At 44.5% G+C, this 256,571-nt stretch overlaps 6 protein-coding genes, 1 non-coding gene and 1 pseudogene across 40 annotated transcripts; 5 read left to right on the top strand and 3 right to left on the bottom strand.

Annotated features, from left to right (window-relative positions):
- On the top strand, window positions 13,099-13,579 carry Gm6825 (predicted gene 6825; annotated as a pseudogene).
- On the bottom strand, window positions 40,598-56,251 carry Car7 (carbonic anhydrase 7). Of its 8 annotated transcripts, XM_030243263.1 has the most exons (9): window positions 50,020-50,199; window positions 47,338-47,535; window positions 44,662-44,721; window positions 44,337-44,403; window positions 43,140-43,258; window positions 42,664-42,759; window positions 42,498-42,560; window positions 41,853-42,008; window positions 40,598-41,388 (listed from the first exon to the last, which is right to left on the bottom strand). In XM_030243263.1, exons 2-9 carry the CDS (start codon window positions 47,416-47,418, stop codon window positions 41,266-41,268), a joined length of 765 nt encoding a protein of 254 aa, XP_030099123.1. In that variant the 5' UTR covers window positions 47,419-47,535; window positions 50,020-50,199; the 3' UTR covers window positions 40,598-41,265. The 8 variants fall into 8 exon arrangements, with proteins under 8 accessions (XP_030099123.1, XP_017168031.1, XP_006530680.1 ...); XM_017312542.1 differs by lacking the exons at window positions 44,337-44,403; window positions 50,020-50,199 and adding an exon at window positions 55,722-56,251; XM_006530617.3 differs by lacking the exons at window positions 44,337-44,403; window positions 44,662-44,721; window positions 50,020-50,199 and adding an exon at window positions 49,712-49,805.
- A 37-nt stretch (window positions 56,252-56,288) lies between these two features.
- Window positions 56,289-79,917, top strand: Nae1 (NEDD8 activating enzyme E1 subunit 1). 2 transcript variants are annotated; one of them, NM_144931.3, is made up of 20 exons: window positions 56,308-56,433; window positions 60,449-60,552; window positions 60,829-60,889; window positions 62,728-62,758; window positions 63,496-63,567; window positions 63,783-63,862; window positions 64,556-64,665; window positions 66,501-66,610; window positions 67,307-67,369; window positions 67,720-67,783; window positions 68,207-68,298; window positions 71,122-71,181; window positions 71,267-71,400; window positions 72,682-72,757; window positions 72,999-73,038; window positions 74,211-74,297; window positions 74,724-74,816; window positions 77,490-77,604; window positions 77,696-77,745; window positions 79,678-79,917. In NM_144931.3, the coding sequence occupies exons 1-20, from the start codon at window positions 56,381-56,383 to the stop codon at window positions 79,785-79,787; spliced, it is 1,605 nt and encodes a 534-aa protein (NP_659180.1). In that variant the 5' UTR covers window positions 56,308-56,380; the 3' UTR covers window positions 79,788-79,917. The 2 variants fall into 2 exon arrangements, with proteins under 2 accessions (XP_006530947.1, NP_659180.1); XM_006530884.3 differs by lacking the exon at window positions 63,496-63,567 and having other exon boundaries at window positions 56,289-56,433.
- A 1,140-nt stretch (window positions 79,918-81,057) lies between these two features.
- On the top strand, window positions 81,058-144,227 carry Terb1 (telomere repeat binding bouquet formation protein 1). 11 transcript variants are annotated; one of them, NM_180958.3, is made up of 20 exons: window positions 81,058-81,143; window positions 81,572-81,678; window positions 83,099-83,155; window positions 92,342-92,452; window positions 92,850-92,978; window positions 94,042-94,173; window positions 95,583-95,643; window positions 95,743-95,858; window positions 95,953-96,075; window positions 102,306-102,458; window positions 105,454-105,588; window positions 106,543-106,668; window positions 108,618-108,772; window positions 117,907-118,259; window positions 121,773-121,834; window positions 122,125-122,217; window positions 138,171-138,320; window positions 139,085-139,150; window positions 142,901-143,023; window positions 143,615-144,226. In NM_180958.3, the coding sequence occupies exons 3-20, from the start codon at window positions 83,125-83,127 to the stop codon at window positions 143,800-143,802; spliced, it is 2,307 nt and encodes a 768-aa protein (NP_851289.2). In that variant the 5' UTR covers window positions 81,058-81,143; window positions 81,572-81,678; window positions 83,099-83,124; the 3' UTR covers window positions 143,803-144,226. The 11 variants fall into 11 exon arrangements, 10 of the variants coding, with proteins under 10 accessions (NP_851289.2, XP_011246705.1, XP_006531157.1 ...); XM_011248403.2 differs by lacking the exon at window positions 81,058-81,143 and having other exon boundaries at window positions 81,394-81,579; window positions 105,457-105,588; window positions 143,615-144,227; XM_006531094.3 differs by lacking the exon at window positions 81,058-81,143 and having other exon boundaries at window positions 81,394-81,579; window positions 143,615-144,227.
- On the bottom strand, window positions 82,937-83,043 carry Gm22148. Its single transcript, XR_003947659.1, has one exon. It is a non-coding gene; the product is annotated as a U6 spliceosomal RNA (small nuclear RNA).
- A 3,667-nt stretch (window positions 144,228-147,894) lies between the features above and the next one.
- Window positions 147,895-173,271, top strand: Dync1li2 (dynein, cytoplasmic 1 light intermediate chain 2). Of its 5 annotated transcripts, NM_001013380.2 has the most exons (13): window positions 147,898-148,250; window positions 148,398-148,471; window positions 150,355-150,471; window positions 153,352-153,582; window positions 160,375-160,544; window positions 161,437-161,530; window positions 162,764-162,899; window positions 164,875-164,986; window positions 165,447-165,506; window positions 167,318-167,359; window positions 167,715-167,832; window positions 168,542-168,658; window positions 170,263-173,271. In NM_001013380.2, the coding sequence occupies exons 1-13, from the start codon at window positions 148,144-148,146 to the stop codon at window positions 170,361-170,363; spliced, it is 1,479 nt and encodes a 492-aa protein (NP_001013398.2). In that variant the 5' UTR covers window positions 147,898-148,143; the 3' UTR covers window positions 170,364-173,271. The 5 variants fall into 5 exon arrangements, with proteins under 5 accessions (XP_006530945.1, XP_006530943.1, XP_006530944.1 ...); XM_006530882.4 differs by lacking the exon at window positions 167,318-167,359 and having other exon boundaries at window positions 147,895-148,250; window positions 170,263-173,265; XM_006530880.4 differs by having other exon boundaries at window positions 147,895-148,250; window positions 168,542-173,265.
- A 21,866-nt stretch (window positions 173,272-195,137) lies between these two features.
- Window positions 195,138-242,754, top strand: Cmtm4 (CKLF-like MARVEL transmembrane domain containing 4). Its single transcript, NM_153582.5, has 4 exons — window positions 195,138-195,494; window positions 233,071-233,247; window positions 234,585-234,683; window positions 235,654-242,754. The coding sequence occupies exons 1-4, from the start codon at window positions 195,309-195,311 to the stop codon at window positions 235,816-235,818; spliced, it is 627 nt and encodes a 208-aa protein (NP_705810.2). The 5' UTR covers window positions 195,138-195,308; the 3' UTR covers window positions 235,819-242,754.
- A 518-nt stretch (window positions 242,755-243,272) lies between these two features.
- Cmtm3 (CKLF-like MARVEL transmembrane domain containing 3) lies at window positions 243,273-251,562 on the bottom strand. 12 transcript variants are annotated; one of them, XM_030243745.1, is made up of 7 exons: window positions 250,434-250,568; window positions 250,050-250,265; window positions 247,932-248,008; window positions 247,032-247,187; window positions 246,073-246,168; window positions 245,553-245,673; window positions 243,273-244,213 (listed from the first exon to the last, which is right to left on the bottom strand). In XM_030243745.1, exons 3-7 carry the CDS (start codon window positions 247,932-247,934, stop codon window positions 244,179-244,181), a joined length of 411 nt encoding a protein of 136 aa, XP_030099605.1. In that variant the 5' UTR covers window positions 247,935-248,008; window positions 250,050-250,265; window positions 250,434-250,568; the 3' UTR covers window positions 243,273-244,178. The 12 variants fall into 12 exon arrangements, 11 of the variants coding, with proteins under 11 accessions (XP_030099605.1, XP_006531392.1, XP_030099603.1 ...); XM_006531329.2 differs by lacking the exons at window positions 247,932-248,008; window positions 250,434-250,568 and adding an exon at window positions 251,458-251,562; XM_030243743.1 differs by lacking the exons at window positions 247,932-248,008; window positions 250,434-250,568 and adding an exon at window positions 251,243-251,259.
- Between the last annotated feature and the right edge of the window lie 5,009 nt (window positions 251,563-256,571).

Here is a 256,571-nt window from a genome sequence, read left to right as displayed (position 1 = left end):
CCTTACTGTCACACACTTTAATCCTGTCATTCCCACCTCCTAAGTCCCTTCCCACCCATCCATTTGCCAATGCCAGACTCCAAAGCCTTTAAGGCCCCCTACTTCCAAATTACACTTAGTCCCAACCGATTTTCCTTCCTTTACAAACAGCTAGAAGGAACCTTCTAATACTCACATTTCTGATCTAAAGAGTTCATTGGCTCCTTACTAACCACCATTTTGAATTCTCAATTACATTGGCCTCTTAGCGACAAGTGATGTTAGCCGCACCTTTACTTGTTGGTAGCTTGGGAGAGCCAGAACCAGAGAGGTCCAGAGCTTTCCCTCCTTGCCTTCTGGTCCTAACAATAGCTGAGTCTGGTCTTCACCTTATAATGTGTGAGTCAGTAGAGTCCTTTCTTGAAGTCAAAGAGAGATAAGAGATAGCAGAAAGGTCTGAGAGTGCTGTCTCTGGAAAGAAAGGCAAGCTGGTTTACCCAAAGTCACGTCTGAGGTAAAAGTGTTCCTGCTGTATTTCTGTGATGTGTCCCCTTACTGGGCCTCAGGCCTCTCAAGGAGGTGGTTGCTTGGGAGTGTTTTGTTTTATTTGTGTTTTTGAGGTAGCATCTCACTAGGTAGCCCTAGCTGGTCTAGAACTAGCTATGTAGAACCGGCTGGTCTCCAATGTACAAAGATCCACCTACTTCTGCCTCCCAAATTCTGGGATTAAAGGCGTTTGCTAAATCCCTGTTTTTGTTCTGGGTTTTGCTTTGGTTTTGTGATACTGAGGATTGAACCTAGAGCCTCCTGAATACTATCAAACACTATCATAGATAGATCTTCGTTACTCTACCCTGTCCCCCTCTCCCCTCCCATCCTACCCTACCCCTTCCCCTTTTTATGCCTTGAGACAGATTCTCACTAAGTTGTCAAAGTCAATCTTGAACTTATGTCCTCCTGCCTCAGCCTCAGAAGTAGCCCTGAGGGTGTTATATAGGTCTGCACCCTGTCTGGAAGTTGTAAATCAGAATTTGTACTAAGTTTCTTCTGGACACTGTGGGGTCTCTTTCAGGCCCATACTAAAAACCAAGTAAGTAAATGGGCAGGAGAGAACAAAGAGGCATGCTTTACTGTGCTGTACTTTTAGTTTGTTTTACAAATACTTTATCTGATTGCATAGAAGGTTATCCTTCAGAACAGGGACAGGAAGTCGCTGCTGCAGTTTGAAATGAATATAATCAACATTTCTCCCTTCCTTTTCCTCCCTCCAAACTCTCATACGCCTCCTTCTTCAAATTCATGGCCTCTTTTTTTCACTAAATGTTACTGCATGCCTCTGTGTGTGTGTGTGTGTGTGTGTGTGTGTGTGTGCGTGCGTGCGTGCGTGCATGCGCGTGCACATTCCTGAATATAATCTGCTCAGTTTGTATGTTACTTGTATGTATGTTTTCAGGACTGACCATTTGACACTAGACAACCAGTTAGTGTCAGGGGAAAACCACCTCTCCCGCTCCCAACTTCCCTCAGTTAACTGAGGCAAGAAGTTTTAGTTGTTCAGCCCACAAATATGATTGGTCCTGAGCTGACTCTTAGATACACACAGATGGCCCCCACCCCGAACATTCTTGAGAAAAGTTATGTCATCCTGCTAAGTCTGAAAACATAGAGTCTTCCTTTCTCTCTTTCTTTTTCTCCCTTTCTTTCTTTCTTCCTTTCTTTTTTCTTTCTTTCTTTTTTTTCTCTTTCTTTCTTTCTTCCTTTCTTTTTTCTCTTTCTTTCTTTCTTCCTTTCTTCTTTCTTTCTTTCTTTCTTTCTTTCTTTCTTTCTTTCCTTTTCTTTTGATAAAACATTTATTTGAGGACCAGGTGTGTTAGTGCACACCTTTAATAACAGCATTCGGGAGGCAGAGGCAGGTAGATCTCTGAGTTGGACACAAAAGGCAGCCAGGGTGGTGCCTTTAATCCCAGAACTCCAAGGTGCTCTGAGTTCAAATCTAGCCTAGTCTACAGAGTGAATTCTAGGACAGTCAGGACTGTAGAGTGAGACCCCCATTTCAAAAACAGACAGACAAACAAACAAACAACAAGAAACTAATGATATATAACCCATTAGGTCCTCACTGGCAGTTTTTACAACGTCCTGTTCCGGACCTCCAAAAAGTGGCGGCAAGCTTTTCAGTCATGGTCTTAGATCTGCAATCATCTTCACTCTTAGGATTAGCACAGCTTCACAGATAGACCAACCTCAACCAGAAGCAGTGACCTCACAGGAATCAGATTGTCACCTTAAAGGACAAGGACTTCCAGCCACCTTACAGAACCAGAACAGAGACAATCAAGCCAACTACAGCCGGACCAGGATTGCTAATGTATGCATACCTCCTGCCTCAGCTCTTCCTCTAGTTCAAGCCTAAGCCAGTGCTCAGCAGATGGACTAAATTTCCAATTTCCATCTTTGCAACATGGCTACATCGATTAAACCCCTATATACCCTTTTACCACCACCCGATTGCTTTGCTTTCTTTTGAATGAGTAGCCAGACCTGAGAAATTGGAACCTCGAGAGTAAGGCCTCTGTACAGTAGGACTTTGCTATGCTTTCGATTTCTAGTAAAGAGACAGAAGTGAACATTGCAATGTTTCTTTTCCCTTTTTTGCTAACGATTTATTATGGTTTAAAATCCAGCCCCTACATTTCTAAGGAAACTCCCAACCTTTTCATATTTCATACAAGATAAAATCAACAGGAATTTATTTAACTTGTTTAAGAGGAAATCACGGCCATTGAATGGTGCCACCTAAGGACAAAGACGGCAGAGCATAGGACTAAAGAACGCTTTAGCATTATGGCTAATGAGGTTTGTGAGCCTCACCTAAGCAGGAAAGCATACACACACCACCTGTAGTGTGCATCTAACTTTCGTTTATAGTTGTGACTGAGGGCTGACCGCTTGGTATTGGCTAGCTAACTGTGGACTTCTTTCCAGGGGAAGCCTATTTCTCCCAGTCTTCGAATTCCTTAGTTCTCTTAATTCCTTCAAATTCCCTACAGTTCTCTTCCAAGAGTTAAGGCTCCCTTCCTTGGTAGCATGTCCGCTCCTTGATCACATCTTTCTTTAGGCAGTCATGTTGATGAGATGTCATGAGTGTAGCTTCTGACCTTTCTAGATGAACTTGCACAGCGCATTCCTGTTCCTCCGGCTCTTATGAGCTTCCCCCTGCCCCACTTTCTGTAATGATTCTGGAGCCTTAGGTGCAATTGCGTTCTATTTCTCTTTCCTAGGAAGACCTATCTGTCCCCCACCCCGACCCCTCATCCTCTTACTCTAGACCTAACTGTAGTATAACCCCTTTAAGCTTATCCCTGACTGGCTTACAAATAAATGAGACTCAGACTATGGTTATTTTATTATTATTAGGGTAACCCCTAACCTACCTTTCTAACTATTGACCTGACTACCAATACCAGTAGTGTACCCCAAATACATGCTGTTTCCCCTGGCTTTGTGCTCATCGTCCATCTCTCCTCATAGCAGCTTCCTCCTCTTGTCTCCTCCTTCTCCACCTGGTCTTTCATCTTCTCTACCCCCAACCAAGTAACTCAGGACACACCTACTTCTAGTCCCTCCAGTAATTGGCCTTAGCCAATTTTATTTAGCAGTAGTTTTGCATCAAGGAACAAGGTTTACTCAACAAAAGCTTATAAATGTGAGAATTCATTCATGACCTAGACATTCTCTTCAGGTACAGAATTTCGCATTGCAATACAAAGCTATGGACCAAGCTTCAATGCCTAACCCTTGTGGCTCTATGTATTATACCTTGGTTATCATTGACTTAACAGCTAATATCCACTTACAAGAGAATAAGAGATAAGTCGCTTATCTGTCATTCTGGGTATGGGCTACCCAACTCAGGATAGTATTTTTCCAGTTCCATTTACCTGCAAATCTCATGATTTTTGGTTTTTGTTTGAGATGGGGTCTCACTATGTAGCTCTGACTATCCTGGAACTCACTCCATAGACTAGGTGACCCTTGAACTCAGAGATCTGCCTGCCTCTGCCTACCAAGTACTGGGATTAAAGGTGTGAACCCCCAACCCCAGCTTATGATTTCATTTTTTTAAATGACAGAATAATATTCCATTGTGTAAATGTACCACACTTTTATCCATCCATTGTTTCCAAATCTGTTATAAACAGAGCAGCATTGAAGATAGCTGAGCAAGTGTCTCTGTGGAAGGATGAAGCCTCCGATAGGTATGTGCTCCAAAGTAGTCTAGATGGATCTTGAGGTAGATTGTGTTCCATCTTCTTAAGGAGCTGCCACACTGGTTTCCATGGTGACTGTACAAGTTTTGACTGTACAAGGAGTGTTATCTTACTCCTCATCCTCAACAGCATGAGCTGTCATTTGCTTTATTGATCTTAGCCATTCTGACAGATGTAAAGTGAAATAAAGTTGTTTTTAGTTGCACTTCCCTGATGACTAAGAGTGTTGAACATTGTCTTTAAGCCATTTGAGGTTCTTTTGTTTTTACGTAACTTTTACTTTTTTTGTTTTGTTTTTCGAGACAGGGTTTCTCTGCGTAACCCTGGCTATTTTGGAACTCACTCTGTAGACCAGGCTGGCCTCAAACTCAGAAATCCGCCTGCCTCTGCCTCCCAAGGACTGGGATTAAAGGCGTGTACCACCACTGCCCAACGAGGTTCTTCTTTTTGAGAGTTCTCTATAGGTTTATATTCTTTTTGTTTGTTTGTTTGTTTTTGAGGCAGGATTTCTCTGTGTAGCCTTGTCTGTCCTGGAACTCACTCTGTAGACCAGGCTATCCTTGAACTCAGAAATCCACCTGCCTCTGCCTCCCAAGTGCTGGGATTAAAGGCGTGCGCCACCAACACCCGGCAGTTTATATTCTTCAAAACCCCTTACCTAGGGGTTCTTAAACACTTCAACCTTCCTTATAACCCATTGACCAAATGGGGCATGGGAATGGCCAATATAACAAGGGGGACTTGAACCTGTTTAGAAGTAGTTTCCAATCTTTGTTTTCTGCAGTCCAGTCTACTAGAAAAAAAAAAAAAAAAAACAACAACAACAACAAAAGCATAAAGCAGCAGCAGCAAGTCAATCCAGAAGAAACTGTGAGGCTCTGTTAATTGCCCAAGTCCACCAAAGTGGCAAGAAGCAGCTGGAAGACCACCAAAAGTTCTTTGGTGTGCTTCTTTCTACAAAGTCACAACAAGTGAAGTTCAGCAAAGAAAGCAAGGTGAACCCATGCAGTAGTATAAGACCCTGATCCTCGGTCAGTGGTATTTACTTCGAGACCACCACCACCACCACCACCACCCACCCACCCACCCCTGAGTGAGACACCGAGACGCAGATCAATGCAAATCGATGCAAAAGCAAGAGGTTTATTTTCGGTGCTTCGAGGTCAACCTTCTTCAATTAGTCCCTAAAGGTGGGTTACTAGAAGGAGACCCCAAATGGCTATTGCAAGCAGTTTTTATACTTTTTAGGGGCACAGGTTATGTTACAGTTCACTTATTGGCTAAGAATATTGGCCTTTAAATCTATTGGCTAGCAAGCATGACACACATTTGAACTCTACCTGGGACTTTCCAGAGGATCAGTGACTGTGAGAATTTTTTTACTTAAGAGTGTTCCTGTGGGTAGAGAATGGAACTTGGCCTAGCCTTGACCCCAGGAGGGAGAGGGAAGCTGTAAGGAGGGTGTGGGACTGGAAAACCCCTTAGGGTCCCTCAATAGCATCTTCAGAGAAGACCAGCATCAGTAAAGACCAGCAAGGTGAACCAGTGCAATAGCGTAGTCAGCAAAGCCCAGTGAAAACTAGCAAGGCGAACCAATATCAGCGCATCATCCACTATCTGTTGGGTTATAGTTATACTCTTTCCAAACATCACGTGTTCTCTGAAGTGTCCACCTCAGCGAAACATCACGTGCTCTTTCACCAGACAGCTTCCAGAAAAACATCACATGACACAATTGCGTTTCCAAGGAAACCAGAGCTTTCCACTTCAGTTCTCTGCTTAGATCTGCACTCCAATTTTAAATTGGGATATTTGTTCTCTTAATGTCGGTTTTTGTTTGGGTTTTGTTGTTGTTGTTGTTTTAGTTCTTTTATATACTTTGGATATTAGCCCTCTGTTGGTCCCATTCCATAGGCTGCCTCTTTATCTGATGGTTGGTGTCCTTTGCCTTGCAGAAGCTTTTCAGTGTCATGAGGTCCCATTTATTAATTGTTGACCTTTGTGCCTGAGCTATTGGAGTTCTGTTCAGGAAGTTGTCTCCTGTGCCAATGAGTTCAAGATTACTCCCTACTTTCTATTCTATCAGGTTCAGTGTGTCTGGTTTTGTGTTAAGGGATAAGATCCACTTGGAGTTGAATTTTGTGCAGGGTGATAGATGTGGATCTATTTGTGTTCTTCTGCATGCACATGCAGTTTGACCAGCTCCATTTGTTGATGATGTTGTCTTTTTTCCAATGTGTATTTCTGGCTTATCAAACTCTGGTGTCCATGTATGCGTGGATTTATGTCTGAGCCTTCAGTTCAATTCCATTGATCAACATGTCTTTGTGGATGTATGGGTAATGCCATGCTGTTTTGATTACTATAGCTCTGTAGTACAGTTTGATGGCAGAGAAGATGAGACCTCCAGATGTTCTTTTATTATTCAAGATTATTTTAGCTGGGCTTTTTATGTTTCCATACAAAGCTGAAAACTGTCCTTTCAAGTTACGTAAAGGACACAATTCTGTTGGAATGTTAATGGAAGTTGCATTGGATCTATAGATTGCTTTTTTGGTAGGATGGCCATTTTCACTGTTAATTTAATACTACTGATCCAAGGGCATGGGAGATCTTTTCATTTTCTGATATCTTCTTCAATCTCTTTCTTCAGTGTCTTAAAATTTTTATTATACCAGTCTTTCTCTTGCTTGGTTGGTGTTACCTCAAGATATTTTATATTATCTGAGGCTACTGTGAAAAGTGGTATTTCCCTGATTTCTTTCTCAGTCTATTTGTATATAGGAGGGCTACTGACTTTTGTGAGTTAATTTTCTATTCAGCTACCGTGCTGAAACTTTTTATCAGCTGTAGAAGTTTCCCAGTAACATTTTTACTATCACTTATGCATACTACTGTATAACCTGCAAATAGCAATACTTTCCCTTCTTCCTTTCCAGTTTGCATCCCCTTGATCTCCTTTAGTCATTTTATTGCACTGGCTAGAACTTCAAGTACTATAATGAATAGGAATGAAAACAGTGAGCAGGCATGTCTTGTTGTTGATTTTAGTGGAGTTGCTTTGAGTTTCTTTCCATTTGAGTTGACATTGGCTGTGGGCATGTGGCAAACTGCTTTTATTATGTTTAGATATGTGCTTTGTATCTCTAACCTCTCCAGGACTTTTCACGATGGGGTGTTGGATTTTGTCAAAGGCTGAACCATCCTGTATCTCTGAATCTCTGGAATGAAATCTACTTGATCTACTTGATCATGGTGGATGATCTTTTTGGAATGGTCTTGGATTCAGTTTGCAAGTGTTTTTTATACAAAATTTTTACATCTGTGCTCCTGAGGAAAATTTGTCTGTAATTCTCTTTCTTTGTTGGGTCTTTATATGGTCTTGGTATTAGGGTAACTGTGGCCTCATAAAATAAAGTGATCAGAGTCCTGTTTCTATTTTGTGGAACAATTTGAGGAGTGTTGGTATTAACTTTTCTTTGAAACTCTGGTTGAAGTCTACACTAAAATTATGTGGTCCTGGACTTCTTTTGGTTGGGCGATTTTTTTTTTATTACTCCAGGAATTGCCTCACAAACCATACACTCTCAGTCTAACAGGGATAGTTTATTGCACATACACCCCAGGACAAGTTGACCAGGGTCATGGTTCAGTTCCCAAGGGCCTCTCCTCCCATTGGTGACCGAATAGGCCATCCTCTGCTACATATGCAGCTAGAGCCATGAGTCCCACCATGTGTTTTCTTTGATTGGTGATTTAGTCCCAGGGAGCTCTGGGGGTACTGCTTAGTTCATATTGTTGTTCCTCCTATGGGGCTGCAAACCCCTTCCGCTCCTTGGGTACATTCTCTAGCTCCTTCATCGGGGATCCTATGCTCAGTTCAGTTCCCAGGAACTGAACCATGAGTTTTTAAGTCCAAAATCCATTTGTGCCAAGTTACTCCACCAATCAGGATTTAGGGATAGGAGATTTCTTTTCGGGCTGGAGAGATGGCTCAGTGGTTAAGAATACTGACTGCTCTTCTGGAGGTCCTGAGTTCAAATCCCAGCAACCACATGGTTGCTCACAACTATCCTTAACGAGATCTGACTCCCTCTTCTGGTGTGTCTCAAGACAGTGGCAATGTACTTACATATAATAAATAAATAAATCTTAAAAAAAAAAGGAGATTTCTTTCTTTTCTTTTCTTTTTTTAAGATTTATTGCTGTCAACTTTGGAAAAACGTATCCCAGTTTACTGTGTTGAGTTGGCATTGTACAGAAATTAACAGCCATATTGGTCTAGAAATGTTGAACTTAATTTTTTTTCCATTTGTACAGGGGTAATGCACTGTATTAAATATGTAAGGTCTTATCTACATGGGTTTGATTACAAGAACTAATAAAGTATTCTCTAAATAAAAAAAGATTTATTTATTTTATTTACATGAGTTCACTGTAACTGTAGAGAGCTGTAGAACTTTTGTAGAGACCAAAGTTCAGAGCAGAGACTGAAGAAATGACCATCCAGAGACTGCCCCACCTGGGGATCCATTCCATAAACAACCACCAAACCCAGACACTATTGTGGATGCCAACAAGATCTTGCTGACAAGAGTCTGATAAAGCTGTCTCCTGAGAGGCCCTGCCAGTGCCTGACAAATACAGAAGTTGATGCTCACAGCTACCCATTGGACAGAGCATAGGATCCCCAATAAAGGAGCTAGAGAAAATACCCAAGGAGCAGAAGAGGTTTGCAGCCCCATAGGAGGAACAACAATATGAACTAAGCAGTACCCCCAGAGCTCCCTGGGACTAAATCACCAATCAAAGAAAACACATGGTGGGACTCATGGCTCTAGCTGCATATGTAGCAGAGGAGGGCCTAGTGGGTCATCAATTGGTCCTATAAAGGCTCTATGCCCCAGTATAGGGGAATGCCAGGGCCAGGAAGTGGGAGTGGGTGGGTTGGGGGATGGGGGAGATAGGGGATTTTCAGAGGGGAAACTAGGAAAGTGAATAACATTTGAAATGTAAATAAAGAAAATATCTAATAAAAATAAAAGTAAAAAAATGAAACAAACAAAAAAGATTTATTTTATTTACATGAGCTGTGTCTTCAGAAGAGGGCATCAAATCCCATTATAGATGGTCATGAGCCACCATGTGGTTGTTGGGAATTGAACTCAGGATCTCTGGAAGAGCAGTCAGTACTCTTAACCACTGAGCCTTCTCTCCAGCCCCAGAAGATTTCCTTAGAAACATGTCTTTGTTTTTCATTTATCCAGCTTCCATTGGTTGGGGTAGTCAACTGTGGCAGGGGGCTTGCCTTGTCTGATATTCATGTCCTAACTTGTCTATCAGGATGGGACTTGTCTAACATTCATAGTCTTAACTAGCCAACCATGATGCCAGTTACCCATGTACATGTCTGTTTTGGACAAGTAGTGCTACATCCACTCCAGTAGTGACAAGCGACGGCCCCCGAAAACCTGGGCGCTGTCCTGAGGCGAAAAGTTCACGGAAACTTAGTCTCCTGGAATCGTGGCATCCTGTATAAAGAATGCTCCAATGTCCTTGCTTTAGTTGGTAAGTGGATCTGTGTACTTTCCCTTAATATTGCTTTATTACAAGTGCTCCTAAGGATTGATTTTTTGACATATAGCTAAGTTAGATTCTAGGCAGTCCTTGATCCGACCTTGGGCATGGATAGCTAAGTCACTGCCCTACACAGAGGAATTTACCATTATCTAGGAAGAAGGAAGTTTGTGATCTAAGAAGGAACTAGAGTAGATACTTAGAACTATAGATAGCTGAGTTACACCCATACACTAGTATTTACAATGGCCTAGGGGGAAAGTAGACTATAAAATAGACTGGAGTAGGAACTATGGCAAGGGCACGAAGCCCTTGACCCTGGTTTCTAAGATTAAGTGGACCTTAGGTGGATCTGGGTTTTTTGTTTGTTTGTTTGTTTGTTTTTGTTTTTGTTTTTGTTTTTGTTTTTTTGAGACAGGGTTTCTCTGTATAGCCCTGGCTGTCCTGGAACTCACTCTGTAGACCAGGCTGGCCTTGAACTCAGAAATCCACCTGCCTCTGCCTTGGGAGTGTTGGGATTAAAGGCGTGCGCCACCACACCCGGCTTAGGTGGAGCTGTTTTTGATCCCAGTTGTTAACATTGAATTTTATCCCAGTTGGTTCCTGCCAGTCCTTCCGTGTTTGCATTCCTCTGTTTTGTGTAAGAATCCAGTAACCTCTTTGTACCTTGCTGGTGTGTCACCCAACTTCCTTATTCTGTATAAAAAGTTTGATGCTCAGTTTGACAAATTACATTCAGATCCACACTCCCTCAGGTCGAGTCTATCAATTCCCGCCAACTCCTTGTCTTCCTGCAACCAGAGACACGTTTCACACCAACAGGGACCAGAGAGGGTCTGCTGCAAAGTAGGATGTTAATTTCCCGGGAGATCTTGGAAGCTTAAACTTTACTAGACCACTTCTCAAAATGAAAGTCTTATTCCAAATAGTTTCTTATATTGGTTCAAATGTCTCTCTGATGCTGTGGTCTATCTCAGGGACAACTTATACCATAAGAGCTTATACCCAGATGCAGGAAGTACTGTTGGGTGGTTGGTGATTGCAGGTAACTACACAAAACAGTTCTGTTGACTTCTATCATGATTGGTTTCCAAGGGCACAGAACATAACAGAATATGTAGTCAACCTTAACATTAGAAAGGTTCCTAGAGCAATGGAGAGATGGCTCAGCTGTTAAAGTGTTAAAGGCTAGGCTTTCAACCAAAAAAGAGAACTGGGGGTGAGGGGGTAAGATTTTGTATGTAAATACATAAATTAATTAACAAATAAAATATGCCAAAAAGAAAGTTCCTTGGTTACAGCAAAAAATATGAGAAAGTTTCCTTATGACAGACTAGCCAAGTAATTGTTTACCTAGGCCTTAACTCACTCTCTCTCCCCTCCCTCCCTCTTTCTCTCATATATATGTGTGTGTGTGTGTGTGTGTGTGTGTGTGTGTGTGTGTTTGTGTTTAAAGTGCTTATCTGATCTTGATTTAACGAGTAAGTGGTATGCATTGAGAAAATTATCCACCTCTTTTAGATGTTTCCAATTTGGTGGAGTATAGATTGCTATAGTATGTCTTTAATGATTCTCTGGATTTTCCCAGCATCTGTTGTTAAGTTTCCTCTTTCATTTCTAATTTTGTTAATTTGGGTATCCTCTCTCAACCTTTATCTAATTTGGATAATAAGGGTTTGTTGATCTTTACTTCACTTGTAAAGTAACTTATTTGCCAGCTGTGACTGCCATCTCAGAGGCTTACTGCTGAATAAACTTACCTTTTCTAGTTCTTTCTGAGCTCTGGCTGGCTGGTTCAATTCAGCTGTTCTGGCTCAAAACTCCTGCCCAAGCTGATTGGTTAAAACTTGCTTCTCTTGGCTTCTCACTGGATTGCTCTGCTTGGAAAAACTGCCTGTGAATTCCACAAACTGAATGGAACTGTATGAATTCAACTGAACTCTATTGCATTGCCTGAACTCCATCCCTCCACTCACTCTGTGCTGCTACTAAGTAGCCTCTCCTTCCCTGTCTATTCTCCTGAGAGTTGGGCATGTCCTCTCTGACTCATTCTGTCAAACCTCTCTCTTGGGACTGGAGAGATGGCTCAATGGTTAAGCACTGACTGCTCTTCCAAAGGTCCTGAGTTCAAATCCCAGCAACCACATGGTGGCTCACAACCATCTGTAATGAGATCTGATGTTCTCTTCTGGTGTGTCTGAAGACAGCTACAGTGTACTCATACACATAAAATATATAAATAAATAAATCTTTTAAAAAATCTTTCTCGGGGGCTGGTGAGATGGCTCGGTGGTTAAGAATGCTGACTGTCTTCCAAAGGTCCTGAGTTCAAATCCCAGCAACTGCATGGTGGCTCACAACCATCTGTAACTAAATCTGACACCCTCTTCTGGAGTGTCTGAAAACAGCTAAAGTGTACTTACATATAAATAAATAAATAAATAAATCTTTTTTGTTTGTTTGTTTGTTTTGGTTTTTGTTTTTCGAGACAGGGTTTCTCTGTGTAGCCCTGGCTGTCCTGGAACTCACTTTGTAGACCAGGCTGGCCTCGAACTCAGAAATCTGCCTGCCTCTGCCTCCCGAGTGCTGGGATTAAAGGCATGTGCCACCATGCCTGGCATAAATAAATCTTTAAAAAAAAAATCTTTCTCTGATTTGTCATTTTGACTGCCACTCACTTTCAAACAAAAAAGGCTACATCCTTTTACAAACTAACTTGACCTTCACTGTTTGGGATTAAAGGTGTGTACTACAGACAAGTCACTATTCCAGCCAGAGGGAGTAATAGTGTGTCATGCCAGCTGAATCCCAGAGACCTTTGGGTGCTGGCTTAAAATACCTCTAGGTACACTGATTCATGTTTTGTTTGTTTCTATTTTATTGATTCCATCCCTGAGTGTGATTATATCTTGCCATCTACTCCTTGTGCGTGTGATTTCTTCTTTTTGTTCTAGAGTTTTCAGGTGTACGGCTAAATTAAGCTCGCCCTTCCTACTTTTTTTTTTTTTTGTTTTTTTGTTTTTTTGTTTTTCGAGACAGGGTTTCTTTGTGTAGCCCTGGCTGTCCTGGAACTCACTCTGTAGACCAGGCTGTCCTCGAACTCAGAAATCCGCCTGCCTCTGCCTCCCGAGTGCTGGGATTAAAGGCGTGGGCCACCACGCCCGGTTTACCCTTCCTACTTCTTTCTGAAGTTTGGCTGGCTGGTTCAATTCAGCTGTTCTGGCTCAAAACTCCTGTCCAATCAGATTGGTTAAATCTGGCTTCTCGGGAGCCCTGCCCCCGCCGTCCCACGACCTGCCGCCCCCTGCTGGCCTGAGCACCATGTCGGGTTCTTCTAACGTCGCCGCCATGAAGAAGGTGATCCAACAGCTCCGGCTGGAGGCCGAGCTCAACGCGTGAAGGTTTCCCAGGCAGCTGCAGACTTGAAACAGTTCTGTCTGCAGAATGCTCAACATGACCCTCTGCTGACTGGAGTGTCTTCAAGTACAAATCCCTTCAGACCCCAGAAAGTCTGCTCCTTTTTGTAGGTCATCTATCTTGAGGTTTCTCAAACCACTTTTCATGAACCAGTGAATATTCAAGAGAACTAAGTTTGAAGTCTGTACAAAAGCTGCTCTTTAGCACATGCCATAATACGCTATCGTCTGCTCATCAGTCCTTAACATCTAACTCTCTGAATTCCATGGATTTCTGTTTCACAATGTTTAACTATTTTATATACACTGGCTGTAGCATACAATAAAGCAGCATACCAAAAAAAAAAAAAAAAAAAAAAAACTGGCTTCTCTCAGCTTCTCATTGAATTGCTTGGAATATGCCTCTTAGATCTGACTTCAGTGTGCTCCATAAGTTCTGTTCGGCTGTGTATTCATTTTCATTCAATTCTAGAAAGTCTTTCATTTCTGTCTTGATCCATTTTTCATTCGGTAGTGAGTTGCTCGGTTCCCATGCATTTGTAAGCCTTCTGTTGTTAAGACCCAGCTTTACCAGGACAGCCAGGGCTATACAGAGAAACCCTGTCTCAAAAAACCAAAAAAAAAAAAAAAAAAAAAAAAAAAAAAAAAAAAAAAAAGACCCAGCTTTACTCCATGGTGGTCTGAGAGGGATGTGGGGTGTTTCCATTTTCTTATATCTGTTGAGGCTTGCTTTGTGTCTAACTATGTGGTCAGTTTTGGAGAAAATTCTGTGAGGCGCTGAGAAGATAAGTTATTTTGTGTTTCTGTGAAATGTTCTGTATCTGTTTGGTTCACTTGGATTATTAGATCTGTTAGCTCCAGCATTTCTCTGTCTAGTTTTTGTCTGGATGACCTGTCTATTGTTGAGAATTGAATATTGAAGTCTCCCATTCCTAGTATGTGAAGGTCAATATGCAATTTCAGCTGTAGTAGTGGGGTTTTTTAAATTTGTTTTTGTTGTTGTTGTTGTTTAATGAAACTGTGTGCCTTTGTGTTTGGGGCAATGTCCTTTTGGTGGATTTTTCTTTTGATGAACATATAGTGTTCTTCTCTATCTCTTGATTTGTTTTGCTTTGAAGTCTATTTTGTCAGATATTAAAATGGCTACACCAGCTTGCTTCTTAGGTCCATTTGTTTGGAATATCCTTTTCCATCCTTTTACCCTGAAGTGAGTCTATCCTTGATGTTGAGGTATATCTCTTGGATGCAGAAGAAGAATAGATCCTGTTTTTTTTACATCAATTCGGTTAGTCTATGCCTTTTTGTTGGGGAATTGAGACCTTTGTTGTTGAGAGATATCAACATAATGAGTCGAAGGCCAGTTCAAGATGCTGCTTCAAAAACAAATCAACAAGACGTAGCACAGTCAACTCAGTAGGGACATGCGTCTCTTGGATAATTCCAGCAAAGTACTCTGTTTCCTTATCTATGCAGTCACAATTTACTTGTCAGGAAAACAATATTTGAAGTCACTCTTGTACTAGGAGGGCCTGAGATAGTAGCAGTTTGTTTCTGCTAAAATAGCAGCATCGGGGAGAGACATGAGACTTGGCAAAAGCCCTGGGTGTCTTTATTCTTTGACAATTAGCGGAGGAATTTAGCTTTGCAGTGGCATCCTTGCTACCCAGCCCCCTTAGGCTTTCTGTTTTGCTAGCTCATCCGAACACTGTAAAGCTGTTTCTGCACTAGAGGGTTGCAGTGTACTTCGGTTGCTTTATTCCTGAGAACTTTTAGCACGTACCTAATTCTGTAGTTTTATAATTATGTTTTTAACCATTCCTAGAATTTATTTTTTTTTAATTTAGGGGCTGTAGTTTTTTTAGGGTTCTGCAGTTAAGAGCACTGGCTAGTCTTCCAGAGGACCCCAATTCCTAGCACCTACAGGGCAGCTGATCACTGTCTGCAATGCTGGTGTCAGGAGATCTGACTCCTTCTGCAAGCTCTAGGCATGCACATGATACATGCACATACATGCAAGCAAAATACTCATACACATAAACTACTAATAAGATATCATTTTTATTTATTTTGTTTTCTGAGTATGGATATTTTGATTGCACACATATACCTGTGCACCACATGCAGACCTGGTGTCATGGGTCACCTGGAACTGGAGTTACAGACAGATATGAGCTGCCATGTGGGTGCTGGGAATTAAACCTGGGTCCTTTAGAGAAGCAGCCAGTGCTCTTAACTGCTGAGCCATTTCTCCAGCCCAATAATGCATATTTTTTAAATAAAATAAAAATTATAGGGCTAGCCAGGCAGTGGTGGTGCGCGCCTTTAATCCCAGCACTTGGGAGGCAGAGGCAGGTGGATTTCTGAGTTTGAGGCCAGCCTGGTCTACAGAATGAGTTCCAGGACAGCCGGGGCTATACAGAGAAACCCTGTCTCAAAAAACAAAACAAAACCAAAACCAAACAAAAAAAATTATAGGGCTGAAGAGATGACTCAGTGGTTAAGAGCACTGACTGCTCTACCAGAGGTCCTGAGTTCAATTCCCAGCAACCACGTGGTGACCCACAACCATCTGTAATGGGATCTGATGCCCTCTTCTGGTGTGTCTGAAGACAGCTACAGTGTACTCACATACATAAAATAAACAAATAAATCTTTAAAACTATCTATTTATTTCTTTGGTGTTTATGTGTGCCTGCATGCGTCATGGGGTGAGTATAAATGTCAGAGAACAGCTTTTCAGGAGTCTGTCCTTGCCTTCCACCATCCTGAGGCAGATGTGCTGTGCTGTGTGGTTCGGGATGGTTCTCTGACTCTGCCTTCCATCATTCTTTTTGTTGTTGTTGTTTTGGTTTTGTTTTTGTTTTTTCGAGACAGGGTTTTGCTATATAGCCCTGGCTGTCCTGGAACTCACTCTGTAGACCAGGCTGGTCTCGAACTCAGAAATCTGCCTGCCTCTGCCTCCCAAGTGCTGGAATTAAAGGCGTGTACCACCACTGCCTGGCCCATCATTCTTTAGGAGGTCCCTGTACCACAACTGGCTTTTTGGTTTTGCTTGTTTGTTTGTTTGTTTGTTTGTTTGTTTGTTTGTTTGTTTGTTTTTGTGAGCCCTGGGGATCAGCTGTGCATATTCTGGTTTTGAAACACTTTTACCCTGAGTCACCTGCCTGTCCCCTCTCACTTAGAACGCTGAGCAGAAAGAGCAAGGTGTGTCATGAAGATCTCTACCTGATGTTAAACCTGCAGCCTGGAGGGAGAGTCTGAGGGGACCTGAGAAGGAGCAAGAAGTGGTGTCTGTAAACTGCAAGGAGGATTTTGAGGAGAGGTGGAGCTGGAACAAAGACAGAGGCCAGCATGGCGGGGGTGGGGGGGTGGGGGTGGGGATCACTGAAAACTTTTTTTCATCAGACCTAGCAGAAGGCTGGATGGAGCAATGGAGATCCCCCTGCAGTTGACTCTTTGGTGTGATTTCAATAGAGGATGGGGGATGGGTAACTGTAGGTTTTTATTCATACTATGGGACCACTTTTGTATTCCATCATATAGAAAGGAGCCTACATGTACACATGGAAAATAAGCTGAATGCATAGACACTGCCAGTGGCTTGCTTGTTCTGCGTTAACTCTGTAGCCCAGATGGCCCCAGAGAAATACGGGTTGTTCACTAGAGACTAGCTAAAGAGCTCACTTGTCTCAAGACTGAAGGAAGAGTACAGGAATAACAACGAGAGACATGGACGTCACAGGTCTCAGAAATGTGACTGACCACCTAACCAGAGGGGCAAGGCTGTGGCCTGACTGCCTTTGTGTCCCCTGCCTAGAAAGCACATGCTGGCTGAAGGTAAGAGGAGTGGTGGGTCTTTAGGGTGCTAACCCACTGCTTTCTCTGACCACTGACTCTGAAGAAAGCGCAATTTAAAGATTCCGTTCTCATCGCGGCTTGTTGGCATTTGTGTTGCCAGGCAGCGGGAGCTCCAGGATTCTGGTTAACATGCATCCTCCCTCATCTTTAAACAAAATGTATTTTCATATATTTTATGCCTATGGGTTTTGCCTGCATGTATATCTGTGCACCACTTACATGCCCGATGCCCTCAGAGGCCAGAAGAGGACATTGGATCTCTGGAACTGGAGATACTGATCATTGTGAGCCACCACGTGGGTGCTAGGAATTGAACCCCAGTCCTCTGCAAGAGCAACCAGATGTCTTGACTGCTGGGTCTCCTCTCTATAGCGCTCCTCCTCATCTTTATCTCTCTCCAACAGCTGATTGGCTATTCCTGTTCTACCAGTTAAAGATGGTGGCTGGAAAAACTCAGTTGCCACAGACTTAGATTCACGCCTAGAGGATGCATCTAACCTAGAGGATAAATTTAGAGGAGTAGGTTAGTGGCTTGTGGTAAATAACATAACTTTTGTTCAATGCCCCGTCCTGTTTATATAGAGGCTTGGGATGAGTAAGTTAAATGCAGTCTCAGAGAGTCACTTGGGAGTCTGCAGTCTCTCTTTCCTGGTATTGTCTGCTCAATTGAGACAGACCATTTTCCTGGAGAGGATGTTTCAGCCCAACACTTCCTTTCTGGGGCTCACTGAGAATAGTTTGAGCACAGCCACCTGTACCCTCCCAAGAATTCTGTTTTTACAACCAAGGCACTCATACTGTCAACCTCACTAAGTAGCTCAGGTTGTCCTTGAACTTGCTGGATTGCCCAAGCTAACTCTGAGCTCATGATTCTCCCTGCCTCAGCTTTCTTTCTGTGTGCCCAGACTACCCAGAGGCAACGCCATAACCAGTGGGAAGCGTTTTCTGCCTAGGAAACCAACTGTAGTAGTTTGAATGAGAATGGCAGTTATGGGCTGAATATTTGATCCCCAGTTAATGGAATTGTTTGGCAAAGATTAGATGTAGCCTCACTGGAGTAGATGTAACCTTGGAGGAAGTTTGTCAGTAGGGATGAGTGTTGAAGCTTCGAAATCCCATTTCAGATCTAATCTCTCCCTCCCCACTCCCCTCCCCACTCCCCTCCCCCTCCCCCTCCCCTCCTCCTCCTCCTCCTCCTCCTCCTCCTCCTCCTCCTCCTCTTCTTCTTCTTCTTCTTCTTCTTCTTCTTCTTCTTCTTTCTTCTTCTTCTTCTTCTTCTTCTTCTTCTTCTTCTTCTTCTTCTTCCTTCTTCTTCTTCTTCTTCTTCTTCTTCTTCTTCTTCTTCTTCTTCTTCTTCCTTCTTCTTCTTCTTCTTCTTCTTCTTCTTCTTCTTCTTCTTCTTCCTTCTTCTTCTTCTTCTTCTTCTTCTTCTTCTTCTTCTTCTTCTTCTTCCTTCTTCTTCTTCTTCTTCTTCTTCTTCTTCTTCTTCTTCTCCTTCTTCTTCTCTCTCTCTCTCTCTCTCTCTCTCTCTCTCTCTCTCTCTCTCTCTCTCTCTCCTCTGCCTGCTGCCTGTGGATCAGGAGGTAAAGCCCTCAGCTACTGCTCCAGTACCCTGCCTGTCTTTGTGCCATCCATGGTGATCATGGGGATTAAGTCTCTGAAAAATGTAAGCAAGTCCCCAATTAAATAATTTCATTTATGAGAGTTGCTTTGGCCGTGGTGTCTCTTCACAGCAACTAAAACACCAACCAAGTTGCTATTTGGTCTTCTGGGGGGAAGCCAGGGTATAGGTTAGGGTGAGGGGATAAGAGAAACAAGGGCTTACCCCTTTTCGTATGCCTCCAGAAGACCAATGCCCTCTTCTGTAACTCTGCAGTACATGTGCATGACTGCCCCCCCCGACACATACATGCACATGGGTTTTTTTAATATTTATTTATTTATTATATGTAAGTACACTGTAACTGTCTTCAGACACTCCAGAAGATGGCATCAGATCTCACTACGGATGGCTGTTAGCCACCATGTGGTTGCTGGGATTTGAACTCAGGACCTTTGGAAGAGCAGTCGGTGTTCTTAACCGCTGAGCCATCTCACCAGCCCCCACATGTTTTTTTAAAATGTAAAAACTTTTACCTACTTTTATGTATATGAGTGTTTGCCCACATGTATGTATTTGTACCACATGTGTGCCTGGTGCCCTCAGAGGTCAGAAGAGAGCATCAGATTCCCCCCAGAACTAGAGTTACAAATGGTTGTAAGCAACCACAAAGGTGCTGAGGATTGTCTCCAAGTCCCCTCCAAGAGCAGTAAGTGCTCTTATCTGCCAAGACATCTCTCCAGTCCTATTAAAAAAAGAAAAGAAAAGAAAAAAACTAATACTCTAAAACTAAAAAAAACTAATTGGCAGTGACATAGTTGGATGGATTTTGCACTCCGAGTTGCAAATGACTCGTATCCTTTCTTGAAAATGAGTTTGGAGACGAGTGAAAGAACGGCCTTGGGAATTTGGCGTGGGTAGAGGAAGCAGGAGAGGCCCTTCTGAGTAGTTGAAGTATGGGTTCTGGCGGCACTTTCACTTGCAATATCTATAAGCAGAGGCTGCCAGAAGGGGGCGCCTCAAGCTCGCTCATCGAAAGGAAAACCTTCAGTGGCTCCTAGGTCATCAAGCAACGACCCCAATCCGTTTGTGCTATTTAACGAAACAGTAACTCTCCAGGAAATTGCGAGTGCCAGAGTTCCCTCTCTGCTTCTCCTAGGGAAGCCCTGGCTAGAGCAAGCCCGTAGGCAGCTCCAGGCATTGCGAGGGACCAGCTGGCAGCCTGGGATGTGCATGAGGATGGGGACGTGCAGGGTATCAACGTCCCAGCCTCCTCTGGCTGGAGTAACCCGGCCTTGGCCTGAGCAGTTGCACCCTGCATCTTGATGTAGGTAGAGCGTGGGGCTGGAATTGGCCAAGACAGAACGTGAAATAGAAAAGGCTGATTGTGACCAAGAAGAAAGGACGCGTTGATAATGGTCTGTGCTTTCCCCCTCCCTCCCTCATTGTGCTAGCCTGTTTATCTGTTAAGAAACGTTTAATGGGGCAGGAAGTTAACAATGCTTAGTTCTGGAGAATGAAACTGTAGGAACTTACACACTCTTTACGGTTTCATTTCGTTGACTACCTTGCCGTGGGGAGATACGGTGGAACACTGACTACTTCCCTAAGCTTGCACCGAGGAAATGGCTCAGGAGGGGGCTGAGAGCGCCCCCTGGCCCTGGGGATGGGGACTCTGTCTCTGTCTGATTCTGTCTCTGAGTTCCTCTTTGTGTGTGTGTGTCCGTCTGTCTATCTTTGTCTGTCTCTCTGTCTTTCTGTCTATCTCTGTCTGTCTCTCTGTCTCTCATACATATCCTTCCCTTCCCCTTCCTCCCTCCATTCATCCATCCCTCCTTCCTTCCCTCCCTCCCCTTCTTCTTCTTCTTCTTCTTCTTCTTCTTCTTCTTCTTCTTCTTCTTCTTCTTCTTCTTCTTCTTCTTCTCCTTCTCCTCCTCCTCCTCCTCCTCCTCGTCCTCGTCCTCGTCCTCCTCCTCCTCCTCCTCGTCCTCCTCCTTCTCCTCCTCCTCCTTCTCCTCCTACCCCTTCTTCTTCTTGTTTGGTTTTTTGAGACAGGGTTTCTCTATATAGCCCTGGCTGTCCTGGAACTCATTCTGTAGACCAGGCTGGCCTCGAACTCAGAAATCCACCTGCCTCTGCCTCCCAAGTGCTGGGATTAAAGGCATGGGCCACCATGCCCTCCTCCTCCTCCTCCTCCTCCTTCTTCTTCTTCTTCTTCTTCTCTCTCTCTCTCTCTCTCTCTCTCTCTCTCCCCCCCATCTCTCTCCCCCCGTCTCTCTCTCTCTCTCTCTCTCTCTCTCTCTAGAGGTCAGAAGATTTGCAGTTTTCTCCTTTCACCACCTAAGTGGAACTCAATTCCTCAGGCTTATAGGTAAAAGCCTTTACTATCTGAGCCCTCTAGTGGCTGGGTGCAGCTGTTGTCCTCTGGGAAATCAGGGAAGACTCTTTCCTGTAAGACTTTGGAAGAGATCTAAATTTAGAAAGGAAGAACATTTCCTACAGAGCAAACAGCAGGGGCAGAGGTCCTGACCTGGGACACCTTGGATTCTATGGTCATTCCTGCCTGCTCTGTCTCCAAGCGGGGGGGCCAGGACTGGATAAGATTTAAGAGCACAACTCCTCTGTGCTTCCTCTGAGTTCTGCTCTTGTTGGACTTGATACCACAAAATGCTCTAAGATAAAGAGCCATGGCCCACTCCTTGGAAGGAGCGGCAGTTGGATGGATTTCTGCTTACTATTCCCAGTTACACAATGGCCTGGTTCAGGCTCTGGGGAATCCTGCAGCAAACGAATTCCATCCCACCTCACAGAAGTCTGAATGTTTCATAGAGGAATACCTTCTTAGTGGTGAAGCCTCTGACATCTATGAGCTCATGCACTTTATGTTTGGTAAGGTGCCTGTTGTGATTTTAGTTACTGTTATTAATGTGTCTCACTGTCCAGGCTGACCTTGGCCTGGCTATGTAGTCCAGGCTGGCCCCCAGCTCATGATCCTCCTGCCTCCATCCCCTAAGTATATAGGTTATAGGCCAGTGTCATTGGGTCTGGAGTGATGATTGCTTATGATAGCCAGTTTGATTGGATTAACAAAAGCCTAGGAGATGGGTGGAATGCACCTATGAGTGTGCTCATAATGTTTTTTTCCAGCAACAATTAGAGTGTGGTGACCAAATGAATGAATCAAGCCCTTAATGGCTTTGTTCTGGGGACAGCATACAATGAGGAACTGCCTGCAGCAGACTGGGATGGAGACATCTCAGTAACCCGCAGCAGCTCTTTGTAAAAAAAAAAAAAAAACAGTTGTTGTGGGAAGCCACATGTGCCGTTGCAGGGTGGCGCTGGCTACTGCTGGCCACCACGCATACATAGGCAGTAAAGTTTTTTTACCAAGATGAGGTTTTGAGAATTAACCAATCAGATGAGAGACAAGTTAACCAATCAGATGAAAGACAAGTTAACCAATCAGATGAGAGAGAAGTTAACCAATCAGATGTAGGCATGCAAATGAGGTGGCAAGCATAACCCAAGCACAACCAATCCGGGTGTGAGACACGCCTCTCCTAGGCCTATATAAGCAGCACCAGTTCTGGGCTTGGGGTCTCTTCGCCTCTGCAATCAAGCTCTCCCAATAAACGTGTGCAGAAGGATCCTGTTGCAGCGTCGTTCTTGCTGGCCAGTCGGGCGCATGCAAGAAGTTGTTCCCATTTCTCCTAACCTTAGCCCTGGACAACAGCTGTATAGATTTCATTTGTGCGTGACTACTTTTTGGTTGGCCTTGGTGTGCATATTATTCTATTAATTCTGACTTTCTTATTACTTTCTCCTTCTGCTCTGGTGAATTCTGTGAAACTAGATGTTCCCTGATGTAACGATTTTCAAACAATTAAGAATTGAGACATGGGGCACAGCACAGCACAGTCCTAATGGCCCAGGTGCATGCTGCGTGTTCTCATCTTGGAAACAGTGTAATAACTGTACAGTGGTCGTTCCAGATTAATGCTTGACTTGCAAAGAAAGTTTGAAGAAATTATTAGAAAATGAAATAGAGCCAACATTGGAACCCCAAGAAAGGAAAAACTATTGAAGTTATGAAATAAGTTTTACTGGTGGCGCACACCTTTAATCCCAGCACTTGGGAGGCAGAGGCAGGCAGATTTCTGAGTTCGAGGCCAGCCTGGTCTACAGAGTGAGTTCCAGGACAGCCAGGGCTACACAGAGAAACCCTGTCTCAAAAAATCAAAAAAAGAAAAAAGAAATAAGTTTTACACAAATTTGAGAATGGTTCCTGGATAACCAAGTATAGAATATGTAAAATCTTATAGTAGTAAAACTAAGTCAAAACACTGGGACTCTTAGGAGAATCACTGTGTGCAATATGCAGAAGCAGAAAGCTACTGGAGTTAAGGGTTATCTTGATTCCTTCTGGCCACTGCCTAGCAGCTTTGCCCATGTCATTTATCATTAGAGCTTCACAGGAAAATGCAAGTAGCTGGCCTTGGGGCTCTGGGCTCTGAAATACAATAAGTTAAAAGTTAAAGTTTAAATAATGGTAAGTTTGCAGTTATTATTTCTTTGGCTTTAAGCCTGGGAATAGGGAAGCTTGAACTTTTGGGGAACAATTGTAATTCTTAGTTCTTTGTGGAACATGGTTATTCTTTTGAATTTGATTTGGCAATGATTGTACAATGTCTTTTTTTTTAACCTGCTTTTGGAGTAGCAATAAAAGACTGGGGCAAGTAAAAGGCAAGAGAGAGAATGAGAGAGCCAATGCAGAGAGCGTAAGAAGAGAGAATGTGGAGAGAGTGAAGAGGGAATGAGAGGCGTGTATGGAGAGTGTGTGTGAGAGATGTGTGAATTGAAGAGTGTGTGTGAGAGTAAAAGGGGAATGCACAGAGATGTGTGTGAACCTGGGAGTTCAAGAAAAGTCGAGTGCACAGGAGAATGCAGAGCATGCGCAGCCTCAAGCTGCAAGCAAATGAGCGAGCGAGAGAGAAAGAGAGCAGAGGATGAGAGAGAAGAGAGAGAAACTTTAAGCCTTGAAAACTTGCCTCTTAGCTTGTACCCAAAATGCAGTCTGTGTATATTTATTATGTGCCTTCCAGATAGCCCTGCTTCCAGTTGAGAACTCTGATCCTGTGTCCAGATTGGACCCTGACAGCTTTTGCATTATTGAAAGGTAGAAGGTGCGGCCTCGTTAGAAGAAGTCGGTTCCTGGGGACTCCTCTTAGGGCTTTCCCTTGCTCCTTCCTAGGTGCCATTTTCTCTGCCTCCTGGGTGCCCTTCCCGAGAGAACTCCTCTCCTCTGCCATACTCTCTCTGCCATGATGACTGGACCCTCTAAAACCATAAGACAAAACAAATCTTCCCTCCTTGAAGTTGCTTTTCTTGTCTATTGGGTCGCAGCAATACAAAATATTACACCTGTGTCTTAGTTAGGGTTTCCATTGCTGTGAAGAGACACCCTGACCAAGGCAACTCTCCTAAGGACAACGTTTAATTGGGGCTGGCTTACAGGTTCAGAGGTCCAGTTCGCTATTATCAAGGCCGGAAGCGCAGCAGCATCCAGGCAGAGAAGGTACTGGAGAAGGAGCTGAGAGTTCTACATCTTGATCCAACTGCAAACAGAAGACTTACAGCCACTTGGACTCTAATGTCAATTTGGGTCCCCCAAAATTAGTTTACACGAGTGGGTCTATATGTAGCTTCTGGGAACCTGCCCCCAGTTAATTCTGTCTGGTAAACAAAGATGCCAGCAGCCAATAGCTGGGGAGGAGAGGTAGGATGTAGGGTTTCTAGGCTTGGGACCAGAAGGAAGTAGGAGAGAAGGAGAGACACATGCCATGTCTTAGGACTAACAGAAATCTTGTCAAAAAAAAAAAAAAAAGGATTAGGTGATTCAAACTGACTTTACCAGATTGTCCGTAGTAAAATGAATGAATTTGAGCCTTGCTCTTGGGACTTTCAAATCTCCTGGAAGTTTATCTATGTATCAGGAGTTGTCTGAGGGGCAAGTTTGAGTATTTCAGAATGCTCCAAACATCCCATGGTGGGAAAGAAGAGAACTCCCCCACCCTACCCCCAAGCTGGGGTTTCTCTGCCTGTCTTAGGTAAAGGCTTTTACTCAAATAGGACAGTCACGTCCTATTTGACACTAATAACTTGGTGGGTGCTGCTTTTGTGAGCCTGGTCCCCTGTGGGAGATGCATGGGTGGTGTGTTGTAAGCATACTGTTACACGGAAAACCAAACATTCTCTCATCAACCAAAGGCCAAATCCAAAGCCTGCAGCTTCTATTTGATCAAGCTTCAGTAGAAGACTGAGCACCCACACTGGGCATTTTTTCTCCCCTGTGGAGGAGGGTGGCTCCACTAACCCTGAGGCTCGTGAATGGACAAGAAGAGCCTTAACCACAATTGACACTTGATTCTCCAAGAGTTCGTAAGCTTTGGCATAGTCTACCCTGTGTGGTGTGAGAGCTTGGCAGGTGGGGGCCTGCATTGCCATTGGCCGGAGGCGTGAAGTGGGCAAGGGACCTCCGCTGAATTTAGGGTCCCCGTTTCTTGATTCTAGTGAGTGCTGTTGGGCAGATACCTCACCTCCAGCTGTGGGGTGATTGCAGAATGAGGATGGGGCATATATGTGGGGTGTGGGGGTGGAGCTGGCCTCCTTTCTTCCGCTCCAGAGTTATTTCTGTCTGAAGAATTAGGACCTGTGACTGTAATCAGGGCACCCCCATCTCCAGGCTATGCTGAAGACTGGGTCAAATGTAATTTTTTTTCTCTCACATTAACCTCCAGTCTCACAGAGCTACCTCCAGAACCTTCTCCTTCCTGTTCCTCTCCCTGGAATGTCCTCTATGTCCCATGCCTTTTGGGGGATACAGCCATTGACTCAGTCCTCCACGCAAGCCCTTTCAGTCAGTGGCACTGGCCAGCTGGCCACTGTATCCACGGTGGCTACCTTGGCCAGCAGAGGAAGCAAGAGCTGAGAACTCCAGGAAGAGAATAACCAACAGCGAGAACATAACCAACAGCAAAAATATGTCAATAGTCTGTTAGCCAGTAACTTGCTGGTTCCCCACCCCCACCCCGCCCCCTCATAGCCAGGCTCTCCAGCGACCCCTAGCGGGTGCGTTACTAACTAAGATGAACCAGAGACCAAACAGCAGCCTCATATGTGGCCACTAGGGGCGTAAATATGGCAAGGAGCCCCAGAACTGCTCACTTCACAGAGTAGGGACGTGTGTGTGTGTGTGTGTGTGTGTGTGTGTGTGTGTGCGCGCGCGCGCGCGCGCGCGCTTTACCTGCTGCCCAAACGTAGCTAAGCACTAGGAAATGACATTATGTATCCTGGTACAACATAACAAGTGTTGCGAGGTTACTTAACTTCTTCTAAGGACACTAAGGAGTGACATCAACTGAGACTTAGCTTTGAAATCGGCCAACCCTGTCTCCATCTAAACCAATCTAACCTCAGGGTGTCATCTGCAAAATGAGAATAGTCTCTGTCTCTCTGTCTCTCTCTCTCTCTCTCTCTCTCTCTCTCTCTCTCTCTCTCTTCAGGTGTGCTAGTATATGCCATTAATCTTGGGAGCAAGGCAGGAAAGTCATGAGTTCTAGGCTGACCTGGGCTACCCAGTGAAATATTGTTTCAAAAAAAACAACTGTTTTTAAAAAATCATGGCACACACCTGTTATCCCAGCCCTGAGGAAGTGGAAGCAGGAGAATAAGGAATTCAAGGTTAGTCTTGTCTATATAGCAAATGTGAGACCCTCTTCAGCCACACAAGGCCCTGTCTTAAAAAGGGGGGGGGGGAGGGCTGGAGAGATGGCTCAGCAGTTAAGAGCACTGACTGCTCTTCTAGAGGTCCTGAGTTCAATTCCCAGCAACCACATGGTGGCTCACAACCATCTCTAATAGGATCCAATGCCCTCTTCTGGTCTGTCTGAAGACAGCGACAGTGTACCCACATACATGAAATAAATAAATAAATCTTTAAAAAAAAACCAAAGAAACAAAAAACCTGTGCGCTGGAGAGATGGCTCAGTGGTTAAGAGCATTGACTGCTCTTCCAGAGGTCCTGAGTTCAATTCCCAGCAACCACATAGTGACTCACAACCATCTGTAATGGGATCTGGCGCCCTCTTTTGGTGTGTCTGAAGACAGGGACAATGTACTCACATACATTAAATAAATAAATAGATAAATCATTAAATAAATAAACTGATTTGAATCTGACTAAATGGATCATTGGTGTATCACTGGTGTGCCACAAAGAACAGGCCCTCAGAGGCACCAGAGAAAGGTACTGCAAAATAATTTGTGTCTCACATTTTAAAGTAAGTGTAGCACGAGGGATATGAGCGGTATCTTCCACATTGTCACCTGTCATTGGGTATTTATTTTATATTTAATTACACTTGTTAGGGCTCCTGAGTCCTCTTGGTGTGTTATTTAGGTAAAGGTCTTACACGAAATGTCCCACAGAGGCCACCAAGAGTGGGACTCCACTGTCCATTGGGGGTACATTTCCTGTATGGCCTGGAAGAGTCAAGTCAGAACTGGGTGTACAGGGCCCCAAAGATAGTGGGTCCTGGAAGGTGTTCTGTGGAGCATCCTGTGTGATGGGAAGCAATGCCCACATAGAATTTCGGAGCTACCCGCCTCCAAAACCAACCTGTTCCCTCAGGACCTTGCTAGGGAGACTGAATCCTCAGTGCCTTCACCTCCCCCTCAGCTTCAGGCCAGGCCCAGGCCTCCCCTCAGTCCCTAGAGTCTATCCTAGAGTGTCTAAGAGAATATAGGGAGATAGGAACAATGGGGTTGGAGACACTTCTGGAATTTGGCGAGGGCAGGGGTGCCGGCCCTTGAGACTGTGTGATTGCTATCTGATGTTCAAAGGACCCATGGAATGTTCTTAAGGCTGATGGCTCTGCCCTCAACGACTAAAGTCTGCGTTCTCATTCCACTTAATTTGGAAACACAAAATAAGTTCCCACACTTCCCACAGACAGCAAATTATGCAAGAATACTCTCACCTACTGTGAGAGGAGACTGCACCATCTTACTAGGCTTTCAGTCTGGTTTGCCTTATCAAAACCTATGTTGCCACATGATGTCACCTTTCTTTACTTTTCTCTCTTTTGAAGCACAGCTTCACTGTGTTGTCCCGGCTGGAACTCACGATTTAGATCGGACAGGTCTCAGATGCCCAGACACCTGTTTCTACCTCCGGAGTGCTGAGCATAAAAGAATGAGCCACCACACCTGGTAAAAGGTGATAACATTTTAAGATGTAATTAAAGGGCTATGAGTATATCTCCATTGGTAGAGCTCTAAGATGGTGGTGCGCATAAAGTCCCAGATTTGATTCCAGAACAGGGTGGCATACAGCTGTGATTCTAAGCACCTTGGAGGTGGAAGCAAGAGGCTACAAAATGTAAGGTCATTCTTGGCTACGTAATGAATCCAAGGCCAGCCTGGGTTGTATGAGACACTGTCTCGTAAAAGAAAATTATGGTATGGATATGCACCTTTAATGAATGGTTGTCATAGTACCAGAGACCTAGCTATACCTCAGAACAAGCTGTTAAAAAAGCAACCCTTTGTCTTTGACCCTTTGGGAGAGGGAAGTGGGAGGAGGTTGAGAGAGTCTTACAGTATAGCTCTGGATGTCTTAGTACTCACTATGTAGACCAGGCTGGACTCAACCTCACAGAAACTTATCTGCCACTACCTGAGTGGTTAAAAAGTGTCGTAACAGGCAGCCGTGAGCATGGTGGGTGCTGGGAATTAAGCTTAGGGTTCTCTGTACTAGAAATATGTTTTCTTAACTACTGAACCATCTTTCTAGCCCCAATTTTTTCTTCTTTAACACCTTTCTGTCTTTCCAACTTTTGCTATTAGTAGAGTCAACACAAGGCCCACACCAGAAGTTGAACAGATACCAGGTTCAGTTTTTTTTTCTTCCCAGCTGTCATAACCATCAGCTAAAAAGAAAAAGTTTTGTTTATAAACTACTCACCCTTGGGGAATTTATAACAGTAATGAAAAACTGTTTAGAATTGTAGTGACTTATTCACCACCTAAGATAAACATTCAAGAGGACACTTCTAATAGAACATTCTTCTAATAGTCAGCTGCTATGTAATGGAAATCTTCAATATGAATACAAACATTGAGTGACTTCATTGTGTCACCTTTACATAACCATGCACATCACATACAAATGACATCATTTGTGTATGTAAATTCAGTTTTGATTGTGGCTGCATAATTGAAAGTGTATGTTGTGGAACACTGTTCTCTGGGTATGACATGACCTTTGACCCCTCGAAATCAGAGCAGCCATTACTACCACATGAGACCCTTAGAAAAATGAGACTAATAACCTTTGCTTGTGGAAAAAAAGAGGTGAGATTCAGAGCCTGCATGAGGCTTCCATTAACTGGGGAGAGAGAGGCTTTCTTGGGTGGTGTGGCCACAAGTAATTGGCGCATACAATTGAACTCATTGGTTCACCAAGTTCAGTTGAGTGGCATCTTTTCTCTGGCCTGTTGTGCCGTATGTAGACACTTGTTTATCTCTCTCCAGAAAAAGTACTGCAACAATATCTTACTATATATCATAAATTACTATTTTTGCTATTACTACTACTATCCTAAATAAGACATTAGATTTTTTTTAAAGATTTATTTATTTATTATATGTAAGTACACTGTAGCTGTCTTCAGACACTCCAGAAGAGGGCGTCAGATCTTGTTACGGATGGTTGTGAGCCACCATGTGGTTGCTGGGATTTGAACTCCAGACCTTCGGAAGAGCAGTCGGGTGTTCTTACCCACTGAGCCATCTCACCAGCCCAGATTTTTTTTTTTTTTTTTTTTGAGGGCTGGAGTGATGGCTCAGTGGTTAAGAGCACTGACTGCTCTTCCAGTGGTTCTGAGTTCAAATCCCAGCAACCACATGGTGGCTCACAACCATCTGTAATGGGATCTGATGCCCTCTTCTGGTGTGTGTCTGAAGACAGCTCCAGTATACTCATATAAATAAAAAATAAAATTGAAAAATCATTTTTTTGAAATTATATGTATAGGTAAATTACATATTTTGAAAATTTCATTTGAGGCTCCTACTGGAAGGTAATGAATTTACTAATATAAAGAAGTGTTAGAGGGGTCATTTTTCTTCAGTGGAGTAGCCACTGGTAAATTGTACATACTGCAGTAAGTAATTCCACACTATGCTCATGCAAGGAGCTGTTGCAGGATATTTGATCACACTGTGAAACCTGAGATTGTCTTATTTAGTGAAAAAAAGCTGTTTCTAGTTGTGGTATGACTCAGCCCTAAGACACAACTTTAATCCCTCCAGCTGGATTGGAATACAGACATGCCCTTAGTAGACACCTTTAATCCCAAACAATGAAGATAAATTTAGGTTGTAGAAGAAAGAAGCCATGTTTGTGATGTCTAATTGAGTAGCAGACAAAGTAATGAATCAGAGAAAGATTTGACAAAAGACAGAGGATTTCACGAGACAAGAGAGAAAAGAGAAGTTACTTAAGAGAGCTGTTCAGAGAGAAGGAAGGAGAAAAAAAAGTAGGAGGCAGTTTTACCAGGAGAATTGTACAGAGACAGTCTAGAGAGAGAGAGAGAGAGAGAGAGAGAGAGAGAGAGAAAGGAGCCAGAGGATGAGAAGGAGCCAGAAGATCAGAACACATTGCTACAGTTAATTTAAGGTTAAGCAGAGCAATTCAAGAGAAACTAAGAGAAGTCAGGTTGAATCAGCTTGGGAAGGAGTCTGAGCCAGAACAGCTGAATTGAACCAGCCAGCCAGAGCTCAGAGAGAACTAGAAAGGGTGAGCTTACTCAGCAGTAAGTCTCAGAGGCTGAAAACATTTTAGGTCTAGATAAGATTGGAAGACTAGAAGCTTCCAGGACTAGGGCTAGGACAGCAGAAGGAGGGAGTAAGCTCCGGAGACAACAATTACTTCAGGAGAATAAAAGTTACTCTTATAAGAACCCTAATTAAATGCAGTAAGTCAGAAAGAGAGAGAGAAAGCGAGAAAGCAAGAAAGGAAGGAAGGAAGGAAGGAAGGAAGGAAGGAAGGAAGGAAGGAAGGAAGAAAGAAGAAGGAAGGGAACTTGTGGGTAAGGAGGGGCTCAGGAGTGGGAAAAGGTCAGGGAGGGTCACGAGGTGAACAGAATCAAAATGCATCATATACATGTACAAAATTGTCAAGGAAAAAGAAGAAATAAGCAGGCACCTGAAAACTCTAGAATAGGCTCTGAGCACCCCACATGCGTAGTATAAGTGAAAGAGCTAGAACCTCAGAAGGGCTAACCTAAGAATGCTTTCCCTTACTACAGGTTCAAAACCAGGCAAATGGGATTTACGCTGCTGGTGTTGGGTCAGGAAACGTTTATGAACCCCAAAAGGCCACCAAGGAGCCGTTTCAGATGTAGTAGCTTTAGGGACCCTTTATACAGGCTCAGGCTTGGGCTCTCCTCCAACCCAACCCTGACACAGCAGGACAGGAAGGGAAGTTCAAGGACACAGCCTTGAACCCTCAGCAGTACAAGGATTTATAGGGGATGGGAGTGAGTAAGAAGGTGTTCGGCCTGGTAAGGATCTAATAGAATAACTATTGTAGGTCAACAGGTCGGGGCTCTGAAGCAAGACCAGAACAACTACAAACGGTCTGGAAGTCTACAAACATCTGAAACAACCAGACTAATCTTTGAGTAACTGTTGCTAGGAAGTAGCTAGGGAGTAACTTGGGGTATGGGCTAAGGATAAGCCATGGGGGCCTTCCTGGTTCTTGGGTGCAGCATGGGTTCAGCTGCGGGTCATGTTCTCAGGCTTTTTTTTTTTTTCTTTAAGATAGAGGCCAGTTCCAAAATAGGTTTGGTCTCTCAATGGAAGTCAGAATGGGCACTTCTTTAGGAAGATAGCTATTTAGTGGGACTATCACAGAGTTGAATTACAGGAAAAATACTCTGTTGATCTGGGTGTTGGGTATACAGGTCTGTTCAGTTTGTAAATGTTTATCAAGGGCTGTGCTTTATGTAACTTAATATACACAATTTTAAAAACTTAGGAGGATCTGGGAAGATATACTTGCCAAGGATGTAGGGACTTTGGATTCAAACTCCAACACCACAAATGAACAAATGATGAATGATAATCAATATGAACTTAATAATGCTACAAAGAAACAAGTCAATATTACATACCCACTGATATATCACATTTAAGATAACATGGAACCATTTTTTTTCTGATAGTCTTGCTCTCTTTGTTCTTTTCTTGCTGCTGTTATAAAAGCCTGACTAAAGGCACTAGAGGGAAAACTAAGTTTGTTCTGGTTCATGGCTCAAGGGTGCCGTCCGTCATGGTGAGAGATGGCAAAAGGTCAGGAGCTTGATGTAGCTGCTTAAATCATAACCACAGTCAAGAAGCAGAAAGCAGTGAATGCATGATGGTTCTTATTTTCTCCACTCACACAGTCCAGTATCCCAGCCAGGAAACGGTTCCTCCCACAGTGGGCAGATCTTCCTACCTCAGTTACATAATCAAGATCTCCCACAGTTGGAGCAAGAGGTTCACGTCCTTGAAGTTAACACTCATCACACCTGGGACAGAGTATCACTATATAGCCCTGGCTGCCTGTAACTTACTATCTAGATCAGGCTGGCCTGGAACTCACAGAGATCTGCTTGCCTCTGCCTACATGCACATACCCAAAAGATTACCTTTTAGATCTAAGATGTTCCTCCAAACGTTTATGTGATAAAAAGCTTGGTTTCCAGCAATGCGCTATTGGGTAGTGTACATGTAGGCATCTTATAAAGGAGAGAAGGAGCCGGGCGTGGTGGCACACACCTTTAATCCCAGCACTTGGGAGGCAGAGGCAGGTGGATTTCTGAGTTCGAGGCCAGCCTGGTCTACAGAGTGAGCTCCAGGACAGCCAGGGATATACAAAGAAACCCTGTCTCAAAAATAAATAAAATAAAAAAATAAAAAATAAAAATCAAATAAAAGAGAGAAGGGGTGGCGGGATGGCTCAGCAGTTAAGAGTGCTTGCTGCTAAAGTGGAGGGGGGGCAGAAGAGGAAGAAGGAACAGGAGGTAGAAGAGGAGGAGGAGGAGGAAGGGAAAGAGAAGGCTTGTTGATTTTCAGCACTCATAAATGGCTTACAACTGCTTGTAACTCCAGCTCTAGATGATCCAATGCCTTCTTCTGGACTCAGTATGCACCAGCACGCTTTACACACACACACACACACACACACACACACACACGCACACACACATAGAAGAGAGAAAGAAAAAGAGAAGGCAGAGAAGGAAAACGTTTATAAATATTTGTTGTATTATTTCAACTTTACTATAAGTCCAAACTTAAAGGTTTTAAATAATGTTTTCAAAGGTTTGTCAAGGAATGCTGGGCCTGATTGTAGAGCTGCCAGTGCTAGCCATTCCTTTCTCTGCTTCCATGATCAGCTGCAGAGGTTGAGGGCCCATCTTTAGGTCGCTTCCCTCACACAAGGACTCCACAAGCTGAGAGCTTGGTAGGGCTCTTGCTAGTGAACTGACACCTGACTTTTTTTTTTTTTTTTTAACCTTTGGTCCAGGCTCCCTATGGTTAAGCTTATTTTTTAGCACTTCACTATATCTCCCAGCATGACCTCTGACCTCAGGGGTGCCAGGCTCCAGATAGGCTCCAGATAGGCTCCCGATAGGCGCCGCGGTGAAGGCTGAACTATCGATGCCCTGATCTGTATCTCCATGAGTTACTGGAACTGTCAGTTAATGCTAACCTAAAGTGGTCAGGTTGGAGCTGAGGTCTCCAGCCCACCCCCATCTCTGAGACAAAGGTCACAAGTGAGCAACTCAGCTCCCCGGAACCAGAGCAAACCAGGGTGAGAAGTTCCCCTCTAGGTCCTCTAACCATCCCCCAGAAACCACAGGCTTCTGGATTTAGCGCTGGGGCCAGACCTCCAAAGACTTGGCCACGCCAAAAAAAAAAAAAAAAAAAAAAATTTTAAATTTTATTTTAACGCTTACCTGTCCCTGCCCAAAATAACACCATTAGAGCTCCACTCTCCGGGGGAGCAATCATTAAGGGGCATTAGCCTCTTCAAAAAGTACAGACCTCACTGTTATAAGGGTCAGGGTTCACAAACTTGGCTATGTGAAAAAACGGAACGAAGTCTTTGTTTTCCGTAAATGAATTCGATTTACCTTGGAGACAGTGATGGGAGAAGCTGGTGGGAAACTCAGCCCCAGCAGTCTCTTCAGGAATACGCAAAGGTCTGGAGGTCTTGGCAGCGGCTCTTCCAGTTACCCAGAGCCTGCTGGCTTATCCAGCGTTATACATCCTTTCAATTTGGGGATGCCCTTGGGTTTGACAAGCTCAGCTGAGATCCATAGCTGTTTGCCCCCTAGTTCAGCCCTGCATCTACCTCTCTCTATCTCCGGGAAATCTGGTTTTGCTCCTCCTGTAAATCCTACTTTTCCAGGCTCTACCCCTACTCCCCTTTTTACAAGTGGGAAAACTGGGCCAGGCTCCAGTCTTTAATCTCAGCACCCTGGAGACAGAGGTAAGCTGAGGCCAGCCTAGTCTCACAGCAAGTTTCGAACCAGCCTACGGCTAACACAGCGAGATTCTGCCTAAGATAAAAATTCAAAGTGGGGAAACTGAGGCTGAAGGGGCAAGTCACACAGCAGCGCACAGCGGACTGAACTGGTGAGGATAATAAAATCGCCCCCGTGGGACTGTTACTGTGTGTTCCTCGGGGGAGCCCATGGAAATGTTACTTTGTGTTCCTCGGGGGAGCCCGTGGAAATGACACTGTGTGCTCCTCGGGGACTGTTAAGTTCATTCAGAGCCCACGTCTTCACTGTGAAAGAGGAAACTCAAATAGAATGACTTGGGGTCCTAAGGCCGGCAAACAGAAAGTTGTTTGGGGACATGGGTCTTTCTGATACAGATGATTCTTCTGATGGAATGAAGAGAGACTAGGAATCCAAAATCCTAGCTCTCCCAGTTCACTTCAGCAGATTTTGCCCCCTTCGCGGCCTCTGCCGTTACGTTCATTTAATAGTGTCGGCTCGGATGCTCAGGGCTTCATCTGGCTGAAGGCGTTATAACCCCCAAACTCTGCCCGTGACCGTTCAGGAACAGCAGTAGCAAAGTCACCCTCTCCCACGTCACCAGGAGCCTTGGTAAGTAGGAACAGGGTAGGGTGCCCTGAACTTACAGTTTGGAGTCGAAGCAGACAGAAGAGGGGAAGAATTCCAAGTCTTCCTTCAGGAAAACCTGAGAGACTCCCCGGGGCTCACTGTCCCTAGGTGGCCCCTCCGGCTCACTGTCCCCTAGCCCTCAAGACAAAATCACCTGAGGTACAGCTGGAGCGATTTAGACTGCCAGGCCAGGCTTGAGTCCCTCCTACAGGTCGAGAAGGGGCACAGTGGAGTCGGTGACCATACCTGATCAGATTGCCCTGAAATTCCCTGTTTATATAATAAATATGTGCCAAGTGGTGCCCAGTACTTCCTGAACCTCCTGAAGGGCTCCCCTCCCTCAAGCCAATAGTCCTGCTATTCTTAGACTTCCGGGGCTCCCATGGCCCTCAGCCAGAATCGAAAACCTCCACTTGGCGTTGGGAGTCCCCAAAGCTTGGGAGTCTCTGAGTCCACCCCTCTCCCACCTCCTCTTAGTGAACCCATGCTGTGGGCAAGAGCTCTTGCCCTGTCTCCTCCATGTTCCCACCTCTGAGGCCTCCACCCCTCTGTAAGGATGCCAGCTACTCTCCTCTTGGCCACTCTAACAGGAAATCCTCCCCGGCTGACCAAGTTTTCTCAACACAGGCAGGATCTTTCTTGGGGACAATGCTACCACACCGAATCCCCAACCGCCTTCTGTAGTCAGCACCTTGCCTAGTTGGTCCTTCTACAGGGGAACTGCCAGGTGCTGAGGCAGGGCTAACAGGGCAGGAGTGATGCAGGAGGATGGACATGTTTCCCAGCTGAGGCAGGCCTGGCACGGGAGCCAGCTTGATACCAAATGACAGTGGCTATTCCCGTGAAGGGAACAGAGCCCAAGAGCAAGCCCTATTCCTTTCTACAACCATTTTGCCTGGTTGTAGGCCCAGAGAGTCTTCCCAGAAGCTGTGCCAGCAGAGAACCCAGTAATGAGTGATGGGTTTAAGATCACACTATCTAATACAATCGTCCCTGGCCACATGTGGCCGTTGAGCACTTGAAATAGAGCTTCCTCGAGTAGAGAGAGGCCAGAAGTATAAAACACACCGGATTCCAAAGATTAGTACAGAAGATAGTGTAAAACACCTCAATAATAGTTTATGTTGATAATACGTAAAAATCGGTGTGCTTAGGATACATTTTAAGTTAAAATAAAACAATTTTTTATTCTTCTTACGGTAGTAAGGATTGAACCCAGAGCCTTAGGTAACTGGGCAATTGCTCTACTGGCTGAGCTACGCCTCCATCTCTAAAAATTTATTAGTAAAATGACTGGTTGACACAGGCTTAGCATGCTTGGGTTACTAGGTTCTATCTCCTGTACTAAAACAAAAGACGATTTTCGTTTACATTTTTTTTTTTTTATATCGCTATAGGAAAATCTGAAGCTACAGATGTGGCTCAGGTTACGCCATTTCCATTTTACGGAGGAGGAAACCAGCTTAGGAGATCTTGAATGGCATGGTCTACAATGGCTGCCCTGAGGTTTGTGCCTCGAAGGGACGAATACCGCCTAAATGTTTCATGCTCACAGTCACCTTCCTCTTCTCACTGACTTGTGACAGACAGTATTACATTCTGTCTTTGAGGGCAGCCACAGCATTGGTGCTGAGATCCAAGGATGTTAGAAGTCCCCCAAGATGTCCCCACAAGAGCAGCCATTGTCATTTAGGATTGAATTTAGGCTGACACTGTTGTTTGCCCTTCTTCGCTGTCCCCAGCTAACTCCAGCTACAGCCCAAGGGCCTCTGCTACTTCAGCCCCTATCAGTCAGGATACCAGCTCCCTTCCAGAAAGTAACTCCTGTCAGTTCCCTTGCCCCCTCATCCAACAGGAGCGCCCTAGAGGGTGCATGTCCCCAGACAGCTCAGTCCATAGGGGATATCCCCAGGTTTCTGCAGGAGCAGCTATAGTAGCGACCATGACATTGGGAGCAAGTTCTTTGTGATAAGAGCTCCAAGGTCTGTTAGCTTCATGGCTACCTCCCTTCCCCGTCTCTCAGAGAAAAGACCTCCTCTGGGGTCCTAGACTTGGTTCATCTCTGAGGTATTTGGGAGGGCAGCCTGTGGTTCTAGTCAGGACAGGGATCCAATTATGCCTACATACCTGACTGGCCAGGGAGGGCTTCTCTGGGTCTTGTGAGCAAGCAAAACCTATCTCATCTTGTATCCTTGAAATGTACCGAGGAGCCTGAACTGGATGAAGATTCAGGACCTAGACCTAGGTCCCTGGAGGCTAGGTTTGCTGGAGGCATTTGGCATCTGGCTGGGTCATCCCATTTGGATGTAAAAGGGTCAGATTTTAGGCTGTGATTGTAAAGTAAGGAGGCCACATTGGGTTTTTAAATAGTTTTAAATTTAAGAAAATGAATTAAGAGAAAGGACTTATGGAGTGAGGATTCTTGGCGGCCTCGGGATAATTATAAAACCAGCTCCAATTTTCCAAGTCCTTTGCAGTTCCAAGCCTGAGGGGCCACAGTCCCCAGGGGAGCTGGCTGGACAAGGTCTTTGGCACACCCAACAGAATGGGGCTATCCCTCTGCCTCCAGGAGGGCACCATCATTCCCCACCCCTTCCTTAGATCCAGATGCAAGAGAGTGGTCAGACAAATCTATTTCGATGCCTGCTCTGTTGCTTGTCCATAAAACGGAGTAACGGCAGTTCTCAGTACAGAGTTGAACCTCTGCCCCCAGACCCTCCATTGCTCTTACAGCTCACACTGCTGGCTTTTCTTCCCCTCCACCAAAGCCACCTGGGGGGAAAGGTGCTTCCAGATACATCACCCCTACCATTTTTTGTACCTGAAACCTGGAGAAAGAAACCAGCCTGAAACCAGGGCACAGCTATACCTGGCCCTGTGTCAGGGCAGCCACTGCTGAGGCACCTCCCCTTTCCCATTCTCTCAGCCTCACCCACTCTGGAGGCAGATGTGCCTTGCACTTGGGAACAGGAGGTGCAATGGATGGAGTAAGCTTCACCTTTTTCTTTTTTCTCTCCCTCCCTCTCCCTTCTTGCCTTTCTATCTCCTCTTCCTCCTCCTCCTCCTCCTCCTCCTCCTCCTCCTCCTTCTCCTCCTCCTCCTCCTCCTCCTCCTAAGATTTATTTATTTTATTTATATGAGTACACTGTCACTATCTTCAGACACACCAGAAGAGGGCATCAGACCCCATTACAGATGGTTGTGAGCCACCATGTGGTTTCTGGGAATTGAACTTAGGACCTCTGGAGGAGCAGTTGGTGTTCTTAACTGCAGAGCCATCTCTCCAGCCCCCCCTCCTCCTCCTCTTCTTCTTCCTCCTTCCTCATCTTCCTCTCCCCTCCTCCTCTTCTTCCTCTCCCCTCTCTTTCTTTTTATAGTATTGGGGATTGGGCCTAGAACTTCATGCATGCTAGGCAAGTGCTAAGCCACACACCTAGCCTTTTAATTTTAAATTTATCTATCTATCTATCTATCTATCTATCTATCTATCTATCTATCTATCTATCTATCTATTACTTATTCTCTGGAAACTTCATACACGTGTACAATTGTGGGGCCAGGGAGCTGTGGGACCAGGAGGAGCAAGAATGGTTGAAGTGTGTCCTAACCCAGGAAATCTCCCCTGAGATCAGCAGGAGTGGGATCACTGCCCGCACCGCTCTAGGCTGGCACGCCCCTGAGCATGTAGCCCTGTGCCCCCAACCCTTGCCTCACCAGAGGAAGTCACAGAGCCAGAATCCAGGCTAAACTTCCTTTCTTACGAGGTCGTGTCCAGCAGCATGTGGGATTCCTCCTTACACTAATGAGGAGGAACCCTCATAATTAATGAGGAGGTGCTTATCCTCAGCACCCTGGCGTTGGCCAATGACGTAAACTTACCCCAGTAGCCCCTCCTCACCCCCCAAGGTTTAAATAGCCTTTATTCCCCACCCCCAATAAACTGAACCAGTTCTCCAAAGCTGCTCCCCAGTGTGTGTTCTTTGCCTGCGCACTCTCCTCTCATTCATTGCTGACCAAGATCCTGCCTGCAACCCACCAGCCTGGCTAAGCCTCTTTTCCTCCAGTCCAGCAGGTGTGCAATGGCCCTGACTACCCCAAGTGGGAAGCAGACAGGGGGGGGGGGCATATAATGTATATTGATCTTGTTCACTTCCTATGACTTCTGGGACCCACCAATCTATCTCACTTCATGCCATTATTCTTATTCTTTTTCTTTCTTTCTTTTCTTTCTTTTTTTTTTTTTTTTTGGTTTTTCGAGACAGGGTTTCTCTGTATAGCCCTGGCTGTCCTGAAGCTCACTTTGTAGACCAGGCTGGCCTCAAACTCAGTAATCCGCCTGCCTCTGCCTTCCAAGTGCTGGGATCAAAGGCATGTGCCACCACCACCCTGCTTCATGCCATTATTCTTTCTAAGCCTACTAAGTCCCAGTAATGTTGACCATGTGAGAGGGGATTAGAGTCATCCACTGGATCATGAGCCGCCTGTCAGTAATCACACCCCCAAAGAAAAATGACTTCCTTTTATTAGCCATCAACTACCATAGCTCCTCAGAGAGGGATGGTACTCTGGGGACCCTCCCTCCTTTTTGCTTGCTATGTTGAGACAGCCTCACCGACTTACTAGGCTGCCTTTGTGCCTGCCATCCAGGCAGATCTTGAACTTACTATTCTCCTGCTTCAGCTTCCAAAGTTGTTGGGGTTATAGGCCTATGCCACCAAGCCTTGTGAGCTCTCTTCTAACCTTCTAGAACGCAAAGTTAGAGGCCCAAGGCCCAGCGGTACTCTGTGACCTGGAAGTACCTTTCTCATATAATGAAAGTGATAAGAGCTAGGGATATGGCCAATAGGTGACCTGCTGTCAGACTGCCAGCCCTGCTCCTAGCCAGCCTCCTTCTCCCCAAGGTGCCTGTCAGCTGTCCCTCCCACCTACACCAAATGTGTACTTTCACACTATCCCAGGTCCCCACCTCCCCAGCCCTTTAGGCCTGGGCCCTTTCACTGTCTGGTGCCTGCTTGGCTGCCTCACTGGGTCTGCAATGCTCCCTGAGACTCTAAACCCAATGATGAGTGGCCATAGGAGCTCCCTGGACTGGAACTGAGACTGGTAGGAAGAGAAGAAAGTACTTCTGGTGTCAATTTAAGGGGACACTCATTTTCAGGTTTTTTGTTCCTTCCGGCACTGATAAACATGGGCATCTAACACAATCCATTCCCCTCCTACCCTCTCTCTGGGGACATTCTCTGCTTCTCTTCCCTGTCCCCCACCCCCACCCCAGTCTGTTTTTCTGTTTTTCTCTGTCTCCTAGCCACAGGCCACCGCTTCCTCCCCTCACTCTTTAGGAATCTGCCCCATTTGCAGGCCTGGCCCTGCCAATGGCTCCTCGGTAGCCCCACCCCCACCCCATTCCCTTGCCCTGTGGATCAGCCCTCTAGTCATGTTAAACCTGGGAGCCTTGCACTTGCTCTATCTCAAACTCCTCTTGGCCTCAGAGCACTGGCTAGAATTACAGTCTTCCCACAAAGACGGGGCTTCTCACTCTGCTCCCACAGCTTCTGGGTAGTCAGTGCTAGCCCCTCCTTGACTCTCTACCACCCGTTCCCCAGAGCCTAGAACAGGACTGGACAGAGCGTAGGCACACAGGGAGAACTGGTTCCATGAATAAATGAATTTATTTGCTAGTACATGAGTGGATTGTTATGTAGGTGGCTTTGGTGGCTGGGTAGGAACAAAGGGAGATCATATAGAAGCTAAAGCCAGGGCCTGCCCGTGGCAGCAGATGACTGGAGGGGGCCACATCGCCTCCAGCGTCTGGGTGCTATTGTAATGGCCTGGCAGTGAGGTGCATGTATGGCAGAGGCCTGCAGAAGAGGTAATGCAGAGTGGGCAGCTCTGCCCACCTCTAATTATTGCTTGAGTCTTTATGGCAGAGACAGCTGCCAATCCCGCCCCGCGGGGCAGGGGCTGTGTCTTGGCCATCACAGTGTGAACTCCAGTTGGGGCTGCTGATGCAGCCAGCAGGGAAGACAGGAGGAGATTCTCAGGGGCCTTTGGATCTGGAGGAACGGAGGCAGCCCAGGTTTGGACTCTGCTCAGTTCCTGTTCTTCCAGCCCCTCCCCACCAGGGCAGCTGGAGGGTACCCCCAACTCAAGGGTTCCATCAAGAACCCTTCAATGTGGTCAAGGAGCAAGCCAGCTGAAGGAGGGCCGTAGCACCCTCCCCTAACTGGGAGCGAGCCTCAGATGGTTTGGTGTCTGCTGACATGGAAGCCCTTGGGAGGATGGTACCCCAGTGGCTGGCTGGGGAGGTGGGAAGTTCAGGCCTGGAAGGATGCTTTGACCACTCGGCCCTTCAGCGGCTGTGGTGGCCGGAAGTTGTCCACCATATGGATCCTCTCATCATCCTCTGAGGTGAAAAGCAGGCTCCGGAATTTCTCCATCTTAAGACAAAGAGGATGGTTAAGGTGGGAATGGGTGGGATGCTCTTTCCTCTCTGATCCCAGATGCTGCTCAGGGATCAGACCTTCGGCTTCCCCAGCTTCACTCCACTCTCCCTGCCCTTTCTTTTCTTTGAGAGTCAACCTTAGTCATTTGTTTCTTAATGGGTGCAAACCCCTGAACATGAAACCAGAAGGCTGGTTCTGATCCTGTCTAGCTGAGGCATTTGGGCAACTGCAGCTTTCTCACTGCAACCCAGTGATCCCAGGCTCGGGCCCCTTCGTTTCCCGCCATGGTTGGATCTTCAGGGCTAGCAACCAAGCTGACATCAATCAAAGATCCTACGGTTTAGTAGTCAAAATGGTAGCCAAAGGGAAGGGCCCAGACCACATCCTGCTCGTTGGGTGTCATCCTGCCAGGGCTGACATCTGAATGTTCCCATCCGTGGAACGTTGGGAGGACTCACCTGCCTCTCGGAGATCCTGATGGGCTCCCGAAGCACAATCCAAGTGACACTCTCACTGAGTGGGGGTGTGGTCAGGGAGCCAGGATAGGTCCAGTAGTGTCGGCTGGTGGGCAGCAGGCACTTGGGGTTGAAGCAGCTGAACTGGGCCTTGGTGTCCTGGGAAGGATGGGAACCCAGGAATTAGCACAGAGCTCCTACCAAGATCAGTCCGGGGGGTTTCCTTGCTCATTGCTGTCAGTAAGATGTGGGCCTCTTCTTGACATGATGGTACAAACTGTAGGCAAATATCTGTGACCCTAGGTGCTACCTCCCAGCCAGGGCCAGGCCCTCTCATTTGCTTACATGTAAAAACTGTGGCTTCCGGGACTCTCTGGTCATCCTGCTCATACCCTTGCCTTTGGATGCCCTCACTGGGGAGATGGAACAGACCACCATCCATATGATTAGATATGTATGCTAGGCACCCCTGGGGTCCTGATGAAGAAGGCCAGGTCCATGGCCTGAGGAACCAGCCCTCACACTGAGGCTTAGCTAGGGGTGAGGCCAGAATGCAAAAGCGAATGGGCCAATCCAAGGGCCAGTCTCGACCATCCTCTCTCTCCAGCTGGCCGCTGGAGCTAGGAACAGCAACCCCACCGGTCTCACCTTAAATCGAACCATGTAGAGGGCGTCTGTCAGGCGGTTCATGCTTGGGTGCTCATCTCCTGTCTGCCCGGAAGAAGACAGTGTGAGCTCCCAATTCCTTCATTCCAAAACTAAGGGAACTCGAGTCTCCCATACTCTTCCCAGCCCCCGGGGATCCACCACCCACCTCCAGGAAGACACCAACCACAGCCAGGCCATCAGGGGCTGCAGCCGCCTCCCCAAAAGTGCTGTACTTCTTGGCGTTCCAGTGAACCAGATGTAGCTGGAGAGGCAAGAACAAGCCAGACCAGACCAGGGCTGAGTGCCTCCAGAAACAGCAGGGGAATGAAATCAGTCTCCCCTTGCTGCCTCTGTAAGAGGTGGGGCTGCAAGCCCCCTAACCCCAGGATCCTAGGGAGCCCCTAGAGAACCACAAGTGGTGTCCGTCCTATTCTGGGTTCTTCATAAAACTCCAGGATGCAGACATAGTTCAGAAACATGGACAGCATTCAGGTGAGGACAGGGGGTCTCCCCCAAAGGCCCATGTTCTTCAGAGCCATTCTCCAGGCATCCTTGAGCCCCCTTTCCCCCTCCCACCCCGCCCACAGTCCCATATACCCTCCTTCCCCAGGCAACAGAGGGAAACAGTGAAAAAGACCTCACCTCGCTGGGGAAGGACTTGCCGTCCACTGTGTGCTCTGAGCCCATGTCGCGCTTCTTGCCCCAGTGGAAGTGGAGCTGCTTGAGACGATAGGGCCCTTCCAGGGGGCCCCCAGACACCACTGTGGGTAGAAGTAGCCGTTCATATGGGAGAGCACTCAGCTTGGTGAGTGGCAGTGCCTGGACCCAGGCAGCCCAGGTAGGGGTGTGTGTGTGTGTGTGTGATGTTAGGGATCAAACCCAGGGCTTTATGCATATTAGACAAGCACCCTATTGATGAACTATATTCTGACCGACCAAGGGCTCACTCCATAATTTATCTATTTTGGCCATCATTGAACTTAGGGCCTTAAATATTCTAGGCAAGCACTCTATCACTAAGCTAATCTCTGACCCTTTTTGGACTTTTTTTTTTTTAAATTTTGAGGTGGAGTCTTGCTAAGTTGCTCTGCTCACTTCAAATGCACTATTCTCCCACATCAGCATCCAGAGTAGCTAAGATCACAGGCCTATACTATCAAGCCTGGCTAGGGACTATATTTTCCATGTGGAAAACTTGCTGGATAGGACATGGGTCTTTCCCTCCAGTCTCTATGGTCTGACCCCCAGTCTGGGTCAAGGCAGAAGGTGTGACAGCCTACTGAATAGTTAGGGAGTCTGTTCTGATGGAGCAGGACTTTATACCGGTCCCTCCCTCCTAAATCCAGCCAGATTTCCTGTAGAAGCTTTCTCAGGCCCCTTGTTCCCACAAACAATAGACATCTCATTTCTGAGGGCCTGACCTATGACTGAATGGGAACAATTATTTTTTTAGTTAGTAGCTCAGAAGGGAAAGAATTTATTTTGGGACCAATTTTTTTTTAAGATTTATTTGTTTTATGTAAGTACACTGTAGCTGTTCTCAGACACACAAGAGGACATCTGATCTCATTACAGATGATTGTGAGCCACCATGTGGTTGCTGGGATTTGAACTCAGGACCTCCGGAAGAGCAGTCAGTGCTCTTAACCACTGAGCCATCTCTCCAGCCCTTTTTGGGACCAAATTTATCTTGCTTTATTATTATTATTATTATTATTATTATTATTATTTTATTATTTGTGTGTGTGTGTGTGCGTGTGTGCTTTGAGACAGGGTCTCAGTAGGTATCTCAGGCTGGCTTGTAACTCACTATGTAGACTCGTCTAGCCTTGAACTCACAGAGATCTGTCTGCTTCTGTCTTCCAATGCTGGGATTAAAGGAGTGTGTCACCTTGCCTGGATGGACCTATTTTATAAGGGAGGAAACTGAAGTAAGACCACATAATGAGGTACTGAGCATACCCCAAACTCCTAACCACCAACCAGGCCACATTGCTTCCCTCCAACATGGAGCCTCAACAGAACATGGCATTGCCTTGGAACAGGAGGCCACTTCCTGAGAGTCCCTATAATCCCAGTCAGTTCCAGGGTCTCCCAGGGTCATCCCCTGTACAGATAGCTCCTTTGGAGGGTCCCAACCATGGTGATTTTGTAACTTTCTCACCTTGATAGCTGGTGATCTAGGGCTACACAGAAGGCCTCTTGGGACTGATAGGATTTCCAGCTGAAAGAGATATGTGGGTGGAAAGGCCCTAGCTAGGCCTGAATGTGAGCTCCTGGATCAAATGACATCTCTAAGCTCAATTCCACCAGGCCACTTCATGACCGGTGACCAGGACAAAGTCCAGGGGTCCATTTCTGCTGCTTTATGTCAGAAGCAGGCTATCCAAGACCATAGTATAGGTTGACAAAAGGAGTCAGGACCTGGGGTTGGTGGCTCTGCACAGGACACTAGGCTGTTTTATGGTTGGGAGACTTCCAGACCCATCTGCAGGGTTCTACCTATCTGAGCTTACTTCTCCTAACCCTACAGGATGGTGCCTTTGTATCAGTGGTTCTTAACCTCCCTAACATTTGACCCTTTAATACAGTTCCTCTTGTTGTGGTAAGCCCCTCCCCAAACATAACATTATTTTTATTGCTACTTCATAGCTGTAATTTTGCTACTTTTATAAATAGTAATGTAAATATCTGTGTTTTCTGATGGTCTTAGGTGACCCTTGTGAAAGGGTCATTTGATGCATAACTCCAAAGGATCAGTACCCACAGATTGAGGACAGCTGCTTTATATGATAACAGACGCTCTGCTGTCTACTGTGAACTCTGTATTTGATGCTCTGTGGGTATCAGCCTGCTTAACCTCCAGTGGGTAATGGCAGAGCCCCCCACCTACCTTCCTCTTTCCACTGGGCCCCTGCGTAAGTAGAACTTCAGTCAGGCCTCTGGTGTGAATCCTCAGACCAGTTATCCAAATATTCACTAAAGACTCGTCCCTAAGGCCTCTGCCTTTGCCTTGGAAACCGGGATTCTGGTCCTAAGACAAAGAGGCTTGTTGGAGTTGAGCCTTTGAAGGCTGTTCTAAGAGACACAGCCATGACAGCTGTTCCTCTATAACTCCCAGGGTCCCATGTTGCTTTCCCAAGATTCTTCTTAGAATACAAAACTAGGTAATACATTGTCTCTCTTTTCCAAGGCTCTGCTAGGCTTGCTTCTTCTGGAAAAACTATCACAGAGTCTGAGTCTCTCTCTCTCTCTCTCTCTCTCTCTCTCTCTCTCTCTCTCTCTCTCTCTCTCTCTCTCTCCTCCCACCCGCCCCCAACCAGGGAACTCAGAGCTAAGTAACTACACTCACTCTCCTTGTAAAAGGTGGGGCTTTCTTCTCTCTTGATTTTCTGTTAGACAGCTAAGTTCTCCTGAATACTTTCATTGAGTAGGGGGCAGGGAAGAGAAAAGAAAAATCATATTCCCTTACATAAAAAAAAAACATAACAGTTTCTCTTCTTACCCCACTCACTCTCTCACAGAGCCTGTGATAAGAATGTTCTTTCACTAAAGATTTTTTCCTAAGTCCTTTGCCTAGGAATTTGTCTTGGAAACCTGGACGCTGGTCTTAAAGTAAAGAGGTCTCAGAAGGCACGACCTCAATATTCTGCAGGCTTCACTCTGGCCCGTGATGGTGAGGACCTTGGAGGTCATGGATAAGTTGGAGAGACTTGTGAAGCTGGAGCAGGTATGTTCTGGCCTACAAACTGCTTCTCCATACACTGCCATCTAGACCCCTGGTCTGTGTCTGGGGCTCTGTGTGAAGACTTTTTCAAGAGTCAGTCTGAAAGGAGTGTTTTGTCCTCTGCTCCTTAGGGCTCTGCTAGTCTTTCTCCCCCTGCAGCAAGGACAGGGGCTTACTGAGGATTTGCTAACCCCTCTGATGGGGTGGCAGGGAGGCACTGTCTTAGATGGGATCACTAACCCAGGCTGGCCTCAAACTCACTATGTAGTCAAGGCTGACCTTGAACGTCTATCCTCCTACCTCTGTCTCTGGAGTTCTGGGATTACAGGTATGTACTATTGACCTTAGGTTTTATGAGGTGCTGGGGCTCAAACCCGGGAACTTGCGCATCCTAAGAAAGCACTGTGCTAACTGAGCCTGTATCCCCAGTCCCAGATGGGTTGATGCAGGGCCTTGTACATGCTGGGTAAGTGCTCTGCCATTGAGCTTCAGGGACCGGAATGAGTTCTTGGGAAGACTAAAGGAGAGGCTAGCAGAATTCTTTTTGTCTCTTTTTGTTTGAGATAGAGTTTCTCTGTGTAGCCCTTGCTGGAGCTTGCTCTGTGTTAGACCAGGGTGGCCTCCAACTCAGAGATATGCCTGCCTCTGCCACCTGAGGGCCAAGTTTAAAGGCATGCACCACCACCACTCAGCTGAGGCTGCCTGAATTCTAGCATGTACTTGGGCACACAGGACACCTCAGTTCCCCACCCCCACCCCCTTCCTTTGGGGACCTGTCCTGATCACAGTAAAGAGGGCTTGGCCCAAGGCCACAGGCAGGTCAGTGAGTGGCTAGGATCGAAAATAAAACTGATCTGAAGCTCTGAGAGGAACGGAAGGAAGGGAGTTAGCAGGTCTTAAGCATCTGTTTTATGCAGGACTACAAACATCATTTCCATCTTTTTTTCTCTGCTTCCTCTATGCCCCCAGGGAATATCTTATTGCTCCATTTTATGCAATGAGAGGCTGAGCCCAGCCCCAGGCTTTACCACAGTCATTGAGAGAGGGGGAGCTTTCCACCCGTGGTGCGGGCCCAAAGGGGATCGGTGCTAGGTTTTGGCAGGGGCCACTTACCGGTTCTGTCATCACTGTCATTGAAGTCCACCTGGACAGAGTGGCCATTGTTGGTGATGCTGAGGGACATGCAGGCCTCATAGAAAAGTTCCAGTGGCTGCAGGCTGGGCGAGTACACAGCCTGGCTGGATATGATATTGATGGGTGACTGGCGGTCTCCCTGGGCAATGGGATACAGCTTGTGCCAATTTGAAGGGCCTATAGATAGAGAGTGGTCAAGGACTCAGGCGAGTCAAGCTCTGGGAGACAAGCCAAGCTCTGGGGGGACACAAACCCGAATCCTAATCCCACCTTTCATGTCTTCATTTACCCGCCATTACCTTGTCTGGGAAACAGCTTCCAAACCCCTCCCATTCCCTTCCCCAGCATTGACAGGAGCCCAGAGAAGCACTGTAGGCCATCAACTCAGAGGTAGTTCCAGATAGTAACTCTATCCAACCCCCAGCAAACACTCAGGGAGGCCCTTGGGCATCTGAAGCCACGCTATTTTATCTAACCCTATGAGCAATTTAGCCTCTTCCTGTACCCCAAGGAACTTAGTAAACTTGGCACTTGGAATAATAAAAAACTCTCATCAGCCTGGCTTTTAGTAGGGGACATGCTTTCTCCTTGCAACCAGAATTTTATGGGGTAGAAAGCAGCATGGGGTTCATGTCATAAATGAGAAACTGGGGGTCAGCCATGCATGCTCACATGTGCATATATGCACCAGTATAAGCACACAGCATGTCACATGCGTGGGTATAAACATATAGCATGTGCATGGACTGCCTCTACCTGTCTTCTCCAAACATGTGCTGACACGTCTGTATAGATCTTCTTGTGTCCATACATATATGTATGCATGTGCAGTGACCTGGACTCAGCAGATCTTGAAGGGCCAAGCTCCCCCTGCACAGCACCCCCAGGCCTGCTGATTACATCTGACACATATGCACCCTCATACATATAACCTTCTATTGGAATCCCAATGAAGGGACCACAGCAGACCACATACCCATGCACACATATTCCCAGGAATGCATGTATGTATACACACACACACACACCTGCATACACACCCACAGGCACCCACCACCTGCCTCCCAGAGATTCCATCTGCAGTGGGGAGGCTCAGCATCTCCCTGGGGAACATCCTGAGAGGCAGCCTATTTTTAGAGCTACTGCCGGCTGGTGCTTCTCCCCCTTTTTGGCTTCTTAAGTTTTCCCGAGAAAACAGCAGCAGGTGCCGCCGACAGAGCCGTGTCCCCAATGGATGACTCAGAATGGTGGCCCAGCCTTACTGGGTTATTTTTGAAGCCCTGTGAGCGATGCCGCATTTGGGCACCTCTGTCCTCTGTCCTTCCCTTTCGTGAGCTGGACCGCCCAGGTCTGACTGCGTGAGGGGTAGGTGCCTGAGGAGAACAAGCTGTTCAGGATGCTCGAAGCACAGAGCTAGAGGACAGGGCTAGTAGAAAGGTTAGGGACGGGCACTGGGACTATGGGGGCGGCGGGGCGGCACTTAAAAGCGGATCCAGTGCATTGCAGACAGAAGATGGTCTTTTATTAACCCAGCTTTTCTATGCCTCTCTCACCATCTCTGCCGGTCTCTGTCATCTCCTTTGACCCTGAATGTCTCTGTTCAGTCTAGTATGCCCAAATCTAAGGTTGTCCTTCCAAAAACATGGTCATTAGTCTTTGAGAGTCCCAGAGAGGGCAGAATCTGCAGCAAGTATGGGATTCCCTCTGGTCAGTTGCAACTTCCTACCACAGACAATAAATAGCCCAGGACATTCGCGCTCTCTCTCTCTCACAGTGACAATCCGTGGAAAAAGCGTGACTCGGGGGATAGTATCCCTCCAGCCCTTACTCCCCACTCCACTTGTCCTGCCTAGGTTCCCCTTCTATCAGAATCATGGGTGATCATCCTTCTCTGAGAAATGGAGAAGCCCTTCCTTGCCCTCACACCCTATCTCTTCTTGGCAAGAAACACACCCAAAAGGAGCTGACCTGCCCCAGACTCACACTCAAGCTGTCTGGCTCACCGGCTTCTTCCATACTCTCTCTGTATGCCGAGGAAACTGAGGCAGAATGGAGGAGCGGTCCTCCAGGCCAGACCCAGCACCCATGGCCCCACTCACTTAGGACGAGCTGAAACACTCTCCCGGGTGTGGACACCCAGACGTTCCCATTGTGTCCCGAAGTGCCCTCCCTCTTTCCTCGCGTACCAGTCTGCACCGCAGCTCGGACACTCCAATGGGGAAACTCTCTTGGGGACACGGAGCCCAGCTCCAGGGAGGTCCCTGCATATCCGTTGTGCGCGCTCCCCGCAAAGACACCCGCGCACGGCGCTGCGACTCGGCCACCCCCTCCCGCCCCCGTCGCCCTAAGCCACCTGCAAGCGCTGCGCACGCCGGGGGAGAGAGAGTGCGGGGCCGGGTGGGAGCCAGCGCTGCAGTCCCGCGCTGCGCGGAGGCGGCGGCAGGACGCGCTCAGCTACCCAGTGGTTCGCGGGAGGGCCCGGGGCGCAGCACGGACTTTGCGCCCAGAGCAGAGGAAGCAGGGCAGGGGTTGGGTTCTGGGGACTACAAGAGAGAGGTCCGGGTGGGTTCTGGAGCGTAGGGCTTGCGGGTTCCGAAAAGCTGGTCCGACGCGCGGGTCGCAGTGAGTCCAGCTGGGTGAGAACCAGGGGTCTGCGCCTACCGTCGTCCTGGCCGTAGCCCCAACAGTGGTGGCCGGTCATGCCGCTGCTGTCCCCGCGGCTCTGCACCTGCCGGCTCCGTTCTGTCCGCTCGCTCTGTCTGCGGCTCCGGCTACGGCCCGGCTTGCCGCGGTGGAGCAGCCTCTTAAAGTGGCGGCGGGCGGGAGGAGCGGTTCCCCAGGGACCCGCCCCCACCCCCCAACAGAGCCGAAAAGGCTGGTCCTGCCCTGCCCCCACCCGCCCACTGGCCGGTGAAGTCTCAGGTCGAGATAGGAGGTCATGAAGAGATAAGCCTATTCCTCATCTCGTATCGGTTCTGGGTCCCCACCACCCTCCTCCCTTTTTTGCCAACACATATATGAACTCTGGGGCAGGAGATACCCACCCACGCTGAGAACTAGAGGATTTCACACTGTATCCTCCACCCGAGGCTTGTCCATCACTGAAGACCTGGATGTTGGGTCCCCAGGTTCCCTGCTCCACTGACCAGCAAGTGGCCAGAACTGAAGCTTAGCCTGTTTCCAGATGCCTTGATGGGGTTGGGTCAAGCTTTGGGTCCTTCCACAGTGCCTATCTATACTGCTGCTGTATAACAAAATAGGGGACAGAGGCAGGGAAGGTAGGATGACTTGCTCAACATCAGCTAGCTGGAGCGCCCGTCGTTTGCTCCCAGTCTGTCTCATTTCAGAAGCTATAAGGACAAGGGGATCCTGTGGATATGAGGGTCTGGGCATCTTGGAGTAGATGTGGGAAGTAGGCATAGGATTGGCAATCTTAAACCCTTGGCCCGAGGGTAAATAGAGCCTTGAAGTAGAAGCAGAAAATAACGACATCAACCAGTGAACTGGAAGGAGGCTAGACTCACTAAAGACATTCTAGTGGAATCGCACATGAAGTCTTGCCTCCCAGCCTCTCTCTTATTCTCTGGAGCCTCCCTCCTTCAGGGACTTTCTGCTTGCCTTGCTAAAGCCTGCTATTTGTGCCTTCTCTCTGCATAACCATCAATGCACCTGCTGGGCACTTAGGCCCTCCCCTTTGTAGTCAAGGTATCTTAACATCTGCCTTGACCCAACCTTTCCCCATCCACCAGGCCTGGTCCTTGCTGTACCCTCTTCTTGGTATGTCTTCTGTCTTCCACCCACTGGCTCCACTAGGCCCAATCTGATTCATCTTAACATGTGGCCTTGCGCCAAGGATAAGGCTGTTTCTGGCTAGGCCTCGGCAGACAGTTTGGGGAAGATTAACAGATGGGTAGATGGAAGGACAGACAAATAATTGCACCCAGGGCCCTATGCCCAAGAAGAGCTGATGAACCATTTGTAAAATCTCTCTGCTGGTCAGACATTGACTAGGGGCTGCTGTTTTCGTTTCTGCTCTTGGCTGACCTTTCATCTCATCTACCTGGCTCCCCTACATGTCTGACTCTCTCAATTTCCTCTTCCAGGTCCCTAGATAAAGATATTTCATTAATGGATAGCTCGTCAGCTGAGCTGACCTCAGTGATTTGCTAGTCCTGGAAAGTTGCCCTCTTTGACCCAAGAGCAGAAAGGGGCTCTCCATACAGATCTGACTTCAGGGTAGGAGTAGAAGACTCAAGCTCCAGGTATAGGGGGTGATCAGCAACCATAGAGATTCCTACAATATTTGTTTGCTGTTTGTTTGAGACACAGTGTCTCTCTGTAACCCTGGCTGTCCTGGAACTGGCTCTGTGGACCAGGTTAGACTTCAACTCAAAGATCTGTCTGCCTCTGTCTCCCAAGTGCTGGGATTAAAGGCGTGTGTCCTCACATCTGGCAATTCCAACATTACTGAAGCTCCAGATCTCCAAGCCAGAAACACCACCCACAGTTTGGCAAGGCAGTTGCCTTCAGGGCACATGTAGAGTTCTGTTGCCTGCGGTGAATCGGATACTCTTCCCCTGAAAGAGCTACAGTGCCCTTCAGGATCTTTGGATGGTACAGATTGGCATCTGTCGTCCCTTCCTCTTCACAGTAATTGAGACCTTTTCTATATGTATTTATAATAATTAAAGAATAAAGTGGGTGGCTGGATGGCTCAGTAGTTAAGAACACTCATGCTTGCCCAGGACCTGGGTTTGGTCCCCAGCTCTGACGTGGTAGCTCACAACTGTCTCTAACTCAGTTTGGAGATCCAACATCCTCTTCTGACTCTTTCAGGCACCAGACAAGCAAGTGTATATATACACATACTTGGAGGCAAAATACTCACACACAAAATATGAAACGAAGTAAAATGAAATCGTCTTTAAAAAGAATAAAGTTGGAGGCAGGGGGCTAGAGAAATGAATCAGCAGTTAAGAACACGTGTGGCTCTCGAAAAGAGCCCAGGTCAGATCCATTACTCTCACATGGTGGCTCGAAACTCTCTGTCACTCCAATTCCAAGTAACCTGACACCCTCTTCTGGCTTCCTCTGGCACCAGACATGCAAATGGTGCGCAGACATACATGCAGGCAAAACACTCATACTAAAAGAAAAGTTAAAAAAAAAAAAAAAGGAAGAAAACTGGAATTCTTCACATCAACATGCATTCGGTATCATCTGCATAGTACCCCTGGGAGAGAGATTTACAGCCCATTTTGCAGATGAGGATAGCAAGGCTCAGAGTTGAGTGATGTGGGACAAAGATACACAGTGAATGACAGCAGAGATGAAGATCCCAGCTGCTGGGTTCCTCACTCCCGCCCTTTGAAATCACAGCAAGGGGGAAAGTGGATTTCACATTTGTTTCTCATTTGTATGGGCATATGCAAGGGAGAACATTGTGTAGATTCTAGGGAGGAGACTGGAGATGAGAAGGGTGGAGGGGGATACAAAATTACAGTGGAAAGAACATTTATGAATTCCTTCTCTGTGCCTGAAAGGATTAGCGTATATACAATGTATTACACCAAGCGAAAGATCCAATTCTTTCTCTTCTGCTGCCATTCCCAGTAATTTTCTGCTAGTGCTGGGACTTTAGGCAAGTATGAGAATGACATCTGTCCTTTCAAGTGAAACCCCAGTGGCCCCAGCAGCCCACTCAGATCAACTAGGGGGAGACTGTCCCCCATCGGGACACCTCCAGGTTCAGTTACGTGCTCTCTTTAAAGCTGAATTGATTTCTTTGCTTAAGAGTTTACTTTTTGGTCTCAAAGACATCAGTGGTACAGGGGATAAGGGATGTGGGAGGATGAGAGAGGGCTGAAGGGAGAGAGTGTGGGCAGCTTGTAAAGCCATGTCTCACTTGTCACATAACCTTGACCAGGTCTCACTTTCCTTCTCCAAAGTACAGTGGTTTGGCTCTAAAAGAGAGTGAGGGGTTGCCCCAAATTTGCCCATCTTTCAGGGATCTCTGTGGACACATATTGAAACAGCAGATGTCCAGTTCCACACCGACAGGCAGAACAATGCCTCCACCTCACTCCTTGCTATATATAGAGGACTTGTGGGCTAGGCTGGAATCCTTACTTTTAGTACTAAAAAGAAGTTCTTAGATTTGATCCCTAGCAACACACACACACACACACACACACACACACACACACACCACATACAGTTCCACTTCAAGTTTGAGTGTATGTGTATACATATGGTGTGAAATAATGAGCCTGGATTTGCAGACAGAGATAGGCCAGATAGATGCTGTTCACACTCCCAGGATCACTGGCTGTGTGACCTGGAGCAAACAGCTTCCCCTCTTCACATCTGAATTTGCACTTCCTTTAGTTATTAATCTATAAGATAGGATTAGAGAGCCTGGGAGGCTGAAGGGGTGGTCAGATGAGATGGTAAACTAGGACTTCTGGTACCCAGGTGACAGCACACACATAAATAAAAGTAAGTAAATGCAGAGGGAGTCTTTTCCTTTATCCTTTCGTTCAACACACATTTATCAAATACTTTGTAAATGTTAAGCGGGGAGCCAGTTGTGAGGGATGTGACTTCAAACATTATGGACTGCTGTTGCCTCAGGCTGCTTGTGAGGTTAGGGAGAGGCACGAATCAGCCAACGAGTACCTTTGAGAAAGGCAAAGGTGACAAGGGCAGCCAGGGAAGGCTGGAGGTCACACAGCACAATATATATATATATATATATATATATATATATATATATATATATTTTTTTTTTTTTTTCTCTCTAGGCTGGTCTCTCGTAGGTTACAGGCTGTCCTCAGCTTCTCCCCAAACTATAGATCCAATGTCTCCGGATAGAGATCAGTAAGGATGGATGAAATAACAGACTTGAACTGGGTCTGACTAGAAATGTCAGAGTATTTTTTTTTCTAATTCTTACATTGGGCTATTTACCTCCCCCAATCCAAGCCTATTTCTTCTCTCTGTGTGAAGCAGGTTGAGCATGTCAAACCCTTTAAATACTCGTCTTTTCTGTAAAACACTATAAAAGTTTTGCTTACAAAAGGGAATTAAAAATCATTTTGCCACCCCACGTTGTGACCCCATCCCCTCACACATGGGGTAAAGCTTGCTCCTACAAAGGCCCTGCTTCATTCTTTTCTCTTTTCTTTTTTTTTTTTAAAGATTTCTTTTTAAAATTTATTTATATGAATACACTGCAGTTGTCTTCAGACACACCAGAAGAGGGCATCAGATCCCATGACAGATGGTTGTAAACCATCACGTGGTTGCTGGGAATTGAACTCAGGACCTCTAGAAGAACAGTCAGTGCTCCTAACTGCTGAGCCATCTCTCCATCTCCCCTGCTTCATTCTTTTAACCGAAGTGACTACAGCGATAACCTCTTTAATTTTTCTTCCCCTTTTCTTTCATTTCCTTTGCACCCATTCTTTTAAAGGGCTGGGGAGAAGGCTCAGCAATTAAGAGCACTTGTTCTGCGGAGGATCCAAGTTCAGTTCCCACAGTGAATATTTCACAACCTCACACATACATTTAAGAATAAGTTTTCCTCAAAGGAGAGGTGGCAAGATGGCTCAGCAAGCTGGAAGATTTGGGCTTATCCCTCGAACCTGTGTTGAAGAGGACGAGAAGTGACTTCTGCAAATGGTCCTCTGTCCTCCACGAGTGCATGATGGCATTCTTGCACACACACCAATCAATAAACATTAAAAAGTTGTAAGAAGTGCATGCTCTGAGGTATCCTTGTCCACTTACTAACAACTGAATGCTTCTCAAAATCACACAGTCGCAGGCAGTACAGCACCCTCGGCCCCTGATGTTGTTGTTTCCAATTACATTTGTCCATCTTTCCTTTCCTGGGGCCAAGGTGTATGCAAGGCTATGTAGTGAACTTTCACTTTCACTTTTGACCTTCTCACATTCCCTGGGTGTATTTTATATCGCTCACGTTTCACCTGTCTAACTGGAGAGGGAATGTGACAACTGACAGACATGCACAAGCACATAATGAGCTGGGAACGCCTAACGCCCCTTTTCTCCCATCAGTTGGGTTCCATAGGGGTTGGGGGAGGGAGGTCACAGCAGGGTGTCCCCTCACCTTGTGTCCTAACACTGTGCCCAGGGGAAGTGCATTTGTTAGCACTGCAATATTACTGTCAAATGGAGCCGTCTCTTTGGTCCCTCACCCCACAAGGCTGGAAGGATTTTATGTGTGGATGTACACTCATCATGTGCTGGGATAATAATCTCAGGACGTGCAAGTGCATCTGGCAATCATGAATCTGGAGACTCCTCTAGGATTTGGGATAGAGGAAAGCAATTCTTACTTGTCAGCAAGCCTCTTCTTCCCTCTTGTCCTCAACTTGCTCATAAGCTCCTTCCTTAGCATCGGCCACCAAGGGACAGTCATCCTGTGTCACATGAATCGATGATAGCTTTAATTTCCTCCTTGTTCATGGGCTTCACAGGCAACTCTGGCTGCTTCTCAGACACCCTCCCGTCCCCCAAGTCCACTTCTCATTTGTCTCCTGATGCCGTTTCATCTCGTTCAAAACCCCCTTTCCCTTGCGTCACCACGGGGAACAATTCTTGGAGGGAAGCCGTGGGGTGGGGCCCCTCTGTCTACCCATCAGGGTAGCTTCTCTATATAGAATACTATATACAAGTATGCTGGTGTATTGTTCCTCTTGGAGGAGTCTCAGGAACGGTGAACTCACCCAGAAGAGGACTAAGGTTTATCAGTGATAAGGATTATCACTCGATTTAAAAGTCGGAGTTCTCCACAATTACTGCAGGTAGAGAGAGAGAAACATTCTGTGGAACTCAACCTCAGGTTTCCCCCGGCTTCCCAGTGACGCGTGCGCAGTGCAGCGTCGGCGCCCCCTACTGGCTGCGCGCTGGAGGAGGGCGCTTAGTGCGCCTGCGTGAGGCCGAGTGGGTGGCGGCCTCCTTAGGCGGCTTTGCTGTTCGCGGGCCAGGCGCGGCCATGGCGCAGCCAGGGAAGATACTCAAGGAGCAAAAGTACGACCGGCAGCTGAGGTGAGCCGGGGTTTACGAGTGAGCAAGCCGGCCAGGCTGGCGGGCTCTCCTGACACCCGCGGGGCCTAAGTGCCTAGGCCGGGTAGGCCGGCCTCCCACGGGCCTGCGGCTGCGGCCGGCCGTGCAGGGCGTGGGGAGCCGGCGCTCTGGGATCCGGCCACTGGCCCGAGTGTTCGGCGAAGGCCGGCTCGCCCCTTCCCGCACGGCTGGCTGTCCGCGGTTTGCGGTGCGCGGTGTCTCCGCCAACCCACTGGGCTGCACAGTCTCGGCAGGCCCTCCCTACTCGTTCGCTAAACGAGGGGGGTGGGAGCACCCCATCCTGCCCGACCGCCGAGCGCTGCGCCCCGGCAGGTATTGGTCTACGCCCGCGCTGGCCAATAGAAATGCGTCATGCTAGCTTTATCGGAGCAAACCGTGTTCGTAATTACACATTTTCCAGTAGGCACCTTTCAAATAAAGTTAAAAGAAGCTAGACATGGTAATCCCAAGGACTTGAGAAGCAGAGGCAGGTGGATCGGAAACTGAAAGCCAGCCTGGCCTCCATTGGAAGACCTTGGGAACCGGGAGAATAAAGAGACAGGAAAATAAGTTTTGCTACTAGTTCTCCCCACCCCTCTCGTTTATATAGAGACATGGTCTTAAGTAGGCCAGTCTTGAACTCAAGCGCCTACGTCCCAGGTCTCAAGTGCTGAGATTGAAGATGCTCACTGCCCAGCCAGACTCAAAAATAAGTTTTTGCTCCCCCACCCCACCCCTTTTTTTTTTTTTTTTTGTCTTTTACCTTTGAGTGGCCGCCTGGACTTGCAATGTAGAGCAGACTGCGCTCAGACTTGATGCAATCCTTCTGCCTCTTTTTCCCCAACAGCTGAGATTATAAGTGTGGACTATTACACCCGGTTTATGAAGTATTGAGGCTGGAACTCTGGACATCATGCCTGCTTGCCAAATTGAGCTACATTCCCCAATCCCAGAATCAAATTTGACAGTGTTTATCTAACCTAGTATTCCAAAACATTACAATTTCAACGTAATTATTGTTAAAATTACCAAGCTATTTTTGTTGTTGTTGTTCACAGAGTCTTATAAATCAGGTATCATACACATTTTAAAAATGTCTTAATTCATGCCAGCTGCATTTCTAGTACTCAGAAACCATTTGGACAGGGCACATCTAAACCATCCGGTGGATTCTTTAGCTATTTCTCCTTCCTTGTCTCTTCCCACCTTCTTCCTTTCTTATTGAGTATACTCTGTGTCAGCTAAGTGTATCAAAGTGTTGCCATCCCCTCGCCTCTCTTAATCTCAAGAGAACTTACCCTGTGTCCCTAAGGATGGAGGTTTCTCTTTGTATTGACTACCTAGCTCTTACTCTCCCAGAGACGTAGGTACTTAGTTCTGAGAATCCTTGAAGGCAGACGGTCTTTGATACTGGATAGGGAAACTAAGTCTTGTAAAAGTTAGGTTAATTTGCCCAGAGTTAGACATGTTTCCAGCTTGGGGCCACCTGGCTTTTTCAGACTCATCCTTTGTCCCAAGCTTCTAGAGAGAGAAACAAGGTAGCAGAGCCCTTGTAACTACTCTGAGTTCTTGTGGACTCGTAGTTCTGTGTTTGGGTGGAGGTAGAAGGGAAGGCAACAAAGCTGAGAAGATACTTAATGTTCCTAGGGACTGGAAGAGGATTCTTACTGAGTTATTCCTTAAAGGGCTGCATTTTATCTGTCAAAACAAGAACTGCTTTTTGCTGTAGGCAGGTCAGAAGGAAGCAGAAACAAAGTTGGGTCGGCAGGTAATAGCCAGGGACCAAGGCCCGCCTCTCAGGCCAGCAAGAACATTTTCTTGCTGAATCTTGAAGATGTACTCTTAGGCTTATTCTTCAACTGTCCAACCACTTAGTACTCAGATAAGACTGTGTCCCATTTCCTGGGAAGAGAAAAAGTCTTTCTGGTCTCTCTGATTTTTTTCCCAAGCTTGTTTCTCCATTTGCCAGCCCTTGAGTGATCAGTTCCTCTAGGCAAAGCCCTGTGCCAGCAGTGTGGTCTGGGACCCTTTAAAGTGAAGACTGGATGCTCAGTAAATGGAAAATCAAGTGGTGCAGTTTGTTGTGATAAGCTTTGTTTATATTGGTGACATGGAAGGAGTGTCAAAGTCTTTTTTTTTTAAGTCCCCGGGCATCTGATAGTACCCGTATGGCAATGGCATTTTCAAATAATTTGGGCTTCCCCATTATTTCCCATTCTGAAAAGAAAATAGTAGATTGTTGGTTGGTTGGGATTTGGGGAGATAACATATGTGTGTCAAGGAATGGGGGAATAAAGATGGCAAACCTGGCCCAAAAAACATGATACATGTGTGGTCATGAACTTTGTCTTGTTAGTGATATGCCAGTCTCAATCAGGTTATAATATGTGTTTCTAATTCTTATTACACCCCTGTGTTATTGATGTGTGCATCTCTTAGTCATCCTATTAGAAATTAGAATGTTCACTGGCTATTATATATATGTATGTATATATGTATGTATGTGTATATATATATATATGTATATGTATGTATGTATGTATTTATTCAGTTAAACATTATATCATTTTTCCCTTTCCAGTCCCTCCCATGGACCCCCTTGTTCCTTTTTGAAATCTCGGCCTCTTTTTCTCTGTTGCTGTTAAACACACACACACACACACACACACACACACACGTGGGCAGTGGTGGCACATGCCTTTAATCCCGGCACTTGGGAGGCAGAGGCAGAGAGGCAGAGAGAGAGAGAGAGAGGCAGAGGCAGGCGGATTTCTGAGTTGGAGGCCAGCCTGGTCTACAGAGTGAGTTCCAGAACTGCCAGAGCTACACAGAGAAACCCTGTCTCAAAAAAAAAAAAAAAAAAAAAAAAAAAAGAATAAATTTTTAGAATGCAGTTAGGAATTAGCTGATTTAGTAAAGTGGTGGCAACAGGTTCTTCTCTGACATCCATGACACCTCTAGCCTTGGGTCGTTGGCTAGGTTTCCAGTAACAGGTATGATTTCTCTCCTGCTGAGCAAGCCTTAAGTGCAACTGGAGAGCTAGCTGTTGGTTACCACCAATATAAGAGTGCCACTATTGCCCCTCACGTTGTCACTCCATGCTGGTTTCATAGCCTTTGTGTTTCATAGCCATTACAGCTGGAAGAACTACCCACGGTTTCTCTCCCTTGAAAGTTTGTATACAGCAAAAGCTGGTCTTCCTGCAGAAGGCTTCCGGGTCAAACCCAGCTGAGGTCCTCTAGATCTTGTGTCTGAAGTGCATGGTGTCTTCAGCAATAGGGACTTAACCTTTAGTGTCTTGAAGGCAACCAAGGGCAATAGTAATACCTGTTATTATATTTTAAAGTACTTCAATGTGAGCTTTTTCAGATGATAATAAGCAAGTTTCCTTGATAAAATTTTTGCTTATTTTTGTGATGTTACAGGGAAATAAATATCTTATGTCAAGACCTTAAATGTATAGGATCTGCATCACTTGAAGAAATGAGATTGAGAACAGACTATGTTTTAAGTGCAAGAAGCTTCCTTTATTCACGTATCTGTTTATGTATTTATTTATTTATGTATGTATGTATTTTAAAGAGATAGGGCCTCTCTTTGTTGCTCAGGTTGACCCTGAACGTGCTTCTAAAGACTCTTCTGCGTCGGCCTCCTGAATAGCTGAGACGATAAGTGCTTTCTTGGCTAACACATTTCTTGAATGTTGACGACTCTACCTAGACTTTCTGTTTTATAAATTACCTGGTTTGAAAGAAGTAACAGAAAAGATCAGAAAGGCAAAACTTAGTAATAATATTGATTATATCATGCAAAGTATGGTTTATCAAAGTTTTCAGTTATGTTGTCATGTAACCCACACATTATCAGCTCCTTTCCCACGTGTTTGCTGTGGTTGGTATATGTTATTTTATGAAAGAATATTGTAAATATCACCATTCAAATAAGAAAGTCATACTTTGTGAACTTTTTAATGTTCAATCTTTGTTTTGTTTTATAGGCTGTGGGGTGATCATGGACAAGAAGCTTTGGAATCTGCTCATGTTTGCTTAATAAATGCAACGGCTACAGGAACTGAAATTCTTAAAAACTTGGTGCTGCCAGGTAAGGTGACACCTGTGATTGCATTCTCGGTGACTTCTTTAGTCTCTGATACAGAGGTAGATCTTCTTAGGCTGACAGGGTGGCTTAGTGGCTGGTTACTTGCTGTTAGGCCTGACAAGTTGAATTTGGTCTGTGCAGCCTGTATTGGTTGGTCTCTGACCTCCTCATGTGTGCATGGCACATGTGCGCTCACATTCAAACAGTAAATATAAGAGCAAGCAAACAAAGAAAAAAAAAAACCTAAAACATGTCTGTGACTATACTTTGTCTCCCTAGGTATTGGATCATTTACAATTATTGATGGAAATCTGGTCAGCGGAGAAGATGCTGGAAACAAGTATGTCTGTCTTTGAAAATATAAGCCTGGTAGAGAAGGCAGAGCACTCAGGATGAGGCCTGAGCAGTTTTAACCTTGTGACTGGGTGTTAGATAATGGTGAAGAAGTGACTAAAGTCGAAGTGCTAAGACAGGGTCTGGCAAGCCGGCCGATAGCAGATGGGCTCATGTTACTCAGGGTCTGGCAAGCCGGCCGATAGCAGATGGGGCTCACTGTCACCCAGGGTCTGTCACTGTCTTTACTGCTGTCAGACAAAACAATAGTCATTTTTCTCTTACCTGTGAGTTCTGAGTGCTTTCTAAGTCCTGGCGTTAATTCCTTAGTGTTAGTGAAGAGTATGATTGGATTGGGGGATTATAGGAATAAGAAAATGAATTCAGTTCCAACGCTTGGAAGGCAGAGGCCGCTTGGAAGGCAGAGGCCGGTGGATCTCATTAAATTCAAGACCAGCCGTCAGCTAGAGCTAAAAAAATGAGACCTTGTCTTTAAAAAAAGGAATAAGGGCTGGAGAGATGTCTCAGGGGTTAAGAGCACTGACTGCTCTTCTGAAGGTACTGAGTTCAAATCCCAGCAACCACATAGCTGCTCACAACCACCCGTAATGAGATCTGATGCCCTCTTCTGGTGTGTCTGAAGACAGCTACAGTGTACTTACATAATAATAAAGCTTTGGGCCGGAGTGAGCAGAGGTCCTGAGTTCAATTCCTAGCAACCACAAGATGTCTCAAACCATCATCTATACAGCTACAGTGTACTCATATACATAAAATAAATAAATATATCTTTTAAAGAAATTTTAAAAAAGGAATAAGAACAATATCTTTCATTTATATCTTCTTAGTCTGATATATTTCTTATTGTGCTATAATGCTAAATAAAAATGCCCCATATGACCTATGTTTTGTTTTTTACATATAGTCATACTTTGATTTTTCAGAACATTTCCAAATTTGATTTCGTACTTACTGTTTTAAAGTGGTTAGAGTCTAGGAATCTCTCATTACATTTGTCCATAAACAAGAAGTAAATATTAATTCAAGGAAAATCAGGATTTAGTTCATATTTCCTTTGATATGTTTTCTTTGGAGCATAGTATATTTATGCTATCTACAGCATAACTCTTTTATTGGTATCTATAAAATAATAAAAGTTCTATTATTGTTGCTTACCTTGCTGACTCTGCAGGATGGTTTAAGAATAATACAATCATTACTTTGTACTAACACTAAGGAGTTTTTTTTTCTTACGGAACCATGTGCTTTTGCCACAAAATTGTGCCCTGGCTCTCATCAGCAGCCACAGTATGGGCCTTTGGGACGTGACCAGAGTATGTGTGGGAGGAAGTCTGAATGAATCTTTTATAATTTCTTGCAAAAGCAAATCGTTCACTACAGCATTTCCCAGGTGTCTGCAGAACATTGGTTATAGGAAATGTTAATAGCCATTAAATGGAACAGTGGATTTCATGGTCAAACGAGTTTGGGGAATGGGTCAAAGAGGTTTCTGTAAACCTCTTTACTATAAAGCGTTCTTTTGAGGTACATTAGGACTTTCCAGGGAGGAGATAGGCCATGTGGTGTTTTCTCGTTCTTGGGACTCTTTTCTCTCAGCGCATGCTGTGAAGTGGTGCCATAGAGGACGCTGATTTACCCACCCCTTCCTTCAAGGAGACTTAACATCAGCTGTGGACATAGTGTTTGTGGGGATAGCTCAGTGGTAGAGTGCAGTAAAACACACATTTGTTTTCCCTTTTGAATGCAAGGTGCACACTATTATAAATGTTAAACAACTTTTGCTTTATAGCCATATAAATCTTGGCTTTTTTCTATCCCCTTCAGCTTTTTCCTTCAAAAAAGCAGTATTGGCAAGGTAAGCAGTCCGTGACTGAGTATGGTGGTGTGTGAGCATCTAATAGTGCCACTATACCTTGGCCGCTAAAAAAGTTTTGACTTTCAAAGATCTTATTCTCTGAGGGAAAAGTGGGTTTAGCTCACTTTCTAATCTGGTAACTCTCTTGGTAGTTTAAGAACTTAGAGTACTGCGACTTTACACTGTCCTTTATTAGAGACTCGAGTGACATTGATGTTCAGTGGATAGAGTACTGTGGTAGAAATTAGTAAGTGGAGTTAACCAGAAAGTTTTTTTTTTTTTAATACATCAAATGAAAACCTTAGTTTTTAAACTACACACGCACATGCACACACGCACACGCACACACACACAGACACTTTTGTATTTCAAATGAAAGCTGTGTTACATTCTGAATGGAGTTGAGCTTGCTTTAGTGATTGGCCACTCTTGTGTAGGTAGACAGGGTCTGAACGGGATTCAGCACAGCCCTGCTTGCTGCCTGGTTTTCTCTTTCGTCTGATCAGAAAAGTCAAGGGCAAATAACGTGGTCATTTAACAACTCTATAAGTGATAGCTTAGTTCAACCTGAGTAACGTTCTACTTGGACCTCAGTTAAATCATGAGAAGGAGAATTGTCACATCCATGCATGGAATTTGGAAAGTTTCACATTGAGTTTTTCTTAATCTGTAAGTGTGGGGATCACATTGTAGCCAAGCACTTTCTAAATCAAATCAAATGCTTTGTCTTTGAAAAGAACCGAGCTCAAGCTGCCATGGAATTCTTACAAGAACTAAATAGCGATGTCTCTGGAAGTTTTGTGGAAGAGGTATAATACATATATATATACATTATTATTTTTTTGCTACAGTGTGTTTTAAAAAATTATTCAAAACCCTAAAACTTAGAATTCTGAATTTTTGTGTCATTTATATTTAGTTGGAATTTAATTTGTCAACTAATTTATATTAAAATAGCTTATGTGTTTCTGCCATGTTTAATATGTGAAACTGTTGAATTTTTTCCTCCCCTTGTCTTATTTAGAGTCCAGAAAACCTTCTAGACAATGATCCTTCATTTTTCTGTAGGTTTACTATTGTGGTTGCAACTCAGCTTCTTGAAAGGTAAATTTTCGATGTTAATATTTTTCATGGTCTTGCTTGGTTTACATAGTTTTCTATGTACATCTTTCTGTATACATATTTTGTCTTGTTTCTAAAATTCTTAAAGAAGCTTTTCATTTGAAACTCTTGTATGGGGAATAAAAAGTTAGATATTTGGATATGTTTAGAGTAACTTAAGTGAACATTAGCTATTGCTAAGTGATGAAAGATTAATTAGAAGCCAGGTATGGTAGTATTCACTGCAGTCTAATCCATCACCCAGGAGCCAGAGAGAGAGGATCAGGAGTTGGAGGCTAGCCTGGCCTACACAATAAGTTTCAGGATATCGAGGCTAGCCTGGCCTACACAATGAGTTTCAGGACAGCTTGAGCTGCGTAGTGAGCTCCAGTGTTTCTGAAACACCAAAACCAAGAAAAGTAAAATAAAGCAGTTCCGTGGTTACAGGAGGATTTGTAGGTGTCTATGGGTTTTGGAAATGTTCCACTATGATGAAAATGTTTAGATAGTGTGTTCATCAGCATTCTTCCTAGTACTACAGACTGGGGTTTCTCATCCCTCGAGTGCAGCACTTGTGAGGTTGTTGCCCCATGAAATCACTTGCTTTCCACTGTGTTCTTGCCTGTTTATGTTAGACAGTTCCCGTGTCTGGCATATACTTGCTGGCTTATGTTCTTACTTTGCCTTCTTTTTCAGTACATTGCTGCGTTTAGCAGATGTTCTCTGGAATTCCCAGATCCCTCTTTTGATCTGTAGGACATATGGACTAGTTGGTTATATGAGGATTATTATAAAAGAACACCCAGGTAAAATTGTTAAGCATATGGGACTTGCTAATGGTTACTTGAGCAGTAATTTTAGAAACTTGCTAATTTAGGAAGTCACAATTTTTAAATTGTTTTGAATTATGAAATAAATTTCTAGCAGTACAGGTTCAAAAAGGCAATAAGATTCAATAGTTTTTTTATGTGCTTACTTATTTATATGTGTATTGATGTTTTGCCTGCATGTATGACTGTGTACCAAGTGTATATGAGTGCCTACAGAGTCCAAAAGAGGACCTCTTATCACCCAGAACTGGGCTTACAGATGGTTGTGAACCACCATGTCAGTGCTGGGACTTGAACCTGGATTCTCTGGAAGAGTAACCACTGCTCTTAACCATTAAGCCATCTCTAGCCTGATTCAAAGGGTTTTGACTATTTCCTTACATAGCTTTATAAATGGATGCAGGCCAGAGACATAACATACACCTTGTTTGTCTTGCTAAGAGACCCAGGAGCTATGTAAATACCTGGTTTCTTTTGCTCCCCAACCCAAAATAGGACATCTATGGTTGCCACAGGAGTGTGTGGGCCACTTTGACACAAACACTACATCAGTGGTTCTCAGCCTTCCCTTTAATACAATTCCTCATGTTGTGATGACCCCTAGCCATAAAATTATTTTGTTGCTACTTCATAGTTGCATAGCTGTAATTATAGCACAGCATACATAGTAACATACAGAATAAAAGTAATAATTTTGCCTCTCCATTACACCACCATTTCCCACCTGTCTTTATTTTCAGTCTTATATTGGCCTTAGATTTCTCCATTCCACGTCCAGTTACATATGATAAGCCTTTTTCCGAGCTACTATTCCTAAGGAAACAGTGTTAAAGGAAACCAGTGATTCATAGGCAGGCCTACAGCAGCCCAGAGCTGATATCAGCTTGTACTATAGAATCTTAATCTTAGAATTTTATAAAATTTTCCTTTAGTATTCAGTAAAAATGCTTCTACTAAATAAAGTGTTTTCATTCTAAGCCAGCTATTATATGAACCAGGCACTCTGTTGGTGTAACAGTGGCTATTAACACTGAAGCCTCACAAGGCTTAGTGTCATGTGGGCAGTTAGGATACACTTTTGGTAGATGACGTCAGGCCATTTAAGAGTTAAAAGTGGGAAGCAATGGGATAACATTTGTGTTTTAAGTTGATCGCTCTAATGTTAGAGTATGAGTAGAGAATGAGTGGACTTAAAGGAGCCAAGTTTGCAGGGGTGCGATGGGAGTGAGGTAAAGAAGGGAGGAGGGAGAGGGTGAGAGCCTCCAACTTAGGGGAGATGCTCAGGAGTGGGTGATGATGAAGGTCAGCACTGTTAGCTGTGTGTCTGCTCTGATGTAAATGACTTATTTACTCTTTACAGAACCTTATTAAGCAGATACTATTATCTCTGCACAGAAATATAATTGTTACTTGTCTAAAGTGACATAGCAAGTGGCAGACTTATAACCTCATTACAAATACTAATTGAAGTTGTGCATTGTTTTGTATCCCTCATGTGGAAAGCAGTGTCCAAAGTCAGATCAGGAAGTGGGAGTAACTGACATTGAGTAAAAGAAGCAGTCGAGGCTAGAGTGAGACCCTGTCTCAAGAAAAAAAAGTATAGGTTTCCAGCCTGGTGCGTTGGGTCATGCCTGTAACGACAACAACCAGGATGATGAGACAGAAGGATTGCCATGAGTTCAAGGCTAGCCTGGGCTATAGAGTAAGACTCCATTTCCAACCATCCAATTACACAAAATTGTGTGTGTGTGTGTGTGTGTCTTACGTTCCTATAATGAAGTAAAGAATTATCTTTTGGGATTGCTTGACAGTAATAGAATCTCATCCAGATAATGCATTGGAGGATCTACGACTAGATAAGCCATTTCCTGAACTGAGAGAACATCTTCAGTCTTATGACTTGGACCATATGGAAAAAAAGGTTAGTGTGTGTGTGTGTGTGTGTGTGTGTGTGTGTGTGTGTGTGTGTGTGTGTGTGTGTGTGTGTGTCTATGTGTGTGTGTGTGTGTGTGTGTCTGTGTGTGTGTGTCTGTGTGTGTGTGTGTGTGTGTGTCTATGTGTGTGTGTGTATGTCTATGTCTCTCTGTGTGTGTGTGTGTGTGTGTATGTGTGTGTATGTCTATGTCTGTGTGTCTGTGTGTGTGTGTGTGTATGTCTATGTCTGTGTGTGTATGTCTATGTCTGTGTGTGTGTGTGTGTGTGTGTGTGTGTGTGTGTGTGTATTTTTACAGAAACCTATGCATGCACCTGTGGAGGCCAGAGGTCAACCTCAGGTTCTCTTAGTTGCTTTCTACTTTGTATTTTGAGACAGTGTCTCATCAGTCTAGAGCTAGCCATTCATCTATGATTGGCCAATGAGATCCAGGATCTGCCTGCCTTGACCTTATGCACTGAGGTTCCAGCTTATAGCCATGTCTGGCACACATTTTACTCACAGAGCTACTCCACAGCCACTCAGAAACCATTTCTAAAACCAGTTTTATTAAACCAGTTCATTTGCCTGTTTATTACTTCATGTGGATTAGAAGATAATTATAAATATTGAAAATAAGATGGTATGTGAAGAGTTAATATTAACTAATACTGCTATTTTCTTCAATTTGTGTTTCTATTTTAGGACCATAGCCATACTCCATGGATTGTGATCATAGCTAAATATTTAGCACAGTGGTATAATGAAGTATGTACTTTTTGTTTTTTAATTAAATTACTATTATTTCCAAGATGTGATAAGGGATTTCTTTAGAGGGTTATGGGAGGTTAATGTTTTCCCTTGTGAGGATGTAATGCAAGTGGGAGCTTTTCAGTTGAAGTCTAGCTATCACTCTTTCAGTACTGATATTTTAATTAACAAATAGGAATTTTAGTAAATTTCACCCAGAATGAATGTAAAGAAATGGTCTACAATTACACTTTCCAAATTAAGCAAGCCTCTGTTTCAGTGATTTTATAATGGGGAAACCATGGGACACCCAATTTCCATATTTTGAGTTTTGATAACTAGATCTTTAAATATTTTAATCAATTTAGACAAATGGACGGATTCCTAAAAGTTATAAAGAAAAAGAGGACTTCAGAGATTTGATAAGACAAGGTAATTTTCTGCATTGTAATTAAGTATTATATAAAGCATATAAGGTATTAAATATTGAAAAAGAATTGCTTGAAACCAATATTTATTGTCAGATGATGCTGTCATGAGTTCCTATTTTACTTTCCCTGGGGGTAAAGGTATCATTTCTTAAAGAGTTTAAGAAGCACTTGAGAGGCATACCCAGGTGAGTTCGAGGCCAGCCTGGTCTGCAGAGTGAGTTCTAGGACAGCCAGGGTTACACAGAGAAACCCTGTCTCAAAAATAAAAAAAATTAAAAAAAAAAAGAGTTTAGGAAGAACAAATGGCTGTGTTTCCTGTAAGGGTTAGCACTGTGGTCCTCTGTTCAGCTCCTGATAAGATTTTTCTATAATGTTGGAAGCCAAAGTGAAAGGAGACATTGTTAGCTATTTCTTGTTTTAATAGGGATTTTAAAGAATGAAAATGGAGCTCCAGAAGACGAAGAGAATTTTGAAGAAGCCATCAAAAATGTGAACACAGCACTAAATACAACTCAGGTATCAAAGAAACTGCTGAAACCACTGTGTTTTCTGATGTTTTCATATGTGAAAGTTGATATAACAATTTAACCTAATATTGCCTAAATGCCTAAACAAAGAATGTTTGGGTTCTTTTGTTTTGTTTTTTATTAAGACAAGGTCTTTTTATGTAGCCCAGGCTACTTTCAAATTTGCTGTATAGACCAGGCTGGTTTTGAACTTGTGACACTTTTCCTGCCTCCACCTCTCAAGTGTTACAAGTATGTGCCATGCCCAGCGGAAAACAGCAGTTTAGTTTTAATAAAGTTTTGTTTTTTTTTGTTTTTTTTTGTTTTTGGTTTTTCGAGACAGGGTTTCTCTGTCTAGCTCTGGCTGTCCTGGAACTCACTTTGTAGACCAGGATGGCCTTGAACTCAGAAATCCTCCTGCCTCTGCCTCCCGAGTGCTGGGATTAAAGGCGTGCGCCACCACGCCCGGCTTTAATAAAGTTTTGTGCCCTGCATGGTGGTGAATGCCTGTACCTCCACCCCTGGGGGAGGGGAGCAAGGTGATGAGTAGCCATCCTTGGCCACATAGCAAGTGCAGAAACAGCTGGGGCTCAAAACAAAAAAAAAATCTATATTATCCTCATTAAAATTATGTCTGTGCTTCAGCATATAATAGCAATAAAATAAAGTAATTTCTTTCACTTAGAGAAATATGATTTATGAATAGTTGAGAATTTGGAGGTAAGACTTACAAATGATAGTTTGCTAGTCAAAAGAAGTACTAAACTCAAAAGTTAAATTTTGTTATCTTGCATTTTTTTGCAGCAGTTATTTAGACATAATTGGAGATGTTCTCAATGACTTGTACATTGCAAAAATTATAAGCTGATATGGTAACTTACACCTGTAATCCTGGCACTTTGGAGGCTGAGGCAGGTGGATTCTGAATCTGAGGCCTGAAGCCAGCCTGGGCTACAGAGTGAGGTTAAGCCCAACTTAGAATACATAAAAAGTATCGGAAAATAAGTCAGACTACTACTACTACTGTTGCTGCTGTTGCTGCTGCTGCTGCTTCTTTTTCTTCCTCCTCCTCCTCCTTCTCTTCCTCCTCCTCCTCCTGCTCCTCCTCCTGCTCCTCCTCCTCCTCCTCCTCCTCCTGCTCCTCCTGCTCCTCCTGCTCCTCCTCCTCCTGCTCCTCCTCCTCCTCCTTCTCCTCCTGCTCCTCCTGCTCCTCCTCCTCCTCCTCCTCCTCCTCCTCCTCCTCCTCTTCTTCTTCTTCTTCTTCTTCTTCTTCTTCTAAGTTTGTTCGTTCATTTTTGAGGAACTGTGGAATAAGACACCTGGAAGATTTTTTATAGTTTTTTTTTTTCTTTTTTTTACAATTTATAGCTTGAGTACTGCCTTTCACATTAGGAAAGCACTCAAGTCACTGTAGACATTTTGAAGACCCTGAAATGGTTCCTGAGTGTATGCCTTGTAAATCATTCTAGCTAAGGAACATCTTTTATCTTAATTGGAAAGAATGTTGAAAATGTATATGTATAGCTATCAAATGATACATGTTAGATCTGCATTTTTACTGAAAATAAAATGTAATGATCAGTTTTTAAAACTAAAGGATGATTATAAAGCCAGGCATGGCGGCATGTACTTGTAATGCCAGAACCAAGGAGATGGAGGAAGAGGCTTGAGACCACATTGGCTGCATAGTGAGTTCTAGTCCAGTCTGGGCACAAGAAAAATAAAACAGAAAAATGGTTCTAGGAGTTGGGGGCAGTAAATTGAACAATTGGATATTAATGTATGAACAAAGTTAGAATGTGAGGAGGCAAGAAGGGGTCTGGGTATTGGATAGGGTGTACCTAGGGGGCAGTGTTAGAGAGGGAGCTGGGAAGGAGGAAAAGGCCTGAGTGAAGTGCCACCCAGAGGTCTGTTGCATGAGCTGCTCAAGCAGAGGGCACGGGCGCAGGGCACAGAGTTAAAGGATCAGTAGGAAAGTCAGTACGATTGAAGGGGAAAGAAAGTGATAGGCAAGATTTGAGTTTGGAGAGCTAGAAAGGGCCATACCATAGCAGAATCTCGCAGACCTAGAAGGGTTTTGAGCAGGGAAGTAGGAAGGTCTGTTTGATGTTGAGACAGGATCTCACTGTATATAGTGCTAGCTGGCCTGGAACTCATTAGTAGACCAGGTGGCCTGGAGCTCACACAGATTCACCTGCCTCTGCCTTCTAGTGCTGAGATTAAAGATGTGTGCCACTACAGTGGGCCATTCAAAAGACTGTTGACTCTTATGAATACAGTAGAGGTGTGGGGTTGGAAGCCAAGACACCAGTCACGAGGTTGTCACTGAGAACTCTATTTTGTCTGCATAGAATCAAAGCCTATAGTTTGTAAAGTTATTAGTGTGGTGACCTTGTGAGTTTCAAATTGCATAATTACTTATTTTTTGTTAGAGTGGTCATCTCTGAACAGCCCTGGAATTAGGGTGAATGAATTTCAGGACTTTCATAAGCTGGGAAACCATGAACAGCTTTAAATCTGGCTTTGTAGCAATGTCAGTAGTCATTGTTGTCTTCAGATACAAAGTATATAGAATGACATGTTTGGCTTTTCCTTTACTCCATGTGGATATGGGAGACTTGTCTGAAATGCTAACAGGCCAGGAGAGGATTTTCTTCCATTCTCTTTCCCATCAGATCTCCATCAGAATCTGATTGTAAATAAAACTAAATACATCAGAAGTTGATATTTTACTGCACTTTGAAAATATAAAGGACTTATTTGAAGAAATAGCATTGAAAATAAAGGTGGACAGCATTCTTAATGTAAGTAATGTCTTGTGTTCCTTTGTTAGATCCCAAGCAGTATTGAAGATATATTTAATGATGATCGATGCATAAATATCACCAAACAGGTAACAACAAGAAGGGAAAATAAAGCTGTCTTCAACTCCAGCTCAGAATACACACCTTTATAGTAGTTTTTTCTTATTTTTTTAGACACCAACTTTTTGGATTCTAGCTCGTGCCTTAAAGGAATTTGTGGCCAAGGAGGGTCAAGGAAATTTACCTGTCCGAGGCACAATTCCTGATATGATTGCAGATTCAAACAAATACATAAAACTGCAGAATGTGTAAGTGTCTTTTAGTTGTGGTTATTTTGTTTGTTTTTCAAAACAGGGTTTTTGTGTGTAGCCTTGGCTGTCCTAAAATTAGCTTTGTAGACAAGGCTAGCCTTGAATTCAGTGGGGTTAAAGGAATGTGCCACCATGCCTTATCACTGTTTTTAAACTATGTGTAACAGGCTACTTAAATCTGCCCTCCTAAAGGGACTCAGACCCTGGTTTCTGACAGAGGACCTAAAAAAAATGTTACATGAACAACTCACCTTCTTGAAGTTAAGTCCAAGGAAAACCACACACTTCAAACCTACCCAATAGTATAAGTCATGAAAAACTTTGTTTAATATCTAGTTATATTTGACTGTAAAAATGACTAGTATTAATGCTGAGTCTCTCCCAGGTAAGGGCACACCTTTTAGGGTGAAGGTTGTACTATTGGGATTGAACCTGGGTCCTCATATATATGTGAAGCAAGAGTTCTACCTCTGAGCAATGTCCCTAAAGTCACCATTAGTTTCTGTCTTCAGTTGTCCTTTGCCAAATTTTCAGTATTATAACTCATAGATTAGGACAACAAACCAAGATTTGTTAAACACTGACCAAGATCTTCTCTGTATGGCAACCTTTGGCCCTGGAGGAAACCAGGTCAGGTTCCTTGCATTCATCAGCTCTGTACATTAGTTACAAAGAAGGTAACATCCAGGGAGACCTGACCTTACGGGTCCATGTGTGTCAGAGGAGGTATACTGGATAACAGGTGTTTATCTACAGTCATTGATTCCTTAAGTTACGAGAGATTAATGACCAAAAGAAAATGACTCAAAAGAAAGACTCCCACGAGTGTCACCTGGGTACATTGAAGTTGGATGCTGTAGGGATGACAGGTGTCACCTGGGTACATTGAAGTTGGATGCTGTAGGGATGGCAGGTGTCACCTGGGTACATTGAAGTTGGATGCTGTAGGGATGACAGGTGTCACCTGGGTACATTGAAGTTGGATGCTGTAGGGATGACAGGTGTCACCTGGGTACATTGAAGTTGGATGCTGTAGGGATGGATAATGGGAGCTTTGGCTTTAGAGGACTCCAGAAGAGGACTCTACTGCCAGCTCTTCCATGACACCTAACTGGTGAGAGGTGCTACTGGTGATAATTCTCTACCATTTTCACATTTCATATGTTTCCAAACATTTTTAAATTAAAAATAAACTTTTGTTCACTTAAAGATGACTTTAGCTTTGCTAATTTTAGGAGTCATTAATTGTAGGGTTTTGTTGTTGTCAATCTTTTCCAGTTACCGAGAGAAAGCAAAGAAAGATGCTGCTGCTGTAGGCAATCACGTTGCCAAATTGCTTCAGTCTGTTGGCCAGGTAAGTGGTGAACAGTACTTCTCCCCGCAGCAAGGAGCTCAGCCAGGGAGGGGTTAGAGAGGGAAGGCGGGGCCCTGGCTTGCTTCTTTGGCAGAAGTGCCTACTTGTCTCTAATGAGCACCCCTGTTACAGGAGAACAGTTGTGTTTGGAGTGTTTTCCCAGCTCTTGGCTTTGTGCTGTGCCATTGCTGTCTCTGTGTGTGTGCGTGCTAGAGAAAAACCTGCATTTATTTCTTTATAGGCACCAGAGTCCATTTCAGAGAAAGAATTAAAATTGCTTTGTAAGTCCTTTTAATTTTCTTATTTTGCTTAATAAAAGTATGCTACAGAGGGTGTTCTTGGGAGTTTTAAATGGTTGAAATTCTTGAAGTAGGGTGTGTGTATCCTTAGGTAAATTTTATTTTGTTTTTTTGTACTCTAAAGGACATTTTAAGACTGGGCCATTGGTACTCATTTGATCTGTGTTAAGTGACTAATGGAATTAAGAATTTGTCATGATAGTTCATGGCTGGGCTTCTGGGGTTTTCTCCCTAATTTCTGAGGCGGTAAAAGCGTGTTCTTGGAGTCAGTTGCAGGTTGAAGATAGCTCAGCGGGTTAAGTGCTTGCCATGCAAACAGATCCTGTCTCAAAAAGATAGGTGGAAAACAAATAAAAACAAAAAGAAAAAGAATACAGTGGCGATTCATAGAAGACACTCAGAATCAATCTCTGGTCACCACATATTCACCACATATTCACGGGTGGCTAAGCATATCCATGCATATATCACACACAGAAGTAAAAGTTTCATAAAGTTAGTTGCCGGGTTAGAAAGATGGCCTATCAGTTAATCGGAGGAACCCCAAAGAACAGGTACATGGACACACACATTTGTTTTAAGCCTTCCTCACACACCAAACTGAGACTATAACCAAGGCAGCAATTTCTTCATACCATTAATATTCGGTGTCTAACAAAACCCCCACAGTACTGTGGTCACTCAATAAAATTTTTAATGAATAAATGCTTCAAAATGTTTATTGTTTTTAAATTGTTTGTTTGTTTTGGGTTTTTCAAGACAGGGTTTCTCTGTATAGCCCTGACTGTCCTGGAACTCACTCTGTAGACCAGGCTGGCCTCGAACTCAGAAATCTGCCTGCCTCTGCCTCCCAAGTGCTGGGATTAAAGGCGTGCGCCACCACACCCAGCTATGTGTATGTGCCTATCTGTGTGTGGATATGTGCACCTGCAGAGGTCAAAGATGTCAGATCCCCTTGGAGCTAGAGTTATAAGTAGTCATGAGGCCTGCTGTGGGCAGGTGGGTACTGGGAACTGAACTCAGTTCCTCTCCATTAACAGCAAGCTCTCCTAGCTGCTGATCCATCTTGTAGCCCTAATTTCTTGTTCATAAAGTGACCCATAATTTGGTGTATTCAGTTGTCACAACCTTCCTGAAGTCTTTACTGTTTCCAGGCAGCAATTCTGCATTTCTTCGAGTGGTAAGATGTCGATCTTTAGCTGAAGAGTATGGCTTGGATACAGTCAACAAAGATGAAATTAGTAAGTATAACAACCAGATGCTAAGTTAAAAGATACTAATAAAATGTGTATAATAGTGCTGAATAAATGGTGCTATAAAAATAATGTGAATATTTCATAGATTACCTGAATGATTTTAATTTACATATATTATTCAGAAATAAATACATAAAAATGTGTTTAGATTACTGACTGCATTGTGTGCTATATAGAACTAACATTATCATGTTTCTACCTTGGTAGAGACTCCAGCTAGGAGTCTATAAGACCCCTTGTGTTACACCTTAATGTATTTATTTCTTATTTATAATTTTATACTTTATTTTAATAAAATATTTAATATTTTTTGCTAATATTATTTTGTATCCTGAAACTTGAGTATGAATTCAGCCTTTTGTTGCTTGTGTATGTTATCTAGTTTTACTGATTTTTTTTTTTTCCTTTCAGTTTCTAGCATGGACAATCCGGATAATGAGATAGTCCTGTACCTGATGTTGCGGGCTGTTGATCGATTTCATAAACAGCATGGCAGATACCCAGGTAAGAACAGCAGTTGATTTACCAGATACAAAGAAGATCTTTTGGCTTTTTTGTTGTTTTAAGACAGGATCTTACTTATTAGCTTGGGCTGGCCTTGAATTTGTGATCTTCCTCAATCAGTCTCCAAAGTATTGAATTTACAGGCATGAGCCATCAGATTCACTCATTAAAGTCTTAAATAAATGCTTGACTTGATGCCAGGTGTAGTGGCACTTGCTTTTAATCCCAGCACTAGAGGCAGAGCTGGGCCAAGTCTACAGAGTGAGTTCCAGGACAGCCAGGGCTATGTAGAGAGAATATGTCTCAAAAAAGACCAACCAACCACACAGGAAAACCCACTTGACCTGAATTTTAGTATTCTGTGGATATTAGAGGAACTATTATTTGATTTTTTTTTAAAAAAGATTGTTTGTGTATTTTATATACATATTTTTATATACATACATACATACATACATACATACATACATACATACACACACACACACACACACACACATGCCAGAGGAGGGACTCTGATCCTATTACATGGTCGTGAGCCACCATGTGGTTGCTAGGAATTAAACTCAGGACCTCTGGAAGAGTAGCCAGTGCTCTTAACCTCTGAGCCATCTCTCCAGCCCAGTGCTCTATTGTTTTTTAAGGCTCACTACTTTTAAACCATTTGATTCTAAACTGTTAGAGAAGAATGTTGGTTGAATGTGTATCACTAACATGTCCTTGTATGTTTTTTCTTTTTTCAATTTTGAAGATTTATTTATTTTATGTATGTGAGTACACTGTAGCTGTCTTCAGACACACCAGAAGAGGACATCAGATCCCATTACAGATGGTTGTGAGCCACCACGTGGTTGCTGGGAATTGAACTCAGGACCTTTGGAAGAGCAGTCAGTGCTCTTAATTGCTGAACTGACTCTCCAGTCCTATCTCTTGTGTCTTATTTTTATATTTGTCTTTTTAAAATTCATTGTGTGTGTGTGTGTGTGTGTGTAGGTCTCAAAAACTTAGTGGTTTAAAACAGGTTAAAGTGTGTGTGCATGAGTGTATACATGTGTGCATGTATGTGTGGGGACCAGAGGTTAATATTAAATGTCTTCTTCAGTTGCTGTTCACATTATCTTTTGAGGAAAGGTTTTTCAATGAACTGAGGGCTCACAGATTTGGCTAGCCTGGCTGGCCAAGCAGGGTCCTCCTGTCTTTGGGTTTCCCCTGATAAGATAGATGTATACCATTATGCTCAGGTTTGAATGCGGGTTCTCGGGGATTGAAGTGGGCTCCTCAGGCTTGTACAGCACAGTTTACCCACTGACCCATCTGTTGGCCTTTAATCCTCTCTGCTGGTTTCTTGTTGGAGCTGAAGCAGTTCCTTTTTTAAGAGGGAGGTTCTTAGTCGTATGGTGCCTAGGCTTGAGATTCTGAAGGTTTGACTGAGTTAAATATCGAAGAGACATCTTCACTCTCCTTACTGAGATGCTTGACACCTGGGTATGGTGGCTCACAGCTATGGGGCGGACGGACATTCAGGAGGCTGAGGTAGAAAGATTGCTGTGAATCTGAGGTCAGCTGGGCTGCAGAATGAGACTTTGTCCCAAACAACAAAGAAGAGAGAAAGAAATGACGTAGGACTGGCTTAGTGGCCCTAGCACTCCTAAGGCCCTGGATTAGATTTCCTGCATGAGAAAACAACAACAAAATGCTTGTCTTGTATTCTAGTTTTGCTGTTCATGAACTAAGTAATTTGTCTGTGTCCCAGCTTTTCTATCTGTATAGTTGTGGCTCCTTCATAAAGTTCTTTTGAGAATTAAATCAGTGCAAAGGCACAAAGTACATAAAATAGTATCCAGCATCTATTAATGTTTAGTAAATGTTGTATATTACGATTGCTTTATGTCCTCAGTGCCATTTAATCACTCAAAATGGAAATAAAGGGCTGGAAATGGAAATAAGTAGCTTAGTTTGTTGTTGAGTGAACAAAGCCCTAGGTTTAGAGATCTTCAGCACTGAAAAAAGCATACGCCTGTTATCTCACCCAGGAGGTAGAGTCAGGAGAATTAGAAGTTCAGGGTCACCCCTGACTACATACAAGTTTGAGACTAGCAGGGATTAATAATAAGACTTTGTTTCCAAAAAAATAGAAATTTAACTTAAAGGATATAAGTAAGGTATTTTCTCTTTAATTTTTTGATCAAATAATTATTGAGTATTTTTTGTGTTAATCTTCTACAACATAATTAGCTAAGACTTAAAAGACCAGAAACCCACCAGAATGTTGGGATAATATGCTGTCACTAAGTTAAAATCCCTAGACCTGAGTAAGACTTACTGAACTTCAATTTGTGATAGATTTTAGTTTAGCAGATTCTGATATTTTCAAATGTTGGTTTATGTTTGTTCTGTAGTTTTATACCTTACTGTTTTAAACTGGATTAAGTAAGAGATAACGATCAGTTTGAATTACTTTTTCCCCTGAGACCTGGCGCCTATGCAGCCCTGGCAGTCTTAGCACTCACTACGTAATACAGAGCATTCACAAACACAGAGATCTGCCTGCCTTTGCCTCCTGAGTTAAAGGTGTGCACTATTGTGCCCAGCCCACATATTTATTTTAATGGAAATGTATATATTATATATATATATATATATATATATACACACACACACACTTTTTTTTAGGAGTATCTAACTATCAAGTTGAAGAAGATATAGGGAAGTTGAAGTCCTGTCTTACTGGCTTCCTTCAGGAATATGGGCTGTCTGTAATGGTGAAAGACGATTATGTCCATGAATTGTGAGTATTCTTTAGAGCATATAAAGATAATACTCACTGGGAGAGACTGTGATGAGACTAATAAAACTGTAAACCCCCATCCTTTCTGTAGTTGCCGGTACGGAGCTGCTGAGCCACACACCATTGCTGCGTTCCTGGGAGGTGAGTTTTGTAGATGAAATGACTTATTTGTTATCATACAGTTACTATTTGTTGTAATTAGTGTAATTAGTGCTTTGCCCTCCACACTGCTCTCCTTGCCCGCCAGCTCCCGTGCCATCAGAGCGAGCGACTCTGGAGTCTTTAGTCCTTCTGAAGACCTTCTTCCGATCATGAGCCTCACTTAGCTCTCTGGGTACAAGGACACATAGGCCTTCCTCCTCTTCCTCCCCTTCCTCCTCCCCCTCGAATCCTCCTGCCCCATCAGTTCTAGGAAACAAAGGCTAACTTGACTAAAAGGCCCTACGTCCCTTCTTTTCCTGAGACATGCCCTAGGTCTTTGCACCTCAGGGCCCAGTGAAAACCTGCCATTTCTTTCATAAAACTCCCTTTATCACTTTGCTCTAGTTTAGTTAGACACTGTAACTGTACCATAGATTGGACCTTATAAACATCAGAAATGTATTTCTTACGGGTTTCAAAGATTCAGATGCCAGCATAGTGAGAGGCTGTAGAGATCTCACTGCCTGTCTCATTCATGGTGGTTTTCTCACTTTGCTCTCACATATAAAAAGAAACCTGCAGGATCTCCTTTATAAGGGCATGAATCTATTTGTGCAGGTTCTAATCACTTCCCAGAAGCCCCACCTAATACCATTGCACGGAGTGTCCACATGTTAATGACAGGGAGAAGGAGTACAAACATGAAGCAAATAATACCTTTTTAAAAATGACTCTCCTGCCTATTGCCTCCCATAGCCTGAGCTGTGTGCTTATGATCGATTCCTTTCTAGACGTTGAAGGCAGATCCAGTTTGAGGAGTAGTCTGTTCAGAATGCTGCTAGTGATGGAGTCCTAAGAAAACTGTACTTTAAGCAAACACAAATTAAAGCCTGATTCTGGATAATTTATGTAAATAAAATCATTCTTTCATGTCTAAATAGTAAATTCATAGGAAAGGGCAAATTATTACTTATTTACATAGGCCAGATTCTAAGAGACACAATCAGAGAGGCCTAACGAGTGTAGGTAGGTCTTTAGTTTTATGTGTTTTGTTATGATTATGAACGTAATTCTCTGAGGCTTCCCCTATATAAACATGAGCCATTCCTCTGTACTAGTCCTTCTTTTCTTCTTTATCATAGCACAAAGTCTTCTACATACTATATGCTGTATTTATTTGTAAGCTATCCTTTCTCTTGCTGTTAAACAGAAAGACCCAAGGTAGCAAGCAGCAGATCTTTTTGTTTCTTGCACCTCTGCTACATCTATGGTGCCTGAGAGATTTGGTGATAGTACAGGTTTAAGTCCACAGCCTCAGTATGTAGAAAGAAGCTGCCTCAGTTTAGAAAAGATTCTTTTTTTCTTGGTGGAATTTCACTGTCTCTTTGTGTTTCAAGTACCTTACAGGAGCTCTGTAGTATTCAGTGTGGGTTTGACCCTGAATAATAATAATTATTATCTTTTATTTTGTTATGACTCAAAATATGTTTGTTTGGGATTTTAAACAGCTTGGCTTTATGTTTTTTGTTTGTTTTGTCTTTTGTACTCATCTGTATCTGTGGTGTATTCTATATAGCATAGATCTCATATACACCAGGCTGACCTCCAATTCCATTTGTAACTCAGACTGGCCATGAGCTCATAATCATCTTGCCTCTACATCCCCAGTCTGATGAATAGAGTCATCCGTTACCACCACACCCAACTCTTTTTTTTTTTTTTTTTGAGACAAGTGTCTTCACTGTATATCCTTGGCCAGCCTAGAACACACTATGTTGAGCAGGCTGGCTTTGAACTCACAGAGATCCACCAGTCTTTGTCTCCTTAGTACTGGGATTAAAAGCATGCACCGTCAGGCCCAGTCTGGTATATATTACTTAACTCTTAAAATTTATTCTTTTCAAACATTTACTTCTCTCCTTTTTCCAACAGGAGCTGCTGCTCAAGAAGTTATCAAAATAATCACCAAACAATTCGTAATTTTTAATAATACTTATATTTATAGTGGTATGTCACAAACTTCTGCAACTTTCCAGTTGTAGAATAAGCACCATGTGTAATATGTTAATGGTTGGAACTGTAATTGTCTTCATATTGTGCTTTGGTTTGTAAAAATCTGTTAAAGGACGGAAGTTAAATTGTTTCCTTAATAAAAGTTTTTCTCATTTGTAATATAGTCTTGTTGTCTGGAATGGTGGGGAGAATGGGGAGAAAACAGAACAAAAGCCAGCTCTTTGTATAGTTAGTTAATGCTGGATTGCTATTTTACAGTTACATATCGTAGATATGTCTGTTTCACTAACAAGAGTAAAAAATTAATTATCTTAATGAACTTAAGATGTGGATTTTAGCTGTGGACATTTTAAGATCATTACTTATTTAAAGTAGAACTTTTAAAGAAGCATTTCGGAGCTTTATCAGGACAAAACCATTCCCTTGTGCTGTCGTCATTCATTATATATACCTAAAGGTTTGTCACTATACCTGTGTATTGAATTTTATGGGCTTGCCCCATCCCTAAATTTCTTTTTATTGAATAATATATTGGAATAATAGCATTTAGCAGCTTGTTAGATGGGAAGGAAAGTTCCTGAAGGTGAGGAAAAGTAACAAACTAGAAATCCAAACTGGGAGGCCGAATGTGTGTGTGTGATTCGTTATCCTAAGGCCCTAAATTGCCTGCTATAGAACAGTTCTCAAAGGCAGTCTCCTATGTGAGAACCTGGGTTATAGCTGACAAGAGGCGAGGGAGGGGGCTCATAGGGATTTTATTTCTTGAAAACCTGTATCATTCTTGCTTGGCTGTGTCATCAAGTGACTTTGTCAGAGCAGGAACTGCCCTCTGACAGTACTTCCATCTCCCAACACTCCCATGGGAAGAGTTCTGTTGGGACGTATGACAGGACTAAATTATAGGGCACACCTTGAACACATTTAAGACTCAGAGCTCTGGGCTCTTGGGTCTACTCAATGAGAAGCTGGCTTGGCCAGAACCAAAAACTAAGGATTTTGGAGTTCACCCAGGGAGGGTGTCCAGTCAACGGAATGCCCAGTGCAACCAAAGAAAGCCTGGCGTCAGGCAAGGTCAAGGAGGGAGCAAAGACCCTTCCGAGACGCAAGTCCTAAATACTAAGTTATATTACCCTCATCATGTCACTTTCTCCCATCTAAAACCTGGCATCCCGCACTGATCACCTTCTGCCCACTGATGGCTCTACAGCTGCGAAGGGCTAAGCCCAGTGGGACAGGTGTGCGGCCGGAAGTCCCGCCCAGCGGATGTGAGCCTGGCTGGCGCGCGGGCGTGGGAAACCCAGTCAGGCGTCGTGGTCTAGGCTGCCACAGGGACGAGCTGGTGTGGGCCTGACAGGGGCTCTGGGTTCCAGGGTGGAGAGGCCAAGGTCTCGGCTTCCCGCCTTCCGGTGGTCGGCTCCTGGGGCGGAGCTGTGGTGGCGGGCGTGGCCCGCTTCCCTGGCTCACCTGAGGAGGTGGATTGAGCTGAGGGCAGGGGCTTCCCTGAGCTGGCGCCAGGCCCACGACCTGTGAGGGGGAAAAGGTCGTCCCCATCTGCCCAGTCGGGCGGCTGTGTGCGTCCGGGCTGCTCCCCGGGATCCCGGGGCGGGGAAAGCGGCGGCCCCCACGGGGGATTCGGTTTGGGAGGAAGAGGACGGGAGCGCGTGCCCAGCAGCAGCTGACGCTGGGAACTGGGCGATTGCTCCTGGGAGGTCCGCCGGAGCCGGGCTCGGGAGGCGTGCATGGTGCCCCGCGGAGAGCAGTAGAGGAAAGTCGTGGGCCTGCCTGCCCTCCTCACAGGCGTTCCTTCTTCCAGCTCTTTAGGTGAGCCAGGCCTCCGGAGCCTGGAGCGAGAGCGAGGGAGCCATAACCCACGGAAAGACGGTGGACCCGGAGGCTGGGAATCCCGGGCGAGCCGTGAGGGTGTGCGCCCCATATCCTATCCATCCAGTACAGCAACTGGTTCCTGGGACCCTCTATTCCCTGGGACCTGAATGGCTTATGTCACACTCGGAGCAGAAAAGTTGATAGTGCACGTTACGTGCTTGCCTTTCTGCTCCCGTTAGAGGGTGCCTTCCACAGTGTAGGATTCCAAGGCGGACGGACAACTTACAAGTGGAAGTGAATGCTAGGATTTTCATCTCTGCCAGCCCCACCCAGGAAGATATTTTTGTCTCTCTTGGGGGAAGGGAGATATGTAGAATTTTTCCCCCCACAAAGCTTTTGATGTGACCAATTTTAGAGTAGCGAATTTCAGGGGCTGACCTAGTGTTTAATGATAGACTCTACCTTGAGTCCCATACCCAGGATGAAAGAGGTGTGCAGAACACTAATCAACTAGTTTTCTTATTTATGTTCTCTAATAGTCTTCCTAGTAACGTTTGCACCTGACCTTGTTGGTTTGGAGAGTAAATTAAGTAAACCCTTTAAGGATGGTGTGTCCTGTTATGTAAAAACTTACCCCCGCCCCGTGAGATCAGGGTAAAAAAAATTTACAATCTCATTGTTAGTGATGATTTGTACCCACAAAACTACTGAAAACATTTCGTAATTGCTTGAGTGGGAACATACTTTTGACTTGGGAAGTGAGCTATTTTTATAATATTATATAAAATATTTTTATATTTTTAAGTATCATTTTGTAATTTTTTTTTTTTTTCTGAGACAGGGTTTTTCTGTGTAGCCCAGGCTGTCCTGGAACTCATTCTGTAGACCAGGCTGGCCTTGAACTCAGAAATCCTGCCTGCCTCTGCCTCCCAAGTGCTGGGACATTTTATAATTATTTAACCTTTTGAAAATGACATTTATTTATTTATTTTAATGACATCTATTTGTGTGTGTATGTGAATGTACATGTATGTGCATGCATGTACGGGTTAGCACATGTGTGGTTAGAAGTTAACCAATGAGAGTCTGTTTTTGCTTACAATGTAGATCCCAGGGATTGTCCCTCTTGAGTTTGTGAGGGGTTTTGTTTGTTTGCTTGTTGGTTTTGAGAGAGTTTTTTTTTAGCTCCTGCTCCCCCCCCCCCCCCCCCGGCCCCTTGCCCTTTCTTTTCTGGAACTTTAAATGTAGCTCAGAATGGCTTCAAACTCAGGACTCTTCTTCCACTCCCTTTCCTGCCTGAATATTACAGACATGCACCGTCATGCCCAGAATATTTCATTCCTTAAATTTTTTTAAACAAGTGGACTGCTTCATGAATTTGTGTCTCATTCCTATGAAGGAGCTGTGCTAATCTTCTCTGTAGCATTCCTATTTTAGTATATGTGCTGTTGAAACAAGCATATGGGCCAGAATATTTCTTAGAAGCTGATCTAACTAAAAATGCCCTATCTTATAGATGAAATATAAGGGAAAAAGACAAGCATGGAAAGTGAGAAGCCAAAGAAAACACAAGGTGAGAATCCATGAAACATGTAGTTACATTAGTTTTATGTATTTTATAGTTGTATAATTGTGGGTATATTCATGCATGTATGTTTGTGAGATATATATATATATATATATATATATATATACACACACACACACATACATATATCACAAACATCTAGAAAACAAAAGAATCATTCATCAACTTACATATGTTCTGACATTATTCTGAGAGGACACGAACAAACATCTACTTACCCCAGATAGGGATTTTTCAACAGACCAAAGTAAGGATACCACCAAATCCAACTTGGTAAGCCAGTAAGCTTACTGGAGCTACATACAAAGCATGTGAATGAAGAGTTATTTACAGAAACAGAAATGACTCAGGCAGCTGTATCATCAGAAGCCTACCCCAGCTCATGAAAGCGGGGAACCTGGAACACATAGCACAACCTGCAAGCAGCTGTTAAGGTTGGAAAGTATCTCTTCCAGGCAGCTCAGTTGTTCTCTGTCTTTTCCAGGCAGTTTAGTTGGTCTGAGCCTTTTCGAAGCAATTCTTTTGGTCTGAGAGTACTCCTCAGCAGTCCTTACCTCTTATATATGAGGAGGGAGGGGCCCAGCATGTCAGATTAGCGTCAGGGACTTCCTTAAGCTTCTAAGTGGTCTACTTCCTAACTGTTAAGGAGCCTTGTCTTGGTTTGGTTTTGTTTTGTTTTGTTTTGTTTTGTTTTGTTTTGTTTTGTTTTGTTGGAGATAGGGTCTCTTAATGTAGTTTTGCCTGACCTTAAACTCACTATGTAGACCAGGCTGGCTTTGAATTCCCAGAGGTCCTTCTGCCTTTGCCTCCCTAATGCAGGGATTAAAGGTATGCACCACCATCCTGGGTCTTAATGAGCTTCCTTGCCGGGCGTGATGGCGCACGCCTTTAATCCCAGCACTCGGGGTGCAGAGGCAGGTGGATTTCTGAGTTCGAGGCTAGCCTGGTCTACAGAGTGAGTTCCAGGACAGCCAGGGCTACACAGAGAAACCCTGTCTCGGAAAAAAAAAAAAGAGCTTCCTTGCAAGATGATATATATTAACTTAAAGGAAAATAATATACCACAGCATACATTGTGAACACCTGCTTTGTGCCTGCCTTAGTGTTTTACTTCTGTGAACAGATACCATGACCAAGGCAACTTTTATAAGGATAGCATTTAATTGGGACTGGCTTACAGGTTCAGAGGTTCAGTCCATTATCATCAAAGTGAGAACATGGCAGCATCCAGGCAGGCATGGTGCAAGAGGAGCTGAGGGTTCTACATCTTGTTCTGAAGGCAAACAGGAGAAAACTCTTCCAGGCAGCTAGGATAAGGATATTAAAACCTACACCCACAGTGACACATCTACTCCAACAAGGCCACACCTCCTAATAGTGCCACTCCCTGGGCCAAGCATTTACAAGCCATCACAGTGCCTATAATATACTTTCTGACATCAGAAATTATGGGAAAGTCATGCTGATACTTAGAGTGCCACATGAGCTGGGTATGATAGCTCATGCTTTTAATCCCAGCACTTAACAGTGCAGAGACAGGCAGATCTCTGAATACAAGGCCTGCCTAGTTTACATATTTCTAGGCCAGCCAGGACTACATAGTGAGACTCTATTTGAAATAATAATAAATCCATATGATAGTAGATTTATTGGCAGAATATAAAAGATTTCCCTAGACATGGCGGCTCACTATTGCAAGGGTACTGTCAGAAATGCAGATGAATATGTTTGTGTCTGTCTACACTGTCAAAATTGGTTTTTTATTTTGTGTCAGGCTTTCACATAGAGTGTGAAAGTTTAAGGCACAGGATGGCCTTAAACTTCTGATCCTCCTGTCCCAAGTCCCCAGTGCCGGGATTATAGGCATTTGCAGTAATACCTGGTTTATATGATGCTAGAGATTGAAATTGGAGCTGTGTTGGTGCTAGGCAAGCTCTTTACCAATTGAACTACATACTACATCAACAACAGTAAGTTTACAAGGTACAGTGGCTGTCTTAGTCAGGGTTTCTATTCCTGCACAAACATCATGACCAAGAAGCAAGTTGGGGAGGAAAGGGTGTATTCAGCTTACAATTCCATATTGCTGTTCATCACCAAAGGAAGTCAGGACTGGAACTCAAGCAGGTCCGGAAGAAGGAGCTGATGCAGAGGCCATGGAGGGATGTTACTTACTGGCTTGCTTCCCCTGGCTTGCTAAGCTTTCTTTCTTATAGAACCCAAACTACCATCCCAGGGATGGTACCACCCATAAGGGGCCCTACCCCTTTGATCACTAATTGAGAAAATGCCTTATAGCTGGATCTCATGGAGGCATTTCCTCAAGGGAGGCTCCTTTCTCTGTGATAACTCCAGCTTGTGTCAAGTTGACACAAAACTGGCCAGTACAATGGCTTCATTGGCATTGATTTGCCACATAGTGCCACTTTAATTAATTACTAGCCTGCCCAGGGAAAACTAGGTTCCTTTATTCTAGTTTCAACAACTATTAATTAACTCTCAGATCAGACATCATTAAACCATGAATTTGTTTTCTGCCTGGCTAGCTGATTTATAATGAGGGCCAAAGAGGCTACATCAGAGTTCAAAATTGTTTGTTTGTTTGTTTGTTTGCTGCCACCCTCTCCCCTCACTGGTTTCTCTGTGTAGCCCTGGCTGTCCTAGAACTCACTTTGTAGACCAGGCTGACCTGAACTCAGCCTGCCTTCCAAGTGCTGGGATTAAAGGCATGCATCACTACTCCAGGCTTTGAGAAGTTTTTAAAAAGCTGAGAGTGCTTTTGGCAAGATAGCCATTTTTACAATTTTGATCCTGCCAATCCATGAGCATGGGAGATCTTTCCATCTTCTGAGATCTTCTTTAATTTCTTTCTTTAGAGACTTGAAGTTCTTATCATACAGATCTTTCACTTCCTTAGTTAGAGTCACGCCAAGGTATTTTATATTATTTGTGACTATTGAGAAGGGTGTTGTTTCCCTAATTTCTTTCTCAGCCTGTTTATCCTTTGTGTACAGAAAGGCCATTGACTTGTTTGAGTTAATTTTATATCCAGCTACTTCATTGAAGCTGTTTATCAGGCTTAGGAGTTCTCTGGTGGAATTTTTAGGGTCACTTATATATACTATCATATCATCTGCAAAAAGTGATATTTTGACTTCTTCCTTTCCAATTTGTATCCCCTTGATCTACTTTTGTTGTCTAATTGCTCTGGCTAGGACTTCAAGTACAATGTTGAATAGGTAGGGCGAGAGTGGACAGCCTTGTCTAGTCCCTGATTTTAGTGGGATTGCTTCCAGCTTCTCACCATTTACTTTGATGCTGGCTATTGGTTTGCTGTAGATTGCTTTTATCATGTTTAGGTATGGGCCTTGAATTCCTGATCTTTCCAAGACTTTTATCATGAATGGGTGTTGGATAATTCCAACTCAATTCTTCAACGAATTAGAAAGGGCAGATTCATCTGGAATAACAAAAAACCGAGGATAGAAAAAACTCTTCTCAAGGATAAAAGAACCTCTGGTGGAATCACCATGCCGGACCTAAAACTGTACTACAGAGCAATTGTGATCAAAACTGCATGGTACTGGTATAGTGACAGACAAGTAGACCAATGGAACAGAATTGAAGACCCAGAGATGAATCCACACACCTATGGTCACTTGATCTTTGACAAGGGAGCTAAAACCATCCAGTGGAAAAAAGACAGCATTTTCAACAAATGGTGCTGGCACAACTGGCGGTTATCATGTAGAAGAATGCGAATTGATCCATTTCTATCTCCTTGTACTAAGGTCAAATCTAAGTAGATTAAGGAACTCCACATAAAACCAGAGACACTGAAACTTATAGAGGAGAAAGTAGGGAAAAGCCTTGAAGATATGGGTACAGGGGAAAAATTCCTGAATAGAACAGCAATGGCTTGTGCTGTAAAATCAAGAATCGATAAATGGGACCTCATAAAATTGCAAAGCTTCTGCAAAGCAAAAGACACCGTCAATAAGACAAAAAGGCCACCAACAGATTGGGAAAGGATCTTTACCTATCCCAAATCGGATAGGGGACTAATATCCAATATATATAAAGAACTCAAGAAGGTGGACTCCAGAAAATCAAACAACTCCATTAAAAAATGGGGCTCAGAGCTGAACAAAGAATTCTCACCTGAGGAATACCGAATGGCAGAGAAGCACCTGGAAAAAATGTTCAACATCCTTAATCATCAGGGAAATGCAAATCAAAACAACACTGAGATTCCACTTCACTCCAGTCAGAATGGCTAAGATCAAAAACTCAGGTGACAGCAGATGCTGGCGAGGATGTGGAGAAAGGGGAACACTCCTCCATTGTTGGTGGGATTGCAAGCTTGTACAACCACTCTGGAAATCAGTCTGGAGGTTCCTCAGAAAATTGGACATAGTACTACCGGAGGATCATGCAATACCTCTCCTGGGCATATATCCAGAAGATGTCCCAACCGGTAAGAAGAACACATGCTCCACTATGTTCATAGCAGCCTTGTTTATAATAGCCAGAAGCTGGAAAGAACCCAGATGCCCCTCAACAGAGGAATGGATACAGAAAATGTGGTACGTTTACACAATGGAATACTACTCAGCTATTTAAAAAAATGAATTTATGAAATTCCTAGGCAAATGGATGGACCTGAAGGGTATCATCCTGAGTGAAGTAACCCAATCACAAAGGAACTCGCACAATATGTACTCACTGATAAGTGGATATTAGCTCAGAAACTTAGTATACCCAAGATATAAGATACAACTTGCCAAACGCATGAAATTCAAGAAGAACGAAGACCAAAGTGTAGACACTTTAACCCTTTCTTAGAAATGGGAACAAAACACCCATGGAAGGAGTTACAGAGACAAAATTTGGAGCTGTAACGAAAGGATGGACCATCTAGTGATTGCCATATGCAGGGATCCATCCCATAATCAGCTTCTAAATGCTGACACCATTGCATACACTAGCAAGATTTTGCTGAAAGGATCCAGATATAGCTCTCTCTTGTGAGACTATGCCGGGGCCTAGCAAACACAGAAGTGGATGCTCACAGTCAACTATTGGATGGATCACAGGGCCCCCAATGGAGGAGCTAGAGAAAGTACTCAAGGAGCTAAAGGGATCTGCAGCCCTATAGGTGGAACAACATTATGAACTAACCAGTACCCCGGAGCTCTTAACTCTAGCTGCATATGTATCAAAAGATGGCCTAGTCGGCCATCACTGCAAAGAGAGGCCCATTGGACTTGCAAACTTTATATGCTCCAGTACAGGGGAACGCCAGGGCCAAAAAGGGGGAGTAGGTGGGTAGGGGATTGGGGGGGTGGGTATGGGGGACCTTTGGGATAGCATTGAAAATGTAAACGAGGAAAATACCTAATAATAATAAAAAAAAGAAAAATAAATAAAAAAAAGAAAAAAAGAAAAAAAAAAAAAGCTGAGAGGTAGTTCCCCCTGGGAAGCTATCTAGGGAGGCAAAGATAATGAGCATGGCTGGAGGGCTGCTGGAGACCCTGCTGTTCTAGACAGGCCACTCCCAGGTTCAGGTTTGAGGGAAACCAGAAGTGAAGAGATAGAGGCAGGAGAAAGAGTTCAAAGTCATCCATCGCTATGTAGCAAGGTTGAGACCAGCCTGGGCCATATTGAGGCCATGTCTTTTGTAAATGAAAACCAGACTAAAGACATGTGGAGGCTGGTGAGGTAGCTCAGTGGGTAGAGATCATTAAACCTGACAATATGAGTTTGATCTCCAGGACCCATGTAGTAGGAGAGAATCAACTCCCACAAGTTGTCTTCTGGCCTCCACCTCCCCCAAACACAGTAGTTTAAAAATGTTATGGCTCTGGGTATTTTGCTTGCATGTATATTTGAACCACTTGCATACCTAGTGTCCACAGAGGTTAGAAGGCTGCATCAGATCCCCTGAAATTATAGTTGCAGACAGCTGTGAGCTGCTAGGCAGTGCTGGGTGTGGTCCCAGGGGATGAACGCCAGATTGAATATCTGATTTGAAAAGAGTTCCTTCTTGGGATACACAACGTGAAACTCAAAGGACCAAAAAGGTTTTAAAAATAGAAAAAATATTTCCTTCTAGATTGTGCTGCTTTTGCATTCTGTGTAGTATCTTGATGCTTAAAAGTTTTAAATTTTAAGCCAGGCATTGTGATGCATTTTAAGACATGCCTTTGAAGTAGAGGCAGGCAGATCTCTGTGAGTTAAAAACTGGCCTGCTCTACATAGTGAGTTCCCGGGCAGCCAGACTTACATACTGAGGCCCTGTTTCAAAATAAATAAACACCCAAACAAAAAAATTTAAATTTTAGGTTTATCCAGTCACGTTTTCTTCTATTTCTTGTAGCTTTTGGTATTGTGTGCATTTCCTTCAGGAATTGAAGGAACTTGTTTACTCAGCCCCCAAAAAGGTTAAGTGAAGAGGAAATGTGATAATTGTATAGTTAGGGAGGTGCTTTGGCTAAGACTAAAAAGACTGTGATAGGAAATCTTAAAATCTGAGAAGGATGTGCTGAAAGGAATGGAGGAACACATCTTAAAATTTGCCCAGAACTGAAAAAGTACCATGCCTTATTCGAAATTTTCTTTGGCATGTTATCAGTGTGATATTGATAGCCCAATGATGTTAATAGACACAATAATTATGGATGTTGGATGTTGCCCAAAGTCAACTCAATAATAACCTTTGTACCATATATTGTTCAGACAGATTACATCACAAATTGCTTACTTGAAACACACTAGTTGATTTTTTATAAATAGAAGACTAAAGATTGATGTATCCAAGATTTTTGTAGTATATGTCTGTACAGGCTAGTTTTGTGTCAACTTGACACAGCTGGAGTTATCACAGAGAAAGGAGCTTCAGTTGAGGAAATGCCTCCATGAGATCCAACTGTAAGGCATTTTCTCAATTAGTGATCAAGGGGGAAAGCCCCCTTGTGGGTGGGACCATCTCTGGGCTGGTAGTCTTGGGTTCTATAAGAAAGCAGGCTGAGCAAGCCAGGGGAGGCAAGCCAATAAAGAACATCCTTCCATGGCCTCTGCATCGGCTCCTGCTTTCTGACCTGCTTGAGTTCCAGTCCTGACTTCCTTGGTGATGAACAGCAGTATGGAAGTGTAAGCCGAATAAACCCTTTCCTCCCCAACTTGCTTCTTGGTCATGATGTTTGTGCAGGAATAGGAACCCTGACTAAGACAATGTCTTTTTATTTTTTTAAGTTTACCCCTTGTAAATGTTAGTTCAAGACTTATGCCAAAAATGGCGAGATGGCTTGGCACATACTGCCATGTCTGACAACCTCATTTGATCTCTGGGACCCACATGATAGAAGAAAAGTGATTCTTACATATTATCCTCTGACCTTCACATGTGCCTCCTCATAAATAAACAAGCAAATAAATAAGCGAATGAATAAACAAATATAATAAAATACTGTTAAAGCCAAAACAAAAGAAATACAAACTTTAAAAAACAAAACAATCCAGGCAGAGATGGCTCATGCCTTTAATCCTAGCACTCAGGAGGCAGAGGCAGTAAGATCTCTGAGTTTGAGGCCAGCCTGATCTACATAGGGAGTTCCAGGCCAGCTAGGACAACACAGAGAAACCCTGTCTGGAAAAAAACAAAACAACAACAAAAAAACAAAATAAAACAACAAAGTTATTCCAACACCTATTTGTCATTTACATGGTAAAAGAGGATTTGATTTTAATTTGATATGTTATCTTGACTGATTTTCATTCAAATATGAAATTCACCTTGTATTCCTTGGATAAACTAACTTGGTCATGATGCATTGTTAATGTATTGTTGTAGTCAGCTTACTCAAACATCTTACTAGATGTTTTTATATGTACATGAAAGATGCTAGTCTGTAGTTTTCTATTCTTTCTAATGTTTTAGTTTTGATTCAAGGATAATGCCAACCTCAGAATAAGTCAGGAAGCAGGGATCATGGTGTGCTCTGGTTACTGAAGAGGCAAAGGCATGAGGATCTTAAGACTGAGATCAGCATAGAGTATAGTGAGGCCTATTTTTTTTTTTTCCATTGGGAAATAACCTTTTAGATACTATTTCTTCTTTAAATGTTTGGTGGAGGGGCTGGGGGGAAAATGTTTGGTGGAGTTGTCCAATGTAAACACCTGAGAGTTTTTGTTGTGGGAAGCTTTGTAACTATGATTTCAGCTTCTTTCATAAATATAGGTTTATTCAGGTAACTTGCTCTTGGGTGAGTTTGGATGATTTACACCTTTGAAAGCATTTTTTTTTCTATTTCATCTAAGTCATTGAATCTGTATGAAGTTATGCAAAATGTTATCTTCAGAATCTGAGGTAGTTGTTTAATTATAATGTCTCTTCCTATAGATTAGGCTGGCCTGGAACTTAATATGTAGTACTTGAATTTATAGAAAGCCTCCTGCCTCAGCCTCCTAAATGCTAGGATAATGGGTGTGAGCCATTATATCTGACTCTTGTCTCATCTGATATTGGTAATTTGTGTCTGTACTCATTTATCCACATTTGTTTGGCTAGAGAATTATCAGTGTTACTGATCTTTTAAAAGCACTTTCTCTGTTTAATTTTAAGTTTATGTTTATGTGTATTGACGTTTTGCTTGTATGTATATCTGTGCATTCCTGATGCCCGAGTGAGGTCAGAGAAGGGCATCAGCTCCCCTGGAGTCGAGTTATAAACAGTTATGGACTGTCAGGTGGGTGCTAGAGCCCAGGTCCTCTGGAGGGCAGCCAGTGCTCTGCACCACTGAGCATCTCTGGGGCCCATTTTTCTGTCTTACTGACTTCAGCTGTTTTTTTTTTTATAGGTTTTTCGTTGCTTGCTTTGGGCTGAGTTTACTCTTATTCTAGTTTCTTAAGGTAGAAGCTAAGGACATTGATTTGAGAGCCATTTTTTTTTCTAACAGGTATTTAGTACTATAAATTTCCTCATAAATACTTCATTAGCATGCTCTAAATTCTAATGTATTTTCATCCAGTTCATTTAAAATACCTTTTGAGGATATCTCTATTGGATTATAAAGCAAGCATTTCAAAGATGTGTAATTATGAAATAGAATTTGAATCATTGTTCTTTGAAAGAAAACTTTGTGTTTAAACTAATAAAATTTTCTCCCGTAGAAATGAAGACTGACCTGAAGTTACTGTTGGAATGTCTGAAGTATCACATGGGCAACCCTTTGTCACAAAAGGAAGTTTTGATCACGATTCATTCAGTTTGTAAACAAAACAGTAAGACATAACAATTCACTTCATTCAGGATTCTATTTTTCCTCCTTTTTTCCCTTCTCCTTTCTCTTTCCCTCCTCCTCTCCCTGTTCTCTGGGATGGTGCTTGCCTCTCCCCTCCTTGCCCTCCCCTCTTTCTGTCTTCTTATGCCATCAAGTAAACCAGGCTGGTGTGAAACTCTTGATGCTTCCGACGGCCTCACTAGCCCTGGGACTTCGTGCCATGACATGGCAGCCCACAGCCCCCTCTGATTCGGCTTTGTAGTACAGTAATATATCAGTATGCTTGGTTGCTTCTCTTCTGCTCAGTGTGTGTGTTATATTCTTTCATTTGGTTCTTTTGTCCTTAACAGAGTAAAGGAAGTAAATATAATTTCTTGTTTTATTTGCAAATCTTACAGGTGATGCAGGTATTTATTTCCGGGAAATTGGTGGTTTGATGTTTATAATAAACCTTGCAAAGTCAAGTGAGCAGAGCTTGGTAAAAGAAGCAGCCTTATACACATTAGGATCTATTGCAGAAGAAAATGGTAAAATATAAAATGTTATCTTTATGTGCTTGAAATGATTTTAAATAAGCCTTTAATTTTTTTCTCTTTATTTAAAGGTGAGCATCCTCACACTTGGTTGACTCTCATTATTTAGGGTTATTTTTGTTTGTTTCCTGTGGAGATGTTTGTTGTTTTTGGTTTTGTTTTGTCTTGAGTCAAGTTTGCTGTACAGCATAGGGTGGCCTTAAGTGCACCGTTGTCCTGGTTTGCTTCCTAAATATTGCTATTGCCTCATCCCTCAGGTTATTTTTGACCTTTGAAAAGACTTTTGCATCTCCAAACGTTTTTTTTAAATATCATAAATATTCTTTGTCTCTCTGTTTTCGAAGCAGATGTCTGAATTTTCTTAAGTTTTTTTTTTTTTTCCTTGCTCTGTCTTTTCTATTAGTCTTCTCACTTGGCCTCTCTTTTCACTTGAGATGATTTTCATTTGTTATTCGGTTAGGATTTTATTGGCAATTCCAGAGTATTTTAAATGTTTGGAGCTGGTTTGGGACTGGCTAGCTGGCTCCTTCGGTAAAGGTACTTGCCAACAAGCCTGATGACCTGAGCCTGTTGCCTGGAGCTCACACGATGGGAGGAGAGGACCAACTCCTGTAAATTCCTCTCCCATCCGCGAGAGTGCTATGGCATGTCTGCACATAGTGGGTGCACACATTTGTGTGTTTGCACATACAAATAAGTAAATAAATAAATGTCATTTTAAAATATTTTTTAAATCTGCTACTTAAGTAAGCATGCATCAAGTCTTCATAGATTTGACCGTTTCTAGTACATGCCAGTTAAGTGGCTGTTTCTAGTACATGCCAGTTAAGTGGCTGTTTCTAGTACATGCCAGTTAAGTGGCTGTTTCTAGTACATGCCAGTTAAGTGGCTGTTTCTAGCACATGCCAGTTTAAGTGGCTGTTTCTAGCACATGCCAGTTTAAGTGGCATCTACTTCAGAAGCATCTTCGGTCTGACAACTTTTATGTTTTGTTCAATATATTTTTGAAATGGTTTGTGCTATTATATTAAAATGAAAATTGTATTTTATGTTTCAGTTTACTGTCAGCAATCTTTGTGTACTTCAGAATTATTTCAAGATTTAACCGGGCTCTTAACTAATGATGATTCAAACACAAATTTGAAAAGAATGTCTGTCTATGTTCTTTTGGTTCTGGTTTCAAATAATAGTAAGTACATTCTCATGAATGCTTATGCAAATTTTAATATATTTTTGGAATAGTCATTAATACTTTTAATCTAGTCGTTTTTATATTAGTGCCTTTATTTTTTAAAGATTTATCGGTTTATGTGTTCTATGTATATAAGTACTTTGTCTGCATGTATATCTACACATCAGAAGACAGTATCAGACAGTTGTGAGCTGCCATGGGGGTGCTGGGAATTGAACTCAGGACCTTCAGAAAAGCGGTGACTACCCTTAACCACTGAGTCCTCTCGCTCTAGCCCTGCCTGTGTTTGTTTGTTTGTTTGTTTATTTGTTTGTTTGTTTTTTGAGACAGGGTTTCACTATGTAGATGACACTTGATCTGGACTCTGCTTCCCAAATGTATTAGTAACTTTTTATTTCATCAACATGTGAGAGATACTAGTTCTAAGGAAGGAAGTAATAGTATATGCGTTTTATCACAAAATTCATTAATTTTAACAGTGAAGTGATGCGTACATATATTTTATATATGTGTATAAAGTGTTTATGTAGTTAAAACTTTGCTTGTGTATGTATACACATGCACATGTGTTTGTGCTTGATGTAGAAGCTGGTTGTTGGATACCCTTCCTCAATCAATTTCCACTTTATTTATTTTGAGACAGAGTCATTTACTGACTCTGAAGCTTTCTAATCTCATTTGACTGACTGCCCAGTGAGCCCCCAGGTCAGACATAAGCTCCCGGGCCTAGGCTCTTGTTTATTCTCACAGAGTGCTGGGGGTCAAACTTAAGCTCTTATGCTGCCGCTTTACTGACTAAGCCATCTCCCCAGTCCTCCATGTTTTAAAAACTTGTTTCATTTAACTCTTGAAATTGTTAGCTACTTGAATTGCTTCTAGATTTTGTTTCTTTGTAACTGTGGAAAATCTGAAAAAGATTTGTAGTCTTTCTAGTTTGGAGATTATTTTCATATTGTAACAAGTATAATTTAAAGTAAGCAGTTTGTAATTTTTAGAGGAAAACTGAATGCTGTAAATTGCTAAGCACAGTATTTTAAAGGAAATTAAAAACTTATGTATGGATGTTTTGCCTACATGTATGTCTATGCACCATGTGCATGCCTAGTATCCACAGAGCCATAAGAGGGCATCAGGTCCCCCTGAACTAGTTATAGATGGTTGTAAGCGACCATGTGGGGGCTGGGAGTTGATCCCAGGTCCTCTAGAAGAACAGAAAATGCTCTTAACTGCTGACTCATCTCTCCAGCCCCTTGATCATAGGTTTTTTTCCTACTGTAATTCTGTATATTTCATAATACTTTAAAGTAGCTTAAAAGCTAATTATAATATCACTTAAGTATCTTAAGTTTTATAAAATTATTTTTAAATAAAAGTCATATTCATGTAATATCTGGCTCTTTTTTAAGGAAATGGACAAACTCTTGTGAGAGAAGTGGGTTGTATTGAAGTTCTGTCACAGATGTTCAGGTAAGTAAATAAAATGTCTTACTGTTATTGCTTAGGACATTTATAAAATGCTTTAGAACACTTAAAAAAATTCATTACCTTTTCTTTTTAACCCAATAGGACAGTTCTTTCCAATTATGAGTTGAATTTGTCAGATAATAGTGTTTTCCAGAGCTATCTGCTATGGTCGTCTGTGTGCAGTACTCTGTGTGTATGTGTCAACAATCCTCAAAATGGTAATTATTTCAACAATTGAAATCCAAATATAAAAACAAATGGTGACTGATATTTTGCAAAAATCAGATTAAAACATGGTGTTCTTCCTTTCAGATGAGAATCAAATGCTTTGTTGTTCACTTTTTCCATGTGTTAATGAATGGCTAATGAACTGCATGAGACCTGAGGTAATTCGACCTATATGCTCATTTATTGGACTTACTCTTGCAAATAATAGTAAGTATTCATTATTTTTTAGGTTGTATATTAAGAGATGCATTTAAAAGTGTAACAAAAAACTACAAAATTCAATTAATGAGTTTAATACTTCTAATTTGGAACATTTTAAATATATTTAGATTGTTTTGTTTGTGATAGGATCTCACTATATAGCCCTAGCTGACCTGGAACTCACTATGTAGACCAGGCTGGCCTCAAACAGATACTGACCTGCCTCTGCCTTAAGTTCTTGGCTAGTCTCTTGAATATAAGAGAATCTTGGAAGTCGATATTATTGGGAAGATATTGGAAAGATGTTGGCAACAGTATAGTTGTTTCTTAGGAGGTGGGGTCTGAGAACAATCTCCTGTGGCCCAAACTGGCTTCTATAGGTATATATGTCTATACAGCTAGAGATGACCTTAAACGTAGGATCCTCCTTTCCCCACCTCCTGAGTTCTGGAAATGTAAGTATGTACCACTATACCCATCTTGCAATGTAGGTTTTTCCCCCTTCCTAAATACCCTCACAAAATAAAGCAATGAAATCAACCCCTCCCAATGCGATGGCTCAGTCTGTAAAGGCACTTGCCATTCAAAAAGATGCAAGTCTGATGGAGCCATGTTTGATCCTCAGAACCTACATCAAAGTGCCAGGAGAGAACTGGCTCCACAGAGTTGTTCTCTGACCTCCAAAGTGCATGTGCATGCATGTGTTTCCACATACAACATGCACATGCATATATGACTCCTCAATAATACATACAAATTTTATATTTAAGTAATATTTAATCTTTGAAAAAAATTAAAATATAACAAAATAAAATACATAAGAGAAAACAAAAGCTATCATATCAGAGTTGGGCAAAACAAACAGAAGGAAGCAAGCCCAAGAGAAGGCACACGAATCAGAGACTCATTTGTTTGTATACTCAGGAATTCCATAAATATGCTAATCTGTAAGCCATAATGTACATGCAGAGGACCTGGTGCAGACCTGTGCAGGTCCTGTGCATGCCGCCGCAGTTTCTGTGAGTTCAAAGAAGCTTTGCTTCCTTGATGTCCTCTGACCCTTCTGGCTCTTATCCTGAGCTCTGAGGAGGGAGGGATTGGTAATGGCATCCCATTTAGAGATGAGTGTTCCAAGGTCTTTCACTTTGTGCATAACATCTGGCTGCAGGTCTCTGTATTTGTTGTCTGCCACAGGAGGAAGCTGTCCTACTGATGGCTGAGCAAGGCACTATTTCCCTGGTCAGAGCATAGATGCAGTTTTTAAAAATAAATGTACAAAAAATCTCATGTTATTAAAAACTTAGATTTCTGGAGGTTGTGGAAACTGAAGAGATAAGGATGTTGAAAGTTCAAGGCTAACCTGGGTTATATGTATAGTGAGTTATACTGGGCTGTGATGCTCTTATCTTCCTCTTCCCCAACACATCCCCCTTCAAAGATTTAAATTACCAACCTGAATTACCATAAGAAGGGACATCACTCTAGATTTTGTTTCCTAGTTTTTATTTGCTGTATATGAGTGTTTGTCTACATGTGTGCCAGTGGAGTCAAAAGAGGCATGGATTCCATGGGATTGGAGTTTGAGTTATGAGCTGCCTTTTGAGTGCTGGGAATCAAACTCAGGTCTGCAGGGCAACCAGTTCTCTTAACTGCTAAGCCATCTTTCCATTCCTCACTCATGATCTTATCAGAGCTGTTTGTTTGTATAATGTGTATGCATGCTCTGCTGCGTGTACATCTGCATGCCAGAAGAGGGCATCAGTTGCCTTTATGGATGGGTGGTCATGGCCACCAGGTGGGTGCTGGAAAGTGAACTGAGGAGCTCTAGAAGAGCAGCTAGTGCCCTTATCTGCTGAGCCATCTCTCCAGCCTCCTTACCATAGCTTAAAGTAAAGTAATAGTAGAAACAGTTTTATATCATACAATTAGAAAATTCTAATAACTTGGACAAATTCTTTAAAATATAGAAATGACTAGAACTTACTCAAAAAAGATAGATAATTTGAATATTCCTCTATCTGGAATGTCTATTTATTTGTTCTTTTTTAAATTTATTTTTGAAGGATTTTTAAAATATGAGTATTTGCCTGTATGTTTATGTGTGCAGTGCCTTTGGAGACCAGAGCATATAAATGCCTTTGGAATTAGAGTTACAGGTGGTTGTGACCCACCGTGTGGGTTTTGAAACTTAACCAAGGTCCCCTTCCTCCAAGAAGAGACAGTGGTCTTAACCAAAGAGCCATCTCTCCAGTCCCAAGTTAATTTCTTCAAGACAGGGTATTGTGTAGTTCAGTCTGGCCTTGAACTTGTTGGGTAGCTGAAGCTGGCTTTGAGCTGGTTCTTTCCCCTCCACCTCCAAAGTGCTGAGATTACAGGTGTATTCCATTACATCTGATTCCACAGTTCTGAATCAAGCAGAATTCACAAACTAAAGCTTTAATAAACACAGGGGAATATGAGAACCTGATAATTTTACTGGTGAACTCCACCAAGCAGGTCAGGAAAAAAGGCCCCAGAATTCTATATAAATTATTCCTAAAAATAAACTTAGAAGAAACACTTCTGAATACATCCTGTAGTGTTATACCCAAGTCAAAAGAAGGCATTTCAATAAAATTATACGTCAAATCTATTATGAACATAGATATAAAAATACTATTCATTTATATGAGACAGAGCCTCATATAATTTAAGTTGGCTTCAAATTCTCTATGTAGTTGAGCATAACCTCAAACTTCTGAACTTGCTGCCTCTTCCCCCAAATGCTAGAATTACAAATGTGTACCATCATCATGCTTGATTTATATGGTGCTAGGAGTTAAACCCACTGCTTTGTATATGTTAGGCAAGTATTCTAACCAACTCTGAGTTACATTCCCAGCCCTAGATGTAAAAATATATAGCAATATTTAAAAATCAAGTTAGGATGATGCCATCTGTGTGAGTTTGCCCTGCTCTACATAGTGAACTCTTTTTGAAAATTATTTTTCATCTTTTTTAAAGATTTATTTATTTATTTATTTATTTTATGTATACGAATACACTATCTGTGTACACCTGCATTCTAGAAGAGGGCATCATATTTCTACATAGATGGTTGTGAGCCACCATGTGGTTGCTGGGAATTAAACTCTGGACCTTTAGAAGAGCAGACAGTGCTCTTAACCACTGAGCCATCTCCCTAGCCCCAAAATAAGAACAGCTATTGGCTGTTGGCATCTTTATTTTGATCACAATTAATTGGGGGCAGGATCACTCAGTGTCTTAAATGTGGACTCTCTCATCTCTGGGGCACCCGTCTTGGGGGCCCAAATTAGTACTAGAATACAAGCAGCATTCTGCCAACTGTAAGCAGTATTACTACAAGGACATACAAAATAAATAGTATTTCTTTGTGCCCCAACAAATTATTAGAAACGTAAAACTATCATTTGTGTCTGTTTATGTATGTTGTGGGCATGTACTCATATGCACATGTGGTGGCAGATACACTTCCCTGTGCATTCCAATGTGGAGGTCAAGGAATCTTCTATCACTCTCTACCATACTTTCTGAGGCAAGGTCTCTCACTGAAACTGAAGCTTGCTGTTTCAGCTAGACTTGCTGGTCAGCAAAGCCCTGAAATCTGCCTGTTTCCCCAGCACCAGAGCTATAGGCAACACATCTTAAGTGTTGTCACTGTGGTCCAGGGGACTAACAGAGCAAAACATTGCAACGTTGCAGAAATAATATGTAAATCGTGAGATGTATAATGTTTGTGGGTGGGTTTTAACATTTACTTTATGTATGTGTATGCTTGCTTGTCTGTATATATGCACTATGTCCATGCAGGCACCCACAGAGACCAGAAGGGGTTAGACTACATGAGACCTCGTCTCAAAAAAATAACTAAACTTTGAAAACCACAAACAGGAACAAAACCATCCTTTTAAAAAAAAATTAAAATACTGTGTGGTCACCGTAATGTTGAAAATGTTTGCTTGTTCTTAAAAAAAACTAAGATGGCGAGATGGCTCAGCAGGTAAAAGTTCATAACATCAAGCCTGACTGTCTGGGTTTGATTGCCCAGAATTTATATCATGCAAGTTGAAAACTATGTTCCAAAAGTCATCCAATGACCTCCACATATGTGTTGTAGTATATGTGTGCACATGCATATGAATAAGTAAATGTAAAGATAAATTTAAATTTTTTGAGTGAAGGTTTTAAGGGCCATGAAATCAGTGGGTAAAGGTGCTTGCTGAGAACTGACTCCACAAGGGGTTCTCTGACTTGTATATGCATGCCATAGCATGCAGTTTCTATCTTTCCACAAGAATAAATACAAATATTCCCAAATAAATAAAACTATTATTTTTATTACATTGTATAATTTTTAGTTCCTTTCTCAGATAGTGGCACAAACCTGTAATGCCAGCACTGGTAGAAGCAGGGAAACCAGGAGTCAAAGGTCAGTCATAGCAACATAAGGAGCTCAGTGCGCCCTGGGCTGCATGAGACTGTCTCCTAAAACAGAGATAATTAAATCATTAATATAAACCCAAAATGTGTTTTTGGAAAGGGGTAGTGGCTAGAGATGTAGCTTAGTGGAGAAATGCTGATGTTGTGTGAATACGTTTCTGATTTCAGTCCCTAGCACCAAATAAATGAGCTGTGTAAATTCTGGATGTGATATTATTTTAGGCAAATATCTCTTTTATTTACTGTATAAAAATTAAAATTTGCTTTTAATTGTCCTGGCATTTAAATCATTATCCTCGGAACTAGACGAACCTAGGAAAAAGTTTTGTGGCAGGATTTTAACTACTGGCCTCATATCCCTTGGTCACAAGCCTGTTTCTAGGTTAGAAGCTTTAGAGACACTGACTTCAGAGCTTCAGGGGATCCTTTCTAATCAACGTGATTTTCAAGCTGGGGCATGGTGACAGGTGCCTGTAACATCACTTGGCAAAAAACAGCAAGAGAATCTTGACTGTGAAGCCAGCTGGGGTAAATAGTGAGACTTTGTCTCAAAATAAACTTAAAGGGCTGGCAAGATGGCTCAGTGGGTAAGAGCACTGACTGCTCTTCTGAAGGTCCTGAGTTCAAATCCCAGCAACCACATGGCGTCTCACAACCACCCGTAATGAGATCTGACACCCTCTTCTGTGCGTCTGAAGACAGCTACAGTGTACTTATGTATAATAATAAATAAATCTTTGGGCCTGAGTGAGCGGAGTTGACCGGAGCGAGCAGAGGTCCTAAAAATTCAATTTCCAACAACCACATGAAGGTTCACCACCATCTGTTCAGCTACAGTGTACCCATATATATAAAATAAATAAGTAAATCTTTTTAAAATTAAAAATAAATAAACTTATACATATATAATATATAAACATAATTTTGTATATATCAGTTATTGAGTCTTTTCTCAATGATATGTTAGAATTTTGTGCTCTAAGAAGCAAAATACTTAGGGTAAATAAAAGTCATATGTGGCAGGGTGTGATGGCACACTCCTCCAATATCAGCAGTTGGGAGGCAGAGGTAGGAGGATGTCTATGAGTTCAAGACCAGCCCTCAGGACAGCAAGCCAGGAATACATAGAAGAAACCCTGCTTCTCAAAAAACAAACAAACAAAACTATATGTGGTTTTGAAACAGTGAGACTCATTGTTATTTGTAGAGCAAAACAGTCTGAGATATGAGTTATGCTGGAATTTAGAAAACAGGCAGCTTACTGGTCATAATACCAAGATAAATGAATGAATCTGTTCTTTTATTGTTATTAGGTTGAGTTAGGGTCCTGCTGTAAGCCCAGGCTGACTCTCACTATCTTTTGCCCCGACCTCATAGTCCTAAGATGATAGGGCTATACTTTTCCATTCTCCACCCATACTGAATTTGTTCTTTATAGCTCTACTGAAATACTTGTTTAATAGTTATGAAGGGCACTTTATTCATATTACAGAACAGACCAGCTCTCAGAAATGAAATGAAAGATTTCCTATACAAAGCAAAGGGCTGTCTCACTCTACATTATCATTGTACTGTGTCAGGGGGAATGTTACTATGTTACTATGTGTGTGTATGTGCACATAAATAGACAAAAGTTGAACTTTTAATCCCTTAATTTCAGAGAGTTTCAGTATTTAAAAAGTCAAATAAAAATATATTTAATGTAAAATGAGTGAATAAAACAATACAACTGTCAGTTTTGAAATATTAATGGTTTTGTTGCTTTATTTCTTAAGCACACGCTCAGAACTGCTTTGTCTCTTCGGGTGGACTGGATGTTTTGTGTCAAGTTCTTGTGCAGCTGGAGTCTGATTCACACAATACTCTTTCCAGTGCTAAGCTTGCAGTCATAGTGACAAAGACCATGGATGCATGTATTACTGATAACTGTGAGTCAGAAAGCTTAATCTTCTGTAATTGGACTTTGTTTGAACTGAACACAGTGAATGCTGAAATGCTACATTATGTACTATTGTGGGCAAAATTTCTAGCTTCTTACAAGTGGAAAGGAATCAATTCCTAGTTTAAGGATTCATATCTAAGTCTGACTTTAGGTCTAATGAGAGAATCAAAAAAAGACCGTCTTATTCTTAAATCGTTATCACTTAAAAAGTTGTGTTATCCAACAATATGAACTAACCAACACCCAGAGCTCGTGTCTCTAGCTGCATATGTAGCAGAAGATGGCCTAGTTGGCCATCATTGGGAAGAGAGGCCCCTTGGTATTGCAAACTTTATATGCCCCAGTACAGGGGAACACCAGGGCCAAGAAGTGGGAGTGGGTGGGTAGGGGAGCAGGATGGGGGGAGGGTATAGGGGACTTTAGGGATAGCATTTGAAATGTAAATAAAGAAAATATCTAATTAAAAATAAATACATAAAAAAAAAGTTATCTAGATGTGGTGGTGCCTGCTATGGACCCTCTGCATCCCAGCCAGGATCACACAGTGAGACTTTGTCTTTAAAAAGAAAAAGCAACCTTAATAAAAAAAATTTTAGATGACAAATCAAAAGACATTGAGATATCAGAAATGGAAACTCAATTTATAAAATTTTGGGAATTGTGTAAATAATTGGATTTGAGCTATGGAGGTGGTTCAGCAGTTAAGAGCTCTGGCTACTTTCCCAGAGGACCTAAATTTTGTTCCCAGCACCCAAGTTGGATGGCTCACAACCACCTATAACTCCAGCTCCAGGGATCCGACATCTTCTCCTGCACACTCATTGCATCTTCTTATATAGAGATGCATACCTATACATAAAGCTTAAAGAACGAGATCATGCCTTTATGTGACCAGGGTGATGGCTGACATACCAGGTGTACACATGAGCCACAGACACATCTGCTTCTCATTTGTGCGATCATTTAGAATGGTAGTCTGTAAATTCTTGTAATAGGAAGTCTTCACATTCACCATCAGGCCAAAAAGTAGATGGCTGAGCTTTTAGAGATGTGTTTTATGTATATGAGTGTTTTACCTTAATGTTTTTATGTATACCATGTGTGTGCCTAGTAGCCATAGAAACCACAAGAAGATGTTGGATATCCTGGAACTTGACATACAGGTGACTGTGAGCTATGATGTTAGTGGTAGGAAGTGTACCTGAGTCACCTATAAGACCAGCAAGTTCTCTTAACTACTAAGCCATCTCTTCAGCCCCTAGCTGCCTACTTAATAAGCAGTAACTGAATACCTCCTGTGTGCTGAGTCCTGAAGACCTAAAAATTGTTGAGATGTAGTCCCTTGAACCATGAGATGTATCAGCAGGGAGAGGTGCCCGCAGCCACGCCTGACAACCTGTGTTCAATCCTGGAACCCATGTGGTGAAATGAGAAATAAAGTGGTCCTTTGACCTGTATGTGTGCACCATGACACATGTGTAAGTGCACACACAAACACATTAAGTAAATATAAAAAGTGTAAATGGCCGGGCGGTGGTGGCACACACCTTTAATCCCAGCACTTGGGAGGCAGAGGCAGGCGGATTTCTGAGTTTGAAGCCAGCCTGATCTACAAAGTGAATTCCAGGACAGCCAGGGCTATACAGAGAAACCCTGTCTCGAAAAAAAAAAAGTGTAAATGATATATAGTTCCTTGAGTAATTCATAACCTTGAGCATTGTTCGTACCAGTATTATTAGACTCTGGGTGAACTCTATTGAAAGCCCTATAAAGTCCATGCAGGATAGTGCATACCTATGAAACCAGAATTTAGGAGGTAGAGGTAGAAGAATTAGTGTTCAGGGTTAGCCTCAGCTTAATAGTAAGTTTTAAAGCCAACCTAAGCAGTTTAAGACCCTGTCTCAAGCAATCAAAAGTAAAGTAAATATATACCTTATGAGGAGAAGTATAGCTTAACATAGTATACTTCTTGAATCTTACCACAGTTAAGCATAGGCTTATATATCCTTCATTGCAGCATCAGATAAGAGAATATTTCAATCACAAGCAGGGTTTGATTATCTAGTAATGCCCTTACTGTCCAGTGTAGATACCAGTAGATATATAAGGTAAGAGTACATATATTCAGCTTTTAGGACTATAGTATTAGTTCATATTTACAGCATCATGCAAAGCAACTAAAAAAAAAACATTCTTTTTAAAATCACATAAAGAGAAAATACACAGAGAGACTCATGGCTCTAGCTGCATATGTAGCTGAGGATGGCCAAGTCGGTCATCAATGGGAGGAGAAGCCCTTGGTCCTGTGAAGGTTCTATGCCCCAGTATAGGGGAATGCCTGGGCCAGAAAGCAGGAGTGGGTGGGTTGGGGAGCAGGGGGAGTGGAGAGAGAGAGGATAGGGGATTTTTGGAGGGGAAACTAGGAAAGGGGATAACATTTGAAATGTAAATAAAGAAAATATCTAATAAAAAAGAAAGAAATGCTGATAATTCTTACAATTTATTTAATGATAGTTCTTATTGTAACAAAATGGTTATCTTGTAACTGAGACAAATATACTGTAATGTTCTATAAATCTAAAAAACAAATTCATATATTTTTAACAGTAGTTGAAAAAAAAATCACATTAAGGGCTGGTCATGATGGCACACCTTTAGTCTCAGCACAGGGGATGCAGAGGTAGATGGCTTTCTGTGAGTTTAAGGCCACTCTAATTACACAGAGAATTCTAGGTCAGCCAGAACTACATGGAGAAAACTTGTCCCAAAATAACAACTAAAAGAATATATAAGAGGACTATAGTAAGTCATCATTATCTTACAATATATTTATCTAAATTAATATATTAGATATTATGTGACATGTATATATTAGATATTATATAGGCCTATCATATCCTTCCTGAATAAACTCTGCAAACATATTGTACATTTGTACTTAGAAAATTTAAATTTGTACTTATTTTTTTATATTAAACTAGCAGCTGCTTTTACAGTGGTATTATCCAAGTACCACATTGTTTCTACACTTCTGGCATTACTGCTTCATGAAAGTCTTGATTCAAGAGAAAAATTTAGCATCATACTTGCCATTGGTCACTGCACAGAGGATTGTGGTAAGTTCTCAATTAATTCAGTGTGTGTATTAGCACAGAGGGGTGGAAACATGGTTTTGCTTCTTTCCCCTCTTAAAATCCAGCTTTCCCTCCAGTCATTTAAGCTTCTTATTTTCTTTCTCATATTCTATTTGGCTAGTCACTGAAGCTCCTGTCTGTCTTCATTTTTCAGTCTTCTCACCATGTCAGTATACAATTCTAATCCTGTTCTCTCTCACCAAAAGCCTTGAAAGGTCAGCTCTTCTAACCTTCAGTGAAAACTTGAAAGGTTTGCTTTCCTCTTCCTGTGTCCACCCCAGCCTCCTGTAGTTCATTCCTTCCAACAGCCTCCACTCTAATGGTCTCCCTCCTCATCTCACTTTCCCACTTCTCGTCTTCTCCCTTCTCTCTCGTTTCTTCTGCTCTCTTCCCTCAGCTTTTGCTTCCTTTATCAGTTTCTCTATTCTTTCTCTTAACCTTTATGAATATTATTGTTTCTGTGTATATATAAGTGTCTCTCTGGAGATGCACAGAAGCCAAAAGAGGAGGGTATCAGATCCCCTGGAGCCAGAGTTACAGGTGGTTGGGAACCATTTGATGTAGGTGTTGGAAACCAAACTTGGGTCCTCTGCAAGAGCAGCAAGTGCTCTTAATTACTGAGTCATCTCTCCAGCCCCAGTCTTGATCTTTAAAAAAACCAAATGAGAGCTATTTGTTTACTGGTATGAGGTATGGCCTGTTGTGGCTAAATTTTAGAAAACATTTTATTTTAGAATGTGGCTACATGTTAGAAATCATTTATGAAACTTAATGTAGTTTATGTAAGCAGATTATCACCTAAATTAAAAATACTTTAAAAAGTCTTTATTTTAAAGTTTTAATCATGTTCATAATTACCATAGCGATGAATCATGATCTCATACTTAAATGCTTCATGAAAAAAAATCACCATTTTAATTTTTGATATTTTTACAGAGAAAAATCAGTATGAACTTTTAAAAAACAATGGGCTTCCATTGATGATACAAGCCTTAACTGAGTTTAAGAATGAAGACCTAAGCAAAGCTGCCACTTACGTGCTTCACAACTGCAAAAAAATTAGTAAGTTTACCATTACCTTAGGAAAAGATCAACTGGCTGGGTGTGGTGGTGCACACCTCTATCCCAGCCCTGGGACGCAGAGGCAGGCAGATCCCTGTGAGGTTTAGGCCAGTGACATCTACAGAGGCAGATCCATGTCAGCCAGTGCTACACACTAAGACTGTTATCTAAAACATACAAGCCCAAAATATCAGCTGTCAGACATAGTGACACACAGCTTTGATTTCAGGACCAGAGGCAGATGTTTGTGAGTTACATAGTAAGAACCCATTCTAAAGGAAAAGGGAAGATAATAACCAACACTGCAAAGATAAATTCATATGTGTTCTAATTAGCCAAGCCTTCAGCTTCTAGGTTACTGTTTTAGGCCTGGAAAGAGCAGATATAATTTGAAAATGACTATTAGGGCTGGTGAGATGGCTCAGTGGGTAAGAGCACCCGATTGCTCTTCCAAAGGTTTGAAGTTCAAGTCCCAGCAACCACATGGTGGCTCACAACCATCTGTGACAAGATCTGACTCCCTCTTCTGGAGTGTCTGAAGACAGCTACAGTGTACTTACATATAATAAATAAATAAATCTTAAAAAAAAAAAAAACAAAAAAAAAAAAAAAAAAAAAAATGAAAATGACTATTAGGGTGTTTTCAGCATACTCAAGACTATATTAAAGAGAACCTCCAGATAGCAGCAGCTGAGAGAATTCACTATTTTATGCCTTGTAACTTATTTTTAAATCATAAAGTACATTTGCTTATTTATTTAAGAGCAGAAATTTTTGTTATATGCTAAGTTTCATGTAAGGCACTGGGATTGAGATACAGTTATAAGGAAACTATGTACATATAAGTTTAGTCTACGTAAAGAAATCGTCATTCTAAAAACTGAGGCTTGGCATTATTATACACTGACATAAAGATTATAAGAGAGTAAACTGTGGATACCTGGAAAACTATAAGCAAAGCTATGGTTTTGGGAGAAAGGGTCCCAAATCATAGAATGAAAGTAATTCTTGAGCAGAGATCTGAATTGCTATGGACAAATATCTTAGGTCTAAGCAACAGGTCCTAGCTTAGGAGGGAGCCTGGCGTATTTAAAGAATTGATAAGCAGTCTAGCTGGAGCCCAGAGAGCTGGTAGTAGCTATAAGATTTCTTTGTGAACAAAAAACTATGACCATAATACATTTTTAGGAGGATGGTGTTTTAAGCATACCTAGTCTCCTAGTTCGCTTTCTACTGTTGTAATAAGTACAGTGACCATAGCCACTTGGGGAGTGAAGAATGTCTTTCAGCTTACACCTTACACTCCGCTATGAAGGGGTGAGCTCAGGAACTCAAGGCAGGAGCTGAATCAGGGACGGGGGGTGGGTGCTGCTTACATGGCTTACACGACTTGCTCAGCTTACTTTTGCATACAGCCCAGGACCACCTGCCCAGGGATGGCATCTCCTCCAGTGATCTGGGCCTTCCTGCATCAATCCTTAGTCAAGAAAACGTCCCACAGACTCACAGGCTTGTCTCTAGGCAATCTGATAGAGGCACTTTCTCAGTTGATGACTCTACCTTGTGTCAAGTAGATGAAAAGCTATCCAAAACAATCTACTTTTGGTCTAGAGATACAGCTGAGTAAGAGAGTATATCCTTAGCATGTTATTGGCCCTGACTTTAATTCCTTCATTCCAAACAAACTACTTTAAAGCCAATAACCTTGTATCTGAAATAACATTTTCCTCTAACTATGAAGAGTGGAGCCTAATTTGTGATTAAGTCCTGAGTTTCTGCTGTGCACTCTTTCCACTCATTTTCAGGACCAGTTATTGTATATGGATATAGTTTGAAGGTAGGATGGGTAGAATATGGGTGTTATTAAAATGTGACAGTAACATTTCTAATAATGACAAACCCCTTATTCCCTTTCCCCTCCCTACCCCATGCCATCCCATACTACAAAGCTGGGAAATTATCTCTAAGTCTAGGACAGAATTCTTTTGGTGAAAATGAAATTGAACTAAAGGACATAAGCGAAAAAGAGACTCTTAGAGAGCACTGGAAGGCAGCAAAGGAAATTCTATGCAGAATAAAACAATTTGAAAAAGGAGGGAAAGAGGTGAGTTTTTCATTTCCCAGAATATAGAACTCTATGCAAATATTTTAAAATAGTATAAGAATGTTTTTCTCCAGTTGTTTTAAAATATTTTTAATGTAAGCCTAGTGGTGTAAATTTTAAGAGTAATGCTTAAGGACTGAAGTTTGAACATATAACAGATTTTTTTTTTACATTTATTTTTATCTTTATCACTAAAAAGATTCTATTTTTATTTGTGTGTGTGTGTGTAAGAGAGAGGGGGTGAAGGGGGGTGAGAGGGAGAAAAAGAGAGAGAGAGAGACAGACTCCTTATGTCTGAAGAGGCCAGAAGGACATAGGATCCCCTGGAGCTAGAGTTATAGGTACTTGTGAGCTGCCTGATGTGGAGTGGGTGCTAGAATTTGAACTCATATCCTCTAGAAGAGAAGCAATGCTTCTTAATTACTGAGCTGTCGCTTCATGACCTACTTATTTATGTGTATGTGTATGTGTGTGTGTGCATGCCACAGATTTAAGAGAGCCCTAAAAAACTGAAAGAGGGTGTTGTATCCCTTTGAGCTAGACTGATAGATAGTTATGAGCCATTTGATGTGGGTGCTGGGAACTGAACCCAGGTCCTCGGCAAGAGTAATGTGCTCTTTTAACCACTGAGGTATCTCTTCAGCTCCTAAATGATTTTTTTTTAGTTTTAATTTAATATGCATGTGTGTTTTACCTGCATCAAACCTGGATCATGGGAAGAGCTCTTAACCTTTGAGCCATTTCTCTAGGTGCCTCACATGAGTTATAAAGGTGTGTGGTGTGTGGGCGTGTGCCTATGGAGGCCAGAATTAGGTGTTGAATCCTCTGGAACTAGAGCTACAGATGACTGTGAGCTACCCAATGTGGATGCTGGGAAGTGAACTCAGGTTCTCTGGAAGAGCAACAAACTTTCTTAAGCACAGAGTCATCTTTCTAGCCCCCCTCCAAGTGATTTTTGAGAAAGTGGAAATGGTAACAGAAAAGATAAACTTCATAAAAGATAAAAGCAAGAGATCTAACATCTGAATAATAGTTCAACAAAATTAGAAGAAAATGTAATTTTGATCCCTCTGCCCTTTAGGCACATAAGCTTGTGTCTAAATTGTAGGGTTATGGTCTGACAGATGCATCAGTAGATGATTCCATTGTTGTACAAGCATCACAGAGTAATTGCACAAGATTACTTAAGTGGCAAAGGTTGAGAGGGGACATATATTTAAGAGGTGAGGGCCTGGAAGATGGCTCATGGTTACGAGCACTTGCTGCTCATGCAAGGACCTGCATGGGTTCATTTCTTAGCATACATGTGGCTCACAACCATCTGGAACTCCAGTTCCAGGGGATCCGGCACTCTCTTCTGATCTTCATAGGTTCCAGATATACATGTAGTGAGTATGCACACATGCAGGCAAACACTCATATACATACATTCAAAATAAATCAGGCTTTGTAGAATGGGGGTGGGGTACATATAAGACTGATGCTGACTAAAACAGTATACTGTTTTATAGTAATTTTTGTTTGGTTGGTTTTTTATTTTTTGTTTTGCTTTGTTTTTAGAATCAAAGTTTCACTGAGTGTCTCTTGGTGTTGTCCTGAAACTCACTCTGTAGACCAGGCTAGCCTTGAGTTCCCAGAGATCTGCCTGTCTCTCCCTACTGAGAGCTGAGATAAAGGTGTACACCACGCCTAATATTTTTATTGAGGTTTAAATTATATATAAATACATAGAGTATGTATCTGTGGGAGGGGTTATGTGGCCACACTCATGTGCGTGTGTTCATGTGTATCCATTCTCCATGGCTTGTTCTGGAAACCTGACTGGGGTGACACTGCAATAAAGAAATGACAGACACTGAAGAACAAACAGACGCACATGCAGAAAAGCTGAGATTAGGTGGCCTGCGCTTACTCCGATGGAGGGCACCCACTTCACAACCTGGCAGCTCAGTGAGTTTATTTAGGGCATAAGGAGGAAGAGGTAACAGCTCTCAGTGGGAGGTTACTGTCATCCTGGAGGAGGAGGCCACAGTTGTCAGTTCTTGCACACTGGTCCATTGTTAGTAAACACTCATACTTGGACCGGAGGAAGGCCTTGCCAATTCCTCTGAGCCTCCCCTGGAGAAGGCTCTGCCACTCTAATGAGCTTAAGTCATTGTGTCCTTGACATAGCTGTGCCCATATCAACAGTACACATTCACTCAGGACTCCATGACTTCTCCTCACACATTGTTGGAGGAAGTGGTACACATATGTATGACAAGCTATGGAAGTCAGGGGACACCTTCAGGTGTTTGTCTTCAGGTGCTTTCGACCTTCTGTTTGAAACAGTTTCCCATTGGCTTGGAACTTCACCACATACCCCAGGATAGCTGGCTTAAACACCTCCAGGGATCTGCCCGTCTCACCTCTTGTCTCACCATTGCTGGGATGACAGGTGTACACTACCAGGCCTAGATATTTATGTGCTTTCTGGGGATCTCACTTCAAATCTTCATGTTTTCAAAGGCAGATACTTTACTGACTGAGCCACCAACAGCTTGAGATATAATGTTCATTCTATTCACTTGTTACCTAATCCAGTGGCTTTTAGTGAAGTGCATTATTTGTTCTTTTAAATTGTCATAATATATATTCTTTCATATCAAATTTTCTTTACTTTTTTGAGATCAGGTCTTATTTTGTAGCCCTTGCTGGCCTAGAACTTGATGTGTAGATCAGGCTGGCCTCACACATGTAGCAGTCTTCCTGCCTCTGCCTCCCAAGCACTGGGATTACAGGCATGAGCACCATGCCTGACTCCACCTCAGTCATTTTTTTAAACACTCATAGTGTTGTGCAACTCTGTTGTTCCCTGACCCTTGTTTCTAGACCTTCTGCTTGTTTATTTGTTTGAATTACTATCTCACTGTGGTATGCTGGCTGACATGTAATACATAGACCAAGTTGGCCTAGGACATGACCAGGTTTTTTTGCTTCTGCTTTCTGAGTGCTGGGATTAAAAGTTTGTGCCTCCACTGCCTGGCTATGTTACAGAGTTTTACATAGAATTTGAACTTTAAAAGACGCTGGGTATTTTTAAAGAGACAACTTATAAAGTTTATAAGACTGTAGGGCTGGTGTAGCTGGACTTTGGCAACTTTGAGGGTTCTTTCTTCCACTCTTCTTTGTCCTTTTTCCACCCTTTCAAACCCCTAACACTACCCAGGAAGGAAAAGGAGAGAGGGGAAAGGGGGTGATATCATTAGACTACTTCTGCTGACTAGGGGTGTGGAGTTCCTAAGGACAAGTTTGATCTTTGCCATCTGATATCTAATTGTTATTATTCCTCTTCCTCTTCCTCCTCTTCCTCCTCTTCCTCTTCTTCCTCTTCCTCCTCCTCTTCCTCCTCTTCCTCTTCTTCCTCCTCTTCCTCCTCTTCCTCTTCTTCCTCCTCTTCCTCCTCCTTTTCCTCTTCCTCCTCTTCCACCTCCTCCTTTTGCTCCTCCTCTTCATCCTCCTCCTCCTCTTCATCTTCTTCCGCTCCCTTCTTCCCCTTCTTCCTCCTCCTCCCTCTTTCTCCTCCTTTCCCCCTTCCTCTTTCCTCCTTCTCCTCTTCCTCCTCCTCTCCCCTCCCCTCCCTCTTCTGCCTTCTTCTTCTCCTCCTCCTTCTCTTCCTCACATATGACAAATGGCAACCAACAACCCACCCCTAATTTATAGACCCTCTGAAAAGTCCCCAGAATTCCAAACATCAAACAGTCACAAAAACTATCTGCCACTGGCAAAATCACACCCGTGCTAAGAGCAAGTCATAGTCAGCTGCTGTGGACAATTTAAAACAGCCCTGTATCTCATACCTGGGATTAAAACAAAAACATATATATGTCTGTTTTTTAAAGAAACAAAAATGCCACAAAAAATGTACAGACTGGTTTGTAAGATGATCTATATTGTGATGTCTTTATTAATGTTTAATCTTAAAGTTGTGGCTTAACAGTGAATACATTTGTGTGTTAAGTTGTTAGCTGTCCTAGCTAGTTTTATATCCCCTTGACAAAACTGAAGTTATTGGAAAAGAGGGAGCCTCAGCTGAGAAAATGCCTCCATAAAATTGGGCTGTAGGCAAGTCTGTGGGGCATTCTCTTAATTAGTGACTGATGTGGAAGGGATCAACTCATTGTGGGTGGGGCCACTCCTGGGCTGGATGTCCTAGGTAAGAAAGCAGACTGATCAAACCGTGTGAAGCAACCCAGAAAGCAGCACCCTCCATGGCTTCTGCAGCAGCTCCTGCCTTTGGAATGCTGCCTTTTTGCATTACTGACCTGACTTCTTTGGATCATGAGCAGTGATATGGAAGTATAAGCTTTCTTCCCCAAGATGTTTCTGGTCATGGTGTTTAATCACAGCAATAGTAATAACTAAACGACTGCAATATTCCCAGAACATAGTCATTGTTCTAAACTCAAACTCTGTATAACTCTTTAAATTATCTAATATTTATACCAGGAAAGACATGGGAGGTATAAACTGAGGTAAAAACCTAGTTCAGAGAGGTAGCTTTGTTTTCTGAACTATATACAAAATATCTATTTACAAGCCTGATTCTACAAGTAAACTGCCATCTGTTTAGAAACCTTTCTCTCTGTGTCATTCTACTGAGCTACTCTACTTTTTTCTTGAGTTCTTCCAAATCCAGGAAGGGCTCCTTAGCTCTCTTTCCTAGAACTGTTTTACCTGTGTCCTGCCAGCTGCTTCTCTGTTGTTTCTGTAAGCCCGGAGAATCCCTATCTTTTACCTGGAGCTCTTTACATAAAATCTCTCCCAAGCCAGAGAGAGAGAGAGAGAGAGAGAGAGAGAGAGAGAGAGAGAGAGAGAGAGAGAGAGCTAGCTTTCAGAGGTCCAGTAGCTATAAAAGATGTCTGTAGCTCTTCCCCGACACCTTTGGCAGGCTGAACCATGTCACCATCTTGGTGGGGGTGCTCCAAGCCAGGTCAGTAGGGGTAGCTCAAGGCCATTTCGTTGACTTTGCCTTAGGTCGTAGAGCAAAGACCACAAGATTTCTCCCAAGCAACTTGCTTTAAAATAGGCAGGAACTTTCCATTCTTTAGTATTCTTATCTATGGAGGCTCTTAGAGGCACACTCACACTGCACTCTTCAGGATGCACCTAACTGCACCTGACAAATGCAGTATCTATTTAGGCTTCCATGGTTTGCTAACAATTAGGTTTTCTATGTATCATAAAATATCCTGTACCAACTCTATGCCCATTAAATAACTCCTAACTCTTCAGTCTGCTCACCCTGGTAGCCATTCTACTTTCTGTCCCTACAGTTATTTTATGTATTTGATGTATAAATGTATATTACATAATTTTTTGAGGTTTTGAGGCTCAAACCCAGGTCTTTGTGTGCCAGTGCTGCTCTATGCTACACTACCACTGTGCTACATCCTCAGCTTTCACACACACACACACATGCACGCACGCATGCGCATACCTCAAAAACTTGTTTGAGACTTGCACGTCTTATGAAGTAGAATTGCCTGGCCATGCTGTGACTGTGCGTGTAGGTTTTTGAGAAACTGCCACTTTGGTCTCCATAGCACATACACCATTACACTCCCAGAGCACTGCACATGAGTTCTTTCATAGTCTGCCACAACTTATTTTTCATTTTTAAAATGATCATTTTAGTAGAGGTAAATTGTTGTCTGATTTGCATTCCCACAATGGTGCTGAGCATCTGTCCCTGTGCAGTTCATCTTTGGAGAAATACGCCATTTGAATTGGGTGTTTTGCCTTTTTTGAATTTATGTGAGATACTTCTTTATCATAATCTGGTAGATTCAGTTTTTGTCCTTTATACTTTAATTCTCCTTTTTTGTTTTATTCTTTTCTTTTGATGGAGTACATTCTTCTACATCTTTTTGAGGAAGAGCAATTTGGCTGTAATTTTTTTTTTTAAAGAACACACAAATCTAAAAATATTTTTACTTTTATAATTAAATGGTAATTTTGAGGGGTATGATAGTCTACATATTTTTTAGAAATCCTCTTCTCTCAGTATATTGAAGGGGATGCCGCAGTAGAGAGACAGCCTGGCGCTGCTCTCAGTAACATGAACAGCATTCTGTGTTCTTAGTAATTTTCATACAGGTAAAGCCACATTCTTTTTTTTTTTTTTTTTTTTTTTTTTACTTTTTTTTAATTAGGTATTTTCTTCATTTACATTTCAAATGCTATCCCAAAAGTCCCCCATACCCTCCCCCCCCACAAAGCCACATTCTTAACTAGGCCACAGAAAAGGATTTCAGAGCCATACTAAAGCAGGATTAGTTGTCTTATTAAGTATTTACTACAGGGAGAGATACTAAGAAAAGGATAGTATACACTGGAGACATGTTGGCTTCTCAAGATAAATATATGGTTTTCTAATTTTTAATGCTCAAAGGACAAAATTTGTAACAAAATATAAAAATTAAAGAAAGCTTAAATAAAAATATGAAGTTTTTTATTACTACTGGTTTATGTAGTTCTTTGGGTTTTTTTTAAGATTTATTTTTATTTTATGTACATGAATACACTGTAGCTGTCTTCAGACACACCAGAAGAGTGCATAAGATCTCATTACAAATGGTTATGAGCCACCATGTGGTTGCTGGGAATTGAACTCAGGCCCTCTGGAAGAACAGCCAGTTCTCTTAACCACTGAGCCATCTCTTTAGCCCTACGTAGTTCTCTTATCGGAAAGAATCTCCCATCATGCATGGTGGCATACACCTGTAATCCCGGCATTGAGGTGGAGGCAGGCGACCAGGAATTCAAGGATAATGTTGGCTATATAGCAAATTTAAGGCTAGCCTGGGGTTCGTGTGATCTGTGATGTATTTACAGGCATAAGAGGTGAGTAACCATACCTGTGTTAGAGTCCCATGGTGTGTGTGTGTGGTGGTCAGAGGACAGCTTTGAAGAGCTGCTCCTTCTTTCTACTTTTATGTGGGTTCTGGGGAATTGAGCTCAGCTCCTCAGACTTGCTTGGCAAACCTCCTCTACCCACTAAGCTATCTTATTGGCCTGGATTGGAGTTTCTTCATTCATAGCTGTCAGGACAAACAAACCAGATTCTAGAGTGGAGGGCTTGCCCCCTTTTTCATGCCCCCTTAATTTTTTTTTATTCTGCTCATTGCTCCACTGTGTTACAGCCTTCAATGTTATTCTAATCCCTTCGTGTGCCCTACTTTCTCTAATTAGAAGCTTGTATAATCCTTATCCCTAGCATTTTACATTTTATTTTATTCTGATTCTCCTCTCATATATTACATCTTGACAAGTTTCCCTTTCCATCACCCCTCCCAGTCCCTTCCTTCTCCAACATTTTAATTTTCATGTTGATGTGCCTTTTAAGGATTTATATCTTAAGTAGTCAGTTTTGGACTTGATTTTATCAAACCTGCATAGGTTAATCACCTGTCTTTTTAGTTTTGACGTTTTGTTTAGCCCTTTATTTATTTATTTTTTATTCCATTGCTGCCTGTTGTTGTGGGTTTACTCCTCTTAGAAAACCGACCTTTATCCAGTTGGTGATGGCGCACGTCTTTAATCCAGCACTGAGGAGTCAGAAGCAGGTGGATCCCTGAGTTCAAGGCTAGCCTAGTCTACAAAGCAACTTCCAGGACAGGCAGAGTTACAAAGAAAGCCTGTCTTAGAAACAGAACAACAGTAGTAGTAGTAGTAAGTCAAAAGAAAGAAAGAAAAATTATCTTTAATAAGTTTTGTAGAGGACTAAAGTAAAATGTGTGTTTAATAAATTTTTACTCTAAACTAGTTCTTTGCAGTGTTCTGTTGGATGAATTTATTGATAAATATTATGTACAACTATTAGATATTACAACAGTTAAGAACATTGACATGTAAAAGTAATTTGTAGAGTTTTCTTATACATATAGATTTTATTATAAAAGGTGTACAAATACAAATAAAACAAAAACTTAAAGGCTGGGCATGGAGGTGCTAATCTTTAACTCCACGCTGGAGTCAGAAGCAGGGGGATCTCTGTGTGTTTGAGGCCAGCTTGGTGTATGTATCAGTTTGGAAGCCAGCCAAGGCTACACAATGAGGTCTTGTCTCAATCAATCAATCAATCAATCAATCCATAAGAAAGAAAGAAGGCAACTACCAAGTTATTTCATCATGGATACATGTGTACACTCTAGCCAGTAATGTTTATGCTGTCTATTCTTCAGATGTTCTGAATCTGTCAGGAGAGAAGAAAGATACTACAGTGTAGTTTCAATAGTATTTTCTTTTATTACAATGAAATGGAGGAGTTTTCCTGTGTTTAAGAGCTATGTATGATTCCTGTCCAGTGAACTTGCTTACCAGCCCATACTACTGTTGACTTTTTTTCTTAGGCAGGTCTTTTTTTCTAGTGCTTTCTAAGAGTTACTCTATGGTCTAGTACATGGTTTATATATGATTCCCGTGTCTGGGTTGCCATTGATTTTGCTTCTTGCTCTTTTCCCCTCTAAGTCCATTCTCCTTCATTGTCCTTGGTCTCTAGGAGAGTTTTCAAAGATATTTTATGTGATCAAGCATATTAGTTTTTCCTTTTGTGATGTATTATTGTATAGTATTTGGAAAGGACTTCTACCCCTGGAGAATAGTTTGTTTTATAATGGTTGTACTTACTTTTTTTTAATCTCTGTCTCTCTCTGTCTGTCTCTCTCTGTGTGTCTCTGTCTCTGTCTCTCTCTCAGTGTGTGTGAGTGTGTGTGTGTGTGTGTGTGTGTGTGTGTGTGTGTGTGTGTGTAGAAGCTAGTCGTATTCTACCATGTGTCTGGAGAACAAGCACCTTTACCAACCTAGCTATCTTGCTGAGCCTTTATAGTTTCATTTAACATTTTAAAAATATTTGATTCATTTTTACTTTACTGTTGTGAAACTATCATATGGCTATGTTATTTTTTCCACATAGCTTCTCAGGTATCCCAATATCATTTATTAAATAAATAATTCTTCCTCCTAATGTAAATTATTTCTTTTACTATAAGTGCTACAGTATGAATCAAAGTTTTTATATTAAAGAAATGTAAGGCGTATTATGAAGAAATGATTGTATTGAAATTATTTACTTGCTATTTCTTACATTGTAGGAGAAGCAACAAAACAGGAGTGGACACTATAAGGATAATACCCCATCTATGAAAGTAAACATACAGACCAATTTGAAACGTCTCTGTGCAGATAGTACTGGAGGTACCAGAGCAGAAGATAAGGATATAAACCAGTCTAGAGAGCTTCGCAGCTATAAGCCCAGTGAAATCATGTCTAAAGCTTGTGCAAATGAAAACCAACTGACGACTCGGAAGAAGAACACAAATCCAGTTCATCCTTTCTGTAAGGAGAAAGGGCAGAGTAAGATTGTACATGAAACCACTCCAAGCTGTGCTCAAAACTTAGACAAGGAAAAAACCTTTGACCAAAAGGATTCTGTTTCTCAATCGAGGTATGGTCTAATGATTACAGGGCTTATTTACTCAATAAGTATTTATTTTGTGTGTCATGCTGTTAAGCACTGTGGATACAGGAATGATTAAACATAGTATTGGGAGGAGCCTAAAGTAGGAATTCCCTTTGTTTCCTTTTGTTTATTCTTTTACAGTTTCATCCATATAAAATGTACTTTACCATATTTCCCCTTGAGAATATTCTTATTCCTCTCCTCTTCCTGCCAATCCCTTTCTCCTTTCTGATATGTCCCCTTCTAACTTGTGTGCCGGGCTGCCTCTCATTAGAGTTGCTTGTCATGAGTATAGATGTGAGAGGAAATAAAATTGAGATATGATCTGTTACATCCCAAGCTGGCTATGTAGATGAGGGTGACCTTGAAATTTTGATCTTCCTACCTCTGTCTCCCAAGTGCTGGTATTTGATAACCACGCCCAGTTTTTTTTTTTTTTTTTTTTGCAGTGCTGGGGATTGAACCCATCACCTGCTGATATTGGGTAATTTCTCTACCAACTGAACTATATATCCCCAGCTCTAAAGTTTAAAAAAAAAAAAAAGATGACCAATGAGTTTAGAAGCGGGGGTATAGATGCTAGTTTATCAAAGGCTTTCTGTGTTCTCAGGTTTGGGGGTTTAATTCACAGGATATGGAGAACCACTAAAGACATTTTTTTATTTATTTTCTTTTTTTTGAAACAAGAACTCATGAATTACAAGTAACAAACAAAAAACAAAACCAACAACCTTTCTTTACCAACTACCTGTATAGTCCAGGATGACCTTGAACTTATCCTGTGTCTACTACTATCCCCTGCCTCCCAGTTTAAATGGTGCTGGTGATCAAAACCAGGGCTTCATGCATGTTAGGCAAACATTCTACCAATTGAATTATATCCTAAGCTCCTGAAGACTTTAAATTGAGTGAAATACTTGTGCTTGATGCTTATATATCAACTTGATACAAGCTAAAGTCATCTGAATGGAGGGAACCTCAGTTAAGGAAATGCCTCCATAGGATCAGGCTATATGAAAGCCTGTAGGACTTTTTTTTTCATTAGGGATTGATGGGTGAGGGTCCAGCCCATTGTGGGTGTTGCTATCCCTGGGCTGATGGTCCTGGATTCTATAAGAAAGCAGGCTGAGCAAACAATGTGAAGCAAACCAGTACCAGCACCCCTCCATGACCTCTGCATCAGCTTCTGCTTCCAGTTACCTGCCCTGTTTTGAGTTCCTGTCTTGACTGAAGGAAGCTTCAGTGATGGGCTGCAACATGGAAGTGGAAGCCAAATAAAACCTTGTCTCCTCAACTTGCTTTTCAGTCATGGTGTTTTATCACCCTAAGACAATAATCAAATTTGAATTTTAGAAATTATGCTTACGGGCTGGTGAGATGGCTCAGCGGTTAAGAGCACTGACTGCTCTTCCAAAGGTCTCAAGTTCAAATCCCAGCAACCACATGGTGGCTCACACCATCCATAATGAGATCTGACACTCTCTTCTGGTGTGTCTGAAGGCAACTACAGTGTACTTACATATAATAAATAAATAAACAAACAAACAAACAAATAAGTAAACCTTTAAAAAAGAAATTATGCTTACAAAATAAAACTTAAACTAAGTCTCTATATTTGAAGTAATAATGCAAGCATTGAACCTGTCAGCAATATTGCAAATACTCATTTGGAAATTTACTGTGGTGAAAGGAGTAGAGTGTGATGAAAATCAATTTGGGTTTGCTTTTGATTGTTTATTTTTGAGGCTGGGTATCTCTGTATAGCCCTGGCTGTCCTGGAACTCTATCTAGACCAGACTGGCCTCCAACTCAGAGATCCTCCTTACTCTGCCTCCCAAGTGCTGGAATTAAAGGCGTATGCCACCTCCATTCTGCTGGGTTTTCTTTAATTCCCCCAATTCTGTTTCCAGTACTGCCCTTTCCCCTTACAGGTAGCAAGTAGGGTGCAGACTTGCAGCTTTCCTTCTTACACCTTGGCTGTATTTGTCTGACAGCCGCTGTACTTGAGGGTTGTTGTCTGATTGCTGAGGACACTAAATATGAGGCAGATGGAGTACACTGTCACTCCTTTCCTCCTTTGCAAGACTTTTTTCTTCAAGTTCAAGGACAATTTTATTAGAGTGTGAAAGGAAACCAAGTCAGGCAAGCTGTAAATCTCAGCAGCTGCCATGATGAGAGATGGAGAAGAAAAGAGGGCAAGCTATGAGTTAGGGGCTGCGAAAGCTGGCATTCGGACAAAGCAGAGTCGGTCAATAGGAGCTTTGAGGTGGAAGAGGAGGATGTCAAGGAAAGAAAAAAAGTTCAGAGTGTCAGAGGAAACACACTTAGGCTTTTGACCATTGTCCAAAAAACCAAAAAACTCAAAGGAAAATTTACACTTTTGTCAGAACTCAGAAAATTAGGAGGCTTAGGAGTGTGGCATGGGAGCTCTGTCTTCAAGACCATTCTTGGGGTAATTTTAACCTTACTTCTCATGGATGGAGACTGCAAAATGCTCAGATGTGTTTTGGGGCCAGCCTTCTTGCCTTCTACTCCAAGGCTTTCACTCATGTATTCATTCATATTCATTCTCTTTCTCTCTCTTTCTCTCTCGGATTGGCCCTGTCCTTATTAGAGTAAAGGCAGAAGGATAAAACACAAATTCGGGCAGTGGTGGAGCACACCTTTAATCCTAGCACTTGGGAGGCAGAGGCAGGTGGATTTCTGAGGCCAGCCTGGTCTACAGAGTGAGTTCCAGGACAGTCAGGGCTATACAGAGAAACCCTGTCTCGAAAAAACAAAACAAAAACAACAACAACAACAAAAAACCCCACAAATTCAAAGTTACCCTCTAGTTTAACCTCAAGTTTAAGGTCAATCATGGATACAGAAGACTAAAAATAAATAAAAATTTTAAAAGGAGCCCTGTCTATTAGTGTTTTTACAATATCTCTCTTCATCTTCTTTTGCTCTCTAGAGTCTTGTTTCCTATGACTATTGCAGACCCTATTTTGGCCAAGTTTGTTGATGTACTGGTCAGCCTCTGTCATTATAGCAAAATGCCTGAGGCAGTTAACTTTTAAAAGGAAAAGGTTTATTTTGTCCCATGCTTCTGAAAGTTGAAGTCTGAAATGGTGGGCTAGGTACCCTTTGCTTTTGAGTCTCTAGCAAGGGTAGCACAACATGACAGGTGCATCTGTTGGAGCAAACCACACACCTCATGATCCAAGAAACAGAAGAAATAGGACAAGCTAGTCACACAGTCCCCTTCAAGGGTGTATACCGGGTGACCTTAAGACCTTCTACAAGGCCCCACTCCTGAGAATCTCAAAATCTCCCAGTAGTGCCCAGGGCTTGAGTAATGGGCTTTGGAGAAACATTTGACATTGAGATTATAGCAGTAGGTTTTGGATCCAGCTCCATCTGTCTGTTGGACATTGAGAATCACACTACTATTTAAAATTTCCCCCACACCACAGAATCTTCACTTCTAGTAACATAGTATCCATTTTCTTACAGTGACCAGGTCCTTAAACATCTGCCTCATACTGTCAAAAATAGAAAGCAGGTACCAGAAACAGGTATGATTTAAACTGTTTGTTTGTTTGATTGATTGTTTCTAAGAAAATAGGTAGTGGATGCTTAAAACTCAAGTGTAAATTGGTACATCCACCCTGTGTAACTCTGACACACCCACCTTTAGTACCACTTACTCATATGCAGAATCTTTCTCTTTATCCACTAGTATGACTGGATATGTAGTACTGAGAGAAAATGTATAAAAATCTGAGACTTTATACATCTTACACAATTCAGAACCTTTTCATTAAACAACAACAACAAAAAAACGTATGTTTTGGATTTTTTTCAGATCCATTTACATTGTGTTTAGACATAATAGATAGAGAAGTTGGTATTCAAGCAACTGACAGCTGTTCCAGAATGTTAAAATATACGTGCTCAGGTAAAATTTTTTTAAGATTTATTATTATTCATAAGTATACTGTAGCTGTCTTCAGACACCCCAGAAGAGGGCATCAGATCTCATGGGATTAGAACTCAGGACCTTCAGAAGAGCAGTCCAGTGCTCTTACCCACTGAGCCATCTCGCCAGCCCATAAATATTTTTAATTATAATAATTTTATAATTGAATCTGTATCTACTATTAGTTAACTAGAATTTATAACACTTCTGCCTTAATTTCATCTCCTTTGAATAAATGACAATCTGAATTTTGAGTGAAAGCATTCAAGTCAATGTTCTCTATTTACATTAGGCCATGCCCACATGAGTAAATGTAATTAGTCTGTCCCCTATTATTTATTGTTTTGTTTTATCATAACACCACCTATAACTTTAAATGTGCAAGATAAATATGTTTACAGAGAGTAGAAAAATATTTACTATTATTATGCTCTAAACAGGTATTAAATATCCCATAATAGTTTTATATTTATAATTTATTAATGTTCACAGTGTGCCATGCCCCATTACTTATTTTTTCTGTAAGGTCTCATTGCACTGATGCCAACCTTTCTATTCACAGCCTACCATTTCTTCATTTTCATGCTCACTTTTTAATGCACCCTGCTTTATGGAAAAATCTTCGGTTCCTCCATGTTCAGTTGAGAAGATCACTATTCTATTTTAGATGATGACATGCATCTGTTACTCTGAGGCTGATGTGTAACCATAATATGAATCCCATGTCCTCTCTCTTCTGACTCATATAATTGTGAACTCCTTTCTTCAGTCCCGTCTTTAAATCATCACACCCCTGTTCCAGCCACTTCAGAGACTGAGGGAGAGCTGGGAGGTGGTGAACACCTTTTAGCCCAGCACTTGGCAGGCAGAGGCAGGCATCTCTCTGAGTTTGAGGCCAGCTTGGTCTACAGAGTGAGTTCCAGGACAGCTATGACTACACAGAGAAACCCTGTCTCGAAAAACTAAGAAAACAGAGAGAGGGGTTGGGTGGAGACTGACACAGGAAGGATCATTAGAGCCTAGGAATTGCAGTCTAGTTGAGCAAGGTAGTACTTCCTCATCTCTCAAACACAGACAAGCGAAGTCAGTGTCTTAGTTACAGTTCTATTGCTGTGGAAAGACACCATGACCAAGGCAGTTCTTATGAAAGAAAGCATTTAATTGGTGGCTTGCTTACAGTTTCAGAGATATAGTCCTTTATCATTATGGTGGGGAGAGCAGGACAGCATGCAGGCAAGTGCTGGAGGAGTAGCTGAGAGCCACATCCTGATCTGTAAGCCAAAAGACAAAGACTCTGGGCTTTAGAAACCTCAAAGCCCCCTCCCACCAAGTGACACACTTTCTCCAACAAGGCCACACCTCCTAATCCTTCTCTAGTAGTGCCATTCCCTGTGACTAAGTGTTCAAATATATAAGCTTGTGGGGGCCATTCTATTCATACCACCACAGACAGCTTTAATATGAAAAATGTGGTTTAATCTCATTTCTTTTTTTTTTTTTTCTGCTTTTGAAACAGGCTATCACACTGTAATCCAAGCTGGCCCAGAACCCACTATATAGCCTAGGCTATCCTGAGATTTAGCTGTGAGCCACCACTCGTAGATTAACCTAATATTTCATTGCTAAAAGTGTGGACTCCTTAGTTTAAGTTGTTCATGTCTAATAGATGCTGATCATTTTTATACTTTCCTTATAAATTTCATAGTATGTATAGTACCATCTTAAGTTCATTGCAAAATACCTTGGTAGATAGTTTGGGCTATTATATCCATTTTTCTTACCTGAACCATGCTTATTTTTTCTCATCCTAAAAATATATATATACTTAGTACTATTTGCTTTCTCTTTAAATATTCATCTACTCTACCTTCCTTTTTTAAGAGAAAGGGAAAAGGGAGGGAGGGAGGAAAGGAGGAAGGGGGGAAGAGGAGAATTCCTTGCATGTATGCCTGTGAAATCATTTGTGCTTTGCAGTTTCATGAGGTCCCATTTATCAGTTGTTGATCTTAGAGCCTGAGCCATTGGTGTTCTGTCTAGGACATTGTCTCCTGTACCAATTTGTTTAAAGCTATTTCCCACTTTCTCTTCTATTAGATTAAGTGTTTCTGGGTCTATGTTGTGGTATTTGATACACTTGGACTTGAGTTTTGTGCAGAGTGATGAGTTTGGATCTATTTGAATTCTTCTACTTGCAGACATCAGTTAGACCAACACTTTTTGTTGAAGATGCTTTCTTTTTTCCAGTGTATGTTTTTGGGGTTCTTTGTCAAAAATCAAGTGTTGATAGGTTGTGTGTGTTTATTTCTGGGTATTCAGTTTGATTCCATTGAATAGCCTGTCTGTTACTGATACCATGTAGTTTTTATTACTATTGCTCTTTAGTACAGATTGAAGACAGGGATAGTGTTTCCTCTAGAAGTTCTTTTTATTGTTCAAAATTGTTTTAGATATCCTGGGATTTTTTTTGTTTGTTTTTTCATATGAAATTGAGAATTGTTCTTTCAAGAGCTGTAAAGAATTTTGTTGGAATCTTGATAGGGATTGCATTGAATCTATAGATTGCTTTTGACAAGATGGCCATTTTCACTATGTTAATCTTACCAATCATGAGCATGGAAGGTCTTTCCATCTTCTAAATCTTTCTCACTTTTTTTCTTCAGAGACTTGAAGTTCTTGTCGTAGAGGTCTTTCACTTGCTTGGTTAGGGTTACACCAAGATTTTTATATTATTTTTGGCTATTGTGAAGGGTATTGTATTTCTAACTTCTTTCTGAACCTGTTTATCACTTGTATAAAGGAACACTACTGATTTTTTTTTTTTTAGTTAATTTTGTATCAATCCACTTTGTTGAAAGCGTTTATCACCTCTAGGAATTCTCTGGTTGTTTTTGTGCTCACTTATGTATGCTATCATATCATCTGAGAATAGTGATACTTTGAATTCTTCCTTTTCAATTTGTTTCCCCTTGATTTCCTTTTGTTGTCTATAATTGCTCTGGCTAGAACTTTAAGTTCTATATATAAGAGATATGGGGAAAGTGGACAGCCTTGTCTTGCCTCTGGTTCTAATGGAATTGTTTTAAACTTCTCTCCATTTAATTTGATAGTGCCAATTGGCTTGCTGTATGCTGCCTTTATTGTGTTTCAGTATTCACCTTATATCACTGATCTCTCCAAGAATTTGAACATGAAGGGGTGTTGGGTTTTGTCAAAAGCTTTTTCAGCATCTAATGATATGATCACGTGGGTTTTTTCTTTCAGTTTGCTTATATAGTTATGTTGGTGGATTTTCATATATTGAACCACCCCTGCATCTTGCGCGCGCTCGACTGGCCAGGAAGAACGACGCTGCAACAGGATCCTTCTGCACACGTTTATTGGGAGAGCTTGATTGTAGAGGCGAAAAGACTTCGAGCCCAGAACTGGTGCTGCTTTTATAGGCCTAGGAGGGGCGTGTCTCACACCCGGATTGGTTATGCACTAAGCCTCATTTGCATGTTCCTCATCTGATTGGCTACTCTCTCTCAGTACCTTACAGAACCTCATTATCATACCTCATTTGCATGTCTCACATCTGATTGGTTATACTCTCAGTACCTTACAGAACCTCATTATCATGCCTGGGCCAGGCAGTGTCTTTGCAAAAAACTTTACTGCATATGTACACATTGGTTGTTTGTCCAATCTTATGCGTGGTGGCCAGCAGTAGTCAGTGCCACTCTGCAACGGCACATGTGGCTTCCCACATCTCCCCCTGTTTGTTTTAATAAAATGAGGCTGGACTAGGCCTGTGCAATTATGCCCATCCGCCGTGGCTCCTGTTTTAGGTCGTTCCTCTAATGTCACAGCCTTACCCGTCATAGGGTAACCCTATCGCCACCGGGCCCCATGTCTTAGGTTGGACTGTGCATGAGGAAAGTTGCCCGTCTCTGGATACCGCAGTGCTGTGTGACAATAACTGCTAAATGACCTAGGGCGAACTCTGCAAAAGAGGCCAGCCAAAAAATGAATTAGTGGGGTAATCATGATCACCCTATTGATGAGCAAGGGCTGATCAATGATCGTTGAGTCTCTCTCATCTAATCTCATGCTGACTAATTCTTGAGCATAGATAACCAAATTTCAGGGGAGGAGCCGTTTTCAATAGCTAAAAGTGCCTGAGTTATAATCACCTTGTCACGTTTTTGTTGAGTTCTGAATTTGCATACCAATCAGAGCATGAACACCAGTTCACAGCATATGGCAGCACCAAACAAAATCACTCCCACCCATTCCTTAAAGTAAGAAAAAGCAGAGGTAGGCCAAGAGGTAAAGTCTCCAAGGGTCACTGGTTCCACTCTGGTCCCATTAAGGTTCAGGATCTGCATCTGCAGCCTCGTCTGCAACCTTCCCAGCTCCTGCGACCAGTTCCCCTTCAGGTAATTCGATAGGTCTGTACTTTTAATAAAAGAATTATTAATGTACCTATTGGGAGTAATGCACACATGCAATGTGGATGCCACACAACTCATTTGTATGACATCCATCATCTGTTCCATGTCATGTTGTAAAATATCCACTCTGATTCACTAACATTAACCCTGAGGTGATATGAGAATCCACCCTTTGCAGGGTAAGCAATGCTTCAGACGTTTTTTCTGCTATCTGACTTATAGTGTCAGCAGTATTAATTTGATCTGCCCAATTAGAGATAATCTTTTTCTTAAAAATATACAGGGTGTAAAAGGTTTATCCACATTATGCACAAAGCATAATGTATAATTTAAATGAAAACTAGTACTCTTATACACCCGTGGCTCTTGAGGAGTTTGTCGTGCATAAGGCACATCCAAAAAACATTCCTTTGCAAAAAACAAAGGCTAGGTAGAAGAATTGGAATGTACCGGTAAAGGTACTGGCCATGATCTTACTATGGCCCATAAAGGTATACTTATCCTGGTTTCAATCATCAGGAGCAGGAGAATCATCTTGGGGTTCATCTTGCTCTTTCAGGGTCCTTGTCAGTCGCGTCGGGACCCAAAGTGGATTTTCTTCACCCTGTGGAAAAACACAAATAGCTCCCCGGGACCTGATTAAGATAGGATCCGGGCCATACCATTTATTATCAAGGACATTTTTCCATTTGACCATTTCATTGGGCGATTGAGGCCATTGTCCATGCCTTTCAGCTGGTGATCTTCCAGCATCATCTAATTTTAGAAAATTAAGAGTAAATATTGCAAGGGATAGAGCCATCTTTGGCGTCATAGCCTCTATTTCCCCTTTCTGTTTTTGCAAATATTGTTTCAGAGTGCGGTGGGCTCTCTCAATGATGCCTTGGCCCTGTGGATTATAGGGCAATCCAGTAATATGTTTTACTTGCATTTGTTTGCAAAATTGGCTAAATTTAGAAGTATATGCAGGACCATTATCTGTCTTTAACACTAGGGGCTTGCCCCATGCAGCCCAAGCCTCTAAGCAGTGAGATATGACATGAACTGCTTTTTCCCCTGTCAAGGGAGAGGCATGTAGGACACCAGAACTGGTATCGATAGATACATGTACATATTGTAATTTCCCAAAAGATGGGATATGCATGACGTCCATTTGCCAAACATCTAGGGGTCGCAATCCGCGAGGATTAACACCCACGGAAGGTGCATTAATAAATTCTACACATTTACCACACTGTAGGACAATATCTCGGGCTTCATATGATTAATAGAAGGCAAGGTGAATGCAAATCTAGGTTTATCTTTCTTATTTAATGGAATGGAAAAGAAACAATCCTTAATATCTACTACTATAATTCTCCAATCCTTAGGTAGAGCTGAGAGTAGGGGGAGTCCTCTTTGTACAGGACCCATAACTTGCATTTGTGCGTTAATGGCTCTTAGGTCATGTAACAATCTCCATTTACCTGACTTCTTCTTTACAACGAAAATAGGGGTGTTCCAGGGTGATTGAGTGGGTTCCAAATGTCCCAGGTCTAATTGTTTTTGTACTAATTCTTTAGCTGCTTTTAACTTCTCAGAGGGTAAAGGCCACTGAGGCACCCACACCGTGTCCTCCGTACGCCATGGAATGGGCAAAGGCTCCTCAGTGGCCCCTAGAAAAAACTCAGCCCTTTCTTATCTACTTTTTCTGTGGCTTTAACTGGTGAAATTCTACCTTGTAAGTTTTTTCCAAGACCTAGTCCAGGTATATATCCCATTCCTTTCATCATTTCCTTGCTTTTCTGAGAGTAATCATTAGTCAATATAAAGTTCATGGCTGACAACACATCTCTTCCCCATAAGTTTACAGGTAAAGAGAGTACATAAGGTTGAAAAAGCCCTGTTCTTCCTTCTTTATCTTTCCATTGTAAGGATTTTGCACTTATAGTTGGGGTAGCCTCATATCCTAATCCTTGTAAGCTATGTGACGATTGATTAACAGGCCAAGAAGCGGGCCACCAATTACTGGATATAATGCTTTTATCTGCTCCTGTATCCATTATACCTTGAAAGGTTTTTCCTTCTATTTGTAATTGTAAAGTGGGACGATTTTCCAAATCTAAAGATATGTAGGCCACATTCGTTCCTGTAGAACCGAGTCCCTTATCCCCTCGGGAATCCTGGCTACTAGGGAACATGTTATGCAAACTAGGAAGAATCAGTAATTGAGCAATTCGATCTCCAGGAGAAATGGCTACAATACCTCGGGGTGCAGAACACATAATCTTAACTTGTCCCTCATAATCTGAGTCTATAACTCCGGGATGTATCATCAATCCTTTCAAAGCAGAAGAGGACCTACCCAACAGTAGGCCCACTGTATCCTTTGGTAAGGGACCTCTAAAGTCTGATGAAATAGGTTGGCACCCCATTTGAGGTGTAAGAATTACTCTGGAGGTGGCACAGATGTCCAATCCTGCTGAACCCGGAGTGGCTCTCCTCAGTCTCTGGGTGGCCTCATGGACACTGTGGTCTGAAATGCCCCATACATTTGGGGGCCCTGGGGACGGGGGCCCCTCACCCCGTTTTTTGGCTGTTGCACTTTAAACTGAGGTATTGGCCTTCCTTTTATATCTCTGACTGATCTACATTCATTTGCCCAATGTCTTCCTTTCCCACATTTTGGGCAAGTACCTGGTTCTGTCTTTTCAAACCTACTCTTTCTACCCTTTGTACACTGCTTTTGCATATGACCTGTTTGTCCACAATTATAGCAGGTTATTTCTTTTGCTTGCACCATCAAAACTGCGGCAGCCAGCCCTGCATTTGAAAGAGGTCCTCCTATTTCTCTACAGGCTTTCATCCATGCTTGTAGCCCTTTCCCTTTCCATGGTGTGATAGCATTTCTACATTCTTTGGTACATTGCTCATAAACTAATTGTTCAATTAATGGCATTGCGGCCTCAGCATCACCAAATATACGTCCTGCCGCTTCCATCATGCGAGCCACAAATTCAGAGAACGGCTCATTAGTTCCCTGAATAATTTTTGTCAAGTTACCAGATACCTCTCCTCTATTAGGCAATGCTTTCCAAGCTTTCACTGCTGCCTGATTAATTTGATCATAGACCTGCACTGGGTATCCTAATTGATTGTTTGTCCATATACCCTGACCTGTAAGCATTTCAAAGCTCCATGCTTGTTGCCCTGCAGTAGCATTAGTACGGGCCTGACTCAAACACAGATCATGCCATATAGACTTCCAATCTAGATACTGTCCCATCGTAAGACATGCCTTTACCACACTCATCCAGTCAAAAGGAGTCATGGCATTGTGAGCCAATCTATCAATTTGGGACTGAGTAAATGAGGCATTAACTCCATAGGTCCTTACTGACTCTGCTAGCTCTTTTACTTGTTTATGTGATATTGGCTCATAATATCGCTGTTGAGCATGATCCTGAAAAACAGGAAAAGCCTGACATATTTTTTGCAACCCTTTAGGAGTGCAAAAAGAGTGACCATTGCCAATTGCTTTCTTATCTGCATAAGGCGGAGTAGGTGGGGGAGCACTGAAACTCCTCCCTATTGGACCAGATCTTTCTGCCTCATACTCCGCAGCAGCCTCCTTCAAATCTTCCTCCTCTCCTGTTGATAATTCGGAATCCTCTGAGCTAGACAATTCTAATGACTCAGAGTCCTCGAGAGGAGGGTAAATTGACTTAATTTTCTGCTTTTTACTATTTTTTATACTATTTTTTGTATCTTTACATTTTGGGAGTTGACAATTAAAGCCATGATATAAAATCAAGGCAAGAAAGATAGCAACCCCAGCAACAATTATCAGATCTATTTCGTAGGAGAGCATGCCTCTCACATTAATTTCTTTCTACTTACCGGTACCGCCGTTCCTCAGCTGAAGAGTTCTGAATCCACTCCGGATCCTTCTCAGCAGTCTGTTTTGCAGGAACACTTCATTACCACCGTTCCCCAGCTGAAGAGTTCTGAATCCACGCTGGATCCTTCTCAGCAGTCTGTTTTGCGGGAACCTTTATTAACTGCTCCTTCCCCGTGATGCAGTTCTGAATCCTCCCTGTAGCAGGGGGTCTTCGCTCGTGCCTGAAGATGTTTCTTGTCCCGGGTTTTTGGCACCACTTCTTGCGCGCGCTCGACTGGCCAGGAAGAACGACGCTGCAACAGGATCCTTCTGCACACGTTTATTGGGAGAGCTTGATTGTAGAGGCGAAAAGACTTCGAGCCCAGAACTGGTGCTGCTTTTATAGGCCTAGGAGGGGCGTGTCTCACACCCGGATTGGTTATGCACTAAGCCTCATTTGCATGTTCCTCATCTGATTGGCTACTCTCTCTCAGTACCTTACAGAACCTCATTATCATACCTCATTTGCATGTCTCACATCTGATTGGTTATACTCTCAGTACCTTACAGAACCTCATTATCATGCCTGGGCCAGGCAGTGTCTTTGCAAAAAACTTTACTGCATATGTACACATTGGTTGTTTGTCCAATCTTATGCGTGGTGGCCAGCAGTAGTCAGTGCCACTCTGCAACGGCACATGTGGCTTCCCACACCTGCATCCCTGGGATGAAGCCTACTTGATCATGGTGGATGATGGCTTTGATATATTCTTGGATTCAATTTGCTAGTACTTTTTGAGTATTTTTGCATCAATGTTCATAAGGGAAATTGTTCTGAAATTCTCTTTCTTTGTTGATTCTGTGTGGTTTTGGTATCAGGTAACTGTGGCCTCATAGAATGAGTTTGGCAATGTTCCTTCTGTTTTTATTTTGTAAAATAGTTTGAGGAATATTAGCTCTTTTTTGAAGTATGGTAAAATTCTATGCTAAGTCCATCTGACCCAGGGTGTTTTTGTTTGGTTTGGGTTTGGGTTTTTTATATTTTTTATTATTTTTATTTTTATTTTTTGATTGGGAGACTTTTAATAACTAGTTCTATTTTCTTAGGGATTATAGGACTGTTCAGATAGTTTACCTGATCTTCATTGAGCTTTGGTAATTGGTATCTTTCTAGAAAATCATCCATTTAATTTAGATTTTTCAGAATAAGACCTAATTACTCTTTTAATTTCCCCAGTGTGTACATTGTTAATGTCACCCTTTTCATTTCTGATTTTGTTAATTTGGGTATTGCCTCTGTCCCTTTTCGTTTGGCTAAGGGTTTGTCTATCTTGTTGATTTTCTCAGAGAACCAGCTCTTGGTTTTGTTCTCTTTGTTTCTAGTTGATTGGTTTCAGCCCTGAGTTTCCTGCTGTCTACTCCTGGACATTTTTGATTCTTTTTCCCCACCCCTAGGGCCTTCAGATGTACTTTTAATTCATTAGAGTGAGAGCTCTCCAGTTTCTTCCTGAGGGCACTTAGTGTTATGAACTTTACTCTTAGCACTGCTTTTAGAGTGTCCCATAAGGTTGGGTCCATTGTGACCTCATTTTCATTGAATTCTAGAAAGTCTTTAATTTCTTTATTTCTTCCCTGACCCAGTGATCGCTGACTAGTGTTGTTCAGTTTCCATGAGTATATAGGCTTTCTGTTGTTTCTGTTGTTGAAGCTCAGCTTTAATCCATAGTGATCTGATAAGATGTGTGGGGCTACTTTAATCTTCTTATATCTGTTGGGGCTTGCTTTTGCTTTGCTTTTGCTTGCAATTATATGGTCAGTTTTGGAGAAGTTTCCATGAGATGCTGAAAAGAAGGCATATTCATTTGTTTGGGGTGAAATGTTCTATAGATGTCTATTAGATCCATTTGAGTCATAACCTCTGTTAGTTTCATTATTTCTCTATTTAGTTGCTGTCTGAATGACCTGTTGATTGGTGAGAGTGGGTTGTCAAAGTCTCCCACTATTAATGTGTAGGGTTTGATGTGTGACTTAAGCTTTAGTAGTGCTTCTTTTACAAATGTGGGTCCCCTTGCATTTGGGGGAGATGTTCAGAACTGAGCTATCTTCTCAGTGGATTTTTCCTTTGATGTGTATGAAATGTCCTTCCCCAACTCTCTTGATTACTTTCAGTTGAAGATCTACTTTATTAGATATAAATTAATGGCTACTCTAGCTTGTTTCTTAGGTCTATTTTCTTGGAAAACCTTTTTCCAGCTCTTTATTCTGAGATAATGTCTGAGATGTGTGTCTTGTATACATCAAAATAATTGATTCTGGTTATGCATCCATTCTGTTAGCCTGTGTGTCTTTACTGGGAGAATTGAGTCCATTGATGTTGAGAGATATTAATGACCAATGATTGATCATTACTTCCTGTTATTGTGATGTTGGTGGTAGTAGTGTGTGGTACACCATACTTCTGACTCAAGGTAGATCACAGTTTCAACACTGAAGCATTACATTGTACCACATTCATCATATTAATGATACTTGATCAAATTTTGAGTTTTGTTTTTGAAAGATACTGCCTAGGCTGGGCCTGGGAATTTCTGGACTTAAGAGATCCTCCTAGCTTAGCTCCACCTCCCAAGAAGCCAGGACTATTGGTGTATATAACATTGTGCCTTGCCTGATAACATATTCTTTTGTTGTTGTTGTGTTGTGTTGTGTTTTGAGATATGGTTTCTCTGTGTAGCACTGGCTATCCTGGAACTCTTTCTATAGACCAGGCTAGCCTTGAACTCAAAGATCTGTCTGCCTCTGCCTCCTGACTGTTGAGATTAAAACTGCCCAGATCTGATAATATATTCTTTTTGTTTGTTTGTTTGCCTGTTTGTTTTCAAGACAGAGTTTCTCTGTGTAGCCCTGGCTGTTCTGGAACTCACTCTGTAGACCAGGCTGGCCTTGAACTCAGAAATCTACCTGCCTCTGCCTCCCAAGAGCTAGGATTAAAGGCGTGCACCACCACTGCCCAGCCTGATAATATATTCTTATGAAGCGAGGTTTTATAAATTTTTGTGATTTAAAAAGTAAGAACCACATAAAATTTCAATGTGGAAAAGGAAATGAGTATGATAATATCTAGCTTTATTACAAAATTAAGAAGTTGTGCTGTCACAGGTGCTGTTCTATTTGCTGTAAAGAAACACCAGGACCAAGGTAACCATTATGAAAGAAAGGATTTAATTGAGGACTTGTCCATGATCATTATGGCAGGAAGCATGGCGGTCTGCAAGCATGGTGCTGAAGCAATAGCTGAGAACTTTACATCCTTATCCACGGGAAGCAGGCAGAGAGAAAGAGTCAGACATACAGAGACAAAGAGAGACAAAAACAAAAGACTGTGCCTAGCTTGACCTTTTGAAACCACAAATCCCACTGTCAGTGATACACCTCCTCCAGCAAGGCTACACTTCCTAATCCTTCCCAAACAGCTCTACTAACTGAAGACCAGGCATTCAAACATATGAACCTATGGGGAGTCTTCTCATTTAAACCACTATATGTGTCATCACTAATACATGTACACTATGTCTGACATTTCTTGATTCACTGGTCTATCTGAATATAAGATACAGGAATGGAGGAAGAGAGAAGAGACTAGGGAGATAGCTAAATTGCTAAAGTACTTGCTTAGCAAGCATGTAGAACTTATTTCCATCTCAGCAGCCATGTAAAAAGCTGACACATAGTTGGGGTTTTGTTGTTGTTGTTGTTGTTTAATTTAACTTTATTTTTTACTTATTCACTTTACATCCTGTTCACTGTCTCCCGCCGGGTCACCCCTCCCACTATCTTTCATTCTTCCCCCCACCCCTTCTCTTCTGAGCTGCTGTCGTCCCCCCCCCCCCCCGGGTATCCCCTCGCCCTGGCACTTCAAGTTTCTTCAAAGCTATACATTTCCTCTTCCACTAAGACCAGACAAGGCAACCCAGCTAGAAGAACATATCCCACGTACAGGCAACAGCTATTGGGGTAGCCCCTGCTCCAGTTGTTTGGGACCCACATGAAGACCAGGCTGTATATCTGCTATTTATGTGTGTGGAGGCCTAGGTCTGGCCCATATATGTTCTTTGGTTCATAGTTAAGACTCTGAGAGCCCCAAGAGTCTGGGTTAGTTGACTCTGTTGGTCTTCCTGTGGAGTTCTTATCCCCTTAGGAGCCGTAGTCGTTCCTCCTGTTCTTTCATAAGATCCCCAAGCTCCATCCAATGTTTGGCTATGGGTGTCTGCATCTGTCTGAGTCACCTGCTGGATGAAGCCTCTCAGAGGACAGTCATGTTTGACTCCTGTCTGCAAGCATAACAGAGTATCATAAATAGTGTCAGGGATTGGTGCTTTTCCATAGGATAGGTCTCAAGTTGGCATATACTTGTAATTTTCCCCAGGTCCTAGACTTTTCTTCCAAATAAATGAATGAATGAATGAATGAATGAATGTTGGAAGGATGGTCCCTGAGGAATAACAATTGAAGTTGACCTCTCACTTCCACATGTGTATACACACATACATGTACATGTTTACCTACATAAACATGTGCATACAAACAATACTTCCCTGTCCTTTTATACGATACAACGAGAAGTACAAAATACATTGTAAGAGGAATTTTAGCAAGACAATTGAACCTGAATTTGATGAATCATTAACAGTATATAAGAACATTTATTTAAAATGTCTCACTATGTAGTACAGATTGGCTTTCAAGTGCTTGCTCACTCTGTCTGTCTAGAGATAGGTTCTCACTATATAACCCAAACTGGCCTGGAACTCATAATCTTCATACCAAAGTCTCCTGAGTGTTGAGATTATAGTCAAAGATCAGCACACCTGCTCTATAAAGACATCTTTAATGGACACAGGTAAGATGTAACTAGCAAATCCTCTGAGAAGCCATGACACAAGTCACTTCTTTCACAGGTAAATGGCAAGGAAGGCAGGGAGGACCAATAACAGATCTAAATTAACTCAAACACTAGAGTTATAGCTCAGTGTGTAAGGACCTGAGTTTGATCCCAGTAACACAAACAAATAAACAAAATTGATATCAACCAAATGTAATGGTGGGTCTTGTTTAGATCATGATTCAAAGAACTAAAATTTTGGAACAACAACAACAGCAACAACAAAAAAATAAAAAGAAAAGGAGAACAAGGAGGGAGAGAATGGTAGAAGTGAGAAAATGAGAGGGTTTGTTTTTGAGCTAAAGCCAATTACTGCATGGCTGTAATCTCAATACTCAAGAGACTAATGCATGAGCATTGTTGCAGGTTCAAGGTTAGCTAGGGCTATTAAGTAAAATCTTCTCTTTCCAAAGCAAAAAAAAAAAAAACAAAAACAAAACAAAAAAAAAAAGCAAAAAACTAAAAAACAAAGACAAAAAAATTGAGGTATGGGGAACTTTGAGCACTGTGGTGATTTGAATAAGATTAGCCCCTGTAGGCTCATATATTTGTCTGCTTAAAGAGTAGCATTAAGAAGTGTGGCTTTGCTGGAGTAGATGTGGCCTTGTTGGAGGAAGTATGTCATTGGGGGTGGGCTTTGGGATTTCAAATGCTTGATCCAGGGTGTCTCCTTCCCTCCCTCTGCTCTCTTCCTGCTTGTCTTAGGGCTTCTATTGCTGTGAAGAGACACCATGAACACAGCAACTCTTATAAAGGAAGACATTTAATTGGGGCTGGCTTACAGTTTCAGAGGCTTAGTGCATTATTTTCATAGTGGGAAACATGAGGGCAGGCATGGTGCTAGAGAAGGAACTGAGAGTTCTACATCTTGATCAGCAGTCAGCAGATGAAGACTGTGTGTCACACTGGGAATAGCTTAATCATAGGAGACCTGAAAGGCCACCCCCATAGTAACACACTTCTACAACAAGGCTATACCTACTCCAACAAAGCCACACTTCTTAATAGTGTCACTTCCTATGGACCAAGCATTCAAACACATGAGTTTGTGGGCACCACTCCTATTCAAACTACCACACTGCTGCCTGCTAATCCAAATGTAGGACTCTTGACTCCTTCTCCAGCTCCATGTCTGCCTGCATGCTGCCATGCTTCCTGCCATGACAATAATGGACTTTGACCCCATAAACCAGCCCCAATTAAATGTTCTCCTTTATAAGAGTTGCTGCGGTCATGGTGTCTCTTCACAGCAATAGAAACCCTTACCAAGACAGGCACTGTATTTAGATTATAGTAAGTATTATTTTCTTAGGTGATAATTTTATATATTTAAAAAGCAGAGTCTTTATGTTAGCGATGTATAATGACATGATATTTTAATGCAACTTCCATTGTCCTCATGGGTATATTAGAATGGGAGAGATGTCAATAAAATTTGACTTTCTGTGATTTAATAATTATGAAACTGGGTAAAGTATGCACAGATGTTTGTTGTACTCTGGCCTTACTTTTAGGTGTTTAAAATGTTCCATAATAATGTTTAAAGCAAACAGAAAAAAAATGATTGAGCGTAAAGGTCATGTCTGTATTACATTTTTGATGCTGTGAGAAAACAGCACCAAGGCAACTTACAGAAGGAAGGTTCCAGAGCGTGAGCTAAGAGCCCACACTTTGGTCCACAGGAAGGCAGCAGAGAGAATGTACTGGAGATGGCACCAGTCTTTACATTCTCAAAGCCCACTTCCAGTGACACATTTCCTGAACATTCTCAAAGAACACTGCCAGCTAGGGACCAAGTATCCAAACGCTGAGACTGTGGAGGACCTTTTTTTGTTGTTGTTGTTGTTGTTGTTGTTGTTGTTCGAGACAGGGTTTCTCTGTATAGCCCGGCTGTCCTGGAGCTCACTTTGTAGACTATGCTGGCCTCGAACTCAGAAATCCGCCTGCCTCTGCCTCTCCAGTGCTGGGATTAAAGGTGTGCACCACCACGCCCAGCCACACAACTTCTTTAGGTACCTTCCCCTAATGGCTCAAAACCAAGCCCGTGTAGATGCTTCTTGTTTCTTTCTCCTTTCTGTTTATGGGAGACAGAGTCTCATATAGTCCAGGCTGGCCTCCGGTTCACTATATAAGCCAGGATAGCCAAGAACTTCCTAAATGCTGGGATTACATTGTGTACACGATTTTATGCTGTGCTAGGGATTTAATCCAGGGTTTTATGCACACTAGGCAAATAGTCTACCAACTGAGAGAATCCTTAATTAGCTCTTTCCTTTTTCTTTTTCAGTCCTGGGAGTTGAACCCCGGCCTTAGCACGCGCTGGTTGAGCACTGTGCACTGACTTGGAGTAGCCCTTTAATATTTTTATTTTTTTTTTAGATAGGTTTCAGAAAACTGCCTAAGCTAACCTTAAACTTGTAAACGTCCTGCCTTCCTGCCTGGCCTTCTAAGTCCTTAGGGTTGTGTGCATGTGACACCACAGTGTGTTGGATGCTTCTTTTCTGTGTGGCCATAACTGTTCACACCTCTGCCTCTGCCCTAACACTTCATAATATTTTCTTTACTCTCTGGGGTTGGGTTTCTTGAAATACTTATAAATTCCTGACTTAGTTCAGCATCATAGAAATTATCTGATTTCACAGCTATTAGTATATACTTTTGTAACATCTGTACATTAACTTAATTTGTTTTCTTTTAGGTTGCATAGTAGCAAGAAAACTCCTCAACAGCCGAAATTTTAGCAAGTTTTTGCACTCATGTGCATACCAGTGTGTTCACCATAAAGTCATTATGGAAGCTGAAGACAAATATAAAAATGAACTAAGGAAAACATTTATCTGTGCAAAAAGTAATTCATTCAGCAACTTTAACTGTAATTATGGCTATACATTCTGAACTATCATCCAAAATATTAAGTTTGTTGATAAGGGTATAAAGTAATGTTAAAAGGAAAAATCTATAAATAACCAGTAAAAAAGATGTTCTAAAGTATATTTGGCTCTGTAGTTGCTTAAAAATTCTTCCTAAACTTAGCATGGTAGCACACACCTATAGTCTCAGTCTTTGGGTGTGGTGGCTCATATTTTTTTATCTCCGTACTCAGGAGGCCAAGGCAGGCAGGCCGGCCAGCCTGGTTTACATAGCTAGCTCTTGGACAGCCAGGGCTTTATTGAGAAGCCCTGTCTTGAAAAACAAAAAACCAACCAACCAACCAACCAAACAAACAAACAAACAAACAAACAGAGAGATGGGGCTAGGGAGGTGGCTCGGCAGTTTAAAACACATGCTGCTCTTGCAGAGGATCCAGGTTGGGTTCCAGCACCTACATGGTAGCTCACAACTATCTCTAATTTCAGTTCCAGGGAATCCAACTGTTCCAGGGAAGCCCTCCAGGTTTCTACAGCCACCAGGCACAAATGTTTATATACAGGCCAAAAAGTCATATACATTAAGAAATATAATAAATAAAAAATTATTTATAGTTATAGAATTATTTATAGTTCACTAAGGATTCCTACTAGAAGAGAGTAATAAGTATCAACTAGCAGAATTGATAATGTAACTACTTAAATTACTGTTTTAAGTATACTAAATGTTTTTTATATTTTTCAGAAATTTTGCTGACTCCCTGTAGAAGAAGACAACTTTGTAAAGAATCTACTGCCTCTGAAGAACTAAGTAAGTATATTTAATTTTTAAATAAGCTTAAATTTTACATATTCCTAAAAAAGAAGAGAGCAGCTGAATTAACTACTTAAAATGATAACCCTTGGCTTTCATGAGATTATAGCTACTGAAAAGAGACACCGTCTTCCTCCCTTCATGGTATTTGTTCACTTGCTGCCTGCCACCTTGGGACAGGAGCTCTAGGAAACTGATCTAGCTTTCTTCCTCCCTTCCCCTCCCTCCCTCCCTTCCTCCCTTCCTCTCTCCCTCATTCCCTCTCTCCCTCCCTCCCTTCCTCCCTTCCTTTCTCCCTTCTTTCCTTTATTTTTGAGCTACATGTGCAAGCAGTGTCTATGGAGGCCAAAAGAGGACATTAGATCCCCTGGAATTGGAGTTGTAGACCGTTATAAGCTGCTGTGTGTGTGCTGGGTTTGAACCCTAACCCTCTGGTGCTTTTAACAGCTGAGCTTTCTCTCCAGTCCTGACAGTTATCAAATATCTTCTATATGTAAGTTGTTTTATAGCCTTTTATTTCCTTTAATTGTGTTAATCAGCTGGTAAGTCACAGTACTTTGATTCAAATGCAAGACATCTAGAAATGCTTGTTATAGCCTCTGGTTCAAGTTTCAAGCAAGTTATTCTATATACAAGTACTTCAGAGAGACATTACAGAAGGCTCCTTTCTATTGATATAACTATAGTATTTTAAGTGCTAAAAATTGAAGAGTCCAATGGAATAAATCTTAATTTCCTGTTTGAAAATAAAAATCTTAATAAGTTAGTTTTTAGAAATGTTGTTTGTTTTTGTTTTTTGAGACAGGTTTCTCTCTCTGTAGCCATGGCTATTCTGGAACTAACTCTGTAGACTAGGCTGACCTCAAACTCACAGAGATCTGCTTGTCTCTGCCTCCTGAGTGCTGGGATTAAAGGCCTTTGCCACGGTCACCTGGAAGCTTATAGAAATGTTAAGGAGCAGGGCTATGAGGCAGCTGGTGAGGCACTGTACAAACATGAGCACCTGATTTACATCTCTAGCACCCACATAAATTGGACATGCTGGCACACATGTCTGCCATCCCAGCGCTGGGAGGGTAGAGACAGGCACATCCCCAAATCTAGCAGGCCATGCAGTCCTGCCAGTGGGTGAATTCCAGGTTTAGCAAGAGAACCAGTCTGTCAGAAGGGGGCTAGAGAGGTGATAAGCAATAATAGGAAGAAACACAACATTGACTTCTACTTTCCATGCATATTAATTGATTGATTGGAGGATTGAGTGATTGATTATATAATCTTAATTTAACCATATGGTTAATTTTCTGGGTTTTCACTATTCCAATTTATCAGAGATTTCAAGAGTATTATTGTATTCTTCTAGTCCTAGTAAGCTAATACTTCAGACTAAGAATATGGCAATGGAGTCCATTACTTATTACTGTCAACTGGAAATTAGTAATATTAATGGAACTATTCTGTTGTTTACTACGGACTTTTAGACTTGGTATATCTTGCAAGCATTTTTATCTTACTTAACATTTATTTGATGACTTCACTGCCAAACCGTGGACGCTACTTATAATTTACTTTACACATCGTGAGTCTTTTTCTACATGAAGAGCTCATCATGGAGTTGGAGAAGTAGCTCAGCAGATGAGAGAGCTTACTGCTCTTGCACAGGACCTAGGTTTCCCAGCACACACGTGAGATAGCTCATGACCACCTGCAACTCATGTTCCAGGGAATCTGATGCCCTCAGCCTCTGAAGGCACCTGCGCTCATGTGATGCGGATAAACTTGTATAGGCTCACACATATACATATACACACACATACATATGCATGCTCAAATACATATACAAATAAGCCTTATTAAAACATTATTCATGTAGAACCAGGTGTGGTGGTGTGTCCCCATAATCCCCGCTCGCAAGGAGGCAAAGGCATAATGACTGCTGAAGTTCAGGACCAGCATGGTCTACACGGCAAGTTCTAGGCTAGCCAGGGCACATAGCAAGATCCTGTTTCAAAAGAAAAAATGTGAAATGGACAAAAAAATTATTTATGTAAGTTAAAATTAAGTACAGTGCCACTTTTTAAAATGTTGCATACTTCAGTCTCCCAAGTTCTGGGCTAACAGGTATGGAACACTATTTCTGGCATCAAACATATTTTTCCAAGTAACATTTCCAATATTGTTTCTGTAGTATCTATTACACAATGGGATTTTTGTCCCATACAGTGTGTCACACTTAGAAATGTTCTTAGGTAGGCATGGTGGCGCATGCCTTACACCTCAGCACTTGGGAGACAAATCTCCGTGAGTTCAAGGTCAGCCTGGTCTACAAAGTGAGTTTCAGGACAGCCAAGGCTATTATACAAAGAAACTTAGTATTGAAAAACTAAAAGAGAAAGAAAATTGTTCTTGGCAAAGACCTGACATCAAATTCATAGATTTTCCCCCCAGTAATGTGTCTTCAAAGCAAATATATAAAACTAAAAGTTAGTCTATAATTAAGTTACATTGAAAATAATCAGTGAGCCTCATGAAAATGGACATAATTATGGTTATGCACTAATTATACAGAATGATCCTAAATCCTATTAAATAGCATTCAGCTTAAATACCAAATACTAATTTTAATAGGTTAGACTTAGTTAACTAAAAATAAGCAATTGATATTTGGCCTGCTCTGCTAGAATTTACAAGAGTGTTTTGAAGAAGTATGAATTTGCATCTTAATATCTTTTAAATCGAGCCCTGTTGCTCATTTTCTTCTGCAACACCGAGACTAAGAATAGCGCTGAGACTGGGAGGTGTGACTCATGCCTCTAATCCCAGCACTAGGGAAGCTAAGGCAGAGGACACACAGCCTTGAGGCAAGTGTGAGTGATACAGGAAGACTTTCTAAAAGCATAATGATAATAAAATAATAATAATAATAATAAATATTTTTAAATTACACTCTAAAGGCCATGGAGTGAAGTCTTCTTCAAAGCTGCCCAGTCCTCTACAGTAGAATTTGTAAGTCAGGGAGATGGCAGCCTTAGTGAAAATGGGGGGGCTTTATGACATGTTTCAGGCCTCCACATTCTAAAAGTTATAACCTACCCAGTTCTTATTTCAAGAAGATCAAGTCATTTATCAGATGAAGCTTCAAAGAAACTTGGGTAGCCACAGTTTTCCAGCATTTTCCAAAATAAGTAGTTTTGAGATAGTTTTATCAATAATAACCTCTCTTAATAAATATTGGTGATTGCACACTATCTTTGAGATACTATTCTTAGGGAATGCAGTGGTCACTCAGCTACTCAGAAGCCTCTCCCTCTGTGGAGTTTGTAGTTTAAATACTGACTTCTAAGTGAGAACCCTGACTTCTCAGCTTCTGCTGGGAAGGTGTTCTCTTCCGTTTTAAACATTCTCACTCACTTTATCAGGGTGGACAGATAGCCAGCAGTGTTGCCTTGTAATGGTGAAGCTTTATACCATTCCTTCTGCATCCATCCTTCTACAGTAAGGCGCGCAGCCTCAAGCAGAAATGCAAGAGCACTTCTCTCTGGCATCTGCCTACAGTGCCATACAAATTAGTAACAAACTGAAGGAAACACTGATTCCACAGGTTGTTTCAACCTCAGCATGCATGCCTATGACAGGAGTGTGTCCATATGTATCGCATATACACAGTGATAATAAAGCTGTTTCCTAGTAACAATCATCAGAAGATAATTGAAATAACTGGTTACCAATTGTGTATTCTTTCTATTATAGAAATTGTTCATCAAAAACCAGATAGTAAAAAACTTCCAGGTTTGGAGGCACAGGCCTTAAATACCAGCATTCCAGAGGCTATGGAAAGAAGATCACCAGTTCCAGGCCAGAGTGGACTACATAGTGAGTTTGAGGCAACCCCAGGCTACATAGGAAAAGCCCATCTCAAAAAAAGAAAAAGAAAGAAAAAAGAAAACCTACAAACTTCCTTTAGCATGATGTGACCTGTTTTGTTTTTACATTTTGTAAGCCAAGAAGCCTTACAGATAATATACATGAATGTAAAAAAAAAAAAAAAAAAACTCTTATTCTTAAAAACAATGAAAACTGGTATTCAAAATAACAAATGTTGGTATTCTTCTCTGTGAAGTTATGGAGCCTTTGGGAAGACTGTATCTGTAAGATCCATAAGCCGTTTGCTAACCGTCCTCACAGCAGTGCTGCATTAAATTCTAGTGTTTATAAACTGACTTTCTGATTGATATGTGTGGGTATTATTTCAGTGGACTAAGTTATACTATTAAAGCAGTCACAGTGGTATCACCTAACAATAGTCTTTGAAGCTGAAGTGAATTTCTATTTGATAAAGTGTCCCTGGCATCAAATTGTCTCATTCTGTGGTTTATATCCTTAGAACAAGCTATACATTTATTTGAGTCGTAAGGTTTCTTATTTCAGCAAGTATTAATATATTCTATAATTCATTCATTACAGAAAAAAGAAGAATTCGTAAAGACTTTACCAAAGAAGAAGTAAATTATCTTTTCCATGGAGTTAAAACAATGGGAAATCATTGGAATTCAATTTTGTGGTCTTTCCCCTTTCAGAAAGGACGAAGGGCTGTAGACCTTGCTCACAAATACCACAGGCTGATCAAAGGCCCCAGCTGTGCAGCCCTGTGACTGGAGGAGATTCGGTCCTTTGTTTGGACTCTTAAAATAGAATTTCTTAGGAGATAAAATATGTTAAAATTTCTCCTTAACTCTTGTGAGACGGGGAATGATGAAACAGAAATAGTTTAAGTTAAATGATTTTTGTGATATAAACTCTTCAAAATGATACAATAATTTATAAAGCAAGTGCATTTTCAGTGTGGAAATTAGAATCCCTCCGTGAGGTCAAATGTAATGTGCCTTTACTTTTCCTTATGGTCAAAGACCAGCCTTTAAACATCACTTAGCATTGTATTGCCACAAATACTGTGTGAGACGCTGCATTTCAGTATTTTTGTCTAGTGCCAAAGTCCACCTTAGTACTGATAAGTTTCTCAAGCTGTTCAGCTAAGGCTCACACCCAACAAATAAACAGATGGCATTTTGTTAATTGAGATGATTCCTCCTCTTTTACTTAATGCTAGTCGGGGTTTCTCTGTGGAACTTTGGCTGCTCCAGAACTTGCTCTATAGACCAGGGTGGCCATGAACTCACAGAGATTGGTCCACCTCTACATCCCCAGTGTTGGGATTCAAGGCACGAGTCACCACTGCCTTGCCGGAATTCCTCCTATGAAGTTGTATTAGCACTCTGATGTTCTGTGATCAGATTCTCCTCTTCCTACTGTGTTTGCTGCTTGACTTATTTATTCTTTACACTGTATTGATTGATTATGTACATGGGCACAAGAGTGCCACAGGGCACATGTGAAAGTCAGAGAAAACTTGCAGAAATTACTTTTCCCCTTCTGCTCCGAGGATCCTAGAACTCGAACTCAGTGCCTTTACTTGCCACCATCTTACTGGCCCTTTGCTTTAGGTGTTTTGCAGTGTCTCTCTCACTTCTCCCTCCTGTTCTTCCACATTTTCCCCTTTATGCTAATGAGTCATAACTACTTCATGCAAAGCATGAGTGTAGTCACTGCTCTGATGAGTGTAGTCATTGCTGGGCCTGTTATTGTCTATTCATAATATATGGCCTGAGAAGGGACTCCAGTTCTCTGCTAGACAAAATTTTATGAACCTAATTTCGATGTTTTTTTGACATTCTATGGGACCAACTTTCCAATCATAATTAATATAGTTAAACCTTTTTACATTAGAATTGGAGTAATTTTGAAATAAGTCCTGTCCTGTTGGGCTTGTTTGTAATCTTATGTAGCTCAGGCTGACCTTGCACTCAGTATATAGCTTAGAATGACCTTCTCTGGTTTTGCTTATTGATTTGTTATGTGTATAGCATACATATACAGATCTGGGGCTTGGCTCTAGAACACTGTGTTTCCCAGTCACCACTGAGTACAGCACCAGCCTCAGTTTTGTTTTTGAGACAGTCTCTCACTATGTAACCTAGGCTGGTTTTGAACCATTATCCCCCTGCCTTAGCTTCTTCACAAGTGTTGGGATTACAGGTTTCTGCCACCACACCCAGTTTGTGAGATGCTAGAAACATAACTGTGCACCACACTCTGTCAAGTGAGTGGTATCTCCAGCCCATGGTATGGTCTCGTTGTTAAACCCTACTATAGGACTTTAAGAATGCCTGTTAAGTTTCTGATTTCGTTAGATTTAGTCTGTGCTGTTTGCCATCCAGTATTTTTGGAAACACTGCTGTTTCTGTGCGCTCTCCTCGAGTCACAGATAGCAACTGAATTGCCTGTGACAGGCTCTAGCATCTCTGGTAGCCCCTCCTCTCCATCTCAGGCCAGCCTCCTCTCCACCTCAGGCCAACCTCCTCTTTGTTCAGACGTGGTCTCATGCAGACCAGACTGGCCTTGAATTCAAGCTCTCCCTCTCTCGGCCTCCCCAGTGCTAAGGTTTTAGACTTGTGCCACCACACTGGGTGGCTTTAACAAGCATCAGTGCTATCACCCAGCCTTTATTTTTAACCTTCTTTTGTTATGAATTGTCAAATTCTCTGTTGAGATTTGCATTCCCTATGTCTGCACCATCCTCCCCCCTGATATTCTGGCAAGAAAAGAAAGCTACTATATGCATTTGTATCTGGTGCTATCTATCTTCTCGTTTTGGAACAGGTCACATTAGAGAATTTGTGTTCAATTAGAGTCATCAGAGAGGAAGGAGCCTCCCTAGAGGAAATACCTCCATAAGATCCAGCTGTAGGGCATTTTCTCAATGATCTATGGGGAAGAGCCCAGCCCATTGTGGGTGCTACCATCCCTGGGCTGGTGGTCCTGGTGGGGATTTAGCTCACTGGCCCAGAGTGTTCAACTCTAGTGTCCTGTTATGACTTCCAATCTTGCTTGCTCTTCCCTCCCATTTTCCTTTTTCCAGTTTACATTCAAGTTGGCAAACTACATGCCCATTGTTGCATCCTTTAATTTATGCTGCTAATTTTTAGCTGAACCAGAATCACTGTATTTTTCAACTGAAACCTACTTAAGTGATTGCTTTTCCTGCCATATCACATTTCCTTATGGTATTTATCAACACCTTGTAAAGTTACCCTGCTTCCTTAGAGAACAGCAAAAGGCCATACCTAAAGTTACCCCTGATCAGCACAAACCTGTCTTTCTTTTCTCCATTACTTCTCCCCTTTTACATCCAGTCTCCCCACTACCTTCTCCACTCAAGAAAAGCAGTCACAGCTGCTTGTTCTGCTGTGAAATATTGACTCTCTGAAAAATAGGATTTAAAAAAGCAAAAAAAACAGAAACCTTGCAGGGCAGTGGGGGCACTCCTAGCCCTCCAAAGGCAGAGGCAGGTGGATCTCCGAGTTCAAGGCCAGCCTGGCCTACAGAGTAAGTTCGAAGACAGCAAGGGCTACACAGAGAAACCCTGTCTCAAACAACAACAACAACAATAAAATTGGTAAAGCAAAGCCAAAAGTATTGTTAACTGTGGTGGTAAAAATCATTCACAGTTTAATAAAGTCTACAAAGGAGGAGATGAAAAACAACATTCTGAGGATTTGTGATAAACTTTCAATGAGCATCCTGAAAATTAAGCCATATAATAGTTGAAGAAACATGGCTGGAGAGATGGCTCAGCGGTTAAGAGCATTAACTACTCTTCCAAAGGACCTGGGTTCAATTCCCAGTACCCACAGGGCAGCTCACAACCATCTGTAATCCCAGTTACAAGGGGTTCAGACACTCTCTTCTGCCCTCCACAGGCATTGCATACACATAGTGGACAGATATGCAAGCAGACAAAGCACCTATACACATTTAATAAAAGTAAAACTAAAAGAGTAATGACTGGAAGTGGCAGGATACCACCTCTAGAACTGGGTCTTGGGGCTGTTTTGAGACAGGGTATCTTAGGGTTAGTGCTGTGATGAAATACCATGACCAAAAGCAAGTTGGGAAGGAAAGAGTTTATTTCATCTTACCCTTCCAGATCATAATCCATCATTGGAGGAAGTCAGGACAGGGTCTCAAGCAGGGCTAAAACCTGGGGGCAGGAACCGATGCAGAGGCCATGGAGGGGTGCTGCTTACTGGCTTGCTCAGCCAGCCCAGGCATGGCACCACCCACAATGGCATTTCTTCAATTGAGCTTCCTTCTTCCCTGATGACTCTAATTGACACACAAAACTAGCCGGCACACAGGGTCTCACTATGTAGCCCTGGCTACCCTCGAACTTGCTATGTAGACCAGGATGGCTTCAAATGTATAGAGTTCCTCCCGCCTCTGCCTCCTGAATGCTGGGATTAAAGGCGTGTGACACCATGTGCAACCATTTTAAAATTAATTTTTTTGAAGTAGGCTCTCACATAGCTCATGCTCAACTTAAACTTACCAAGTAGTCTAAGACTTCTGATCCCTCCCCCTCCCCCCCTCCCCGCCCCCACCAGCTGCCCATTGCTGGTATGACAGGACATGCAAATATCTATGTCCAGTCATTTTTTTGTGGATCTTCGTTCATGTTTGGCCCATTTTCTTTTAAACTTCTGAGCTGTAGTTTCCTCACCTCACTTATTAAGAATTAAACAAGATTCAATGAGATCGCTTTATAAATATGGTTGTCTAGCTTGAGTTCATTCCAAAGCTTGGACTTGCCGCATCAGAGGCTGCCCTGCAGGGGTCGCCAGCGCGCTCTCGGTCTGGTGGCGTCCGCGGCTCCACCTCCCGCGTAAGGCTGTCCGGCTGGCTGCCTGACCCAGCAACGTCCCTAGCTGCGGCGATCCCACGTCCCGCAGACGCACGAGGACACCGCGGGCCCGTCGGGACGCGCTGGATAACGGAGCTTCTGCGGCGTTGCGGGCGGGCAGCGCGGCCCGGCCGGGGTCCTTGCGGGTCCTCGGCGGGCCCGGGGGAGGGCCCTCTTTGTGGCTGCAGTTGGCAAGATGGCGCCGGTGGGGGTGGAGAAGAAGCTGCTGCTGGGTCCCAACGGGCCCGCAGTGGCGGCCGCCGGCGACCTGACAAGTGAAGAGGAGGAAGGCCAGAGTCTATGGTGAGGAGCGTATAGAGCCGCAGATGGCGCGGCCGGACCGGGAGCGGGCCGGAGCGGGCAGGACCGTGGGCAGACATTGATGGGCAGTCGTGGGCCGAGCGGTCCTAGGCGGTCCCGCGCTGACCACTCTTGTCATTGTCGCCGCAGGTCTTCGATCTTGAGCGAAGTGTCCACCCGTGCCAGGTCCAAGCTGCCGTCCGGCAAAAACATTCTGGTGTTCGGTGAGCAGCGGGGTACTGCCCTGGGGCGCAGGGGTGGGTCAGGCGGCGCCCCTCCCACTGGTTCCCAGGCTTCTCCACCCTTAGCGCCTGCTTGTCGCTTGCCTGCCTGGGAGGGCACCCTGGACTCTGGCAGGGTAGCTGCTGAGTCTCCAAGCCCACACCTCTACTGACCCCCTAGAATGCAGCTCCGTTTGGAGTCCAGTGATGTGATGTGGGCTTGGGGCATTGGGGCACATTCCTTCAGTCTTTTGGCTGAGCCTTCTTCAGCCTTGACTCGGTTCATCGGTTAGCCTTGTGCTCACCAAGTTGAGGATGTGGAGGAAGGAAAAAGAGGATGTGCAGGCTGGATGGAGAAGATGAGGGAAGTAGGTGACCTGGACTGGGAAACTGAGGAGATGGACGAAGTCTTTTCTTCAGTCTTCATGGGCAGGCAGCAGAGCTTGGGAGTCAGCCCCAGGAACTTTCTTGCATAAATCCTGCCCTCACTGCTGGGTTGCCCAGTCAGTCATTTAACCTCTCTGGCTTCAGTTATCTCCTTCAAATGAAAGGGATTATATGCGTTCACCTGCAATGCTGTTTGTAGAGTAGGAAATGAGGGCTGAGCAGTGGGACAGTACAGACAGTCTTAGACACCCTGAAAGAATCCCAGTGGAGCCGAGGCAGATGTGTGCGTGGTTGCATCGCATCTCTCATGTCAAGAGCAGACTGCTGTGGGCGCATCACACTGCTTGATGTGTTGAGAGAGCGCTTGTGGAATCAGGTATCTTGAAGGGTAATTGCCTAGGTGCAAGCACATCAAGATAGTAGGGTGAATCGTTTGGGCACTGTCAAAAGCCTTTTTTTTTTTTTTTTTTTTTTTTTTTGCAATAGAGGATAAAGATGAGGTCAGATCATGAAAGTCTGGAGGACTAATCGGCTTTCCTGGAGACTCCTGATTTTCAGATTTTTATCTTCTTCCACCCTTCCCCAAGCCTTATGGAAATGACTGCATGGTGATGTCCGTGTGTTTCTCTCATCCAATGGCCAGGGTGGTAGGTTATAGCCAGGTCTGTGCTTTAGGGAGATAACTCAGGCTTCCTGGGGCCAGCTAGGTCAGAATGAACAGGAGCTGAGGTCATGCTGACAGGCGCTCTTCCAGGCCCCGGGTGGATTGTGGCCCTCGTGAAAAGGGTGAGCATTGTGGAGGAAGGAAGATCCTCGTGGACTGCCTTTCCTTTCTTATGTTCTCAGATTCCATAGTGTTGAATCCAAGGATGCCCAGAGATGTTTGGTAATGGTTCTCGTTCAGGTTTAGAGTGCATCTAGATGAGGGGGTGGCTATAGCTAATCCTAGGGAGATGAGAAAGCACTTGCTACTGAGACTGTACTTAGGAGCTTCACCTAGGTCGGTAACCCTCCCCCTCCCCCGTTTCCAAGCCTTTAGGGTGCTTGTGAAGTTGTTCTACAAATCAAATGTGTGTAAATTACATAAGCGTCATGCCTTGAGGCAGAGCCAGGTTTTTATTTTAGTGTTCCTAGACTTTTGGGGTTAGTTGTGTTTTGAAGAGTTCTTGTGGCGAAGATTTATTTTTGTGGGAAACTAGCCTCATCTCTCTGACTTTCACTTCTCTGGGATGTAGGTAGAGCTGGTGAGTTTGCCCTGTTCCTTCCCTTGTGAAATGAAGAGAATTGCAGCAGAAGGTCATTTGCCATCTTGGGTTGGCTGTCTCTGCCAGTCACTCTTAAAAGCAGGTCTCCTTTGTTGATGAGAGCGAGTGAGAGAGACCTTAACAGGCATGTTTGAGATTTCTGGTTGTTCCTTATTGTGTTGGTGTTATGACTGGCTGTCTTTGCGCAGAGCGATACATGGTATACTTTTGTCTTCTTGCAAATGTCATTTGTAGGTGAAGATGGTTCTGGTAAGACAACTCTCATGACCAAACTCCAAGGAGCAGAACACGGCAAAAAAGGAAGAGGCTTAGAGTATCTTTACCTCAGCGTTCATGATGAGGACCGGGACGGTGAGTGACCATTACTCCATCGGAAGGTAACATGTAGGGCTCTGACTCCTACGTGTCCAGGCACACTCAGCTTTCTGGTACACCCAAAGACAGTGGGTGAAATGTATGTCATTTGCAAGACTTTAGTCACTTTTATTTGTTTTTTGTTTTGGTTTTTTTGAGACAGGTTCTCTAGTGGCCCTGACTGGCCTGGAACTCACTACCTAGACCAGGCTGGCCTTGACCGCTCAAGAGATATTACTCTGTAATGCTCCTTTATAATTTTTCAGGTTCAGCTGTAGAATAGTTATTGGTGCCTGAGTCTTAGATGAAGTGTATTGGCTCATTTTCATTTTTTCCTGTTTGCTTTTGTCCATTTAAATACTAGTGATCGTGATGTTAGGGCGTTTTTATAACACGTTCTCCTACTTCCTTATTGTTAAATTGAAGAAGATAAACTAAAAGCCGCTCTAACACCTGAACTCTGCTATCTCTGAGAGCTGTGTGGTAGAGGACATGGAGGCTCTTGCTCAAGCTTGGGCACCTCATGTGCTAATTGAGATCTCCAGGGATCTTATCCCTGCTCCCTTGACTTCATCTTGTTCAACATTCCTTAGTGGACCTGAAAAGAAGGCGGAATGTTGGCCTAGTGTCGAGCCCTGTGTCAGAAGAGTAAGCATCGACTGAGTGTCTTGTCTAGACCCACTGGTGTCTGCTCGTGTAACTGAGACCCATTGGCGTCTGCTTGTATAACTGAGGCCTCTAAATCAAGCCTAGAGGACCTCATGTGTGTTTGCATCGTTGGCTTCCTGCCTTGCAGGCCACCTTGCCTTTCCTGGGAAGACCTTGGGCTTGAGAGCCAGACCAAACTGGTTCATAGGGCCACGCCTATGTTCTGCAGTAATGGGGCTTCTGACTACTAACTTAACCACACTTCCATTTCCTCCTGTGAGGAAGAGGATGCTGGTACATTTTGCAGGTGGACAGAGTGTGTGGGTGTGAGAAGCGTGCTGGAGACTTGGTGAAAGCCTTCCTGCCTTTGTGAAAGGGCAGACTGTGGTAAATGCTCTGAGACCCTTAATCCTCTGGTGTTTCCAAGACTGAGGCACATTTCAGGACTGAGCGTCCCAGTGACCGCATTTACATGTCTTTGAGTTGAAGTTTATACTAGCGTCAAGTTCAGATTCCCCCGAAAGCTTTTCCTTTCTGTATTTATAGGACTTTCTCTATCGGCTGCTTACTTATAAGAATCCTTGTTTGATGGAAGAGTTGCCCTTACCTGAGGTTAATTATACATCTTGCAGCCGTAGTCTTTTTAATTGTGGGGTTTGACTGGGTTGTAAGTACACATTTCACAGGCAGTCACCTGCTAAAGAAACTACTCCCTGGTTGTAGCTGGGTTGTGGTAGGATATTAGATGTCAAAGGACCACTGCCTCTCAGTTAGATACTCTTGTCTACTGCTGCATGGGATGTGTGATCCTCACACATGGGGGGAGTCATGTATAGTTGACATTGGCCAGAAAAGCTCAAGAAACTGTGCTTGCTGGTGGGTAAGGCATCTAAACCTCAGATCTTGAGTACAAAGTATGTTTGGAGTCCATTCACAGACCCAGACTGGAAAACACTAAAATATAACTAGTTTGGGACCAGTGAGGTAGCTCAGCAGGTAAAGTCACTTGCTGCCGAGAGAGCCTGCCTGAGTTTGATCCCTGAGACCCACGTGATGGAAGGAAAAAATTGACTCCACAGGTTGTCAGCCAACTTCACTGTGGAACCTCCACCTGTACGCTAAGGAACACACACGGACAGCTCTAGATAAATGGCATAAAAAACTTGAAGTAGGAGCTAGAGAGATGGGTCACTTGCTGCTCTTCAGAGGACTCATCCCAGCACCATGTATGGTGGCTCACAGTAGTTCACAACTCTAGCTTTAGGGAAGCCAAGGCCTGTGGTCCCTGAGAGCACTTGTACTCCTGTGCACATAGCCACATGTGGGCAGGCACACACATAATTCAAAATAATAAAAATAAATTAAAAAAAATAATGTAGAGATTGGAAGTACAGCTAGATGTAGATACCTTTATGCTCAAACTCATCAAAATGCATTTAATAGATATTAATAACTGGTTATACATCAAGGCAGCTAAAGAAAGGTAGATTTTAAAAGTATATGTTGGAAAAGGAAGTTAATGGAATGATGTTTTGATGTTAGGAATTCCCTCTATCAAGGAACTTTTATAGAAAAAATAATTAAGGAATATGTTTGAAATGTTTCAAAAATATCCTATTAACTTAGAGAATTATCTTCCGTAGTTGCATTGTTACAGTTCCCAGTTCTTTGTTTCAGCTGTATCTTAAGATCTCCCTTTAGTCCACTTGGATTATTCTCAAGCCAGTGTCAGACATTAGTACCATTTTATTCGTAAGTGCTTCTGTAAGTATCTCTAAAAGGTGAAGATGCTTGGAATGTCTAACTGATTATCTTGACAGAACGGCTTTAGTCGCTTAGTGTGACGCACACACAAGGGGTTTGTTCCTCAGCGCGCTCACCAGCTCACAGATAACTGGTATCTTAGGACAGTGGGTCCTTTAGACCGAGGGGACAGCTCATCAATAAACGTTTGTGTCCTTTGGTTGTTATCAGCAGCTAATTATTCTCACCCTGCTCCTTAGAGTCTGTTGAAGCCTTAGTTAGAGTCGTCCTGTATGTGGTTATCTAAACTTTTAAAAGCCTAGGCAGTTCCTTCTGTACTAGACTGGATTTGACGCCCACTGGGTGTTTGGCCCTGCTGGGCTGCGCTTTCTGTGTGAATTTATTCCCTTCCTGATGCTGCAGTTCTCATCACTGTGCAGATAGTCACTGTTGGGTGATAATGTGGCTTTGTTCCTCTCTCCCCAGATCACACACGCTGCAATGTGTGGATTTTAGATGGAGACCTCTACCATAAAGGCCTGCTGAAATTTGCAGTTTCAGCTGAGTCTCTGCGGGAGACCCTGGTCATTTTTGTTGCCGACATGTCTCGACCTTGGACGATAATGGAGTCTCTGCAGAAGTGGGCTAGTGTTTTACGGGAGCACATTGACAAGATGAAGATTCCACCGGAGGAGATGCGGGATCTGGAACGGAAATGTGAGTAAAACTCACTAGTCCTCTTGGATTATTGGGGCCACCTTCTTCCTTTTCAGGCAAGGGGGTTTACTTGGGATAGTATTTGCTTATGTTTTGAAAAATTGTTTCAGTTATTGAAATTCAGTTATCAAGAATAGCTTGAAGGAATTAGGAATGCTTGCTGCTCTCGTAGAGAACCCAGGTTCAGTTCCCAGTACTCTTACCAGTCAGCTGCCTATGGCTCCCATTTCCAGGGAATCTAGTCACTAGCATGCATACAATGCACATACAGTCAGACACTCAAGTACACACACACACACACACACAAATAAGTAAGTAAGTAAATAAATAAATAAAAAAGAACACTTTGGCCTGATGTACTGGTGTGTGCCTTTAATCCCAGTACACTGGAGGCAGAGGCAGGTGGAGTTTGAGTATCAGTAGGAAGGTTTGCTTTGTTTTGGCTTACGGTTTCAGAGGTCTCAGTCCATGGTCACTTGGCAATTTCTAGACCTGTGATAAGGCCATCCGTCATTGTAGGAGGGAGGCAAAGAGGAGTAGAGAGAAGGGGAAAGGATGGCCTTCAACGGCCTTCCTGTAGTCTTCTTGCCCTTGGGTGAGTCCACCTTCTAATAACCACTGAGCCGGGAGCACATGAGTAGCAATTTACTGAGAGCTTAGTGGATTTCCCTTCAGTAATGCCATCAGCTAGGGACAGGATCTTTGAGGACATTTTTCCTCAAACCCCAAGCCCATGTTTCTGGAATCCCATGGAGATCCCATGTCTCCTCTTGTTGATGGGTTTAATAAAAAAAAAAAATAATAATAAAGCCCCAAGGAAGAGAATCTTGCATTTCTGACTGGTTTCTTTTGGAATCTAGCAAATATGATTGCATTCAGGAATAGCAAGATTGTTTTCGGTGAGAGGGGCTGTTGAAAGACATTTTAAAATAAAAGTTATTTTAGGTTTAAAACCCTTCTGAGAACAAAGAAGGCACAAAGTAAAGGAAGTGTGCTGCATTTTCAAGTGCGGTTCAGAGGCTTGTTTTTCCTTCCTTGGCTTCTGTGCAGTTACATCAGCTTCTGTCCCTGTGCCAGGGAGATGGGAGGGGCACAGGGAGCGGAACCGGCAGCCGCAGCGCCTTGGCCAGTGTGAGCTTGGCTGCCCTGGCTCGGTGCCACGGGATGACATCACCCCCTTTGGTGAATTGATGAGGGCTCTGGAGCATGGCACACAGTATCTGCACACTCACTGTCAGGGAAGTTTGATGGCGCTTCTCAAACTGGCTTTCCTACTGCGTGTCTCCTGTCGCACACTTCATCTTGCCCCCTGCCCGTCATCAGCGCAGCCGGAGCCTCACACCTTCCTCCTCCCCTGGCTGCGTGTGTGCCTCCCGCCTCATCTGCCCTTGGGGATCATGATTGCCAGGCCATTCATCTCGCCTCTCTTTAGCCACTGACTTTTCTAGATGATGCCTCTTTTTCTTGCAAAACAGCGATGCTAAAGACAGCTCAGCAAAATAGTTGTGAGGCTGAGGCGCTATTCTCGAGCACTGCACACAGCGTCTTACCCAGACTGGTGAGCTGATGTACCGCAGACTTCAGTTTGGGTTTGACAACCTTACAAAGGTTGATTAAAATAGAAAAAGCCACATCAGCCGAGGGCACCACTCTTTCTCAAATAAGGCAAGTGTTAGGTGCTGGGTGTTTGTTCTGGGTGCTCTGGGGAGGCAGCAGGCAGGAAGGACACCTATTCTTGGGGAGCTTGTGGAGGAGACACTGAATTAATTTAATGGTCTTAGTCATTGGCGTCTATGTCACTGAGGATTAGGTTTAGCGACGTAAGACAGAAAAATGGAGGGGAAAATGGCTTAAAAAGTTCTGGGGGGTTTATTTGTCAAGGAGAGGAAACCTAGAGGCGGGCAGTTTGCAAGTGGGGCGCAAGCCTGGGAAGACAGCTCGGGAGCCCTGCCTCCTCTGGACTCACGGCTTCTGTCACTTTGAGGGTGTGGTTCTCTTCCCTTTGACAATTAAACTTTAAACAATATGTCGGTGTTCCAAGCAGCAACATGGAGACCGGGAGGCAGTGCTGAGGTGCGCCTGCCTGCCTGCCTGCTCTCTTTTTAAAGAGGTTGAGAGTGGAATCTTTTTGGCTTTTCGTAGCATGTGTGCGCTTGCACATACCTGTGCAGCATGACTTTGAAAAGGTTCTCTCCTCCCACTGCAGGTACCACGGGTCAAACTCGGGGTTTCACGTGACCACTTTGACTCGCTGACCAACCCACCTTTCCCCCTTGCTAGTCTAGAAAGCGTCTTCATGCCGTGTTGGGTTAGCGGGGAGAGGAGAGAGAACACTAGAGGGCAGGGCATCTAGCAACTGCTGAGCCATGTCTGTGACTGAGCATCTCGGCGTTCACAGTCCCTGGTCTGTGATATTTGGAATGGTAGCCGTGCCTTTGTGCTTGGTGAAGGCGTGCTTGTATTCACGCTGGTTTTAGCTTACTTTAGAGAAGTAGTTCTTCATGTTCTTGCTCACAGGACGGCTGCCTTTCAGATTAATTAGACTCTCTGGTGTTTTCTTATTAAGATTTATTTTAGTTTCGATTATGGGGGGCACAGTGTGTGTGCATGTGAATGGAGCTGACAGAGTGCTGGGGCCTCCTGGAGCTGGAGGCGGGTGTTGGGCAGTGCTGGAAGCGAACTCGGTTCCTTGCAGGAGCAGGGCATGCTCTTAGCTCCTGAGCACCTCTCCAGCTGCCTTTAGTATCATTCTCGACAAGTGAGCCCCTCTTTACAGGCGGGTTCCTCTCAAGCTGCCTGCTGTGGGGCAGCTTTGTGACCAGCCACTGTGACCCAGAGCTGGCAGAGGGACAGCAACCTTGAGCTGCCAGAAGGTGGTGCTTGATGCTGCAAAAACTGGATGAAGACAGTATAAGGAAGGGCTGGGCTGGGTTGGGTTGGGTTTGGTTAGGTTGGGTTGGGTTGGGTGGGGCTGGGCTGGGTTGGGTTGGGTTGGGTGGGGCTGGGTTGGGTTTGGGCTGTTTTGTTTGAGGAATACAGCCCGTCCTAGCGTGGAAAGCACAGTGGCAGGAGCCTCAGGCAGTTGCTGGTCACAGTACATCTGGAGTCAGTAAGCAGAAGTGAATTCCAGTGCTAAGCTAGTCTTCTCCTTTTTAAAAATTTAGTCTAGATGCAGAGACTCTGGGATGGTGTAAGTAAATCATAAACCATTCTGGAAACACCTTTACAGGCACACCTAGAGGCGCGTCTCCTAAGCGGTTTATTTGCTTATTTTTAATGTCTGTGTGGCTCTGGTTCACCTGGGATTCACTAGAGTGGGCTGGCCTTAGAGAGATCAACCTGTGGCCCTTGACCCCTTTAGGGGTTGAACCTCCCTTTCACGGGGTTGCATATCAAATATTTACATTGAGATTCATAACAGCAAAATTACAATTATGAAGTAGCAAAGAAAATAATTGTATAGTTGGGTGTCACCACAATGTGAAGAACTGTTTTTTTTTTTTTTTTTTTTTTTTTTGAAGTGTTGTAGCATTAGGAAGGTTGAGAAGCACTGATTTAGAGTAACTAGTTTCCTTCAGGACTTGTAGGCTACTCTCACCATGTGACCTATACAGAAGACTGAACTGGCGGGCTCCTGGAATAGGTGATCCGGCTGCTCTACCCCCTCCCTTCCCACTGTAGCTTAGCTCACCTCTATCTTGACCCTGGCTCTGCCCTGCTCCCTGTTGGGGAAGCCCTTGACAAATGCCTTCTCTGCTCTTGGGCAATCAGATGTCACCCCGACAGTTAACCACTGCATTTTTTTATTGACTTGACTGTTAAAAGAGAAATTCCTTTAAGCTCCTACAACAACATCACATTTTCTGGCTATGTTCAACATAGTATGGAGATGACCTTGGTTGATTTCTTTTTGTTGACAATGAAGTTTGACCCATTAGTCTCTGCCTTTGTGAGAAACAAAGGAAACAAAGGAAGGGATGTTGAGATGGCTCAGTCTGTGGCTCAGTCTATAAACTATTGCCTGTGGAGCATGAGGACCAGAGTTTAGTCCTCACCCGTGTAACAGCTAGGTGTGGGAGCAGCAACAATCCTAGCACTGGGGAGGAGATGGGAAGGTTCCCGAAGCCAGTCATGCTAAATTGGTGAATTCCAGGTTCAGCAAGAGACCCTGTGTCAAAAAAGAAGGTGAAGAGCAATTAAGTAAGATGTCACACTCAAGAACTTATGTACATGTGTACTTGATGGCGCGCACGCGCGCCCCCCCCCCCACACACACACAGACTGAGCTTTGTCTAGCTATGATTTCAGAGTTTGCATGCACTGGTGGCTTGCTCTCTTACTTTGGTGGGAAAAAAAGTTGCTCACCTGTTAGTAGAAGGGGAACAGAAAGAGAAGAGGGCCTGAGGGTGTAGCTCAGTTAATAGAGGGCATGCATGAAGCCCTGGGTTCAGTACTACATAAACCAGGCACAGCAGCTCTGCTTGTAATCCCAGTACTAGGGAGGTAGAGGCAGGAAGACCAGAAGTTCAAGGTCATCTTCCTTATATAATGAGTTTGAGATCAGCATAAGAATATGCGTGCACGCATGCACACACATACCTACGTGGGTCAAGAGGGAAGAAGGGAGCTAGGCAGTGGTGGCACACGCCTTCAATCCCAGCACTTGGGAGGCAGAAGCAGGCGGATTTCTGAGTTCGAGGCCAGCCTGGTTTACAGAGGGAGTTCCAGGACAGCCAGGGCTACACAGAGAAACCCTGTCTCAGAAAAAAAACAAAAAACAAAAACAAAAAAAGAGGGAGGAAGGGGGAGAGGAAAATGAGAGCAAGCCATAGTAGAGCCTTTACAGGCACAGCCTTAATTAATAACCTGCTTCTTTCATATAAGGTTCCACACCACCACCACCCCAGTAGCTCATTCAGCTGGAAATTCATGTCTGAATTAATCCAGCGATAGAATTAATGCCTTCTTAATTCAGTCACCTCTCAAAAGTACCACCAGCCGGGAACCTTCAACACATGAATCTTTTGGGGACTCTTCATGTCCAAACCACAACACTTGTTACTTTTTAGTTTGCCTGGTGTTACTCGAAAGCCCATGAGCTTCTCGGCCATTTCAGAAGCACAGACAATGATGAGCTAAAAATCTCTCAGGTTTTAAAAAACTGTTTGAAACCCCTTCTGTGGGTGTAGAGGAGAGTGTACATCTTTTTCTTGGCTTTCCATAGTGATCTGTCTGTCTGTGTCTGTCTGTCTATCTACCTGTTTGTGAGGAGAGGGGAGCGGGGGTTGTGGGGCTGTCCTGCTTGCGTGTATGCACCATATGTGTGTAGTGCCCATGGATACCAGAAGAGGGCATTAGATCCTTTGGCACTGGGGTTATTCATTGTGTGGGTGCTGGGACTCAAACTGGGTCCTCTGGAAACGCAGTCAGTGCTCTTAACCACTAACTCATGTTTCCAGCCCTCCCAGTACTTTTACTTATGTTTGTGTGGCATGGTTTTAGTGAAAGCATAATAAAAGGCCTTAGACCTTTTTTCAGTCCTATTAGGTTCATTAGAAAAATAGAGCCTGTTGGCTCCTAAGCCTGGAGGGGCTTTTCCTGTCATATGAAGATCTGGGTATGGCAGGCACAGCTGTCATCCTAACACTTGGGAGGCAGAGGGAGGGGAGGGGGAAGGTAACTGCTGCAAGTTGTAGGCCAGTCTACACGGTGAGTTCCCGGTATCTAGTAAGGCCCTTTATAATACAAATGACAAAACCCATCATTAACCCTGAAGTCCTCACATACAGGTTCTGGTCTGCAGGCCTTGTTTTCACCTGGCTTAACTACAGCCAGTGGCTACTCTACCTAAAAGCCCCTTCTCTGTATGTAAAGATTTGTTTTATGAGTGTTGTACTTGCTCATATAAACGTGTACTGCATCCAGACCTAGTGCTCATGGAGGCCAGAAGAGCATATTGGAATCCCTGAGACTGGGGTTCCAGATGGTTGTGAGTTTCCACATGGGTGCTAGGAACTGAAGCTGAGTCCTCTGGCAAGTCTCTGGCCCTCTGAGCCATTGCTCCAGCCCCCTAAGATAACAGGTGTGCATACGAAGGAGCAGGTGCGTCAGTCCTGCTGTGTTAGGCACAGATAGGACATGCACACTGGATGTGTAAGTGAAGTGCCCTGAAGACAAAGTCCCTAGGAATAGAGAACTGACTGGTACCTGGCAGTCATGTGGTCTTTGCCTGCTTCTCCTGTATGGAAGTGGCATGCTCCTGGAATTCAGAGTGTAGGCGTTTAGTAGCTTTTCTAATGAAGACCCTGACAAGGAGTGTGTGTTACTGTGATTTCCATTGGTCACCTAGGAGGGAATGCTATGGCTGTCTGGCACTGTGACCAATGTGGGATGCATAAGAAAAGTGTGTGTGCGGGGGAGTTATCAGTGGCAGTGTTGTTTGTTTTGTTTCTTTTTGGTGGTTTTATAATGGAAACTAATATGAGCTTAAGAACGTTAAAGAGCACATGAAAAATGTCAGGTTTGAGCCACAGCACTATTCTTAAAACCAGAACACTGAAAGCCTGTTTAGGTTGGATGAAGCTGAAGGTGTCATGTGCCCATGCAGCTCACAGCTCAGTAGACAGAAGAGCTGGTGTTTGCATCATAGTCCCTAAACCCTAAAGCTGCAACCTCTGCCATGCATAGATGCTTTTGTTTATATTTATTATTACCTTTTTATCCCCTTAATTTGCTAAGCCTAAGATGTGTTTCTATTTGCGTCTGTATAATTTTTTTCTTTTCCCTCTGTAGTTATGAAAGAGTTTCAAGATTATATCGAGCCTGAAGAAGGTTGTCAGGGTTCCCCACAGAGAAGAGGGCCTCTGACCTCAGGCTCAGACGAAGACAGTGTTGCCCTCCCTCTGGGTGACAACGTGCTGACTCATAACCTGGGGATCCCAGTGTTGGTGGTGTGCACAAAGGTACGTCCAGGGAATTGTGAGCTTGGCTGGGTTTGCCCAGTGAACAAGAAAGAGTTTTAGAAGCTTCGATGGAGTTTCTTCTCAAGGGAAAATTGGGCTTATTCAGGATTCATCAAGGTATAGTGAATGTGTCAGGGTAGGACATTCTGTCATTTCATGCCGCTGCTGAATTGACAGTACCTAGTTCAGAAAGCCCTGTTGACTTCATGGGCAAACTCAAGTGAGAGCAGTTTGCTTAAGGCTCTAGTTTATCTGGTCCAGACTGGTGGTGACATAGAATAATGAAGTAGAAATAGAAATTAAGCTTCATTTTAGAGAAAGTATGTCTCTTATAAGAGGGGGAAGGTAGCTTTAAAAACATCCTGGATTTCAAAGTGGCGTTATTCCTAGTCTTTAACTAGGCAGCCTTGTTGCCCAGCTGCGGGATATCCCCGCTTCCTGCTGTTCCTGAGATAGATGAGGTACGGTGCCCAGCACTGTGACCTCATTTGATATTGGGAACATTTATGGGCTCATCAGGCCTGTCATATCTGTACTTTGTGTATAAACTGAGGCCCGGATGAAAGAGAACTCTCTCGTTGTTTTACTCTTCTCGAACGCCTGGCCCCCTGTCTTGAGTGAGGCGTTTCTTTAGTTTTGTTTTTTTGTTTTTTTCAAGACAGGGTTTCTCTGTGTAGCCCTGGCTGTCCTGGAACTCACTCTGTAGACCAGGCTGGCCTCGAACTCAGAAATCCACCTGCCTCTGCCTCCCAAGTGCTGGGATTAAAGGCGTGCGCCACCACTGCCCGGCTAGAAATATTTTTGTTTCTAAAGAAGTTCCTCGTTCTGCTCCTCAGCGAGCAGAGCAGAGCAGCAGAGAGCTCACATCCCTCTTGGTTTGTCTCTCCCACAGTGTGATGCCATGAGCGTCTTGGAGAAGGAGCACGATTACAGGGACGAGCACCTGGACTTCATCCAGGCGCACCTGCGGAGATTCTGCCTCCAGTGTATCCTTGGGATGCTGTGGGCCCGGAGCACAGGCTCTCCTCCCGAGGGGGCGACTGCACAGCCCCTCCTGAGCAGAGTAGTCTTTGCTCTTTCTTTGCTTTGCTTTGCTTTTTTTTTTTTTTTTTCATGTCACTTAATTATTTGGGGGTGGAACACATGAGTGTGGAGGTTAGAGGAAAACTGGGGAGTCAGTTTTCTTCCACCATGTGGGTTCCGAGTCAAATCTAGGTGGTCAAGCTTGGCAGCCAGTGCCTTTAATTCAAGCACTAGCCCATCTTGCCTGCCTGGGGCAGGGGTGGGTGGAGGGGGAATTGTAATCTTTCTATTAGTTTTATAATTTTGCAGTGTTGGAATTTCTGAATTTTGTACATAACAACTTAGGCATGTCTTTGCTCACTGTGGAAGTATTATTATGGGTTTGTTTTTTCTTGTTTCGTTTTGTTTAGGGCAGAGTCTCGCTGTGCCATCCAGGCCGGCCTGGAGCGTGTGGTTCTCGGCCCCCACTTTTTGAGTGCTCGTATAACAAGCATGTGCTGCGCACCCAGCTTAGTCATTTTATTTTTAAGGCTGTATTTCCGATAGGCTTTCGAATTAAGAAACTGATACGTGACCATTTTATTACCCAATTACATTGTTTGTACTTAAAAATCTCATTGAACTTTGCTCTTATTCAGAGAGGTAGAATTGGCGATATGGTTACTGGTTTAGATGTTGCGAGTGTGTGAGAATGAGAATGTGTTGTGCTGCCCACGAAAAAGATGCCATGCCAGCAGCTTTTTGAGTCTTCTTTATAAATCCAACAGTAGTTGGTTCCTTAGTTCCACACTAGTGACAGGCAGGCGCTTCCTCTCAGCCCTTGGTTGGCACCTATCTCTGAAGGTGTCCCTGATGATATTCTCATTCCCTTGTGAGCGCCTGCCTGGGAAGTAACCTATGTACCTCTGTCCGCCAAGCATAGCGTTCCACTGAGTTTGCGTCTTTGAAAGTAGCCTCAGGAGTGGGCAGCACTCTGAGTATTAGAAAAGAAGAGTGGCTGCATCCTACTACAGCCTCAGCTGGAGAATTTATTTACTGTGCTTCCCTGCTGCCTCTCTGTAGCTGTGAAAGTTTGCACGCTTTGTTTACTCGCCTACAGATAAAACCACAGATCACCTCGTGCTTTAGAGATTGTGCTTATGTGCGATCGGGTTTTGTCTCACAATGAATTGGTTTTCCTTAAGCAAATTGATTAGATGGAGCAGCCTTGATTTACACCTCAGTGAAGGAAGAGAAAAACCTTGACTTGCTGTATAAGTACATTGTTCATAAAACCTATGGCTTCCACTTTACCATACCCGCCTTAGTTGTGGAAAAGGACGCGGTTTTTATGTGAGTTCTTTGAAGGTGGTGGCATTTCGTTCTTCTCTTTATAGTCCATTTGCTGCTCGTGCGCCTTTTCAGTGCAGGGCTTCTGTCTGAAAGAGCGCTTGGGCTGGCCCTCGGGTGCTAGACAGGTGCAGCTTCCCCTCTCTGCTCCTTCTGCATTGACTCGTTCCACTTAAGGGAAGTGGGTGGCGTGGTCAGAAGTGCCACGTTCCTTCATTGAAAGAGAGTTGCCTGACTGTAAGCAAACCATTTTGTGCGCTTACTGCCAGCTCTAGGGAAGCACTGGCTGTGGGGAGAATCGAAGTTAGAGATTTCAGTGTGGTGACCCACAGTGGCTTATGTGGGAGCATCTGGTGACTGCCCTTGGCAGGGGTGACTGCGAGCATCTTCTCTGTTCCCGTCAGTGTGGGCCTCAGCTCTGCTTGCTACTTGCTGGCGTCTGCATTTTACAGCCTCTGGGGTTGGTCCTCCTGTCAGACCCTGGTTTCCTGAGCCACTGTCATTTCTCTCAGGAGAGAATCGCATTGCTCTGTCTGCCTATGACGGTGCTGTGGTCTTACAGTAGCAGACTGATGTTAAGATCTGAGAGGCTCTGGGCTTAACAGTTACAGTTGTTCATTCAGCAAGCTTTTCACAGCACCCTCTAGGTGCCCAGGTTCTCTGCCGAGGACGCAAAAATGAGTGGGCTACACCTCTGTTACAGCACAGAAACAGGCGTGTTCCTTCCGAGGAGGCTGGGGCAGGGTAGCAGGGGGTCAGTGGAACAGGGCGGGGCCAGAGGACGTGCTCCTGGAAGATGCATGCTCTGTCTCGGGCAAATCTGCAGGAAGGGGCCAAGGGCATCTATGAAAGGCTGAGAGCCAGAAGCCTCAGGAAAACTAAACAGGTTACCTTCTGCATATTTGAAGAGAGTCTCACTCAGACTGCTCATACCCTTCCTCTCAAGAGTCACCCAGAACAGCAGACAGGCACTAAAGCAGGAACTCAGTGAATGCTCTGCTTCTATGCTCAACTCAGGTCTTAATTACGAGCTCCCGAAGCAGGAGCTCTGGTTGGATTTAGGGCTAGTGTGGAATGGAGGCGCATCTTGTGCCTTCTTGAGGCTTATAGCATCGTAGGTCATGATAGATAGATAGATGGATAGATAGATAGAAAGAACGAACCAACCTCAGCTGTGTCCAGTCCCGTTTTTACTCTTGTGTCTCTTGCTAACTACCTGTGTAGGACTTTGTAAGGTCAGCAAGGGCGTTTGGGAGAAGCATCCTGGATGGCACCCTCTTAGTAATGTAACTGTGACTAGGAGTTGAGGGAATGGAGAGTTGTGAGAACAGTCAGTTGTTTTTGGTTTTGTTTTTAACTAGAGCTTCTTGAGCTGAGAAGTGTGGACAGAGTGTGGTTGCTGTCCCTCAGAGTAGGAAGTGGGAAGTCTGATCCACCTCATTTTTTTCTTGCCTTGTGATGTTGAGCTGCGTGACACTCACATAGGAACCTACGGCTTCCTTGTGTCTCTTGTCAAGGACCTAGGATAGATATAGGCCATAGCGTCCCCCTTGGCTTCAAGGCACTACTTCAATGCCAACAAAATTAATGAACTGTTCATAAGATAATTGGTATAAAGCAGTGTCCTCGAGAGGGTCAGGATGCAAGGGGAGAGCCAAAGCCCAGGGGTACCGGTCCTCTCGGGTCTCCCTCCTTTGTGCATTGCTCTCTGAGCGAGGTCCTACTCGGCCCTTGCTCTTCCACTGGTTCCTTAGGCCTAGCCTCCCTGAGTCTCTGAAGCAGGGTGTGTCACGTTGACCTGATGGGATGGGTGTGCTGTGGCTTTCGGCTTATGTACCCAGAGCTATGAGACACCGGTGGGCAGCACCTCCAGACTTAAAACCGTGGGAAAGGACCTCACAATCTAAAATGTGTTTGAGATGTGCGTGGGAAGACGGTCTCGGGCAAAGCGTGCTAATCTGTGTCTCCTCGCCTTTAGACCTGCAGGCTGGGACAATGAAAAGAAAATAGCTATTTTACATGAAAATTTTACAACCGTGAAGCCAGAAGACGCGTATGAAGATTTTATTGTAAAGCCGCCTGTGAGAAAGGTACCTCATTCAGTCCCTTGCAGGCCTTATGTGGGTGAAGTCATGAAAATGAGACCAGCTGTTCCAGGAGTGGCCCAGGAGGGGCTCACTGTGTGAAGTGTGGGAGACGGGAGGGCCACGTCATGTCAGTTGTAGGCGACTTTCCTGTTAGGTCCCAACAGCGCTCCTACCATTTGGGACTTACTTTGGCCGGATCCCCTCTGGGGTCTCCTGCTTGAAGACTGTGATCTGAGAGGTGCCTACTGTTTGGGACTTGCCACACTTAACAACATGAACGGGTTCCATACCGTGGCTGGTTCTGGGAGAGCATCTGTACCTAGTTAGAACAGTGTACCTGCAGTCTCAAGAAGAGTCCCCCAAACCCGTGTGGAGGCCCACACCAAGGTTCTTGTAGCACGCACTCTGACAGACCTTTGAGAATTTTCACTGCCTGTGATCACAAACGTGTCTCATTTCACAGCTGGTCCATGACAAAGAGTTGGCAGCGGAGGATGAGCAGGTGTTCCTAATGAAGCAACAGGTAAGAGGCCTCCTCCTGCGAGGAATGCCACTTCTGGAGCGGGTTTGGGGACTCTGTGTTTGAGAGCATGCAGAGGCATGGAGGTTAAGATGAGGTTTCCTCTTTCCCTACTTTCTCAACAGGTAGGGGTTGGAGCACGTGTTTCACGATGCCTGCCTGCATTGCACATTACCCTACGGGGATGGACTTAGTATGTTTCCATGCGCCCTGGAAAGGTGGGCTGCATACTTGTTGAATTGATCATTTACCAAGTGGCCTGGTTCACTTGCATTTTTCCCCCCAGTGTATAAAAGCAATGGTGCCGTCATCCCTAATCTCAGCGCTCGGGAGGCAGAGGCAGGTGGATTTCTGTGAGTGAGGCCAGCCTGGTCTACAGAGGGAGCTCCAGGACAGCCAGGGCTACACAGAGAAACCCTGTGTCGGAAAAGATATATGCACAGTCACACACATACATACATACATACATACATACATACATACATACATACACACACACAGAGAGAGAGAGAGTGAGTTCCAGAACAGCCAGGGCTTTTACACAGAAACCCCTTCTCAGAAAACATACATGCATAATACATACATGCATGCATGCATTCAAGTAATGCACATTTTGTACCTGAGGAGAGTAATGTAGCCAAAAACGACGTTAATGGGGCTGTAGAGATGGCTCAGTGGTTAAGAGCACTGACTGCTCTTCCAGAGGTCCTGAGTTCAATTTCCAGCACCCACATGGTGGCTCACAACCATCTGATGACCTCTTCTGGTGTGTCTGAAGGCAGCTACAGTGTACTCATATAAATAAATAAATCTTTAAAAAAAAAAAAAAAAGACGTTAATTTTTTTTTAATCCTCCTGCCTCTGACTCGCAGGTGCTAGGATTGTCGGCGGGGGTCACCTGCCTGTGCTGGCTTATGCAGTACTGGGAATCTAGCTCAGCGTTACGCACGCTAAGCAAGTATTTCACCAGCTGAGTTACATGCTCAGCCCAGACTGACTGCTCTACTACAATAGTTTATTGTTCATTTTTTTAAAGAGCATCATGTATATATACAGTGTGGGGGTTTTGGTTGTTTTTTTTAGGTTTTTTTCAAGACAGGGTTTCTCTGTGTAGTCCTGGCTGTCCTAAAACTCACTCTGTAGACCAGGCTGGCCTTGAACTCAGAGATCTCCTGTCTCCGACTCCTAAGTGCTGGGATTAAAGGTGTGCGCCACCACTGCCTGGCTATACAGTGTGTGTTGATGACATTCACTCTCAACTTCTTCCAGATCCACCCTGATTCCCTCTATGATAACAATTTTGAACACAAACCCCTTCTTTTTTTTTTTTTTTTTTTTCGGTTTTTCAAGACTGGGTTTCTCTGTATAGCCCTGGCTGTCCTGGAACTCACTCTGTAGACCAGGCTGGCCTGGAACTCAGAAATCCGCCTGCCTCTGCCTCCCGAGTGCTGGGATTAAAGGCGTATGCCACCACACCCGGCTCACAAACCCATTCTTAACACTTCTTTTTGACCCAAATTGTTAGATATGTGACCATCTCTTAAGGGCAGGGCCAAGTCCTATCAGTTTTTAGCAATTTTTTCCCAACTCTTTTCCCTTTTCTATGGCCTGCTTATTTTCTTAGCTTCAAAACTGGTTTTGGGGGTGTCTTCCTATACCAAATACCGAATTTTGGTTCTTTTTGCATTTGTAGTGTTAAACATGAGTGTGTATTGGCGCCCTGTACTAGTCATAGGAGTGAAGCCCTTAAAGCTCCAGCCCTCAGTTCATGCTGCAGGCCTTGGTTAATGGCCAGTTTGTCCCTCTCTTTGCAGTCACTCCTTGCCAAGCAGCCTGCCACGCCCACAAGAACCTCCGTGAGTACCTTTCACCAGACAGAGGGTCATGGCCCGGTGTCATGGGTGCCGTCTAACTTTACACCGGGATTGCAACAGTTTATATGTATGTGGGCTTTTATTATAGTTTTAAACTGAGTTGCTCTCCCCGAAGGCCCACAGCCAGAAATACAGTAGCACCTCAGAAGTGTTTGACGAAAGACAACAACTGATACTCCGTAAGCTTTCGTTCCTTTCTCAGGAGCCTGAGCTGGGGGCAACCCTCCACTGTGCCGCAGACACTGGACTTCAGATGGGAAAATGTGTTGACTTTGATTTTTTTGTATTTTTTGTTATTTTTATATCTATGTATGACGTGGGCTGGTTTTGGACTTAGGAATCCCCTGCCAGAGGACCCTCTGGCTCTCCAAGGACGCAGGGTCGGGGTGGACCAGCTAGTGTACCAAGTGCCTCCCCCGGAACTTCAGTAAAGAAGCCAGATCCAAACATCAAAAGTATGTATGCCATCACTGGGGAAAGGTTTTAGTCCTAGGCTCACGGGCGCGTTATAACAGTGGCTGTGATCTCTGGTGGGAATCCAGGAAAGCTAGACTGATGGCTTTCCAGGAAAAGTTATATTCCAGCAAGTAACCGTATGCACCTGGCATTGTGTAAGACCTTAAACCCCGCAGGTGCCCTTAGGAAAGAGTACAGTTTGGGAAGTCACTGTACAGTGTGTATCCTGAACCTGTCATTTCTTTTCTTAGCTTTGTAATAATACTGTTTGTGAGTTGGCTAGTTTTTTTATTTTTGTTCTTACCAAGCCACTGCTGATTCATACACAAAGATACTGGTTGCAGTAAACCCATCAGAACAAAAGTCTGTAAATTCTTGCATGTTCACCTAGCATCTTCCACTTTGGACATGAGCTTTTCATAATAGGCTGTGAGCCTTGCAGGCTTAGAAACCTGAAATGCACTGCACTAAGGATGCAGAAATGACAAAAACAAAGACTTTTCTGTGACCCTCAAAGGTGGGAAGTGCAAACTTGTTTCCACTGGTAATCTTATCACCACCCGGTTAGCCTCGTCTAACAGAGACCACACTGAGTGTGGTCAGTGCACTAGGAAGCCGACAGCCACAGATGCTCAATTTCAAGCTTGAGAACCACTTTTCTGTCTCAATTTGAGTGACGCTTCCTTGTTTTTCTTTGTGTTTCCTTAGATAATGCGGCAAGTGAAGGGGTATTGGCCAGCTTCTTCAATAGTCTGTTGAGTAAAAAAACAGGCTCTCCCGGAAGTCCTAGTGCTGGTGGAGTGCAGAGCACAGCCAAGAAGTCAGGTACAGAAGGGCCTCAGAGCTTCAGATCCTTAACAGGGCAGTGCTGTCAAATGGGGTTGCACACGGCAGCGGTCGCTTTCGCCATCTGCACACCTCCAGTGTTCCAGCTAGCTGTGAACAGAAGCAAGCCTTGTCCTGGCAGTTAAGATCTCGAGCTGTTCTTGTGGAAGGCCCAGGGTTTCAGCACCTGAAATAGTAGTTCCATAACACCCTTAACTCCAGTTCTAGGGGATCCGACACCCTCTTCTCACCCCCTTGGGCACCAGGCATGCCCAAGGCACATAGACATACAAGCAGGCAGACATAATGTTCGTGTACATAAAATTAAATAAATAAAATCTGGGGGCGGGGGGAAGAGTTTTATTTGCTTCACAGCCCCGTTTTATTTGCTGGAGCCTGTGAACCTGCATAGTCTACCGCAGGATCCCTCTGTTGTATTCCTTCTATTCAGGCTGGTAGGACAAGCTAGTCTTGAAGGTTCCTAAAATAAAGTGGTTAAGTTCTTAGGAATCACATCCTTTCATTATTGTGGGGCCAGAGATTAACCTAGGAGTTGATGGATGCTAGGCAAACAGTAGAGTGTGCCTCTGGCTCACCTTTGTGGTTTAGAGGCAAACCTCTGTTGGCCTCATCCGCTGTCTGGCCTTAACTCTTGATCCTCTTGCTAGGATTGTAAGTATGCGCCACAACACCCCACATATAAAGGGCATATTAGGCATATGCTGTTGCGTGTTTTCTCCAATTGATTTTCCAAAGTAGATGAGGATGTTAGAAGATCATGGTGTCCTTAGGGCAGTCTGAGCCTCCAGCAACTTTGGAGTTCTTAGAGACCCAAGAATCTGATCTGGGCCTCAGCTTTGACCTTGTGTTTGTCCCTTACCAGATAAGGGTCATTGTCCAGGCTCTGGTAGTGTTTGACAACAGGAAATAGGAGCACCAACATTGTGCAGGATGGACTGCTTGGCCTGGCCTCACTTTCAACATAAGACATAGTATCTCCATGTGAGTCAGTTTAAACTAAGTGACTTTATGGGTAGGGTGTTTTTGTTTTCTGGGAATCGAACCCTACACATTAATGGAAATACTTTGCCAGGACTACATCATCAACCCATTAATCAGTCTGACGTGTTGTAGTTAGAAATGAAGCATGAGTGCCTGTCTGGGAAACAATGTAGTTTACTACATGCCTGAAATTCAGATGGGGACCTCCAGGGAGACCGTGGAAAAGGTGCACAGGGCTCAGGGATGGGGGATGAGGGTTTTCAGAAAGACCCCTTGAGTTTGATACAGAGGCATCCCCAGGCCCTGCCGAGGAGGCGGCTGCCTAGTTGCAGAAGCACAGACCTGTGGCACTGGCAGTAACAAGATTAGGGTCTGGTTTTTTTGTTATCCTTGTTGAAAAGACTTTTCTCATTTTGAGGATGCTGTCACTAGGAAAGATGGGTTTTGAGGCCAGCCTGATCTACAGAGTAAGTTCCTGGACAGCCAGGGCTATACAGAGAAACCCTGCATAGAAAACAAAATTATTTCCTCACACTGCTATTTTGTGTTTGTTTTTTTTTCTCTCTCTCTCTCTCTTTCTTGTTCCATTTCTTTTCTTTAAGGACAAAAGACTGTGTTGTCAAATGTTCAGGAAGAACTGGATAGAATGACTCGAAAGCCAGACTCCATGGTAACAAACTCTTCAACAGAAAATGAAGCCTGACCCTCCTTTGAAAGTGCATCTGTCAAATGACCAAATAACTATGTATATTCATCTGATAAGACCAGGATTTTTCTGATTCGGCACATGCTGTCAGTTTTTGGGGGTAGGGGAGATGAACTTTAAAACAATACATATACTTCTTTGGCTTGTCCGAGTGTGAGATGCACATTTAGGAGGCTCCATGTCAGGCCCCTTCTTAGGGATGTCCCTTGGACTCTTGGGCTGCGATTCTCTTGTGGGAAGCAAGTGCAGCTGGCCTTGTAGAGTGGAGAAAGGAGGCCCACTTTCTATCAGGGTGGAGCAAAGGAGACTAGGAAGGCATTGTTCAGATGGATGGTTAGTTTGACCAGTTGCGTGTTAGCAAATTCACTTGTTCTTGGGAAGCAGGTTAAGTAGCTGACAGTCCAGGAAAGAGAAAGGTTCCGGAGGGACGAGAGAAGTGCTGGTGGGGAAGCCGAAGGTTGAGGGAGGTGGAGGAAGGAAGCGAGTGAGCGGGCAGGCAGTGTTAGTAAGTACAAGCTCGGTAGAAACCAGATAGCAACAGTTAAGACCTAACAATTAGAAACATTTCCAAACTAAGCACTAAACAGAATGGGAGCTGGGCTTGTTCTAAATGATCTTTAAGTTATGGGAAATGTGTTTTATGTAGGGTGCTGAGTAAGGTGGGCTGACTCAGGGCTGGTGAAGACCACAGCTGCCCCCGGGACCCACATGCTTGACCCAGGCCATGTCCCTTGTCCTTGGAGAGATGTCGGGCTCTATGCAGATGTAACCTGGGGCAGGCAGTCGCTGTGCGTTATGTTCAAAGTCAGCAGATACAAAACTAGATATTTTAAATAGTTCCTGTTTTGTGTTGTTTAATTATTTTTTTAACTACCACAGGCTGGCCAACTAATAGAAAAAGGGTGATTGATTTCTCATTTTGTACCATGTTGGCAATGTTCTAGGGAAAGTGTGGGGGAAGTATTTAATGTCGTTACACTCTGGTTATTTGGCTTGTGCCAGGTCCTGCCTTAGAGCCTGTGGTAACCCTCCCTGATACAGAAAGGTTCTTTCTGTAGCTCCCTGGTCGGATCATTGCTGTCAGACCGACAGGTGGGTGCTTTCCATGGAGAGTGGAAGTGGTAGGCTTGTGCTTTCCATGAAACGTAGCACTTCTTCTCTTAAGGAGGTGCAAGTCTTCTGTGTCTTCCATCAGGGGCATGTTCATGAACACTGTCATGTCACACCACCATGCTGAAGATAACTTCTGTGGATTTGAAATGGCACTTTGAGTTTCTGTGTGACACAGCACATGTAAATGCAAGCACTACCATGACTTTAATGTATAAAATCTTTGTTATCCAAACCAAGGGGAAAACCACAGTTCACTTCCGTGGAGTTTACTCTTTTTTTATATGAATGTTTGTTACTGTGTCTCGGCATAGTGTTCCTAATGTTGTTACATACATGCCAGATTTGACTAACCACTAATGTAGTTGCGTAAGTTAACATCTAGTTACATGACAAGGCTGCTCAACTGTCGAGTGGCTTTGTAAAGGTCTGAACACTGTTAAGGGGAAAGCTGAGTGCTTGCTTGCCTCTCTAACAACAAAAAGATGTGTCTTGTGCCGGTTGTACTATTGAAATATATTTTTTCCTTTTTTAATTCAGTTTTTTTTGTTGTTGTTATTTTGGTTTTGTTTTGTTTTGTTTTTTAAACATGCATTGTGGCTTCAAATGACCAGGTTGTCCAGGCGATGACAGCAAACTGGCTGGAGTGGAAACCATGATGGAGGGTCAACTGATCTCCGTAGCAGCCAGGGCAAAGTGAATGACCTCAGAAACTAGGAATTCTTGCAAAGACACTGCCTAATAGTGTGATTTTGAAACCTTGATACAAAAGTTAAAGTGTATCACTGGAACGGGTAGGCACTTTTTGTGTTGATGTCAAGTGTGCTCTAACCAACTGAGGAAATGCTGAGGTCGGAGTGGGAGGGAGGCTTGGAGACCATTGTGTTATTCCTTTGATACTTGGATGCGCCTAGTTTCAGAAGAAACTGATGCGTGTTGTCATGTGCTCAGTAGTTGCCAAAGTCCACCAGCTTTGCGGAGCTTCAGGGTTTTTTGGGGGTTTGAGGAGATGAGGTAATTTTTATTATTTTAGGAGTTTCAAGCATTGGAACCAAAGGCCAAATAATAAACAGCCTTTACTTTTTAGAGTAAAATTAATTCTATTTGCAAGAATACACTTGCATGGTAGACTATAAAAGACAATTTTATGACTATTTATACACATTATAATGATTACCTCTGTTTGTCTTTAAATGGATAATTTTAAGTAAGCCCAGCCTAAAAATTATAGCCCACATGAGGGCTGTGAATTGGTCTTTCCTAAAAATCCAACATATATGCTGCTAGATTATTTTATTTTATTTGCATTTTTTTTAATAACAGGGAGGGTTTCTTTGTATTGCCCTGGCTGTCCTGGAACTCACTCTGTAGAACAGGCTGGCCTCCAGAGATCTGCCTGCCTCTGCCTCCCAAGTGCTAGGATTGGTGTGTGCTACAGTGCCCGATTGCACCTTTTTTTTCATTTTTACTTTTTTTGTTGTTGTTGGCATTTTAAAACCAGTGTTTAAACTGAAGAGACTGTTGTCTTGATGAGGGTGAGAGCGACTGCTCTGTACATCACGACCTTAACAATGTTGATGCTGTAAGTGGAAGTTCACTGTTGTCTCTCTGCTGAGTTCATTGGTGTTTTTAACTTCGAATTAGGACTGCGGACGATCTCCCGTCAGCCTCAGTCCAGGGTGTGGCTCTGTCTGGGTGCAGTATGCAGTCATGTGGAACCTTGCTTTCTAGTGCTGGGGGAAGAGATGTCTAATTACTGGCTTCAATAAACAAGAATCCAGACTGCTAAGAGGTTTTGGTGACTTTGTTTTGGATAAAGCATCCCACTAGATAGTCACTACCTGCTGATCATATGTGGGTGTGTGGCGGTGTAGCTAAGAATGTGTATACCTTGAGCTGGTGAGTTGGCTCCGTGTCACCAAGCTGCCATGAAGCTTCACAACCTGAGTTCAGTCCTCAGGACCTGCTTGGTAGGAGGATCCGCTCCTTGAACTTGTCCTCTGACCATCACAAGAACACACACAGGAAGGTAGACCAAACGAATAATCAGAAGAAATGGCTCAGTGGTTAGGACTCACAGCTCCTCTAGCCTCCAGGTGATCTGAGTTTGGGTCCATTTTAGAATTTACTTCAGACCTCTCATAACTGCGTGTAACTCCAGCTCCAGGAGTCTTGACAGGTACCTCACACACATACACATGTAAAAAGACTTTTTAAAAAATACAATTGGGGCTGGCGAGATGTCTCGGGGGTAAGAGAACTGACTGCTTTTCCGAAGGACCGGAGTTCAAATCCCAGCAACCACATGGTGGCTCACAACCACCCATAATGAGATCTGACACCCTCTTCTGACTTGTCTGAAGTCAGCTACAGTGTACTTATGTATAATAATAAATAAATCTTTAAAAATAAAATAAATATAATAAATGAATAATATAATAATAAATAATATAATAAATAAAATAATAAATCTTTAAAAATAAAATCAGCCTGGCAGTGGTGGCACACTCCTTTAATCCCAGCACTTGGGAGGCAGAGGCAGGCAGATTTCTGAGTTCGAGGCCAGCCTGGTCTACAGAGTGAGTGCCAGGACAGCCAGGGCTGCACAGAGAAACCCTGTCTCGAAAAACAAAACAAAAATCAGCCAGGTGGTGGTGGTGGTGCATATCTTTAACCCCAGCACTTGGGAGGCAGAGGCAGGCATATCTCTGTGAGTTCATGGCCAACCTGGTCTACAGACAGTTTGGGGCCAAATAGAGACTCTTGTCTTGAAAAACTAAAATAGTGGGCGGGAGAGATGGCTTAGAGGTTAAGAGCACTGACTGTTCTTCCAGAGGTCCTGAGTTCAAATCCCAGCAACCACATGGTGGCTCACAACCATCTGTAATGAGATCTGATGCCTTCTGGTGTGTCTGAAGACAGCTACAGTGTACTCATATAAGTAAAATAAAAATTTTTTTAAGAAAAACTAAAATAATAATGGTAAGACAAAATCAGAAATGTGTTTTTTATTTATTCTTTGGTCTTTTGATAAGGAATCTGCCATTTAGTACTGAGCTAACATCAATTTGACGTCACTCCTTCTGCCTCTGCTTCCTACGTATTGTGTTTATAGCATTCCTAGGCGATATTCAGAAATTCTGATAAATCATCTTAAAGCTATGCTTCAATGGTTGTGGCAGTCTGCAGAGGCTCTGTGGGGAGCCGTGTGTTGCTTTCATGTTCTGAAGTGTGCTGAGTAATTTGTTCCATGTGGCTGATTGCGGAGTGTTGGAGATTCACAGAGAAGCATTAAAGCAATGTTGTGGGCCTTTTAAGATATTTTTTATTATTTTAATTATGTGTATGGGGAGTCTGTGCACTTAAATGCCAAGTGCCCAAAGAGGTCAAAGCTGTCAGATGCCCCGGGGTTACAGGCAGTTGTGAGCCACCTGATGTGGGCTCTGGGATTTGAACTCAGACCCTCAGGAAGAGCAGTATGTGCTCTTAACTGAGCCATCTTTCCAGCCCTATTCAGGTTTTTGTGAGTAGTTTGCCTGTGTGTATGTCTGTGTGCCACAGGTGCGCCACACGTGCCTGAAAAGACCAGAAAAGGCCAGAAGAGGGTGTTGGATCTCAGGACTGGAGTTACAGACCATCATGTGCTGCCATGTTAGTGCTTGGGTCCTCTGGAAGAATAGCAAGTGACCTTAGCTGCTGAGCCATTACATCAGTCCCCATTACTTGCTCTTCAGTGAGGTGGTCTCAGTCTGTATCCCTGGCTGGCCTGGAGCTCAGAAAAACTGCTTGCCTCTCATCCTGAGCACTGGGCTTAAAGATGTATCCTACCATGCCTTTTTTTTTTTTTTTTTTAAGATTTTTCTTTTTTTGTTTTTGGGGTGTGTGTATGTGTGTGTATGCTGCTTGTATGTATATATGTGTACCACCTGTGTCCTGGTATCCTCAGAAGCCAGAAAAAGAGTATTAGATCCCCTAAAATTAGAGTTACAGGCAGTTATGAGCCACCATATGGGTGTGAGCCAAACCCTGGTTCTCTGCAAGAACTGCTGAGCTTTCTCCGGCCTGTAGTTACTCTTTGTTGTTGATCTTTGTGAGATGAGCAGTCCCATGAGCACCTCCACTCCTGCTCCAATAAGCAGAACACAGTAGAATCTAAGGACATCGGGTTTGGGCTGGAACAGTAGCCCATCCATTAAGAACCTACACTGACTTGGAGAGAATTGGAATTCGACCAACATCCACGTCGGGCTCACACCTTCACGACTTCAGCTCCAGGGAAGTCGGACACCTCCACCTCTAGCCTCCAGGGATGCCTGCATTCACATTGACATACCCACATACAACAGATAATTAAAAAATAAAACATTAGGCCTTGTGAGTGGTGGTGCACTCCTTTAATCCTGGCACTCAGGAGGTGGAGGCAGGCTGACTTATGAGTTCAAAGCCAGCCTGGTCTGCAGAGTCAGTTCCAGGACAGCCAGGGCTACACAGAGAAACCCTGCCTCAAATAAATAAATGAATGAATAAATAAACAAAAAGAAAATTGGGTTCTCTATTGTAATAGATGAATTGTGGAATTTTTTTTTTGAGCACACCGAACAGATTTATTAAGGAGAAACAAGAAAAGAACCTAGTGAGGGGTCGTAAGGGAGACATGCCCCTGCTACCCTTCGTTTTGAGCCTTGTCATAAACTCTGCTAGCCTAAACTCTTTGCCCTTCTGCCTCCAGCTCCCCACTGCTGTAATCCAGCGAGCCCTACTCATGAATTATGTTTCTGATTATTGAAGTCTTATCAACTTTGCTCAAGTTTTTGTTTGAAAAATTAGACACCTAAGTTGAAAAGAAATGCATTAAACTGTACCCACCCTTTTATAGAGACTCAACTTTCTGCTCTCCTTCCAAGACACACACACACACACACACACACACACACACACACACACACCAGCTCTCCTCTCAGTCCTTTACTCCTTTAGGGTTTGCCTACTGTATGCAAGGCCCTTGGTTCAGACTCTAGTATTGCTGAGGATGAAACCAGGCTCCTACAGAAGAGTAGTAAGCGCTCTTAACCCGGTAGGTGTCACTCCAGGCCCAGCCCATGCTGAGACCCTGTATTATAAACCTAAATAGCTCTCCTCACCAGGGAAATTTGTCTTTGTAGTGGATACAGATCTCGACAGACAACCAAAGCCAATCAGAATGCAGTTATGGGGCCCACTCCCAATGGACACAACTTCCACATCTAAGGTTCAGGGGACATTTCAGAAGAGGTGGCAGAACAATTGTAAGAGCCAGAGGATCAGAGAGTTTGCTGTGAAATTGTGTCCCTTGGTAATGCCAGAAGCTCCACCCACAAAGTCTCACCAACAGGACTGTCCAGTCACGGAACTGAACAAGGACATCAATGATAAGCAAGCCGAAGTGCATAGGGTGGGAGTAGGGTGGGACTGACTACCACAAAGAGGACATGACACCACAAAGCCTCAACCCCATTCAAAAAACTACACACAACTAAGGTGGCACCAGGCACACACACACTGTGCATACATACAAGCAAGCAAAACAGACACATAAAATCAATCCGCTCACATGTAGCCGATTTGCAGCTTGGTCTTCATGTGGGTCTCCCAACAACTGGAGCAGGGGCTTACCCTGACTGTTGCCTGCCTGCATACAGACCTCTTCCCCTAACTGGGCTGTCTTGTCCAGCCTTAGTGGGAGAGGATGCGCCTAGCCCTGCAGTGGCTTGAGGTGCCAGGGTGGGTTGGTACTGGGGGCAACTCCTCCTCAGAGAAGGGGATGAGGGATGGAGAGAGGGGCTGTGGGGGGGGGGGGCGGGGGGAGGGTACAGGAAGAGAAGCTACAATCAGGATGCATAGTGAATAAATGATGGAAAGAATATGTGAATCATTAGGAATATAACTGGTGGAAGCTTGCCTAGCTTTTCTTCCTGTGACATCTAATAGAACCCATCTCATGGATAGAACGGAATTCCCATTCCTAAAAGTCTAGGGTTTTAGAAAGGCAAACACGTTTAGACTTTTGTTTTGGGAAGGATTCAACAACTTAAAATTCCGTTCCTTTTTAAGACAGTAATTTATGTTAGAGAGCGGGGGTGCCTCTGAGCAACTGTCAGCAGCCTGTGTCATGTTACTATGTCCATGTCCTTGATATTTTAAATACTTGGCACCATTCTACCGTGAACCCATTCCTGACCCTATTCAGACTCATCTGACAAACACTAGCCTGAAATTCTAATTCTTGGGTGTTTATAGGAAATGAGAAATAGCTGCAAATAAATAACTTCAGCGTTTTAAATCCTGAACACCAGAAATTTGTGCATGTTGTGAAGGTATTTTAAAAAGTGGTTTTGTGTCCCCAGAGAACATCTCTCTCCCAACAGTCCCAAGGGGGTGGGGGTGGGGGGATGAACAACCCTGATATCTGGTTTGCTGTGCAACAACTCAAGACAGCCCAGGAATAAAATCCTCCAATCCTAACTGCCTACTATTCCTGCTTGCAAGACTCCAGCCTACCCTTCTCCAAGTGTGTTCTGGAGAGCATCATGCAGGGTTGGAGGACACTGGAGTTCACGGCCTTCAACAGGCTTTTGTTTAGATTTGCCTTGTGAGTGACTGGGTAGCATGAACTGTTCAGAACAGCCTAAGTGTAGTGCTTCCCTCTCATCCCCCAGGTTCTGCAGAATGGGCTAAATGGGTCCCCAGAACATTTGCCTTCAGAGCGCAGGGCTCCAGCTAGGTCTGTGGTCCTCTCAAGTTTCAAATTTGGCCGGGCGGTGGTGGCGCACACCTTTAATCCCAGCACTTGGGAGGTAGAGGCAGGCGGATTTCTGAGTTCAAGGCCAGCCTGGTCTATAGAGTGAGTTCCAGGACAGCCAGGGCTACACAGAGAAACTCTGTCTTGGAAAAACAAAACAAACAAAAACAAAAAACAAAAAACCAAGTTTCAAATTTGGATTGTGGTGATAGCACCTTCTTTGACTTAAACTTTTTTTTTTCTGCCCTCCTTTCTTTTCTTGTGCAATAGTTAAGACAGTCGAATTTTTGCCACAAGAGCAACTGAACTCACCAGTGCCCACCAGTAGCTCTGACCTAGGCACAGAGGAAAGTGAGGTAAACATTTATCTGCAGGTGGCCGCAGGCCTTGGTCACCCAACACAGTCTCCATTTAGCTGCTCTGCCAGATAGTTCCCACTGCCTTCGGAACCCTCATGGGATTTGGCCAGACTGGGACAGCTGCAGGAAAGGAAAACTAGCCCACAGCTGCAGCCTGGACACCTGGACTGCCTCAGTCACGGACCCAGACTTGAGTGTGAGTCTTGGCCCCAGAAGTTGACAGTTGAGTGGTTTGGGGAAGTCCCTTGGCTTCTGGTGAGTGTCATCCTCCAAAGAAGAGAAAATCTCACCTGCCACTCAGGGAGACCCTAAGTATCCTAGCAATGCACAGTGTCCTGAAATGTGTGTCAAGGACACAGGTCAGAACTTTTGAAAGGGCTTAGAGATGGTGACAAAGAGCCAGGGAGGAAGTCACTGGCCAGGATCACACAGGAGCAGAGCTGGGGACATGAATCTCAATGTCTCTTTGATATGGCCTTCTCCCTAGGTTGCATGCTTTCTATCCCAGGCTGAACAATGTCAAATACCAGGCCTTAAAACTGAAGAAATAAATTGCTAGTTCAGACTGAGCAAAGATAGCTATTTTAGGGAAGATAGGCTCTCAGCGAATCACAAGATCCATCACCTGGGCAACTGCCTGCTTTCATGGGCAAGGCAGCTCTCTGCCATCTGCATGCGTGGGCATCTGGATATGTGGATATATATGTAGTCCTGTGCCTCCTTCCTGCCTCTCTGGGGAGCTATGGTCACCTTCCAAGGACTCATGGACCCGGGCTGCAGATACTTAAGATGCTAGTAATAGAAAGGTGAACATGGAGCCCACTCAGTCCAGACTGAGACCAAGGTCTCTGAGGCTACAAGTAAACTCCATAACTCCCACACTCGAAAGCTAGAATCTTTACAGGTCCCTTCTCCCCCCTCACCCCCCACAACAATTTGGTCCTAAGGCCTTTCGTCGGGTGGTGCATGGGAGATGGCTACCTGTGGGTATGATGGGAAACTGTGGAGCCCTGGAGCAGGTGTTTGAGACTTCAGTAGGTGAAAAGCCATTTCCTGTGTTTGGGAGTGGAAGGCCTGGCATAGAGTGTTAGCCACTGCCATAGGAAAAAGAAGCACCCTCCTGCAAGACTTCAGAGCTGAAACAAGCTGAGAAGGACAAAGCCACGGAGTTGACCTGATTCAGGATGCGATGATGAATACTGCCAATTTGATGGGATCTAGAATCGCTAAGGAGACAAGCCTCTGATGTGCCTGTAAGGGATTATCTTTATTAGGTTAATTGAGATGGGAACGGCCCATCCTGAATGTGTGCAGTACTGTTCCCTGGGCTGGAGAACTGGTTTGCATAAAAAAGAAAGCTACAGGATCTACTGGCATATGCTTTTAACCCTCAGGAGGCAGAGGCAAGGAAATCACAGGAATTTGAGGTCTGCCTGCTCTGCAGTATGACTAACCAGGCTAACCAGGACTGCATAGTGAGAGATCTAGTCATAAAGGAAAAAAGGGAGGTGGGGATGGGAGTGTGGGTGGCGAGATGGCTCAGCAGGGTACTGGCTGCATGGCTGCATCTCCAAAGGACCAAGTTCGGTTGGCAGAACCCATGTGGCAGCTCACAACCATCTGTAACTCTAGTTCCAGGGCGATCCAACACCCTCTTCTGGCTTCTGTGGGCACAATGCATGCATGTGCTATGCTTACATACATGAGGCCAAAACACCCGCACACACAATAAAATAGTAGAAGAATTTTTTTTTTTATTAAAAAAAAAGGGCTGGTGAGATGGCTCAGTGGGTTAGAGCACCCGACTGCTCTTCCGAAGGTCCAGAGTTCAAATCCCAGCAACCACATGGTGGCTTACAACCATCCGTAACGAGATCTGACTCCCTCTTCTGGAGTGTCTGAAGACAGCTACAATGTACTTACATATAATAGATAGATAGATAGATAGATAGATAGATAGATAGATAGATAGATAGATAGATTAATTAATTAATTTTTTAAAAAAGGAAGGCTGGGGCAGTGGTGGCACACACCTTTAATCCCAGCAGTTGGGAGGCAGAGGCAGGCAGATTTCTGAGTTCAAGGCCAGCCTGAACTGGAGTTCCAGGACACCCAGGGCTACACGGAGAAACCCTGTCTTGAAAAACCAAAACAAAAAAGAAGAAGAAGGAGGAGGAGGAGGAGGAGAAGGAAAGAGAAGGAGAAGAAAGCTGATCGCTTGCAGCCATTTTTCTCTGCTACCTTGATCAGTGGCCTCCAGTTCATTGCTAGGGATAACTTGCCGTGATGGACTATCAACCCTTACACTGTAAGTTGAAATAAACTTAGGTTGCTTTTGTCAGGGTGTGCACATGTATGTAGTACAGCCAGATATGGGTGTGTGATCCAGAGAGGGGAGAGCCAGCCATGTGACGGACATCCATATAATGATGAGGGTGTGGCAGTGAGGATGGGAAAGTGTGCTCTATAGAGACAGTGGGCCAGCAAACTCACGCAGGATGATCAGGCATCTCTCTCAGGGCCAGAGGAGGGAGAGGGTGGGATGGGTAATCAAAAGAGGGCAAACTGCAGTGAACCCTGTGGTGGTGGACTGGAATGAAGCCAGCCAGTGTGAACTCAGGCAGGAAGGCAATTAGGCATAAACGTGTGGAGCTACCTTAGCATCCTACACTGAAAGGGCCATGAAGGAGCAGCAAAGGCCATATGTACCAAGCAAGGCAGCTGCCTTACTATACACAAGGTCTTGGGTTCAGTTCCCAACACAGGAGGAAAGGGCCAGAGGAAGGAGGAAGAAGGGGTATGGAGGATGGGGAGGGGAGAAGAAGAAATGAGAGGAAGAAAATTCCAAGTTTTCTCACTCTTAAGTGCACAGTTGTAGTAGCCTTGGATTGCCACAGATTTTTCAGGCAGCTGCTTCCTTTTGCCACCTTCGTCCCCAGCATCCTATGATCCAGGGATGTGGGGTTGCTGAGAATCTGCCCCTAGAATCAGTCCAGCGAACATGGCAGTTTGAGAACCTGTACATTCTAGAGAAAGCCGCCAGCCAGGGTCGGCTTCTCATCAGTTCAGATCATATCATGTACTCAGCCCATACTGTGGAAGGAAGGGTCTTTCTATTTCATTCTTCCTGGGTGGGCCTCCTTGTTCCAGAACATGGAGGGGAGCCCTGTCATTAGCAACATGATTGGATGCTGAGCGGGATCACTAAGATTACACCGTTATTCCCCAAACCTGGTTCTCATGCAAGAGCCTATTGGTCCCAGTACATAGCCTGGCGCTTGGGGTGAGCGAGCCACCAGCACATGCCGGGCTGTGGGTGTCTCCTGCTGGTTACCTCAATGGCTTCCTGAGGCTCCCATGGCTGGATGAGTCACCATTTGGCCCACAGGACACCAGTCTTGGGGATAAACAAAGTCAGTTTTGCACTTTTCCTTGTGGCCACATTTCTAGCCTTTGCCCAGGAGAAGGAGGAAGGCAACCAGAATTCCCCTGACAGCACCAAATGCCAGCAGGCTATGAAGGCACCTGGGGACACAAATAGTGGCATCTCCCAGTGGTGGGATGTCACTGGAAACCGATAAGGGGTACAGGATGGGTTGGGTTGAGTTGTCCTTGGTCACAGAAGGAATGTCAAACTGGAAAATCCCAGCAAGCACTATTTTTAGAGAAGCCTCGGAAAGCATTTTTCTGGCCAAAGGGACATTTTTTTTTTTTTTTAACAGAAACAGCAGTTAGCTCTAACCCTTAAACCAACCACTCCTGCCTGGAATTCTCCAGATCCTGGCCCCTCCTCAAGTCACATGGGAAAGTTGCTGGAGGCATGTGATGCTGCCACAGAAGAGACTTGAATCTTTCCGACACAAGGATGTTATACTGGTAGCCTCCTCCTCTGAAAAGCCTTTGGAAAGCAGAGTCACTTCCAATGAAGTAGTCAGTCTTCAGACATCAAATCTAAACTTTCTCACCCGCCTGGTTCATGCTCCATGCTGGTAACTGTGTTTTGGGATTCACACTTTCTTCCGATGTTGGGAATCTAACCTGGAGCTTTGTGCATCCCCCACAAACCATTCTACCACTGAGCTACATCTTCAGCTCCCTCTACTTTTCATTTTGAGACAAGGACTCAGTTACCCTGGCTGGCTTCGAACTCACTTTCTAGCCTAGGCATGCCTCAAATGTATCGTCTCGCTGTCTCAGCTTCCCAAGAACACTGCAGACCTGTGCCCCGGACAGTTTAATGATAAATGGTCGGGTTTATTTTTTTTTTCAAGATTTATTTTTTAAATTCTATGTATGTGTCTGTGTGGGAGTTATATGCACTTGAGAACAGGTATCCTTGGATCCCCTTGGAGCTGGATGATCATGCGTCACCTGACAAAGGCAACAAGAACTGACCTTGAGTCTTCTGCAAGAGCAGTGTGTATTCTTTTTCTTCTTTTTCCTTCTCTCATATTACCTCCTGACTGCAGTTTCCCCTCCCTCCTCTTCCCCCAGACCCTCCCGCTCATCCTCCCCCACCCCCACCCCCACCCCCGCCCCCACCAGATCTACTCTTCCTCCATTTCCCTGAAAGAAAAGAGCAGGGATATCAACCAAACATGGTATACCAAGCTGCAATAAGACGAGGCACAGCCCAACCCCTCATCAGAAGCTTCACCTAGCAACTGATGGAAACTGAGGCAGGGACCCACAGCCAATCAGTAGGTGGAGCTCAGGGAATCCTGCTGAAGAAGGGGAGGACAGATTATAGGAGCCAGAGGGACAACCACAGTAACCGATGAGCAATCTTTCCAGCCCAAACCTTTTTCCTTTTCTGAGACAGAATCTTGTTATTTGTTCTAGGCTGGTCTCAAACGCACAGTAATCCCCCTGCCTTAGCCTCCTAAGTACTAGGATTATAGCTGTGCTTCGCCACAATAGCTTTAATGATAATCTTTAAAAAAATAAAAATAAAGACTTATTTTTACTTCATGTTTGCCGGCCTGCATGTGTATGTCTGTGTACCATCTCTGTGCCTGGTGCCCTCAGAAGTTAGAAGAGGGTATTGGACCTCCTAAAACTGGAGTTACAGTCAGTTGTGAGCTGCTGTGTGGATGCTGGGAACTGAACCCGAGTCCTCTACAGTAGCAGCCAGTGCTCTTAACCGCTGAGCTGTCTCTCTAGGCCCTTTAATGACAATCGTATACTTTATGCTTGAAACCTACTTGCCCAGGGTCTATATTTTATTTCAGAAACTGAAGTCTCTGGGAGCTCCTGCTAGTTACAGAGACTATAGGTTACACATGGTAGGTGAGACCAGCTAGCTCCACAGAAGCCATAGAAACACGTCTCCTACTTCCAAGACTCACAAGAATGTGGCAGGGCGTGACCTGGATAAGGAATGATGTGAATGCCTCTCACCTCACCATGGTCAGCCACTTCCCTAAGGACAGGATACATGGGGCTCAGAATCCAGGTAAGGAGTTTGCTTTGTGGAATTTGGAATCTAAACTCGAAGGAAACTCGTAGGCTTGGTGCTTTGAAGCAGAGAAAGCTATGAATTCTGTTGCTCAGGGAAGAGGTGTGTGTGTGTGTGTGTGTGTGTGTGTGTGTGTGTAAGGGTATAAGTGAGGAATTCCAAATTCCCAGATTTAGAGGTAGCTGCCTTTGAAAGGAGCCAAGTCCAGACCTACACAAGAAGCTGAGGGACTTAAGAAATGCCGGACTTGATTCAGATCTCCTGGACGTGCTGTTTAGTAAGGATGCTTCAGGGTGAACAAGGCCTGCTGAGTGGAGAGGAAAAGGGGACTGGCCAAGAACTTGTCTGACTCCTCTCAGTGCCTGGGTAAAGAGGACTTGGCCCCTGGTACTTGAGAGGCCCAAGCATGTCTGAAGGTGTGAGCTCTTTTTTTTTTTTAAATTAGGTATTTTCTTCACTTACATTTCCAATGCTATCCCAGAAGTCCCCCATACCCTCCCCCCCACATTCCCCTCCCCCCCCCCCCACACACTCTCACTTCTTGGCCCTGGCGTTCCTCTGTACTGAGGCATATAAAGTTTGCAAGACCAATGGGCCTCTCTTTCCACTGATGGCCGACTAGGCCATCTTCTGATACATATGCAGCTAGAGACACGAGCTCCGGTGGGTACTGGTTAGTTCAGGTGTGAGCTCTTAATCTCTGGGTGTTCCTTCCATCCTGGCTATTCTGAGCAGTTCATCCTGGATCCACTGAGAATAAGGTAGGAGCCCACTTTCTGGCCGGAATCGCCCCTTCCTCTGGCAGCTTGGAATAAGGCAGCATCTGGCTTCTCCATCAACCTTGTTCGAATCTGCTTACACTGAATCAGCCCTGGACTTGTGGGTCAGTCCCTGCAGCAGGGACCTCTTCAAGTCCTGCCTGCCTCCCCATCTGTTCCTAACTTCATCTTCCCTCTAGCGCTAGCCGACACTCACAGAGGCACAGCTCCTGCTAGGGACTCCTGATGTATTACAATCCACCACTGAAGAAAGGATCATAATACCAGGTTTTGTCTACTATTTAAGGCTCCTCGTGGGATTCCCAACAACACCCCTCGGAAGTCTATGAACTTCTGTTAAAAATCAGAAGAGAAAAAAATCTGAGTCTGTCTCTGGAACTAAAAATAAACGTAGGCAAGTGTCCAGGAACGGAGAACAGTTAATAAGTACTGGAGAGAGGCCTCCAATCTTGCCTCTGCTTCATCCATCTCACGCATGGAAGCCAGAGAGAGTCCCAAGAGACTGGCCACTAGGCTGCTCTAGTGCCAAACGCTCTTCCGCGTGGAACCCACCCTCTGACGTGCTTCACAAGGTCTGTGCTGATGTTCAGCTTCTAGCCTCATCTGTCTGTCTGTCCCTTCAGCTCTACTCGCACCTCACTCCTTTCCCCACCCCCACTGCCTGCCAAGTGCTGAGATTAAAGATCACCTTGCCCTCTCTTCTGGTTTTGTTTGCTTGCTTGCTTTTTTCTGTTTTTGTTTTGTTTATTTGTATCTTCTTACTCCTTTGAAGTGTGTCATTCAATGACATTTAAGTACTACAACAATGGACATGACCACCTGACCATTATCTCCTTCTAGAACTTTCTCATTACTCAACTGGAAACTCCACAGTAAATAAATCATTACCCCCCGCTGTCCATCACTTAGTCCCTTGCAAGTGTTGATCTGCTTCTTCTTCCTATGAATTTGGCTATTTTGAATATTTCATACAAATAAGATAATGCAGTCTGTGATCTTCTGGGTCCAGCTACCTTCACTTAGCATGTTTTCAGAGTCCAGTCCACATGTTAGCAAACCTTTCTGGTTTTGTATTAGTTGGAAACGGAGTCTCCCCTAAATGTTCCTAGCTGTCCTGGAGCTCACTATGTAAACCAGGCTGGCCTCAAACTCAGCGATCCTCCTTCCTCTTTCCCCCAAGTGCTGGGATTAAAGATGTGCCCCACCATACCCGGCTTTTTTTATGTCCAGTTCTTCATCATGGAGCTATGCCATACTGTGTTCATCAGTCGGTCTGTAATGGGCGTTTGGGTTATGTCCACCTTCTGGCTCCTACAGATGGTGCCGCCATGGACACACTAAGTTTTGCTTCACGAAGCACCTGATGTTGGTTGTCTCTAGTATATACACAAGAGTGAAATTGCTCCACAATGTGCATGTGTTTGTGTGTGGGAGTTCTTATTGTTGGTGCCGATGGTGCTGTGTACGTATGCACACACAATGGCACATGTATGGAGGTCAGTGGACAACCTTCGGGAGTTTTTCTCTCCTTTTATCATGTGGGGCTCTGAGATCAAACTCAGTTTATTAGGCTAGGTGGCAGGGGCTTTTATGGGAGGACCCTCCACCCCCTCCTATTTTCATTTCGGGGGTAGTTTGTTTGTCTGTTTGTTTTTGTTTTAAGACAGTGTCTCGGGCTGGTGAGATGGCTCAGCAGGTAAGAGCACCCGACTGCTCTTCTGAAGGTCTGGAGTTCAAATCCCAGCAACCACATGGTGGCTTACAATCATCCATAACAAGATCTGTCTCCTTCTTCTGGAGTGTCTGAAGACAGCTACAGTGTACTTACATATAATAAATAAATATTAAAAAAAAAAAGACAGTGTCTCTCTGCATAGTCCTGGCTGTTCTGGAACTGGCTATGTAGATCAGGCTAGCCTTAAGCTCAGAGACCCACATTTCTCTGTTTCCTAAGTGCTGGGATTAAAGGCATGTGACAAAACAATAGTTTTTTTTTTGTTGTTGTTGTTGTTTAGTTTTTAGATTTATTTATTTGAATTGTTCATGTGTATGAGTGTTTGCCCACATGTATATCTGTACACCATGTGCATCCCCTGAGGACCGCAGAGATCAGAGGGGACATCTGATTCTCTGGAACTGGAGTCACAGATGTTTGGGACCCACCCTGTGGGTGCTTAGGTCCCCTAAAAGAACAGTATGTGTTCTTAACTATGGTGCCATCTCTCCAGTCCCTGTTTTATTGGGGTAGGGGGGCAGGGTCGGGTTATGAATATATGTGGGTTTGTGCACATGAGTGCAGTGTCCCATGGAGTCCAGGAGAGGGCACCAGATGCCCTGGAACCTACTCAGCTGCGGAGACATCTTTCCTGCTCTTTTTGCTTGTTTTTGAAACAAGGTCTCACTGTTTCTCCCAGGCTTGTCTTGAATTCATGGTTTTAAGAGATCTTTATGTCTCAGCTTCCCAAACAGCTGGGCTTCTGCCCATATTTGTCTCCTCTATGGAAATTCTATGTGACCGTTTGGAGAATTGCTAATCTGTTCACTACAGTGGCTGTGCCATTTTATATTCCTGCCAGCTGTATGTGGGGGTCTCAAATTTTCATAATCTCACCAACACTGGTAGTTTCTTTTTCTTTCTTCCTTCCTTCCCCCCTCCTTCCTCCCTTCCTTCCTTTCTTTTTTTTGGACAGGGTCTAACTCTGCTGCTGAGGGTAGCCTCGGGCCTCACGACTATACTCCAGTCTCAACCTCTCAATGCTTGGATCAGGCAGAGGTGTGAGCTATGTCCAGCTCGGCTTCTCTCAGCTTTCCTGTCCTTGCAGGTGTGAAATGGCTTGGATTTGCATTTTCTTTGTAAGTAATGACTTTGAGCATTTTTCCACGAGTTTGTCCAAGAGGGTTTTTTTTTAAAAAATTCTTATTTTGTTGTGTTTTATTTTGTTCTCTAAAGATTTATTTATCTAATTTATGTATATGAGTACACTGTAGCTGTACAGATGGTTGTGAGCCATCATGTGGTTGCTGAAAATTGAACTCAGGACTTCTGCTTGCTCCAGGCCCTGCTCGCTCTGGTCCAAAGATTTATTTATTATATGTAAGTACACTGTAGCTGTCTTCAGACACACCAGAAGAGGGTGTCAGATCTCATTACAGGGTGGTGGGAGTCACCATGTGGTTGCTGGGATTTGAACTCAGGACCTTTGGAAGAGCAGTCAGTGCTCAGCCGGGGTTTTTTTGTTTGTTTGTTTGTTTGTTTGTTTTGTTTTGTTTTTTTCGGGACAGGGTTTCTCTGTGTAGCCCTGACTGTCCTGGAACTCACTTTGTAGACCAAGCTGGCCTCAAACTCAGAAATCCACCTGCCTCTGCCTCCTGAGTGCTGGGATTAAAGGCATGTGCCACCACGCCCGACTTGTCCTTTTTTTAAATTCTTATAATTCTCTCTCTCTCTCTCTCTCTCTCTCTCTCAGATTTATTTATTCATTAAATGTATATGAGCACACTGTCGCTGTCTTCAGACACACCAGAAGGGGGCATTGGGTCCCATTACAGATGGTTGTGAGCCACCATGTGGTTACTGGGAATTGAACTCAGGACCTCTGGAAGAGCAGTCAGTGCTCTTAACCACTGAGCCATCTCTCCAGCCCCTATAATTCTCTTTTATAGTCTTTATTTTGCTCTTTTCTCCTTCCTTCCTTCCTTCCTTCCTTCCTTCCTTCCTTCCTTCCTTCCTTCCTTCCTCCCTCCCTCCCTCCCTCCCTCCCTCCCTCCCTCCCTCCCTTCCTTCCTTCCTTCCTTCCTTCCTTCCTTCCTTCCACTTGGAGACTCCCTTGCCTCAACCTCCCTAGTGCTTGTGCTGCAGACGATAAACTTTTGTCATGCCCTGCTTGGCAGTTATCTCCCTCCCTTCCTCCCCCTCCCTTTCTTTCTTGCTTTCTTTCTTTTTGAGATGAGGTCTCAAGCTGTAGCTCTGGCTGCCCCAGAGTTTTCTAAGTATCCTAGATTGACTACAAAGTAGTGGCCTCCTGAGTACTGGGATAACAGGTATAAAGCTATTACCACACTCGAGTTCTTGTTTGTTTTTGTGATTAAACCCTAGTCAGTAGACTCTGAGGGCTCTAGAGCTAAGTGTGAAGACCAGGCTGACCTTAAAGTAGTGGTTCTCAACCTGTGGGTTGCAATCCCTGGTGGAAGGTTGAATATCAGATACTCTGCATATCAGGTTTTTTTAAAAGATTTATTTATTTATTTTATGTATATGAGTACACACTGTAGCTGTTCAGATAGTTGTGAGCCTTCATCTGGTTGTTAGGAAATGAATTTATGACCTCTGCTCCCTTGAGTCAACCTGCTCACTCTGACCCAAAGATTTATTATTGTAAATAAGAACACTGTAGCTGTCTTCAGATGCACTAGAAGAGAGATCTCATTACAGATGGTTGTGAGCCACCATGTGGTTGCTGGGATTTGAACTCAGGACCTCTGGGAGACCAGTCAGTGCTCTTACCCACTGAGCCATCTCTCCAGCTCCACATAGCAGGTATTTGCACTACAATTTATAACAGTAGCAAAATTGCAGCTATAAAGTAGCAACAAAATAATTTTATGGTTGGGGGGTTACTGCAGCATGAGGGTCCCAGCGTTAGGAAGGTTGAGAACCATTGGTTTAAAGCTGAAGTTGAGGCAATCCTCCTGCCTGTGTATTCTGACTGAGAAATGATCAAGATACAGTACCACACCTGCGTCTAAATCTTTTATGATTACCAATTTCCTGTGCGACTGCGACTGTTTATGATACATATACATTTCATATACACAGATACAACATCTTTATAAAATGGCACATGCACATTTTAATATCTTGTTTTTGACAGACATCAGTTCATGGCTTAGTCCGAACACACATGTAAGCACGTCATGACATACTTCACACGTCTTCTTGCTTATTTCTTCCCAGGTGATTTTCCTTGTTCTGACTTCTGTTTCATGATTTGTGTTCCTTAAATGTTCGATGACCTTTAGCCATCATATTTCAAAGCTGACTGGCCCTCTAGATCTTATTTGAAGGTCTGTGGCTTAGGTAATATTTCTCAGCTGTTGATTCAGTGCTAGGGAGAACTGGCTAGCCGCCCCTGGAGGAACCTTCATTGCCGGTCTCTTTAGGTCTTTTGTCCTGGCTACCTAAGCTGCCTACAGCAGAGCTGAGGTGTTTGCTGGCTTTTATGATCTCGGATCTTGGAAAAGATGCCCGGACTCTCTACATTAAATAAACAAACTTCCACTTATTTCATCCCAGTTTTTCAGAAGGTACCCTGCCATGGCCTTTACTGTGCTTAGCTATCTCTGTTTGAGAGATGCCTAGACCCAATGCCAGAAATAGTTCATAGCTTGCCATGCTAGTCTGAGTTTGAGTTTGGATCCCCAGACTCCACATAAAAGCCAAACATACAAGTGGCTGTAATCCTAGTATGCCCCTAATGCCTTCTACTGGAAATGTGAGGTGCTGACAGGAGACTTGATAGAAGCTATTGAGCCAGGCTGGTGTTCAGCAAACAGCAAAAGAAATCTGCCTCATGCAAGGTAGAAAGTAAGGATCACAGCTCTCACATGTCTCTCAAACAAATGGAGGAATTTATTTTTATTTTTATTTTTAAGAGACTATTTATTTATTTAATTATTTATTTATTGCATAAGAGTACAGTTCACACTCTTCAGACATACGGGAAGAGGGCGTCAGACTCCTTTACAGATGGTTGTGAGCCACCATGTGGTTGCAGGGAATTGAACTCAGGACCTCTGGAAGAGTAGTTAGTGCTCTTAACAGCTGAGCCATCTCTCCAGACCTTGAGAGACAAACCCTCTTAAACCTCCTTTTAAATTTCTTTTACCTGGACCCCACCATCAGAGGCTACATTTACATAAAAGTTGTGAAGAAAGCGGTGGAGGCTCCTGGTGGGATTGCAAGCTTGTCCAACCACTCTGGAAGTCAGTCTGGAGGTTCCTCAGAAAACTGGACATAATACTACCAGAAGATCAACAATACTTCTTCTGGGCATATACCCAGAAGAAGTTCCAACTGGTAATAAGAACACATGTACCATTATGTTCATAGCAGCCTTATTTATAATAGCCAGAATCTGGAAAGAACCCAGATGTCTCTCAACAGAAGAAGGAATACAGAAAATGTAGTACATTTACACAATGGAGTACTACTCAGCAATTAAAAACAATGGATTTATGAAATTCTTGGACAAATGGAGGTACCTAGAGGATATCATCCTTAGTGAGGTAACCCAATCACAAAAGAAGTCATTAGATATGCACTCCCTGATAAGTGGATATTAGCCCAGAAACATAGAACATCCAAGATACAATTTGCAAAACACAAGAAAATCAAGAAGAGGGAAGACCAATGGGTGGATACATCATTCCTCCTTAGAATAGGGAACAAAATACCCATGTAAGGACTTACAGAGACAAAGTTTGGAGCTAATATGAAAGGATGGACTATCCAGAGACTACCCCACCCCGGGATCCATCCCATAATCAGCCACCAAACCCGGACACTATTGCACAATGCCAGAAAGATTTTGCTGAAGGGACCCTGTTATAGCTGTCTCGTATGAGGCTATGCCAGTGCCTGGCAAATACAGAAGTGGATGCTCACAGTCATCTATAAGATGGAACACAGGGCCCCCCAATGGAGAAGCTAGAGAAAGCACCCAAGGAGCTGAAGGGGTCTGCAACCCTATAGGTGGAACAACAATATGAACTAACCAGTACCCCCAGAGCTCATATCTCTAGCTGCATATGTAGCAGAAGATGGCCTAGTCGGCCATCACTGGGAAGAGAGGCCCCTTGGTATTGCAAACCTTATATGCCTCAGTACAGGGGAACGCCAGGGCCAAGAAGCAGGAATGGGTGGGCAGGGGGCAGGACGGAGGGAGCGTATAGGGAACTTTCGGGATAGCATTTGAAATGTATATAAAGAAAATATCTAATAAAAATAAATAAAAAATATAAAAACAAATAAATCTAAACCAAAAAAAAAAGAAAGAAAAAGAAACAGAAAAAGAAAAAGAAAAAGAAAGCTGTGGAGCTTATTGAGAAAAGCCCCACCTGCCTGAGGTGACTTCCACACCGAGTGTCTGTGCACAGGTCACCACTATTCCCTGAGAGAATCTGCACAAGAGTCTAGCAGCTGTGTCCCACTCAAGCAGATTCAGAGATGTTCTGTGAGAGGTTCCTCCATCATGTTACAGGAGTGGGAGAGAATGGAGGCCTCAGTCCAGCATCATGGAGGGAGACCCTGATACTAGGGAAATGCAGTAACTTCTGGATGTTGGCAGTCCCTCCAGCCTGCAGGCCATTCAGCTCGCAGTGGGGATGAATCTGAAAATACCGTGGGGGTATTTGAATCTTTTTTTGTTGTGCTGTAGCATTTTCTTCTTTCTTCTTTTTCTTTTCCTTTTTTTCTTTTTTCTTTCCTTCTCTTTTTTTCTTTCTTCTTCTTCTTCTTGTTTTTTGTTTGTTTGTTTTTTGTTTTTGTTTTTGTTTTTGTTTTTGTTTTTGTTTTTGTTTTTTGTGAGACAGGGTTTTTCTGTATTGCCTTATAGACCAGGCTGGCCTCGAACTTATAGAGAGATGCTTCTGCCTCCCAAGTGCTGGGATTAAAGGTGTGGGTCTCCCCCTGCAGCCCAGTTGTGCTGTAATATTTTCAATAAACCTGGGCATAATACACATGTGTGCATACGCACACTGAAGTGGAAACCTCTGGTTCTTTGCAAAGTCAATTATGTCAAATGATGGTTTGCTTGGGCACACATGTGAAAGCATGTCTTGCTATAGCAGACACGTGAAAAGAGTTATTTAGAAAGACTATAAATATGACTCCACAGTCAGTGGGAGCTAGATCATTGGTTCACTTAGCTCTGCTTTGCTACTCTTTGCTGACAACACACGCCATGTGTTGGTTCGCCTTACATTAATTTGCTGGGATTCGCTTGTGGTGATGTTACAGGGAGAAACTCGACAAAGAAACTCGCCTAGGTTCCTGCGGCTTCTTGATGCTTCTGTGGAGTAGGTCTGATTAGCAAGCTTCAGGATTTCTTCTGGATTGAACTCCCCTTGCTGGATTGTGTGTGGTGTCTGCTGAGTGGCAGCTGCTGATTCATGTTTGGTGTTTGCTAGTGGACTGGACTGAGAAAAACGAAGATTGGAATTGCCCCCAAAGAACTATTTCTGAACAGGTCTACTTTCCCCCACTATGTCTGGTGGGTGGTGGGCTAGAGGGAAGGTTGAACCCTTATTAAATTAGGTTGAGAAAATTATATGCCTACATACACACAGACTGCAACTTGTCTTGAGGTCTGGGGTATATAGGAGGGGATCAAGGGACCCTTTTATACTTCTTCCTAGCTTTTTTTTTTTCTTTTTCTTTTTCCTTTTGGTTTTTCAAGACAGTTTCTCTGTATAGAACTGGCTGTCCTGGAACTCACTCTGTAGACCAGGCTGGCCTCGAATTTAGAAATGTGCCTGCCTCTACCTCCCAAATGCTGGGATCAAAGGCGTGTGCTACCACTGCCTGGCTCTTCAAAGCTTTTAATGGATCATCTTGCATTTTCCTGCCTGCTGTCTCCTCTCCCCCACCTCCCACACAAGCACTTCTAGACTTTGCTGGCGCCCTTGAGCCTTTTGTTGTGATGTGTAATCTGGGTTGTATTTCAACCTTTCCCACGGCAAGCTTGGATGTCCATTCTCTTAGATGTGCCGTATCAGTTGCTGTGTGCACATTTCTCTCCAGCATCTAGTGTTCTATCCTTTGTCTCCGTTCCTACTCATTGTCCCTGGGGTATCAATAGACCTTTGTAGCTGCCATTTCAGGAGGGTTTTAAGAGAGAGTAGAGTTTGTCTTCAAGGATTTATTGTTTTGTTTTTTTGAGACAGGGTTTCTCTGTGTAGCCCTGGCTGTCCTGGAACTCACTCTGTAGACCAGGCTGGCCTCGAACTCAGAAATCCGCCTGCCTCTGCCTCCCAACTGCTGGGATTAAAGGCGTGTGCCACCACTGCCCGGCTGTCTTCAAGTTTTTAAAAAAGCTATTAACATTTGTCCTTGGGGTGGCAGGACTCTGGTGTGTGCTTTTGGAGGCCAGAGGACAGCTTGTAAGGACTGGCTCTCTTCTTTCACCCATGGGTCACAGGAACTAAACAAAGGTGGTCAGATTTGGTGGCAAACACTCTTACCCACTGAGACTTCTCAACATCCCTGTCCTCAATTCTTAGCATATTGCTTAGCTTACAGTAAGTGTCCCCCCCCCCTCAAAATATTTAGTAAGTCAAATAATATAAATATTGAAGCTGGTATCCTTTCAGCTTTGGAAATAGACCTTGTGTTCTACTCATTGAATATTTGGTGCCCTTGGACAAGCCACTTCTACTCTGAAAGCTTTGTCTCCACTTGTGTAAAATAGTAATGATTATAACACTTCATTTGGTGCCTTCCTCAAGGACCGGAACAGATCTGTATTCAGGGTGCTGAAAGGTTCAGTGTCAAAGTGACAATTCTTAGAAAGTTAGTGTTTTACTTAAGCTTAAAATTAGTCTTCACACTTGAATGACAAATTGGTCTATAATTAATGCCTCCAGGGCAAAATTTGAGTGTCGCCTAGCTTGATGCTTAGAGGTAGCAAAACTTTTCTCAGCCAGGATAGGGAACTGATATTAGTTGCCAAGCACCTACTGTGTGCTCATATATTTCTCCTATGCCAGCATGCTGGATCCCAAATTGACACTGGGGTTGTGTGGATTCTGCGGGCTCCATTAACCCCGACCTCCCCCACCCCCTCACAGGCTGTACCTCTGACACAGAATAGGGTTGTCTCAGTGTGCCCAGCGTGGGAACACACACACTTAAACCTGCAGACGATCCCACTTTCTCTAAAGCAGGCTCTAAGGCTGCGGGCAGAGAAAACAGCTTTGTGACTCTTTGGTCAGTCTCCATTCTCTCCACCCTTTTTCCCTCTTTTGGTCTGGGCCTTTCCTTGCAAGGGCCGCCGGCGACCACCCCGGAGTCTGGGCCAGACGCCCAGCAGGTGAGGGCGTGGTGGGGGCGTGACTAAGGCTCCTCACCGGCCCCGCCCCAACCTGCAACGCCCCTCCTCTCCCCCACGACCCCCCGCCCCCAGCCCTCAGCGCCCCGCCCCTCCCCGCGCCGGCCGCAGTCTCCGCCCCCTCCGGGCCGGCGCGCGGCTCCCGCCTCCTTCCCTCGGCGCCCGCTCCCGCCTCCCTCCCTTTCCGCTGCCGAGGCGGCGGGAGCCGAGCCCCAGCGGACCGAGCCGCGGCCGCAGCGGGCGGCGGGCGCAGAGGCGGCGGCGGTGGGGTGGTCTGGCGACGGCGATGCGGCGGCCGCTCTGAGCCTGCCCGCTCCAGGCGCCGGGGGAACCGGCCGCGCGGGGCGGCAGCATGCGGGGCGGCGAGGAGCTGGACGGCTTCGAGGGCGAGGCCTCGAGCACCTCCATGATCTCGGGCGCCAGCAGCCCGTACCAACCCACCACCGAGCCGGTGAGCCAGCGCCGCGGGCTGGCCGGCCTGCGCTGCGACCCGGACTACCTGCGCGGCGCGCTCGGCCGCCTCAAGGTCGCCCAAGTGGTAGGTGCCGGGCGGGGCTCCAGGTACGAGCGGGCGGGTCGGCGGCCTAGCCCGCGCCTTCTTTACCCGCACCCGGCCGCGGGGGAAGGCCCGGCCGACCAGAGTCGGGTTCGGGCTGCGCGGTCCCCGCTCCGCGCACTCCGTACTCCGAGGTCCTTGGGCTGCAGTCCCTGCTCCTCTGGGGACCGCGCCCTCGGCCGGAGTCTGCCTTTTGCAGCTCCGAAGCCTCAGGGGTGCCTGGTGCCTGCACACCTGCTCCGGGGCCTACCTGTGCCCTCCCTGCTTCATCGACAAGAGGTTGGTGCGCAGAGCCGGTTGCGAGGGCCGTGCCATCGCCTGGCTACTACTGTGCTTAGCAACTTGTAGCAGGTTTTCCGGCTCGCGTAACCCCCAGACGGTTCTCTGCTAACAGAGGCCGGGGGCTGTGGCATGGTTTCCTCCCTGGCGCCTAGCAGGGTGCCCAGCAGATGGTGGATGCTCAATAAATATTTGTTGAATGGAGGCGTGTAGCCCAGATGCAGTGGGGGAGTCCAGATCTACCCACAAAGCCTCCAGTCTTTACTGCGGACGTTGGCTTCCTTCATAGCATCCTGTAGTCTCAGCACTGGTGGTGGCTTCTTGGGACTGCCCAAATTGGTACCCAGAGTTAAGTCACTCTGGGAGGGCGGCCAGTTTGGGAGGTGACAGATACGGGGAACTTTCTGTTGGACTTAGGCATTCGAGAGCACATTTCTTGGTGGGTCCCCCCCCCCCCGCGACCCCCCAGAGTGTTTGGTTCAGGGGCTTGTGGGTTCTGTTTCGGTTTTGTGGTTTTGTAGCAGGTCCCTTTGGGCAGTGTAGTTTATCTTTGTGGTGGACTGGGCACAGTCCAGTTTAAAAAAAAAACCTTTGTATTCCTCCTATTCTCTGTCACAGGTAGCCTTTCACCGAGGCCTCAAAACTTTATAGACTTGTCACCCTGACAGAGAAGCCCTTTGCACAGAACTGCAACATATTTGCATTTTCCTTCTGGGAGCGGCAGGCCTGTTCGGCTTATTAACTGAGTGCATACGTTAATCTTTCTTGGGAGAAATACCATATGTGGACACCCTTTAAATAAAGGTCCCTGTGTTTGTAGGTTGTAGACTCATGGAGAGTTTCCTCTCTTCTCTGCGGAAGGCTTGGTCTTCTGATGCCTAGTTTTAAAGGGCATTAGTGAGAAATAAGTGGAGCAAGTTCCCTATCTTTACATTTTAAAACACTCTTAATCCAGGAATCTGGAATGTTCTCAGGGATACCAAGCTTCTGTTAGCCATTGCTATTAGCAGAGAGAATGTCGGTGTGGGAGCGATACGTAATCCTTTTTTTAAAAGAGCTAGCTAGCTAATGTTTGAGTGCGGTGTAGATAATCAGAAGTAAGAAAAGGGCAGGGCTGAACTTGGAGCCAGAAGGTGGACTCCAGGGCCTGGTCAGGGACCTTCTTAGTTTACTTAGCAGGCCTTTGAAAGTAAGGACAACTCTTAACTTGCCTCTCAGGATGGAGATGGAGTGGTTTGTACAGAACATTAGCCGCTCACTGCTGGGACTTGGCTGTCTGCAGGAGCTGGAGCTGGAGCCGGAGCCAGCCATGCTTCCTCCTTTGGGGAGGTGTGGTTGTGTGGTCATCCTTACTTTCCATGTGGAAGGACTTTAGGGGCCAGCCTTTAAAAGCTTTCCTAGTTGCCGAGTGTCTACTGTGGATTGTGTACTGGCAAGTGAAGAGATGGTCACTTGAGTGATGTGGCAGTCTATGGTCTGCTGCCCTCTGGGTTCTCAGCCTTGCTGTTAGGACCTTCAGGGTGATCCACCTTCCCTCAAGAAAACAGACAAGTTCCAAGAGATAAGACTTGAAATTTAAACTGGAAAATAAACAAGAAGTCCTTATGAGGGTCCTTCTGCGATGTCACACAGCGCAGACTCCGCCCAGAGAGAAGGGAAGGTACTAATTCTTTCACTTCAGTAAAGTCTGGCTTTTAAAAGGCTTAGTATTTATAGACATTGTGAGGTGAGGCCTAAGGAAACTGCAGATCCTTGCTTTTTCCCACACTTGGTCCAGTATTGCCACCACCCTAGGCCTCTGTCGATTCAGCTGATTCAGCGATTCAGACTCTCTGAAACCTATTTAAAATTTTTTTTAACATCAGATCGGAGCAGAAAACATGATTGTTCAACCTACTTAGGTTTTTTTTTTTTTTTTTTTTTTTTTTGGTTTTTTTTTGAGACAGGGTTTCTCTGTGTAGCCCTGGCTGTCCTGGAACTCACTTTGTAGACCAGGCTGGCCTCGAACTCAGAAATCCGCCTGCCTCTGCCTCCCAAGTGCTGGGATTAAAGGCGTGCGCCACCACGCCCGGCCCCCTACTTAGGTTTTAACAGGAGTTCCTAGGTGATTCCCATGTACACTGGACGCTGGAGAAGAGGGCTTGCTAGTTAAGATCCATTGCCATTCTTCCAGAGGACCTGGATTTAGTTCCTAGCACCCAGGTCTGGGGCTCACAGCCCCTTGTAACTCTAGCTCTATAGGGGATCTGATGCCATGTCCTGTCTTCTGTGACACCTAGGTGGCATATACTCACTAGACCACATATTTATACATTAAACATACATTTTTAAAATCTTAAAAAAAAAAAATCCAGAAAACCTGTTGATGGGTGCTAGCTCTTGTCTCTGTCCTAGCAGTCAGCAGTGTTCGTCCCTTAAAAGAGTGAGGGGGTAAACTTTGCCCCAGATCTCCGATCTTTAAATCTCTAAACTCTGTCCCACCCCTTTCCTCAGTCATAGAATGAGGGAAAATGACCACGTGAGTTTTAGGAATTGCAGAATTAAGGAGTTAAGGTAACCGAAGGTGCTCTCTTAGGTGACTCAGAGGCAAATCTGAGCATTTGCATCTCAGAGTTGGGTATTCGCACATCTTTTGCTTGGTGGGCAGCCTTGTCAGTTTGTAACCTGGAGCCAGTCAGCACAGTTGGAGATTGTTTTATTGTATTCTTGAGATGTGTGGGATGTGATGGTAAAACAGACAAAAACCAAACCTGCATTTCCACTAAAGCCCTACAGGAATATAAAGAAACTATATGTAGCATAAAACAGCCACAGTTCCACGCCTTCGACTCTGGTAAACACTGGCTGCAGCCACTGTGCAGAGCCTATTGGCCCCAGATCCCAGAGTTACTGGGTCTGGGCCAGTAGGTTTAATTGTGACAGACTTTGGTGTCCTCTCCTTTGAAGAGCTGGTCTAAAGACCAGGCACCAGGGCCTGGGAGATAACTGTCAGAAAATGATTGCCTCCAAAGCCTGCGGACCTGTGCTTGTAAAGCCAGCCCTGGGTAGGCAGAGACAGGCAAATCCCTGGAGCTTGCTGGTCCATCTTAACTGGCAAGCCCCAGTTTTCCGTGAACATTCACGTGGCGGTCATAGGATGACTCTGTTAGCCGGTTCTCACCTCTACCTTTATGTGATCTACAGGGATGTAATGTAACCATCAGGCTTGAATACTCAAGTGGCAGGCAGGCACCTTTCCTCACTGATCATCTCACCGGCCGCCAGATTCACCTCTAATAACTGCTGTCAGCAAACGTGGAAGTAAAGGGAACTTAGTTCTGGAAAGGCTAACTGAAAGCTCTGTAGCTAGCTTCCTACTTATGGAAACAAACAAATGCTTTCCTTTCAGATGGGGGCCAGGCAGTGATGCCTGCTCTTCATAGTCAGCAGCATACCGAAAGCTCAATCTGGTTCAAACATGGATGAGTGGATGGATGGATGGATGGATAGATGGATGAGTGAATGGATAGATGGATGGATGAAGGCTGGGTGGGTGAGTGGATGGGTAGATGAGTGAATGGGTAAATGGATGGATGGCTGAGTGAATGGATGGATAGGTGGGTGGGTGGGTAGATGGATGGATGGATGGATGCATGGATGGGTGGGTGAGTGGGTGGATGGATGAATAGATGAATGGATGGATGAGTAAATGGATGGATGGGTGGGTGGATGGATGGATGGATGGATGGATGAATGAGTGAGTCGATGGATGGGTGGATGGATGGATGGATGGATGGATGAGTGAGTGGATGGATGGGTGGGTGGGTGGGTGGATGGATGGATGGGTGGGAAGGTGAGTGGGTGGGGAGGTGAGTGGGTGGGGAGGTGAATAGGTAAGGATGGATGGGTAGAGGTGAATGGAGATAGACTGGAACTTATGTGCAGGTGGTATGAACAACTCTGTAGAAAATTATCTGGCAATATGCTAGAATTAATAGTGAATTAGCAGGGTTTTCATACATAAGATCAACATGTAAAAATCAACCATATTTCTGTATCCTAGCAACAAATTATTAGAAATTCAAATTTTAAAAAATCCTGCTTTAGTGGCTCATACCTGTATGTAATCTCAGTATTGGGGGCTGAGCTGGGAAGGTTACTCTGAGTTTGATGCTAGCTAGCCTGTGCTGAAGAGAAAATCTGTCTCACCAAAAAAGAAAAGAATAACAAAACAGTTGCTAGCTTTGGAAAGGATGAAATACTTAGAAATCTACCACAATATGTAGATCTCTACTATGAAAACTACAATCACTGGAGAAAGAAATCCCATGTGACCTAAGTAAATGGACAGACATACTGTATAATGGACTGGAGAGCTGTAGCCATAATGCATTCCAAAAACTCAACAACGTTTGTGTGTGTGTGTTTCAGAGACAAGGTTTCTCTGTGTAGCCCTGGCTGGCCTAGACCTCGCTCTGTAGACCAGTTTGGCCTCAGAGATCCACCTGCCTCTGCCTCTCTGCCTCTCTGCCTCTCTGCCTCTCTGCCTCTCTGCCTCTGCCGAGTGTTCGTGTAAAAGTGTGGGCCACTACTGCCCTTCTTGGCAAGATTTTTGTATAGAGAAAAGCTGAGTCTTTGTGGACAGTCCAAGTGGCTCCAGAGGTGGTGATGGGAGAGAGGTGTTTGTGTTGGGTGGGGTGCCAGGAAGTTCCCTTGGGAATGGACTTTGTGTCTCTTATCAGGTGAGAGTCTTAGAAGTTGCTTTTCGTGCCTGGCCACTGCAGAGCTGCAAAACTCTGGGCTCCTGTTCACGAAGCCTCCCGACACTTGCTGTGGTCTGAGTGCTGCTCCCGAATCTCCAATTCATATCCTGGAGTCCGGCACTAATGAGATGGCTAAGAGGCAGAGCCGAGCCTTAGCAGGGTGAGGTGCTCTATCAGCTCTGGGCAGGCTGAGGCAAGAGGATAAGGAGCTTGAGGATAGCCTGGGCTAAAAAAAAATGGTTAAGGTTTGGGAAGTCTTGAGCTTAGTCCTTAGGAATGGTGTCAGTAGCATCGTAAGAAATGGTGAGGTACAGTCCATTATGTGTGGGTGCACAGAAGGCTTTCACCACGTACAAAATCTGCTAATTCCTTAGCTTGGACTTTGCTACTTCCAGAGCAGCAGTACATTTTTATTGTTTATCTTAGCCAGTGTAGGGTGCCTTGTTATAGTAGTGTGATTAGACAGCTGTATCCCTGGTCATTCTTTCTCTGGGTTAGAGAAATGGGTGGCCAGAGCCTTGAGTGGCAGGGAGACATTTTTTGCTATCTGCCTCCCTTTCCATATTGAATTTTGTTCTACATGCAAGTATTTTCTCTTAATAACTACTGGGATATGTAAAAGCTATATGGCCAAGGTATTTGTAAATATATTTTGAATCTGAATCTTATTTCTGAGAGCAGAGGGCTGGTAGGAAGAACGAACCATACCTAACTTCAACAGGGATGTATGTGTATAAAATTATATATAAATTATCATATATATTGTAATATATCATATAACATGATGTATGATATATAATAGAAATGTAATATATAATAGTTATATACTACATATCGTATATGTACATAATATGTTAGTATTTGATATAATTGCATTATATATATTAATATGTAACATATATAATTTATATTAATATATACTATGTAATATACATATGGAGGTAGTTCAGTCAGCAAGCATGGGAGAGGAAGTTTTTAAGTAGTTCCCCAGAAGCCTTTTGAAAAGATAAAACTCCAGGTGTGGTGGTGGACACTGGTAATCCCTGCACTCAGGAGGTGGCTCATCCTTGGCTCCCTGACTAGCCAGCCTAGTCTGCAAGTTTCAGGCCAGTGAGAGACCATGACTCAGAAAATATTGTGGGCAGTATACGAGGAATGACATCCCAAGTTGACCTCTGGCCTACACACACAAATGCAGATGAGCACACACATCTGCACATATACCTGTAACTGCTGGCATATACCTCCACACAGATATTTGAAAAATAACTGGCACCAGCTTTGCCTCAGTGCAGATTAATTTGAAAGCTAATTTATCAGCCATAATCTGCAGTTCTCCCTTTACCTCCTCCATAATTTGGAGGCCCTCAGGGAGAATGGCTTAGGTAACACTGAACACTGGAACAAACAAGAAGCTTAAAAGTGTTTGGTTACCCCGGCCGGTGGTGGCGCACACCTTTAATCCCAGCACTCGGGAGGCATAGGCAGGCGGATTTCTGAGTTCGAGGCCAGCCTGGTCTACAGAGTGAGTTCCAGGACAGCCAGGGCTACACAGAAAAACCCTGTCTCCAAGAAAAAAAAGTAAAGCCAGAGGTCCTGAGTTCGATTCTCAGCATCATGGCTCACAACCATCTGTAATGGGATCTGATGCCCTATTCTGGTGTGGCTGAATACAGCTACAGTGTACTCACATACATAATTTGTTTAAAAAAATCTTAATAATAATAAAAACTTTGTAAACCCTCCCCCCCCCATACAGGGTTTCTCTGTACAGCCCTGGCTGTGGCTGTCCTGGAACTCATTTTGTAGACCAGGCTGGCCTCGAACTCAGAAATCTGCCTGCCTCTGCCTCCCGAGTGCTGGGATTAAAGGAGTGCTCACCACCGCCCGGCAATTTTGTAACTATTTTATTTAAATATTAACTATTTTATTAAATCGATTTGTTTTTGTGGTGCTGGGATTAAGGCATTTACCACCACACCCAGCAAACTAACTTTAAAAGGAAATTAGGAAAAAAAAAATCATCTTCGTATGGGACACTCAGACGGGCAGAATCTTGGGTACTTCATGAGAGGCCAGAGGTTGATGCTAGCTTGCTCTTTGATCACTGACCCTCCTGTATATGGAGGCAAGGTCTCCTCTCTGAACCTAGAGCTCACCCATGTATCTGGAGTTTGCTCTGGGGATTCCCTCTTTCCCTTCCTAGTGCAGGGACTGCAGGTGGATGGCCCCGCCTACCTGGCATTTACATGGCAGGCAAGCACTGTGCCCTGAACCAGTGCTCTAGCTGGCACTTTGCCAAGTTAAGGAGCCAAACTCTTAGTCCTCATGTTTGTGTGCCCAGGGTTTTACCCACTGCACTGCTTCCTGGCCTGGAATGTCTGTATCTGAAAGGTCACATAAGTAAGTACCTAAGTGTCTCTGAAGGAGTCCATGTGCTGCATTCTCGGGTCTTCGTTGCCGCTGTCTGCTTGTTGTTATGACCACATCTGTAAATGTCCTCATGAAGTAGCCTGGATGCTTCTTTTGAATCGTTACGGAGTTTGTTGTTGAATTTCCAGGGGTGCAGTTACTACTTCAAAGGGCAATCCTCTCACGTTTCTAAACATTACAAACCCAGACTTGTTTAACACGTCTCAGAACCTATGTGAGGTCTCTGTGTCCCCGGTCTGCACTGTGCTTAACCATACACTAGAGACATGCAGTGATGAGCTCTGTCAGTCCTTATGGCTTCCCCTGGGTCACCAGGCCCTGCCAGTTCTTTCCTGACAGCCCTAGAGGCACTGTGTTCCTAACTGTCAACAGTTCTGAGTCCCAGGAGGAGAAGCAAGGGTGGGGTTATGCGCACCTCCGAGTCCCAGGTGCTTCTCCTGCTCAAGAGATGGCTGCTCTGTGATTGAAGTATGTCCCCAAAGTTGTGTTATGGGTTTTGTTTCTCAGTGCCAGAGAGTGGGGCGGTGGAGTCTGGTGAGAAGTGTGTGGGTCCTGGGTGCAGAACACCATGAATGGATGACTGCTGTTTTCCAGGGAGTGCTCTGCTCAGGAGACTGGATTAGTTTCTGTGAGAATGACTTGTTACTAAAAGAGGCTGCCTCCTGCCCCCTCCAGCATGCCCTGCCCTACACAAGCCTGCTGATCCCTCTTCCCACCAGGGTGGTAGCACGAGGGGTTGAAGTCAGAATGGGGGCCTAAGCATTAATTATAGTTCAAGTCTAGTATACTATAAACCAAAGCATCATGAGGTACATTTCTTTCCCTTGACTGGAGTTTTTCCTAACCCTGATTTTGTGTTGATCAGGAGCCTTGGTTACCTTTTTGTTGTTTCTGACTTGGAGGTACTGCAGGGTGGGGGTGGGGGTGGGGGTGGGGTGGCTCAGGGCCACTGAACCACTAAGGTACACTCCTGCCCTTCCCTAGCATGTCAGTTAACATCCTTCTACCTCGCTCAGTGCTGCACTTGGGCTTATCTCTCAGCTGTTCTTCCCTCTGTGAAGATTGCCCTCTTAGCTCTGTTCCTCAGGTTACCTCCTGATCTCTGTGTGTGGTCCCCTCCCCTTCCCCCCAAGTCTTTGTCAGCCCCATGGGAGTACGGTTCTAAGTTTTTGCTGTGCCCCCAGTGCCTAGCACATCACGAGGCACTGACTAAGCAGATGAATATACGTACTTTGTGATGAATGAGAAAAAACATGGGATAATTACTCAGCATAGTTTATAAGGTTAAGGTTTTTAAATCCAAGGAATTTATAAGGGGAAATTCATGTATGTTCATAAACTGCCGGATTCAGTTTTAAGCAGAAAATGTTAGGGAGAAAGCATGGAAATACAGTGGCATTGTAGTGCCTTTTTCTTTGTTTTGAACTTCTCTTGTGAGGAGTCTGCTGCTCCTGGGAACTGAAGCCTTTGCTTAGAAGACGGATTTTTGTACCGGTGGGGGAACCATAGGAAGCTTTGCCAAGCTGCTTGCTTAGAGACGTGTAAAACGAAATCCAGGGATCCTGCAATTATTATTGGAGTTGTTTGCTTTCTAATAACTCTGTTCAGAGAGGGAGCCGCTCCTGTCTGCCAAGCTGGGGTCCTTTGGTACCCCTCAGAGCAGAGTAGATGCTTGCAGCCAAGAGTTAGGCTGAGGGGCATGGTGGCTCTCAGAAAACCTTCTGATTAAAAGCAAAGAACCACAGCTCCAGGGGCCTGGGGAAGCCATAGGCGGTGATGAAGTCCAGGATCTGTCTCTGGAGGCTGGAGGTGTGGCTCAGGGCCCTAGCTTCCTTCCTCAGCAACACATACCCATGCACAGATACCCATGCGTGCCCCTCATGCACTTGAAAGGACCGGCTGAGTTTGGGAATTGAGTTAACAGGCACCTAAGGTTGTCAGGGTTTCACCAAGCTATGGCTAGTTCTGGGGTGTTTCTTTGCTGCCGCTGCAGTTTGATGATGGGGTGCAATGGAAGCCTTCATTTTTGTGGTTTCCCATTGATTCCAGTGTAGCTATGAAAAACAGTGTAAGGCTTAAAGATTTCAGTGCCAGTGGGGAGAAGAAAAAGAAAAAGAAAGAAAAGGCAGGCAGGCAGGCAAGCCAAATGCAGGCTCAGGGCTCTTCTTCTGGAAATCTCTTCAGCTGTGTGCGCCCTGGGGTTTGTGAGTGTGTAAAACTTGAGATTCAGACCTGTGCATGGTGGCAGAGGCAGTTCAGCCACTAAGTGCTTGTCACACAAGCTTGATGGCCTAAGTTCAATCCCAGGGTCCCAATGTGAAGGAGACTCAAATTCTGACAGCTGTCCTGTGAGCTCCAGGATGAGGGCCATGGCACATACAAGCAACTCTTACATAGCACACACACACATGCATGCAGAGTAATAATAAACAAGGTAAATGGATTATCACACACCTGCCTTGTGGGCACTAGGGGCCACCCAGGGCCTCCTGCACACCAGGTCAGTGCTTTATGCTTGAGGTTCATCTCCAGTCCAGAGCCTGCACTTTTTTTTTTTCCTTTTTTCTTTTGTTTTCATTTGAGACAGGGTTTCTCTGTGTAGCCCTGGCTGTCCTGGAACTCACTCTGTAGACCAGGCAGGCCTCAAACTCAGAAATCCGCCTGCCGCTGCCTCCCGAGTGCTGGGATTAAAGGTGTGTGCCACCACTGCCTGGCAAGCCTGCACTGAGATGGCTGGTGCGGAGAGCAGGGGAGAACTGTCTCCTTTACTCTCCCTGTCCTTGGGGCCAAGGGACCTCTGGGTTCTCCTCTTGGTCTAAATCCTGCCATTACAAACTGTCCATGCTCCTCCAGAATTAAGATCGTTAGTTTTAAAGGATTTTTTTTTTTAAAGATGGTTACTACAAAATATAAGCAGTTCTAGTAGTGAGGAAACTGGTAAGATGTTACAAACTGTTCAAGGAAATTAAAAAATCGTTACATCCCACTTCTTCCATAAGATAGATGTAGATATCACTCTGGGTTTTTTGTGCACAGATAGAAATCATTTTCAGTCAAACAAATTAGTTCCATACAGTTTAACCAGTTATAAAGTAGTTCAGAGATGAAGTGTGCAAATTCCACAGAACCAGCTAGTTTTGAAACGCAAATCTGACAAGATCTGATTTTCATTGGAAGTATTTAGGAACCTTTTTACTCCACTTCAAAACTGTTTAGTTTATCCTGAGATGACTACTCTGAAGGGAAGGACCTATGAAGGCTAGTTTTTTGTTTTGTTTTGCTTGTTTTAAGACAATTTCTCTAACAGCTCTGACTGTCCTAGAACTCTCTGTAGATCAGGCTGGTTTCCAACTCACAAAGATCCTCCTGCCTCTACCTTCCAAGTTCTGGGTTTAAAGAAGTGTGTTATCACCGCCCGGTGAGGGTTAGATTTTTACCCATGCTTATTAGGCCCTCCAGATTCCATCTGTCCCTTGTCCCTTTCTTCCATCCTGAAGCATTGTCCCTACATAGGACAGGCATCCTTCGGTCTTGAGCGCCCCACTCTAGATTTCCTGTTTATCCCTGATCACTTTAAGTCTCAAGTTAGATGCTCACTGCTGTGTGTAAGACCATGTCCTCAGAGCCTTAGCCTGGCCTGGCTGGGCCCAAGTGACTCATGAGACCTGGCCAGTCAGGAGTCTAGGTGAGAGGTTGCCAGTCACCAAAGGCTGGCTGGGAGGTGTCGAGCCTGGCACTTAGCTGTGGGCAGTGCTTGGTAAATATTAGCCATTATTGTGAGCACTCTGGGTCCTGTCTCATCTGACTCAGCTTCTTTTCCTTTCCACTTCCCTCTATGTAGTCCATGGTGGTTGAAAGGTTCTCATTTCTCTTCAGTAGCTTTGGTCACACACTGCTGCCGCATAACCCCTGTTCCCAACCTGTGAGGCCGAGACAGGAACCCTGTCCTCATTTCTGCCAGCTACCCTGGCCCAGCCCTCCTGTACTGGTTTTCTTTGCTTGACTGAGCACCTCTGTCCTGTGACACTAGCTTGAATTGTGTGTTTCCCTTTCTTGCTGGTCTGGTCCCATTGTTTTCTGATCATTGCCCATACTGGAGGACTCCTGACTGCTCAGCAAGCATTATCAGCTCATCCAAGCTTTGGTCTTCTGGATTGTTTGGAAAAGTTTGGAAAAGTCCTGAGTCCAGGAAGAAAAGACCTACCTGATTCATGCCGACCAACACAGCAGTGATAGCCTGTGTTCAGGGTGACTACAGTTAGACTCTCAGCCATAGGAGGAGCCTGTGTGTGCCCCTCATGTGTGTGTGCCCTTCATGTGTGTGCCCCTCATGTGTGTGTGCCCCTCATGTGTGAGTGCTTTCCTGTGGGGGAGACTGATGAATTTCAGAGGCTCAGGTATTTTTAGCCCTGTAGCTTAGGAAGCACCGTGTATAAGAAGCCAAGTTCTCTATGTGTTTAAAGGGCTGGCATTGACCCAGCCCAGGAAGACTGCCTGAGTGAGTGTCTTGGAACAGCTAGGAGGCCCCAGGGTTTGCACTGAGGTAACTCCTTGGGATTGGTAGATAGAATTTTGCCTTTTGGGTTTTTGACTTTCTGGGTCAGTAAAGCAAAAGCATACTAGTGAGGCAGAAAGCATCCATGATCCTCGTAGAGTATAGCTGTGGGATTGAAGCTAGGGAACACAGTACATTGTTGCCCATGGCTGTGTGTGAGAACACAAGTATGGGTAGGTGGGCTGGTGAGGAGGTTTCGGTGATATAGCCAGCCAGGCTGGTCCTACACACGTCCCATGTAGGACCTTCACTACATATCTGGGAAAGCCACAGCTGCTGGTCTGGACTTTGAGGCTCAAGGGTTGCCAAGCGAGGAGCCTACAGAGAAGGACTGATTGCCAGAAGTCCTTGGGGAGTCTGCAGGATCAGGGGTTTGTCAAAACATCTGTGTTCCATTACTGGTTCTTGGAGGTTTGTTTGTTTGTTGTTTTGTTTTTAAATGACCAAATCAACATAGTTGAAGAGTTAAAGAAGAAGAATCTAGCTGTTTAAAATAAATGTCTTAGTAGAGCATCCAATCCATACCTGACAAGTACAGAATTTAGCCAGAGAGGCTCAGCCGTCTCTCGCTCTCAACATCCTGCTACAAGTAGCTATGGCTTAAGTTGGGTAGGCTGTGCACTGCATGCTCGTTTGCTGGAGGGTGAAGGAAGGCTGAAGTGCAGTTTGCATGCTCTGATTGCCCAGCCACTGGCCTGGCACTAGGCAGCGTCTGCCGGCAGGGAAGGCTGGTTGTTGTCTAGAATGAATGTGGTTTTTTTTTTTTTTTTTTTTTTGCTTGTTTCTTCTGAGTCAGAGGCTCAGTATAGCTTAGTCTGGCTCCCAGTTATCAATACTCCTCCTGCCTCACTGTCCTGAGTATTGGGATTATAGATGTCCTTGCTACACCTGCCTTCCCATCTTAGAGGTTCTGGAGGGAGCAGTGACGTGTGCTTGCTTTTTGTTTAGGGCGGGGGATTGACTGGTCAAACATTCTCTCTACAGCTTGTTTCTTTTGTTTGTTGTTCTTTCAGCAGCTTCTGTCTTATCCCGTAGGGAAATTTATTTTAGACATAGCTTGGGCCTGGTGTTAAGCCAGATAGGAGAGTAAGTTCTCAACTACGCAAAGACGTAAACTCTAGGCATCTTCCAGATATACTACTTAAAACAGATTTATTGTGAATTAATAAACATGTGGCATCTTGCAGCATTTTCTTTGCTGAATGCAGATAATAGTGTATTCAACACCACATAGTTGACTAAATGCCTTCAGGCAAACGAGTAAGTGATTTGCTGGCTTACTTCAATAATCGTTCCTGTTTGTTGAACGAACAGTAGTCCCCCCATCTACCCCCCCCCCCCCCCGCACCCCGGGCCCCCAGGATCTTTCTCTGTAACCCTGGGGCTTGTAGACCAGTCATGCTGGTCTCAAACTAACAGGGATCCTCCAGCATCTGCCTCGCCCCGACCTTTCCTCCCAATGCTGGGGTTAAAGGTGTTCTCTCAGTTCCTCTTAAAACCCAAGTTATGGGGCGGGATATAGCTCAGTGGTAGAGTTCTTGCCTAGAATGCACAAAGTGCTGGCTTCAATCCTTGCTACCCTCTCAGGAAAATTTCGAAGTTACCAGAACGTCAATGATGTGTGGTAGGTAGTAGAGGCGGTGTGGACAGGTAGGAGAATTCCCACCTGCGGCGTAAGGGGTTTCTTCCTTTCTTCTTTCTGCCCCATACCCATCATCTCTTTTGCTGTTTCCTAGGCTGGCCTTGAACTCGTGAACTCAAACAATCCTCCTCTTTCAGCTTCCCAAGTAGCTAGGGCTCCAGGGGTTCACCACTGTGCCCATACCTTTGCGGGTCACCAGGCAGCTTTGCGGTTACACTCAGCGCTGGGCTAACTGTGCTGCCTGGCGCACACACACTTGTTGGTTGCAGGCTGCGTTGGAGCAAGCACCCACAGGGTCTCTTGAATCTTGCAGGGCTTGAGCCACTGATCATTTTCTCTCTGACTGCCTGGTCGAGGGTGACCTGTGACCCCTGGGCCTCAGTGGCATAGCGGATGATGCATTTGAACAGATCTCAGCTCTACCCAGCTTTGTTCTGGCTCCACTTCTGCCTGAAGCCAGTGGGATACTTCATTCTCTGCCAACCTGGCCAGTTTAGGAAGGGCATCCATCAGTCAGCCTTGTCTGGTAGAGACTTCCGAGCATTGACTGCCTTGGACTGAGGACCTAGGGGCGAGACTGGTGGGTAGCTAAGGGGCTGTGCCACTGTGGCACTGCCTGTCTTAGAGAGGTGAGGGCTGGCTACCATCAGCCTGAAAGCATCTTGTGAGTGTTAAGGATTGAGGGCAGAGGAAGCTACTGTTCTAAGGAAGGTGCCAGCCCCTGTGTGGTTGCTGTCAAGCCAACAAACCCAGCGGGGAGAATGCTGTGTTTTAAAGTGAGTGGAATAGACTGCAGGGAGTAGTCGGGAGACCTTGCTGCCTTGCCTGGTCTTGTTTGTAGGAGCACAGCCTTGCTCCAAATGCTGTATTAAGAGGCCTGTGGAGCAAAGCACATTTGCAGCACATTTTGGTCAGTGCAGGGCCGTGTTCAGAATGAGCCCTGCTCTCCTGCGTTTCCCATTTTACAGTAGCACACAACTCACACAGCTCTGGTGGGTCAGAGCAGTCGGAAAGGAGTGGCTAAGCAGCGTTCAAGCATCCCAGTTTTTTGAACTATACCTGTAATGCATTGTGATAGGTGATGCATTTTAAATGTTGGTATCTGACTGCCAGATCCCGTGGTTTGATCCTAGTGAGCACAAAACCGTCTCTGTTTATATCTATCTGGGTCAAGTTAGAGGTGCCTGGCCAGCCTGGGTGTGGGCGTACCCCATTGCATGTAACCCCTCAGAGTCTGGGTCTTGAGCATGGCACATCATGTGACGAGCAGTCTGGAGTCACTCTTGATATGATGGAATAAGTGACCAGCTCCAGAAGGGCGATGAGCGAGTGTGTGGGTCTCCAGGAGCTGTGCTCTGCCTCCATCACTGGCCTTGCTGCTGCTCTCTGCACACACATCGCTTCAGGTTTCCTGCTTCCCAACTCCTGCTCCAGACCCCCCAAGTCCCTGCTTAAAGCCACTCCAGTTCCTCTCCTACTCCAGCCTCACATCTCTTGAAGGGTCTTTGGGGAATCTGGGGCTGCACAGGGCTTACAGGGTTCCTTTATGTTGGGGACCTCAGAGTTGAGTACGCTTGTATTAGGAATAGCACACTGTACTCGACCGAAACCCCACAGAATAGGAAAACAACCTCTTAAATTATGTGTGCCTTTAAAAAAAGAATCAGGCTTTTATAGAAAAAAGTGTTTTTAAAATAAAGCTTGCTGGGGGGTTAGAGAGATGGCTCAGCAGTTAAGAGCACTGACTGCTCTTCTTGAGGTCCTGAGTTCAATTCCCACCAACCACATGGTGGCCCACAACCATCTGTAATGGGATCTGATGCCCTCTTCTGGTGTGTCTGAAGACAGCTACAGTGTACTCATATACATAAAATAAACAAATACATCTTTTTAAAAAAGTAAAAATTGCCAGATTTCTCAGCTATCAAGGATAGCCTCCTCAAAGAATTGGGTGTATGTTGTGTTAGCCTTATTCCTGTGTGCAGGTTACTTTGATGGCATCTGTGGATGCTGTTTCATAACTTATCCTTGGCTATGACAGCTTGAAAATGGATTTACATTATTTCTCTTAAGGACTTTCCATGGAGCTGGCTCTGTGGTAGTATGCGGCTGTGAAAGTGTGAAACCCCACTTCAGCTCTCTAGAGTTCGCCAGAACAGCCAGGGTGCAGCAGCGCTCCTGCCTCCTCCGCCTGCCTCTGACTGGATCTAGGGGATGGAGCCGACAGAGGAGGGGTGGCTCTGTAGCTCACTGGCCGGCTAGTCTAGCTCAATTGACAAGAGGGCCTTTCTTAAAAAAGAAAGGCAAAGGATGATTGAGGAGAGACACCAGATGTGACTCATGACCTCCGTGCCTGTTCATGCACGCGCACACACACAAACCTTTCTATTGAAGTTCAGAGTGTATAGGCACGGGCCCCAACTGTGTGTATGTAGCTTCTGGTAGACCACTCTAATGGGCTCTGTCTCATTTTGGAAATGAAACTTTTGTTTTATGATTGAGTGACAAAAATGTCATACTTTTTTCTCTGCTAAACCCAGACACAGTACTAGCGCTAATTTTAATGTCATGATTTTGTATTAAAAATTAAATTAGGAGACACCCAGCATTTTCTTTCTGAAAACATAATTCTGGCAACATTGACCCTGTGGGGGTTGGATATGTGCTGGCGAGGCTGGTGGTCTGCACTGTGCTGAGTTGGCACATGGACTTGTGTGTTGTTCTGAGTGTGCGTACAAGCACATTCTCACGTAGCTTCTCCACAGCTCGACTACAGAGTAGTCCACACCCCTCAGCACCTCCTCGTGCAGCCTCACCCAGCCTTTGCCTGGCACTCACTGATTCCGCGTGCCTACACTTTGTCTTTTCCAGAACGTCCTGAAAGTGGAATTGTAGACAGTATATTTTTGAGGCTATCTTTCACTGGCATAGTGTATTTGAAACTCATTCATTTTGTATTTTTTGTCAGTAGTTAATTTCTTATTATTGTGTAGTTTTTGATTATGATCTATACTAACTTTCTTCCCCTTTTCCTCTCCCTACCTCTCTCCCTCAGTTCCGTTCCCTTCATTAAGACCTAGTCTTGCCTCAGCCTTACGTACACATAGGAGACAGGCACCCAGCTCTGCTAGTCTCACTACTCATTCACCTCTTGGGAGCCGCTGCGTTGAGATGGATAGATGGATAGATGGATGATGGATAGATGGATAGATGGATAGATGGTTAGATGGATAGATGGATTGATGGATAGATGGATGAGATGGATAGAGCTGCTGTGGTTGGACATACACTTTCTTTGTGTTTTCCTACCTGGGAGTGGAGTGGAGCTAGAGATGCAGCTCTTTCTAGAGTACTTGCCTGCCATGTACAGAAAGCCCTGATGCCCATGTGGATATACCCAGACACACACAGGACTTAAGGGATGACCGAATAGTAGAGTGCTTAGGTCCTGGTTCACGTCACGCACATGCATGAGCGCGTGCCCGCCTGTGTGTGTATGTTTGTGTGTGTGTGTGCTCACGCGCATGTTTCCTAGAAAGATGATTGCTGGGTCAGAGTATAAATGTATGTTATTATTATTATTATTATTTTTGTTTTTCAAGACAGGGTTTCTCTGTATAGCCCTGGCTGTCCACCTGCCTCTGCCTCCCAAGTGCTGGAATTAAAGGCGTGCGCTGCCGCTGCCACCACCACCCAGCATGTTTTATTATAGCCTTTAAAGTTTTTATTTATGTGTATGGGTGTATTGCCTGCATGTATGTCTGTGTGTCATGTCCATGCTTGGTGCTCAAGGAGGCCAGAAGAAAGCTTCAGGTCTGTGGGATGTTAGTAATGACTGTCATGTTGATGCTGGGAATTGAACCTAGGTCCTCTGGAAGAGAAGCCCATGCTCTTAACCAAAGGTAACTTTTAGCTCCTTGTTCTAATTATTTAAGGACTGTGTAAACAGTTTTCTAGAGTGACTATATTTGTTTGTTTTGTTTGGTTGGTTTTTTGTTTGTTTTGAGGTATGTGTGTGTGTGTGTGTGTGTGTGTCTGTCTATCTATCTCTGACTGTCCTGGAATTCACTCTGGTAGACCATGCTGGCCTGGAACTGGGAGATCCACCAGCCTCCGCCTCCCGAGTGCTAGGATTAAAGGCGTGCGCCACCATCCCCAGCTATCATTTGTATTCTTACTAGCTAGTCTATGACAGTTGTTGTAGGTGTACTGCTTTGCCAGTGTTTCATAGTCTTCCCTCTCTCCTGTCTGTTTAGAGGTAGGTCTTACTGTGTAGGCCAAGCTTCCTTGAATTTGTCATCCTCCTGCCTTAGCTCCTAAGTGCTGGGATTATAGACGTGTAACTATGTTCTTTATATGTTCTGGATATTGACTCATATATATATATATATATATATATATACACACACACACACACACACACACACACACACACACATATATATGTGTATATATGTGATTTATAAAATTTCTCCCACTCTGGAGCCAAGCCACCTGTGATTTCAAGGCCAGCCTGGTCTACAGAGCAAATTCTGAGACAGCTAAGGCTACACAGAGAAAAAAGCCAAAAAGCCAAAAAAAAAAAAAAAGTCTGTAGTTTTATCGTTTGCCCTGTGGATTTCTTTGTGTAGAAGCTTCGCTTTAATATAGTGCTAATTCTCTATGTTAACGTGTGTTTGCTGAACTCTTTGGTGGCATATCAAAGAACCATTAGCAAGTCCCGTATCGCGAAGCTTCTGCCGCCCCTCCTCCTAAGGCTTGCCCCTCAGCACTTCTGCATTCTTGCCTATTTTGTTTACTGGTTGAAACCAATTATGAGGAAAAGAATGTTGACTGTTGCCTCTCTGCTTGTGATAAGTTTTTGCTTCGTGTGTTTAGAGGCTCTGTTAGTAGTTGTATGCACGTTTGGGATTGCTCTGTTGGGCCTTTTGTGTAATGTAAATTCCCTTTTCTTCATGGCAGCTTTCAGGGTGAGGTTTTCTTTGTCTGACGTTAAGAGTCACTGCAGCTTTCTGAGGACTCTCGTCTGTATAAATGCTAACATCTGGTCTGTTTATTGTTGTAAACACCACAGTTTCGTAGTTCCCTTTTGCTTTCCGCAGAAACCGTGTCATAGGGAGCTAAAATTCTGTACTTACCTATCAGGCATATTTTAAAGAAGAAGGTTATGAATTACTGGGTGTTTTTATTTGTATTTATTGTGGGTGTTTTTTTTTTTTTTAGATTTATTTATTTTATTATATGTAAGTACCATAGCTGTCTTCAGACACTTCAGAAGAAGGCATCAGATCTCATTACGGATGGTTGTGAGCCACCATGTGGTTGCTGGGAATTGAACTCAGGACCTTCAGAAGAGCAGTTAGTGCTCTTAACCACTGAGCCATCTCGCCAGCCCCTTGTTTTTTGTTTTTTGAGACAGGTTTACTAAGTAGCCCTGACTGGCCTAGAACTCGTGTGTAGACCAGGCTGGCCTCAGGCTTATGGCTTTCTGTCTGTCTCTGCCTCCCTGAGTGCTGTGCCACCAAGCTTGGCTCCTGTTCTCTTTTTGAGACATGGCCACATGTAGCCTAGACTGGGCTCTCCATGTGCCTTGAGAGTTGTACATGCAGTGTCTGAGTGCCCACACACAGAATGAGTAAGTTAAAAAGGAAGCCACGTCTGAGGACTGGCTGTGACTGACAGGGAGAGAAGCATCATCTATCTGAGAGCTGTGGGCATCCACCTGCTCAGTGCCTCTGCTCAGGTTTGGGGAGTAAGAAACGAGGGACAGCTGCGTCCTTGTCATTGTCCTTGTCCACGAGTGTGAAGACCCCTGCCCCCTGCCTGGATTGTGCACCTGCTCCTCTGCTCTGGGTCTGCGGCAACTTTAGGTCTAACCTGGGAACACTGGAGGGAAAACAGGTTCCTGCCTCTCGGGTGGGCTTCCCCATCCTCCTCTTAAAGCTTCCAGAGGCCTGCTCTGAAAACCTGGCCCAGGCGGCAGTCATGGGAGGCAGACTGGAGACAGGCCTGCTTCATGAACTGAACTGGAATGTCAAAAGTTGTGATACTTGGATGCTGTTTAATTTGTTTTTATTGTGTGTAACTGACAGTCTGTTGGCTTGCTTTGCTCTGTGGCGTTGTGATTTTCATGTTCTATTTTTATAATAAGCAAATGTTTACATCACTCTTGGATGGGTGTGGCTGTGCTAGGAATCCCAGAAAGGAACCCATCCTAATAAGGAGGAGCTTATTGTTCATATCTGCACGGTAATGAATGGGCTTCCATGGAGGGTGTGAGCACAAGCTTTCTAGAAAAGAGTGGTGACCACTCATTCAGTCCAAAACCAATCTTTTGTTTCTGCTTTCTTCCCCTCTGACGCATGTCCCTGGATCACCAGGTCGGTTTTCACTTGGCTGCTCTGCCCTCCCTGTCACCTACTCCTGCTGCTGAATCTTTGAACCTTTGGCCCATGCAGGCTAGAGTTCACTGGCTCCCGGGAGGCTGCCGCAGGGCCAGGGTAATTATAAATCCTCCTGTTGGGTGCTGTTTCAAATCTCCAATCTATAAATAGCACAGGCGACGGGCCAGTTCTGCAGGTTTTCTCTAATGGGTTTTAGAAATGTATGTAGCTTCCCCTGGGCCTGTGCTTTGGGCTGACACGGGACATTAATTATAGCTTGTTAGAGATGTCCTGTTACCTGTGGACATGGTTTCGTGGTTGGGTCAGGGATGCTTTTCTGGTTGCTGGGTTAGTCATTGCTCAGCCGTCTTACTACACATTCAGGGCTAGAGCAGGGAACCAGCTTTACATAAGTCCAGGAATAGGGCACAGGTGACGGCTCCTGTCGCAAGGTAGCAGGTGACTGGAGAGGAGCCAAGTCCCAGGGGTGTGTGCTGAGTGCTTTGAGGAGAGGCCTGGAGCAACAGAGGGGATTAGGGGATGGTTCCCAGAGGATCTCTCAACTTTGTAGCTCCTTGTTATAAACTTATTTGTTAAGGAAGTCTTACAAGCAATACCAATTCAATTAAAAAAAAAAGAAAAAAGAAAAAAAAGAAAAATCCAGTAAGGCAGAAGAAGATTTCTTCTCTCTCTCTCTCTCTCTCTCTCTCTCTCTCTCTCTCTCTCTCTCTCTGTTTTAAGAAGAAGATTTCTAATCTGAATGAGCAGCCTGCCGTGTGTGATCCTTTTGTCTGTGTGTTTGGATATACTGGGGATGGAACCCTGCGCCTCGGTGCATGCTTGCTGTGCATCCCACCGCCATTTCCCTCAGTTTCCGCTGAGCCCTGTCAATCATTAACGCTGCTTCCACATGGCTTTGCTTTCCCCAGAACATCACCGTCAATACCATCATATCACATGGAGCCTTTTGATTCCTGCCTTATGCACTTACTATGGATTAACACTAATCCTTGTTACAGGTGTTGGGGATCCGTTCCTCTTCCCTGCCGAGCAGACATCTGTTTGATGGACTTCCGGTTGCTCGCTTACCTACTTACTGAAGGACATTTGGGTTGTTATTAGATCTGGGAGGTCATGAATCGAGTCAGCGTGAATACTGTATTCTCTGGGGTAATAGTGGGGCGTGAGACTGCCAGGCCATATGCTATGCGTGTGTCTAACTTTATAGGAAACTGCCAGGCCGATTCAGAGCTGCCCCATCGCCCGCTTTCCAGTTGACTCACAGCACCTGGAGTCCTGGCCATCGCTTGGCAGTTGTAGATTGGAGCCATGGAGTTAATCGGTTCGAAGTGTCAGTGGCTTGAACTTGCCTTTCCCTCGTGGCCAGTGGTGGCAGTGCTGTGCTTGTTTGTCACCGGTGTTTCTCGTCAAGTGTTGGGTTTTGTATTTGGAGTGGGGACATGTGCCCCTGAATCTGAGGCAGCTTGTGAGAGTCTCTCCTTCTACCACGAGGGGGCAGGAATCGAATGTGAGTCATCAGGCTTGGTGGCACCCCCCATACTCACTTGAATCATCTTACCAGTTCTCAACATTCTACTCTAAAGTGAACTTTGTGAAACAGCCAACTAACACACACTAATGGAAGAGTGAAACCCATGTCCAGATGCCCTCACCTTGCTCTGACCGCCCCACACCCCACTCTGTCCCCTCACTTTGCTCTGGCAGTCCCACACCCAACTCTCTGTCCCCTCACCTTGCTCTGGCAGTTTCATACTCTGTCCCAGCCCTTCTTGCCCTTTTTTGTTATAACTTATTTAAAACTATATTTTAGCTTTAAAAAATTTATTCATAGCCGGGCGTGGTGGCGTACGCCTTTAATCCCAGCACTTGGGAGGCAGAGGCAGGCGGATTTCTGAGTTCAAGGCCAGCCTGGTCTACAAAGTGAGTTCCAGGACAGCCAAGGCTATACAGAGAAACCCTGTCTCGGAAAAAAAATTTTTTTATTCACTTTACATCCCAGTATCACCCACCCCCCATTTCTTCCCAGTACCTCCTTATTCAGATCCTCCACACATTGGGAGTCCCCTCTGGTCCCCCACCACACACAAATATCAAATCACTGCAGAATTAGGTGCCCACCGAGAACTCTCCCACCAAGACCAGACAAGGTGGCTCAGTTAGGGGAATGGGATCTACAGGCAGACAGCTGATTCAGGGACAGCCCCCAATCTAGTTGTTGGGGGACCTGCATGAAGACCAAACTGCACATCTGCTATATTTGTGTGAGGCCCTAGGTCCAGACTGTGTATTTCAGCTTTTAAAAGTATATTTTATAAGTGTTTTGTCTGCGTAACATGTATGTGTACTATATGTGTGCCTAATTCCTGCAGAAGTCAGAAGAGGCTGGAAAAGGAGTTACAGACAGTTCAAAGCCACATGTGGGTGCTGGGAACTGAACTGGGTCCTCTGCAAAAGCTCTTAAGCACTGAGCTAGCTATTTATCTCAGATACCATAACACTATAAATAAATACTAAGTGGACATCTCTTACCAGTTGAGACCTTTCAACAGCTGCAATATCTGTAGCACATTTAAGTTCTAATTTCTTGATGTCATCTGCTATCTAACATAAACCCACTTTGTACCAGTAGCCTCAAAAATACCTTTTGCTTTGTTTGAATTAGGATCTAAACAAGACCCACTCATTGTATTGTCTGTTCTTTAAAAGAATTATTTTGACTGGGTGTGGAAACACATGCCTTTTTTTTTTTTTAAAGATTTTATTTATTGTTATATGTAAGTACCCTGTAGCTGTCTTTAGACTCACCAGAGGAGGGCATCAGATCTCATTATGGATGGTTGTGAGCCACCATGTCATTGCTGGGATTTGAACTCAGGACCTCCAGAAGAGCAGTCATTGCTCTTAACCGCTGAGCCATCTCTCCAGCCCCCAGCACAGGCTTTTTTTTTTTTTTTTTTTTTTTTTTAAAGATTTATTTATTGTTATATGTAGGTACACTGTAGCTGTCTTCAGACACACCAGAAGAGGGCATCGGAGCATCAGATATCATTGCAGATGGTTGTGAGCCACCATGTGGTTGCTGGGATTTTGAACTCAGGGCCTTTGGAAGAGCAGTCAGTGCTCTTACCCGCTGAGCCATCTCACCAGCCCAGCACAGGCTTTTAATGCTAGCATTTGTGAGGCAGAGGTAGGCAGACAGACAGACCTCTGAGTTCAAGGCCAACCTGATCTACATAGTGAGTTCCAGCCAAGGCTATCTAGAGTGAGACCCTGCCTCAAAAAGCAAAACACCCAACAAACAAAAACTTTTAAAAATGATGTGTACTTTGTGCATATATGTATATGTGAATGCAGGTGCCTGCCCATGGAGGTCGAGGCCCCAGTCCCTTGGATCTGGAGTTCTAGGGGTGGTTTTGAGCCACCTGCTATGGGTACTGGGGATTGAACTTGAGTGCTGCGTAAGAGCAGTCAGTGTTTTTAACCACTCAGTCATCTCTACAGCCCCCATTTTGTGAGTCTCGGTCTGTAGCACTCCCATCTTCTTTGGCACTGTGGGGGAGGGGCAGCATGTGTGGAGTTAGAAGACGACCTGGGCCGATTCTTGCTTCTGTGCTGTTGCTGAGTTTCTGGGGATTCTCCACCTCCCATCTTGTCTCAGGAACACTTTAATTACAGATCTCCTACTGCATATGGATTCTGTGGCTTCAAACTCAGGCCTCACACTGGCACAGCGATCACCGCACCCACTGAGCCATTACACCCCCACCCCCACCACTGAAGAAATGAGGCCGTCCATCTGTCTGTCCCACATGTCGTCATCGTCGTCCCCTCTGCATGATTTACCATTCATTCTTCATCTTCTCTGACCTGGTAAATGCTAGGGCTCAGAAAGCTGTGCCCACACACCGTGCCCCCTGCGGCCATGGGGACAGGCAGTGATGGCTGTCTCTGTCAGATGACTGATGCATACGTATTTTAAGTCCCCCAAGCATTTACATGGGGCCTCTAACAGCCATTGACGACCATGGCCCATCAGTGGTTTCACGTGGCCTTGAGAGTTTTGGTTTGTTTCACTTTGATTTGAGTCAGAGTTTCTTATGTAACTCTGGCTTTTCTGGAACTCACTCTGTAAACCAGGCTGGCCTTGAACTCACAGAGATCTGACTGTGTCTGCCTCCCAAGTGCTGGGACTACAGGCATGCACCACCACCACCTGGCTTTTTTTTTTTTTTAAACTATGTAGCCGTGGTTGTCCTGGAATTTTGCTATGTAGATCAGGCAAGCCATGGATGGAAAGAGATTGCCTGTCTCTACCTCCCAGGTGCTAGGATTAAAGGCTTCACCACCATGCCTAGCAAGAGGAGGTTTTGGTATTGTCTATTGATATGTTTGGTTGTTATACCAGGAACTAGATGCCCACTGACACCTGCTGCAGAGGGACCAGGGAGACCGATTCACACGGCATCACAGTCAGGATGCCGCTCAAAACTAAGAATGCCCAATCCACAATGTCAGTAGGGCTGTTTCAGAAATCTTGTTCTAGAGTGTAGTTCATGCTCTATCAGGAATTTGGAAGGATTCCCAGTGACCAAGGACTAGAACTCTGAGCCATAGAGCAAGGGCTATGGGACCAGGAAGCAGAGGCAGGCGGATTTCTGAGTTGGCCACCAGCCAGGGCTATATGGTGAGATCCTGTCTTCAAACAAACAAACAAACAAACAAAACCACACCATACTTTAGTGACCTAAAGACAAGAATATTTTCTAACACAATCATGGTATCATTTCCCAAATCTGGAAGCAGACACTGAGAAGTTAGAGACTCTGTCGACCTCATTCCTTCCTGTTTCCCCGATTGTCTCAAAGCTCCCTCTTATAAGGAAGTCTTGACTTGGATGTCGAATTTAAGCATCTGTCTCTTTAATCTCCTCGCTTCTGGAATAGTTTGTCAGCTCTTGTGTTTCATGCCGTTGACATTTTGGAAGGACACAGGCCAGTTATTTTGTAGAATGGCCCTCAATTTGGGTTTGTTGACGTTTTCTGCTGTTTGGATTCTGGTCACTTTGTGGTACTGTCAGGAAGCCCACAGAAATGATGACGCATTCCTTTTAGTGATCCCAGCCTACTGAGAGAGATGGGTGCCAGGAGTTTCTGTTGCCAAGCTACACTTTGCTGTGTCCTTAATGTTCTTAGGGAGGGCACTGTTAGACCGTGGAAGTCTTTAAGCTCTCATGCGTTACTTTGGAAGACACCAGATCATTCTTACTCAAATCAAGTACTTTTTATGATGGTTGCCAAAAGATGATTTTAATCTGCCCTTCTTCCACGTGAGTTGATTTTTGACTCTAAGGAAGGACGTGGGACTTGGCTCCTCTGCGCTAGTCTCTGACTTGCTGGGCTTGCAGATGTGTGCTGCCGTGTCTTTTCTTGTGTCCATAATAAACTCATGAGCTTTATTCATAAACCTGGATACTCTGGGGTCTACACCCCCGAGCTGGACTCTCAGCCCCCATTATGTGTGTTGAAACTCAGATTGCCTCAGATTTGGCCACGGTGAGCTCCGTGTGCACAGAGCGCATTCCCTTCCTTCTCTGCGCACAGCGCAGGGCGTCTGGACTCTCCTGCCGCGGTCCTGCACTGCTCCAGAAGCTCTGGTTCCTTTCAGTAGAAGAGATGGTACTTAGAAATGAAGGTTTGGATATGCCTCACACACGATGCCGAGCTCTCTCTCTCACCCTCCCTCCTTTCTTCCCTCCTTTTCTCTCTCTCTCCTTCCCTTCTCCCCTCCCCTTCCTTCTTTCTGCTTCAGATCAGTTTCACTAAGAAACCTTTGTTCTCTTCAGTAGAAAAGATATTTAAAGTAGCCAGTCTGGGTGCTTACACTTACTGTAAAGTGTTCTCCTGACTGAGTTTGATTTCAGCTCTGCTAGTAATGAGACAGAAAGATCTAGGGCAGGTTGCTAGACATCTTTGCCTCATTTTTATTTTATTAATAAGATGGAACTTAAAAACTGATCCCCAACAAGATGGGTAGTGGGCAGTTGCCATCCATCCTGATGACCTGACTGCTTTGGCTTGCCCACTGCCACCCCTGCCCCCTGCACTGCCACCCCCCATACAAATGAATAAAAATGTTTAAAAAAATTAGAACCTCTATAATCCTCACTGGGACTTGCTGGTCACCAGCTCAGCTGAATAAAACATGAGTGCCAGGTTAGTGAGATTCCCTGTCTCAAGGGAATAAGGCAATCGATAGAGTATACCTGCCACCCTCTGAGGCTCTGCGCATGTGTGCAAACACACACACCACACACAGACCACACCACACAAAAGTCATGATCTTGGAAGTATAACTCAATGACCGTGCAAGCCCAGCATGTGGGAGGCCCTGAGTTTAGACCCCAGTACTAAACAAATCAAAACAAAAAATCCAAGAACATCAAACTTGTCTTTGGAAGAAGCAAATGGTTGCACTCTCAACTGGGAGTTTTATGGACTGTGGATTAGACCTCAGCTAAAAACCACTCAGCTGATCCTGAATTGTGCACGGTTGATAAAGGTTAAAGAGGAGGATGTTTGAGAGGCCATCTCAGTACAGTGGATGGCCCTACAGAAGCTGGATTTTACTAAGTAAGGCTGCAGTGTCACCATTTATAAATACAGTAGTGACTAGGTAGGCAAGGGGACAAAGTTTTGAGTATAGAGGCACCATGTTCAGTCAGTGCTGCTAGCTTCCTAGGCTGGGTCCCTTCTTCCATGGATCAGGTGGAGATGCTGAGGCCCCAAGAACAGTGGGAGATAGTAAATTGAGCTTCCCTCAGCACACATACACCTCTTAGAACAGTTCACTCTACCTTCGTCCATCTTAAGTGGGATGCTGCCACAGCCTGTCGACTTTTGGTCAATGTCCTGTTTTCACTTGATTAAGGGCATGCCAAAGCCAGTGGGATGGCGTTGGTTACCTGAGATTAAAGAGGAAAGGAAGAGGGGAGGCTTTGCTTTGGAATCGTGTGGGGATGGATACGACCTTCTGGACTTTCAGCATCACCCACGAAGCTGGGACCACAAGGAGGAGGAGGTGGGAAGGACTCCCATGCTAGCAACATCTCTGAACACCCTAGGCAGGCTCTGGTTTGAAGGCATTTTGCTTCCTGTGTGCTCTGCAAGTGTGCTGTTTTGCTCCATTACTAATCTAAACGATCTGGAAATGGAACTTTTGGGGCAGAGTGGCATTTGCTATAAAACTCTGTGGGTATTTTCTTGGCAAGAAAGATGCTGACCGCTCTGTGGCTCTCTGAAATTGTGTGCAACTATATCATCAGACCACAGAAGATCTTCCAGGTTTCCTTTTAAAAACAAGAAAGAGAATATTTGCACAACACTCTGTGTTCCCTATGGAATTGGATATCCCAAAATAAGCTTGTTGTAGTTTGCTGGGACTGTGATTCCCTGTGGCTAGCCCTTACTGACAAGCAGCTCACAGGTTGCTCATGATGCAAATATAAATAGCTACATTTAAAATAATGCATTTTTAAAAGCTCCACTTCTATGGCTTTAGGAGACCAACACTAAAATTATTTATACAGTGGAACCTGCCTTGAAAAGCCTGTCAGAACACTGGTTGAGCGGGCTTTGGTGGCAAGCAGTAGCTTCCTAGGTCGCCAGCCACTGCACCCTTCTTTACGTCCCTGGCTGCCCTGAGCCCTCATCCCTGGTTACACTGAGCCCTTGGCAGTTTCCCTCTTTTGTCCTCATCCCTGTATTAACAGTGTGAAACTCATTTGCTTCTGACGTTTGTCTCTTTTGCGCTGTTAATTGCTGCTGATTAATTGCTTCTGAGTGTGTGTGTGTGTGTGTGTGTGTGTGTGTAGGGGAGTGAAGAGGCCCCAGGGGCTATCTCCATTCTTAAAGAGCAGGTGCTTAACTGTTCCTGCTGCCTTCCTGCTTCTTTTCTCTTTTCCTTTCCTTTTCTTCAACTTTTTCTGTTCTTCTTTCTCTTTTGTTTCTTTCTCTTGGTTGTTTCTATTTGAGGTGGGGTCTTAATTGTTTCTTTCTTTAGATTTATTTATTTATTCTATGTTTATTTATCTGGAGAAAAATGGAGAACCCAAAATTATCCTGAAGAAATGACAATTTGCAGGCTAGATAATTTTCACTTGCTGTGAGCTCCTGTGTTTTAGGAAGTAACCTCCCCACCCCCAAAAAAAAAAAACAAAAACAAAAACAAAGAGAAAAACCAAGAAAACAAACAAAACCCAACTCGTTGCTACGCTGTTGTCCGAGTGGTGGAGGCACTGTCACAGGACTCGCCTTCCTCAGGAGATGGTCTCCGTAAGAAGAAGACACCCATGGATTTTCTTTCTTAGAAAAAATAATGTGTTCCTACAGCAAGCTCCTTGGTAAATGCTCATCACACATGTACTTTGTCAGACACTCACTTGGCACTGGCCACGGAGTTTTCATGCTGTGTTCTTGAGAAAACTGTACTGATGGGCTTTTCCTGTGCCCTAAATGTAGAAAGTTCCAAATAAGCTCTGTTGGGCAACGCATGTAGGAGTCTGTGGCACAGGGAGAACTAACCTTGGCCTTGGACAGGCCTGAGCCATCCATGTAGGAGTAAGGATGCTGGAAGGTGTGTGGCTCAGAGCTGGGTAGATGTGCCGTCAATGTGAGCTGTTGTTAGTGCCTCGGGCCCCTCTACAGACATGGTGTGGCTGAAGTTTTTATTTATATATATATATATATATATATATATATATATATATATATATATATATTTATTACGTATTTTCCTCAATTACATTTCCAATGCTATCCCAAAAGTCGTCCGTCCGTGTGTCCCGTCCCCCCCCCCCCCCCCATGGCTGAAGTTTTAAGATCCGCTGTTTAAAAGCATGGGTACATACAGAGCAATTTCGTGGCTCTGCTCTTGACACAGAAGGGTTGGAAGGCCTGGTGCCTCTACTGTCTGTAGTGCCCGGATCCCATCTTCCTGTGCCCTGCAACCAGAGCCTGGCTTCTGTACTGTCCTCCCTGACTTCTGTTCTGCAGAGGCTGACCCCAGCCAGGTCCTCTAGCAGAAGCCCATATGATAGCTCATAGCAGTTGCTAACTTGGCAGGGTCAAGAGACAAACATGGATGCATGTCTCTGAGGAGTTTCTAGATTAGGTTAATGGAAATAGGCTGCCCCAAACATGTGGGCTGGCCTGTAGCACTCATCTCTCTCTGCTTCCTGAGTGGATACCATGTGACCAGCCACCTCAAGTTTCTGCCTTGATGAACTGAGAGCCAGAACAAACTCTTCCTGCCTTACGTTTCTTTTGTGAGCTGTTTTGTCATAGCAAAGGGAAAACTAACACTGAGCTGATAAACACCTGTGTCACCCTGTCTCACTCTCTGTGAGAGAGGCCTAGGCAGCACCGAGTGAGCAGCCTTGAACTCCTGATCCTCCACCTCCCTGGTATGGAGATTGTAGGTGCTGCACACTGTCTGGACTGGTGATATTTTAACTTTGAGCAGGTTATAATTAATTCCACTTGCTTCCGAAGGCCATGGAGGCACTGCTGCGCATGTGTGTGTGCACTCGGGCCCTGGCAGCCTTTTTGCCATTGCTGCCCTGCTGGGTCAGTGGGTTGCCGCGCTTCTCTCTGTAAGGTGTGCGCGGCCTGACCAGGCTGGGGGCTGACCAGCACAGGACGCTGCTTTCCCTTTGTGCATCTCTATGTAGTTTTATTACGTGTGCTGGGAAGCAGGGGTGGGGCTGTGTTCAAGATACAGAGCCCCTGTATCAAGCAGAGGAAAGCAGGCTTGACAGCACATTTAAGAACCAGGAAGACACTGGTGCCCTGTGAGCATACCAAGACCAGGGATGTGGACATGGCCTTGGGCTTAGCCTGAGAACCCCAGAGCTGTGTGGCCGCAGTGTGAGTTGGGGCATCCTTCACAGCTGGAAACCAGAGTGCGCTGCCCAGGGAGCACAGCAGCCAGGGTCTCTGTGTAAACCAGCTTCCAAAGGGAGTCATTTCAGCATCTCAGCTTCTGTGTAGAGCACGACTTTCAAAAGATGTTCTAAGTGGTGTGATATATGGGGCTTGCATCTGTCACATCATGTTACATCAAATCCTTTGAAAAGCTGACCTGACATTAGGATTTAGACTGATTCTTGCAGGTTCCTCTGAAGATGTCAGGGCCAGTGTCTTCCCTGGGGGTCTTGCCTTTGGGCTTGAGAGGGAATATGCTGGCTTCTTGCTGGGCTTGCTTGGTCAGCTTAAGGTACATTGACAGATGGGAGATGGGTGTTGGTGTGGTCACCAAGCAGCCTCTGGAGAGGCTGAACTCTAACAGTAAAGAAATGGAATCAACAGACATGTACAGAATGGCTTTCGTTTCCCATTAAAGTTTTTTGTTTCATTTAAAATTATTCATGAATGGTTTCAAAGTAAATAGGGATTGGTTCTTAGAGGCTGTTAATGTTTAACTCCTAAATACACCTTTTGTTTTTTAAGTCTTAGGACTAAGATGGCGCTCAGTTGGTAGAGTGCTTGTCTAGTTTCATCTCCAGTAGAATGGGTACCACATGCTTATAAGCCCAGCACTCAGGAGGCAGAGGTAGAAGGATTCAGAAATCAAGGCCATCTTCAGCTGTATAGTGAGTTCAAGGCTAGCTGGGGCTACGTGAGACCCTGTCTCCATGAAAAAAATGTTCATACACAGAACATTTTTTAAAAAAGATTTATTTATTATTATACATAAGTACACTGTAGCTGTCTTCAGACACACCAGAAGAGGACGTCAGATCTCATTACGGGTGGTTGTGAGCCACCATGTGGTTGCTGGGATTTAAACTCAGGACCTTCGGAAGAGCAGTCAGTGCCCTTACCTAACGCTGAGCCATCTTGCCAGCCCAGAACATTTTTTTTTTTTAAATTAAAAATACTCTGGAAAATAAAAGTCTAAAGCAATAGAACACCAGGAGCAGGTATCATATGTCTGTAATTCCAACATTTGAAAAGCCAAGACTGGGGGAATCTTAAGTTTCTAGGCCACCCTGGGTGCACAGTAAGAGACTCTCTCAAACCAACCAAACAGCCCAACGAGAACACTAGCAATCATTGACCTGCCACAGTCTGCCACGTAGAGGAACGGCTTGTTAACCACACCTCCTGAGCACTGGGATTGTAGGCTTGTGATGCCATGCTCAGCTCTGTGCAGTAAGGGAGACTGAACCCAGCACTTCCTACATGCCGGGCAAGCACTCGGTCATTGAGCTACATCCCACGCTGCACATGGTTTTAAAAATGGGTTAAATGTCAGGGACCTCTACAAACCAATATTTTATTATTTTACTGATTTTCTTTAAACTTGGGTACATGCGATCTACTTTTTATATGTGTGTATAGTTATATATATGTCTATAATTAGGTCTCTAACGTGAGCACATTATAAATGTAGAAATGTGAATTCTAAGTGTATTTCTTTCCCATACATTCATATACCCAATAAATGTTTAAAATACAAAAAGAGAAAACTCTTTGCTACCCTGTCCCTCACCTCAGTCAGTCCTACACTGCAGAAGTGTTTTTTACTGTAATATAAATGCTTCAGTATATGTAAGAATGTTTGTGAATACAAGCACCCTCATATTTTTCATGCGTCTAATTTGCCCAATGTTATGTGTTAAATTTTGTTTAGCATTATGTATATGGATATGTGTAATGCTGCTTATGTGTGTGGTCATCTGAGTGCCAGAGTTTGGATGTGGAGGCCAGAGGACATCTTTGGGAGTCAGTTCTCTCCTTCCACCATGGATCCTGGAATGAAATTCAGGTCATCAGGATTGCAAGGCAAGCGTTCCTATCTGCTGAGACATCTCACGACTTGTTTTTAAGGTATAGCCCAGGCTGGCTTCCACTTTGTGATCGTCTTGCCTCTGTCAATTCCTTATACTTTAGTGGTATGCCACCACACTTAGCTTTGCTTGTTTGTAACTTAGGCTGGTCTCAGACTAATTATGTACCCGAGGATGACCTTGAACTCCAAATCCTTCTGGTACTTTCCTAGGTGCTGGGGTCACAGCATGCACCACCTCACCAGCCTTGCTACTTTGCAGGTAGCACGGGCACACGTGATGCCACCCCACTTCTCTGCCTCAGGTTCCTTGCTGCTTTGAGGCTTCCGTGTGTGCACCGAGGAGAGGGACGGTTGCTGTATTGACTTATTGATGAATATATGTGGGAGTCACCGGCACTCATTTCTTCAGACTCTTTGTGAGTTGGAGTAGCCTTGTGTACCATTTTCCTGGGGTTTGTTGGACTGTCAGTCTAAAAGTGGTGCAGTTTCACAGACCTTCACTCTCTCAGACGCGTGCTTGCTGTTTGTGATTCTGCTATAGGGTCATGCCCCTCGCATCCTGGAGTAAGTTCTCTTCAGAGTGCTGTCCACCCAAAAGGAGAGCAGCTACAGAGCAGGCTTGTGACTACATAAGCTGCAGTATGCAGTATATCTCCAACGTAAGCTACATTATGCAGTAGATCATCTCCAAGAGACTCGGCTTCTCAGGTTGCAGTCACATCAGGAGTCTCCTCTTGCAACCTAACGCTTGGGATAAGCAGAAGAACTTCTGAGACAGTTGATGGCTCCATAGGCTTCAGACCATATTTCTCCTCCTATACTCACACGCTCCTAGTTGGCATGTGGAAGGAATACCCATTTGAGGAAAAAGATCATTAACCCCCAATTTAATACATCCTTCACTCAACTTCCAGTTAGTTGAACCCCTTGAATGTCTCTGCTGTTTTCTCATTCGCCACAAGGAGCAGAATTTGGAGTGGAAGAAGGTGGAGGTCTGAGTGAAAGTAGCTAGCTTTCGTAGGCTTTGCAAGCACAGCCATGCGAGTGCGTTGCTGGGGTCCCTCCCAGGACTTGGCAAGAGGCAGAGACAAGTGAGGAGCTCTGCAGTGTTGCCTTCATCTTCTGGACCACACCTGCTCATACAGAGCCGTCCTGCAGTGTGGCTCTGCACAGACAAGAGCTGCTTGTCCTGGAAGATACTGTGCCAGGAAGGCTGTCACCGTTGCACACAAGTAGCACCGGCCTTCTCACTACTTAAGCAGCACTGTTGGAGCTGGCAGCTGGCTCTGCGTGGAGAGGTGTGTGCTGCTGACCTGATTACCTGACTTTAGTTTCCAGGTCCAACCAACTCCATGAGCTCCTCTGACTTCCACATACTGCTCCCTGGCAAAGGCACGTTCAAATACACACACTCATTATCCCCCACCCCCACACTAGGAATATAATAAAAATTTTAAAACTTAAAGTATTATTAATTTAAGTATTAATTATTAAGTATTTATTGAATATTATTAATAAAGTATTAATATAATAACTTGAGCAGCCAGGCCTTCCCATTCTCTCTTCCCTTCCTCTGTTTCGATATCGACAGTCACAGCCATAGGTAGTAGTGGAAACCTGACAACCTTGTCAATATTGCCTCACCAGTCAACTTTGAAATTATTCTGTGGGCTGGTTGGTCCTCCTGATGAGCAAAAGCTGTAGCTTTCTTCATTTATATTTCATACCTGTCATGGTTTTAACATGAGTAAGATTTTACATCTGCAAGATTGCTGCCAGTCCAGAGGCTTAATGTTTTGATTGCCTTGACAGCACAGTGGCTGAGGTTTCTCCTTCTTGTTGGCTAATAGTGGCTTCACCCCACAGATGGTTATTATGTTTCACTGTGCTGGGAGACATTTTGGCATTTTCTCTGCCTATTCCTATCCTCTCTCCACTCCCAGAAATATAGTGCCAATAATGGCAGAGTTTCAGAAAACATCTAAATAGCTATCGTTAGGGATCCTTTAAATTATACTGTATAGAGATTGACCTTTACACGCAAATACTATATAATCATTAAAAATAATGTGTTTCCCTTATTTTGAAATACCTGTGGATACCTGTTTTTCTGAGTTTAAAATTAACATTAAAATCTGTATGGGCTGGGCTGGAAAGATGGCTAAGTGGTTAAGAGCACTGGCTGCTCTCCCTGAAGATGCAGGTTCAATTCCCAGTACTCAAGTGGCACCTTACAACTGTCTGTAACTCTGGTTCCAGGGGATCTGATGCCCTCTTCTGGCCTCCACAGGCACCAGGCACACATGTGATAGACAGATTTACATAAAGGCAAAATACCTATGTGTATAAAAAATAAAAAGAATATGTGCTTTTGTATGTGTGCACATGTGTAGCACATGCGTGCAGGAGGCCTTGGAGGCTAGAGACTGTCAGATCCCCTGAAACTGGAGTTACAGGCAGTTGTGATCCAACCCTAGGTCGTATGCAAGAACAGCTACCACTCTTAACTGCTGAGCTATCTCTCCAGCCCATATAACATGGTTTTATTCCCTTATTTTTATACAGCTTATTATTTATAGAAACTATTCTGTATGTTTCTGTTTGGATTTGGAACACATTGAGATATCCACAACAGTCAGCTATGGTTTCCAATATGAGAATCGATAGGACAGAGTAGTGTAAGGTAGTAAGAACTGGCTCTGAATCCTGGCCCCGCCTCCTGTTCCTCTTTACCTCATAAAACTTCTGTGTCCTTATCTGTAATGGGCTAATAATGCCTATGAAGTCTTTGGGTGAATGGTAACCAGTGAAAATGCCCACATCGTCCTTGATTCTTGGTAAGTAGTGAGTAGCAGGCCCTGCTTGCTAATGGTAGCTCTGTTATGAACGAGGCTCCCCTTGGTGTGTGGTCTATTTCTGAATAACCAGTTGCTCCAGAAGAGTCCTGTTTCCCCAGCTTCTTCTGAGGAGCAAGGATTCTAGGTTAGCTGTGGTTCCCTTCTGTGTTCTCAGACAGGATGTTGGCTCCCAGGGTGGCTTTTCACCTGGCTGGCAGCAGGGAGCTTTAGGCTTTGGGTCTCTCCATGGCAGTACCCTCCTCCTGCAGCTCACTGTCCCCAGAGGGAGAAAGAACAAGGCAGCCTCCACAGTGACTCTTCTGATTTGGGCTATGAAACCAAGTACCGCTGGGCCCTGTGTTTTGCGCCACAGGAACGAGAGTAAGAGTTTGGGGGATGTGTGCACGATTGTGACCAGCTCGGAGGCCGGATTCCACACTCCCGTTGACCTTTGACTATACTCACCCTGGATGCTAGTCTCCACCTCAGCTTTCCTTCCAGCCTGGGCTTGTTTCCGCATTACCATGTCCTAAGCTAGAGAGTTGACCCTTCCCTGTCCGTTTCTGCCAGTGGCCTCCTTTCAGCCACCCAGGCAAACCGTAGAATTACGTTGGCCATTGGCCTTGTTGTTTTGCACAGCCTGTCAGCAACTCCCATGGGGTTTTCCCTGAACATATGTCCCCTGTTCACCACCTCGGTCTGTGCCACCAGGTTACCGCAGAGGCTCTCCCTCCACCTGCTCTCCAGTCTCTGCCCTGGTCCTCCCCTTCTGTCTTCTCCCTGCAGGAGACAAATCAAGCCGTGCTTAAGTAGTGCTTCCCTGGTACTGAAAGAAAGAGCCACAGGCCTACTGCAGTCCCACACCTTGGCTCTGTGCATCTAGCCTGCCTTCCTGGGCGGCTCCCTGGTGCTCTCCATGCTGCAGCCCCAGAGAGTTTGCTCCTGACAGCGTCCCCTTCTGGGCCTCCTCTTGCTCCCTCCACTCCTTTGGCAGCCAGGCCTCCCAGGGCCACACAAGTCTACAGCTTCTGCAAGCTGCCTGCTGGCTTCACTCTTTCTCCTCTGTTCTTATCCCCAATTTAGCTTCCCATGTAAACTTCTGAACATTTATTAGATCACAAGCAGGGGTTCTTGTCTGTTGTATTCATTGCTGTAATGAGTGGCCTATCACATTTGCACATCCTCGAAGCATTTTAAGAATGTGGGCATTACCTTTCCATGCAAATGTGGTCAAAGTTAGGGTTCCAGAAACATTGGTAAGCCATCAGCATACTGAGTTATTTCTTGCCCAAGATTATTAATAAAATCCAATCACAAGGGTGGAAAAAAGACAAAATCATTTTGGAGCTTGCCTTATGTGAACTGAGTTGATGAACGTTAGGCATGCAATTTAGTCAGAGAAGTAAGGTCTGCTGCGGAGAACTAGAAGGAGTGTGTGCTGAGAGAGCCTTCTTCTTTGTCTATTGGACTAAGAAAACTTGTATCTGTTGTGTGAGATGCTGGGGTTCTGAAAGGTGTGTGGTTGTGGACTGGCTCAAGTTTTTCTCTACCTCTTAGCCATTTTCAAACTGGATACATTGTTATAACCACCACAGCCATCTGCTGCACAGTAGATCTCTTGAACTAATTCTTAAATGAAATTTTGTATTCCTTAACTAAGAAGTCTATATCCTGTGTGTTGCCTTGAAATAGAAAAGGAAGCTGACAGTGCAGGTTAGGGAAGGGTGGCTTGAGGCAGGAAAGGCAGAGCCAACTCTTATTATAGGGGGAGTCTGACAAATTCAGGATGGCAAGGCTGTTGTGGCGTGCCAAATCCCATTTGCTCTGTGCATATTATAGTGCTTGGTGGCATAGTAGGGGGGTGGCCTGACCTACTGTATAGGCCAACCGCCTGTGGAGAAGAATAAAATCAGGCCTGGTAGGGAAATGCACAGGGAGAGCTTGGGGAGGAAGCTTGGAAGGGTGTGAAGGAAGGAGCCTTCAGGGGAGAAGGCCAGAGCCTGAGGTGGAGCCTCAGGTTCACGGTGTGAACCATCCCATTTTAACCAAAGGAATGAATGAACGCTGTACTGCTGCCTCTGGAGGGCCTTGGAGCAGCTTGCCTCTGCTTCACTGACCCATGCCTCAGTGGAGTGGGACCAGAGCTGATAAAGGACTGACATGGGTAACTATGTGAGCAGAGGCTTGGAGCCTACGGCAGCTTAGTCATTAGATATTAAGAGCACCATTAGCACAACCTGGGACCCCCTTCTTCTCTTGGACTCTGGATATTCATCTGGTCATGTCTGCTGGGATCTCTTCAGTTTAATGATCTCTGAATTTTTGCGATAGAATGTTACTTTGGCTTTTCAGAAGAAATTGATTCTATTGGAAGATTTAAAAGGTTGATATTTTCTCAAGTAAACTAACAGCCCAGCAATTGATGAAACCCAGTGACCCACTTTCCAAAAGTGTGCAAGCTGATGAAGGTGGGCTTTCTTTGTCTGTAGCCTGTGACAGCTAAAGAGAGGCCAGGCAGCTTCTAAAGAGGTAGCTAACACATTGCAGAGATGATTCCTTCCTTCTTTGAGAGGGCCACAGCACACCTCGCTGGTTGCAGTGTGGTGGGGAGTGGCCCTCACTGTCCTCCTCAGGAAACTGACCTTCACTCCTCTTCCTCTCATTGTTCGGCTTACCAGTTGAAGCAGGTCACCTGCTCTCTGCAGAGGAGAGCCTGGCCGCTCTGTACTGCTCAGTTGTATTTAACACAGCAGGCATGTCTGTCCATCAGTGCTTACCAAATGTATACACGTGTGTATTTCCAATTTCCTTCCCAGATTCTGGCCTTGATTGCATTTATCTGCATCGAGACTATCATGGAGTGCTCCCCGTGCGAAGGCCTCTACTTCTTTGAGTTCGTAAGCTGCAGTGCATTTGTGGTGACTGGGGTCCTGCTGATTCTCTTCAGCCTCAACCTTCATATGAGGATCCCCCAGATCAACTGGAATCTAACAGTGAGTGTGCGCCAGCGGTTGCTTGTGAGGACTGACTGCTGCTTGGCTCTCTGGGGACGTTGGGGTCTCATATCGTGTTCATTTTGGTGCTTAAATATCCCCTCATAACTCAGAACTCAACTTAAGTTTCCTTATTGGGTTGAGTAAAATTACACAAGTAAAGTGAATCCTAGCTTAATGGCAAAACACAATGAGCTTGTGTTGGTCCTTCCAAGGATGCCATTGCTATTACACTCATCTGCAGGACTGGCTATGTTGTTATTGCAGAATATGGAGAAAAACAGAATTAATACATTTATATATTTTTTCAGACTAGGCTATTTATAAATATTATAAAGAGCCATTTATAAAAATATTGTTTCTGGCAAGTGTAGTGGGTCACTCTTGTAATTCCAGCACTTTGGGGGCAGAGACAGGGGGATCATTACAAGTTCAAGGCCCTCAGGTCTTTAGAAGGAATTCTAGATTTACTTGGGTAACATAACAGAGTTTGTCTCAACAAACAATAAAATATTGATTGTGAAAAGATTAAGCATACGCATGAAAATAGCAGTAGCCCAAGGATACTGTCATGTGCAGAGCCACTGAGGGCTGCTGGTTTGACAGAAGGGACCTCTCTGTGCTTTTTGTTCTTAGCCCCATTGGGACCCTCTCATCAGTTGGCCTGGGATGCTCAGAACTGGTCAGTTCTAGTGACATGGCAGCTTGAGTGTCTGTTAAGACACTGTGTTCTCAGTGTCTGAACACCATGTTTAGATGTCACACAGGGGAAGAAATGATGGGCAGTTGTCCCAGTTTCAGTACCTGTGGACTCTTGGGAAGCTTGGCCTAATCCAAATGATATGAGAACCGTTTTAAAGGTGATCCTAAGCCAGGTGTGCTGGTGCACACATTTTATCTCAGCTCTTGGAAGGCAGAGGCAGGTCGATCTCTGAGTTCAAGACCAGCCTGGTCTACATAGCAAGCTCCAGGCCAGTCAAGGATACACATCAAGACCTTGTCTCAAAAGCTAAAGCAAAAGATGCCACCAGCTGTGGGTGGCTTAGTGATAACGTGTTGTCTTCCCTATGTTAAGGACCTGGGTGCAATGACCAGCACTGCAGACAAATAACCCAGACTCTGAACGGTAAGCAGTGTTTGCCAGTTTGGGTTGCTCTTCAAGTCAAGGCTTAGAAATGCCACAGGTAAAGGTGTGTTGTAAACTGTTCTGCTCTGTATGAATAGCCCTGTGGCACAGAGACTTGTGTCTGAGGCACCAGAGAAATGGTCTTCCAGGGCCTTAGTTGGAAGTTCTTCCATTGTTTTGCAAGTGACTCTACTTTGTCCTCTTTCTTTAGGATTTGGTCAACACTGGACTCAGCACTTTCTTTTTCTTTATCGCCTCAATCGTGTTGGCTGCTCTAAACCATAAAACCGGAGCGGAAATTGCTGCCGTGGTAAGCAGACAGACTTGGTTTAAATCAGGCTGTTCTCACCTTCTGAGCCTTGCTCTCCTCTGTCCCCTGACACATGTCCCATTCCCCCTCCTTTAGTGTTTGCTGTCCTGGCCTTGGGGGACCAAGAGATGAGGGGTGGTGGTCAGATAATAGAGAGAGCTCACTCTGCATGCTTTTGAGAAGGGCAGGGAAGGATAAGTGGTTTTAAGAACCACTGACATGGGTTGAGCAGATAAAAGGTACTTGCTGCCAAGTCTGGTGACTTCAATCCCACCTCCCACCTGCACATGCATGGCATCTGCTGCCCCCATAGAAAGGGAGAGCGGGAGATTAAACAAACGAGCCAGACCTAGTGGTGGCTCACACCTTTAATCCCAGCACCCAGAAAGGCAGGTTGGTCTTGGAGTTTCAGACCAGCCTGGTCTACAGAGTGAGTTCCAAAACAGTAGGGATACACAGAGAAACCCTATCTTGAAAAACAGCAGCAGCAACAACAACAAAAGGAAGGAAGGAAAGGAGGAAGGAAAGAAGAAAAGAAATAGATATATATGATTTCAGAAAAACCCTCTGCAGTGGTTTTCATGCTAGGCTGGAGTTTGTGTGGGTCAGAAACTAGACTAGCTCTTGCCAGACAACAGCTGCACATTGATCAGGGCCGGGGATCTGGTATTGCTGGAATGGGCTGCACATAGGCTGGGTCCCTGCGACAACACTCAGCTTCAGGGGGGCTGGAGACATGATTCAGTGGTTAAGAGCACGGTCTGTTCTTCCAGAGGTCCTGAGTTCAGTCCCCAGCAGCCACGTGGTGGGTCACAACCATCTCTAATATGATCTGATGCCCTCTCTGGCATAGGTGTACATGCAGGTAGAACACTCATACATAAACAAGTAAATCTTTGTGTGTGTGGGGGGGGGGGGCAGTCAGCTTCAGGGCACATGCACAAAGGTAAACTGTGGCTGTATATTTTAGATATTTGGCTTCTTGGCAACAGCAGCCTATGCAGTGAGCACATTCCTGGCCATGCAGAAATGGAGAGTCAGCGTCCGCCAGCAGAGCACTAATGACTACATCCGAGCTCGCACCGAGTCGAGAGATGTGGACAGCCGCCCTGAGATCCAGCGCCTGGACACATGAGAACGTCTGGAGTTCTCCCGCTGCCCTCGTGCCCGTCCTTCTAATCAAGTTTTCTTTCTCTTAGCACGTCAGATTTTTGTGTGAACCAGCTGAATTTTGTCCTGTTTGGTAAAAATTCACTTTGGGAAAGGTTGCCTAGAGTGGCCCAGTGACTGACAGATCTGTGATGGTCACAGATCCAAAGAGGCCCAGGTCCTCTGACCTTGGGTGCCCGTGGGAGCAGCCGACTTTAATGACTGCTCTAGGTCTTAACTGTCCGTCTCAGAACTCACGGTGTCACCTGACTCTGAGCCACCCTGTCATGTGTATTTGTGATGAGTCAAAACCTTAATAAATGGCATTGAGAAGGGAAGTATATGTCACAAGACAGGAGCACCGGGATGGGACAGCCAGTGAGGTACGTGGACAGCCTTCTAGCGAGCTGGGGTGTGTGCTGAGTCCGTTAGACCCACCCTCCTTGTGCTCTATTCAGAGCATCGAGGCAGGCGGCATGCTCTGAGTGGGCCTCTAAGGGCTGACGAAAGGGTGTGTCCCTGTAACTTCCTTGCCAGGCTTGTATGGTACAGGGATAGGAAAAGCTAGTGTCCTATGGGGACAGCTCTGTGAGACTGACTCCCAGAACAGTGATCATTTGTCTCCTGCCCTGCTGAGAAATCACTTGATTCTTTCTCACGTGAATCACCTTCCTGTGGTCCATACTCAACTTCCGGGATGGGGGAGTGTCACGTGTGTGGGGCCCTGCCCACCTAACATGCACACCCTGAGGCTGAGTTGCAATTCCAGCACTTTTACCTTCTCAGGTGAAAGCGGCAGAGGAAGCAGCCCTCCCTCCCCTTAGCCTGGGCACTTTGTCCTCTTGCTGGCCTCATGGTACAGAGTGGCACGCTCAAACCCACACTTCGATTGTATGGACACGTCTCATTTTCTGAACATCCGAGACAAGCTCTAAAGTGATTCTGAGTCAGTTTATCTAGGATTTGAGAATACTTGAATCTGCACCAGGACACGTCCTCCCACGGATGTTCCACGGGGCACTGCTGCCATTCTGGGCACCCGAGTGTCTTCTCTATGATCAAAAGTCCTGGAACGCGTTATGAATCCTAGTTACGTATGGCTTTTGGATTGGTTCTTGGTAAACTGAAGATTATTTTTGTGGTGAATGAATTAAACAGGCCCCTATGATGCTGTAATTTTGTTGTTAGAGACTAATTATATTTTTGTTTTTGGAAAGTTGTTTTAACATGTCAGGTTCTCCCTCTGAACTGTTGATGTTTACAGATCTTGTAGCTCTAAGATTTTGTGGGTCGCCTCACCAAGGAGAAGATGTGGCTGGCAGGAGGATAGTGTGGTGGTACAGTGCCCCCACTATGTCCTAAGGACCGTTCACAACCTGAGCAGTGTCCTTTGTAGTTCATAACCCAGAAGTGGGTGGCAGGGCTGCCGAGGAGAGCTGAGGAGGTGCTCCCCGTGCACCGCGGCTCTGCATCGGTCAGGGAAGAGCAGTGTTGGAAGGCTGGATGGCCAAGAGTGGCTATTGTCAAACCCCACAGCAGGGCGCGGGAGTCCACAGGAAATAGGGTCAGCCTGTGTCTGATTGGGGACAGGGTGGGGGAGTACTAGGGGCTGGCTCCCTAAAACCAATATCCAGTATAATCCAGTTCTGCTGCAGTTCCAGGTTGGCATGTTCCCATGTTCAGAGGATGACCCAGCTAGTCCAGTGTACCTCCCTCTCTGCCTCTCTTCTCCTCCAGAGGGCAGCCTGGGTCTGTCCCCTGCCCAGCCCCTCATGGAGGGAGAGCTTTCTGTTGCTGGCCGAGTTGAGTGAGTCGGCACATTGTGCACATTGTGCTTTTCCAACCTGAGCCCGTTGTGTGTGGGGAGTGGGGGACATCTTGATTTTATGCTAGTTTTACCTGGTCATTTTGCCTTGGTTGGTATACCTATATAATCAAAATCAGGCTTTCTGCCTCAGAGAATTCCCTTTAAATGGGGTTGCAAAGACTCCATCTGTATCCGAGCCCCACTTGGAATGACCACCCTGAGCTTTAGCATGTCACTGGGCCTCAGGAAAAAGCCACCTTTGAAGTGAGGCGGAAGAAAGAAGCATTCAGATGGGGTTTCTGCTCGCTTTCCCAAGTCCCTTCAATAAACCCGTTTTATCCTGTGATGAAAGGAGGCCTTCTGAGGAAGTGTTGTCGGCTGAAAGAAATGATCCTGAGACCCATTGAGACCATGAATACCAATAAATGATAATGTGGTGGTGTCTTAGGGCCTAAGAGACTTGAGAGCAATTTGCATCTTAGTGACAGAATCATTGTAATATTTATATCTTGGTTACTATTTAATATCCTTTGTGCTATGAAGCTTTCCCGTGGCTTTTGTATATGTATTTCCTTGTACTATTTAACTAGCTCCCGTAGAGCCAGAAGTGGCTTGTACATGCTCTCATAGCGTGATGAACAGGCCCCTCACCTTTACAGCCAGTGTGGTGAGCACAAGCCATGAAGACAATATGGCTGTCTATAAGTGAAAGCAGAGACACCTGTATCTTTCCTGTTGTGCCTCTGTGCAAACAGAAGGTAATAGATTTGAGGTTTGTACAGCAACCCTGTGAATTGAAAAAGGCATATTTTTGTGTTTATTAAGCCCCCTGTGGACCAGTGCCGCTTGCTTAGGTTTGGAGCATTGTACGTGAGCCTTCACCGTCTCCATTTCCTGAGGAGATGGCTTCACTTTCTTGGGTGGAGAAAACATGGCAAGACATGCAGTTGTTGGGGACATGTGGTGTGTTCGTGGAGACATGGGGTTGACACCCTCTGGCACTTGGTAGTCTTGATGGATATTAACTTGTCTTCGGAGAAAGTGTATTTTGGCCCTGTTGATCTCGACTGAATGCCAGGTACCAGTCTTCTCTACCTTCCCTGCCAAAGGCTCAGAGGGTAAGACTGCAGTCAAGAAAACCTAAAGATATGTATTGGCTCCTAGAAAGGGCAAACACAGTGAGGTAGTGAATTCTTTTCAGAGAAGTTCTGCTTAAGGAGATAGCCATGTAATGCAGATTGCTTTTGTCTACAGACAAAGCAAGAATGCAGTAAGCTGCCTACATCCTTCTTAGCAATATGCTAAAACAGCAGTGTGGGCAGAGCCTGGGCATAGCAGAGCCAGCAAGGATGGACTACCCTCTGAGCACTCTCTGAGAACTTCTCACTGAGAGGGACCCTAGGGCCCTTCTAGGACTCTTGGCAGGAAGACTTACGGGCAGACCTGGTATGCCTTGTCCTCCACCCTGGCTGGATGCTTCTGGAGAGAATTTCATGATTCAGTTGAAAACATTTCTTTTTCTTTCAAGTTTCCTTTATCTTTGAAGTTTTTCTATTGGTTCAGTCAGTCTTAGAAGAAATGAAGGCCTAACTCTCTTGTCCCTGCATGTATGTGAATTCTTGCTGTGAATGAGTCTTGGCTAGCCTTGTTTGTGACCTTGTGGATTTGCATGTACTGTTTGGAGGAGATCTCTTGCCTATCTAAGAGGTGGCCTGAGGATTCGTCCCCGCCCATGTCAGAGTCTCTGTGGGTCAGTCGGAGGAGCGTGGAGACTTGTGTCCATCCTTGTAGTGATGGAGGTGGTGCCAGTGATGACAGCATCTGTGTTCAGAGCACACAAAAGTCCCATGCTTAGTGTGCTCCTGCCGAACTGTCTTTTTCTGAAGATGTCCTCTACATAGCAATAGTGACATTAAACAGGTAACAGCAGGGGTTGGGGGGGTGGGGCGCATACACTTTCTATGTAGAGAATTGTTGACTGATCCTCATGAGCTGAAAAAAAAAAAAGCTGCTTCTAGTGTGTGAGGTTTCCGGGTACCTTTTAGTTCCTCATAAAGTTGCAGACTCTGAGGTGCCTCTTGCTGTCTGCTTTTGTCAGCACCAGCCCCATAGTAGGGCTAGCTAGGCACAGAGTCTAGTTTGGTGGACACATGAAATTTGCATGACCGAGGCCTGGGGGTGGTGGGGGAGGCTCCAGCGGCAGCAGTGGGTTGGCATAGATAGCGTTTGATATGTTCATAACCCCTGCTGACCTGGAAGCGTGTCCTTAACCTCCCCCTCTTCAGAAGAGTGAGGTCTTTCGTGCTCCTGAAAGGACTAGAGCAGGTGACAGGCTGCCTCAGGTGATGCTGACGTAGCAGACCCCTTTTCTGGGCTTCGTTAGCTTTTCTGACTCCTTAAAACCTATTGTTTCTCTCTTCTCAGCAGACATCTTTAAAATAACCAGTTCTGTCTGGTTGAGAAAATTTGGAATGTCTGACCTATCAATGTTTATGTAGACATCGTCTCTGAAAGACAATAGCATCAGTGTTAGATCTAGAATTTTCTTCCAAAAGATAATGTTCTATTTGATTTCATGCTGGTCAGTATAGCATTGGATATAAGTTCTTAGGCTTTGGGACTCCCCCCCCACTCCATTCTAGTTTCCTCCTAAGAGTAAAGGGGTGGAGGGACCCAAGCCCATTGAGTTCAAAGCCATCTCACAGAATCAAATTTAGACCATAGGTTCTTGAACAGTGTATTGTGTCATTAGTTTACCTCATCTCCCTCTTTATTCTGATACTCTAAGTCAAGTGAGCCTTTGGTTAGTGGTTAGTATCACTTGGACTGTGGCGAGCTAGCAGAACTTGTTTGGCTGTGATTATGGTAAGAACGTGTCTGAAGCCACTTCAGGGGTAAAAGGTTTGTTTTCTTTCATAATTGCATCTGGTACCCAGCAGGAAGTACCTGGCCCCTCCTTGTTCGTCAGAATAGCTACCCAAGGAATCTGCCTGGAGAAAGGTCAGTGAAGGAAGACTCGTGGTCACCCCAGCCCAGGGCAGGGCAGGGCGGGCCTGCCCGATGCTGCCGGACGACTCATGGTCACCCCAGCCCAGGGCAGGGCAGGGCGGGCCTGCCCGATGCTGCCGGACGCTGCCTTCCTCCACTAACCGGGCGTTGCTTCAGTTCTTTCAGAACTGATTTAGCAAGTTCCAGAACCCTGTCCCCTTTCCATGGCACTGAAGGGTACAGTGATTCAGGGCTTAAAGAATTGGCTAGGTCAAGGGGCAGAGAGGGCAAGAGCAAGGCGTATTGTAACCCAGGCCTACCTGTTCCAACTCTTTCATAACTTGTTTATGAAAAACAATTGTTTTCATTCATATATAACTTATTTAAAAACTAATTCAAATAATAATGAAATTGACCCATTTGCCTAAAATCATTGCTTTTTGATAACTTGGTTTTGATGTGGTTCCATGTGGAAGAACGCTAGGGAGCAAAGCTGTCTGTGTATGCTGACGTTCGTAGGAGATTAGGAACCCATGGAGAAACACTAAGCTATTTATTTGTCTGTCTGTCTTTTTTTTCTTTCTAAGTAGGCAGTTCTTTTTCTGTATATTTTGTCAGATAACCACTTCACCTTTGGTGCCTTCCATGTGTCACATAAGCACTCTTGTCAATCATGGAATTGGGGCGGGGATGTACATTTAGTTAACAGATAACACTATTTTTGTAGCATGATTGTGTCCTTTCAATATTGCTTTCCACAGTATCGGTCCTGACGTTTGGGCCATTTCCTCTTAAACTTCCTATGTATTTTTCAAAACGACCCCCTCTGGCAAGTCCTGTCCCTTGCACTGTGTTCTTCCCACACTGCACTTCTGCTGGTTTAGTCTGAGAAGTAAGTCAGAGGATAGTTCTGAAAAAAGTCTCGTTCTTGTAATTCTGTTTGACACTGTTTGACTGTTTGTTAGACTGGAAGAACTGTTGCTCACCAACAGTGAGAAGAAAGTGGTCTCATTTTTCACAAGTTTCAACCATGTGCCACCTTCCTGCTTGCTGGGTCTAGTGAGCGCTTGCATTTGGCTCCTGGCCCTCCCACCCTAGCCAGTCAGTCCCGGCTGTTGTCTGCCCTGTCTCCTAGGATAGATAGGCTAAGTGCCGCTGTGTCCTGGCAGCACCCCAGACTTGCTCTGGGATTTGCCCCACTTGGATTTAGGTGACACTGTGGCTGCCGCTGGTGGGTTTCTGGGTAGCCTGAGTGCAGTAGGTCCTGTGCTGTGGAGGGCTAGGGAAAGCCAGGGCACAGGATAACCTAGCCACCGTTCTGTTTTCCTGACCCTGCACCATGGAGTTGTCTGGTCAGGAAAAACTCACTGAGCCATTGCTGAGTAAAGGTACGGCTCCTCTGAGGTAGGAACTTGTAGCTCTGTGATTTTTGTCCTTTGAAGAGTCAAAACGTAATTCTGTGACAACACAAGTTATTATGTGGCCAAATGACAGCTTTCTGCCAGGACTGGCCACTGCCACTCCATTTAATAGTGGCACTCTTGGGAGACAATGTTAATAGTTACCACATTTTGTTTCTTGAGTTTGGTTTTCTTTGAGGCAGGGTCTTGCTAGGTAGTCCTGTCTGACCTCTAACTTATAGCAATCCCCCTGTTTCTTCCTCCTAAATGCTGGGATAGCACACAGAAGTGGACCACCATGTCTAGCTAAAGTTGTTTGGCATGGGAATTCCAAGGTGAGGGCCGTTTAAGAACCTTGAATTTGTGTTGTTTGCAGTACTGAGTTTCCCATCTGGGCCCATCTGACATTGTCGCCATGGATGGACCTCCCCTGACCCCCAGGCTGGACCCTGTGCACTGCAAATGATGTGGGAGCCATGGATGGCATTTGCCCCGTTGATTTGCTAGACAGCAGGCAAAGCCTCACCCTGCCCTCAGCCTCTCCACTTTCCTTTGAAGGACCAATTTTTCATGGTACTTGTCTTGATTGTTTTCATATTGTTCAAATCTGTATTTTTGTATGTAGAGGGAAATACTTTTCTCAATACTAATCACTAATGAATACTGTATTGTCAAGAAGGAGTTCTTGTTTAATAAATGGACATATTAAAAAAACAAACAAACAAAAGCGCTTTAGTCTTTTCTTTCTCTCCCAGAGGCTTTGGGTCCCACTTTTGCAGCAGGCTTGCCCTGTGGGTCGAGCTGGAGCACAGTCAGCAGGCTGTAAGCGGCTGGAGAAGGAAGGACCAGCCTGCTAGGCTGTGTGGCACTGCACAGCCCCTCTGCCTCTGCGCATCCGACTGCCCGCCTGTTTTCAGTGCGTGTTCAGTGACAATGACCAGAATGTCCTCGTAGCCACTGCTCTGAGGTCCCTTGCTCAACTAGTTTCTAAACCCTGGAGCCCCACGTTGTGGCTGTTGCAGAACGCCATCTTAATGAGAATGTATGCTTACCCTTTAGTGCCTCGACCGTGGGGTTGAGTAAAGGCACCAGCAGTGTCACCCGCCACCCTGATACCCAGCACAGTAAGTGCTTTCTCACAACTGAGTTCAGAGCTGTCAGCACTCCTGTGCTTGCTTGTATGGAAACGGGCACACAGTGTGTCTGCAGGCAGTGGTGAGTTCTTAGTCAGGCGCACTCCAAGCATGTAGTCAGTTTGTTTTAATCCATTGTGACTTTTTTTTTTAAAGGGAGGGAATTCACATGCAAGATAAAAAGGTTACAAATGCCCAAGACATGGGCCCTTATTCATGGGGCCTCTTAGGTTACAGAAAAGACCATTTGTTACATTGTTTTTGTATTAAAAAAATATAAAAAAGTTAGAAAACACCATCAAAGACACACACAGTAACCGCCCCCAAGGGACTACAGAGAAGTCCATGTCACCAGTGGTCCTGCCCAGGTGTCCAGAGGAAGCACTTTGTCTTTTAGGGTCCCCAGGAAGAGAGTGCTTGGCTGGGCCTGCCCAGCCACTTGTGACTTGGTCACTGCCACTATACTGGTTGGCTCCCTGTCTCTGGGCCCTAGTAAACAAATCTTTGGGTCCGTTTCTGAAAAGGCCTCAGACCTCTAATGGAAGACTTGGCTAGCTAGGTTTCTCCCTATTTCACAGTGAGGAGGGAAACTTCTTGAATAAAAGGTTCCTGAAAGTCATCTCAATGCAGTGCAGGTTTGGGGCTGGTGGTCCAGCCTGCTGTGGTTTTATCTGTCCCTGTTAGTAACAGAAAGTCCCACCCCACCCCCATGCTGCCACATGATTGGCTGTAGTGATTGGCTCCGTTTGATGTGTGCTTCGGTGGGGGCAGTGAGGTTAAAGGGGCTCAAGGACAGAAAGGGGAGAAGGAAGGCTTGTCAACGTGCCCTACCACGCTAGCTCAGCAGTGCCAAGCCAGCACAGCCAATTTTGAATGTGAGGCCTCGGGAGTGTAATCTTGAGAGACGGGCTCCTCGGTCTGTTCTCCCATGGGCATTCCTGCCATGCTCCAGGAGCCCCGTCAGGACAGCGTGGGTGAGAGGGCCGAGTGGCTCTAGTTGTTAAGCTCAGACAGGCCTTTAGTCAGAGTCTGAGTCCGAGTTGGAGTTCTCTTCTGAAAGGAAAGCAGAGGGTGCGGTTATCAGTCCTTGGGCTGTGGAGTAGTGGTGGTGGTACCAGCAGCCAGCCAGCCAACAGGAGACCTGGGTCCGGCCTCTCCCATCCTAGTGGCAGGCTGGGCCTTGGGGCACACATAGGGTAGATCAGGCCCTTCTACTTAGCTCACAGCACAGATGCTTCCTTCCCAGGTGGCCCAGGCATTCCCAGGCATCCCCTCTCCCCTGAGGATGGCAGAGTTGTACACTGACACCCCTTTCTCCACTCTTATTCAGGAGGACAAGGCAAAGACAGTAATTCTTATCCCTGAACTGAAATACACAGAACCATAGGGCAAGCGAAGCTATTTTATGGGTTTGGCTATGTATAAGGATGATTCTGGCATTGTCTGCCTCACGAGGCAAAGCACTGCACTCTAATGCCTGTCCCCAGTGCTATGGCTGTTTTCTGATACTTGTCCTGTCCCTTGCCGAGCCCTGGTTCTTCCCCCCTTATCCATTAGCCAGGGAGGTACAAGTAGGATAGGCTTGCTATATTCATATTTAACATATAGGCCAAGGATCCTTCTATTGCAAAACAACTATTTTACATTAAAACCATACAATATTCAAAATGTATGTTCATGGACATTTATGCTCTGGTCTCTGAGCTGGCTGACCAACATTTGCTACAAAGGCTTGAAGGCAGACAGCATCCAGGAGCATTTAACTAACAGACCAGAAATGAGTCTGGGATGGTATTCATTTTTTAGCACTGAGACAGTGTCTGGGACTCCCGGTGGGAAGCTGGTGGCCCCTAAATCTAACCAACTAGGTCCTACTTCAGTCATTTAGTACTTAATGGAGAAGATCCTAGGGCCAAGACCTGCCCTGAGAACTCTTGTCTAGCCACAGCACTGCTGACCGGCTCCAGGAAAGCACTTGCTCAGGTGCGCTTTCTTTGGAAAAAAGATCCAACCAAGCCAGGTAAGGGTTGCCACGAGTTTTGAGATTAGCCTGGGGTACAAAGTGAGTTCTAGGCCACTTTAAGCTATACAGACTGAAGTCCCTTTTCAAAAACAAACTCAGCCAGGCCAGACAGTGCCAGTGTTTGCCTGGGTGCCGTGAGCTTCCAAGCAGGAAGGAAGCTGGGTCTAGTAGGTTGGTCCCAGATGAATTGATGTCCTAACTCGCTGCCTTGGGGGCATATTAGGGAGCCTCCAGAGGTACAGGTATTCACTCATTTCCCCCTCTTGCTAAGCTGAGGCCCTTAGGTGTCCCCAAGGAAGGGCAGAACCCTACAGCTATCCTGAAAATGGTCAGTTCTTTAATCAGACACCACACAGATTGGCCACTCACCTTCTGTCCTATGGGCTGTGGTCTCATTCCCAGAGTCTCCTTGCTTGAGGAATTTGGCCACTTCATTAAAGATCAGGTAGAAGTCAATTGCGAACACAATTGTGGCAAAAAAGCCAAAAACCTGTGGGATACACGCATGGCATATGGCAGGGGACACAGACAGGATGGCTAGAAACATTGCAAGGACCTCTTTCTGGGTTCAGAGACCAGGAGCCTGGGCAAAAGCAAGCAGCACTGAGAAATATACTGACCAGGACAAATGGGCAGACACAGCCCTTGAGTTACAGCAAATAAGGGAAATGGGCTGTGGGCCTGGTAGACACTAGCCTCCCAACTGAGGGCAGAGCAAATCTCTAATTAGCAGACTGGAATGGCAGAGACCCACACAGGGACCCAGGGCCTAGGCAGGGGCAGGATGTGCCGAGGTTCCACTGTGGAAGTGGGTGCCAAGGGTGATGGTCTAGAGCATTGGGAGGGGTGCTATTGGGTATCATCAGAGAGGGGTAGGGCAGCCACTCACTCCAGCTGCTTTGTAAGCCCCATCTGAGTATTTGGCGACAGCAGTGATGGAGATGACGAAGTAGATGAGGGCAGCGGTGACACAGCGCAGGAAGTCCTGAGGAGAGAGGGGGATGTCCACACTGTTTTGACCTCCCACAGTGGGGTAGAGCTTGGGGACCCAACACACCCATCCCCAGCACCCAGGAAGTCCCTGTCCTGGCTGTACTTGCATGTCCTAGTCCTGAATCTATTTTCTGTGTCCTGAAGGTCTCCAGCAACTTACACTGCCCCATCCCTGGTCCAGCTGTATTTTCTCTGCAAATAGCAAATGTGTATAGGCTCGGCTACAGCTTGCTCCGCAGAAATGGGAAGTGGAGAATATCTGGCTCTCCAGGACTCTTGGCTTTGCCACAGTGAGATCCGTTTATGGTCACAGTCTCTGCTTACTCCCTCAGGGGAGGCTGCAGTGCTGGTAGCTATCACCAGGTGGTTACATGGACACTGGAGAGTAAAGTCTAGACAGCAGGGGCCAAGCCCAAGTCTTTGCTGCCTTTTTTCAGTGATGCATTAAAGAAACTCTCTCAAGACTGCAAGGTCTTCGGGTGGTCACACAAAGCCAGGTGCCTGATTACTAGACTCTAGGAAGTCCCAAGTCCTTGGTTACCCTACCCTGCTGGAAATGGCCTGTGGCTGAGGCACATCCCTCCTCCAAGGTCAGAGCAACAGCTCCACCTGGTGGCCAGGAGCCATCCGTGTGCCTAGCTTCACAGACCAGCTCAGGAGGCTCCTACCACCCATCAGGTCCGTCCATGGTCGCAGTGCTGCTGGGCGGGCAGGGGTAGAGATGTGTGAGCGTCCTGAGTTATCCGAAGCTTTCAGACTGCTCACCATGGCTGGAGACAGCCAGGGCTGAAATGTGGAACCCCAGATTCTTCAGGGGACAGCCAACCCTTTCCTCTTGGGTCCCCCGATCCTTACCATCATGGGCCAGCACAAACCCTGCCATTTGTCATTCAGCTGCATGGCATCAGCAAAGAGGAAGTAAACGGCCAACAGAAACTCCAGCAGAGGCACTGTGAGGAAGGCAGATGCGGAGGACACCACGTAGCAGATGAAGGTGATGAATGAAAGACCCTGCGGAAGAGCAAGGGGACTCAAACCCTTATTCTACCCCCAGGCCAGGACATAACCCTGAGTCCTAGCCCTTGCTGAATCCTTGCTAGGACCTCATCTTGAAGCCCCAGCCTCCCTAGCAGGCCACCTTGTGGGGCTGCTGACCTCTCTTGGCTCTAGGACAGAACAGAGCCAACTTAGCTGTGTCCACAAGGGGCAAGCCAGAATCAAAATCTACTGCTTTCAAAAAGTCACACCCAACACCTAACTAGGAAAAAAAAAAACTTTGTTAATGATGATGTGCAGGCCGAATCAGTTAAAATTGAAATGGTACTGATGTCTGCAGTTGAGTTTGAATGGTTGAAAGCACAAGGCAGGTGGACAGAAACGGGTGATAGAGCCGTGTTAGCCACTGTACCGTTGGGGGGGGGGGATGCAGGGGTGTTGACAGATATCTTTTGCCACTCCTGCATCTGCGAATCTTCATTAAAACAACAGCAACAGCTATGCATGAGGCTAGGGGTACAGCTCAGCTGGTAGAGTACTTGCCTAGTGCACACAAAGCTCTGGGTTCGATCCCAAGCACCGTCTAAACCAGGCATGGTGGTACAAGCTTGTAATTTTAGCAGATCAGAGGTTCAAAGCCATCCTCAGCTTTATATCTAAGGTTTTAGGCAGCCTGAGATACGTGAGACCCGATCTCGACAAAATCCTAACTGTCTCGGAGAGAGCACTAGTTCATTTGAAAGGTGGGGCTAGCCATACCATATTGACCGGAAACCAGGGCCACAAAACTGAAGGTATGCAGGTCGGACGCTAAGGCTCCTGGTTAGTACTGCAGACTTTGTGCATGGCGGGGAAACAAGATGAAGAAGATAGGTCAGTGGCTTTTTCAAGCCCAGTCCTTGCTAAGATTTCTGGACTTCTCCACTTCTGAACATTTGCGTGCTCCTCACAGCCTCTCTTTTGAAGAAGCAGGCTTAGTGTCACCCAGCCTAGTAAGAGGGCGTCAGAATCTGTACTTAGGTCATAAGAGGCCTCCATCTCCCTTCATCTATCACTACGGACGGCTTTGAGCCTATCACTAGCTTAGTAGTTTAAGAGGCTGTAAGGGAAACCCAGGTGTCCTGCAGGAAATACCATGGCTGCTTCAGACAAATGAACTGATCACAGGAACTCCACTCCCATCTCTTTTACTGAACAAGTCATGGGGGAAGAGGAGCTTCCTTTGGGCAAACAGGAAACTAAGGCTTAGAGAAAGGCGTTTTGAGGTTGCTATCAGCTCCTACTGTATTTCCTTGCCAAAGGCTGCTCGTATGGCTCTCCTCTTTTCTGTACCCATTCCCCTCAAAAAAGTCTGGTTCTGGGCTGGCGAGATGGCTCAGCAGGCAAGAGCACTGACTGCTCTTCCCCAGGTCCTGAGTTCAAATCCCAGCAACCACATGGTGGCTCACAACCATCTATAATGAGATCTGACGCCTCTTCTGGCCTGGCTGAAGACAGCTACAGTGTACTTACATATAATAAATAAATTTGAAAAAAAAAAAAAAAGAAAAAGTCTGGTTCTGGTGGCACTCCCCTGCCCCAACCTCCTCCCTCCCCCACTCCTGTTTTCTCACTCCCCAGTTCTTGGTGGCTGCTTCTTCCTCCAGCTTTCTATCCAGGTCAGACTCCCTACTTGCATGAGACCAAGGGGGAGGAATGACTGGGGGAGGCTCCCCTATACCCTATGAGCTTACTACCCTTCATATTTTCTTAGGCCTGTCTTTCTGGCACCCAGCTAGGGCAAGGACATCTTGTGACTTCTGGTTGGCACTCACTCCTTTTCCATGAAGGGGTACTGGGCAGGTAGGACTGAAGCCAGTGGCCAGTAGATTCAAAGACCCGCCCCACGCCTCCCAGAGGCTTCCAGAGATCTGAAACGGCCAGAAAATGGGCTCTAGGTCCGCTTGGCACCTCATTTAGGAACAAAGTATTAGGTTCTACCGGAGACCTCAGGGTTGATGCTCCTTAGTAGGTCCTGGGGTACAACGGAGAGGTCCTGGGGCAGAACCCCCCTTTTGCCCTCAAGGATATCCTCAAGGTCACTGGATGAGTCACCTGCCAAGTTTCCTAGCAGTTAAAGACACTGTCTCTCCTATCCCCAACTCGAAGTGGGAGCAGGTCGGATATTAAGTTGCTAGGTATCTGAGCAACAAGTGGCTGTCACTATGGTCTGTTTCCTCCTTCCACCGTCCCTCCTCCCACCCCTCTCCCCATCTCCATAGGCTCCATGCCAGTTCCCGCCCCACACGTGATGATGAGTGTTGGGAGGACAAAGGAGACCTTCCTATCCGGGTGGGGACAAGCAGGGAGGAGGAAGGAGTACAGCGCGGGAGGGGGGAAGGAGGGCATGAAGTCACCCCGCAGGCTCGCCACCCTGAAACAGTGGTCCGCCTGTGTCTTCACTACGTGGCCCCTGCCTCACCCACTCCCCGGGGGCACATCCCACTCCGTAGGATCTTCACCACACAGGCGGCTAGGTCTCAGCCTAGGAGGTGGGAGGGTGTGCAGGGCGGGCGAGGCCAGAAGAAGCTTAGCGAGCGCAGCAGTCCCGGGGACTCAGAGAGGGCGGAGGCGCTCGAGGTCACACAGCAGCCGAGCTGCGGCTCCAGCGGGGACCAGGACCCCAAACCCTTGACTTCTGGTCCCTTTCGAGGGCCTCGCAGACTGGAGAATCCGGGAAGAACACGGCTCGGGCCTGATTCTGACTCGAGCTCCGCTACAGAGAAGTCGTAGCAAGCTTGGGGGCGGTGGTCCAAATTCTCCTGGGCTGGAGGTGCAAGGCCCCAGGCTGGGGCGCGGGTACCGGGCTTCACGCACCCGGGGAGCACACGCACTCACCGACTCGGCCAGCAGGAGGCGGCCTTTGAGAGAGCAGAGGAAGGCGCGCGCGGGCAACAGGGCTCGGAGTCCCGGCACTGTCCTGCCACTTCGGGGGCCATGCGCGGACTCTGGATCGGGCTCTGGCTCTGCGTCCGGGGGCCACATAGCGGCGCTATCTGGTCGAGCCTGGGCCTCACTGCCTCACCCACCGCCCTGGAGGGAAGCGGAAACCCGCTGTGCGGAAGAAGAAAAAGTGGAGTTAGACTAGGCCGGGGACTCATCCTCCGCTGTCCCGCCCACCTCCCCCATCCCCACCCACAACTGCCCCTCGAACCCTGCCCCGCCCATCCTCCCTCCGACCATTCTCTACGCAGCCCCCGTGTTCCGTGGACGCTGCCTTACCCATCCGTCCTGTGGATCCTCCCATCTCCTCCTCCCCCACTCCCCCTCTGCCTACGTCCTGCCCATATCCTGCTCCATCCTTCCAACCACTCCTCATTGCCCCTCAGATGTAGTCCAGTCTGTCTCTCTCTGTCTTCTCTATTTCCACTTACTTCCTCTGCCTCTTCACTAGCCTTAGGATCCTTCCCTGCACCTTGTCCTTTCATTCTCAGTTCCCCCTCGATCCTGTCCCGCCCACCAACCCCGGCGCACCCCACAGTCCCTCCGACCCTGCTCTTCTCACTTCCCCACCCATGAATCTTTGCACTACACTGCCCCTCCGACTATCCTTGGCCCTCTATCCTCCGGTCACTTCTCATTCTTCACCCCCTCTACTGCCCCCCCCCACCTCCTTTACCTGCCCCACCTATCTTCTGCCCCATTCTCGCACCCCTTCCCATGCAGCCTTCTAGCACCTACCTCCCCACCTCCCGCACTCACTATTTCTGCTACGTCCCGGGGTGACACAGATTCTGTACCCAGATCCTCCCAGTCCCCTCGCACTCCAGCTCTCTGTTTGCTCTGTGTGGCTGGCCTGGAGTCTTCTTTTGTCGTTTGACTCCTTACCCCCCCCCCCCCCCCCCCCGTCCTGACTGACACAGACCCACTTATCTGCCCTGAGCGCCCCCTAAAGCGACCACCTGTCCTTGCTCAGCGGTTCTGCTCTTTAAGCTCGAAGTAACTTACTGCCTAGACAACTCCAGGACAGGGACACTGCCCCCATACCCCACCCCCATCTCCGCTAAGTCCTCTCCAGGCTTGGCTCTAACCAGGCGAGATCAGTTCTTTCAGAGTGCTTTCCCCTTCTTGGCTCCTCTCAGAGTTTTCCTACTACTTCCCAGGCCACCCTCCCGCTAGTTCTTGGCTTGCCCATCTTCCTCTATTTTACAGGCCACGCTCCTGTCAGGCCTCAGCCAGCCCATCCTCCTTCCTGGCCTCTTTCGTTAGCTGCCCAAGGCTTGGGTTCGTTCTGTGCTGGACTAACCAGAGATCTGGAATTATCCTTGTTCTCCCCCACGGCTAGCCCATCATGGATGCTCTCTTAATACCACTAAGTCTGCACTCCTGCCCCATTAACTATCGTGAGGCTCTTTAAGAGACTAATGCTTTCTTCCTTGTCACCCGGATGCGCTAAGATCACTAGTCATGATCCCTCCCACTGCACCCTCAGGAAAATTGATGCTTCCTCTTGCCACGGGGACTTTGTACATCTGTCCTTTCTAACAGTGTGTGTGTGTGTGTGTGTGTGTGTGTGTGTGTGTGTGTGTGTGTGTGCATTTTCTTGTGTCTGGGTGCTGATAGAGACCAGAGGTGACTGTAGCTGTTTTTGGCTACTTAGTGGGTTCTTCTTTCTTCCACCCTTCTCCATACCTTTCCTTCCACACTTTCAACCCTCTAACACTAGATAAGAGAGAAAAATGGATAGAGAGGAAAGGAGAAAGGAAAGGAAAGAGATCCCAGAATAAAGTCAGGGGTTGGAAAGGGGCAACATTATTATTAGTCCTTCTTGCTGATTGGGGCAAGTTTGAGCTTTGCTGTCAAGATAACTAATTTTTTCTTTGCTCATATCTATTTAACCAACTGCAGCCAACACCAACCAATCAACAGCCCACCCTGCTTCTTGGGATCCTAGCATTTATACACCCTCTGAAAAGTTCCCAGAATTCCAAACGCCACACAAGTGCCTAAACTATCTGCAGCTAGCAAAATCATACTCCGCCAGAGCACGAGACAAATCTCAGTCAGCTGCTGAGGATAATCTGAAGCATCCCCCATATCCCACCACTTGGGATTAAAATAAAAACAAATCCTTAGAACTATTTCTGCGTTTTCTAAGGAAACCAAAATTCCAGAATTCTCACTATGGGTGACTGTCCATATTATTTCTTGAGAATATATATCATTGAACTTGGAACACATGGGATTTCCACTAAACTTACTTGGTCAATGAGCCCCAGATGTTCTGTCTCTGCCTTCCCAGAACTAGCATTGCCACTATATGGGATCCAACTCAGATGCAACTGTGGTCCTCAGGCAACAAGCATGTGATTACAAGAGCTGTCTTTCCAGCTTCTGCTTCTGTCATCTTCGCCTGATGAAGGCTTTCTCTACTGATAGCAAGGCAGTGTGTTTTCTTCAGGGAGACATTCCTTTGTACATACAGAAGTGGTACAAGAAACCCAGGATGTGAAGAAACCTCAGCAATTTAGGGTAGGGGTCAGGCTACACCAGGTTAGCCCCGAATAAGATGAGGTCTGGCATGGCCAGAGAGATGTCTCAGCTGTTAAGACCACTAGTTGCTCTTTCAAAGGTTCCCAGCACCCAGAGGGCGGCTCACCACCATCTGTAACATTTCCCAGGTTGCTGGTTGGGGTGGGGGTGAGAGGGGAAGTGATGGCAACCCTTCTGGCGTCTTTGGGTACTGCATGACATGATACACTCATAACCTTGTAGATAGAAAACATATTAAAATAAAAAATAAAAGCAGGGCTACAAAGATGGCTCAGTAGTTTAAAACTAGGTCCCCAAGCACCCCAACATTAAATAAATAAAAATTTAAAAGGGTCCTGGGACTTACTGGTTGGTTTAGAGAACAGCCAACTGGCATTAAAGTGAAAGAACATTGATTGGTCGTGTCTGGGGCAGGGTTAGGAGGATGAGACTCCTGTATGCAGCCTTCACTCATGGTACCCAAGGAAAACATGTGAGAGTTCTAGGGCCTCACTTCTAATCTGTGTTGTTAAAAGTGGCTGTAGGGCTGGAGAGATGGCTCAGAGGTTAAGAGCACTGGTTGCTCTTCCAGAGGTCCTGAGTTCAATCCCCAGCAATCATATCACATAGTGATTAAAGAGGGTAATGCGATCCAATTAAAATAAATCTTTTTTTAAAAATGTGGCTGTAAATTGAAACTCAATAATAAGGAAATGGACCAGAGATTCGAACACATAATTTATCAAAGGGGAATGTCAAATAAATTAGCACATTGAAAAAGGGATGGGATGGGGGCTGGAGGTGGGGATTGGTTCAGCTGTTAGAAGCGATTGATGTGCAGTATTGAGATACTAGAATTCCAAATTTAGTACCTATGTGAAGACCAGGCCTTTCTCCTCATATAGTTAACTCCAGCTCCAAGAAGGGTAGAGACTAGAAGATTGTTGGCTTCCAGCCTAGGAAAGAAACTGATATCCCTACATCCAGGGAGAGACTCTGCCTCAAAGAATAGATGGGAAGCGATAGAGAAGAAAACTTGAAGCCCCTTTCTGGCCTCTACATGCAGAAGCACACATACCTTACACACATACATGTACCACAACCATACATACATCAATATGTGCAGTAACTTGAATATGCTTGGCCTGTGGGAAGTGGCATGATTAGGAGGTGTGGGATATAGGTATGAGCTTGGTGGAGGAAGTGTGTCACTGTGGGGGTGGTCCTGGAGGTCTCCCCTGATGCTCAGGCTCTGCCCTGTGCAGAAGAGAGTCTCTTCCTGGCTGCAAAGGTGTAGGTAGAACTCTCAGCTCCTTCTCCAGCACCCTGTCTGCCTGTCTGCCTGCATGCTGCCTGCCATGATGACAATGGACCAAAGCTCTGAACTGTAAGCCAGCCCCAATTCAATGTTTTCCTTTATAAGAGTCGCCTTGGTCATAGTGTCCCTTCATAGCAATGGGTTTCTAACTAAGACAATATGTATATGCACAAATAGAAAATAAGCTGAGACTTTTGAGGTCCCCAGCTTGTGACCCTGTTTTGAAAACTCTGACGCCTTTATAAGACTGGGCCATGATTAGAAGAGGGTCACTAGGGGTCGATTTTCGAAGGTTGTAAATCCCCCTTGGTTTTAACTGCTGTGCTCTCTGCTGCCGCACGCTCCTGCTGCCATGACCTCTTGCCTATGATGGGCAGAAATCTCCCTGAGACCAGGAGGCAAAACAACCTTACTTCCCTCTTTTAGGTTGGTTTTGTCAAGTATTTTGGCTGTGGTAATGCAAAAGAACGACTAAGCATAAAGATATGCAATGGGACCCTGATACATTTTAGCCTGCTAAAGTGTCTAAAAGGGGTGTGTGTGTGTGTGCGCGCGCGTGCGTGCGCGCGCACGTGTGCACGCATGTTGAATTCCCAAAAGAATTCTACTAACTGGGGAGCAAGTGTTCAAACATATGAGCCCATGGGGGAACCGCTCTCGTTCAAGCTACCATTGAAGGTTAGAGTTCATGATGGCGGAGGAGAGGGAGCAGGTTGACAGACAACAGGAGCTGCAGCTGAGAGTCCCCTGGAGATGGGATGAGTCTTTTGAAACCTCAAAGCCCACCTCTGTGGCACGTCCCCTCATCCTTCCCAAACAGATCCACTAACAGGGGACTCAGTATTCAAACATATGAGCCCGTGGGGGCCATTCTCATTTGAACTACCCGGGAGTGTGCAGGTATGGCTAGCCTAGCTATCCCTGGAATCGGCTGCTCGCCTTCATCTTGCTGATGTCTGACTTACTATTAACTACATACTAAGTTCTCTTCGTTGCTGATGGCCGCTAAAATGTTTCTGCATTGGCTCTGTTAACTTATCGCCAACTAAAGACTGCAGCTTGATCTGAACCAGGTGGAGGCTTCCTTAGAAGCCGCCTCTCCTTAGTGTGCTACAGTTAGCTGCATGTAAATAGGCGTAGTTGGGAAGGCAATACATAGGGCCTTCCTCGGGTTCTTCCAGGACTCTGGGGCAGAGAAGCAATTGCTCTGACGTCACTGACCCAGAGCCTGTCCCGCTTACCTAGCCTTTTTGGTTATCTTACATCCAGTCTTAAGCTCTTTTAGTCATCCTCCCACATGCCCCAGGTTCTGTTGTCTCTGCCCTTACTTTTCCTTTGAACCCCAGCTTCCATTTTTACAGGAGCACATGTGAACAACCTGCTGTGTTCCTCTGTTCCTCTTCGGGGGACTTTCCTCTGGGAACGCCTGTATCGGTCGGTATGTTACGTCCATCTTTTGTGTCTGCCTCCTTTTGCTCAGTCTTTGAGAGTTACTCATGTTATTCTCCTAGCTGGTAATTCTTTATACTGCCAAGTAACATACTCGTGTGTGTGTGTGTGTGTGTGTGTGTGTGTGTGTGTATGTGTGTGTGTGTGTGTATGTGTGTGTGTATGTGTGTGTGTGTATGTGTGTGTGTATGTGTGTGTATGTGTGTGTGTATGTGTGTGTGTATATGTGTGTGTGTGTGTGTGTGTGTATGTGTGTGTGTGTATGTGTGTGTATGTGTGTGTGTGTGTGTGTGTATGTGTGTGTGTATGTGTGTGTGTATGTGTGTGTGTATGTGTGTGTATGTGTGTGTGTATGTGTGTATGTGTGTATGTGTGTGTATGTGTGTGTGTGTGTGTGTGTTTGTGTGTGTGAAGCACAATTTATCTCTTTCAGAACATTGGGCTCTTTCTAGGCTGTTGTCTGCTAGGAATATTTTAGTTTACCATTATTCTTGGCTAAGTAGCTTCCCAGGAGAAGCGTTCATGGTTACCCAGAAGAAGAAACAGTATGGGCAAACTGCGTGGAGCTGCTCTCACTCCTGGGCCTGCAGAAACAGCAGGCTGAGGAGTAGGGATGGGTATTCCCAGGATCTAGGTCTTAATCCCAGATGTTGTCTCCATCTCTGGGGAGATGTGAACACATGTGTATTCAGTCTCAATAGCTCTCCAATGGCAGACCAGAACAGTGATCCACCTGACACCCAACTTGGAGAACCAGTGCATTTACTTTGCTTATTCATGGAATGATGGGTGAGGGGATGAACACCAGTAAGGTGGATGACTCAAAGCCACTGTATTACTGAAAACCCCAGCCCAGCATATATGATGTCTCATGAAGCCTGCCACTCCAGAGATGGGACACTTACCTACTGAAGGCTTGGCTACCTGGAGAGTCTCCTTGGCTCTCCTGGATCGTTTGTTGCCTCTATGACCTTGGGGTAGGGACTTGGTGAATTTTTGTCAAGTCTCAGCTTTCCTGGACTGGATTTTGTTTACCACCCAGCTCTCTGGAGCATCTCTCTTCCCTGAAGGAGGGGATGTTTGTCTCAAGGATGTCCTGGCTGGTTTTATGCCAACTGGAC

Source organism: Mus musculus, chromosome 8, assembly GCF_000001635.26.
Source record: "Mus musculus strain C57BL/6J chromosome 8, GRCm38.p6 C57BL/6J".
In the NCBI taxonomy this organism is placed as follows: domain Eukaryota; kingdom Metazoa; phylum Chordata; class Mammalia; order Rodentia; family Muridae; genus Mus; species Mus musculus.
This window is presented reverse-complemented; position numbering and strand designations above follow the sequence as displayed.

Coding starts and splice junctions, on each gene's coding strand:
- Car7 (NM_053070.3), bottom strand. CDS start 50,059: ATGACCGGCCACCACTGTTGGGGCTACGGCCAGGACGACG. Junction 42,009..42,497: donor TCTACATGGTTCGATTTAAG/GTGAGACCGGTG, acceptor CATCCTTCCCAG/GACACCAAGGCCCAGTTCAG. Junction 41,389..41,852: donor TCAGGATCTCCGAGAGGCAG/GTGAGTCCTCCC, acceptor CTTTGTCTTAAG/ATGGAGAAATTCCGGAGCCT.
- Nae1 (NM_144931.3), top strand. CDS start 56,381: ATGGCGCAGCCAGGGAAGATACTCAAGGAGCAAAAGTACGACCGGCAG. Junction 63,863..64,555: donor GCAACTCAGCTTCTTGAAAG/GTAAATTTTCGA, acceptor CTTCTTTTTCAG/TACATTGCTGCGTTTAGCAG. Junction 74,298..74,723: donor AGTCAACAAAGATGAAATTA/GTAAGTATAACA, acceptor TTTTCCTTTCAG/TTTCTAGCATGGACAATCCG.
- Terb1 (XM_006531094.3), top strand. CDS start 83,125: ATGGAAAGTGAGAAGCCAAAGAAAACACAAG. Junction 92,979..94,041: donor ATCTATTGCAGAAGAAAATG/GTAAAATATAAA, acceptor TTTATGTTTCAG/TTTACTGTCAGCAATCTTTG. Junction 94,174..95,582: donor GGTTCTGGTTTCAAATAATA/GTAAGTACATTC, acceptor CTCTTTTTTAAG/GAAATGGACAAACTCTTGTG.
- Dync1li2 (XM_006530880.4), top strand. CDS start 148,144: ATGGCGCCGGTGGGGGTGGAGAAGAAGCTGCTGCTGGGTCCCAACGGG. Junction 160,545..161,436: donor TGTTGGTGGTGTGCACAAAG/GTACGTCCAGGG, acceptor TCTCTCCCACAG/TGTGATGCCATGAGCGTCTT. Junction 165,507..167,317: donor TGTTCCTAATGAAGCAACAG/GTAAGAGGCCTC, acceptor CTCTCTTTGCAG/TCACTCCTTGCCAAGCAGCC.
- Cmtm4 (NM_153582.5), top strand. CDS start 195,309: ATGCGGGGCGGCGAGGAGCTGGACGGCTTCGAGGGCGAGGCCTCGAGC. Junction 233,248..234,584: donor AGATCAACTGGAATCTAACA/GTGAGTGTGCGC, acceptor CTCTTTCTTTAG/GATTTGGTCAACACTGGACT. Junction 234,684..235,653: donor GAGCGGAAATTGCTGCCGTG/GTAAGCAGACAG, acceptor TGTATATTTTAG/ATATTTGGCTTCTTGGCAAC.
- Cmtm3 (XM_006531329.2), bottom strand. CDS start 250,196: ATGTGGCCCCCGGACGCAGAGCCAGAGCCCGATCCAGAGTCCGCGCAT. Junction 247,188..250,049: donor GCCTCCTGCTGGCCGAGTCG/GTGAGTGCGTGT, acceptor GCTCTTCCGCAG/GGTCTTTCATTCATCACCTT. Junction 244,214..245,552: donor CACAGCCCATAGGACAGAAG/GTGAGTGGCCAA, acceptor CTTTCCTTTCAG/AAGAGAACTCCAACTCGGAC.